The 288,358-nt window shown below is 37.2% G+C and overlaps 1 protein-coding gene across 4 annotated transcripts; it reads left to right on the top strand.

Annotated features, from left to right (window-relative positions):
* Positions 1 to 84,455: 84,455 nt before the first annotated feature.
* On the top strand, positions 84,456 to 206,868 carry GABRG2 (gamma-aminobutyric acid type A receptor subunit gamma2; the record flags this gene model as incomplete). Of its 4 annotated transcripts, none has more annotated exons than XM_082835211.1 (10): positions 84,456 to 84,562; positions 112,756 to 112,898; positions 114,586 to 114,653; positions 116,935 to 117,155; positions 119,420 to 119,502; positions 122,087 to 122,224; positions 197,387 to 197,539; positions 202,898 to 203,103; positions 205,130 to 205,153; positions 206,593 to 206,868. In XM_082835211.1, the coding sequence occupies 10 exons, from the start codon at positions 84,456 to 84,458 to the stop codon at positions 206,866 to 206,868; spliced, it is 1,419 nt and encodes a 472-aa protein (XP_082691337.1). The 4 variants fall into 4 exon arrangements, with proteins under 4 accessions (XP_082691337.1, XP_082691335.1, XP_082691334.1 ...); XM_082835209.1 differs by having other exon boundaries at positions 112,747 to 112,898; XM_082835208.1 differs by having other exon boundaries at positions 112,747 to 112,898; positions 122,087 to 122,251.
* Between the last annotated feature and the right edge of the window lie 81,490 nt (positions 206,869 to 288,358).

The raw sequence follows: 288,358 nt of genomic DNA, 5'->3' as shown, positions 1-288,358 counted from the left end.
TCTTGCTTCATTTCTTTTCCTTATTTCAAAAGTAATACACGTTTATTACAGAAAATATAGAAAGACAGATTATCAAAAAGAAGAAAATAAAATTACCCATACTAGCACCACTCAGATCAAGGTGAATCACTTTGAGCACTTTGGCATGCACTTTTCCAGTAAAGCCAAGTCTTGAATTTGCCGATCTACATTAATTTGGTCATAAGAACCTGTTTACTAAGAAAACATTTTGATCTTATCACTCATTTGCTTTTTGTTTTGAAAATAGCATGGATGTTTCAAGTACAGATTTAAACTGCTGAGGAATATACGGAAAAACTATTACAATGATAATATCTACCCATCTTGAATCATAGTTCACTATTAAAATATATGAGATAATCTGCTGTAAATTTTTATAAATTAGCTGAGTAATAAAATACAAATCATAAATCTTTTATTCAGTTCATAGGCCATATCACTACATAAGAACATCAACCTAAAATAAAATAGAGAGCAGCTAGCACTGCAGGCAGTGAACTTTGACAGAAATTTAAAAATTAATGTAAATACCATTTAAAAGTTACACTGATTGACCCAGTAAAAAATGACTTTGTAGACTCAGTCAACAGGGAATAAAACTTACAGTTTCTAAAACTGCTTGGTAAATTTTTTATTGCCTAAAATTGTCACGAGAATCAATTCTTACTGACAAAACTTATGTCTGAAAAAAATTGTTTTTCTGTGGTTTGTTTCCTTATGAGACTGCTGCCTTATCAATTTCATTTTTGGAAAATATAATACAATGAAATGAAAAGAAACAAAACCACAGAAACTATAATCAACAAGATTCAAAATAAAAATTCAGTAAATTAAGCAAATCTTCATTGTAAAATGTGTCAGAAAATAACTGTTCTTCTTTACAATCATGTTTAAACTGTCCTGTTCATAATATTAAACCAAAGAATTATATTTGCTTCTCTGGGATAGTATCAGAAAAAACTTTTGATAAAAATCCATCAATGTTGGTATAATTGGGTTAAAATATTCCCTAATAAACTGAGAGTTAAAAGGTCTGGCTCAAAAGAGCAGGAACAAAATGGTGGGGTCATAATTCCATGTGCTATTTGTTTCCCACTCACACTGGATTAAAAACATCATGCTATACATTTCCTTTGGTCGCCAATATTCATTAAAAATTATAAATAGTTTAAAATAAATACAATTATACAGCTAATATATTTCACCTCTAATCTTACTTATTCTAGCCTGGGAGATTTTTATTTAAAATACTGTTATAGGTTTTATCTTAAAAAAATAAGAACCCTTTATGGCTTAAGAAAGAAATGTTATTGAACTTCTATGTGTCCTTTATCCTCTCACATTCTCATCACTTGTTACAAACAAAAGCTCCATCATACTCCTGATACATTTCTTCCATTTGTAACCATTCAAATCTCCAGACACACCTGAGCTCAAGCCTAGCTTTGCCATTTATTAGTGGCAGGGTCTTTTTAATTTTTATTTATTTATTTATTTTTAACATCTTTATTGGAGTATAGTTGCTTTACAATGGTGTGTTAGTTTCTGCTTTATAACAAAGTGAATCAGTTATACATATATATATGTCCCCATATCTCTTCCCTCTTGCGTCTCCCTCCCTCCCATCCTCCCTATCCCACCCCTCTAGGTGGTCACAAAGCACTGAGCTGATCTCCCTGTGCTATGTGGCTGCTTCCCACTAGCTAGGCAGGATATTTTTTAAATTCCTAAATCCTTACAGTTCAAACTTTCCTCAATTTAAATTGGGAGAGTAATCTTACCATGTCCTTTCTGCTGCTGTATGAACCAAGGAGATTATTCATAAAACTACTTAGCACTATACTTGGTATATGGTACATAATGTAATAAATGTAGCATTATTACTATTGTTGTTGTCCTTAATAAAATTAAGATTAGTTACTAAATCCATACAATGCCCTCCCTTTGAAATGGCTTTCAACTAGAAACTTAAGAGTAAAGCAGCTGAGGGGTTAGGATAAAATATAAAACTTAAAGTCACATTTCATAAAAGGCACTAAAATGGCCATGCAAATAATGAGTTATTTGTATAAAGGTACAATAATATTTGTAATATAATTTGTAGCTTTTTCAAAATGTATTAATAAAAAGTTAGCTCCATTTGGGGCTTCCTTGGTGGCACAGTGGTTGAGAGCCCGCCTGCCGATTCCGGGGGCACGTCCGGGAAGATCCCACATGCCGCAGAGCAGCTGGGCCCTTGAGCCATGGCCACTGAGCCTGCGCGTCCGGAGCCTGTGCTCCGCAGGAGAGGCCACAACAGTGAGAGGCCCACGTACCACAAAAAAAAAAAAAAAAAAAAGTTAGCTCCATTTAAGACAGTACAGAAAAATGTCTTCTAAAAGATGATAGTGATAATGGAATAAAATACAACCTCCAATATGCTGATATATCATTCTCTATACCACTATAAGACAATTGATGGGAAAAGATTTATGCATGTGAGTACTATGACCCATATGTATGAAGAATAAGCGATATACTATCAAGATGTGTGCTCAGAATACCCATCCTATATTTGGACTGCTAAGGATATTCCTGTTTATTTACTTGTTTGTTGTTATACATTCTCCATGGTAACTAAATCTAATTAAATTTAATCATGCTTATGTTTACTCAGATTCACACTAAAGAATAACTTTAATCAAAAAAGAATGACACATATTTTCAAGTTTAGATTAGGAACATTGAAAAATAACATTTTAAATATTTCCAAATGCAGAATAGGTAAATTATTCAGGAATTATTATTACATAATCTAAAATAAACTATGATTAAAATCAAGTGGAAAAAAGGTGGCAGAATACAAAATTTGAAACGAATATACCAAGAAAATCTTATTTTCTGTGGTATTTGGACTTCCCATGCAAAGACATAATGTTAAAATGTATTTTATCAGCAATTTATGATAAATCACATGTATTTATCATGAAAATTTTATGAACTAGAAATTGGTGTTTAACTTCTAATTGGTTTGTCTTTAGGATTGTTTGAAGGAAAAAGTAACAGAGAATCATCTAAAAAATGATATTCAATTTTCAGGGTTATCTTCAAATGCAACCTCTAAAATTGGGTAGCTATAAGAGATATCAATCATATATACAGATCTAATAAAAAATATCTCTTATATAAAGGTACAGCTCTAATCAGTGCTACTGATCAATGCTTATCTCTTACTGAGTAGAATGTCAATGAAACGGGGAAAAAAAGTGACAGAAAGTAAAATACTTTTTTTCTAGCTAATGTCTTTTCAAATAGCTGGTAGATATAGTACATTGAAGCCTAAATATATTTAATATTGAAATATTGTTATCTTTAAGTTGATTTTCATGGAATGACATTGCATATATTGGCTGACATAAATGTTTATATACCATTTGCAACCTCTTCATTTTGCATGTTTATTGATTCCAAAAGCCTCAATCTAGAAATCACTTAAAGTTTCAAAGTATTAAATATAGTTATAAAAGTAATATAGTTGTTTTGATATTTGCAGTTGAAGCATAATTCCAAAGAAGTTCTCAGGCTCTAAATTATCTCCCTGGCTCCAGACACATTTCAAAGAATATTTCCTAATTATCTCTGGTGCCTGTACATATGCCTTTGCCCAAGGGATCTCTCTCTATGTATGGATACATATTTGGCATAATATTTAATGACATACTCTCATTCCTTCAAGTCAAGTTAGTCATAATATCAGAACATATTCCCTTTTATAAAACCATGTAGACTTTTGAATATCTCAAAGGTCACAATGGGATCAAACTCATCACTTTGGCTATTTTTTTGTACTTTGAAGAAATTTTGAGAAATACATGTAAATCAATTAGTGTTTTCTAAGCATCTGGTCAGGAAAAAGTAACATGTGTTAGCCTTGTAGGGAATACAATGTGTACAAGTACATTTCCCATACTGATTGAGTTCTTAACCAAGATGTGTGTTTGTGTGTGAGTGTACTGTGTGTATGTGTATGTACATTTGTATGTTATGGGGAGCATTGAGGGTAATGGTAAAATATTGGCATGAGAAAAATTAAGCTGCAGCAATCCAAGGTAGACTAGAAGGAAATGCCCAAAATGTGTGTTATCTTGGTCATATGTGCTCTGGGAATTCAAGTAAGAAGGTGGGTAAGGAGGACCTTAAAGATGGCAGAGGAGTAAGATGTGGAGATCACCTTCCTCCCTACAAATACATCAAAAATATATCTACATGTGGAACAAGTCCTACAGAACACCTACTGAACACTGGCAGAAGACCTCAGACTTCCCAAAAGGCAAGAAACTCTCCCACATACCTGGGTAGGGCAAAAGAAAAAAGAAAAAACAGAGACAAAAGAATAGGGATGGGACCTGCACCTCTGGGAGGGAGCTGTGATGGAGGAAAAGTTTCCCCACACTAGGAATTCCCTTCACTGGTGGAGACAGGGTGTGGGTGGGGTAGAAGCTTCAGAGCCACTGAGGAGAGCACAGCAACAGGGGTGCAGAGGGCAAAGCAGAGAGATTCCGCACAGAGGATCAGTGCTGACCAGCACTCACCAGCCTGAAAGGCTTGTCTGCTCACCCACTGGGGCAGGAAGGGGCTGGGAGCTAAGGCTCAGGCTTAGGAGGGCAGAGCCCAGGGAGAGGACTGGGGTTGGCTGCGTGAACACAGCCTGAAGGGGGCTAGTGCACCACAGCTAGCCGGGAGGGAGTCCAGGAAAAAGTCTGGAACTGCCTAAGAGGCAACAGACCATTGTTTTGGGGTGCACGAGGAGAGGTGATTCAGAGCACTGCCTAAACGAGCTCCAGAGATGGGCGCGAGCCACGGCTATCAGTGTGGGCATGAGAGATGGGCATGAGACACTAAGGCTGCTGCTGCATCCACCAAAAAGCCTGTGTGCAAGCACAGGTCACTATCCACACCTCCCCCCCTGGGAGCCTGTGTAGCCCACCGCTGCCAGGGTTCCATGATCCAGGGACAACTTCCCCCTGAGAAGACATGACGCACCTCAGGCTGTTGCAACGTCACGCTGGCCTCTGCCACCACAGGCTCGCCCCGTGTCCGTACCCCTCCCTCCCCCCGACCTGAGTGAGCCACAGCCCCCTAATCAACTGCTACTTTAATCTCGTCCTGTCTGGGCGGGGAACAGATGCCCTCAGGTGACCTACATGAGGAGGCAGGGCCAAATCCAAAGCTGAACCCCAGGAGCTGTGAGGAAAAGGAAGAGAAAGGGAAATCTCTCCCAGCAGCCTCAGGAGCAGCGGATTAAATCTCCACAATCAACTTGATGTACCCTGCACCTGTGGAATACCTGTATAGACAGTGAATCATCCCAAAACTGAGTCAGTGGACTTTGGGAGCAGCTGTAGACTTCGGGTTTCTTTGTGCATCTAATTTGTTTCTGGTTTTATGTTTATCTGAGTTTAGTATTTAGAGCTTATTATCATTTGGTAGATTTGTTTATTGATTTGGTTGCTCTCTTCCCTTTTATTTTTATGTATCTATTATTTTCCTTTTTCTCTTTTTGTGAGTGTGTATGTGTATGCTTCTTTGTGTGATTTTGTCTGTATAGCTTTGCTTTTACCATTTATCCTAGGGTTCAGTCTCTCTTTTTTCTTTTTTTATTAGTATAGTTTTCAGTACTTGTTATCATTGGTGGATTTGTTTATTGGTTTGGTTGCTCTCTTCTTTCTTTTTTTTAATACCTTTTTATTTTTTCTTATTTTTTATATTAATAACTTTATTATATTTTATTTTATTATTTCTTTCTTTCTTTCTTTTCTTTCTACCTTTTCTTCTGAGCCATATGGCTGACAGAGTCTTGGTGCTCTGGCCAGCTGACAGTCCTGAGCCTCTTAGGTGGGAGAGCTGAGTTCAGGACATTGGTCCAGCAGACACCTCCTGGACCTACATAATATCATACAGCGAAAGATCTCCCAGAGATCGCCATCTGAAGGCTAAGACCCAGCTACACTCAACGACCAGCAAGCTACAGTGCTGGACACACCATCTCAAACAACTAGCAAGACAGGAACACAACCCCACCTGTTAGCAGAGAGGCTGCCTAAAATCATAATAAGATCACAGACACCCCAAAACACACCACCGGACGTGGTCCTGCCCAACAGAAAGACAAGATCCAGCCTCATCCACCACAACACAGGCACTAGTCCCCTCCACCAGGAAGCCTACACAACCCATTGAACCAACCTTACCCTCTGGGGGCAGACAGCAAAAACAACGGGAACTATGAACCTGAAGCCTGCGCAAAGGAGACCCCAAATACAGTAAGTTAAGCAAAACAAGAAGACAGAAAAATACACAGCAGATGAAGGAGCAAGGTAAAAACCCACCAGACCAAACAAGTGAAGAGGAAATAGGCAGTCCACCTGAAAAAGAATTCAGAGTATTGATAGTAAAGATGATCCAAAATCTTGGAAATAGAATGGAGAAAATACAAGAAACGTTTAACAAGGACCTAGAAGAACTAAAGAGCAAACAAACAGTGATAACACAATAAATGAAATTAAAAATACTCTAGAAGGGACCAATAGCAGAATAACTGAGGCAGAAGAACAGATAAGTGACCTGGAAGATAAAATAGTGGAAATAACTACTGCAGAGCAGAATAAAGAAAAAAGAATGAAAAGAATTGAGCACAGTCTCAGAGACCTTTGGGACAACATTAAATGCACCAACATTCGAATTATAGGGTTCCCAGAAAAAGAAGAGGCAAAGAAAGGGACTGAGAAAATATTTCAAGAGATTATAGTTTAAAACTTTCCTAATATGGGAAAGGAAATAGTCAATCAAGTCTGGGAAGCATAGAGTTTCCCATACAGGATAATCCAAGGTGAAACATGCCAAGACACATATAAATCAAACTATGAAAAATTAAATACAAGGAAAAATATTAAACGCAGGAAGGGAAAAGCAACAAATAACATACAAGGGAATATCCCCAAGGTTAACAGCCGAACTTTCAGCAGAAACTCTGCAAGCCAGAAGGGAGTGGCAGGACATATTTAAAGTGATGAAAGGGAAAAAACTACAACCAAGATTACTCTACCCAGCAAGGATCTCATTCAGATTCAATGGAGAAATTAAAACCTTTACAGACAAGCAAAAGCTAAGAGAATTCAGCACCACCAAATCAGCTTTACAACAAATGCTAAAGGAACTTCTCTAGGCAGGAAACACAAGAGAAGGAAAAGACGTACAATAACAAACCCAAAACACTTAAGAAAATGGTAACAGGAACATATATATTGGTAATTACCTTAACTGTAAATGGACTAAATGCTCCAACCAAAAGACAGACTGGTTGAATGGATACAAAAATAAGACCTGTATATATGCTGTCTACAAGAGGCCTACTTCAGACCTAGGGACACATACAGACTGAAAGTGAGGGGATGGGGAAAAAGATATTCCATGCAAATGGAAATCACAAGAAAGCTGGAGTAGCCATTCTCATATCAGACAAAATAGAATTTAAAATAAAGACTATTACAGAGACAAAGAAGGACATTACATAATGATCAAGGGATCAATCCAAGAAGGAGATATAACAATTGTAAATATTTATGCACCCAATATAGGAGCACCTCAGTACATAAGGCAAATGCTAACAGCCATAAAAGGGGAAATTGACAGTAACACAATCATAGTAGGGGACTTTAACACCCCACTTTCACCAATGGACGGATCATCCAAAATGAAAATAAATAAGGAAACACAAGTTTTAAGTGATACATTAAAAAAGATGGACTTAATTGATTTTTCTAGGACAATCCATCCAAAAACAACAGAATACACTTTTTTCTCAAATGCTTATGGAGCATTCTCCAGGATAGATCATATCTTGAGTCACAAATCAAGTGTTGGTAAATTTAAGAAAATTGAAATTGTATCAACTATCTTTTCCAACCAGAATGCTATGAGACTAGATATCAATTACAGGAAAAAAATCTGTAAAAAATACAAACACAAGGAGGATAAAGAATACAGTATTAAATAACCAAGATATCACTGAAGAAGTCAAAGAGGAAATCAGAAAATACCTAGAAACAAATGACAATGAAAACATGATGACCCAAAACCTATGGGATGTAGCAAAATCAGTTCTAAGAGGGAAGTTTATAGCAATACAATCCAACCTCAGGAAACAAGAAACATCCCAAATAAACAACTGAAACTTACACCTAAAGCAATTAGAGAAATATGAACAAAAAATCCCAAAGTTAGCAGAAGGAAAGAAATTATAAAGATCAGATCAGAAATAAATGAAAAAGAAATGAAGGAAACAATAGCAAAGATCAATAAAACTAAAAGCTGGTTCTTTGAGAAGGTAAACAAAATTGATAAACCATTATCCAGACTAATCAAGAAAAAAGGGAGAAAACTCAATAGAATTAGAAATGAAAAAGAAGTAACAACTGACACTGCAGAAATACAAAGGATCATGTGAGATTACTACAAGAAACTCTATGCCAATAAAATGGACAAGCTGGAAGAAATGGACAAATTCTTAGAAAGCTATAATCTTCCAAGACTGAACAAGGAAGAAAGAAAATATGAACAGATCAATCACAAGTAATGAAATTGAAACTGTGATTAAAAATCTTCCACAAACAAAAGTCCAGGACCAAATGGCTTCACAGGTGGATTCTGTCAAACATCTCAAAAAGAGCTAACACCTGTCCTTCTCAAACTCTTCCAAAAAACCTGCAGAGGAAGGAACACCCCCAAACTCATTCTACAAGGCCACCATCACCCTGATACCAAAACCAAAGATACTACAAAAAAAAAAGAAAATTAGAGACCAGTATCACTGATGAATACAGATGCAAAACTCCTCAACAAAATACTTGCAAACAGAATCCAACAACACATTAAACACATTAATCCAACAACTCACTTGATCATACACCATGATGAAGTGGGATTTATCCCCAGAATTCAAGGATTCTTCAATATATGCAAATCAATCAATGTGATACACCATACTAACAAATTGAACAATAAAAGCCATATGATCATCTCAATAGATGCAGAAAAAGCTTTTGACAAAATTCAACACTATTTATGATAAAAACCCTCCAGAATGTAGACGTAGAGGGAACTTACCTCAACATAATAAAGGCCATATATGACAAACCCACAGCCAACATCATTCTGCATGGTGAAAAACAGAAACCATTTCCAGTAAGACACAGAATAAGACAAGGTTGCCCACTCTCACCACTATTATTCAACATAGTTTTGTAAGTTTCAGCCACAGCAATCAGAGAAGAAAAATAAATAAAAGGTATCCAAAATGGAAAAGAAGAAGTAAAACTGTCATTGTGTGCAGATGTCATGATACTATACATAGAGAATCCTAAAGATGCTACCAGGAATCTACCAGAACTAATCAGTGAATTTGGTAAAGTAGAAGGATACAAAATTAATGCACAGAAATCTCTTGCATTCCTAATACTAATGATGAAAAATCTGAAAGAGAAATCAAGGAAACACTGCCATTTACCAATGCAACAAAAAGAAGAAAAAACCTAGGAAAAAATCTACCTAAGGGGGCAAAAATACCTGTATGCAGAAAACTATAAGACACTGATGAAAGAAAGATGATACAAACAGATGGAGAGGTATACCATATTCTTGGATTGGAAGAATCAACATTGTGAAAATGATTATACTACCCAAAGCAATCTACAGATTCAATGCAGTCCCTATCAAAGTATCAATGGCATTTTTCACAGAACTAGAACAAAAAATTTCACAATTTGTATGGAAACACAAAAGAGCCCGAATAGCCAAAGCAATCTTGAGAAAGAAAAATGGTGCTGGAGGAATCAGGCTCCCTGACTTCAGACTATACTACAAAGTTACAGTCATCAAGACAGTATGGTACTGGCACAAAAACAGAAATATAGATCAATGGACCAGGATAGATAGTCCAAAGATAAACTCATGCACATATGGTTACCTAATCTTTGATAAACGAGGCAAGAATACACAATGGAGAAAAGACAGCCTCTTCAATAAGTGGTGCTGGGAAAACTGGACAGCTACATGTGAAAGAATGAAATTAGAACATTCCCTAACACCATACACAAAAATAAACTCAAAATGGATTAGAGACCTAAATGTAAGGTCAGACGCTATAAAACTCTTGGAGGAAAATATAGGCAGAACACTCTATGATATAATTCATAGCAAGATCCTTTTTGACCCACCTCCTAGAGAAATTCAAATAAAAACAAAAAGAAGCCAATGGGACCTTATGAAACTTAAAAGCTTTTGCACAGCAAAGGAAACCGTAAACAAGATGAAAAGAAAAACCTTTATAATGGGAGAAAATATTTGCAAACGAAGTATCAGACAAAGGATTAATCTCTAAAATATACAAGTAGGTCGTGCAGCTCAATATCTAAAAAGCAAACATCCCAATCCAAAAACGGGCAGAAGACCTAAATAGACCTTTCTCCAAAGAAGACATAAAGATTGCCAAAAAACACATGAAAGGATGCTCAACATCACTAATCTTAGAGAAATGCAAATCAAAGCTACAATGTGGTGTCACTTCACACTGGTCAGAATGGCCATCATCAAAAAGTCTACAAGCAATGAATCCTGGAGAGGGTGTGGAGAAAAGGGAACCCCCCTTGCACTGTTGGTGGGAATGTAAGTTGATACAGCCACTATGGAGAACAGTATGGAGGTTCCTTGAAGAACTAAAAATAGAACTACCATACAACCCAGCAATCCCAGTACTGGGCATATACCCTGAGAAAACCATAGTTGAAAAAGAGGCATGTACCACAATGTTCATTGCAGCTCTCTTTACAGTAGCCTGGACATGGAAGCAACCTAAGTGTCCATCGACAGATGAATGGATAAAGAAGATATGGCACATATATACAATGGAATATCTGTGCACTAGATCCCCAGAATTTATTCATCTTCTAACTGGAAGTTTTTATTCTTTAACCAACATCTCCCCATTTCTCCCACTCCCCAACCCACAGTAATCACCATTCTACTCTGTATTTCTACAAATTGGGTTTTTTAGGTTGCACATATAAGTGATGTCATACAGTACTGTGCATCACTGCCTTGCAACTAAATCCAACTCTAAGTTTTAGGCTTTCTATAAGTTTCTAACATCTCTCACATTATTGTCTTTTCTTCTTTGGAAATTATCAGTGTTTCCCTTTTACAGTTTATTTAGTTTAGTTAGAGTTTCTGAAGAAGAATGGCACATTGTCTTATCAAAGATTTCCTCTTTCTACTGTTATCATAAATATGCGAGATGATGGATATGTTAATTAACTCAATGGGGGGAGTCCTTTCACAATGTGTACATACATCAAATTATCACAGTATATACTTTAAACATCTTATACTTTTATTTGTCAATTATACCTTAATGAAGAAAAATATTTTTTCAATATTTTAAAGAAAAATATACAATGTACAGATAGAAAAACATTCCATAGTCTCGATAAAGAAACTAGCTATTGAGATGAATTTAGTAAATCAACGATATTAGTTACAAAATACTACAGTATTGTTACTATCTTTTTAATAACTTTGATTATTCATATTGAAAGGTTACCATATGCAATACATTCATTATACATGAGGCAAGTGAAGATGCAGCTGAAAGATCCAATATGCTCATATGGCCCAATTTACTCAAGGTGACTCAACCAATTTGTGTTATAATCAGAAATGAACTACAGCTCATAATGGAATCCCCATTTCACTAGACTATTGTCTCATAGACTTGGGTGGCATTCATCATGATGACACATTACCCGTAGGCTGGACCAATGAAGTGTGACACCCATAGTACAAGAAGAGTAGTGAAGAAGAGAGAAAGTCCGTTTATTCAAGTTAAAGAGTATTCCTCTACTACAGTAACTCCAAATTTACCAGGATGCTTATTTCACCCCACAGGCCTATTAGAGTAAGTGGGAACAAGATGGAAGTGCAATATTTGGGGAAAGAAACCATCTAGAGTGACATATTTGACTCCATTCCTTCTTCTTCAGTACCCAGACAGAATATTTGGTCAACACTAACCAAACATATTTTATAAAGCCATTTTCTCAGCTTTCTATTATTTGTTCTCTTTAGTTATCATGAATAAAATGCATTTTCAGAGGAAGAAATGTATAAAAGATATTTAAATCTGACTTATCGGCCTCTTAACATGGCTTACACCTTCACTTATGACCTTATCTTCAAAAATCAAATGCAAGTTTATTACAGTGCATGTATATTTTACAGCTCACAATATTTAAATAAGTTTGAACAGTAATTGCATTTCTCAACAGTTGCTTGGGAGGATGTAAAATACTATTATTTTTTACCTTTACCTGCAGGAGAATGACTTCATTATTACTTCCTGTATAATAGACAGTCTCTACAATCATTTACTTTGACATGACATAATCTGAAATATTTTTATAAATAAATGAAAAAACATTTTTCTTCAGGGATACCTTTCTATAATCTGTAAGTTTGGACAACATATAAACACACAGACATACACTCACACTTACATTATACACACATACCCCAGAATGAAAAAGTTAACTCAAATAAATATTTGAAGATACAGACAAAATTTTTCTAAATCTTCTCTTCTTTCAGGTCAATCCTTTTCAACATTTGGTAGCTTTATCAAACCATCTTGCAATGTGGTATCTATCCACTACTCAAAAGCAAAGAATTTTCTCCCTTATACAGATTCTATCCTTTAATTTATTAATACAAAAGGAAATCACAACTATTTTTAGGCACTTTCTACTATTAGCTCATATCGAATTAAAATTCCTACATCTCTTCTACCTTTATTTTGATGAGTAAATTCCCGTGAATTTCCTTTTGGCAACAAGCATACATTTGTATTGTCACTTAATATTTTTTCTACTTAAAATGATCAATTACTTTAACCTCTCAAGGACTTTTTTGTATCTGATTCTGTAATCAATCATGTTTGTTTCTTATACCTGTCATGTCAAAATTAAATAGGCGGGCTTCCCTGGTGGCGCAGTGGTTGGGAGTCCGCCTGCCGAGGCGGGGGATGCAGGTTCGTGCCCTGGTCCGGGAGGATCCCACATGCCGCGGAGCGGCTGGGTCCGTGAGCCATGGCCACTGGGCCTGCTCGTCCAGAGCCTGTGCTCCACGGCGGGAGAGGCCACAGCGGTGAGAGGCCCGTGTACCGCAAAAAAAAAAAAAAAAAAGAAAATTAAATAGGCAAGCTATCAGTGTCCTCATCCAAGTCAATAATAAATTTTTGAATGTGTCTGATCCAAAGAAAATGCCATAACATCCCAAGCTGACAGTGACATATATCCATGGCTTATAGGCTATGATTTCACCTCTCTCCATTATTAGCTATGAACTATTTCTACAACTAGTCCAATAGTAATATTTCTTGGAACTCTATCAAATGCCTAACTGAAATGAAGAAGTTCTATCACTTCAGTCTATGAAATCTAGGTATTGGAACAGGTACAATAAATAGAATATTCACTTCGATTATAATAACTAGTTTAAAATTCATGACTATCTCAATAAATTTTTCACTAATTCTGAGCAATATTATGAAAAAAAAGATACCACACATCCTTTTTAGAACCTCTTCACCATCATACTTTTCTGCATCACCCATTTAGGTCCATATTCTATGCCTCAATTTCTTTACACCAGAATTTTAGATCTCATGGATTAGTTAAATTTTAAAAAAATAGAGATCCAGGAGTAATAAGTTGCCAGCTTTTTAATTTTCTAAAAGGCTACAAATAAGTATTATTACTTTCACTTAATGAAGAATATTTTTTATCAAAATCATGGGCATAATATCAGAACTTAAAAAAAAGTAACTAAATTTACCTTTATGAAAAGTGACCACATACATACATTTATTTGTTTGTTTTCACTGGCTGAGAAAATATTTCCACATACCATCTTTTGGGAACCACTGATCTAGACCTTATTGTTCATCAATTGAAAAAGAAAGATTCCAGTTGCTCAGTACACATACAAAAAAATGCTTCATGTCAGGAAGTGTGGTAGGTGCTAGAGGGATAGAGAATTTCATAAGCTATGCTTAGTTGAGGATAAATAATAGACAGGCAAGTAGAAAATTAATTGTCATATAGACTGGTGGTGAGTGTTATGACAGGATCAGCCTAGGGAGCTGTGGGAACATAGCGTGAGGGCTCCCATACTGATCTTGAACAAGCCAGAGAAGGCTTCCTGGGGAAACTGAGGGCTAAGTTAAAAGCTACCTCATGGTGCTAATGATGCTGACTATGATTATGATGATAATAGAGAGCAGTATGGAAGGAGGGAAAAGATGCAGAGAGGAAAGGTTGTCCAGATATTAGGAAGAAGTACTGAGGCCAGGCATTAAGAACAAAAACTGGAATTTTACAATAACTAAAATTAGTTTAGAATAAAGCACAGAATCTAAGGATAAGATTGATGGGACATGAAAATAAAATAGAGATATTCTTTACTGAATATCCTCTATTCTCTATTGAAGACAACGATGCCTGGTTTCTATTTGGTTTCTACTTGGTGCTTTACAGTCACATTATTTATTCAAATTAATTTCATCCTTACATTTTTTAATTATATTTAACAAGCACTGTAAAGTGCTTACATTTACCAGAATCTCTTCTAAGTCAAACAGAAAGAGAAAGAGAATGAGAAAGTGAAAGAGAGAGAGGAATTAATTTAATTCTCAGAACATCTATGAGGTATGCATATTATTATTTCCTTAGTATTTATGGGGAAACCGAGGCACAAATAGGCTACACAACTTGCTCAAGTGATATAGCTGGTGAGTAGCAGAACTTGTCTTCAAACCCAGTCTAGCTCCAGAATCTATGCTCTCAAATACTGCATTATGCCATAGGAAATACATAATGTCTCTATTTTGAAATTGAGGAACTCAGTCAAAAAGCTGGTCCAAGACTACTAGGACCAGAACTTTGTCTACCATACTCTAGCTTCTGTGTTGTACAACTACAGGAGAGTAGCTCTGGGCATTCTGAAGCCAGACTGTCAGTGTTCATATTTCAACTCTACTGCCTATTAACTACTATTTATTAACTGTGTCACTCTGGAACAGTTTCTTAGCCTTCCTATGCATCAGTTTCTTCATCTATAAAAATTCAATAGTAAAATGCTTGCTGTGTAGGGTTGTTGCTAGGAATACTAGCTAGGAATTACTAGCTAGTATTCCTAGCTAGTAATTCCAACTAGCTAGTTGTAGCTAGGAATTACTTCTTCTGAAATACTTTAGGAGTGAGCATGATTGATAATAAAAATCATGTATTATGTTGTTTTACACTGCTTCCTAATAACAACAGACTCTGAAATAATTCATCATGATCCAGTAGAGTTTCACAGAGGTGTGTTCAAAGAAAATGACTTTCTATTTGTTTTATAAAACCACACCTGACCAGATTAAATGAGCAAACTGATCTTGTGGTTTTCTAGAACCCGACTGGAATATTAATCATTTTAATCTTAAATTAATCATTACTTTAAAATATGTTTTGTTGTTCTTGTTATTAGAATGTTAGATTTAGGACATTCAGATATTAGTTTTAGCTAATGGGGAAGTTAAAGAGATTCCTTGTGTCTGTTGCTGAGCCTTTTAGAGAACTGGCTTTCTTTTCAAGAAGAAGCCAGTATCCTCAATTAGAACACTATGATCTGTCAGATGAGTGAACCATTTGTTGATTTCAACAATAAGATGTCTACAACTGATTTTGTTGTTAGTTTTCTTTTCTCTTTATTTTAAGACTCCTTAAAGAATTAAATACAACAGAAAAGCAGGCTGAAATTTAATGGAAAAAAATAAGATGAATTACTTACAGTGAAAATGAAATATTAAACTTGGCTGAATTTTGCATCACCATTGTGACAGATGTAATTTCTTCTCTAAGCCAACCCATAACCTCATCAACTTGTCTTTCACACATTTTGTATTCATTCAAAATAATTTTTTGAGTGTCTACGGCATGTGAGGCATTTAAAAAAAGTCTACTGAACAGAGTATACCACATTGTTACTTAAATATTCAAAGATCTATGGATTTATTGACTCTGCATGTTTCTTCTAAAGTTTAATTCAGAAAGCAGGCAGAACTTGGATTCCCTTTTAAATTTGGGAGGTGCTAGAGGAAATATTTAGCAAGGTCACTAGATGACACTACAAAGAAATGTACTTTATTATATTAAGTATCACTTAAATCTCTTAGACTATCAGGCCAAGTATATTTCAAACCCAATTATATTTTATAAAATATCATCAATATTGACTTACCAAGTGCCTGACAGTGAGTTTGAATGTCATATATAATGGACAAAATATGTACTTTCAGTCTATTTTATGAAGAAACAAGAAAAATAAATCAATAAGTAGAATAAAAAAAGACCATGTTTTTTAATAATGAGAGAAGAATATGATGATAGCCTTTGTCACTAGTCTCCCAAAATTTAAAAGCATAGAATGGATCCCAGTCTAACTTGAATCTATTTTTCCCTCTATCCACTCATTCAATAAATCTTTATAGAACATATGCTATGTGTTAGGTACATGTTAGATATCAACAATACACAGGCTAATAAGAAATAGTCCCTGCCCTGAAGGAACAGTTATATTTCTGTTATTTTATAATTCTAAAATTCAAATTATCACTTAACCTAATATTTAGCATCAATGTTTATTCAATCAGTCAAATTATTTACTGATTGATATCAGTTAGTTTCTAATTATTATTTGTCCCCCCTAAAAGGAAAGAGGAGCATATTAAGATACATCCATTGACCTTTTTTCATGGAGAGTATCTCTCAAGTTAACAAGTAGACATTTAAAAACGTGGTATCAGTAGTTTGGCCTTTCTCCAGAAAGGATTGATCCAGAATCAATAAACATTATCTACTATTGATATAATTCTTAGTTAAAGGTGAAGTGGATTGATTGTCTCCAGTTTTGTATGGATAGGTGTTTTATTCTTGAGAAGAAAACATCATTCTCAGTTAGAACCAATCAGATAAATCTTTTCTAAGGCTACATATAACTAAATGCATACATTAGCATTACACACTTCTCAATAGTTTCTCAAAGTCCTTTCTCCTAAATTATATCCTTTTTGATTTCTTCACTGATGCCAACATTTTTTCCCTTGTAAAGAAGAAAGAAACAAGTAATTAGTATAATATTTTGGATAAAATGCTTATTAATTCATTATATATAATGTAATAAAACACCTTTTATTTGTTTGATGTTCTTTTGTACTCATCTGACAGGAATAGCCATTTAAGAATATTTCATAGGATTATAATAAACTCTTTTTAAAATTTTCTTAAAGCAATTTATTTCCTTAAAGCAATTTATTTTGAAAGTATTTTAAGATGACTCCTTTTCAAAGAAAAAGAAAACCATAAAGGCATCTGAATTAATTAGATTGATAAATAATACTTATCTACAAAGATGGAAATCTAGATATATCATTTCATTAATTGAAAATAATACCCTTAATATTTGTCTGGAAAAGAAATAGTTTATCTGGCTTCCCTCGTGGCGCAGTGGTTAAGAATCCACCTGTCAATGCAGGGGACATGGGTTCAATCCCTGCTCTGGGAAGATCCCACATGCCACGGAGCAACCAAGCCCATGAGCCACAACTACTGATCCTGCGCTCTAGAGCCCGTGAGCCACAACTACTGAACCTGTGCACCACAACTACTGAAGCCCACGCACCTAGAGCCCGTGCTCCGCAACAAGAGAAGCCACCGCAATGAGAAGCCCGCGCACCACAAAGAAGAATAGCCCCCACTCACCGCAACTAGAGAAAGCCCGTGTGCAGCAACGAAGACCCAATGCAGCCAAAAATAAACAAATAAAATAAATTTATATATAAAAAGAAATAGCTTATCAACTTAAATTAAGACTGTGTTTGCCTCTTACTGAAGCAACAAGTGGTGACATGCATTAGCCCTGAAGTAGGACAGGAAGTTCTGAAATTTTATTGTGAGCCCCACATTAAATTTAACAGGGCAGTCTTTAATGGTTTAAGTTGAATGTGTATGCTTTCTGAATACAGAGTTTTTATTTTTTTAGTTTTCAAGGAATATTCTGTGCATGAATTGCTATGGAATGACTTAGTTGAGAAAAATGTCCATGGTTATCTTAAGATGACACTCAATCAGCTCTCTTTCTGTTAAAAGCAATTGTGTTTCCATATCCACAGAAATAACTGGACCATTTTCCTCATTGTTGGAACTAGAAGCGTTTTTCCTGGTATTACAAGAGGAACATTTGTCTTGCTCTAAACCATTCCACCAACTGCAAATTGGAAGAGTGTTGAGTTTTTACTAGTTACTCACACACACAGGCATGAGGAGAACATGCTAACCAGCCTCCCACCTTCATCAGTTACCTCCCTTAGGAGGGGCTCTAGCAATACCTGGCCCAGCTGGCTTTAACTTGGCACACCCAGAAGCCAGTCATTTTCACAGTGCTCCAAACACACTGAACTTTAAAAACCAGAACACGTGCATTGTCTGTCCTTTTCCTCTCTATGTAACAGCAAAGTGTCTCTCTCTCTCTTTTTTTTTCTTAAATATATGCATCTCAGAATCTACACGCTGCTTCAGTTCTGTTGATACATGCAAAGAGGGCCTCTTCAAACATATTGGCACAACAAAGAACCAAGTCTGTTTGGCTGGAGCACTTAGAGATGGTGTGGGAGCACTTAGAGACAGTGCTGGCAGAATCACAGCTAGGCAAAAGAAATTGTAGAAACTTGGAAGCCGGTTAAGCAGGAAACAACTTACTCAAAGGTAATTGAATAATTTATTTCTGATTCTCTTATCATACAGTTATGACTACTATATTTTGAACTCTTACCATGTACAGGGACTGTTCTATGAATTTGCTAGAACTTATCTAATTTATTTCTAAATAATTGAGATGTAACTAAAATGGAAAATTATGTAACCTGCCCAGCTTACATAGTAAAGGGAGAAATCTGGCTTTCATCAAATAGCAATAATTATTATTCAAAAATGTTAACAGATTTGTTTCCCAGACCTCTCCCAATGTCGTTTTTCCCCCACTCTAATAATCAAATGAGAAAACATAAAAAGAACTTAGGGAAAAAAAGAACCTGTTACTCTTGCTCTCATTTTTGGTACTAAGAGGTGTCTGTTTCTATTTTTTCCAGTGACTATTGTCTCATTCTTTGATATCTGAGATTGGCCATGAGCAGATTTTTAGGTTCCTTAAAGCTAAGCTTCAGAATTCCTAAAAGTGGGTTTTCAGATTCATAGGATAATGGCAGCTAATTAAATTAAAATATGTTTTTCAATAACCATACAAGCAGATCCATAAGAAGAGATTCCAAACAAAAACAAAAAACCTATAAACTTATGCATACAGTAAAATGAAGAAACATGGGGTACTACTACTCTCGATTTACACGTAAGTAGGAAGTTAAATGCCCAGACTTGGCACAGCTTGCTCTAGAGCCTACACTGAGTGGGGGCCCAGTGATGGTGGGAAACAGGTGAAGGCACTCCCTAAAAGAGGAAGTCCCACCTGAGGGAGGAAATAATAATAGATCCAAGACCCTGGGGCGTCAGAACACTGGCTACAGGGAAATCAACAGCAAGGGACTTGAAATTGGTCAGAACAAGAAATGACCATCTCGAAAGAGTACTGCTCCTGGAGGAGGACCAGACAGATCTTAGAAGCCTCGGGGTAAAGAGAATGAAAGAAACAGGTGGTGGAAAATAAAATTCCTACAGAACAAAAGTGAAGTGCAACCCTCCGCAAAGAGTTCAGTTCCTGTGAGTGTATGAAGTTAGGTTACTGGCCCCTGGAACATAGAACTCATATACTTCTACTAATCCCATCATGGGCATACCTGCTGTATTTTTAAAATGGAAAGAGAAGCTAATGCTTCCTCTTAGATAGTATAAATGTTTATATATTTATCTTTGGTCTGTGCCGGGCATTTGGCATACACATAGGTGTCCTAATACCACCAGAGAAGTTGGGAGCTGGTTTATTTTTCCATCAACTCTGTCCCTCATTAGTTGAGGGTAACTCCTGGGGCATTAACTTCCTAGCAATTCCAGCTTGCTCTGTGTCCAGACTCTTCAAATTCTTGTAGTCAGTGAACATTTTCAGACAAAAGAACTTAGGCTTATTGAGAAGAAAAGTGCATTTAGAAACAGTAAAGCTGTTCTTCTGTAGACCTTCCCACAGCCCTCATTTGCACCTCATATGTTCCAACTATTTGCTATTGGGTATCTCTATCTTTATCTCTGTCTCTATCTCTGTATTTTGCTTATTCCCCACTGTATATGTGTGTATATACATGCATACAAAATTGCTTGCTTGTTTCCAAAAATGGTTAATGTTACCTCTCCATCCTGCATGAATAATCTTGGTTTGACCTTCAAGCCAATGGGCAGAGCAGATGCTGTAACAAAAACCTGAACATCATCCTTGAAATCTTTTAAGTCTCTTCAGTCATATCTAAACATTCATAATGTCCTGCTGATTCTTCCCTAACCCGTCTCACAAGACCATGCACTTTTTTCCATTCCCACTGCTATTATCCTTTCTAGCCTGGATTAGAAAGGCAAAACTCCATAGAAACTGTTGTTTCTTAACTCCAAAGGAAGAACAGTTAGAACACTCCAGTAAGTCCCCATTGATGGTAAGGCTTTTGGCTCTGGACCATCATGCATGCTCTTCTCTAAGCCTGAAATACAATTTCCAGTTGTCTCCATAGGGAAAGATTTATTGATCATTCAATATCAGTCCAGGTATTACTTCCTGTTTTCCCCTACTGCCAACATTTTTCAAGTGACCTTCCATGTGCCTCTGTGGTGCCCTGTATTTCTCTATCATAGTCCTTATCACACTGCATTGTCATCACCTTTTTATCTCTCTGTCTTTCCCAACTAGATTGTGAGCCCCTTGAGGGCAGGGCCGAGTCTTTTTTATTTACTCTTCTGCTTTTCATGCTCAGTAGGAACATTAAATCTTATCTGAAGTTCTGAATGAGTAAATGCATATAAGTTTAAAGATTGAGTGAGTATCAAATGTCACGTACTGAAAAACCCAAGTTTCAAGTGTCCAGAGGACGTATGGTCAAACGTGTATAATAAATTTAAGTGTAGATGGAAGAGTTGCTGAGCTAGAAAAATGGTGTAGTAAAAACTTTACTCCATGTCATTGGAAATTTACTTGGAGCTAAAAACCCCAGTAGGTAAGTTGGTATTAATTGAACTACTTTCTGGTACACTGGATTTTAATTAGACTTTTTTCTTGTCTGATATAACTTAGTTTGTCCTTTTTTATCATCTTTTTTTTTCACCAAAATTTCCTGCTGCATAGTAACCATAACGCAGTTGTCAGGAACTTTAAGTGTGCCTTGTGATGCTAACTTTGAATTTAACAAGGCTGTGTAACTGAATATCTTTAATTAAATATTAGTCACTTTAGAGGTTGAATGGACATGTATTAGAAAATCAAACATCAGGTAGAAAAATGTAGGCCTTTTGAATTTATTAAAAAGTAATACACATAAAAAGATAACTGTGTTCAAACCTCAATACCTCTACTCCTAGGAGAAAATATACCACCATGACCACAATCTTGGAAAAAGCATTTCTTTATTGCTTTCGCTGGGAAGTTTTTGTTAGAAAACATCATAAGCCTTCTTAGTTATAAGGATTACATGCCCTGTACCCCAAAACATTGTCATTTTGCCTTTTAAGTTTTTCAGCATTTTTCCTCTACTACATGTACTCTAATTCTTTAACTTTTTATTTTGAAATAAGTATAGATTCATAGAAAGTTGAAAAATAGCACAGAGAGGTGCTGTGCCCCTATCACCCAGTTTTCCCTAATGGACACATCATAGTACAATATTAAAACAAGGAATTTATTTTACATGTACAATGTGTGTATACAATTCTATATCATTTTATCATATGTGTATTTTGTGTAACTGCCACCAAAATTAAGATATGGAACTCTTTGAGCACCACAGAGATCTCCCTGGTAGTACCATTTTATGGTCACACCCAACTCCTCCACTTAACTATCCCTAAACTATAGTAACCACTAATCTATTTTCCTCTATATAATTTCAGAATATGGAAAACATTATATAAATGAAATCATAGAGTATTTTATCTTTTTTTCAGTCATCATGAGTGAAATAATTTGTTCCTTTTCTTGCTGAATAATATTCCAAGTAATGGATGTAGTGCAGTTTGTTTAAATACTCACCTGCTGAAGGCATTTTGGTCATTTCCATGTTTTTACTATTCCATAAAGTTGCTATGACAATCTTATATAGGTTTTTGAGTGGACAGAAGTTTTCACTTTTCTGATAAAAATGTCTGGGAGTGCTACTGTGTTGGAGGAGATCATCCAGAGGATGTGACTGCCAGTTGATCCATGAGCTGGACCCGAGCAGTTGAAGGCCCCTCATCCCCTTCCCTGTCCTCAGAATGTACGGTCTGTACACCATTCCCACACTAGGAGCTGTTTCAAGGACATAGCCTTGAGAGAGTAAGGTCTTGTTGAGGCCATCTGAACTGTGTACATGACTGAACTCTGTTAAATTTTCTATTGGGTGGGCCAAAAAGTGCCTTTGTTTTTTTAAGTAAAAGTAAAAGATGCATTTTTCATTTTTGCCAAGAACTTTATTGAACAACATATTCACCCTTTGTTCCACTACCTTCTGCCATTTCTCAGGCAACTTCGTAATTCCATCTTCCCCAAACATTTTATCTTTTTGAGCAAAGAACTGTTCCAGGTGCCTTTTACAGTCTTCCAGGGAATTGAAATTTTTCCCATTAAGAGAATTTTGTAAAGACTGAAATAAATGGAAATCCGAAGTTGCAATGTCTGGCGAATATGGTGGATGAATCAGAACTTCCAGCCAAGCTGTAACAGTTTTTGCCTGGTCATCAAAGAAACATATGGTCTTGTGTTATCCTGATGGAAGATTATGTGTTTTCTGTTGACTAATTCTAGATGCTTTTCATCAAGTGCTGCTTTCAGGTGGTCTAATTGGGAGTAGTACTTGTTGGAATTAATCGTTTGGTTTTCCTGAAGGAGCTCATACTAGGACTCCCTTCCAATCCTACACAACATCACATTCGTTGGATGAAGACCAGCCTTTGGTGTGGTTGGTGGTGGTTCATTTCGCTTGCCCCACGATCTCTTCCATTCCACTTTTAGTACAGTATCCACTTTTCATCATCCGTCACAATTTCTTTTAAAAACAGAACGTTTTCATTACGTTTCAGTAGAGAATTGCATGCGGAAATATGGTCAAGAAGGTTTTTTTCGCTTAACTTATGTGGAACCCAAACATCAAAATGATTCACGTAACCAAGCTGGTGCAAATGATTTCAGCACTTGATTTGGATACTTTGAGTATGTCGGCTATCTCCCGTGTGGTATAACGTTGGTTGTTCTCAATTATTGTTTCCATTTGATCGCTATCAACTTCAACTGGTCTACCCGACCGTGGAACATTGTCCAGTGAGTTATCACCAGCACGAAACTTCGCAAATCACTTTTGACATGTTTGATTGGTCACAGCACCTTCTCCACACACTGCACAAAACTATTTTTGCGTTTCAGTTGTGTTTTTACCTTTCTTGAAATAATAAAGCATAATATGCTGAAAATGTTGCTTTTTTTCTTCCATTTTCAATATTAAAATGACTACACAAAAATTCACCAATTTTGATAAGTCTTTTTTTAAATGCACGGTGATATGACAGCTGTCACATACAATCTAACAAAATTGTTTTGAATGAAGTTAAAGACAACTAAGTGCTACTAGAGCCATCTTATGGAAAAAACAAACGAAGCTTTTGGCCACCCAATATACAGACTTTTACGATTCTGGCAGAAGGGTGTGGAGATACACTCAGCTTGTGGTTGCCTCATATGCCTATTCAAACAGCTACCTACCTATCTGGAGTTGTCTCAGTCTCTCCTTGCCCTCCGTGTATAGTTTTCGATTATACCCAGCAATTACCAACATTGCAAACCAACAAATGGCAAGCCATCCAGGAGACTGGAGAAATGAGTCTTGGGAAAGGGGCTACCTCGAGGGAAATCCTGAGTTGGCCATCCACTCTATGTGGCCCATATGTTAGATGCTCGTGGACCCCCACTTTGTGAAAACACCTGCTGATTTGATGAACTGTGCATAGACTGTGATAGTGAAAAACAATGAAGCCTTCTTTGAGGAGACAGTATCTAAATTTAGATTGGAAAGATGAAAAAGAGCTCGTCATTTGTGGATTTGAATATGATTATGAGTTGGACAAGTGGGTTAGTTTGAATGTAACAATGTTTCAGGCAGAAAGAATAGCAGTAAGTTGGAGGATGAGGAGGCCTTGGAATCTTTGAGGAAAAGAAAGAAGGCCAGTATTCCAGGACAATGTTGAATGAGGAATAACATGGCATGGGGTGGTGTTGGAAAAGGGAACTGACTCAGATCTTGTAAAAGGTGCAGTGAAAAGCCATTGACAACTTTAAACTTGGGATGACATAATATAAATTACATTTTAAAAGACCTCCTTCTTACTGCTGTGTGGATAATAGATTATCTGAGAGCGAAATTGAAAGCAAATGTCAGTTGGAGGTATTTTGCAAGAGGTTCTCCAGGTGAGATATGATGATGTTTTGGACATAAAGTATTAGAGATTTAGAGAATGGAATGGTAAATATCTAGATAATTTGGACTTTCACAGTCATCCTGAGAAGATGAAATTTCTTTGTATTCTACAAGGGTCACTATGACACATTTTTGTTCCTAGCAAATACCAGCTAGGTAGAAGCAACTCTCTTAAATGTTAAAAAAAAAAAAAAATGAGTGTTTCCATTTTTGAGAGAGACAGTGAAGTGTCATGGTTAAGAACATAGGCTCTGGAACAAGTCTGGGTGCTAGACTCACTCCTGCCATTTATGAGGGGGAATATCTGGTTAAGTTTCTCAATCTCACTGTGCCTAGTTTAATAAGTTGGAGAAATAATAGTATCCACTTTACTCGGTGATAACTGTATAATTTAATGCCTGTTATGTGCTGAAACAGAGACTTCCTCATATGCATTGCTCACTACTAGCAGCTATTAATTAGGCAATAGACTTGGTTCTGAAAATTTGTGTATACATTTTTTGTGTGTAAATTTAGTTTACTTATGAGTCTAATATTATGATATTAAAGGATTCAGCTATTAATATAAAGGTAAATAATTCTATAAAATAAGTACTTTAATCAATTTCTTTCGCTATTTTGATTCCAGCTCTATTAGGTTTCATTTTAACTAAAAGAAAATGTGTACCTAGAGACTGAAATAATTTAAACCCTGCAAGATTCAAATAAAATCATTTTCCACTGATTGGATTCAATGTTTTGTCTGGTTTGCTTCTGGACAATTCCCAGGCCTGCTCTCATATATATATTCTTAGCCTGGATATCTGACCCACACCCTTGCCCATTAGTCCTCCAGTTAGGTTTTCTCATATTCACAATGGAGATAATGAATCTGGAGCATAGTCATCTCATGAAGATATCCACAAACTTTTTTGAAAGAGCACAGATCTCTTTTTAATGCATATTCTTTGTAAAGAAATAATATTGTTCTTCATATTCATAAATACCTACCAAATCAGAAATACAGGTGTCAAAGCAACCATACTCCAATTATAAAACAAAAAAGAAATACAGGTGGCACATAAGTCATAATCCTTTTATCCAGGGCTTACAGGAACAGGACTCATCTTCTTTTGGCATTTGTTTCATGCCCTATAAAGTTTTAAAATCAATGTTTTAAAAGCCTCCTTTAATCAGATTTGCTATGGCCTTTATCCTTAATAAAATGTTGACTGTCTTACATTGTACCAGAGTATAGCTTTGTCACTCAGACCTTAGACTGTGAAATAGGTTTAATTACATACTTAAAGAATCCATAATCTGTGTAAGCTTTATTAAGAAATTATTTGCTTTGGTATTACCACCAAAGTCAATTTATGGTAGCAAGTTAAACAGATTATAGATCCTTCTCTTCTAATATTTTTCATTTTTGACCCTTTTATATGGGCTCTGGAAATTATTTTCATTATAAATAATTGTTAGAAAAGAAACTTTATAAATATATATTATACCATAATGAATAATAAAAATCTAATACCAGGTTTGATCTTTATATCATCTAAGGAAAGAGTAAAAGCATAAATCTTCTCTCTTCTTGATCGCTAAAGATATTACAAAGCACAGCTAAAAATAACTCCATATAATCAAGATTGACCTTTTAAAGTTCAAAAAGGTTTTAGGCCATCTTTTTACTTTTCTGTTTCAAGAACCAACTGTTCTTTAAAGAAGTTGAAGGAAAATAAGATTTAATTCTTAAAATATTTCAGAGTAAACTTTCCTGGGTTTAGAAATCTCTTTATTTTCATTCTTTTTAGTTTTAATTTTAAAACATTGTTGATTTTTATATAGTCATTATATCATATATTCATTCTTCAAGGTTAAGTAACTGATATGTATTGTAGTAGAAAACTGAACTAAATTCCCCTAAAAGAGAATGTATACTTAGATGTTAGTAAGTGAAACAAAATGTTTACTTATTTCTAAAAAGCCAATCACAGTGGCATAAATTAAATCTCACATAAAGAATAGCTTCCAATACATTTAGTGAATATAAACCTTCAGTTAGCTGGATAAATATATCAGTTTTCCTGGAAATGTTGTTATTTCTTTTTCCTTAATAAAGAATTAATAGTATTTTACTTTGTCCTTTCTAAATGAGCAATCTATCAGACTCACAGATGTTTCTAATTCGTCAGAAAACTAATGAACTCTCACTCTGTATAAGTTCATGTCCTGTAAAGGACATGAGGCCAATGTGGTGCTCTCAAGACATGAAGAACAGTTGCTGTCTGGATAATTTTACCAAGACACTCTTTTCTGAAAAACTATGTCTTCTCATATAAAGCCAGAGAGATCTTGTTTTATTTAGAGTTTTTCCTAGTTAATCTGTACAGATAAAAAATGGGTTCAAGTATTCCTCTATTACTAGACTATGCAAAAAGTGCTGGTTAGATTTTTATCAGAAAGGAAAGAGCATTTGGAATGATTTGACTTAAAGGTACATCTTCCTTACCTGATAAAATATAAATCTTTGGTGATTTAACTCCTGTTCTCTTGTGAAAATATTTATGGACTTACTTCAAAGCACAGCCTTTGGAATCTACGTGGGTTTGAGTCCTAGCACCACCATTATGAGACACTAGGAAAAACCTTTAATCATGAGCATCTCCAAGTTCCTCTTCTGTAAAATGAGAACAATACTAAGTTAAATACCTCCTAGAGTTGTTATATGATAAAATTAGATGATGATACACTTGAAGTAGCCTGCAGAGTATCTGGCGTATAGAAAGTATTCAGTTAACATTAGCTAGGTATTATCAGTATCACTATTATTCTTAGGCAATTATTATGAATGTTAGTGCTTCTTGACTACAAAAAAATATAAAATAAGCCAAATTGGACTTCTGAATAATACTGGTGAAGATAGAAAGTATTTAACTCCCCCTGCCCCACAACCTGGGGGCAGCTTTCTCCTCTTGTGTCACTAGTTCATGATCAAATGTGTTTAACAAAGAGCAGCCATTCACAATTATTCCTCATCAATCAACAAATAAGTATTAGCAGCCATCATATATTTAGTATCTACTATATAATAATATATAAAGGTCCAATGGGAGATATTTTAGGGGTATAAGGCATGGATCGCCTCTGCTGTTAAAGAACTTGCATTTTGGGATGAATTAGAGAAGCCTAATTGGTGTGAGTCATTCATGAATAATATAATGGACTATAAAACTAAAGGCTATATAAAGTGTTAATGTTGTAGTCTATTGGTAGGAAGTACTCCACCTACAAATGGAAATATACAACTCAAATTAGATGAAATAAAAACATGAATTTATTGGCTTGTATAAATGAAAGATTCAAGGCAGATACTGGGCATGGCTGGATCCAAGGAATCAAATAGTTTTATCAGTCATCAGTTTCTATTTCTTTATTATTTTTTTCTGTGTTGGCTTCATTTTCATAGAGGCCCTCACTATAAACTGGTGAAATTGTTGTTGACATCTCCTGACTCATAGACTCAAAGTTTAGCAAGCCAAAGTCCAGAGAATGTGTCTCACTGATCTCTAGTCTCAGGCCCATCCTGAACCGATCACTGTGGACAAGGGGATGAGGATATACAGTCAGGTCGGAGTCTAGCACTTCTGGATCTGGAAAACTGAACATAAGAATTGACCATGATGGAGAAGTAATTTCCCAAAACAAAACATACTATTATCAGTGCATATCTATATATTTTTTTAAAAATTAAAGAATGTGCACACTTTATGACACTTCATCTTTAAATACTCCAACGTGCACCACCTAAGAATTAAGATTCTTGTCTATTAATGAACATACTGTTACTATATCTCATAGTATTAATAATTCCATACCATCAAATGTAGAGCTCATATTGAAATTTTCCCAGCTGTTCAAAAACTGGGCTGACTGGTAACGCAATTCACTGACATTGAGGTGGCGAAGACTGTGTCCTCAAAGATTCTTGACCTTATATGTTGTTCTCTGAATCAAAGACACTGAAAGTTCCTAGAAGGACCTAGACTATTTAATATCTATTATTTGCTCCCTCCCTCCCCCAATAGTTTAGATAAATGCTAAAATTAAATTTTTTTCAGCTTTTTAAAACTATCTTTATTGGAGTATAATTTCTTTACAATGTTGTGTTGGTTTCTGTTGTACAACAAAGTGAATCAGCTATATGCATACATATATCCCCATATTCCCTCTCTCTTGAGCCTCCCTCCCACCCTCCCTATCCCACCCCTCTAGGTGGTCACAAAGCATTGAGCTGATCTCCCTGTGCTATGCAGCAGCTTCCCACTAGCCATCCATTTTACATTTGGTAGTGTATATATGTCAATGCTACTCTCTCACTTCATCCCAGTCTATGGCCATACCACCCTGAATGCGCCCGATCTTGTCTAAAATGAAATTGAATACTAAAGTGAAAATTCCTATTTCTTAACTTGGGAAAAAGGGGATACAAAACATTGAGAAATAAATGAAATGTGGGTTCTTTCCAAGTGATCCCATTTAATAAACAATGATGTTGGGCTTCCCTGGTGGTGCAGTGGTTGAGAATCTGCCTGCTAATGCAGGGGACACAGGTTCGAGCCCTGGTCTGGGAGGATCCCACATGCCACGGAGCAACTAGGCCCGTGAGCCACAACTACTGAGCCTGCGTGTCTGGAGCCTGTGCTCCGCAACAAGAGAGGCCGCGATAGTGAGAGGCCCGCACACCGCAATGAGGAGTGGCTCCCGCTTGCCACAACTAGAGAAAGCCCTTGCACAGAAACGAAGACCTAACACAGCAAAAATAAATTAATTAATTAATAAACTCCTACCCCCAACATCTTCTTAAAAAAAACAAAAAAACAAAAAAACAATGATGTTGAAATGACTATTTCTGGAGGCGATAGGTAGTTGATTGATAAACAGATATCAATAAAGATTAATAACGGTGTGTTATTTACAATTAGCAGAAACAAATTTTGAATATATTCATCAAACCAAGCAGGCATTGGGGGAGAAGAATTTTACTGGAAAGTGAAGGGCTAGATTCAGAAACAACTTAATCCTTCTTCAAACAATATCGTGAAGTCTTTTTTCTCTTTTTGCTTCTTATCTATCCATTTTTTTTTTCAGCCAGTTTTCCTTGACTGTTAGATATGCTTTCTTTCAAACTCTGTCCACTAGGTGGCTCCTGACAGTCCAAAGTCATGAGAAAAATACTCCTTTAATTATCTCAGTAAAAGCCCATGACTAGCCCAACTATATCACTAGTTCTGGCTTGGCTAATGCCCACACCTGAACTAATCACTATCCATGTATGAGGGAGGACAGAGGGAGACAGTTGCAATGCTTTAAATTAGTCCTGTCTGAGTCACACAACTACTCCTAAAGCCAGAGGTGAATTCAATACCACCAGAACCAAATCAAATGGATTGTTATTATGGAAGGGTTGGTTCTCCAGTGGAAAAAAAATCAACATGCTGTGTACCACAATGTTCATTGCAGCTCTATGTACAATAGCCAGGACATGGAAGCAACCTAAGTGTCCATCGACAGAGGAATGGATAAAGAAGATGTGGCACATATATACAATGGAATATTACTCAGCCATAAAAGAAATGAAATTGAGTTATTTGTAGTGAGGTGGATGGACCTAGAGACTGTCATACAGAGTGAAGTAAGTCAGAAAGAGAAAAACAAATACCGTATTCTAACACATACATATGGAATCTAAAAAAAGAAAAAAGGTTCTAATGAATCTAGGAGCAGGACAGGAATAAAGACACAGATGTAGAGAATGGACTTGAGGACACAAGGAACAAGGAAGGGGGAAGGTTGGGCTGGGACGAAGTGAGAGAGTGGCATGGACATACATACACTGCCAAATATAAAACAGATAGCTAGTGGGAAGCAGCCGCATAGCACAGGGAGATCAGCTCGGTGCTTTGTGACCACCTAGAGGGGTGGGATAGGGAGGATGGGAGGGAGACACAAGAGGGAGGGGATATGGGGACATATGTATACGTATAGCTGATTCACTTTGTTATACAGCAGAAACTAACACACCATTGTAAAGCAATTATACTCCAATAAAGATGTTTAAAAAAATCAACATGCTATTAATAGAAGATTGTATGGATGCCTGGAACATTCCAAAATAGATGCCCATACACTGCTGTTCTTACACTAGTTCTTACTACGGCACTGCTCCTACAATTCCTGTCGAATCTTCTTCAGCAATAACTATTTGATGAGAAAGCCCTAAATTGTTTTTCACTGTGCTTTCAAATAATTTGAAACACTTCATTTGCATATCAGCCTTGTGAGGTAAATATTATCATTTTCATATTGCAAATGAGGAAACTGAAGCTGATCTGGGATTTGTGCATGACCACAGGACAAGTAAAGACCAAGTCCACAGAGCCATGTCTGCCTAATCTAAGTCCCTTGCTGTTTTAGGGACATGAGCCTGCATTCCCTTGGCTTAAGTCATGAGACATAAATTCCACTGCCTATAGAAGCGAGGCAGGCAATATAAATTCATGAAGCAAGCAAGGTAGAGATGAACAAAGTCCCAAGTATTCATATCTTCTCCAGAGGGAACAGCTTCTACTAGTGTCAGATAATTGCTGTGGTACAAAAATGTAGGCCATATATGCCAGACCTTCCAAATATTAAAGAGAGGCTGAATATTTGAATGTTGTGTGAAATTTCCTCTAATTTAAATCTGAGCATGTAATCTATTAAAAAAAAAACAACTGTGTGGGCCACACAAAATATTTCTTATGCCATCCATGTACGGCCTGCTTTTTTAAATAGCTCAATGCCCTGGCTCCTACTCAATGTCAACACTGCAGAATTAAGTGTGTTTACTCCACCTTTCTCAACCTGCTGTTACTAGAATGAATAAATTCAAAGGAGCTTTGTGCTAGTCGTTAGATAAATGAGCTGCGTACTTTAATCTTGCTTTTCATCGTTTCTTTTTGCCCTCTGCTTTCTTTGTTGCATTATTATTCAACTTCTATAAATTGTGAAAGTTGAAGAAGAGGCAAAGGGTATAGAAAAAAATAAGAGGAAGATCAGAATGATTCTGTCTAGTTAACATGGGGATGAAAGAGAGAGATAATTTAAAAAATGTTTCAGAGATAGAAGTGAAAGGATTTAAGTCCTTTGGGTAGCTGAGAGAAAGGAATTGTCGAGATTCTTCTGTTACTAAATGAAGAAACAGATCAAGGGGGCTTGTGTCAATCCACAATTAAGGGCAGAGATAGCCTTAAAACAACCCAGATGTTGTAACTTCCAGCTGTCAGTCACTTATCTCTTGAAAACTTCCAATAGGTTCTTTTTTCTCTCTCAGACTGTGTGTGTGTGTTTCTGTATGTCTGTGTGTGCGTGTTACAGAGTGAGATAACAAAATTGTCACAGACAGCCTCATTTCTGTGCTTGTTCATAGGAAGATCTGAAAATGAAAATGGAGAATGGAGAATGAGGGTTGGGCATGAAAAAAATAAGTAAAACAACAAAAACAAAGAAAATATCCATTTAAATCTTTCAGTAATCAAACTCCTTGTTCTTCTAAACTTTCAAACTTCACTTTAAGATATGAATATCTATTCCCTACACTCACCTAAAAAAAAAAGTAGCATGCCTGTGATATTTTATCCAATAGTGTTTCTTGCATTACTTTGACTTGAACAGATACGTTTCTACCTATCACTTTGTTTTAATATCCCTACATTTTCCCCATCTATCACTTTCTCCAGTTATATTAGCATTTTTTTTCCTGTTCCTTGCACATGCTAAGATCTTCTTCACTTGCTCTTCCTATTGCCTGAAATGTTCTTTTCCCAAATTTTCACACACCTGCCTATTTCTCTCTATTCAGACCCAGTTCATACATTGAAGTAACTACTACCCAATTGAAGTAACCCCCCTCAGGTAATTACTCTGTCTCATAAGATTATTATAAAATGATTATCTTAGAGATGTGTTTATTCCTTTTTATGTTATGTCTCTTCCACTAGACTGCAAGCTCCATTTGAAGAGTCTTTCTCTGTCCATGTCACCACTGCAACCCAGATCTAGCTGAGTAGCTGACACATTGAAGGGGTCACATTCTCTGAGAGGCCACATCTTTTCCATATGTGTTCCAGGAAAACAGAGAGAGAGAAGGAACCAGAGTTTTAGATGAGGGTGAAAGCATTATCTACATTACTGGCTGTAAGCTAGGATGAGAACCAAATGGGTCAACTAACTGGAGAATTAGTTGACTCTCCTTCTGTATCTCAGGCAATACCAGACTGGCCTGATGCAAAAAAATATACCCCTGGAAAATCAGATCAGATTCCTAGCTTACAATGAAAAAAGGAAGGAGCTAATCAGATAAGGCCACTGTCTTCCCAGAAGATCAGTATGTACAGAGGCAGAGAGAAGCCAATAGGTACATGAAGTGATCTCCTTTCATATGGAAGGAAATATGCAGCGTGAGAGATTTGTTACTCCCTAAATACTAATCAACAAATACTCTTGGAATGAATTCATTTTCTTTAGTTATCATTATAGATGGCAAAAAGGAGACACTGTGAGGTTAAAAGGGATTTTCCTCAGCTTATTTAAGGCAGGTGTCCTGTTTTCTAGTCCAATATTTTCATACAACATCATAAAAAAGTATTTCCGGGTTAGGAGCTATTTGGTGACTTGTGAAGGCTACAGGAACTAATGATGAAGGGTGAATGAAAGAAGACAAATATGCCCCAGAATTTCAACAGAGAAAATGAGACCAGTGTTTATATTCTGGGTGCCCATCAGTCTAGGCCCTAAGAGCTGGTTTCCTCTGCTCATCCGCTGTTCTTTTTCAGCGAGTCTCCACTACTAAAAGGAGACAAACCATCGGCGGAAACTAATCTATCCTCATTCAATTAAACTGCGAAGCAATTACTCTTTTTTTCCCCTAAGAAAGTGCAATTAGTCCCCTTTGAAAATTTATTCCAGCTCCAGGAGAAAAGCAGAACCTCTGAAAACGTATGTTGAAAGCAAAAATGCTTTGAAGCAATTCTCCTCACGCTTTCTTATCCATCTGCAGCTTTAGTTTCCCTCTTTTGGCCCAACTGCCATTTGTTTGGTCTTTGGTGCCTCCCTAAGATAATTTCCTGCATGCGGCCTTTTCCAGTAGGAACTTTTTCTCATAGTTCAGAGGCACCCAGGTTAAGATCTAAGAATACATAGAGGCAGCGTGGTGACCTAGAAGGCACTCTGGACTTGGAGGACGGAGCTCTGATTTACGGTTCTTTGCTTTCTGACTCTGGGCAACCTAGGTTGCCTCTCGGGGTTTCAGTTTCCTTATTTTTTTTATTTTTTATTTTTTGCGGTACGCGGGCCTCTCACTGTTGTGGCCTCTCCCGTTGTGGAGCACAGGCTCCGGACGCGCAGGCTCAGCGGCCATGGCTCACGGGCCCAGCCGCTCTGCGGTTTGTGGGATCCTCCCGGACCAGGGCACGAACCCATGTCCCCTGCATCGGCAGACGGACTCTCAACCACTGCGCCACCAGGGAAGCCCAGTTTCCTTATTTTTAATCTGAGGTATTTGGATTCACATGGGTGTTTCCATAAAACACTTAAAAAATTTTTCCCATCAAACTCTCACATGAAAACCCACAACAATTTACAGCTGCTCTGTTAAAGTAGAAAGGGGCAGTAGTGGCGGGGAAGAGGAAAAGCCAAGGGGAGTCCCTCTTACTACCTTCACAGTCCCTCTCAGGCCCTTAGGTATATATGTGACAATCTCTGTGGTTCTCTTCATGTCTAGTAACTCATTCTTCCTGGTCCAGGAGTATTATATAAACAGGTCACCCAAGATGGATGTTCTCTTGCTCTCGGTACATCCCCTGCTCAGCCAGTGACTGCTTCACCTGCACCCCACTCACGTGACTGACCTCCCTACATACTTGCCCCTGCCCCAGCTGGTGATTGTCCTAACCTTCAGATCAGAACATCTCCACCTGATAGCTTTTCAAAGTGGTGGTGAGGGGCGTGCCCCTCTGCTAGTTTCCCGGGTAACGGATGAGCCCACCTGACCTCAATTCCCCCTATAACTGGTAACCCCCCCTCCTCCCAGGAGTGAAGACTGCGGCCACATCCTGCCTTTGTCTGCTGCACACATTGGGGTGTCGCTCCAGGACCTTGCTTCGGACAGGTAAGCTCCCCCTTCCATTAAACCACTGATGTCTCTGTTGCTGACTCCGGGCTCTTTCCTGGGTCTTGAAGCTGGGCAAGTACAGGCCTTGTAGGCCTGCGGGGTGCAGCCCAGCAATTGGCGGCGCAGGCCAGGAGGCCGAGGAGACTCCCGTAAGCCCCGAGATGTAAGGACCGGGATGGGCAGGGATGGAAAGTTGTGGGGCCTGAAAGTTCCAGGTGGTAACCCCAGGGGGGCCGTCCATGAATGTCCTGAAAGTTCCAGGGGTGATCCCCCAAATTGCGGAGGAAACCCTGGGTGGCTGTCCACTAATGTGGGCCCTGTGGTGGCTGTCCTTGATGGACAGGGTCCGCCAAGGGAGTAGGCAGAACTCACAGACGCCCCTATGGCTGTTGGGGAGATATTGGCCGTCTTTCCAGTAGGGGAAGAAAGAAGTGGCCGCAGCTGTGGGCTGCCTGTTGCTTTTTGCATTAAGAAAGGCCACAGAGGCAGAGCTGACAGCGAGGCGAAGCTTTGCTTGAATGCTGCTTCTGGTTCCTCTGAAAGTGAGGCATGTGAATGTGAGTGAATGATTTGTATTATTGTCTGTTACTGTTAGCTGTTGAAACGGAATTGGCTATTTAGAAACTGAAAAAAAAAAAAAATCCCTGAAAATGTCCAAGATGGGGCTCTTTTGACATTGCAAAATTGGGTTGTTTTTGCATATGCCCTTAGAGGAAGTTAACTTTCTAGAAGGAATTGGTATTTCTCTTCTTCTTGTGACTTTGAGATGTAAATGATCGTGTGGGCTCTGTCCCAAATGAATTTCAGGTTCATGTGATCTGGGAAATAGCAGTACTGAATTGATAGCTGGTATTGACGGTACATAAGCTTGTTGGTCTGATTAATTTAGAGTCATCAGTATTAAGTATGATACTTCTGTTGTACCTAGGTTTACTAAAAGTCAAATAAGACCTTATTATGTCTGTTGCAAATTTGTCAGCAAGGAAAGTAACTTGATATGATAAAACTATAAGTAAATGTAAATGAGGTAAGAGCTTGTAGGTAAACTCTATAGGAATAATTATGTCTTGGGAATGTCTATCTAAAGTAGCCTCTCCAGATTTTGGTTACGTGAAAGTAAGTTAAATGAAGAGAATTCATTGACTATCCGGGTCATTTCAAATAGGATAAAGTCTTGTAACGTTAATTGCTGCGTGGATCTGTTTGCCTACCTTTGCCTTCTTAGGAGAGAAAGACTAAAGCATAAGATTTCTGCTCAGGAAATGCTGATATGACAAACATTCACAGTTACTTGCTTCTTGGTTTTTACCAGATATTAAAGTTTTTAAGGGTTCTGATTATAATCAGTCAATTCTAGTTATTGTAACCAAGTTGCTTTATTGATTACGTTGTAATCAGGTGTTTAACTGCCTTTTTAGTTCTTTTGTCATTTATAGACTGTTGTTGCGCTCTGATGCTTTCGTAAAAGTGCTTCATCTTTAAAAAGATTCATAGGAAGGGCCTTTTGATAAGTACAGGTCTGTGATAAATTTCAGATCATACCACTGAACTGGGTAAGAAATTAAAGAATCCTATGGGAAAACTTGATGGCTTCATAAAAAGTTAACAGAAGGATTGGTTACCTAGTGAATGGGTGAATATGGTTGTAATTTTTATGGTTTGTGTCTGGAATATTACTGGTTTTGATCTGTGTTTTCCAGATATAGGGAAACCCTTCCTCTCAAGTTAATTATGACTTACAGCAATTTGGTAAACTATACTTGTGGGTAGAATTGAAAGCTTTTTCTTTTCTCTGTGCCTGGTCCCTCCAGAAATTGGACTCTTGGGTTCCAAGCAGCCTTATCAGGTGAATGGAAAAGACTATCTCCTGGCAAGAGTATGGTCTATAGTATGGTCTGTAGGTACCAGATAGAGTCTAGGTTTGTATTCAAGGATCTTCATGAGCCTTGGAAAGCTTTTTATTCTCTCTATGCAGATAGCTTCCTCTTTAGCAAAATGGGGGAAATACACATACATTTCTCTGTGTGTTTGAATATTAGCACGCTTTTTCTGAGACATTTTTCTCTCCACAGTGTCTTATAATTCTTTCTGGAAAAATAGATATGAATCTCCCTCATCTCTGTAACAACTTTATACAATTCCAGAGCATAGATATACCATAATTACCATTCACCTTCTTATTGAACTTTAGGGTGTTACCTTTTTTTCTGCTGCAAATAATATTGCAGTAAATATCTTTCCATATGTCTCCTTCCACATGTGCAAATGAATATCTGGTTTATGAACCTAAAGTAGAATCAGATATTCAATATTTTCCATTATAGTAGATAACACACAATTACTGTCCAAAGTTAATTTGCTAATTTATAATCCCAGCAACGGGTTACCATTTTTTGCTATAACTACCAATATTTGAATTCATCATACTTTTTAAATTTGGGAGATTTAGGAAATTTGTAAATTTTATCTTAATTTTCACTTATTTTCTAAACTAGTGCAGAACCTAAGACATATTAGGTACTTAATAAATACTTATTAACCTGAACAAATCTGTTATTTTGCCTATAACAGACTTGAAAATAATAAAGTATTATATAACTAGTATTTTTTCTTGCCATATTAAGCAATTACTTAAAGAATTTACAATTATAGCTAGATTAGGAGTTACTGCTAATAATAGAGAAGTTTAGAAGTCGGTCTATATATGAGATGTAGTTTCATACTGAAATGAGCAATTAATTTGAAGTTGGACAGATCTGAGTTTGAATCTCAATTTTCCCTCCTACTAGCTATTTTGCCATGGGAATTTTGCTTTACCATACTATGCTTTAGTTTCTAGTTTATAGAGCAGACTTTGCATACTTTATTTTTTAGGACTTAGAAAAATGTATGATTCACATATAATAAAAATAAGGTGGTTAATTTGCCCTATAATAGCTACCAGGTAATACTGGTCAGGCATATACAACATGCCAGTCTGGTGATCTATGCTACAAACTTTATGTGTGGTTTTAATTTATTTCTTCCCAAAACTCCATGAGACAGATATCAATATGATTTTTTTTATTTGGCAGAATTTAAACTTAACTAAAGGAGGGAGGTAGAAAATATATCACAGTATTGTTAAAAATTTAAAGTAATAAAATGTATGACCTCATAAATATACTCAAATGATTTCAATAAATTATTTTTAAAGAGAAAGATCTACTTATAGTCCTGGGAGTCCTGGGTTCAACTACCAGATCCACCTTTCATAGTGATCTGAAATCACTGAACCTCATTTAATCTTCAGCATCCTAATCAATAAAAGGGGGTGTGCTGTTTCCCCAGTGATCTCTACCTTCTGGTCTTTTTACCCTTGGGTATTTCTCCCATTGAGTGTGAGCTGAAATTCCTCTCTTCTAATGAATAGCACAGTGCAGAAGTGATATAATGTCCCTTCTGACATTAGGTTATAGAAGACTGTGGTTTCTATCTTGTGTTTTCTCTCTCTATCTCTTCCCCCCCCCTTTCCTTTTTTCCCCTCCCTCTCTGCTCCTTGGCTCACTTCTGCTGAGAAAGCCAACTTCCATGTTGTGAGCTAAGTACAGACAGACTCATTTTGTATGACTAGGAACTGAGGCTGTCAGTTCAACATCCGGTAAGAAACTAAAGCCTGGAAATCATGTGAATGACTTTGGAAATGGATCCTTTAGCCCCAGTTAAGTTTGCAGACCTGTCTGACAGCTTCTTTGCAACCTCATGAGAGACCTTAAGTCCGAGGAGCACAGCTAAACTACTCCCAGATTCCTGACTCACAGAAACTGTGAGAAAATACATCTTTATTGTTTTTCAACCATTAAGTTTTGGTATCAATTGTTACACAGAAAAAATAATTTTACTGTAATATATAGGGATACTTCTTCATAGGTATTTTATATGTTGATAGAAAGAAAACAGTATGATGGTGGTTTTTATTATTAAGAATTTAAAGAAAACATCTTGGGAGTTTTCTCTCCCACTTACAGAGAATATTCCTCTCTTCCACTTATCCTTAATATCTAGACAAAGGTAAGATTTCTTAGGCACCCTCCAGTAGGTTATAGTCTAACTCAGGGTAAGCATAACAAACTTTGGTTTTACTACAAGTCATGCTCTAGGGCATGGTTTCTTAACCTCAGCACTATTGACATTTTTGACCAAATAATTGAATAACTGATTCTTGTAGAAAGGCTGTTCTGTGCATTGTAGAATATTTAGCAGCATTGCTGTGGCGTCTCCCCACTAGGTGCCCATAGTACATCCCCCTTGCAAAGGTGTGCCAACCCATAATATCTCTAGACATGGTCTAGTGTCTCCAGAAGGAAAGGACAAAGTCATCCTGGTTGAGAACCACGAATATAGGAAAAGATTTCAGGCAGTCCCTTATAGTCCAACATATGTGTACAATCTGAGCGTTTCTACTCTCAAACTACCACCTGTTCTAAGTATCTAGAGTTCTGCTCCTTGTTTTTCATAACTATTATTTTGCCTGCTTCTTTGTTTGCATTGATGTTTTTAGCATTCTGCACTATTGACAAAAGGAAGGACCTTGTTTACAAGGAATAATTTGGACAGAGAATGGCAGACTGCACATCCTTTCTGCTGAATGTGTTAACCTGGGCTAGCAGCTCTGAATGGACTATAACCTGCATATAGGCATTAGATGGTGCTCACGATGAGTCTGTGGGTGTGCCACAGATACCCATTGGCTCCTGGGGCAATCAGTCATTACATGTCCCTTCACACTGTGTGTTACCTTTTTATAGAGTCCCACAAAACCCTCTAACCTTATTGAGTGTGATTCCTAGGCTTTAAGGGTGAGAGCAGATTTGATTGTCTATATTTTCTTTCAAATATATTTTTTATAGCATAAACTCCTTTCAAAGCTTACCCTTTTGATTTCTAGATTAGCAAGCTCATAAAAACTAAATCTTTTGGGGCTTCCCTGGTGGCGCAGTGGTTGAGAGTCCGCCCGCCAATGCAGGGGACACGGGTTCGTGCCCCAGTCTAGGAAGATCCCACATGCCGCGCGGAGCGGCTGGGCCCGTGAGCCATGGCCGCTGAGCCTGCGCGTCTGGAGCCTGTGCTCCGCAACGGGAGAGGCCACAACAGTGAGAGGCCCACGTACCGCAAAAAAAAAAAAAAAACCCAAAAAACTAAATCTTTTGTTTTCAAGGTTAAATTCTCTCCAGAAAGTTTCAAGAGGTTGATTTTTGTTTTGAGGGTTTTTGTTGTTGTTTTTTTACTTCTTTTTCCTGTGCCTTTGATTCATCACTCTGATCTATTTTAATGTGACTAGCTATGTAAAAAGAGGGGCAGCGTGGGCAGGGAGGATAGTTGATAGGGAAGGACATCTCTAGTAGTTATTGTATATCAAAATATTGCTCCACGATAAATTGAAATAGATTATTTCAATGTATTGCGACAAGTGAAATAGTTGTGTTGCATGTCCATGAAGCCGGGATCTGTGGTTATGGAGTCATAACCCATATGATTTAGTCTTTAATGACTGTTGCCGTTTTGCAGCATGATTTACAACTGACATGTTCTGGAGGCCATTATAGATGGCCTGATTCATAAGTGCCTAGAAAATTTGTGAATATATCCTTTTAATCTCTAAGTGCAGAGATAAGCATTCCCTCCTGAACCTGGTCCAAAGACCTCTCATCCTTCTCCCATCCTCCTTTGCTCTAGATTCTTCAAGACCAAAATCATTTACCTAAAAAAAGGGGACAACACTTTCCTACACACTGTGGAAGAGAAACACAACAAAACATCTTTGGTGAAGTTGTAATCCTCTTCTCGTACAAGGTTTAGGGAAGGGCTCAGAAAGTGAAAGTTTTGGCAATCTGTGCTAAGTGCTGTGAGAACACAGAGAAGGATGATTTCTATCTGTCTATGGGTGCAGGTAGGACCAAGGGTGGGGGGCAGAAAAGTATGTATAGATGAAGTGACGGTAAGTGGAATCTTGAAAAATGAAGTTTCCAGAAGGAGAGAAGATGAGCTGCAAAGATGTGATTCTTTTTCCTTTCTCCTAATTCTTTGAATCCATAGTTTTCTCCTGTGACTATATTACTTGATGCAATCTGTGGTTGTGTGTGCTTGTCTGTACATTGTCTTTTCAATCGTATGATACATTTCTTGAGGTTAAAACCACGTATTACACTTACAGTTCCTAACAGAGCTGTTTAGTGAATTGCAGATACTTAATAAAGGCTATTGTTTTGACTGTTGATGAGAAGGTGATAAAAATTCTATCATCCCTCTGTCTCCCTTCCCCTCCATGAACCTAATCCTCTTATGCTAAATTCAGATAATGCATGGCTACATGGAGGCCTTCAAAATCTTCAGCCCCTGGAAGGAAAGCGTGGTAACTGTAACTCACAAGGCACTTTGCTTATGTGGAGCTTGGAATAGAAGTGTGGAGGAGGGAAATTCCACAAATGATCACAGATGTATTATTTGCAGATTAGCTAACATATGGCAGGTTTAATTGCAGTTCTGAAACAACAGTGAGATGAAAATTGATGGTTCATTTTTAAAGTTTCAAGTTAGAGAGCCTTTTAAACATCATTTGAAAATGTCAGTGTTTTGGTGGGCTACCCAAATTACCTAAAGCATTTTTCATAGTTTAAAGATTGAATTGGAAATTCCAAAATGATTGAAAGCTTAAGGGAAAAGAGGATTGTAAAAAATGTGTTGACTTTTCATTCATATGGTAAAGTCACAGTCACCTTCCTCTCTTTCCCCTCCTTCACTTCGAGCAAAACCACAAGATATGAAATAAAAGCACAGTACTACAGCGTGAAATTGATAATCTTGCTTGCCATTAATCTTGAACAATAAAAAGAAGGACGGAAATTGAAAAAAAAAAGAAAAGATTAACTCTAAAATTTTAGGTTCCTTCAGAATCTACCTTCATATTGAGGTTTTTGGACAGGGAGGAGGCCTCCATGCTCTGTTAGACTTTGCTTGGATTCACTGTAATTATAGTGAGGAAGAAATTTCAGGACTCTATACTACAGAGTGGACAAAAAGTTTCACCCGACCCCTATACCTAATCAGCTACAATTGCCCACTTTACTTCTACATATTACTCTTCCAGTTTTTAAATCTCTACTTGGAAGTAGATATCTTCAATTTTCTGGAAGTTCAAGGACCTCACAGCTACCAGCGCATTTGCTTGTGGGAAGGGAGTAATGATTGTCAAATCCTCACAACCGAGACTCTGGCAGGTGCTATTACCCTGCAATTCCATTGTTTAAGCTATGGGTCTATAACGAGATCCAATTTCAACTTCTTTTTTATAGTACTTTTAATTCCTGTGAACCAAGTTTCTGCCTAATATATTTACGGAGATACATTATCAAAAAGCAAGAGAGGAATATGTGTAATCAATAGTGAACTTTAACCAGAAGAAGTATGAATATCACCCATCTTCCCTCAGGACAGACATGCAACCAATCATCATAAAATGTAAACAGATGCTTTATCTTTATCAATATATTCATTTTTTGTAAAAAGAAAAAATATATATATATGTCTTGCTGTTACAGACTGAATGCTTGTGTACCTTCCAAATTCATATGTTAAAAGCCTAACCTAGGGCTTCCCTGGCGGCTCAGTGGTTGAGAGTCTGCCTGCCGATGCAGGGGACACGGGTTCGTGCCCCGGTCCGGGAGTGGCTGGGCCCGTGAGCCATGGCCGCTGAGTCTGCACGTCCGGAGCCTGTGCTCCGCAACGGGAGAGGCCACAACAGTGAGAGGCCCGCGTACCGCGGAAAAAAAAAAAAAGGCCTAACCTATAGTGTGGCCATATTTGTACATGGGACCTCCAAGAAAGTAGTTAAGGTTAAATGAGGTCATAAGGGTGGAGCCCAGATATGATAGGATTAATGTCCTTAGAAGAGACAGGAAAGCTCACTTTCTTCTAGCTCACTTATAAAGAAAGGCCATGTGAGGACAAAGTGGAAATCTGTAAGCAAGAAAGAGAGTTCTCCCTAGAAACTGACCCTGCTGGACTTTGATCTGGGCCTTCTAGCCTCCAGAACTGTGAAAAAATACACCCAGCTTATGGTGTTTTGTAATGCCAGCTCAAGCAGATGAATAGACTTGCCAATACTAAGTAACCTTAGGCTACTTTTAAAAGTTAAGGTCAGGTTGATAACAATGAGAAGCTGTTCTTCTGAATGATTATTCTATATTTATTTTGCTAGTTTATGATTAAGTGATCTTACAGTATTGTTCTTGATTTGTCTTTTTCATTGAAAGTCATATTTGGGGGAAAAACCCCAGAATACTGCAAAACCACAAACCAAGTGAATATTTCAAATTGTTATCTGTGAAATTGAAAGAATTCCCATGAATTTCTAGCATCATTTTATGTTACCTACAAATTATCTAAGATTGTTATATAGGTGACCTGAGGTTGATTATATTGCTATTTCTGATTTTTATTGTAACCTATGGTATTTGTTTAAACTTTACTTTTGTTTGTTTGTTTGTTTTTCGGGATTTTTTTTTTTTTTTTTTTTTGCGGTACGTGGGCCTCTCACTGTTGTGGCCTCTCCCGTTGCGGAGCACAGGCTCCGGACGCACAGGCTCAGCGGCCATGGCTCACCGGCCCAGCAGCTCCGCGGCACATGGGATCTTCCCGGACCGGGGCACGAACCCATGTCCCCTGCATCGGCAGGCGGGCTGTCAACCACTGCGCCACCAGGGAAGCCCTAAACTTTACTTTTTATTGTGACATTTTGACCACATAAAAATGTGTCAATATGTAATTACATAATTCATATTTAATTAAAGAGTGAAAACTCATTAAACCACTGTCAAAAAATATAATATTGAAAATTTCTTAGAAGATTCCCTGATTCCCTTCTTCACTCAAACCATCCTTCTATCCCTGGAGGTAATCACCATACTGAATTCTGTGATAGTCATTCTTATTCTGAGCAAGTGTCACTCACTCCTATCCCCACTGGCTTTTTATTGGGAGCTTGCCCATCTGTGTCTCTTTGGCACTAAAAGAATCCAGGAGACTCCACTTAGCCCTTCGAGGGTTTTGAACTTAGCTTTTTAGCTTCTTGCCCTAGAAAGCTTCAACATTTGGCCATTGTCTTTAGAGGGAGACATACTGGAGCTGAGGCAGGCCTCCATTAGTTCTTTGTCTCCTAAGCAAAGTGAGAATTCCAGGGGTTTCACCCTGCTTTTGTCCTAGATCCTCAGGCTCCCATGCAGTCTCCAAATGCAGGAAATGTCCCCTGGGGAAAACCAGCCATGAATTTCAGAGTCTACAGTTTTCCAGTTTGTTATCATAGCTGCGTACTCTCACTGAAACTTTTACAGTTACCAATATAAGCCATCTTCCTGGGATAAACCAGAGCCTCAACCTAAGCCCAGAATTAACAAAATCTCCCAAGGGAAAAACAACAACAAGTGACAGCAAGAAAAACGGTTGGCCAGCTGGCAGTTATCCACTCACCTCAGAAAGATTTTCCCCTCTCTGAAATGTTATTTGTACTCATTGTTTCCCCATCTTTATTGCACTGCATTTGTCCTCTGGTGGCTTAAATACACAATATTTGTAGTACATTTGGCTTTATCTTGTTGATACAGTCAGAGCTTTGGCCTGTAGCAACTATGTATTCTATTTAGTAGAAATCTTGATAGAAATTTTGTAAACAAATTTCATCAGGACTTTCCTAGTTTGCTACTTAAAAATAAAAAAAAAACAAATATACCGAATTTTATCAAACTTTTAAAAAAAATCTATCAACATCAGGGGATTTTCTGTTCTTTTTTATTGGAATATAGTTGCTTTACAATGTTGTATTAGTTTCTGCTGTACAGCAAAGTGAATCAGCTATATGTGTACATATATCCCCTCCTTTTTGATTTCCTTCCCAATTACGTCACCATAAAGCATTGAGTAGAGTTCCCTGTGCTATACAGTAGGTTCTCATTAATTATCTATTTTATACATAGTAGTGTATAAATGTCAATCCCAATCTCCCAATTCATCCCACCCCTGCTCCCCCGTTTCCCACCTTGGGGTCCATACATTTGTTCTCTACGTCTTTGTCTCTATTTCTGCTTTGCAAATAGGTTCATCTCTACCATTTTCTAGATTCCACATGCATTAATATATGATATTTTTCTCTTTCTGACTTATTTCACTCTGTATGATAGTCTCTAGCTCCATCCCTGTCTCTGCAAATGGCACAATTTCATTCCTTCTTATGGCTGAGTAATATTCCATTGTATATATGTACCACATCTTCTTTATCCATTCATCTGTCAATGGACATTTATTAAGAGATTAAAATAGAAAATCCCTGGAAGCAACGTTAAGGGATTTTCTATTTTAATCTCTTAATTAATAAATTAATTTTCTAAAGTTAAACTACCTCCTTCCCCTTCTGTGGTGCCTGTAACGTTATTATTCATTTTAAGTTGTTGGTTTTAGTTTGCTATTATTTTGTTAGGATATTTCTAACATTCATAAAGAAGCTTGGAGTAGATAAGAGATGAACATATATAGAGAAAAATATAAATGGTCAAATGCTATCTAAATTATTTCTATGTAAAATAATTATTTTTCTATAAAAAATCATTTAAAAAGTCATATGCCATCCTTCATCATCTTACTGTAACAAAATGTCAATTAAATATATTTGGGAATATGTGTGGTCACCCATATTGAAACTCCATTTCATATTTCAAGATGTGTATAATTTTTGCTCAAATTTATCATCATGATTACAGTGTTATGAAATATATTCTGTAATCCATTGTTCTTCCTGAAAATATTAGGAAGAACATTAGGTATAAAGTAAACAGACCTGTGAAATAACACTGTTCAAAATGTGAACTTTTGATTTTGCAGCCACTTTACTGTTCTCAGAAGGACATGATGAATTTTTACGTACTGACATGAGTACATACACCTACCAGATGGTACCTTGTTCCTAGCTTTAACTCAAGAGGGAGCAAAATTCACTTAGGCTGTCATTGTGTCATCTGCAAAGGAAAGATCCTAATTTTAGTAGTTATCTATCAGTATGGGTCTAAATTAACATAGGATGACTACACCCTGACATCAATGCCTCAAGGTTCAATGGGCTTGAGACTTCTCAAGGGCTGAAAGAATTTGCGTAAAAATCCTTCCAGGGTCTTTTATTTTGCCCAAAACTAAATGGAAGTGTATATGCTAATTTGTAAAGGTAATGCTCTCAATGTCTGAGTGTCATTTCTTGTTTACTGAAGTTTTCTTGTGAAATTGATCGTGAAGTGTTTTCTGAAGAAAGCTTCACCTCACTGTTTCTTTTTGTTTGCTTTTGGTTTGTATGTGTGTTTCAAATTTTAAAGAGTAATACACACTCATTGCAGAAAGCTTAGGAAACAGAAAAGAGAAATTTAATTTTTAAACAATCATTCATAATTCACCACTCACAGAGAATAATTTTTAACATTTTGATGTTTTCACTCCCAGATGTATGTATATACAAGTCATGTATACACAGTATGTATCCACTCTACTGTTGATAGACATATGAGCTATTTTTAATTTAGACTGTTACAGGGAAAAATAAACCTGCTGGAACATGTTGTATATGTCTTTCAGTGGACCTAAGAACTACTTTTGTTGAATTTATAATTTATACTCAGTTGTACTACTCCAGGATCATAGAGTATACATATGTTTCACTTTTTTCTTAGAAACTGCCAAATAGTTTTCCAAGTGGCAATACCAGTTTCCTAGCAACCTAGGAATGTAACATGCAGCACATTGGCAACACTGGTATTGTCCATCTTTTTATTATTAGTCATTTTTCTTGGGTGCATAGTTGTATTACATTGTGTTAATGATTTGTAATTCTCTGATGATTAATGACATTGCTCACTTTTTGTTTGCTGTTCAGTTGATAACCTTGAGAAGCACCTGTTTGAAGCTTTGGCTAATCAAAAAAATTTTTTTTAGTTGCGTAGTAGATTTCATTTTTGTTTTTGTCTGAAACTAACATACTTCAGCGCTCTTTGATTATGATCAGCATGGTATATCTTCCTCCATCTTTTTACTTTTAACCTAGCTAAATCTTTATATTAAAAATGAGTTTCTATTAGACCATGTATAATTGGATCTTTCTTCTTCTCTAACATCTCTTGTTTTTATAGCATTTAAAGTGATTATTGTTCTAGTTAGATTAACATCTACCATGTTTGAAACTGTCCTCTGTTTCTTATAATTGTTCTTTGTTGCTTTTTAAAAATTTTTGTGCCTTCTCTGTTTTTAATTAAAAATTTCATATGGTTCCAATTATCTCCTCTCTTAGCATATCAATTATACTTAAAAAATGATGCCCTATAATTTACAGTATATAATTGAGCTGAAACTGGAACTCCCCTGTCATATACATTTAACATGATAACTGATATAGTTGTACTTAAGTCTACTATTTTTTTTGTTTCCCATAAGTTGTGTTTTCCTCTATTTTTTGTCACATATCTTTGGATTAACTTAGTATTTTAACTATTCCATTTTATGTCTTTATTAGCTTTTTACTAACACTTTTGTTCATTTTATTCTTTTAGTGGTTACTCTATAGATTAAAATATGCATCCTATATTTATTGCACTATTGATTGAATTAGAATTGGTTCATTACCATTTCCCAAAGAATAAAAGAAACATTTTATCGTTATTTACTACCTCCTATTCTTTGTGCTAAATATGATTTTAATACATTATAAATTTCAAATTTCACAAGATAATGTTTTTCTTTTATTAAATACCTAATATTCATTTGTATTTACTATCATGTTTGCCTTTCTAGTGTTTTTTATTTATTTCTTAAAATTCTATGCTTCCATTTGGGATCATTTTCCTTTAATCTAAAGACATCTTTTCGCTAGTTTCTGTGGATTAGCCCTGCTGGCAATAAACTATTCAAACATATCACAGTTTTTTATCTTAAAAAAAACAAAACAAAACTTTGTCTTTCACCGTATTACTGGGAAATATTTTACTTGTGTAGAATTCTGAGTTGTCAGTATTTTTCTTTTCTTTTAGTCCTGTAAAGATCCACTTTGTACTTTCACAAGTTTTGTTAAAAGTTTGCCATCAGTCATATTTTTCCTCCCTTTTGTTTTTGTATTTTTCATCTAGCTATGTTTATTTAAGATGTCCACTTTTTGGTTATCATATGCTTAGGTGTGGTTTCATTGTATTGATTCTGTATAGGATTTGCTGAGTTTCTTGAAGCTATGAATTAATTTTTTCATCATACTAGGAAAATGATTGGATAATATTTCTTTAAGCAATATTATTTATGCTCTAGTGTTACTCTTCTCCTTTCTAAGAAACTCTAATTGTATGTTATAAATTTTGACTGTGCTTTACACGTTTCTTAGACTTTCTTCAATCTCTTTGTACTCCAGTTTGGATCTTCTCTGTTAATTTGTCTTTTAATTCACAAATCCTGCTTTCTTCTGTCTCCAATCTGCTCTTAAAAATCACCCAAACAGTTCTTAAGTTCAAATATTAAGTTTTGTAGTCCTAGAATGTTCATTGTTTTTAAATAAATTTCTTTTATCTGTTGAAATTCTCTATTTTTCTTCATTTTTCCATGTTTTTCTCAGTGGTCTTTAACATATAGTTATGCTGACGACTTTGTCTACAATCAGTATCTGGGTCATATCTGGTTAAGCTATGGCTGAACCTTTTTCCTCTCTTGATTACCTGTTTCTTTTTCTTTCTTTCTCACATACTTTTATTTAATGTGCATTGGGCATCATGGAAGAAATGTGGTGATTTATACAGACTTTTGAAGATCCCCTCTTCTTTCTTTTCTCTCTGGCCAGGTTTTCCAAATCTCAGCTGTGTGGGCAGTCCTCGAGTCCAACTCTATGTTTTCTGCCTGACTGACCACTGCTCTCTACTTGAAACCTATTTCCCTGCACCACATTTTAGAACAGGGATTGACAAAAATTTTCATGGGGGTGGTGGCTATAGTTTACTGACCCATGTTTACAACATGCTCTCAAGGTAAAAGCCAAAGTAAAGGTGGAGTCCAACTCCTATGCATCCCTTCTCTCAATAATTTTACCTGCCCTTGAGAATACACAAAACAGCAAACAACTGATTTTTTTAAAATATCCTATACACCTTTTATAGTCTCTCTCTCTTTTTTTTTAAACAGTGAGATGGTCTAATGACAGCTACTCCATCTTTATCAGAATATGTAGCCATCTCTTCCTATTCTTACTTCCACATGAAGTTTATAGTTCAGTTATAAAAAAGAAAGTATCACTTATATTGTAATGCTAAATTTCCTCTGCTGACCTCAAAGGCAGATGGGAGGTATAAAGTTTAGAGAGTGAGGGGGTAGGGGACTTGGAATGAAGGCAAATAAAAAAGGGGTGGGGGGAATCTTTATATGTTGCTTTGCTTCAACATATATATATATATATATATATATATATAAAATATATGTGTGTGTGTGTGTATATATATATATACACATATATATATGTGTGTATATATATATACACATATATATGTGTGTGTGTGTATATATATATACACATATATATATATATGTATATATAAAACCAAATTACATTGTCTCTGTCTCAAAAAGTGAACATTTAACTGAATCACAAGTGTTTTTGCTTTTAATTTGGTGAGTCATTTCTCATTTCTCTGCCTTCCCTAAATCTTAGATATACTCTGATCAGGGACATATACATAATTTGAAGCTTGCTTGAAGTTTGAAATTTTTGGAACTATTCCCCATTTCCATTAACATGTGTAATTAAGAGGTACTCAATCGGTAGCTGCTGTTATTATCTGTATTTAAGATGCACAAAGTGATGTCTTCTGAAAGTGCAGTGTTTTAGGGCTTAAATAATAATGTTACTTGACAAGAAAAGTTACTTAACAGAATTTTCAATTTAAAGCTTAAATATCTTAAGATAGAAATTATTTTCTTTCAAGAATGTGTTTTCCAAACCCAAAGAAAAACTAAGTGATATTTTTCCTAAGCAGAAAGAAAGGGGAAAAAAAAAACCCGCAAAGCTTAATTAGAGGCAGTGCTTATGTCTCAAGGTCATGCAGACGTTCAAATTCTAACTTAATTCAACTCACATCCTTCTCTCCACTCTGAAGTGATGTTTGTGGATGTTAAAAATAAAGCCAAGTCATTTGTATTTACCAGAATTGCATTTGTAAAATTACAAACCTATTGCAAGTAAATGTCCTTGATTTATCATTTACCTCCAGTGAGCTCAACCCAATTTGAAATAAAGAAAACTAAACTGCCACAGAGACATTCCTTGCTGTAACTGCCTGAGGTATATTCATGCTTTGAAATATTTCCCAAATATAGGTGGTTAAATTGCCTCTAAGAAGAAATTGTTGAAAATCTCCCTTAGTGTCAACTCATTACTTGTCATATAATAGATATTACCATTCTAAATATAAACTCTGACATCTAGAATTAAAGATTAAAGGACACTGAGGAGAATTTTATCTGACCTTTGTTGTACTTGATGACCTGTGAACAAATGAACTTGCTTTATGCAGGAGCCCTACAGACTGCTAATAAAAAATCCTGAGAACTACCACCTACTGAGTACCTAATACACTGTCAAACACTTTACACAGGTTATCTGTAGTAACTCTCCCAATATTTTATAAAGTATTATCCCCACTGTGTAGCAAATGAAACTGTGACCCCAGATAGTTAGGTGATTTGTCACAATTCTGAGAGCTAGTCAGAGTCAAAGCCAAGTTTACCCCATGTCTTCCTGGACCCAGAACTAGGGATCTCAATGACTTTGCCATTTTGTCTTTGAGCTAATATGACAGTTATGCAAATTTAACTCAATAAGTTTTTGACTAGACAACTAAATTACAAGTTCAGAGAGAGTGAGACCACTTCTAACCTACCTCCACCTCTATGGGGTATTCATTTTCATTATTCACTCATTTGTTAACTTATTTAACAAATATTTATTAAATGCCTTCCCCCACCCCCAACCCCCGAGCAGTAGAAATTTAAACAACTCAGACAAAATTCCTGCCTTATGGAAATCACATTCTAGTAAGGAAGAGTGACAGTAAGCATAATAAGAAAAACAAAATAATTTCTCATAGTAATAAGTTCTATGAAAATTATGAAATATGATAGAAATGGAATGAAACTTAACATGGTCAGGGGAGCCCTTCTTTGTGGAAGTAACACTGGATTTAATAAAATAATAATTTAATAAAACTCAGCTTCAACATCTTGAAGCCTGAATTTCATACCTGTCAAGCCTTGAGTTTGGTTAATTCAAATTCGGATTTGTTCTCCATGTCTTTAATATTGCTTCAGAGGAAGAGTCATTGAGCTCCTCAGATGTAGATGAATCCTTCTATTGCTAATGTTCTTTTTAATCACAGATATCACTTTATAGTAAGGACATTTATTTTCTTTAAAGAATAATTGGTTCCTGCAGTAGTATAAGTTCAAAGAAAAAGTGATTTTTTTCTAATACTTGTTCCTTACCATTTCAAAGGGCCTCTTTTGCCATTGTTAGTCTTGTTGTACATGGTTCAAATAGTGAGAGGAGGGTGATCTGCCTTAGTGGAAGGGGAGTGTCAATCCATGAGCTGGTAGTCACTTTCTTTCTTCCCTAATATGTTAGGAATGGCAGTCATCAACCAGGGGAATGGGAGAAATGTAGTCAGAATACGCAGTAGTCTTTTGGGCACTACGGTGTAGTTGGTTTTCCTGAACCAAATAACTGTTTGCAGCTTGTATGAACCAAACACTTCCTTGATGTTTACTTTATAATGAAACAAAAAACAATTCAGGCTTAATTTTTTTTAACATCTTTATTGGAGTATAATTGCTTTACAATGGTGTGTTAGTTTCTGCTTTATAACAAGGTGAATCGGTTATACATATACATATGTTGCCATATCTCATCCCTCTTGCATCTCCCTCCCTCCCACCCTCCCTATCCCACCCCTCTAGGTGGTCACAAATCTCTGAGCTGATCTCCCTGTGCTATGCGGCTGCTTCCCACTAGCTATCTATTTTCCATTTGGTAGTAGATATATGTCCATGCCACTCTCTCGCTTTGTCACAGCTTACACTTCCCCCTCCCCATATCCTCAAATCCATTCTCTAGTAGGTTTGTGTCTTTATTCCCATCTTACCCCTAGGTTTAGCATACGGGATGTGTTTTTCTCTTTCTGACTCACTTCAGTCTGTATGACAGACTCTAGGTCCATCCACCTCACTACAAATAACTCAATTTCGTTTCTTTTTATAGCTGAGTAATATTCTATTTTATATACATGCCACATCTTCTTTATCCATTCATCTGTCGATGGACACTTAGGTTGCTTCCATGTCCTGGCTATTGTAAATAGAGCTGCAATGAACATTGTGGTACATGACTCTTTTTGAACTATGGTTTGCTCAGGGTATATGCCCAGTACTGGGATTGCTGGGTCGTATGGTAGTTCTCTTTTTAGATTTTTAAGGAACCTCCATACTATTCTCCATAGTGGCTCTATCAATTTAGATTCCCACCAACAGTGCAAGAGTGTTCCTTTTCTCCACATCCTCTCCAGCATTTATTGTTTCTAGATTATTTTATGATGGCCATTCTGACCGGTGTGAGATGATATCTCTTTGTAGTTTTGATTTGCATTTCTCTAATGATTAATGATGTTGAGCATTCTTTCATGTGTTTGTTGGCAATCTGTATATCTTCTTTGGAGAGATGTCTATTCAGGTCTTCTGCCCATTTTGGGATTGGGTTGTTTGTTTTTTTGTTATTGAGCTGCATGAGCTGCTTGTAAATTTTGGAGATTAATTCTTTGTCAGTTGCTTCATTTGCAAATATTTTCTGCCATTCTGAGTGTTGTCTTTTGGTCTTGTTTATGGTTTTCTTTGCTGTGCAAAAGCTTTGAAGTTTCATTAGGTCGCATTTGTTTATTTTGTTTTTATTTCCATTTATCTAGGAAGTGGGTCAAAAATGATCTTGCTATGGTTTATGTCATAGAGAGTTCTGCCCATGTTTTCCTCTAAGAGTTTGATAGCTTCTGGACTTATATTTAGGCCCTTAATCCATTTTGAGCTTATTTTTGTGTATGGTGATAGGGAGTGTTCTAATTTCATACTTTTACATGTACCTGTCCAGTTTTCTTTTTCTTGCAATTGTAAATGGGATTGTTTCCTTAATTTCTCTTTCAGATTTTTCATCATTAGTGTATAGGAATGCCAGAGATTTCTGTGCATTAATTTTGTATCCTGCTACTTTACCAAATTCATTGATTAGCTCTAGTAGTTTTCTGGTGGCGTCTTTAGGATTCTCTATGTATAGTATCATGTCATCTGCAAACAGTGACAGCTTTATTCTTTTCCAATTTGGATTCCTTTTCTTTTTCTTCTCTGATTTCTGTGGCTAAAACTTCCAAAACTATGTTGAATAATAGTGGTGAGAGTGGGCAACCTTGTTTTGTTCCAGATCTTAGTGGAAATGGTATCAGTTTTTCACCATTGAGGACGATGGTGGCTGTGGGTTTGTCATATATGGCCTTTATTATGTTGAGGAAAGTTCCCTCTATGCCTACTTTCTGCAGTGTTTTTATCATAAATGGGTGTTGAATTTTGTCGAAAGCTTTCTCTGCATCTATTGAGATGATCATATGGTTTTTCTCCTTCTATTTGTTAATATGGTGTATCATGTTGATTGATTTGTATATATTGAAGAATCCTTGCATTCCTGGAATAAACCCCACTTGATCATGGTGTATAATCCTTTTAATGTGCTATTGGATTCTGTTTGCTAGTATTTTGTTGAGGATTTTTGCATCTATGTTCATCAGTGATACTGGCCTGTAGTTCTCTTTCTTTGTGACATCCTTGTCTGGTTTTGGTATCAGGGTGATGGTGGCCTCGTAGAATGAGTTTGGGAGTGTTCCTCCCTCTGCTATATTTTGGAAGAGTTTGAGAAGGATAGGTGTTAGCTCTTCTCTAAATGTTTGATACAATTCGCCTGTGAAGCCATCTGGTCATGGGCTTTTGTTTAATGGAAGATTTTTTAATCACAGTTACAATTTCAGTGCTTGTGATTGGTCTGTTCACATTTTCTATTTCTTCCTGGTTCAGTCTCGGCAGGTTGTGCACTTGTAAGAATTTGTCCATTTCTTCCAGGTTGTCCATTTTATTGGCATAGAGTTGCTTGTAGTAATCTCTCATAATCCTTTGTATTTCTGCAGTGTCAGTTGTTACGTCTTCTTTTTCATTTCTAATTCTATTGAATTGAGTCTTCCCCCTTTTTTTCTTGATGAGTCTGGCTAATGGTTTATCAATTTTGTTCATCTTCTCAAAGAACCAGCTTTTAGTTTTATTGATTTTTTGCTATCGTTTCCTTCATTTCTTTTTCATTTATTTCTGATCTGATCTTTATGATTTCTTTCCAATGCTATGAGACGAGATATCAATTACAGGAAAAGATCTATAAAAAATACAAACACAGGGAGGCTAAACAATACACTACTTAATAACGAAGTGATCACTGAAGAAATCAAAGAGGAAATCAAAAAATACTTAAAAAGGGCTTCCCTGGTGGCGCAGTGGTCCGCCTGCCAATGCAGGGGACACGGGTTCGTGACCCGGTCCAGGAAGATCCCACATGCTGCGGAGCAGCTGGGCCCGTGAGCCATGGCTGCTAAGCCTGAGCCTCCGGAGCCTGTGCTCTGCAACGGGAGAGGCCACAACAGTGAGAGGCCCACGTACCGCAAAAAAAAAAAAAAAAAATGACAATGGAGACATGATGGCCCAAAACCTATGGGATGCAGCAAAAGCAGTTCTAAGAGGGAAGTTTATAGCAATACAATCCTACGTTAAGAAACAGGAAACATCTTAAATAAACAACCTAACCTTGCACCTAAAGCAATTAGACAAAGAAGAACAAAAAAAACTTTTTTTAAGAAATCAATAGCCACAAAATTCTTACCACCATGATAATACACTGCTATGTTTATTGACCGTTAACTTTACTAGGGTAACCTCTGAGTTAAATTTTCATTTGTAATGTTTCCTGATAGCATCAAATAAAAGCTCTCTAAGTAGAGGCAGTTAGAAACTTGCCTTACACAGAGGAAAACGTACCACTGACTTTAAGAATATTCTTCATTTGGAGGACAAATGAAAGCAAACAGATAGCTTGATGCAACTATTAAACTCTGAAATAGCCTGGTAAAGTGTAATTCCATATTGTTTTACTATGGCCAAACTATGATTAAAAGAATATTTATATTCTTATTGCCAAAAAGGTCCAATGTGTTTTTTTGCCTCCTGTTAATTGAAGTGTTATCATCTCTAAAGGCAAGACTAGAGCCATCTACTCTCTTTGCCTCCTTTAGTTATTTTGTGTTAGCTTTGACAAGGTGCTATTGAAGATTTATTGCAAAGAATTTCACTTCACTGGAGCTTCAGCCTTACTGTGTAAGCATGGGCAAACCTGAATTCTCTGACTTGTGTACATGGTTTTGAAATAGCTGTATTTGCAAAACAAATCTCAAAATGTGTAAAAGACACAAGATGTGACAGGTGCCATATACAATGAACCTTTGCTGAAGGCAAGATTTGAACCAAAATTCCTTTTTTGTTAACTCCTTTATAGCTTGTCTAAACAGTCATTATGTCTTCCTGGATTTTTGTTCCATAGATGTTCCGTCCTCTGTTTCTCTAGCACCTTCTTTATAAGGTCCATCAGGGGTCGTTATTGAAACATAAATGTTTCCTGTTTTCTCCCACTTGCTCTCTCTTTGTGATGGTGTTAAATAACGATGCTTTCTTTTCCACGAATCTTCTGAGAATCAAGTGTGACCTCATTTGCCTACCAGGTAACTCCTGTTAACTTATTCAGTTATGTTAAATCCCAGGAATTATTCAGTATTTTATCATAACTCACATGAAACACCCCCGCTTACCTTCCACAACACGTGAGGACACTGGAGTGTTTGTGGTGGGGCACAGGCAGAGCTGAGAGCTCAGTGCGGGTGCAGCCTCACAGCAGACCCGGAATCACTGTCTACTTCCCTGACCTTACATCCCTCCACCTTGCATGAAAAAAGCAACAAAGTTGTGCACACATTCACAAATGGTATTGAAGCAAAGACACTGTGACTCTCAATCCTGTAAATATAGTGGGAAACTGAGGTATTTATTTAAATATAATTTAAATAATTTTATTATTGTGGGGAAAGCACCTGTATTTTTCTGTGACTTCTAGTTATGAGAAATTATAAATTTTCTTTAAGTTAAGTGATGTCAACACTGTCAACTTGCAACCCCAAGTACCCTCATACTATATCTCAAACACTATTAGTGGTGATGTAAAACATTACAACATTTTCCAGATAATTGTAAGCAAGTAATTTAAAATACTTTAAAAGGTACACCTCCTTTGACCTAACTACCAATACCAAAGGTCCATTTTATGGAAATAAAGTCATATATATATATATATATATATATATATATATATATGCATATATATGAATATATATATATATAATTATAGCTTTCAAGTTAAGTTACAATAAATACTAAATTGGCACAGAGAGACATTCATTGCATATTTTTTTTAGCATTTTTATTGGAGTAAAATTGCTTTACAATGGTGTGTTAGTTTCTGCTTTATAACAAGGTGAATCCATTATACATATACATATGTCCCCATATCTCTTCCCTCTTGCGTCCCCCTCCCTCCCACCCTCCCTATCCCACCCCTCTAGGTGGTAACAAAGCACCGAGCTGATCTCCCTGTGCTATGCGGCTGCTTCCCACTAGCTATCTATTTTCCATTTAGTAGTGTATATATGTCCATGCCACTCTCTCACTTGGTCCCAGCTTACCCTTCCCCCTCCCCATATCCTCAAGTCCATTCTCTAGTAGGTCTGCTTTTTTATTCCCGTCTTGCCCCTAGGTTCTTCATAACCGTTTTATTTTTTAGATTCCATATATATGTGTTAGCATATGGTATTTGTTTTTCTCTTTCTGACTGACTTCACTCTGTATGACAGACTCTAGGTCCATCCACCTCACTACAAATAACTCAATTTCGTTTCTTTCTATGGCTGAGTAATATTCCATTTTATATATGTGCCACATCTTCTTTGTCCATTCATCTGTTGATGGACTCTTAGGTTGCTTCCTTGTCCTGGCTATTGTAAATAGAGCTGCAATGAACATTGTGGTACATGCCTCTTTTTTTTTTTTTTTAACATCTTTATTGGGGTATAATTGCTTTACAATGGTGTGTTAGTTTCTGCTTTATAACAAAGTGAATCAGTTATATATATACATATGTTCCCATATCTCTTCCCTCTTGTGTCTCCCTCCCTCCCACCTTCCCTATCCCACCCCTCCAGGCAGTCACAAACCACCGAACTGATCTCCCTGTGCTATGCGGCTGCTTCCCACTAGCTATCTACCTTACGTTTAGTAGTGTATATATGTCCATGCCTCTCTCTCGTTTTGTCACAGCTCACCCTTCCCCCTCCCCATATCCTCAAGTCCGTTCTCTAGTAGGTCTGTATCTTTATTCCTGTCTTACCCCTAGGTTCTTCATGACATTTTTTTCCCCTTAAATTCCATATATATGTGTTAGCATACGGTATTTGACTTTCTCTTTCTGACTTACTTCACTCTGTATGACAGACTCTAGGTCTATCCACCTCATTACAAATAGCTCAATTTCGTTTCTTTTTATGACTGAGTAATATTCCATTGTATATATGTGCCACATCTTCTTTATCCATTCATCCGATGATGGGCACTTTGGTTGTTTCCATCTCTGGGCTATTGTAAATAGAGCTGCAATGAACATTTTGGTACATGACTCTTTTTGAATTATGGTTTTCTCAGGGTATATGCCCAGTAGTGGGATTGCTGGGTCATATGGTAGTTCTATTTGTAGTTTTTTAAGGAACCTCCATACTGTTCTCCATAGTGGCTGTATCAATTTACATTCCCACCAACAGTGCAAGAGTGTTCCTTTTCTCCACGCCCTCTCCCGCATTATTGTTCGTAGATTTTTTGATGGTGGCCATTCAGTGCTATATTTGCCTGAGGTATATTCATGCAGAAGAAAGCTTTAAAATATTTCCAAAATATAGGTGAAATATATATTCATTGTATATATGCATTCATATATATATATTCATTGTAGCTTAACTTTTAAATGGCAGGGTTTATCTATCTATCTATTTATTTATGCTTTTGAATAAACGAGTCACAAGGGTGGTTGTATAAATACCCATTTGCGCACCTCCCATCACTCAAGGTCTTTCAACTGTCATTGGACAGAAAACATTACATTTCTTTGGTCTCAATTTTATATGTGGGTTGAAAGTTCTACACTTAAAATGTACATTCATTATGAATAAATATTATGTTTTATATTAACAAGATGGGACTTTCCTTCATCAAGGAAAGATTATGTGATTTTTTTCCAATGTGTTAGGTATACATGCTAGTTAACTTTGCACTTATATTTTTCATTTTGGCTTTTTATTCTAGGGCATTGTTAGTGAAAAGTAATTGACAGCATCCCAATCCTTAGACATAATATATTCATTAATTAAATTAACAAAGGTTGAACCATGTCATAGGAAGTTAGCGTCATTGCATTCTCAACTATGTATATGTGAATCTTTTGTGAGGAATGTGTATTGATGAATGTAAATATTTTCTAGATGAGAGGATAAGGACTATGAATTTCATCACTGATTAGGAACTATGAGGTTTATATTCTTAGTCACTGATTAGAGACTATGAAATGGTAATCTTAATACCTCTTTAAAAAATCATGAATAATTAGGAACCAAGATGGCAGAGTAGAAGGACATTCTCTCACTCCCTCTTGTGAGAGCACCAGAATCACAACTAGCTGGTGGACAGTCCTCGACTAGAAGACACTGGAACTCACCAAAAAATATACCCCACATCCAAAGACAAAGGAGACACCTCAATGAGACGGTAGGAGAGGCACAATCACAGTAAAATCAAATCCTATAACTGCTGGGTGGGTGACTCATAGACTGGAGAACACTTATACCACAGAAGTCCACCCACTGGAGTGAAGGTTCTGAGCCCCACGTCAGGTTCCCAACCTGGGTGTCTGGCAATGGGAGGAGGAATTCCTAGAGAATCAGACTTTGAAGCCTAGTGGGATTTGATTGCAGGACTTCAACAGGACTGGGGGAAACAGAGACTCCACTCTTGGAGGGCACACACAAAGTAGTGTGCGCATCAGGACCCAGAGGAAGGAGTAGTGACCACGGGGGAAACTGAACCAGACCTACCTGCTACTGTTAGAGGGTCTCCTGCAGAGGCGGATGGTGGCTGTGGCTCATCATGGGGACAAGGACACTGGCAGCAGAAGTTCTGGGAAGTACTCCTTGGCGTGAGCCCTCCCAGAGTCTGCCATTAGCCCCACCAAAGAGCCCAGGTAGGCTCCAGTGTTGGGTTGCCTCAGGCCAAACAACCAACAGGGAGGGGACCCAGCCCCACCCATCAGCAGTAAATGGGATTAAATTTTACTGAGCTCTGCCCACCAGAACAACAGTCAGCTCTACCCACCACCAGTCCCTCCCATCAGGAAACTTACACAAGCCTTTTAGATAGACACATCCACCAGAGGGCATACAGCAGAAGCAAGAAGAACTATAATCCTGCAGCCTGTGGAACAAAAAACATATTCACAGAAAGATGGACAAGATAAAAAGGCAGAGGGCTAGGTACCAGATGAAGGAACAAGATAAAACCCTAGAAAAATAACTAAATGAAGTGGAGATAGGCAACCTTCCAGAAAAAGAATTCAGAATAGTGATAGTGAAGATGATCCAGGACCTCAGAAAAAGAATGGAGGCAAAGATCGAGAAGATGCAAGAAGTGTTTAACAAAGACCTAGAAGAATTAGAGAGCAAACAAACAGCAATGAACAACATAATAACTGAAATGAAAACTACACTGGAAGGAATCAGTAGCAGAATAACTGAGGCAGAAGCATGGATAAGTGACCTGGAAGACAGAATGGTGGAATTCACTGCTGTGGAACAGAATAAAGAAAAAAGAATGAAAAGAACTGAAGACAGCCTAAGAGACCTCTGGAACAACATTAAATGCAACAACATTCGCATTAAGGGGTCCCAGAAGGAGAAGAGTGAGAGAAAGGACCAGAGAAAATATTTGAAGAGGTTATAGTCAACAACTACCCTAACATGGGAAAGGAAATAGCCACCCAAGTACAGGAAGGGCAGAGAGTCGCATACAGGATAGACCCAAGGAGAAAAACACCGAGACACATAGTAATCAAACTGGCAAAAATTAAGGACAAAGAAAAATTATTGAAAGAAGAAAGAGAAAAATGACAAATGACATACAAGGGAACTCCCATAAGGTTAACAGCTGATTTCTCAGCAGAAACTCTACAAGCCAGAAGGGAGTGGCATGATATACTTAAAGTGATGAAAGGGAAGAACCTACAACCAGGATTACTCTATCCTGTAAGGATCTCATTCAGATTCGATGGAGAAATCAAAAGCTTTACAGACAAGCAAAAGCTAGAGAATTCAGCACCACCAAACCAGCTTTACAACAAATGCTAAAGGAACTTCTCTAAGTGGGAAACACAAGAGAAGAAAAAGACCTACAGAAACAAATCCAAAACAATTAAGAAAATGGTCATACGAACATACATATTGATAATAACCTTAAACGTGAATGGATTCAATGCCCCAACCAAAAGACACAGTCTTGCTAAATGGATACAAAAACAAGGCCCATCTAAATTCTCTCTACAAGAGACCCACTTCGGACATAGGGACATATACAGACTGAAAATGAGGGGATGGAAAAAGATATTCCATGTAAATGGAAATCAAAAGAAAGCTGGAGTAGCAATACTTATATCAGATAAAATAGACTTTAAAATAAAGAATGTTAAAAGAGACAAGAAAGCACACTACATAATGATCAAGAGATCAATCCAAGAAGAAGACATGACAATTATAAATATATATGCACCCAACATAGGAGCACCTCAATACATAAGGCAACTGCTAACAGCTATAAAAGAGGAAATTGACAGTAACACAATAATAGTGGGGAACTTTCACTCCAATGGACAGATCATCCAAAATGAAAATAAATAAGGAAACAGAAGCTTTAAATGACACAATAGACTAGATAGATTTCATTGATATTTATAGGATATTCCATCCAAAAACAGCAGATTACACTTCCTTCTCTATTGTGCATGGAACATTCTCCAGGATAGATCACATCTTGGGTCATATATCAAGCCTCAGTAAATTTAAGAAGATTGAAATCATACCAAGCATCTTTTCTGACCACAACACTATGAGATTAGAAATGCATTACAGGGAAAAACAACGTAAAAAACACAAACACATTGAGGCTAAACAGTACATTACTAAATAACCAAGAGATCACTGATTAAATCAAAGAGGAAATCAAAAAATATCTAGAGAAAAATGACAATGAAAACACGACAATCCAAAACCTATGGTATGCAGCAAAAGCAGTTCTAAGAGCAAAGTTTATAGCTATACAAGCTTACCTCAAGAAACAAGAAAAATCTCAAATAAACAATCTAACCTTACACCTAAAGGAACTAGAGAAAGAAGAACAAACAAAACCCAAAGTTAGCAGAAGGAAAGAAATCATAAAGATTAGAGCAGAAATAAATGAAATAGAAACAAAGAAAACAATAGCAAAGATCAGTAAAACTAAAAGCTGGTTCTTTGAGTAGATAAACAAAATCGATAAACCATTAGCCAGACTCATCAAGAAAAAGAGGGAGAGGGCTTCCCTGGTGGCGCAGTGGTTGAGAGTCTGCCTGCTGATGCAGGGGACACACGTTCGTGCCCTGGTCCGGGAAGATACCACATGCCGCGGAGCAGCTGGGCCCATGAGCTGTGGCTGCTGAGCCTGAGCATCCGGAGCCTGTGCTCCGCAACGGGAGAGGCCACAACAGTGAGAGGCCCGGCCCGTGTACTGCCAAAAAAAAAAAAAAAAAGAAAGAAAAGAAAAGTAAAAGAGAGAGGACTCAAATCAGTAAAATTAGAAATGAAAAAGAAGTTACAACAGACACCACAGAAATACAAAGGATCCTAAGAGACTACTACAAGCAACTCTATGCCAATAAAATGGACAACCTGGAAGAAATGGACAAATTCTTAGAAAGGTATAACCTTCCAAGACTGAACCAGGAAGAAATAGAAAATAGGAACAGACCAATCACAAGTAATGAAATTGAAACTGTGATTAAAAATCTTCCAACAAACAAAAGTCCAGGACCAGATGGCTTCACAGGTGAATTCTACCAAACATTTAGAGAAGAGCTAACACCCATCCTTCTCAAACTCTTCCAAAAAACTTTGGAGGAAGGAACACTCCCAAACTCATTCGATGAGGCCACCATCACCCTGATACCAAAACCAGACAAAGATACTCCAAAAAAAAAAAAATTACAGACCAATATTACTCATGAATATAGATGCAAAAATCCTCAACAAAATACTAGCAAACAGAATGCAACAGCACAATAAAAGGATCATACACCATGATCAAGTGGGATTTATCCCAGGGATGCAAGGATTGTTCAATATACATAAATCAATGTGATAAACCATATTAACAAATTGAAGAATAAAAACCATATGATCATCTCAATAGATGCAGAAAAAGCTTTTGACAAAATTCAACACCCATTTATCATAAAAACTCTCCAGAAAGTGGGCATAGAGGGAACCTACCTCAACATAATAAAGGCCACAAACCCACAGCAAACATCATTCTCAATGGTGAAAAACTGAAAGCATTTCCTCTAAGATCAGGAACAAGACAAGGATGTGAATTCTCACCACTATTATTCAACATAGTTTTGGAACTCCTATACATGGCAATCAAAGAAGAAAAAGAAATAAAAGGAATACAGATTGGAAAAGGAGAAGTAAAAATGTCACTGTTTGCATATGACATGATACTATACATAGAGAATCCTAAAGATGCTGCCAGAAAACTACTAGAGCTAATCAATGCATTTGCTAAAGTTGCAGGGTGCAAAATTAATGCACAGAAATCTCTTGCATTCCTATACACTAATGATGAAAAATCTGAAAGAGAAATTAAGGAAACACCATTGCAACAAAAAGAATAAAATACCTAGGAATAAACCTACCTAGGGAGACAAAAGACCTGTATGCAGAAAACTATAAGACATTGATGAAAGAAATTAAAGATGACACCAACAGGCAGAGAGATATACCATGTCCTTGGATTGGAAGAATCAATATTGTGAAAATGACTATACTACCCAAAGCAATCTACAGATTCAGTGCAATCCCTGTCAAATTACCAATGGCATTTTTTATGGAACTAAAATTAAAAAATCTTAACATTTGTATGGAGACACAAAAGACCCCAAATAGCCAAAGCAGTCTTGAGGGAAACAAACGGAGCTGTAGGAATCAGACTCCCTGACTTCAGACTATACTATAAAGCTACAGTAATCAAGACAATATGGTGCTGGCACAAAAACAGAAACATGGATCACTGGATCAGGATAGAAAGCCCAGAGATAAACCCACGCACCTATGGTCAACTAATCTATGACAAAGGAGGCAAGGATATACAATGGAGAAAAGACAGCCTCTTCAATAAGTGGTGCTGGGAAAACTGGACAGCTACATATAAAAGAATGAAATTAGAACACTCCCTAACACCATACAGAAAAATAAACTCAAAATGGATTAGAGACCTAAATGTAAGACCGGACACTATAAAACTCTTAGAGGAAAACATTGGAAGAACACTCTTTGACATAAATCACAGCAAGATCTTTTTTGATCCACCTCTTAGAGTAGTGGAAATAAAAATAAACAAATAGGACCTAATGAAACTTCAAAGCTTCTGCACAGCGAAGGAAATTGGAAACAATACGAAAAGACAACCCTCAGAATGGGAGAAATTATTTGCAAATGAATCAACGGGCAGAGGATTAATCTCCAAAATATATAGACAGCTCATGAAGCTCAATATTAAAAAAACGATCAACCCAATCCAAAAATGGGCAGAAGACCTAAATAGTCATTTCGCCAAAGAAGATGTACAGATGGCCAAGAGGCACATGAAAAGCTGCTCAACATCATTAATTATTAGAGAAATGCAAATCAAAACTACAATGAGGGATCATCTCACACCAGTTAAAATGGAAATCATCAGAAAATCTACAAACAACAAATTCTGGAGAGGGTGTGGAGAAAAGGGAACCCTCTTGCACTGTTGGTGGGAATGTAAATTGATATAGCCACTATGGAGAACAGTATGGAGGTTCCTTAAAAAACTAAAAATAGAATTACGATATGACCCAGCAATCCCACTACTGGGCATACACCCAGAGAAAACCATAACTCAAAAATACACGTGCACCTCAGTGTTCATTGCAGCACTATTTACAGTAGCCAGGACATGGAAACAACCTGAATGCCCATCAACAGAAGAACAGATAAAGAAGATGTGGTACATATATACAATTGAATATTACTCAGCCATAAAAAGGAATGAAACTGGTTTATTTTTAGAGACGAGGATGGATCTGGAGACCGTCATACAGAGTGAAGTAAGTCAGAAAGAGAGAAACAAATATCGTATATTAACGCATATATGTGGAACCTAGAAAAATCATACAGATGAACCAGTTTGCAGGGCAGAAATTGAGACACAGATATAGAAAACAAACATATGGACACCAAAGGGGGTAAGCAGAAGGAGGGTTGTGGTGGTGGTGTGATGAATTGGGAGATTGGGATTGACATGTATACAGTGATGTGTATAAAATTGATGACTAATAAGGACCTGCTGTATAAAAATAAATAAAATTTAAAAATTTTTTTAAAAAATGAATAGATAAAATTAAATGTTAGTGACAGTGTTAAGCTATTGGAATATATTGCTGGTGGGAGAGTAAATTGTTATTATGACTTTGAAAAATAATTTAGCAGTGCCCTATAAAATTGCACATACCCGAGGCCCACCAGTTCCATTTCTAAGTATATGCTTCGTATATTCTCTATCCTTCTATATGTGCACCAGAAGAAATAATCAAGAAAGTTTATAAAAGAATAGTTTGTAACTGAAAACACAGTGAACAATCCAAATAACTATCAACATTAGAAGAGATAAATAACTTGTGATATATTAATTCAACAAACTGTCCCACAGCAGAGCCAAAATCATTATATTATAGCTATGTTAAACAACATGGATGAATCACAAGATTTGAGCTGAGTAAAAAGAATAATTGAAGAATATATAATATCATTTTATTAACATATATTCCAAATGAGACAGGGTATTTTTAGGGATATAAACATATACAGCTAAAGAAAAGCAAAGAAACTCAATACAGTGGCCATTCTGAGGATGTAAAGAAGATGGGGAAAGGATTGAGAACATAGAGGACCTCAGGATAATGATAATAATCTTTTTATTAAACTGAGTGTTGTGCCCACAGGCGATCACCGTATCTTTATTCTTTACACTTTATATATATTTTATAAGTAATCTGTTACAACTATTAAATATTTAATTTAAAAATCATTTAATGAGAATGAGACAAAATTGTTTAATATGTGTTTAAAATAGGTATTGTTTTGATTAAATAACAAAACTCCAAACAAAATTTAAAAAGAGATGGAACAAAACACACAGTATTACTTTAAATTCCTGACATTAGCCACTGTCATTATCTATTTGTCATCTGTGGTGTAATTAATGTGAGGCCTTAGGCTTTGCATCTTAATTTTGGCATATACTATATTTAAAAAAATACTGATAAGAGCTGTATCATTTTGACTCTCACAGAAGCCAGGTTCTTAGCCAAGTTTTTAGTATGCATTTTCTTGGAGGTATGTTTTCATGTGTGTGTACATGTTTGTGTGCGTGCGTGCACAGCAAGACACTAAATCCAGGTCAATACTTCATGCATTTGACACCCTTTTTCTTTTCAAGAGCTATGACGTATGTCTGATGAATTGAATCTGGTTGTAAGATGATATATCACTATTATTCCATTGTGAATTGTCCATCACAAGGGAAGTCAAGCTATCAGGCTTCAAAAAAGAGTTGCGGGAATTAGAAAGTATTAAAGTCAGCTCACACAGGTTTCATCTTCCTGTGTTACTCGTCAGATGCCCAAGGTCCACGTCAGTCCTTCAACACCCCATGTCTAGCCACAGCTGTAGGTTTCACCAATGCTCAGATGTTTAACCACCATAACGTTGATTCCACCTAACATAAGTTCTGCAAAATATGTTTTCACTGGCAAATATGTTTGGGAAGTATATTGCCAAAGGTGATAGGTTTCTTTACTGAAGAACATTTTAGAGGATGTAAAACCTCTAAACTCTTTTTTTGATTCTCCTCTAAATCGGAGACATTGCACACATTGTTCCTCAAATTCATTTGATTATGATGCTTTTTTTCCTTTGGAGGATCATCTCATGGGATTAGTGATTTGTATAATAGACTTTGAGAAATGTTGCTAAAATTTATTCTATTCTATGCTCTACCCTTTCTAAAAAAGGTATAGTAATTAGAGAATTTAGGTTATATAAATAGATTGTTAGAATACATTATGGGGTGGCAGAATGGGCAAAGAAGCAAACTGAAGTGAAATTGAGTGTATATATATATATATGTATATATACACTCTATAAAAATATTAGAAAAAGTATTTTATAAAAGCATACTTTTTATCTTTTGATCTCTCAAGGTGTTATTAAAAGTTCCCTTTGTCCTTAATATTTCCTTTTCATCCTGCTGTACCTTTCTTTCCCCCTGATCTAGACCCTATAATATTAATCTGGTCTCTAGAGTTAAACAAAAGAAGAAGAAAAAAAAGGAGTCTTTGGGTAGATTCATCTTCTCTTTAATCAGGCCAAAGAATTTTCACTTTAAATATAGAAGTATGTCTCAATCAAGTTTCTCTACAAATATCATGCGACCTACATCCTACTTGGTTGTTTTTAGATTCTCAGTCCTCATAAAAGGATAAGACCAAAAGGTGAGAGAAGTCAGGTGAATGTCCTGAATGAAATGGAATAAAAAAATTATTTAACCCTCCAGAGGGAGCTATGTTTTATATAAGTGTGAAACTGGGGGAAAAATAACCTATCGTGCTGTTAATAATGCCTTATGGTTTTCAGAATTTTCAAAGTAACTTTGCACATACCAATTTCCATCACAACTTTTTCAAGGTTGTGTATATATAGGATTATTATTTTTGTTTTTATGTGATGATTAGTAATGTGCAAGACACAGCAAATTTAGGTAACCTATATAGTCACAGAGTATAGTGTTGCTGTCATAAAATGAGAGGGTTGGATTAAATGGGCATTAAGGGTTGATTCCAGATTTAACTCTGTTGAATTCTATCCTATGATAATGTTCTTTCTAGTCACAATTTTCTTCCAGTAACATCAGGGAAATATGGCAACAGAGAATACAACCAAGGCTGTATGTCAGGAATAGTTTTGATATTTGATACTAACCACATTTACCACCTTGATCAATTTCTAAATCAGCTATTCATCTTTGAGTCTAATGTGGTAGCATGTGCTGACGGACCGGGAGTCCACTGCTTGTTTCCCACTTGGCTAGGCATGGGGAGAGGGATATTACAGCCCCTTGATCTATAATAGAGGATGGAGGAATCCTGTCTGCTAGGACATAAACAAAAATAATATGGCATGCAGAAGCTGGATAGATTAAATAAATTAAACAAATAAAAAAATAAGGCAGATGACGGACTGCTTGATTCCATAGTTCCTGGTCTATTGACTGGATGACGTTTATAGTTTTGTCAAACTGGAAAACTATCACTCAACATGATCCCTCTGTATTCCATTCAGTCCACAGAATAGTCTGTGGACTATTCAGCATCAGTCCAAGCTTATGCTGTGAAGCCTTCAGAAAATGAACTGTGGTGGTAATGTCAGCTGTTGGCTAAACTTCAACTGGCAATTATATTTATTAGTGACTCTTGCAACTTCCACATGAATTGCTTGTACACATGAGCATGGGATAATCAGGTGTTGCGATTGAAGCATCAGCCAATGTGTAGAAAAATATAGGGGAATGATACCTCTCCATTCTTTATCTTGTGCTGAAGCACTGCTCTGCTGGCAGAGAACTGGAAATCTCAGTTCTCAGCAAATCTTTGGTATAAAGTGTACCTCTTAAAAAGATTAGGGGGACTTTGGCAGTACAAAACTGTAGGATGGTAAATTCCAATATTTTTCAGATGTTAATGTGTTTCTTAAGCCTTTGAAACAGTTCTTACACATTGCTCTGTTGATTATTTCCATTATATAAAACAAGAAGCCATTTCTCAGATTAAGACAACTAACTGAGATTGAAAACCTGGAAATGACAAACTCAGAATTCCAATTTAAATGCTTCTGACTCTAGCTAGCCCTCGATGTCTTAAGCACTATGGCATGCTGTCCCTAAAGAAATTAGAAGCGTCACTTAATGTATCAGTAGAAGAGAACTTTTCTGAAACCCTGAAATAATATTATTATGATCTCCCCTCTACATAAGGCCAGTTTGGCATCACTCTCACATTTATCTCATCATCAGGGACAAATTTATCCATATACAGTGTAAAATTCAGGATTCTGGGATTGTTTTCTGTCTGTGAGAACTGAGGCAAGTCACATCCCCTTTCAGAACTGTTTCCCATTTCATATATGGGAAGGCTGGAGTAGATGATCTTTAAGATGTTTGAACGCTGTTCAGAATTCCATCACAATTTTCCCTTTCTGCCTAAGAGTATGATTTTAAAACTTGTCTCATATATGATTCTTTTGTAAAGTGGGACCATACAATAAATAAATGAATGGATAGATAAGTACATAGATAGATTAACTTGTATTGACATTAACACTTTCCAACCTAAGTATTATAGATCCACCTTTTACATTTTAAAGTTTTATAGTGCTCCATAGAACTCTATGATATTCCATAACGTACCAAGTTTATTTAGGCTTTTATTATTTTGCTTTTAAAAGTAAGTTTACAAGGTATATACTATATTTAAATTGGACATATGCCTAAGATTTTCTAGTATTGCTAGCTAGGACAATAGGAGGTGAACATCTTAATTTATTTACAGTTGTTTGCTGATGAGTATCCAAAAATATTACCATGATTTATGTTACCATTGACAGTGTTTGACATATTATCAGTCTACTTTGAGTTGCAACTAACAGAGTGTCAATTTTAGTTTATTTAAATAAGAAAAGTCATTGTCTTGTGTAACCCTAATTTGGGGGATGAGGAGAGTCATCTTCAGGTCTCCCCCCACCCTCCCCTCTGCTATCCCATCCCCACCTAGCTCTCCAAGGTGCTTACAAGGAGCTGCATCTCTTCCAGGTGTCCGTTGTAGACCTGACACCATCCAGAGGCAGAAATGGATCTTTTGATCTATTTTTTAAATAGTGGGCAAGTCTTCTGCAGAATTTTAGCAGCAGATTTCTCCTCTTATTGGCCTGAGTTGTGTCAGAAATTCACGATTAAGCCAATCACTGGAAACCAAATGACTCATCAGGATTCAACCCTGGAATTGGAACGAGGGCCAGCATACTCTGCAGTGAGTGTGTGTGCTGAGAAGGGTAGAGGACAAAATTAGTTGTTTTTTGAAATAAAGTGGTAATTGGTTGTGGTTAAGCAACCATCAATGTCTGCCACAGATATTTTCCATCTTGGGGGGAGAGGCTGCACCAGTCTGATCCTTTTCTCATTACTCTGTTGGGATAAAATTACTTACCAATTATAGGAGCTCTTTGCAGAATAATATATTAACTTTAGAGTCAAATATTGTTTTTAAAAATTCATAGTCTATAGTTTGGCTTTGATTACTTTTACAGTTCACTTTTGTTATGAAGATTTCTCTTTACCTCACCCACCTTTATGGATTCTGGATTTCTGTCTGAAGCTATACGCTATAAAAATATTTTCCTGTGACTATGGAAGTAAAATCTAATGCATTTACTTACTGGCTTTGATATCTTTTGATGTGAAGTATTATGATAAACGGGGAGAGAGTTGCTATTAGGCACATATTAATTAGAACAAATGATGCATTAGAAAGCAGGATTTGTTAAGGACTACATGCGGCCTTCCTGGAGTCCCATCTCAATATAGTCACATCCTCCACCCTGTTACTATGTCTCATTGCAACTTATTTAATTTTTCCGTGGTGCTTATTACAACTTGTTAGTTCATATTTATTAGTATGTGTTTTCTGTTTAATATCTATCTCCCCAACTAGAAAACAAACCCAAAGAAGGGACAAACCCCCTCCTGCTTTTATTCACTGGTGTACCATCAGGACATCTAGAGCATATTGTTTGGCACATGATAAGTTTTCCATACCGTATGTTAAATGAAGTAATTAACACAGGGTGAAGTAGGAAGGTATCTCATGAGGAAAGAGAACATGAGAACATTGAAACTTCAGTAGTTGAGCAAGTGGAAGAAAGGAGCTATTACTCTGGAGAGACCATTTCTAAGAATTGGTTGCTGCCACATTCCAACAAGTTGGCAATATTGATAAAAAAAAAATCAAGAACTATAAAAATACTTGTCCTTTGACTCAGCAACTTGATGTCTAGAAATGATTCCAGGAAACTAAGTAGAGAGACAATCAAAGCTTTACATACAAGAATATCCTTACTATGTTATTTGTAATGGTGGATATTTGGAAACAGAGTAGATGCCCAATAAAAGAGGACTTGTTAAAAAACTGGAATATAAAAATGATAAAATATTATCTAGTCATTACAATTAGGGTTTCAAAGAATGTTATGACCAATGGAATAGCATTAAAGGGGAATTTCAAATATTTTTATTCAGTATTTTTCCAAACATTGTACCGAGTATGGATTCCTTCTACAACTAGCCAAATGTGAATATTATAAAAATATAAAGACTTACATTTCTCAGAAATAACATTGGCACAGTCAGTATTTTCTAAGGCAAAAGCATTCACTAATTCCTTATGTATTTATTAAGTATGTTTTAAAAAAAAAAGAATAGTCCCTTTAAGTAGCTACATATCACATTGGAGTTTGAATTTTCCAAAAGTTTTTCATTTGTTTAAAGACAGAAGCCCAGAGTCTGAAATAAAATGATAAATGACTAAATAGGTTTTCCCCAGGCAGCTGGAGATGACAAGGTTAATATGGTCTAAAGGAAAATGAAAAATGTTTGAAAGTCTAAGTTCTTATGTTAGAAAGGAACATTTTTTTTTTCATTTTTCTTTGCTCATACTAAAAGCCTTATGCTAGTGTAGTTAAAATGAACAAATTTTTCTCAAATAGAAATAAAACGCAAATTTTTCTCAAATAGAAATAAAACATATAATCACTGCTTACATTGCTGTAGACCTAAGGTATAAGTACTTTTTAAAAAGTAACCAAAATAAAATAGTTGGTTGTCAGTTGGGTAAGTACCTGGGTAGAATTGAGATTCCAAGAAAGAAATAAAGGAAAACAATCTGAAGGGAAGAATAGGAGGTTGAGACTGTCACCAACTCAATGGCTCAAACCAAGTTCTATCATTAAACTAAACTCTCAGCCAGCGAAAACTACCTAACTGAATCCCCTCCATGCCCTAGGACACTTTTCTTCTGTATCCCCAGTATCATAAATGACAAATGGTGTTCTGCTATATAGAAGAGTTAAATATCAGGACTCAAAAAGTAAATCATCCTTTGAAGATTGGATTAGATAAATAGAAAACAATCTCACATATTGCAGCGTATTCCATAAGAAGAACGGAAAGAAAAATACTTTATAGTGATAATCTTCACCTTTGTTTTAATCTACAAAATGAAGTTTTCTTCTTGGGGGTGGGGGTCATAGTAGTCAGTAGTTTTCTTGCAGATGAGGCCTAGTAGTCAGGAAATCTACATTGCCCATCCTGGCTCTGTTCTTAATCAGCTCGGTAACTTTGGATCAGTCATTAAATTTCTCTGGGCCTAATTTGCCTTTTTATTACAAAGAGAAGCTTTGGTTGCATATTTTCTAAAGTCAATTTCAGGCCTTACGTTACATTCAATAATTTTTCACTGAGTAATTATACTGATTAATGGAAATGTCTGAAGTAATAAAAGTGTTAAACTATCTAATTTCACAAACATAACATCAATGAACTACAGTAATTTCACAAAGTTTTAGTTGATACTCCATTCAGTATTAAGTCCCCACAACCAGCCATGTGTAAGTTCTCAGAATGTCAACATTTATTTCACCATCTTCAATCATTTTTCCAAAGTGTATGCACAGTGCCTTCCTCATGAATTTGTGTGGGTCTTGAGGACAAAAATCATGGCTTACTCACCTTTATAGCCCCAGCACCTGGCACAGTGTCTGACACCTTAGTTGACAATTAACAATATTAGTTAAGTGAATGAATGAATGATTTGATAAACTGACTTGAAAGCATACTGGTTTGGCTAGGTTTCTGGATAATTAAGTTCAATTTTTTTTTTTTCTCAAAATAGGATTTCAACAAGTAGGAATAAACTTTATAAGTAAATAGCTGCTTTACTCATGTGAATTGAGGAGATAATGTCAAAGGAATTCTCTCTCCTAATTATCATCATAATATTGTATAACCATGACTACCTTCCATCTCCAGAAACTCATTTCATCTTGTAAAACTGAAACTCTATACCCATTTAATCATAACTTCCCATTCCTCTCTCACCACTAATGGTGGCAACCATTCTATTTCCTGTCTCTAGGATTTTGAAAACTCTAAATATCTCATATAAGTGGAATCATGCAATGTTTGTTGTGGCTGGCTTATTTCACTTAACATAATGTCCTCATTATGCACATTATGCACATTCTGTGCATGTGTGAGAATTTCCTTTCTAAGGCTGAATAATATTCCATCATACATACATATGTAGCACAATTTTCTTATCCATTTATCTCTTGATGCACACTGGGCTTGCTTCCACTTTTTAGCTATCGTGAATTTACCCCTCATTTTGAGCCACAGGTTTGGAGTTCAAGAAAACTACTTAAGGGAATGACATGTGTTCCTTGAAGAATCTGGAGGACACAGGGATCTGTACATGACTCAACTGTAACAGTCTAAAGGCAAGAGACTATGGCTAGAGCTTTCTGGTAACAGAGGAAGAGACTGGGTACATTGGAAACATTCTGCCCTTTCAGAGCTTGGCAACAAAATTGTGTGTTTTCCATGAGTCATATGTGGCTCCCAGGAAAGGGGGTTGGCTGTGCGCCATCTTGAAATATTTCACATAAAGGACTTCTGTTCAAAAAGACAGGGATCTCCTAGAGATGCAACGACTGAGGGAGATCATCACCACCTCTCAAATACTTTTTCTACACCAGGAAACTTCTTGGTAGTCCTTAGCTTAGCGGGTATCTCTTAAGAACTCTCAAAAATGCCTCATAAAAGAGAGAGAGTAATTGTGTATCTGCGGTTCTGACACCAGATTTTAATGTACCAGTCAAGTGATATCTACCCTTCACCCCACTCCTTGTTAAAAAGCAGCTATATGGCATGTAGCTGTTTGTGTTTACACGTGTACATATGGGTGTGTGGGAGTGTTTGTGTCAGGGAAAGAGTGAGGGAAGGTATACCAAGAAAAATAAGAAATGTCATTTAGTCTTCCCCTTTTCTTTTCAGATTTCTTATCCTGAAGTAAATCTTTTCAGTGCAGCAGGAATGTTTTAAATTGCAAAGTGTTTAGAGTTTTAAGTTGAATTGTGTCAGTACATGTTAAGCCCTGTTAAATACCTCTTAATTTATTAGCTACAGGGCCAGGGAAAGCTGTGAGCTATGCCTGGGATTTCATGTGGAAGAAATGAGGAGTCCACAGAGAGACTTTAAATGAGGTTTTGTGAGAAAGACCTTCTACAAACTTATGTCTCAGATATACAGAACTTGTTGTTCCAGGAGACTCTGAAGTGAAGGGGTCCACAAGGCAGTTGGATATGTATTTGTGAAACATAGAAGAGCATTGGGAAAGGACTTATTACATTGTGTTCCAGTGAGAGTGAGAATGGCAGAAAATTAAGTCACTAAACTATAAGCTCCTCAAGGGCAGGAAATATGTATTTAATGCAACTTTGTTTAAATGATATCTAGATTGAGGCCTGTAATTATTAGGTACTAATAAATTTTGGTGAATGTTGTCCGATAATAGAAAAACACATAATAATAATATTGAATATTTAATACGGATCAGAAATTGTATAAATTGTTTACATGTATTAATTCATTTAACCCACACAGCTCTATGAGCTTAGTATTATTTGCTCATATGCAGATGAGACAAATGTAAAAAATCTTTATCAGTTGTGACTGATAAAATTTCTAATAAAACTTAAAACATGGATAGGGCTTCCCTGGTGGTGCAGTGGTTGAGAGTCCGCCTGCCGATGCAGGGGACACGGGTTCGTGCCCCAGTCCGGGAAGATCCCACATGCCGCGGAGCGGCTGGGCCCGTGAGCCATGGCCGCTGAGCCTGCGCGTCCAGAGCCTGTGCTCCGCAGCGGGAGAGGCCACAGCAGTGAGAGGCCCGCGTACCGCAAAAAAAAAAAAAAAAAAAAAAAAAAAAAAGGATTAATTTTTCCTGCTGAAACCTCTTATTTTTTGACAAAGGCAATAGAAATTATTACATATTTTCTGTAAGTTTAAAGAAACCATGTTTTCTATGAAGTATTAATTTGAAGTGCTGAAATTTTTTTCCTCAATAAAATAGTCTGATGGTTTTAAACTATAGTTTGGTAGGCCCATATTGTATTTCCTAAGTTTCTATATTTTTTTCTTTTGCTGTAAACTGTGCCAAATAAATTGTGATGGCTACAATAATGATTTTATTTATATTTGTGTTTTATAATTAAAATTTTTAAGAGATGAAATCAGTCAAGAACTGATTCACCTTTTAACTGAACCCCCCAAAAGGGAAATTAATTAAAAGAATTCCAAGAATGCCATAAATTATCACTATAATCATTTGCTGTCATTTTCCTTTGTCCTTTTTATTCCCCTGCAGTTTAAAATCCTCTTTTATTGGGTACTTGAAGGGATTCTGAAGCCAGTAGGGGGAAATTCATACTGTGGTTCCAGGCCTCTCTGTCCCAAGAGTGCCATCCACTAATGGTCACACTGAATGATGCCCCTGTGACTCCAAAGTCTAAAAGAAAGTCCCTGGAAGGCATATCATTAGCAGTGAGAGACATTAGCCTGAGAAAAGTCTTTTACTGTGTCATGATTGCCTAGAACATCTGAAAATCATTACAAGATAATCCACAGCATTGATCAAGTTCTTATATCATGTGCCATTCTGAGTCAATGTTGAGAATGCCTTAGTTTTTCAGGCCTTTTGACAAAAAAAAAAAAAAAAAAAAAAACCTGTGTGTATATATATGTGTGTGTGTGTAGATATATATATCTTCAAAAGAATGGCTTCAAAAAGAATGGCCAAATTGGCATTCATACATTTTTGTTGCAAATATAAACTGACACAATTCCAGAGGATACTTTCTAAGACTCAACTTTTAGATTTGAACAAATAGTCAATAAGCCTATAGCATGTACCAGGCCCTCTTCTAGATGCTGGGGAGAGAGCATTGGATCTGACAAGTATACAAATACAATGTTGTCGTGAAGAACTGATGTACTTACATGATGACAGGAGCATTATAAGAGGATGAAGAATGAAATAAAGAGGCTCTTTGAGGCCCAGACTTAGAACTGACATATTTGTACATTCCGGTGGACAAAGGGAATTTGAGGTCAGCTCAAATTCAAAGCGGGAGAAATAGACTCTGACAGACTCATCTAATATCCTGAGCAATGAGGTACTTTAACTCTCCCATAAGATTTAAGAAGACTAAGATTGAGATGACCGAGTCAAACTTTTTTTTCCCAGTTTATTTTAGTGTGCAATAACAAGGACATTGACCCTATTAATGTCATGCTGTTAAGCTAACTTCCTTGAAGGAGCTGTAGATATCTCCTCCCACCTCACTCCCAAGGAAATCCTATTCAAATTATAGGTCACTGAATGCTTAGAACTGAAAAGATCCTTATATATCACCTGTATCATCCATCACTTTATTGATGAGAAAATAAGCGTTAGAGAAATGAAGTAATTTCCCAAGTCATAGAGTTAATGACAGAACTAAGATTTCTGACTCCAGACTCTATGATCTTTGTATTAAATCATGTTTCCTCTGAAGTTTTATTATAGCTCATGATTAAGGAAGTGACTTAGTAACTGTTATTTATTGCCACAGTTATGTTATTGGAAAACTGTATACAGCCATGCTTAAGAGATCAATTTCTTAGATCAGACTGTCTGGGTTTACAATCTGCTCTGCCATAGACTATAAACTGGGTACTATGGGTTATCTTGGACAAGTAATTTAGCCTCTCTAAACTTTAATCTTCCCATGTGTAAAAACTTGACAATAATATTACCTGCCTTCTGGTTTTTTCATGAGGATCAAATAAGACCTGTCACACAGCACTTTGCCTGTCACAGATTATGCTGTTGATAAGGATAATGTTTATTTTATCAATAGAAACTTTATTAAGGTGAAATTAATAGACAGTGAAATGATTTGATCTTAAGTACATAATTTTATGAGTTTTATCAGTGTATAAGCCTGTGTAATAACTTTCCTAATCAAGAATACTTCCTGTACCCAGAAAGTTCTCCTGTGCCTCACCATTATAAGCAACCTTGTTCTGATTTTAATCACATAGATTTCTTTTGCTTCCCTTGAAGGTCATATAAATGGCATCATATAATATGTACTGGTGTTTGCCTGGCTTCTTTTAACATAGTACTTTTGAGATTCAACCATGTTGTTGAATGTATATATGTGTGTGTGTTTGTGTATATATATATGTATATTATATATTAATATATGTGAATAAATTATTCATTAGATTATTCCTGAATAATATGTTTTTCCATTTTCTAAATATACCCTGGAATCTGATTATCCATTCTTCTATTGATGATATTTGGATTGCTTCAAATTTGTCTATACAATTCTTACACAGGGCTTTTTGGGGTAAACATACTTTTATTTTTCTTTGATATACATCTTGAAGTAGAATGTCTTGGTCATATGGAAAGTGAATGTTTAACACTGAAAGAAAATGCCATAATCTTTTTCAAATAGTTGTACCATTTAATATTCTTTCTAGGAAATGCATGAGGATTTTTCTGTAGCCTCAAAAAATTTGTCATTGTCACTTTTGCTGATTTTAGCCATTACAGTGCATGTGAAAGATATCATTGTGGTTTCAATTTGAATTTTCTTAATGAATTCTGATGGTGAGAAACTTTTCATGTGCTTATTAGATACACTTATAACTTTTTCATAGAGTCTGTTCAAGTACTTTGACCTTTTTCTATTGGGTTGTTTGCATTTTCACTATTAAGATGTAAGATTTCTTTATTCTGGATACAAGTTCTTTATTCTGGATACAAGTCCTTTGTAAGACACTTATATTGTGAATATTTTCTCCCTGTATGTGACTTGCCTTTTCATTTTTTAGTAGTCTTTTGATGAACAGACATTTTTTTGTTTTTATGAAGACCAATTTATCATATTTTATATTTAATACATTATACCTTCTCTAAGAAATTTTTGCCTACCCCAAAGTGATAAAGATATTCTGTTTTCTTAAAATTAATAATTTTAGCTTTTGCATGTGACATAAAATAAAGGGCACATGTTATTCTTTAAAATAATTTAATCCTTTGTTCCAACATCATTACTTTAAAACATTCATCTTTCCCCTTCAAAATGCCTCACCTTTATTGAAAATCAAATGAATATATGTATAGAACTCTTTATTCTTTTTTCTAGCTTCTAAAGTCAGAAGTTTAGATCACTGTTTTCTTTATTCAATGTATTTACAGGTATAAATTTTCCTCTAAGACTTGCTTTAGCTTCACGAAACAAATGTTATGTTGCATTTTCATTTATTTTGAAGCATTTCCAACTTCTCTTGTCGTTTCTTCTTTGATTCACATATTATTTAGAAGTATTATTTTTTCAATTTTCAAGCTTTTTGAAACATTCCTACATATTTTACATTTTTGATTTCTAATTGAAATCTGTTGTAGTTAGAAAATATACAAGCTTTCAAAAACTTGAAATTTATTGAGGCTTATTTTATGAACAGTTGAAAAAGATGTACCTTTTTTACTTTACTCTGCAATTATTGGGTATATTATTCTACAAATGTTAAGTCAGAGGACTTTTAATGTATCCAACTATGATTGTGGAATTTGTCTATTTTTCCTGTTCTGTCCGTTTTTTTTTGTTTGTTTTTTTTGTTTTTTTTTTTTTTTTTGCTGTATGTGGGCCTCTCACTGTTGTGGCCTCTCGCGTTGCACAGGCTCCGGGTGCGCAGGCTCAGTGGCCATGGCTCACGGGCCCAGCCGCTCCGGGGCGCATGGGATCCTCCCAGACCGGGGCACGAACCCGCGTCCCCTGCATCGGCAGGCGGACTCTCAACCACTGTGCCACCCGGGAAGCCCTGTTCTGTCCGTTTCTGCTTCTATTTATTTTGAAGCTCTGTTACTGGGTGTGTAAAATATTATATTTATGTCTTCTTGATGAGTTGATCTTTTCGTCATCATAAAGAATACCTCTTTATCTCTTGTAATACTCCTTGTGTTCATGCTTATTTTCTACCACCATTTTGCTATTCGCATTCGGCTGGTCCCATTATTTTCCCCTCTGGTACTTTCTACCTTCTTTTGCATTTACAAAATAATTTTTGGTATTTTATTTTAAATTTTCTAATGATTTTTAGGTACAACTTTTTATATTACCTTTAGTGGTGCTTTAAAGATTATCATATTCACCTTTAACTTACCAAACTCTGTGTACAGTTGCTATATCATTTCATGAAATAGACAAGAAATTACAAAAGTATAATTTTATTTGACCCCAACTCTAGGATACTTTGTGCAGTTGTTGACATGTATTTTATACATATATGTGTTATAAACTCCAAAATGCAGTGTTATAAGTTTTGCATTAAAAAGTCAGGTGTCGCCTAAAAGAAATATATATAAAACTATATAGTTTCCTCACATGTTACCCATTTTCAGGGCTCTTGCCATTGATCTGGGTTCCCATCTGCCATCACTTTCCTCAGCCTGAAGAATTTACCTTAGCATTATTTTCATCTCATCTCTGCTGGTGACAGATTCTCTCAGCCTTCCTTTATTTGAAAATGTCTTTTTTTTTCCTTTCACGTCTGATGGACCTATTTACTGGATATACAATTCTATGTATAATTTATTTTCAGCACTTTAAAGGTATCATCCACTGTCTCCTGACCTGTTGTTTTGATCAGTCAGCCATCATTGTAATATTAACCTCTAGCAATTGTAATGTTTCATTTTTCTCTGGCTACTTTCAAAATTTTCATTTAATCTTTAGATTTTAGGTGTGTGACTATGAAGTTCCGAGGTATAGTTTTCATTGTGTTTACCCTGCTTGGGGTCTACTAAGCTTCTTGGATCTATATGGAATATTTTCACAAACTTTGGGAAAGTTTTTGGCCAATATTACTTTAAATATGTTTATGTTTATTCTCTCTTTCTTCTCCTTCTACACTACTTTATCAGGAGGCTAGATATTGTCTCACAGTTTCCAGTAGTTCAATTTTTTTCAATATTTTTCTCTTTGGTTTTCATATTGGATAATTTCTGTTGATGTGTTTTCAAGTTTACCAATCATTTCTTCTACTGTTATTCTTCAATTGCCAATCTGATATTAAAACATGCATGATTTTTTTTTCTTTCAGGCATTATAAATTTCAGTTCTAGAATTTTCTATTTTGCTTTATTTCAAAAAATAGTTTCCATTTCTCTTCTGAGAGTCCCTACTGTACACTCATTGATCATATAAGCATCATGGCCATGTTTTGTTTTAAGTCCTTGAACTATTTAAAACAGTTGATTGAATGTCCTTATTTGCTCATTGCATCTCAGGTTTGGTTGGTTTGTACTAAATGCAATTTTTAAAACAATATGTCTTATTGTTTTGTACTTTGTATGTCTTATGACTTTTTTTTTACCATGTTCTCAGATGTTTTATATATTACCAACATTCAGATTATAATACTCCTCTAAAGAATATTGATTTTTGTTCTATTAGGAGTTAAAATTTTTTAAATTTATTTGTTTTTATTTTTCGCTGCATTGGGTGGGTCTTCATTGCGGTGCGCGGGCTTCTCATTGTAGTGGCTTCTCTTGTTTCGGAGCATGGGCTCTAGGTGCCCAGGCTTCAGTAGTTGTGGCACATGGGCTCAGTAGTTGTGGCTTGCGGGCTCTAGAGTGCAGGCTCAGTAGTTGTGGCACACGGGCTTAGTTGCTCCGTGGCATGTGGGATCTTCCCGGACCAGGGCTCGAACCCGTGTCCCCTGCATTGGCAGGCAGATTCTTAACCATGCTCCGCCAGGGAATTCCCGGAGTTAAATTATTGACAAATCACTTTAATGCTGTGTAAGATTAGTTTTTTACTGTTTTCAGGTTAGTTTCAGTTTTGTCCTTAGGCTTAGAGCAAATCCTTCAAACTCCAAACTCAGTATCTCGTACAGGGAATGGCAGCCGAAACACTGGCTCAACTTTTTCAGTCTTTCAGTTTTTGCTTTCTTGCAGTCTTCTTGGTGCCCTTCTGCTCTTTCCATTCAAAAACAAATATCTAAACAAAGTTTGCATGTAGATCTGGAGTCTTACCTTTCTGTTGTTACTTTGTTTCTATGATTCCCCCCCACCCCACCCCCCACCCTTAATTTGAGCTGCTCTGGCAGCTCCAACTCTCCTCTGAAACCTCAAATCAGTAAGATTGTTGCCTTCTAATAATTTTAGCCATCCTTTACCTCTGCAATTCAGGGTTTTCCAGGGATAGGGGACTTTCCAAGCTAAAACCAGGGAAGTTCCAGGCAAATAGGGAGAACTTGATCATTTTTTAAGCGTCCTCAGGGAAAATCCTCATAATCCTAGATCTCATCCAATTCAGTTTCCTCTTTTTATGGTCAAACCTTCACCACTTTCAGCCTGCTTTTGGTGACTTTCTAGTACTTTACATAGTTGTTTATTTAATGTTTTGTCCCCCAGTTATAAATGTTATCTGCATGGTTAGGATGGTTAGTCTACTTCATCATTAACCTAAGTATTTTAATTCTGCAAGTGATAGGAGATTTGGTGTCAACACCAAATTGATCCAAATTTTGACCTTATAATTCACTTCTGTGTGTAGTAATTATAATAATAGTAATAGTAATAATAATAATAATATCAAAGTAAAAGTAAACTTCATTCAGAGAAAATTAACCTGCCAAACAATTCTCCAATATATTGACAAGGGCTTGTTTGAATAAGAGGTTGCAGATGGTAGTTTTTATCTTTTATGTTTTAATAATGTAAAAATATTAGTATAAAATGTAGACATATATACACATATATTGTTTGCAATGAAAATATGAACATCACATTTATCAAATAATGGGAATTTAAATATGTATCACAACATATCTTCTTAAAAATGGGCAAGATTAAATAATAGCTAAAATGTGATTACAAAAGAAATTACTAGATGAAGTATCTTATAAATACCAGTGAATATATGTGTGGCAAAATCTTAGAAAATTTATTAAGATACTTTTTTTTTCAGAGAGCAGCCGCCAGATAGGAAAGCTCCACAGAGGAAAACTGAAGCTTACTAGCCAGGAATAGCACAGTTAAAATTGTACCCAGATACTATAAACAGTCAAATTTCCTCTATGGATTCTCTTAATATGCTGAGAGGTATTCCATTATTGAAATAGATTATAATTTACAGGGATCATTATGATACCAATAAGGAATCAGAATTTGAATTACTACTTTGTGAACGTGATAGCATTCATTCTCACAGCTTCAGTATGCTTATCACTAAACTCAAGGGGGAAAAAAACTTACATTGGAAAATTGGAAATGTTGTATTTGGTAGAAGGCAGAATTGTCACATCAGTTTTTATTTACAACCTAGTGGCCTTGCATATATGTTGGGTTTGGCCTCCTTTGTATTTTAAAGATTAGGACATTTCTCACAGTTACATTCCCATTTCCTCCGGCAACTGCCTGGAACAGAGCAGTGGCAACTCCATTCAGATGGGGTATGGCCACCCCGGTGTGCATGGTTTCCACCACTTTACTGTTTCACAACTAGCCCTTTTCTTTTACTTATCTCACTTGCTTGGTTTTTGTAGGCATGGGAACATGTAAGCGTTGGCCTACCAAAATATGAGAGAATGTCTTTACTGAAAACACAACAGTATACACCTATTAACAACCTAGGCTCTTTCTGTAAAAAAAAAAAAAAAAAAAAAAGAAAATTATAAATATAAGGAAGGCCAAAATTCCTCACAGTGCAGTAAGGAATAAGAAAATTGCAAAAAAACGGATTTGCATTTGTTCTGCCTCTAATTTAATCACCAAAAAAGAAGTCAATTGGCTACTGCACGTGAATGCTGTTGTTGTTTTAACTGGATTTTGTTCGAACGCCGTAAAATAACTGCCTAAGTTCTAAAGGCATGCAGGTTTCTAGGCGTGTCTGTTAGGGCTTTTTTGCTTCAGAATGTGTCTCCTCAGCCTCAAGGAAGCCACCAGTACTTCTCTCTGCTTTCCTTAAGTATATTTTAGGATTGTAGATGAAGTGTGCACCTACTCATCCCATGTTCTATTTCTATGCCTCCTGGACTCCTTACTCAAGTTCGCTACCTGGAAGACTTTCTTGTAGAAAAGGCACTGGTTTTGAAATGACTCCCTGCTATGTTCCAGGAAGGGATCTGATCCGTCCTCTTCACTTGTACTTCTACATGAACATCTTTGCTGTGGTCTCAATTTTGCAGGAACCTTGAAACACTCCTCCACTTTCTTCTCCATGATGAGTGAATGGGATTTCCTCTGCGATGGATGAGCTAGGTTGGCATAAAGGGATATCGCCCATGTATCAGTATCCATGGTAACATTCTAGGCAAGAAGGCAGCATGCTAACACCACTCATCCACCCCAGAAATTTTCAGAATTGTCACCAAGCAGAGCAACAATAACAAAAGTCAAATCCCATAGAGCAAACAGAAATCCCTTTATATTGTTAATGTCCTCTTGACCTTCCCCTTTGTCCAACCTCCTTTCAAAGAGCAGCCCCCTATTTAGTGGTCTGTAGACTTTACTCAGGCAGCTATTTTCATGCATTTATTTTCTTCAACCTTCAAGAAGTTTGTATTTGTACATTTTCACTAAAGATGGAGAGCAGAAAAAGGAGTGAATATTGGGGATCGTAGATTCTTCTTGTTTTGTAATTCTATCAATGTTTTCTCCCTTCATTAAAATTGAAAATTCACCAAATCTGTTTTCTTACGGGATGGTTTACAGAGAAACAGCCAATCCTCCCCCACCGTCTGCTCCCCCTCCCTCTACAATGTAACCATGATTTCTAATATTGCATGATTTTAAATAAGGATTCTTGGCAGATCTGAAGAGAGAAACCTTCTGTCGTTGGTGATATAGTATATGGTCTTCCTAAAGCACCTCTTGTCCCCGTGAAAGCCCGTCCTTGCATACTTTTGTGGGCAATAAAGGGTTAAAAGGCGCTGGAAAGACACCACGCATGTGTTAATTCCTGCTGCAGCAGCGCGCATTGCTTCCACTTTGACCTCATAGTTAATCTGCGTGATAGTTAACTCACGCAGAGACTCGTGCATTTCTTTTAACACACACACACACACACACACACACACACACACACACACACACACACACACACACCTGCTGCCCTCTAAAAGAAAAATCAAAACAAATCAAACAAATAAACAAACCTCAATTGATGGACCTGGAGGAGTATGTGTGAGCGTGGGGGGCATGAGTATGTGTACGAGTGTGCATGCGTTTCCCTTTCCCTTATTTGTCTCCTGTGCATCTCTCCCTGTACCCTCCCCCTGCCTCAATTATATTATTCCCCGGGACTTGGAAGATGCTCCCCGAGCTGACGCTTTGATGGTATCTGCAAGCGTTTGTGCTGATCTTATTTCTGCCCCCTGAATATTAATTCCCGAAGCTGCTAGCAATACAGCTCCCCAGTGACGGGACCTACTAGAGGCAGGTGGGGGGAGCCACCATCAGTTCATAAGCATAATAATAATACAAAGGGGAGGGATTCTTCTGCAACCTAGAGGCTAGAGGCAGGGGAGAAAAAAAAAAAAGCGATGAGTTCGACAAATACATGGAGCACAGGAAGCTCAGTCTACTCGACTCCTGTATTTTCACAGAAAATGACGGTGTGGATTCTGCTCCTGCTATCGCTCTACCCGGGGTAAGATATGCCCTTTCCGGCGTCGTTTTGTTTCAGAGAGGTTGGGGGAAGGGGTGGGGACAGAGGAACTCGGGAGACCACCCAGATTTAAAAGACTCTTATAGGATTTGGGGCTTTGTAATTTAGGGGAATGTGAATATTTGGGGCGGGAAAAAGGAGGGAGGAAAGAGAAAGGTCACTTTCATTTATTTATTAATTTATTGGATTTTCTTTATTTGTTTTAGAATGGAAATGCTAACGTCATAAAGACTTTGTGTTTGGGGAGTAGCATTTTGATAGTACTGCAGTCTGATGTCTAGGTGGGCTGTGCTGATACATGCCGGCATTTGAGGCCATGTTGGAGGCGTTTGGGTGCGGGTCTGGAGGAGAAAACTGCAAATGGGGTCCTGGCGCACACCCGGGAGACGTGTGTGTTTGTGTGTGTGTGTGTGTGTGTGTGTGTGTGTGGATGGGTTCTGTTCCTGTATCCAAAGTATTGCTTGCTCCTGCACCTGGGCATTCTTAAGATCAGCCAGCCAGGTTTTCTATCCAGCCCCATTGACTTGGCAGCAGACTCCCTGGTGGGCTAACAGGGTTCAGCACCAGGGACAGCAGTCCTGTCAGGGCCAAATGGAACGAGGCTTGTCTAACCCCACGGGACAACTTTACATCTACACAGGACATCGTTATAGTATAGACAGAAGGCCGATGGAGCCGAAGAGCACTAGTGACATCTGGGGACCCTGCTGTGATTATCCCTAACCCCTCCTTGAGATAGGAGGGGCATTGCTGGGCATGGGGTAGAGAATGTAGTTAATCAGTGCATGGAGGGATATATGTCTGGAAAAGAGTTGGCTTTGCTGCAGTGTTGAAAAATATGCTGAGCCAGGTGAATGTGATGCCAAAATTGTGAAGTTATGCATTAATGTCTTAGAGCCTTGTTGCACTGAATAGAAAAGATGGGAAAAGGGGGTGGTGGATTTCCCAAAATCCTGAGCAGGTGTGTGTTGCGAAGTGTTTTGCACCTAAATTTTTTTGAACTTCCCTGCACCAAAGGTATCAAAGAACTATCCCTTCACATATAGTTCATCATTTATCCACCCACCAAAACAACCCCCCTGCCCAACACGTACCATCAGGATTTCCAGAGGTCCATTGTACTTATATTACTTGCACTCTTCTATACTGTCACTTTGAAATAAAGCTGTAAAAATATTACCCCAAATCTGCTCAAAAAGAAAGAAAGAAAGAAAAACTAGCTATAGAAGAAATCAAGCCATTGCCCTAAGGTTTTCCTGGGAGTTGACAGTCTTATGTAGTAGTTGTAACAACGGGAGATAAAAGGGATGGGGGTTAAAAGATTATTTTATTTTATTGAAAATTTCTAGTTAACTTCACTGGTCCTCCATTCTCTAGGGTAGGTAATGAGGAGGTACAGATTTCAGTAAAAAAGAGACCCAAGCAAAAAAGGAGTGAAAGTCTCTCTTTGGAGTCTTTGGAGTTTCCAAGCAGAGAGAGGGGCCTGCTTAATTCTACCAGCACTTTTCATACCTCCCTGCTTTACTATAAAAATAGAATATATTTTCTTTAAGAGTGTAAGATTAAGTAGTTTTCTCAGAAGAAGGCTTTTTACTGGAAATGGTTTATGTGTAATACATTTTAGTGGAATACTGGAAAAACAGTTCTTTTAATTAAAATTTGCACACATATTTTACTATTTAATGTTGTATGTAACTCTTAATTTGTTTCAGACATTAGAGAATTTATAGTTACTTGTTGATAGGAAATATCATTCTCATGTTCTTGCCATTTATGAAACCTGTGGATTAAAATCTAGTCAAGACATAGAGAAATATGTCTTTCCTTCTTACACACTTACATCCATCTTAGTAAACAACTTTGTAACTGAATAGATGAGAATATTTTTATATATTTTACTCCAATGGTCTTATTTTAACCTAAAATGTGCAATTTTATTATTTTTCCTAATACTATCATATTTAAGATGTCTTCTTATTGCAACAGTCCCACCTTTTCTTTTCCAATTATCATATAAAAAGTAATACTTAGTGATACATTTTAATTTTCAATTCTTATCATAGTAGCTTAGATGAGCTTTTTAAACAGCTCTAAATAATGGGAGTTATGTGTCATATAAACTCTCCAATAGGAGGATATTCACATTTTCTCAGTAATAACAGAATGGAGTCATTGCAGTTTGGTGCAGAGAATGTGATCAGAGTTTCAGTTTGCTGCAATCCCATTTTAAAAAAAAAAAGCCATTTGAATGGCTGAATAGAGCTGGATGAAAATAGGAGCTTTGATCTCTGAAACTGATCTTGAAGAAAGATAAGTGACTAGAAAAATGTGGGATTCTGGGAGCAGTTTGAAAAAGGCTTTTTGGGTAAACAGTGGTAGTAGAACTACCTAGAAACTTGAAGTGAAATGTTTTTAAAAAAAGAAACATTTAAATGAGTTTTCATTTACATAACTCCAAAGAATATTTTTCACTCTCATTAAAATGACTAAATTCATTAGTTTGTATCTCTACAAAAGTAAAACAAAGAGGAATATGAAGCATTGAAGTGAGGATGTTAATAGCTAATATCTCTTCTTATATGTGGGACAGTTAATTTCTGAAACTCAAAACTATCTAAACTGCCACATATCTTATATACAATGCTATCATAGAAATGGTCTGGGAAACTTGCTAAACTTGTATGATTCTTGAACCATACAAGCTTGTTATTTACTATCCTTCCAAATTCTCCACTTGGTTTTATTAGAAAAAGAAAAATGAAATCACTTCCTCAGCATATTTAATTGCTTATAGACATAACATTTCAAATAGTCTACGCTGAGGCAAACATCTATCTGGAAAAAAAAAGAAAAATATTTATCACCCAGTATTTCCCAGGATCCAGCTGCCCACTACCCTCTAGACAAAATATCTGGATTGTAGGCAGGAATTTAAAAATTAGCTTTTAATTTAAATTCGTTACGTAAGTGTCTCTGATATCCTAGACTCAGTTTAGAATACCTAATCTCAAAATGATTGAATTACAGAATATTTAGTGGTAGGGGTCTCTGTTCTCCATATTTTAAAATTTGCTTCATATCAAGGATTTCTGCTCAAACTGGAAGAATGTTAAGACTGACTTTAGAGAGTTTATCTTTGTTGTAAATATTATTTTACCAGGGCTGTGGCTGCTTCTCACCATCATAACTTCGTAGTCATTCCAAGGCAGACTTTTCACAGCTTAAGTACAAGTAGGCTTTATTGGAATGACATATACTTGTTGAAGGGGAGCAGAATTTGCCAACCCAAAATATGCCTCTTTGGCATAAGGATTATTTAAGGCTGATTATTTTTAAGAAACAGCAGATACAGGTGAAGCTTAAAACTGAGTGGAAGTTACCCTTTTGTAAGAGGCATTCACATTTATAATGGAAATCTCCATGTTTAAGGGTGTCTCCCTCCCTGTACCAGAAAGAAGAGTTTGGCTAAATACCTAGAAACTTACCAATGGTGAAGGCAGGGGCTTAAATCTGCCTAACAACCATCCCCTTGTTGACTGTGCTTTACTTAATAACCTCCCATAACTGGCTTCCCCTCCTCCCAACATCTTTTGTCTTTAGCTGGAGATGGTATTTAAGATGATGGCTTGGGCCATTTGAAGGACTTACTCAGCTTTCTGGGTATCTCCCATGTATACAGGAAATATATATGTTATTACTTTTCTGTTTTTTTTTCTTTTCCTCTTGTGAATCTTTTTATTACAAGGATGTCTCAACCAAGAACCTAGAAGAGTAGAAGGAAAATTATTTTTCCTCCCCTACATGGTCATCCAAAGTACTTCTGCTGAATTCAGTGATCACAGAAGATTGGTAAAAAGTTATAATTAGTGCAGTTCAGGAATTGTTTGACCACCCAGGTATCAGAACAATTTAAAAATTCAGGATTTCATTTGGGATGGGCACATTACCTATTCAGGTAAATGTGAAAGAAAGAATTCATCCTCTGCTACTGGGTTAGAAGAGATCCATGTGACATCTTCAAAGTCAGAAACCAGATAGTCACAATACAATATTTTCAGATTTTCCAATCTACTTGTGTCATGTATATACATACACTGAATCAAATTTTTTAAATATATAAATATTAACATATAATAGATTTTAATTAACATATACAAAAGTTATATAATATATTTTAAATGCATAAAATATAATTATATTATACATAACATATATACACAGACACACACAAATTTTACTAAAATCTGCGACATAGTTGTTGTCAACCACATTCGACAGACTTGGAAACCGAGAGATTAAATGACTTGTTTAAAGGCAACAGATAATTAGAAGTAACATCAAATAATGATAATTATGTATGTGGATAGAAATAGAGTCCTATAATGATAGGTGTATACATTTATATATACTTCCTACCATCCTGGGGTTCCTTCCTGGGTCCCTTGGTGGGTGCTTTCCAGGAACCAGGACATGTTTCTCACTCCAGTCAGCAGCACTAATCGACCCGCCCCCTCCCGCCCCCCCCATAGTTTGCAGCGAGTCACTGTGAGTTCCACGCATGACCTGCCAACAGTGTTGATGCAGCTGGAGCTCTCTGCCTTCTGTAGCGCCCCTCCCCCCCAACTCAGCACTTAACCCAGTACTTTTCACCACTTTGCCCCAGACCCCTTCTCCCATAGCAGGATCTCAGAAGGCCTTTCACCTCCCTCCCTTGTCTCTTGGGCCATAGCCACTCTGATCTCAGTGTATCTTTTGCTAAATACACTTTTTCTGTATAAATAAAAAATGATTTGGAGTTGTTCTCTGAAAAAATATTGTAAAATGTATACATACAAGATAATGATAACTGATTATATTTTAGATCTGTCACTAATGACTTCTGAATTTTGTCTTTTCTGTTTTGTTTTATTCCTTCTGAATTTTTTGATCAGTTTCATTTCATCAGTACTGTTTGCTCATAAGTGTAGTAACTAGACTAGATTATTAAGTTACCAGTCAATTTTAGTTTTTATAATTATCTGATTCCACCTTCATATAATAGAAGTTAGAATAGATACCTTGCATCCAATCAGCCTCCTGAATAAATTAAAATGTTGAATCTATATAGTAGTGTGGTTTGAGGTCCTCAGTCCCATCAGTCACTCCATTTTTAAATTTACCTCACAATTTTGATTGAAAGCTCTAAACAGATATGCTTAGAAATAATCCACTCTTCAGTTGTTTCATGAGTTTAATAACATGTTAAATGATATTATTTAGTCCCTGGGGAAAAATGCATTAAGAAAGTATATTTTCTTAATGGTTATGTGTAAATAAAGCATAGTTTAATCTGCAATTCAGTCATGACCCAGAAATTTAACTACTGCTTGTCATCCCATTTTCAAAGAAGAGAATTTGTCCTCCACTGAGAAAATTTATAGGATAATTTGCTCAATGTTGTCCCATAGTTTTCCTACAGAAATTCTATATTGAGGCAACCATTCTGAATATTAAAGTAGAAATAATGTTACTGTTTCAATATCTGGATATCTCTATCTTCAATATATAGATATTTAAAGTTGACCTTTTTAATCACCTCAGTCAAACGATTAAAATCACCTCAGTCAAACGATTAAAATCACCTCAGTCAAACGATTAACTGGCACGTGAAAACTTAATATCAAAATGCTTAAGTTTTAATTTCTAGAGGAATAAAAAGTTACACTTTCTACAAATTAAGGCTTTATTTTTTTTTCTGAGAATGTTTTCGTGCACACTGTTATTCTCTCTATAGCTTTGTAAGTTAGATAAGGAAGATAACATTTTAGATTGTCCAAGTATTTTTTTTTTTTTTTTTTTTTTTTTTTTTTGGTAGTACGTGGGCCTCTCACTGTTGTGGCCTCTCCTGTTGCGGAGCACAGGCTCCAGACGCGCAGGCTCAGCGGCCATGGCTCACAGGCCCAGCCGCTCCGCGGCATGTGGGATCCTCCTGGACTGGGGCATGAACCCGTGTCCCCTGCATCGGCAGGCGGACTCCCAACCACTGCGCCACCAGGGAAGCCCCTTGTCCAAGTCTTCTTGAATGTTGGTTGTAGAGCAAGGGTTGAGACTTCCCCAGCCATATTCCTAGTGCAATACACCACAGCACTCAACAATAGTCACCCTTTTTCTTCGTAAAAGTAAGAAAATACTTGGATTGTTTTGAGGTGTAAAAGGCTTCTCCAGTTTGCTTTACTGGGAAAGTTATTTGCTATTCATTTCTTCCATATTCTAGAGAATACACATCTTTTAAAAGGAAATAAAAACCTCCTTTTAAGTTATACATTCGTGGCTTAGATAAAATTTAACTCAAAATCATATTACTCCCCACTGTATTATGAAATAAGAGGGCAAAATATGGTAATAATTCTATATTATTATAAAAATCATTATGGAACTCTATAGATAAAGTACCATGTAAATGCTAAGTAAATAGTGCTGATATTACATTCTCCACCAATTCATAAAGAAAACCATCTGAATACCAAATAACATAGTGAGGAAAATAAAGAATGCTTTTTAAGCAAAGGTCCTTTGTAATAATTGAAACCCTGCCATGAACTCAAGTATAGTAGTAGAACCAAAGTCTATGTGGTGAGACAGATAAGTATCAAGTTCTGTAATTTATTTAGGCATATTTAAATAAAATGGCCAAAACAAACTGAATATAACTTTTTGGTGTTATCTTGGTAGGAAGAAATAAATGGCGTACTCTTATTTATGATCTTTTGTGCAGGTTAACAGTCCCTTTATATAAACTGCTTTTGAAAACACATTTGAAATACCATAAGTGAGGGAAAAAACTCTAGATATAAACTATAGAAATGAATTAATTCTTAATTCATTAAAGGAATAGTATTGCAGCCAGGTCTGTTCTAGGAACTGGGTATATACTTATGGGGCAAAAGTCTTGATGTCCGCCATCATGGAGTTTGCAATCTCATGGGGTGGCAGGCAATGATCAAACCAATATACAAATAATTATTAAGTTTTAACTCAGGTAAATGCTACACAGGAAAGTCATACGGTGCTATGAGAGAATATATCAGCTTTCTAACTTGATGAAAGCATAGGCTAGAGAAACTGAGTGAGATCTACAAACTAGCTGAAACTGATCTACAATCATCTAATTGGTCAGTTTTAATATTTCATCGTTCTTTTCTTGGTTATAATAGTCTTTGCTGGATTTTTTGCCCTCGGTTGAAGAGGTTGTCACTTGAAAAGTGAATGGTATTTTCGGGGAAGAAAGGTGGTGAACATTTTTTTAATGTTCTGGAAACTATTTTTCTTTACTATTTAAAAAAAATACATAATAGACAAGAACTATATTAAGGATAATTAAATAAAGTAATACATCATTTATGACATTATTTTAACACAAACTAAATTTACTAACCAATGGCCAGTTGATGGGCTTTTGCTCCACTCACCCCCATCCAGTAGGTCTTCAAGTTATATATGCATAAAAGTAGATCTGTTTTCCTACCACCACCTCCAACTGAGACATCTTCTCTGATTCTTTGTCAATCCAATATAAATAGTCAACTACAATCAAACAGGGGGAAAAAACACATGACCATCTTAAATATAAATACCAGTTGTGAACGTCAGTTAATTTCAGACTTGGATATAATACGATAAGAAAAATACAGTGAATATTTTGGGGATTTTAGAATTACGTGCAAAACGCACTGTGTATGACCTATAAAAATGTGTACAGAAGGAGACCTGACACCTTGTGGGATCTCAGTTCCCTGACCAGGGATTGAACCCGGGCCACTGCAGTGAAAGCTTGGAATCCTAACTGTTAGGCTACCAGGGAACTCCCGCAGTGACTTTTCAATATTGATAAATTATAATCTTTCAGCAAGAGAATAGATGCTAGTAATTATATGTTAATAAATTATCAACTGGTTTTTTTTAAAATCTATTTTACCTATTGTCTTCCAGTATCCCCCTTCATCTTATTCTTAGAATTAGTGTGTAATTAGTGTGTATTTAGTTCCTTTCAACTAATCATCATTCTAAAAGCAAAGTGTCCTATACTCATACACATACACACAAATCTGCAGCTTTGGATAATGCCCTTTTTAATTTCAGAAAAGAATACTTTTCCCATTATATTAAAGAGATTGAGTAAATATATATTCTTCTTAAATTATTCCAAAAGAAAGAACAAACAAGGTATTTTAAATCTGAGGTAGTATTCAGATATTTCCTGTTTTCAATAGAAAAGTAATTTTCCTTAGTATTTCTTAGAGGGAAAATTTAAAGTGATAATTTTTAAAGTCAATAACAACATCTCAGTGATTCCAGGTAAAAATTATCATTTAACTAAATTACCTCCTTTTAACTTAACTTTATTAATAAAAATCTGCATTCTTTATTTTAAAATTAATTTTTAATTTTAAAATTCTTAAATTTTAAAATTCAACAATTTTCAGAAAAATGTTGAATTTTAAAAAAGTGTACATTTGAAATTGATTATTCTTCATTAAATTCCACAACAAATTATTTAATTACTTAAATTATTTAAATAATTACTTCATAACCTTCATAAACCCATACTTTATTAATCAAATTATTAGAAATTATAAAAATTTAGACACTTTTAGTTTATTCTACATCCAGGTAAATTTTTCATTATTTTATTTTATTTTTTACTTTTTATTTTGTTTTATATTGGAGTATCATTGATTAACAATGTTATGTTAGTTTTAGGTGTACAGCAAAGTGATTTAGTTATACATATGTAAGTATCTATTCTTCTTCAAATTCTTTTCCCATTTAGGTTATTATAGAATATTGAGCAGAGTTCCCTGTGCCATGCAGTAGGTCCTTGTTGGTTATCTATTTTAAATCTAGCAGTGTGTACGTGTCAATCCCAAACTGCCTATCTATCCCTCCCCCCACCCTTCCCCCCTAGTAGCCATAACTTTGTTCTCTAAGTCTGTGAGTCTGTTTTTTGTAAATAAGTTCATTTGTATCATTTGTTTTTAGATTCTGCATATAAGTAATAGCATATGATATTTGTCTTTGTCTGATTTACTTTGCTTAGTATGATAATCTCCAAGTCCATATATGTTGCTATAAATACCATTATTTCATTTTTTTAATGGCTGAGTAATATTCCATTGTATATATGTACCACATCTTCTTTATCCATTCATCTGTCAATGGACATTTAAGTCGCTTCCGTGTCTTGGCTGTTGTAAACAGTGCTGCAGTGAACACGGGGGTGCACACATCCTTTCAAACCATGTTTTTTCCAGATACATGCCCAGGAGTGGAATTGCTAGATCATAAGGTAGTTCTGTTTTTAGTTTTTAGGAACCTCCATACTGTTCTCCATAGTGGCCGCACCAATTTACATTCCCACCAACAGTGTGGGAAGGTTCCCTTTTCTCCACACCCTCTAGATCATTTATTGTTTGTTGATTTTTTGATGATGGCCATTCTGACCGGTGTGAGGTGATATCTTATTGTATTGATGGTTTTGATTTGTATTTCTCTAATAATTGGCAATGTTGAGAATTTTTCATGTGCCTCTTGGCCATCTGTATAACTTCTTTGGAAAAATGTCTATTTAGGTCTTCTGTCCGCTTTTTTTATTACATTGTTTGTTTTTTTGATTTTGAGCGGCATGAGCTGTTTGTATAGAGATTAATCCCTTGTCGGTTGCATCATTAGCAAATATTTTCTCCCATTCTGTAGGTTGTCTTTTCATTTTGTTTGTGGTTTCCTTTGCTGTGCAAAAGTTTTTGAGTTTCATTAGGTCCCATTTGTTTATTTTTGTTTTTATTTTCATTACTCTAGGAGATGGATCGAAAAAGATATTGCTGCAACTTATGTCAGAGTGCTCTGCCTATGTTTTCCTCTAAGAGCTTTATAGTATCTGGTCTTACATTTAGGTCTTTAATCCATTTGGAGTTTATTTTTGTGTATGGTATAATTTATAAACTAAATTATCTTTGGGAAGTCCCTTAACCCTATAAGCACCATTTGTTTTATATCTGTAAGACATTTAATTGATATTGGTATATTGCAGTATGTAATGTTCACCCCTAAAAATGTGGAGAGTGAGTAACAGAAATACAGCCATGTTTAAATGTTATTAATTTAAAAATCTTTAATTTTATGCCTCCTATTATGAAATGATACTTAAAATATGCCTGAATTTTCCAGTAACTGATTTATTGAAAATGCTGAATATAGATAGCTATGGTCTAGAAATTATGATTCTCTTTAAACGTCATCTATTGAATCTCTCTTCCCCACACTTGGACAATACCTAACGTAAAAGCAATGAATTTTCCATTCATTTTAGAGTTTATAATGATCTCATTTTCAGGTGTTAAAGTCTCATCTAAATTGATCCTTCAAACTCTCACTCACTTTAAATTTTTTTCTGTTCTCTGATCAGCCCTGACCTAAGATTTCTGCTGCCTGCCTGACACTATTTTCTTCATTTTTTTGTTAGGCTCCTCTTCTCTTTTTATTATGCTGCTTTTGGCTTGTTCAAGATTAGAGTGGAGGGAGGAAGGGCAGTTACCTTTGCGGAAAGATCTTATTGTTCTCTCTGGGTGAAAAATGCCTAAATGTTTAGTCATTCTTTCATGGGGGGTTGGATGGATTCTGTGGAGCTAACCCTCTTCCTCCTTCCTCCTCCTGGGGACCTTTAGAATTGCACTGTTCCCTGACATGGGTCATGCTGTATGAGGGCTTGATGTTTTATGACAGGCCCTCAGCTCCACTCTAAAGACACATCTACCCTGACCTTCTACTAGCATTTTCTTGCCAAATAGACTGTTTTTCTGGCATCCATTTAGCTCAGGAGGAATGAATGAATGAAAAACAAACTCAGGAAAATTGCTTGTCAGCTTCAGAAAGTGAAGGTCCTTTTCTCACTCAGATTCACTATTGCGATTGTTCAAGCCAGCCTATCACCTTTAGACTTTTCCAGGAAAAAATCAGGCTACATTAGTCATTTGGACTGCTTAAATTAGAGACCACAGGCCAAATTTTGCTAAGAATTCTCTATCTACCCTGTGTTCAAACAGCATTAAGAAGCAGATATGTAAGTTTTCTGTTTTGGGTAGAGATAGCAATTACCCCTGTTAGTCTCCCCTAAATGGTAGACATCAATGAGTGGTTTCTTGACTTTGTTTTCTAGTTGCCTTGAGGTGGAGGTGGAACATGTATCACTGTGAGGAGGGGATGTGAAACTGCACTGTTCTTTCTACACTTAGGCCAAAAAACTTTTTCCATAAGAACTGCTCTCTTATTGAATCCTGAGACTCCTATTTTACAGCCCCAAAGTGGGTAAAGGAAAAAGAACCCAGGACTGGTTTTTGGCCTTCTCTAGCAAGTTCTGCCTCTTCTTGGCAGCCTACCACATTTGTGTTAAATGAGAATATAACACTTCTTACTTATTTTTCTCAGTGCTGGGACATCAGTTATGATAACAATGGGGAAAGTATATTTAATATTACGTTACCCGTGCAATTCATTTCTTCCTGATATCCACTAGTTAATTCACCTTCTTCAAATCTTTGCTCAAATATTGCCTTCTCAGTGCCTACACTGATTACTCAGTGTAATACTGCAAATGTCCCTCAACCCTATACTCACAATTCCACTTATTCTCTTCTGTGTTTTACCTTTCCTTAGTCTTCAGTAATTAAGTAGAAATTTTTTTATTAGGTAGCTTACTGATTTATTATTTTCTGTCTTCTTCAGCTAGAATCCAGGATTAATGAGAGCAGAGATGCTGTTTCTTCCACTGTTATACTCCAGGCTTTTAGAGAAGTGTCTTGCTTCTAATAAATGTTCAATAATTACTGTTTAATTAAATAATAAAAACTGCATCTCCTTTTCCCTGAAATTTATCTTCTCTTAAAAAAGGAAAAAAAGGTACTTCCCTGGTGGCACAGTGGTTAAGAATCCGCCTGCCAATGCAGGGGACATGGGTTCGAGCCCTGGTCCGAGAATATCCCACATGCCGCGGAGCAACTAAGCCCATGTGCCACAACTACTGAGCCTGCGCTCTAGAGCCCGCGAGCTACAACTATGAGCCCACGTGCCGCAACTACTGAAGCACATGCGCCTAGAGCCTGTGCTATGCAACAAAGACAAGCCACCACAATGAGAAGCCTGCACACCGCAATGAAGAGTAGCCCCCGCTCGCCGCAACTAGAGAAAGCCCATGCTCAGCAATGAAGATCCAACACAGCCCCAAAAATATAAATAAATAAATAAATTTTTAAAAAAAGGAAAAAAGAATCTTTTCCATAGTACCTCACTCTAAGTTCAGCATATATGGCTGGTGACCAAAACAAAAAAAAACAAACAAATCCTACAGAATCGTGTAGTCCTTAAGAGCATAAGCTATGGAGCCATACTTGACCAGGATTCATATTTCTACCCTTGACATTTACTACTTGATGGCCCTCAGTAAATTTATTAACTGCATTCATCCTTAGTATCTTCATATAAAAAAAGGAAGATAATAATTCTTCAAAAGCTACTTTTGAGTAGCAATTGACATAATACATAGTACATGGCACATAGTAAACTTCTCTTACATGTTGTTTTTGTTTTTGTTACTACCTCAGGGTCATTATTTATTTCCTGGGGATATTCCTAGAGACACAAATAGTCTCTCCACCCCTGTTAAACGCTAAATTTGGGTAAAGTACAGGAGAGGGGTTTCTTAATAAAAATTCAGTAATTCTCTAGTCCCCTGTCTTAATTTGTGTAAGATGAGAAAATTGGATAAAGGTCCGTAAGTTTCTGGAATGACTATACTGTTCATTCATTTTAGATCAATACTAAAAACTTGATAAAATTCCTAACACGTGTGGATTAGGTCCCAATAACAATAAAATATGTGGTGACACATGGGACTTCTTCCTGAAGACAGCTTCTTTAACTATATGCAAAAAAAGAGAGAACTGATATTTTTCTATTCAAGGTCATAACTGAGTCTTCATTTTTTGTGTGTGCCTTATGGATCTGATAATAGAGTGAAATCCAACATCCTCTGTCACCTAGGTTACTGCATCAGCCACCTAAAGTACCTTTCTGATGCCAGTTTTGCTACCTTCTGATTTATTCACCACATAGCAGAGAGACATTTTTCCTAACAAATATTTTCCTAAATAAGGACATAATTTAGATTCAATAACTGTTGAGTGTTTAAGTGTAGAGTTAGATAAAATCTTTTCCAAATGTGTACACCGGTATCACCGCCACCCATATATATATATACATACATATATTAGTTTCCAATATATATTGGTTTCCATCACACTTGGAGGTTTTCTTCTGCCCTTTCCAATTAATCACCCTTCTATGCACCTGCCTTCTCCTTGACTTCAGACTATAAGTAATCTCCCAAGCACATTCTTAATAGATGTTTAAGTATCAATGAAATATTTCAGAAAAATGAAGATGTACATAAAGCAGAAGTTTCAAGATAGCGGTTATACACTCTGACTCAGGTGACCTCAGTAGTGTCCTGAATTGCTATCTTGTGAATCACATTTTGTTTAATCCCCAGTGACTGTGTTCCTGGCACTATGCAACATGCAGAAGCTATAGCATTGAACAAGGCAAACACAGTCCTGGTACTTGTGGAATGTATATTTTAGAATAAAGACATGCTTTTAAAAACATAATACTACATTATATATATCATATATTATAACCATACTTTGATATATATTCTTATAGACAATATCCTACATATATATTGATTTGTTTCACTTATTGCCTCTGATCTAAGTAAATTTGTGTAACCAGATAGACATTTTACACTCAACCATTTTTTAAATCCACATATCCATGTGATTCTGTCCATTTTCCCCTTGAAACTGGCTAACATGGGATATCATTTGACTCTTGTTGAGCTTTCAAGTACTATGTTAAATGCAGAATGAAAATAAATGTAAAGTAGACAAATTTCCTCCTTCCTATGAAGGAAGACAAATTTCCTATGAGGGCTTCCTGCCTTTCTGCCATAAATAAATAGATATTGCATTCCTAATACTTGTTTGGCACTGTACTAGGGACTGGAGATAAAACAGGAAGAAATACAGACATCTTAATCCTCTTAGACATTGCAGTCTAGGGACAGGCAGATAGTAAACAAACAAATTTCAAATTGTGGTAAATGTTGAATAACTAAAAGTTGTGCTATGATGGAGAAAAGAAAAAATTGTTTTAGATAGAATACTCAGGAAAGGCCACTCTGAGTAATGGATAAGAAGTTGAGATTATAAGAGTATTAAAAAAATTCAGCCATGAAAAGATTGAAGGGAAGACCTCTCTCATTATAGGTAACAGCAGATTGCAAGGGCCCTGACCTCCACATGGCTGGAGGTCAGTGATCATGGATGAAAAAGTCAGGATATAGGATTTGGGAGTCAGAAAACTGCTTCCTGTGGTACAACTTTGAGGCCATAGTGAATATTTTGAATTCTGGGAAATACTTCATATAATACCATCAGTTTTATTCTTTTTTTTTTTTTTTTTTTTTTTTGGTACGTGGGCCTCTCACTGTTGTGGCCTCTCCCGTTGCGGAGCACAGGCTCTGGACGCGCAAGCCCAGCGGCCATGGCTCACGGGCCCAGCCGCTCCACGGCATGTGGGATCTTCCCAGACCGGGGCACGAACCCGCGTCCCTTGCATCGGCAGGTGGACTCTCAACCACTGCGCCACCAGGGAAGCCCAATCAGAAGTTTCTTAATGGTTATGAGATCTGCTTTGATATTACTTGTGATCATGTACCTGAGGATACTGGAAAGAGTGGAAAGAATAATGATAGGGAAGATGCAGGGAGAAGCATGGATTCTGTGGGAGCTCCTTTTTTAATTTGTGCAATAGGTTTGCAGTCTCTTGAAAAAGGTAAAAATATACTACTGAGAAAAGACAGTAAGTTGTTATTCCCTTAAGGTATTTTCTTTGTAATGTGAATTCTTTATCATTTAAAGCATTTAAGCTATCGTGTGACAGGGATCTAAATTTGCAAAAATATGAATGACACAAACTGACCTTTTTTCTATTATACAAACTTTTAGTTTTTTTATGAAACCAGCATGCTGATTTAAAACACGCTTAAACTTCGGGTGAAGTTAAGATGATTTCAAATCCATTGGGATTTTTTTTTTACATTGTTCCAGAATTCTAAGAACAAAAGTAATTTTGGACTTTCTAAAATACATCCATAGAATACTTACTTATGCTCACTGCCAGCACAGAACTTTTTAAAAAACATCTACCATATTTTCATAGGAAAAAAAAGTAATAATTCCACGTGCTGAGAATGGTGTTTAGCTCATAGGAGATATCTGTGAATAATCACAAGTGAGTGAATAAATACACAACTTCTATGATCTGGAGTATTCATAATTCTTAGTTACGTAAATTTATGTAGAGATAAAGATGGACTATTGATATAATGAAGGTAGAGGGAATGAGGAGGAAGAAAAATGAGAGCGACAAAACTGAAACATAAGACTTGATTTACTTTTTCAAGTGATTGATAACACACTGATTTTCAGAAAATGTTTTATCCAGGAAGAGTCAAATAATGAAAACTTAAGAATAATCTTCTAAAAGTGGCCACACCACAGGAACAAATGTCAAATTTGTATGACTTGAACTTAAAGACTACAGCATGATCTTCTAGAAAAGAAACAAGGGAAAAGAAAAGAAAAAATGTAGAGAAAGAAAAATTCCCAGAATCATGGTCACTCAGATGGACACATATTGATAAAATTCCTACATGAAAATGAAAATTCAGTCAGCCACCTGACCAAATTTGTTCCATAGTTTCAAACATCTATATTTTAGCAAAATCAGAATATTTCATTTCTTGCTATGATAGAACAGACTATAGTGATGTGAATTTTCAATACATCTAAAGTTCACTTGAGTTTGATACACTTGAATATACATCTGAATATATGTTGATATTGCATGCAATATAATCAGGCTTCATTTTTATAAACTGGCTCTCGATGACCTTTATACTAAATTTGGAACAGTTTGACCTCTTGTTCATGGACTATGAGAAAATACACATTTGTTCTCTTACCCACCTGTTGCTCCCTTGTAAATAAGTGGACAATTTTGCATGTTTATATATTTTACCTTCTATTTTGCTCGAAGAGGAATGAAAAGTTTTATAATTTCCCCAAAACGTTTTATGCTCTAGAGAAAAAATATTATTCTTACCATAGAAGTTGAGTTTTGGAACTGATTACAGAGGCATGCTGATAGAAATAACCTTCATTCATATCAAGTTGGAGGTGCTGGCAAACAGATTAGTCACGTTCTACCGTGTGACAATGTTTTTCTTATTGCCTTGTGCTGTTAATAAGTGTTGCATTTTTTCTAGCTATTCAGATATTTGTTTGTCTCTCCAAATAGATGAGAGGTGTTTTGATATCAGCATTGTACTTTGCACATCTTTCCATCTGCAACTGTACTTGAACAAAAGAGTCTCATATACAGGCTGATTAACTGAAGGAATGAGGAATCTAGATTCACAAGGCATTGTTCCCCAGATTCAACCACCTTCATGATTTTTGCCACATCGAAGTGACACTTGGTTATTTTTTTACTTAATATTTTTCATAAACCAATGTCTTTTTTTTTTAATTAATGAGTTTTTTTGGCCGTGCCATGCAGCATGTGTGGGATCTTAGTTCCCTGGCCAGGGATCGAACCCATGACCCCTGCAGTGGAAGCATGGAGTATTCTTCACCACTGGACTGCCAGGGAAGTCCCAGCCAATGTCTTTTAAATCTAATTATTTTATTTAATAAACTTAAAAGTAATTAAGCCCAGAAAATCAGTTTCATTTTTCATAACAGAAGAAAACTGCAAAGTAAATACAGTGAAGCCAGAACAATGTTATCAGTTTCAGTTATACATTATTGTCTACCAGAGGTGCTAAGTTTGTTGTTGTTCTTCTTTAGAAAGTAGGTTAGCGAATTGGAGAACATGGTTGTAACTAAGACTTTGTCTTTAATATGATTGGATGAGTGGAAAGAAAATTTAAAAGAGAAAAACTTTCTAATTATGAATTTCAATGTGCTTTAATGCTATGCATATGTGACACTTAAAATTGTCTTGGGTACTAGCATCAGGTGTCCCAGACTTTGGGAAGCACTGATATGAAGTTATCTTAATAGGACATAGGCTCTTAATTGCAAATGATGCTAATTTGAATTTCCAGTATACCTTGAAACACTATAGTAAGTGACATTTATTTGACTCGCTTGAGAGCAGTTACCAACGTGCTATTTATTCAGAAAAGAAAGTTCAAGCAACTGAGTCATGTTTTCTTGCAGTAACTCTTCATCCTGGCTACACCTTAGATTTAGCTGAATGTCAATGGCTTGGTCTAATCCTAGTCTAATTAAATTAGTAACTTAAGAGGTAAGCCTTCAGCACTGGAATTTTTTTTTTTTTTTTTTTTTTTTTTTTTGTGGTACACGGGCCTCTCACATGGGATCCTCCCGGACTGGGGCACGAACCCGTGTCCCCTGCATCGGCAGGCGGACTCTCGATCACTGTGCCACCAGGGAAGCCCTGGTATTATTATTATTTTTTTTAAAAGCCCTCTAGGTAATTTTAACATGCAGCCAGGGTAAGAACAACTGGTCTGTATCCAGCATCAGACATTCAGTGTGTGCTGGACATTGTACATTCTTAGTGAATGATAGTAATCATATAAATAAAGAAATTCAAAGTATTTCCTTTTTGGACTATTTCTCGATGGTAAATAATTATATTCTTCTCTGACAGTAGCTTTATGTTTTGCATATCTTCTGTGGTTAAAATTGGTCTTGGATGTCAATAGTCAGAAAGTAGCAAGAGGGCTTCCCTGATGGCTTAGTGGTTAAGAATCCATCTGCCAATGCAGGAGACACAGGTTTGAGTCCTGGTCCGGAAAGATCCCACATGCCACGGAGCAACTAAGCCCGTGCGCCACAGCTACAGAGCCTGCGCTCTAGAGCCCACGAGCCAGAACTACTGAGCCCATGTGCCACAACTACTGAAGCCCGTGCATCTAGAGCCCATGAAGGCAACAAAAAAAGCCACCATAATGAGAGGCCTGCGCATTGCAACAAAGTGTAGCCCTGCTCGCCGCAACTAGAGAAAGCCAGCACTCAGCACCGAAGACCCAACACAGCCATAAATAAATAAGTAGATAGATAGATAGATAGATAGCAAGATATGCAAACTTCATTTGTGTTTCTAGAGTGAGAGAGAGCAGCCCCAAAAGCTGTGCTGGCTAGTTTGTCACCGTGTTGTAATAGTTCAACAACAATGCAAGTACAGTATCTAAGTTCTGTTATCTTGTAGGAAAAAAAATTACTGCATGAGACCAACATACTTGGGGCCCCAATTCAGGTAACTGCCTTCTAAAAATTCTACTTTGGTGTACAGTGTACAAGATAAGTTGTCTCAGTTTCCCCAGGATAATTCAGATTTTGAAGCCATTGTACACTTTACCACTTCCTACCTGTGGCAGAGTGTACACAAGCAAAAAATTGAGAATATTATTTTTCCTTCTAGTGTATTTTTCATTTCAGTTATTGTAGTCTTCATCTCTGTTCTGCATATTTTCTAACTCTTTGTTAAAAGCTAACTTCCCGCTCTATGCATCCATTCTCTTCCTGAGTTCTTTGATCATCTTTTTTTTTTTTTCTTTAGATACCTGCTCCTTTTAATCACAAAATAACACAGTTCTCAGTTTCGTTTCTGCTTTGTTCAATTCCAACTGTAGCCTTTTTAACAAAACATTTTCCTGCTAACTGAACTGTAAAAAATACAACCAAGCTTGTGCTTATTAAATATACATGTATATAAAAAACATACAAAAAGTACAAGATTGATTACGTTAGGAAACTTTTACAGTGTTAACAATCCTGTTTTTCCCTAAATCTTTAGTAAAGGGCCAAAGGTCAAATCTCTCTGTGCACAAAAACTCAATGTGAGTGAACTCCTGAATTCAGTATCTAAGCATGCTATGCACAGAATTAACTTTAATATGCAGTCCTTAAAAGGAGAAAAAAAAAAAGTAACCAAAACACACCACAGGACAAAAAGTTCTTCTTTAATCAAATTCTGTTTGTGAATTCAGCAAAATAATTTCTATAAAATAAAACAAAAATATTTAAATAGAATAGGGTGGACTGTATCTATTTGAAGGGGTATTTGGTTTTTAGACAGGTTGAGAATTGGTAACTTGAATGTGTGTAATTTTTTGGAACCTGTCTTTGATCATCTTTAGATCATTACTCTGAACACTTTCTCAGGTAGACTGCCTATCTCCACTTTGCTTCTTCTTCTGGGGTTTTGTCTTATTCCTTCATCTGGAATATGTTCCTCTGACGTCTCATTTTGTCTAAGTTGCTATTTGTATTTTTATGTCTGTGGTAGATTAGTTATGTTTCTGTAGGAGGCGTCCTATGAGTCCTAGCAGTACACTCCCCTCTCAGCACCCAAACTATATGCTCTGGTGGTTCCCCCTAAGAGGGCTGCTTGGGTCCTTCTACTGTGGCAGGCTGACTATGTGGGCTGTCTTGTAGGCTTGGTTGGTCCTTAGTCTGGTTGGTTGCCAGGCCCTGCCTTGCATGGATGCTGCCGGCTGCTGTTTAGTGGGGCCTGGTCACATGGTGGCTGATTGAGGAACCCTAGGGGGCCACAGGGCTAGTGCTGGCTCACTGGTAGGCAAAGTCAGGGTGTCAGAGATTCTGGGGCCATTGCCTACCCACTGGCAGGTGAAGCCAGGTCCTGGGGTTAGTGCTGGACTTCTGGCAGGCAGAGCTGGTTCCTGGAATCTGGCTGCAGGGCCCAGGGGTCCCAGAGCTCATTTCAGATCTTTGGTAGTGGGTGCGGTTTCTGACACACACCGCTGGGGTGTCCTGAAGGTTGCGTTGGCCTGCTAGTGGGCAGAGCCAGGGCCCAGCTGGTCCCAGGGTAGGGTCTGAACTGTATTGTAGGATCATAATTTTCTTACTTCTGGTGTCTGCCCCCTGGCAGGTAAGGTTGATCTAGAGGCTTGTGCAGGCTTCCTGGCAGGAGGTGCCAGTGCCTGCCCACTGGTGGGTAGAGCTGGGTCTTGGCCCTCTAGTGACCTGTGCCCATGTCTAGGGGCGTGTCTAGAGGTGGATGTGGGCTCTTTAGTCTTTAGGTAGCCTGTCTGCCACTGGTGGGGCTGTGTTCCCAACCAGTTAGTTGTTTGGCCTGAGGCGTTACAGCACTGGCACTTATAGGTTCCTGGGTAGGGCCAGGTCTTGGTGCCAATGAGCTGTGGCAGCTGCTGTGTTCCCCAATACATCTGATGTCAGTGTCTATGTCCCCAGGGTGAGCCACAGCACCCCCTTCCCCCCAGGAGACTTTCCAAGACCAGCAGCTTAGGTCTGGCCCACAGTGCTCTCAAATTACTGCTTTTGTCCTGGATCTCAGTGTGCATCAGGTTTAGTGTGCACCTTTAAGAGTAAAGTCTCTGTTTCCTCCAGTCTTGTGGGGCTCCTGCAAAGCCCTGCTGGCTTTCAAAGCCAAATGCTCCGGGGGCTCATCTTCCAGCTACCAGACCCCTGGGCTGGGGAGCCTGACGTGGGGCTCAGAACTCTCACTTCTGTGGAAGAACCTCTGCAATATAATTTTTCTCTACTTCATGGGTCGCCCAACTAGGGGGTATATGATTTGATTATATTGTGAGTCCTCCCCCCGACCTGTCTCATTGTGGTTCCTTCTTTATGTCTTTAGTTGGAGAAGGTCTTTTCTGGTAGGTTCCAGTCTTTTTCATCGATGGTTGTTCTGCAGATAGTCATGATTTTGGTGTGCTCGTGAGAGGAGGTGAGCCCAGGGTATTTCTACTCTGCCATCTTGGCCGCTCTCTGAGATTATTATTTTTTATCATTTTGTAAATTATCACATAAAAGTGCTTTATAAGTAAAGGATTAAATTAAGAATGTGTCAGTTTAACAATCATCATTGTCATTACCAAAATGTATTATTATTTATGACATAAGAATTCCTGTATGCATTGATATGTCTTTCTTACCACAATTTAGCATCAACAATTTTATTTTTATTCTGACAGCCATAGACAGTTAACATGACTTTAGAATTGCTTTCTTGGGTTAACCTTGGCCTTTTTTCCTTTTTAACCTCCCTAAATATCAATATTTTCAATATATGTTATTTGAGTTTTCATATGCAAGGAATCGATAGCATTTAATGACGAGAGTGATGACGATTGCTGGATGGCATTTTATATAGGCAGTTCATTTTAATATTACCTATAACTGTGACATATGCACATTTGTAAAGAGTGAGTTTTACCAAGTTAATTTTCACAAATATTGAACCTTTAAAAATAATCTATACTCTCACTGATTCATTCAGTATTTTGAAAAAGTATTCATTGGGTGTTTTGTCAAGCACCAGACACTTGCAAAGTTTTGGGAAACAACACTGTTGAAGACAGATATTTCTTGTTGAAGACAGATATTTCTTGCCTATTATTTTGCTATTAACATTCAAGTCTAAACCAAAATTTTAAACACTCTTTTTGTTGTTATTGTGAAATAAAATGTATACAAAGTACATAAGTACATAAATATGGACCAGTGCATCGTCATTAATTGAAATAAAAACCCATGTTACCACCCACCATTTCTGGAAATAAATATTGCCAACACCCCAGAAGACATCCTCAACTCCCTACTGATTTCTATCTACTTTCTTCTCCCTCAAAGTAATCACTGTTCTGACTTTGACCTCCATAGTTGAATCTTATCTGATACTAAATTTTATACAAACAGAAACACAGCGTATGTGTGTGTGTCTTGGGTGTATGTGTTGCATCTTTTGCTCAAATGCTTATTTTTCAGATTTATGTTGCTGCATGTAGTGGTAGTTCACTAGTTTGTTGTATAGTGTTTCATTATGTAAATATGCCATAATTTATTTATTCATTCTACTATTGATTTAGGTTATATAGATTTGTATCACCAATAATTCAACTGTGAACATTCTTGTACATGTCTTGGGGTAGATGTGTGCGTGCATTTCTTTTCGGAATAAATCTAGGGATGCACTTGCTGGTTAATAGGATACACAGGTGTTCATCATTAGAATATAATGCCAAAATGTTTTCCTTCCAGCAGTGTATGAATGCTAGCCACTCCACATTCTCCCACTTTTATTTATGAGTGAGTTAAAACAAATACACAACAACAGCAACAGCAAATGCAGTGAGGGCACCAACTGTAGGAAAATGGACTTCAATGATATGCCTAGAACATGACCTGATATGTTTTTTTCCTATTTACACCCTCTGTTCCTAGTGACTGCTGTGGTTCTCTTCTCCACATTTTCCCTCCTTATCTTAAATATCCCAGTTTTCATTTGCTCTCTGTGAAGTCCACATGCTTTTGGGGATGTCGATTTCATCTTTGACACTAGTGGTAGGATATATAATTATACTAAAATAATGAACAGAGTCCCACCCTCTAGCTATAGACATGGCTTCATATGTATGAATTCATATGTATTCAGGCCAGTGATTCACAAAATGAGACCCTCTGGGGACTTTTAGAAAAGTAAATTGGAAGAGTTTATCTCTGTTTTCATGGATATAAACAAGGAAGCATAGAGGTAAGGAGTTGTTGCTAGCATCTTGTGACTGTACATTTTAAGCCATCTTTGGGTTGAGGGTGATAGCATGAAGGACAGAAGGGTGAGACAGAAAGAGTCTGAGGTTTTTGGTTTTTTTTTTTTTTTTTTTCCCGCTGCGGAGCACGGGCTCCGGACAGGCAGGCCCAACGGCCATGGCTCACGGGCCCAGCCGCTCCGCGGCATGTGGGATCCTCACGGACCAGGGCACGAACCCGCGTCCCCTGCATCGGCAGCCGGACTCTCAACCACTGCGCCACCAGGGAAGCCCAAGAGTCTGAGTTTTTAAATACATAATTGAGAAGCTGAATCAAAGCACCATGAGGCTTATCCTACATTAAGCTTTAAAGTTATATATCCCTCCCAATTTAGTTTGAATGTTTTGATACTTGCAAAAAAAATTCATCTTAGCTAATAAACCCCCAGAGAAATTGATTTGATACGGGTCATTGGCAATTGCTAATAAGCTGTTTGCATTTCATACATAGGAATATATAATCTGATAATTGACTCAGTCAAATAAACACACTTACCAACAGCTGTTGACCTAATTATCAAAAAATTGAACGAGGGGGCTTCCCTGGTGGCGCAGTGGTTGGGAGTCCGCCTGCCGATGTAGGGGACACGGGTTCGTGCCCCGGTCTGGGAGGATCCCTCGTGCCGCGGAGCGGCTGGGCCTGTGGGCCGTGGCCACTGGGCCTGCGCGTCCGGAGCCTGTGCTCCGCAGCGGGAGAGGCCACAGCAGTGAGAGGCCCGCGTAACGCAAAAAAAAAAAAAAAAAAAAAAATTGAACGAGGTGTGAGCTAAGGGGATCATTGTAGGCAGAATAATTCACCCAGAATCGATAGTTAGAATTTACCCCCCCCTGCCCTCTACCCTCTGTGCATGTACACACTGACATACTCACCTGTGCGTAGAGCACCCTTCCCAACAAGTTCTGCACAGGTTCTTACATGTCCTTAATAGGGGATAATAGAATCCCATAGGCCACTAAAGGCTGTGTATGAAAGAGTAACTTGTGCCCCAGTGCTCCTACTCACTAAACCACAGTGTTTCTCAGGAATCCCTGGTCCTCCAGGACAGTACAGAGGAAGTCTCCTCCTCCCATGATCAGATTGTAAGTCCCCTGTGCCCTCTGAGGATATATACTCACCTAGCATAGCTGTTCCTATACTTTATACCAAAGTCCACCTTTTGCTGTGCCTGGAAGACATTCTTTGAAATGAACTAGCTTATGCCTTACCCTTGCAGTGTGCATTGCTTTCCAAGTCATGAAAGAGTTTAAGTGAGGCAGCTGAACACATCCATTAAGTTAAATTACAAGCTCTGCTTCTATTCCTCAGTGTGGGGAGATCAAATCATTGGTATCTGCAGTGGCAAGTTTATGAAATTTGAATGTTATTAACTTTGTGCTGAAGGTGCCTTACTTTTATTGAACTCAGGCATAAACTAATTTATTGTCCTAAGGGAAAATGAGCTTGAGCAGCCATTTGGTTTAGATGATCTTATTTTTTTGATGAATGTACAGTCACAGATTCTTTGGTCTCAATTCTTTTTTCAAAGCCTAGCAGCATAATGGTTAAACATTTTGGTTTTGGCAAACTAAAATGACTATTGGTAAATATCATCGTTTTTCTTCATTTGCGAAGTGGAAATAATTGTAGGAATATCAGTGTTTTAAAGATTAAGTGGGAGAATGTATGTGAAGTCTTTAAAGTTATCTGTAGAACATGGTAAATATTCAACAATAGCCGTTGTTGGTAATATTATTTATCTTAGGAAAAGTAGTTAGCAAAAAAAAAAAAAGATTCTTTTCACAAATTTTAATTGTAAATTCCATGCATTCATGGAATTTATAGTTTAGTAATGGAAACAAACAATAAGCAAGTCAGTAAACATACATTGTAACAAATGCTATGAATCAGTCAAAGGACTGGCTAGAACATATAAAGGGTCAGGTGGGTGACAAAGGTAGATAGAACAGGAATGACCTCTACTCCTATTCAGAAGGTGATTCTTGTGTTGAAAATTGAAAACTTAGAAGGAATAAGCCATGCCCAATATTGGTTTAGGAGTTGGAGAGAAGAAAAGATGGTAGGCAGAGAAAGAAAAATATATATTCTGTGTTTATGATACCAAACACCAATGGATTTGAAGATACCCAAATGAAAAGACAAATGTTTTTGTTTCTCACCCAGATGTTTGTTGTTATACTACCCTAGGAGAGTACAGTGACTAGATTTTTCTTCCTACAAAACTCATAGCTTATTGAATCCGTGAAAATATGAAATACCTGGATTAAAATTGTATAAACTGCATGATTAATCTTCACAGTGACAAATATCCAAAATATGTACCAAAATTCAAGTAAAATCTTCTAATTGTGAGCAACCTCTCACTGCACATCTCTTCAGTATTTGTTTGTTTTTAAAAGCTTCTTTATTCTTAAATAAAATTGATTTTTGTTTCTGATTATAAACATGAACTCATTACATGTTTGTAATCATGCATAAATTCAAATCATGCATAAAAATGTAAAGATTAAAATTAAAAATCTAATTTACAACAGAGAGATTCAGAGTCAGAAGAACTAAAGTAGGAAATTAGTTGCAGCTTGCCAGCACCTTAGTTGTGGCATGTGGGCTCCTTAGTTGTGACATGCAAACTCTTAGTTGCAGCAAGCATGTGGGATCTAGTTCCCTGACCAGGGATCAAACCTGGGTCCCCTGCACTGGGAGCATGGAGTCTTATTCACTGCACCAACAGGGAAGTCCCAGAAGTATCCCTTTTCTTTTCACTTAATGTATTTTCCCTCCTGGTCTGCCAGAAAATAGTAATAATGGTAACATGGCACCATCACACTTGGATTATTTATTTGTTAGTATGAGGAAGTGCAATGAACAAGCATACCAAACTGTTTAATATATATTCCCTTTCCTTGAAGAAACTTTAATAGGATGCTTTTATCGGAGAGGGAAAGAGGGAAGGGGGAAGGGGAAGGACAGAGACAGAGAGAAAGGAAGGAAGAAGTTGAGATTTTTTTGAAAAGGCACTTTTGCCTGAACAAATTAAACAGTGATAAAATTTCATAATGATGACATCCAACATCCAGTGGGCCAACTACGTTCTTTTCTCAATGAGTTATCAGGGGGATTTGAAAATTCCTTTGTCAGATAACTTTTTTTTTCTTCTTAAACTAGTAAGATTTAGGTCATAGGATTAGAACTCTATTACACAGAGTTCATCAGTGCTCTAGAGAAATGATGAATTGATTACTTGCTTACTAAGTTGATTCATGCCAGTCTGGCAGTTTGTGGGAGTGAATCTAATTATCAGTCTCTTACTTTCATTAATAGGTTGGAGCAAGCTAACTTCTCAAAGGAGGAAGAAGCAGTAAGATTTAGGTCATAGGATTAGAACTCTATTACACAGAGTTCATCAGTGCTCTAGAGAAATAATGAATTGAGGCTTAAGAGGAATTTTCGTATCATACAACTGCTCTCTGCCTGCATTGAAGTAATTCTCTTTGAGGGGTGGTTGAAGCTTTGTCCAGCCCATCATACATACCCTCTAGGGGTGCTCTACGAAATTCAAATTCTGTTTAAAGTTCTTATGTTAACTGAAGTGCAAGATATAAGACTGGCTATGTCAGGTTTTATGCAAATGTGTGACTCAGTTTTTATGTTTCCTATTCATAAAGCTTTAAAGGAATAAAAAGATTACTTGCTTACTAACTTGATTCATGCCAGTGATTACTTTTAAAATTTCATCTCCCATCCTCATTCTCAAACCAGATTAATCACATAATCAGCTTTCTCCTACCATATTTAGTCATCTATCTATTTATCTATACATATACATATGTTATATATGTATATATTTATCTATCTTGACAAATGAGTATAATTGAGTGTAATATATGGTTTGAGAATATGATACATGTTCGGGGTACTGTGGCAGTGATTAGATTTCTGACAAGATTCTTTCTTACCATATCGTCAAGAAAATAAACTGAAGATGAGAAATGGGATGAGAAACTTTATTTTGTATTTTTTTATTTCACCATAAGCAACAAAAGTAACCAGTATTTACTGAATATTGATAAAAATTAAAATGGCAGCTTTTGCAAGGTTTTACATTGCCCCCAGATCTGGCAAATAAAATCATTTTGTGTGTGGAGGGGAAGAGGATGGAGTTTGGGGCAGGGGAGAAGCAAACTATAGGAATTCCAGTATCCTTCCAAAATCAGCCTTAGTTTCTGGTCCCATTGTGGCTTTTCTGACAGGTTTTGGCATAGAAAACTGAATCATAGATTATTATGTCACTTTTTGATTATTCAAAATAGGTCATTTCACTTCTATGATTGTAGTACATTAACCATTAGTGTGAGTTTCTAGCTCAGGAGCTTTTGCTGTAATAAAGAGTGGTTTAAAGTCTACAGCTACATCTTTCTTCATAGTACCAGGTTCTTAACAATCAAAGATAAATGAACCGCCCTTGCTTTCAGTGCAAGTGAGGGGAAAAAAAAAAAAAAAAAAAAAACACATACACACACCCTGGAAGAAGGAAAGGCAGCAAGACTGAGCCTCTCCTTAGTAGTTCAGTTGAGGGGGGAGAGACTTGTCTGGCAGTTTGTGGGAATGAATCTAATTACTTACTCTTACTTTCATTAATAGGTTGGAGCAAGTTAAATTCTCAATGGAGGAAGAAGTAGACATTATGCCTGAACTCCTAGACCACATTATGATCATTTAAGCATTGCTTTCAGAAAAATAGTTGTGTTTTTTTTTTTTTTATGATTCAGGCCAGAGTTGTTTATTTTTAATGTTGAGCCTTCTTTTAATTTATTTATTTTTATTTTTGGCTGTGTTGGGTCTTCGTTTCTGTGCGAGTGCTTTCTCTAGTTGTGGCAAGCGGGAGCCACTCTTCATCGCGGTGCACGGGCCTCTCTTGTTGCGGAGCACAGGCTCCAGACGCGCAGGCTCAGTAGATGTGGCTCACGGGCCTAGTTGCTCCGCGGCATATGGGATCCTCCCAGACCAGGGCTCGAACCCGTGTCCCCTGCATTAGTAGGCAGATTCTCAACCACTGCGCCACCAGGGAAGCCCGTGTTTGTTTTTTTATAAGTTCTTTGTAAAGTTGGGCAGGTGGACAGGAAGAACATCAACTATGGAAAAGGCAAAAGTAACTGGTAAAACATGGTATACTTATAGATGGGAGGACAGAGCATTCTGGAAAACTGAATAGTATACTTTAATAGGTTTTAATCTACATCTTTAAAATTTAATTAGCTAGACTAACCCTCAGCTGAGAATCTTCACTGTAATCCAGTGTAACGCATTCCTATCATCCTGTTCATTGCTCCTTTCCTACCAGTGGTCTGTGAGTAAAAGTCAACTTGGATGGAGTCTTTATGTTTCTTGACCAATATTTTGTTTTCTTAGCCTCACTAGCCAAAAATCTGATGATGACTATGAAGATTATGCTTCTAACAAAACATGGGTCTTGACTCCAAAGGTTCCGGAGGGTGATGTCACTGTCATCTTAAACAACCTCCTGGAAGGATATGATAATAAACTTCGACCTGATATAGGAGGTATGTTAAAACCTTTTGTGATGTGTGTTAGATAAAAGCAAGTCTACCACATGAGGAGAAAGCATCAGCCCATTTCAATAACCAGAAGGATATAAATGATACTTTTACTAAATACTGTAAAAATAAAGAATGTATAAACAGCATTCAGGTCTGGGGGTAGACAGGGCACTGATAAGTTCAAAATGAAGAAAGATGATTTTCAAGTTAGCTTGAGAGATAGAAATTTAAATTTTCCTAGACATCTCAGACAAAGACTATAGAAGAAAAGTGACAACTTCTTTTTGAAGAAACATCAAAAACAAGCACATACTACTATATATAAAATAGATAACTAATAAGAACCTACTATATAGCATAGGGATCTCAGTAATCTGTAATGAACTACATGGGAATAGAATCTAAAACCGAGTGGATATATGTATATGTGTAACTGATTCACTTTGCTGTACACCTGAAACTAACACAACATTGTAAATCAACTATACTCCAATAAAAACTAATTTAAAAAAAAGAAAGGACATACTGCTTATATATAGCTGTGTAACAGACAACCGCAAAATTTCAGTGGTATACAGTAATAAGCATTTATTTAGCACTTTGCTGGGGGTGGTCTAATCTAAGCTCAGCCAGGTTGGAGCTGCTCATTTAAGAAAGCTGTACTCTCATTCCACTCCTGGGACCAGCAGACTAGCTAGAAGTATCCTCCTCATGACAATAGCAAAGAACAAGAGAGAAAATAGAAACTCATAAGGCTTAATGCTTTCGTCCATATATTATTGGCCAGTGCAAGTCAGATGGTCAGGCTCAAAGTTCAGAGGCAGAGAAGTAGCCTCACTGATGTGAAGGCAAGGGTACAGATGCAGGGAGGAGTGAAGGATCCAATCCGTCACAGAGACTTACAGCATGGCACTTCAAGGAAAATGGATAAAGATGAGAGAAATGTGCTTGTTGAATTGAAGCCCAGAATGAATGGTATTACGAATCCTCGTTCATTAAATGTTAAATGAAAATGGAGCATATTCATTAGGCCATGGATGTAATACTACATGATTTTTAATATCAGTCCTCTTTGACGAATAGGTGTGTATTGGGTTTCCATATGGTTTCCTCATATTATTTGATGAGTCACAGAATTCATTAAATCATTGAGGAAGATTGATTTTGTATTGGCTAGAGGTGAATGAGGATAAAGTATCATAAAAGGAATCAACAGGGAGGAATGTTTCAAAAACAATTCATAATACTTGTTGCTTTTTATGCCTCCATGTTTCTAATGCATATTAATTTCTAGATCACTAAGTAGCTATTTTTTTCTATATGGGCCCAGTCAAGTTAGAATGCCCAAATCAATTCTAGAACTTAAAGGAAAAATAATAAAATTCAGGATATCTGAGAGATGGATGAAGAAAATCTGAGCAGTGTTTTCTTATTTATTCATTTTTATATAGTCTTAAAAAGATAATCAGTTTCAAAACTCTGCTATGCTTTGTTATTGTATTTATGTGCTTAAGATACTTCTTTGAAAATAAATAGCTAAATGTAGCAAATTAGTCATTAGCAACAAGTTAGCTGTGAATAAATCACTTCTAATGTAGCAAAATAAGTCAATCTTTCTAGAATAACAAGGACTAAGCATTAATATATTATGCTTCTCCATATGCACATATTTCTATGGTTCTCTTTACAGTGAAACCAACATTAATTCACACAGACATGTATGTGAATAGCATTGGTCCAGTGAATGCTATCAATATGGTAAGTTTCTAATTGTTTGTCTATTTTATTAACATATTAGAGAGGAAATGTGGTAACACGGAAATAGCAAGGGCTATACCAACAAAAAAAATTTAGAAGGGAGAGAGAATCTTTCAGATCCTTTTTTATCCCTTGTAATATAAAGATAATTATTTTAAATTATTTGTTACAAAAATTAAATGTGATCATATGTATAAAATTACCTTGGGTAAATGCTATAATCTTAAAATTCAACACTCGCTGCTTATTTGGTAGTGCTCTACTACTTTTTAGAATATTCAAGGTGTGAAGAGGTCATAGTTTGCTTCAAATCAGAATTGTTTCTCAGAAGAAATAGTGCATTAGATTTAACAATAAATGTAACTTTGTTCTTTTATAAAGCTTTCTATCCAAATCTGAAATAAGAAATTAGATTGGAGCCTATATAGAATAGAGTAGAACATAACATAACATAACATAACATAACATAACATAACATAACATAACATAACATAACATAGTGATAACTGTAACTTTAAAATAGTGTTTGCCAAGCAAGCAATAAGGACGCTCTGCTGAGTCAGAGAGATGAAAAGCATTTATTGCTTTCAACTGGGCTGATTAAAAAAAAGTATACCACCACCTGCATACTCCATGCAAGTAAGTTTGCTTGTTTAACTATTAAACAAATGCTAACATGTTACTTCTTTACAACTAAAATTCTGATGCAAGTTGTAAATATCTAAGAAGAATCAGCTATATATGTAGTTTATTTAAACACAGAACTTACAGTTTCAGGAATACTAGTGCCCAGAACTACTGTCCCAGGATCACAGTTTATGAAATGCTGGTTTAAAGAATTTTAAACCTTTTGTTTGTGTGTGTGTGTTTGCCAAAATGTGGATCAAAAATTATTGAGTTACTCTACCTGTTGGCACATCACTGATTAGTTGATAAAGAATTTCATAGAAGAAGTTCCCCTCTCATTACTTGTGGACTGCAAATATGCAATTAACCAGTAAACAAAGTGGTATGACTTACTCCAGTGACAATGTAGTGAATTACAGTGAGATACAGGGGCAGGAGTGCAAGGATATAATCCAGAACAATGCAAATTAGTCAAAGGAAGGAGATTATAGTCTCATCCTGATTTTTTGTATTCTTCATCATACATGGTGGTGGGTTGAGGGGATTAGACTAGGAAATATGAATGACTCCCATCCCCCAACTCTCATATTCTAAGAACACTGGAGGTCATGTTCTAAGAACACCAAGGGTTTGTTCTTTAATTTTCTCATTTACAGACATGGTTAAAATAGAATTATAAAGTCATACTAAATAATATCTAAATATGATAGGCAAATTAGATCTTGGGTGTTATGATTCCAGGACTAATTCACATCACACTTTCTTTTCTTTGATTAAAGTTGCCACTTTAGTGATATATACGTACATGAGGGTATAATTATTACAGAGTCACTTGTCATCATAGCACTTTTTAAATATGTTCTGTGATAGAGATTAGTACAGTAGTAAAGATTGTCTTTTAATTGGTGCATTTCCTCTTGTTTATAAAAAGAAGACAACAACTGTAATAGTAAAAACTAAAAATAGTTACCTTACTTTGGATGTTTGCTGTCTGCCAGACAGGGCACAAAGTGCTTTTTGTGTATAGTGTATTCCCCTTTTCTATCTTCATACTGCCTAACAAGATAGATTCTCTAGGATCCTCACTTAATTGTGAGGTGAGGCAGCTTAGCTTCCAGAGCTCTGGTTTAGAACTGTTTTGAGAACGGTTCTGGACTTTCTTTTACTCTGTAGCAGTGGTTTTTGAACCTGAGTAACTGATCTCCTCAAGAGACAATTGGCAATGTCTGGAGATATTATTAGTTGTCACAACTTGGGGGTGGGGTTTGTTTTTGGCGCTACTGGCACCTTAGTAGGTAGACGCTAGGAATGGTAGTAAACATCCTAAATTACACAAGACAGCCCCCGTGGCAAAGAATAAGCTGGCCCAAAATAACATGAGAAACTGCTCCATAAATACCTAATGCAAACAACTGTGTCAGGGCTATGATCTTTTACCAGAATTCACTTAGGTCTATTTTTTCATAATGTATTGTCTACAAAAGATGGGTGAGTCTCCTTAGCCAAGCTTCTGCTTTCTTTTGGACTATTCAAAGCCAAAGTAGCTTTGCTTTGTTTTGGCATTGAGAACATATGTGATAAATACACACAAATGCTCTACAATACAATCCTACTGTATAAAAGATGTTCCATTTCATCTTTTTCTTTAAAACAGGAATATACAATTGATATATTTTTTGCCCAAACATGGTATGACAGACGTCTGAAATTTAACAGCACCATTAAAGTCCTCCGATTGAATAGCAACATGGTGGGGAAAATCTGGATTCCAGACACTTTCTTCAGAAATTCCAAAAAGGCCGATGCACACTGGATAACCACCCCCAATAGGATGCTGAGAATTTGGAATGATGGTCGAGTGCTCTACACTTTAAGGTATTCTTTTGGAAAAGGAAAGGAGTAATTGCTGGGAATAAAGCAAAGATCAATCATGTTCTCTTAAAACAAAAAGAACGAAAGATGTCAAGCCTAAATCAGGGTTGGCATGCTTGATCAAAATAGTACGTGATGATACAAAATTAGGGTTTTTTCTGTTATCAATGAACTTTTTCAAAGGACATAGGTATAACATTTTCTTTGATGTGAGAACTCTGTTTTCTCACAGGGACATGAGCCTAATAAAAAAGTAAGCACAGCAGATATTTAAATTATTTGTATATATTTTCAATAATAGTTATGAATAGTATGATTCTTCTAGGTCCTACTATCCAGGAACTTGTAGCTTCAAAATGGTTAATGTTAAATGCCTTTCTAACATATATTTTATGCCATAGGTAATATTCAAGATATAAAATATAATACTTTAAACTGAATCCAAAGCCTTTATCATCAGAGTTATATCAGTTACTAGAAAAAAGAGCCACAATTACAAAAGAAATTCATTGCATATATTTTGATTTCATCATGGGATTTATTAAATTAGATGTAAGGTAATGACTGGAATTAGACTCTAGTGGAAATCAAATTTTGTCTGCTAAATAAGAACTCAGTCTAACTTTTGAAGTATTAAGTAAAGTCACACTATCTCAAGTTCCTTTATCGTTCTCATAATACTATAGTCATTTTTCCACTTGTATTAACTTGCAGAGTCACTGTACAATATTAAATTATGGACCCCAGCTCAAAAATATCTCTCATAAGATTCATTCAAGATTTGAATGAGTTTGCCAGTCTATATAGAGAGATGATTTTATTCTTATCTATAATGGTTATCTATAATGATAAGCATTATCTTATCTATAATGAGTTATGAATATGTTGTTTATCTATAATGAGTTGCTTATCTATAATGAGTTATGAATATGTGTGTATACACATAGATATATATCTATGTACCTATCTGCAATCTACATTATCTTCAATTTTAACAATTCCAGTTTAATTTGGAGAAATGATACTAATAAAATATCTAATTTAATTATAATTTCACTTATGAATAAAACTAATCTTTTCTTTGGAAGAGCATATAATTACTGAGTGACAGTGATTAAAACCTCTAGCTTTGGAGACATAATCTTGGGTTCAAATCTCAACTATGCCACTAGATTTGTGACTTTGGACAAGTCCAAGTACCATAAAGCCATAATAACTCTTATTAAATGAGAGAAAAATTCACCTTACTCAGTGCCATGCAGACAATTAAGGGCTCAATGATTATTAATTATATCTTGAGATCAGTAATTGCTCTATCATACCATAGAAAAATAAAATCTCCCCAATTAAAATTTATTCTAAACTTTTAATATAAAATGTTTATAAAACAACTTTTATTACTTTAAGATTGATATCTGTAATTGTAAGAAATATAGGTAACAAATATGAAATTTAAAAAATCATCAACCCATCACCATTACAATTTAACAATATACTCATACTTCCCCAAAGGTGGTCAAAACATCTAGGACTCCTTTAAATTTTCTCCCTCCTAGAGTCCCAGGCTCTACTGGGAAAGAAAATCTGTATGTTTAGTAAGCACCTCAGAGGCAAAATAATTGAGACTCATTGGCAAACATTTTTCTGATATGTCTGTGTATATGTATTTAACATTTCTTGATTGCTATTAGATATTCTTCTACTCTTTAACACCCTATATAATGCCTTTATAGTGTTCCTTTGTAAGAATGCATAATACTCCATTGTGAAACATAGGTATTTTTAAACTCACATATAGTAATTTAAAGCTAACAGCTAACAAGTACTTATAAAGAGAAAGTTCTGCTTTAATTAGCAGATAAGATCTGAGAATTATCTGCATTCATTTACATGCAAACAGTGAATGAGTTTAAGTTCTTAAAACAGTTTGTTCTATTCAGTAAGTTAAGTGCATTCACTGAGCAATCTCATGTGTGCGATTAATTTGCCAAAAAAATTATGGGATGATAAATATTGAGTAAATGGAGTTGCAGGTCAACGAGATCCTATTGTTTAGTCTTTGAAAGTAAGTGGACTACATTAAGTCTTAAACAATTTTCTCCTGGACTTGGTGAATTTCTTCAGTGAGGATCACCTTTTGTTATCAATAAGAATGTGTGACATACTCTCCAGGAATAAAAACAAATGGTCACTAGAAATTGTGCTAATGTACATTTTTTAAAACAGTCTAAAATCTTTCTATTCATGTTTCATATCTTCCTATTTAGGTTGACAATTGATGCTGAGTGCCAATTACAGTTGCACAATTTTCCAATGGATGAACACTCCTGCCCCTTGGAATTCTCCAGTTGTAAGTAATACTCATTCTATATTCTGCATCCGCTCTCACCACTTAGTCTTTCTGATTGCAGTATCAGTTAATTGGGAGACTTAAACAGAATGCAAAATTGCATTAAGCAGTGTTGTTGAGTTTGAAGATTTTGACAATCTCTTTCGTCATAAAAAAGGATCTATTTTATCAGGAATTACGAATAGATTTCATTGAGGCATAAACTTTTAATAAGCTGGCAGTTGTTTCCTGGAGCCCTTTGTTGAGAAGGATTGTAAAGCTTGTCCTGGCCTCAGTAGAAAGAGGTAAATGTGCATTATACATCTCCACTCCCTCCACGGGTCCAGAAGAGAGTAGCAGTACATTTGCTAGTTGTTTTCTCCCTTTACATATCAGGACACACAGAGATCCAACAATGTTGTTTGTTCATTCCAGTTTTGATATATCTATAAAGATAACAAAATTGAAAATTACCTCTTCCACCTGGAGTTCTAGTAATACCTAAAACTAGTTATCTACCAGTGAGCAAAATGCTGATTTTTGGTGTCATGTGGGTCCAATTCAAATCCCAACTCCATCACTAAAGACTTGAGCAAATTACTAAATCTCTCAATGAGTTCATGACACAGGTGCCCAATAGAAATTATAAGACCTGCCTCACCTCAATATTGTTTTGTTGATATATGTAAAATGGTTGGTACACTACCTCACACATAATAAGATTTAATCAAAAGCTCTATTATTTTATTAATTATTATTATCATCAGATAATAGACTATAGCAAGAAGAGCATGATGATTCTAATACAAATTAAGCTTTAGTAACCTTCGCAGATATTTTCTGTCTGAATCGAAAAGAAGCCTCAGTTTCCCCTACGTTTGCCTCACTATTTGTTCTGCATTTGTGTTAGATTGCTCACCTCCTTCTTATTTTTGGACTGTCATTGTGCATATTGGGTAGAATGAAAAACTGGCTATGAGTTTTAAGTTTTTAATATAGGTATAATTTCCCAGCCAGGGAGTGATGGAGACTCCTAAGAACCAACTAAATCATAATAACAATACTTTCAAAAAAAAAAAAAGAAAGAAAGAAAAAAGATGAGAAAACCAATCACCTGTTTTCAATAAACATCATTTCCAGAGAGAACCGAAGGAAAACTTCACTGTATATTATATATATTGAGAAAAATTTCCATTATAAATCTTATTTCATATGTTCTACTTCATCCAAGAATAGAATATTTTTTAGTGAAAGCTTACCTAAGGTTTAGGAGATTGGATTTCTTTTCTTTTAATTTTCCAACTGGGACTACTCCTCTACTGAGTCAGCTAAACCTTAAGAAATAATGATTTCTATGCCATCAGATTCCTGATTGACAATTGTCTTCTGAACCCAAAATCAACTTAATATTACTTATTGCTATTAAAACAATTCAATCACCAACATGTTCTCCATAGGAAGTTCCTTAATATTATCATTCGTATTCTCAGTTTTCACCACATCCAGCCCTACCAGCGTGCTACCACCACTCAATAGCAATCTGGGGATTCGGCTTTCTTTTTTCTTTCTTCTTATTAATAAAATATAGTGGACAAAGAGTTGGACCAAAAGAAAGGAAAAAAAGGAAACAAGGGATTTTATTCCAAGAAGTCAATCAGCCTCCATAATCAAAATTACCTTTCCACAGCATTATTAGAAGACAAACAATTGAGAAGATTTCTAGTTTTATCATTTATCTATCTATCTTACTTGAGTTTATTCTGCAGCTTACTTATAAAATTATGTTTATGCATTTAGCAAATATATATTGACCATCAATTCCATGAAATAAGTATGATCATCATCCCCATAAGTAAATGAATAATTTAGAAGAAAAATTGAGAAAGCTTTCTGGGATATTATGGCTAGGAAAAGGTACTGATAATCATTATATTATCAGTGTAATATTTCTTTCATGAATGCTTTCTGTTGTTTTGGCTGAGCATAACTGAGCTGTAAGGAATCTACATAGTTCTCATTGGTATCTTCCCCTCGGCATTTCTACTTACTGCTTTTAGTTGCAGATTTCTGTGTATATTAAAATGAAGCCTCAACAAATTGAGATAGAGAATAATGTAAATAGTTGAGGTAATTTTTCCCAATCATCTTCTATTCCAAGGACATGCCCTGGGGAGGGATTTGAGTCTGCTTTTCTTCCATTATTTTCTGTTTTCTGTATGACTCTCAAAATCTTGCCCTGTTGACTCGGTTTCACCATAAACAATATCTTGCATATGTACTATATACTGGCTACTTTTTATATCTTACCCCAGACAATGTAAAGTATGTGTATAGTATATACAAAACCATGTATAGTATACCTTCTATGCAATTTAAGTGCTTTTCATGGGTAATTTTGACCTCATGGTTTTTAAATCTAATTTTCCATTAGGATATAGGAAATTGTATTGATTTTTCGTATGGTAATGCTCTTTAGTCCAAGATCCTCATCAAAGTCAAAACTATCTCTCTTGGTATCTCCCTCAGTGTCTTGTTCATAGAAGGTGGTTGCCACATATGTTCATTTTTAATCATTTAAAATGTGTGCTTTCTTATCTCATGGCAGATGGCTATCCACGTGAAGAAATTGTCTATCAATGGAAGCGTAGTTCTGTTGAAGTGGGTGACACAAGATCTTGGAGGCTTTATCAATTTTCATTTGTTGGACTGAGAAATACCACTGAAGTAGTGAAGACAACTTCTGGTAAGATGCACTTGAAAATAATTTTGAGTGACCCTTCCAGAGTTTGAATTCTGGTGTATATGATTTAGAAGCTTTCAACACTTGTCTAGAAATGATATTCAGAAAATTAAATGAAGTGTTTTCATTTTCTAGAGAAAATTATAATTGGTATTCTAGTATAATACATAAATATAAATGGATTTTATCAATTTAAAGCAAATTAGATTCAAATTGGATAAGCAAATTATTTGCTTAATTCCCTTATGAAAAATAAGTAACAGTTATTAAAAAGAAGAAAATACTTAATAGGCATAATGTTTCTTTTAAGAAATATATTTCATATTTAAAGTATCACATGGAGAAGATTAACTTCTCAAAAATGCAGAAAAGTGACCAGAGTGGATATGACTAATTCCATGTTCAGTAATTAAATATTTTGAACTGACTTCATCAGTGAATAAGGGACTGGGTTTTGGTGTCAGGCCTGGGTTCAAATCCCAACTCCATCATTTACCAGCTACATATTTTAAGAAATTACTGAATTTCTCAGGGGACCAGCTCTCACAGATAACCAATGTGGACAAAAGATCTGCCTCACAGTCATACTGTATGTATTTAAAAAAAAAAAAAAGGTAAAATGCTTAGAATGATACCTAACACTTAGCATTCAATAAGTAGTAGTGCCTAATAGTATTAGTTATAAATATCAAGTATGCATGGGACCTAATGTGGTCAGGACTTCAGTTTTTTTCAAGAGAAACTAAAAATCTATAGTATTTTTATATCAAATATCATAATTTTTAATGGTATTAATTGAAGGTGATTTAAAAAACCATGTGGGGTAAGTCAAACATATTTCCAGACCAGATCTGTCTCATGGGTGGCTATAGGTTAATACAAACCCTGTGCAATGCTGAGTGTGTATTTTTTTTAAATTTTTTTAAAAATTAATTTATTTATTTTTGGCTGTGTTGGGTCTTCATTTCTGTGCGAGGGCTTTCTCTAGTTGTGGCAAGCGGGGGCCGCTCCTCATTGCGGTGCGCAGGCCTCTCACTGTCGCGGCCTCTCTTGTTGCGGAGCACAGGCTCCAGATGTGCAGGCTCAGTAATTGTGGCTCACAGGCCTAGTTGCTCCGCGGCATGTGGGATCTTCCCAGACCAGGGCTCGAACCCGTGTCCCCTGCATTGGCAGGCAGATTCTCAACCACTGCGCCACCAGGAGAGCCCCTGAGTGCATATTCATATAGATTATTCCAGCTGCTCCTTTTTAAAGTTATGTGAATTTAAATGTCCTAATTTCAAATATAAACATTGTGTTCATAGCTTACCATATTAAGACATACTTTTTGTATTTGTTACCATGAATTAAGCTGTTTTCTATTGATTTATTTATGCATACCTGATTGTCTTCCTCCTGAAATTAATAGGACATATTTTTGTGTTGACTAATTTAGAAAAAGGCCTTGGTCTGTTGTACAAGGAGAAACAAATTACAGACCTAGATAGAAATGGAAATTTAAGATTCTACCTTCATAAGCATCATCCTCTAAATCAAAAACCTAACATTGTTTTTGGCATTTGCAGATTTCTTCAAAAAAAAAATTCTTATGTTGCAAAAAGAATCTGAAATAAAATCAAAGAAATGCTCTAGTTCATTTTTAAAATGTGGCCTTATGTTCGCTTATTCATTGGAAATACTGACCATCAAGTACTAGAACAGTCTTTATTTTGGTCCCAAAACAGATTCAGGACTGCCTTAGAACAGGTCTTCCATCTGTGAGACAGCACATGTAAAAATAACCTCTAAGTCTGTATGCTTCCAGAATAAGAAATTGGGCATTAAGTTCTGTTGTATATTCATATCTGTATAGTTATTACAGCACCCTAAAACAGAACCCACAAATTTATGACTAGCAGATCTTTTGTTCAGTCATTTAAGCCCAGAGTGGCGTTAAAACCAAACAGTGGTGAGGGAAGTGTTGGCTTTATATCATAGGGTTTGACATCATCCCCTTCCCAAAGTCTCAAACTGAGAATAATCTAGAGTATTTACTGTCTAATAAGAGATACATCCAAAAGAAAATACTCTATTTACTTAAAGCATGGCAAGAAAATTTATCAAGGTATCACAAGGCTATCACTCTTCCTAGAAAAATCAAAGCAAAACCGTATTGATATCAGATTTGATATTGAGTTGCATCATTTAATTGATTGTATCAACTCCTTGTGAATTTTAATATGGGGGTTAGCCTCCACCTTGGTCTTCTTGTACACTCCCTGCTCTTGCTGGTTTGTTTTTTGTGTGTGGTATCATTCCAGTTGCCTCTGGGAAGAGAAAGGGCTGAGTTGAAAGTTAACACCAATGCCGACAGGCAGCCTGATTATTGTGACAGTTGATTTTGTAATGATTGGAAGTTTCTGTGTGATCTTTGTTTTATTTCTGATGCCATTCTTACCTTCAAAGCATGGATCCATAACTAGTTAATATCTACAAGGAAGTTATATTAACAACTTTCTTGGGAAGTTATCAGAAGATCAAAATTATAGCCTTTTTGAATCTTGACCATTACAATAATGTGGTTTTCTCTTAGACTTATAGTAAATGTATCTCCCTTTGAGAAGCCTCTGTCAAAACTAGGACAGAATAGTGCCTAAAATTAGGCCTAGTTTACTGCGGAGATTGCTAACCTTCACTCATTCAAGTCCACCTTTCATGATTTTGTCATATCTAAGTGGTGACTGTACTGTGGGTTCCTTAGTATATTTGTTCTATAAATTGATTCCTTGTTATTAGTAAAATGATTTTTTTAAAGGAAAATTCACATTAGGACCATAATTGGAAAATGAGAAGCATTTGACATAAATAGAAATTGATATAAGAATATAATGAAAAGTGAACAAATGTTCTTAAATTTTAAGTGCACATATTTGTGTTCCCTGGGCTCTGAGTATGTGGAAAAAGAAAGAAAGAGACAGTAGAGAAAAGGAAGAGGGTAACTAGCACCAAAGTTAAACACTTCCTTGATTTAAACAGAAGGGTAGAAGAAGCAGGAAGGAATTTTCTTACACGTAATTCGAGGCTATGTCATAATTCTGTATACACCACCTGAATCATCTTTATCACCATTTATATGTGTGTCACTCCTGAGAAAAATATTGCCTCGGTGGTAGATTGATAAGACTTGAAGAATACCTTTAATTCTTGGTCAATACATCAAGATAGATTCTGGATCCATGATTTCTCTTCAAACCATCACCTCTTCCTGATTGCTCTGTATATGGTAATAGCACCGTCATTGTCCCAGTGAGCCAGGCGTGAACACTCAGAGTCACATGTCCGCCTCCCACATCTAATGAATCATGAAGACACGTATACCTCTGAAATATCTTGCATAACTGTCCTCTTTTCAGTTGCCATTGCCACTGTCCTAGTTCACGATCGTGTCTGTTCTCATCTGGACTCTGCTGGGAGCCTATTAAACTGCATCCCTGCTGTCAGTCTCTCTTTTCTACAGTCTATCCTTTATACATTAATCATAAAAGCTAGCACTTACTGAGCACTAACTACATGTACCATAGCAAACACTTGATATACATGACCTACTTTAATTCTCATTACCATAGTCATATTTAATGTCATTAACACTGAAGGTATCACTGCGGTTAAGGAAACAGACTTCTAGGGGTTCATTTACTTGCAGGGATCAGATTTGGCAGCTGGGACATGAATTCAGGTGGTTTGCTTTCAGACTCATGCTTTTAACCACTGCACTATTTTTATTCGCACTGTGTCCCAGTAAGTCTTCCTGAACCACGGCCTTCCTCATGTCCCAAGAATTCAGGAGATTCAATTAAGCACAAGCTATTGTTCCTAATATGTAAGCCCCTGATCTCAGGAACTTTCCAGCTTGGTTTTCTATGATTTCTCAGCTTGTGACAGAACTACTTTGTTAATATTTTTATGAATATAAATAGCTAATCCTATACACACATTGAATTTCAGTCTCCTTTCTTTTTTGAATGGCTTATCAACTCAGCCCTACCTTCTTTATGACTTTAAAACATAAAAAAAACAGCTTCTCTTCATTGAAACCTTTCAGACCTTAATGCCAGAATGCGCACTCTTGGAGCCAGACAGCTCAGGTTTGAACACTGATTTGTATACATTACTGAATATATCTAAGCTCAATATCACCAATGTTACAGGGTTACTCTCAGGATTAAGTAAGATAATCCACTGAAAATGCTTAAAATTGTGCCTAACACATAGAAAGGACTCAGTAAATGGAAGGCACCATCATCATCAGACTCCCCCAGGGCATTTTCACCTACTTTATGAAAACAGAATTTCCACCTTATATTTTTTTAGCAGTTGTTTTATTCCCTCTTTTCTGCCCTCTCATTCCAGTTAGTCATAGACTTCCCAGTGGAAGCCTTCTTTTAATCATCTTTGTATCCATGATGCTATTAGCCTGGTGATTCGCTTAGAGTTGTTGATTAGTAGGTAATTACAAAATGGATTGCTTGTGACAATTATATTGATAAAACCATAAAATTTCCCTCAATTAAATAAGAAATGCAGAATTCTACTATATATTTTTCCAGTACTCATTGTTTTCTCTCAAGTAGAAGACCTGTTCTTTCTAGTCATATTGCCATGGACATTTCACCAAATTATCTACACGATTTTTGGTATCAAGCAGAGCTTTGTTCCTGATGTTCTCATCCTGAGATGTGGGTTAGAAAAATGGGCAAATGAGTTTCTTAGGGGAACCTACATTCTTGGGACACCATTGCCATTATTATGAATCAAAAAGAAATATATCATGTACTTCCTACACTAGAAAAACGTTAAATCTTTTTTCTTCCAGTTTTATTGAGATATAATTGACATACAGAACTGTATAAGTTTAAGGTATACAGCATAGTGATTTGATGTAAATAGATCATGAAATGATTACCATCATAACTTTAGTGAATATCAATAATCTCATATACATAATAAATTAAAAAAATAGAAAACAAAATTTTTTCCTTGTGATAGTTAGGATTTACTCTCTTAACTTGTAAATATAACATATAGCAGTGTTAATTTGTCATGTTGTATATTACATGCCTAGTACTTATTTATCTTATAACTGGAAGTTTATACCTTTTGGCTACATTCATCCAGTTCTCCCTCCCACCACCCCTGCTTCTAATAACCACAAATCTGATCTTTTTTCTATGAGTTTGTTTGTTTGTTTTTGAAGTCTGATTGACCTACAACACTATGTTAGTTCCTGGTACACAACATATTTCTATACATTTCAAAATGGTCACCATGATAAGTCTAGAAAACCATTAAATCTTCCATATCGTCCTTAGAAATGTAAACATGATTGTTTCATAGTTTTTTGGCATTCCCATGTACATTAACTATTATATACTTCCTTTTTGTCTTTAACCCACCTTTTTGGCTTCGATTCCATGTGCAAGTTTTATTTTCTTGATTTCTATTACAAGAAATGCATAAATCCTAAAATAAAATTTAAAAAAGAACTCTGTACCACTAAGTTCATCTTACTTTTCAACAGTGGCATGCAGACCACAATTTTAGAAACACCAGCTCCGTGGATGAAGTCCATGTTCGTTGCTTGATTTCTAAAATATATGTAATCTACCCTATATCTTCAAATATTGCCCATTATTCTCACACCATATCCTTTATTTTCTTGAGGTTTTTTGGATAAGTTGAACCTATTTCACATCTTCGTGCTCATTTTTCTTAATACTAAGCTCAAGTTCAACCTTCTCTGCCTATATCATTGTATACATATTGGTCAAATAATTCTCCAAATAGAAAAAAAAATAGGGCTTCCCTGGTGGCACAGTGGTTAAGAGTCCACCTGTCAATGCAGGGCACACGGGTTCAAGCCCTGGTCCAGGAAGATCCCACATGCCGCAGAGCAACTAATCCTGTGCACCACAACTACTGAAGCCCGCACACCTAGAGCCCATGCTCTGCAACAAGAGAAGCCACTGCAATGAGAAGCCCGCGCACCACAATGAAGAGTAGCCTCCGCTCACCGCAACTAGAGAAAGCCCATGCGCAGCAATGAAGACCCAACACAGCCAAAAATAAATAAATAAACTAATTTTTTAAAAAGAAAAAAATAGCTCCACCTTCTAGGCTGTGTTTTAACTTATATGTCTTTGGCAAACACAGGTAAAGATACTCATCATTGACATAAACTATTGTGGGGGAAATAAAAAGAGAAATGAAAACATATATAAGTTAATGGTAATTGTTTTATTGAAGAGATTGGAATAAAAATATTAATAAACCTAATGATAGGAGAGAAGTAAACAACTGTAACCCAGTCCTACAGTCTTGGGTTACTTTGGAATCACAGTAAGTTGTGAGCCCATTTTAGTCAATAATAAACTTTTCAAACTACTTGAAGCAACCTAATATATTAAATGAAATCAGTGTGAAAGACTGCACAGTAATAGATTTTTATTTTATTTTTAAGCTTCAATTTAGAAAAATTAACTTTGGTTTCAGGAGAGGAAAATGAATGGATTACATAAAGAGCTGGGCCAGGAATGGCCATGGAGAAGTCACTTGCCCTTTCTGGGATGAAAATTCCTTATTTCTAAAGAGAATGCATTTGACTAGACGCTTCTTTAAAGTCCTTGGACTTATTTATAATCTTTGATGTAACCAAGGTTACACTATAGATGTCTCAATGTAGGAGTAACTTTCTTTATAAATTAATGATTTCCTAGAATGTTTCCCTTCATCAAGTTTTCAACAATTTCAAAGCAAGTCAAATGCAAAGATAAAGTCCTTTAGGCTTTTAACTTAAAAGAGATGACATTCCCACTCCTTTTTAAAAATCTGTTTTGTTATTAGTATATATATATACTGGAATATTCATGTACTACATTTAAAACTTCCACATTGGAATGCAAATTGGTGCAACTATTATGGAAAACAGTATGGAGGTTCCTTAAAAAACTAAAAATAGAGTTACCGTATGATCTAGCAATCCCGTTTCTGGGTATATATCTGGAGAAAACTCTAGTTCGAAAAGATACATGCACCCCAATGTTCACTGCAGCACTATTTACAGTAGCCAAGACCTGGAAGCAACCTAAATGTCTATCAACAGATGAATGGAAAAGAAGATGTGGTACATGTATACAATGGAATATTACTCAGCCATAAAAAAGAATGAAATAATGCCATTCGCAGCAACATGGATGGACCTAGAAATTATACTAAGTGAAGTAAGTTAGAAAGAGAAATACAAATACCCTATGATATCACTTAAATGTGGAATCTAAAATATGATAATATGAACTTATTTACAAAACAGAAACAGACTTGAAGACAAAGAAAACAAATTTATGGTTACCAAGGTGAAAGGTGGGGGAGGGATAAACTAGGAGTTTGGGATTAGCAGATACAAATTACTGTATATAAAATAGATAAACAACAAGGTCCTACTGTATAGCATAGGGAACTATATTCAATATCTTGTAATAACCTATAATGGAAAAGAATATGAAAAAGAATATATATATCTAACAAAATCACTTTGCTGTCCAGCATAAACTAGCACAATATTGTAAATCAACTATACTTGAAATAAAAAAAAAAGGTTTAACTATTAAAAAAATAATCCCACATTGGGGCTTCCCTGGTGGCGCAGTGGTTGAGAGTCTGCCTGCCGATGCCAGGGGATATGGGTTCGTGCCCCGGTCCGGGAAGATCCCACATGCCGCGGAGCGGCTGGGCCTGTGATCCATGGCCCCTGAGCCTGCGCGTCCGGAACCTGTGCTCTGCAGTGGGAGAGGCCGCAGCAGTGAGAGACCCGCGTACAGCAAAAAAAAAAAAAAATAATAATAATCCCACATTGGAATTTTAAATTCCAAGGTTGCTCTGACAGTACCTAGTGAGGAAATGGGGCTTCAGAGGTGGAGAGGGGCTGCACAGAGGAGTCATAGGAAGTCTAAGGAAGATTGTTTGTTTTCAAGGTGACAAATTTCATTTCTGCTTACATTCCATGGGCAAGAACTAGCTGTGTGTTCCTGTGGAGATAAAAATGGGTCTGGGAAGTGTAGCTCAGTTGTATGCTAGGAAGGGACAGTGGGTTTTATGACTTTCTAGCATCTGTGAAACATGCGTGACATCATTTTATTTCTCACAAGCTTCTCAGAGAAGTAATATTTTTCATTTTACAGATGAAGCAACTTAAGTTTAGAGGAGCTACGTAATTTGTTCAAGGCTATTCAATAGAGTTATTTAGCCAGATCCCAAGTTTTTACCCCACTGCCTTTCACAAACACATGAGGTAAAGAGATGAATCAATTAAAATAAAAATGTCATTTCTAAACTTGATAATAGCTACTTTTATGGAGACAGTGCAATGAAGTAATAGCATTTAATATGATAACAATATACATATATCAACAAAATGTTAACTTATAGGAATAGCAATTATATTTACATGGGGCAATAACATCAAGTGAGAAACAATTTAGCAACAATATTTTACTTTTTCAGAAACATATTTATTGCTTATAAGATATTATTATTCACTTCTAAGTGAACCTATGGATCACCAGGCAAATCTGGCCTTAACTAAGAAACTGTTGGATCCAGTATATTTGTATAATAGTGTTACTTGCAGAAAAGTCTCATCAGAAAGAAAACATAATAAAAGGATTGCATGACTACTATTTACAGTAATTTTGAGGACTAATATCTTATTTTGACATCTATCAAGACCAACCAGGTCAAGACAACATTAATTTTTATCCAAGTATATGGTGTTTCCTAATTCAATCGAAATTCTTCTTTTGCTACATTTAAAAGACATGTTCATCAATGTGACTGATCCAACTAAAAGAGCTCTCCTGTTCAGCTGCTGTCCCCAAATAAATGTAAACCATTAAATAATTTTTTAAAACATGAAAATGTGAGATGGTGGACACTGACTCTATAGACATTGTGCTCTGTACACAGACTCATTGAATGTTTCTTTCACTCTATTTGATGCAGTCAAATAATTCCTTCATCTTATTTTTGCATTTTCAGAAAATAATGCTATCCAGCATTGCAGCTATGCAAATTTGAGCATGTCAGAGACTGAAAAGGGCATCAAATAGCAGTGAGGAAAATAATGCTTTGGTTTTTTTAATTTTGTTTTATACTTAACTTTCTTTTCTTCAAAAGGAGGTTATTATGAAGGTCACAGCACACTGCAGGTGTAATAGCCTGGAAAAGCATTTCTGGGGTATACATGCTGGGGCTGAGCAGAATTTGTTCACTATTCTCATTTGCCACTCCTGAAGTCTATCTCGTTTAGGAAATCAAGAACAGTTAGTTTTATTAATCCAGGGCAGAAAGAGATCAGAAAAGCCCAAGGACTAGAGAATTGACATATATGTTAAGCATGACTAAGTAGATTATTTTTTTGCTTACTTAAAAAAAAATTTTTATTGAAGTATAGTTATGCCAATGCTGTGCCAATCTCTGCTGTACAGCAAAGTGACTCAATTATACGCATATATATTTCTTTTAAATTCTTTTCCATTATGGTTTATCACAGGATTTTGAATATAGTTCCCTGTCTGTGTTATACAGTAGGACCTTGTTTATCCATTCTAAATATAATAGTTTGCATCTACCAACCCCAAACTCCCAGTGCATCCCTCTCCCTCCTCCCCTCCCCCTTGGCAGCCACAAGTCTGATCTCTATGTCTGTGAGTCTCTTTCTGTTTCATAGATTGGTTCATTTGTGTCATATTTTAGATTCCATATATAAGTGATATCATAGGGTATTTGTCTTTCTCTTTCTGACTTCACTTAGTATGATAATGTCTAGCTGCATCCATGTTGTTGCAAATGGCATTATTTTGTTCTTTTTCTTTTTCTCCTGGCCATGCCTTGCGGCATGTGGGATTTTAGTTCCCTGACCAGGGATCAAACCTGCACCCCCTGCAGTGAAAGCATGGAGTCTTAACCACTGGACTGCCAGGGAAGTCCCCTTGTTTACTTTTATATATGGTGTCTCTGTTATTCAAGAAACTGACAGTGCTTCATGTTTAACATATAAACCACATCATAAATGTTTAATTTTTCACATTTGTCTCTGAATTGATCCACCCCAAAATTAACTACTCCTTGTTATACATCATCTCTCAGAATAATGTCAAAGAAATACTAAAAAATAGCATTTTCTCTAGTTCTTCTCCCCTACCCTCCACAAACCTAATTGTTTCGCCCATAAGCATTTCTCTATCAGCTCTATGAGATGGTATCTTTATTTGTGAATACTGAAATATAATAAATGACATTGATAATAAGACGAAAGCTTCAATGTAGATAACTGAGTTTACTGGAATAGTTTCCAAACATGATTTCTAATCTGCCTTTACTCGTATGACTTACAGCACCATCCACTTTGATGTTCATCATATCTACTGTTCACTGCTAAGTGGTGAAGAGCTTTGTAATATAAAAGACAATGTGTAATGCATGAGCTGTGAAATACCTCCTTGCTAAACATATAATGCAATCACGAACATTAATTGTAACCACTTAATGATTACATTTTCTAAGTTGGTGATTTCTTGTTACCAGTATTAGTGACTGAGAGTAAAATTAGATTGATAGAAAAATAAAATTTTAGGGCTAAATATCAAAAATTAAGGCCAGTTGTAATTTTACTTTGGGTAATTACTCCAAAGAGGTAAAAATCACTGTTTGTAAATTGGTAGTCAATTGTGTAACTACGGCCTATAGCACAGATAATTAGACATGGACAGAGTTAAATTTTATTTATTTCCGTCAACATTGAACAATTGAGAAATTTCATATGCAAATCTTAAACATCTTTACATCTTAAATATCTGGGTTGTCATTTGCATTTGAAAATGATTGGGTAGAGTTGAATTCTCACCTGTCCTAGTGGGTGAGGCACACAATCTCCTTTACCAAAATTCCTAACACCCCCTGTTGTATTTTCAGGACTATATGATTTTCTTCTTGAACTACTGTTTCCTTATTTTAGAAAGCTATATGCATCTCATTCGAACTATATATATCTCACTCGAAATAGGGGGAAATAAAAGATAATCATTTCCCAAATGAGAACAAATACGTATCTGTGGAAAGGAAGAATATTCATTTACTTTTAATAGGCAGAGAGAATTTCTATCACAAAATGATACTGTAAGAAATGAATGTGAAAACTATTAATCAACCAAGGTTTGCCTGAGAGTAGACAGTGAGTTGCAGAGAAGTGTCAGAACCTAGCCAACCTAGGTCTCACTTGCTTTTCACATTCTACAAATGGGTTTATTTATCATAAATATCTAGCATATGCAATGCAAATTGATTTTAAGTTCATTCAGTTTATCTCTACCACCTGCTTTCATGGAAAATGGATTTTAAACAGAGTTGTGAAGTTCTATATATGGACATCTGTGCATCTAGTCTTCTCTGTATTTTCCTTTTATTTTTTTCTTTCAGCTTACATCTAAGCAACTAAAACGTGTGTTGCAGTTTTCCTGCACATTACTGATTAGCAGCCTTGCATAGCCAATGAACACTTTTTCCTTCATCTTCTTTGATAAAATAAGGCAACTGGATATAGCACAAAAAAACTATGATTCCTTTTAAGCGTTTCCTTTGTGGTTGTGTTACCATATAGTTGAATGGCCCTGAGCAAGTCATTTTCTCCTTCAGCCCTCAATATCTTCATCTCAAAATAAAAAATTTAACTAGATTAAATGTGAAGGTCCTTTTCACCCCTCAAATGCTGTTCTGTATTTCCTGATATTTAGCAGCTCTGTCATAAAGCAAATGTCTGGTGGGTATTTAGGTTTTCCATGTTCCCATGAGTTCCTAAGAGAAATTTCTTCATGTTTTCTTATTCTGTAAAACTCAGCAATTAATAGATCTAGCTTATCTGTCAAGTATAGAGAACTCTGGGAGCTACTGTGGGGGAAGAGGCCCAGGGGTTTGCCATAGAGATGGTTGGTAAATTAGGTAAGGTATGAAAAAAATGAATTTGGCCTGGGAAAAACAGGCCCACCGTGGGTGTGAATAGCGAGGGTGGAATTTCATTGAATTCATGTGAATGAGAAATTGCAGAGGATGAAGATAGGACAATGGCTGTGACAAGGCTTTCATAGAAGAGAAAGAATAGACACCTGGCCTCCTCAAACAGAAATAACACTTGCAATCAAGAGCACATGGTATGAACTTAATTTATTATTTTGTGTTTAATTATATAAATTGGGCTGCTATGAATCAGCAGTCCATTAAAATAGTACTGATACTACCAACTCTGTAATAATAAGAAGAATATAATGTGCTAGCATTCGTAAGACCTTTATATATATATATATATATATATATCATCTCATTCACTTTTCACAGTAATTCTATAAGGTGATATTCATCACCCAGGTGGCATGATGTACAAGCAATCTTGTAGAAAAGTATCCAGAAAGGGTAGAGACTTCTTCCAAGACCATAGAATAAGTTACTAAACAGATACCTGTGTTTGCTGAGAGGCCAGTTTTCCAATCCAGTGATGACTGAGCTGTTCTGAATTTATGTTTGCAGAAAGACTTGTCCTTGGCTATATTTTTGCCTAGTGTGTAATTTCTCTTCTCTTTATTGTTATGGCATCTATCTATCTATCTATCTATCTATCTATCTATCTATCTATGTAAGTTGACTGCACACATGTAAGGTAGAATCAGACTGTATTTGTCAGGTCAAGCTAGACTATGCTATGATAGAAAATAACCCTCAAATCTCAGTGGTTTAAAATTTATATATAATATTATACATATTCTTGTATTGCTCTTTCCGCTGTGCTTTTTCATTCTGTGGCATGCCATTCTCAGAGTCAAAGGTGAACTAACAAAAGAATAAAATGATTCTTAAAGTTTCTGCTTGAAGAAGCAAGAAGAACTACAATTCTGCAGCCTGTGGAACGAAAACCACATTCACAGAAAGAGAAAAAATAAAAAGGCAGAAGACTATGTACCAGATGAAGGAACAACATAAAACCCCAGGAAAACAACTAAATGAAGTGGAGATAGTCAACCTTCCAGAAAAAGAGTTCAGAATAATGATACGATGATCCAGGACCTCGGAAAAAGAATGAAGGCAAAGATGGAGAAGATGCAAGAAATGTTTAACAAAGACCTAGAATAATTAAACAACAAACACCTAGAAGAATTAAAGAACAAACGGAAATGATAAACAAGACCAAAAGACAACCCTCAGAATGGGAGAAAATATTTGCAAATGAAGCAACTGACAAAGGATTAATCTCCAAAATTTACAAGCAGCTCATGCAGCTCAATAACAAAAAAACAACCCAATCCAAATATGGGCAGAAGACCTAAATAGACATTTCTCCAAAGAAGATATACAGACTGCCAACAAACACCTGAAAGAATGCTCAACATCAGTAATCATTAGGGAAATGCAAATCAAAACTACAATGAGATATCATCTCACACCGGTCAAAATGGCCATCATCAAAAAATCTAGAAACAATAAATGCTGGAGAGGGTGTGGAGAAAAGGGAACCCTCTTGCACTGCTGGTGGGAATGTGAATTGGTACAGCCACTGTGGAGAACAGTATGGAGGTTCCTTAAAAAACTACAAATAGAACTACCATATGACCCGGTAATCCCACTACTGGGCATATTCCCTGAGAAAACCATAATTCAAAAAGAGTCATGTACCAAAATGTTCATTGCAGCTCTATTTACAATAGCCAGGAGATGGAAACAACCTAAGTGTCCATCATTGGATGAATGGATAAAGAAGATGTGGCACATATATACAATGGAATATTAGCCATAAAAAGAAACGAAATTGAGCTATTTGTAATGAGGTGGATGGACCTAGAGTCTGTCATACAGAGTGAAGTAAGTCAGAAAGAGAAAGACAGATACCGTATGCTAACACATATATATGGAATCTAAGAAAAAAAAAATGTCATGAAGAACCTAGGGGTAAGACAGGAATAAAGACACAGACCTACTAGAGAACGGACTTGAGGATATGGGGAGGGGGAAGGGTAAGCTGTGACAAAGTGAGAGAGTGGCATGCACATATATACACTACCAAATGTAAAATAGATAGCTAGTGGGAAGCAGCTGCATAGCACAGGGAGATCAGCTCAGTGCTTTGTGACCACCTAGAGGGGTGGGATAGGGAGGGTGGAAGGGAGGGAGACACAAAAGGAAAGAGATATGAGAACGTGTATATATATGTATAACTGATTCGCTTTGTTATAAAGCAGAAACTAACACACCATTGTAAAGCAATTACACTCCAATAAAGATGTTAAAAAAAAAAAGAACAAACAAACAGGTGAACAATACAATAACTGAAATGAAAAATACACTAGAAAGAATCAATAGCAGAATAACTGAGGAAGAAGAATGGATAAGTGACCTGGAACACAGAATGGTGGAATTCACTGCCATGGGACAGAAAAAAGAAAAAAGAATGAAAAGAAATTAAGACAGCCTATGAGACCTCTGGGACAACATTAAACACAACAACATCCGTATAATAGGGGCCCCAGAAGGAGAGGAGAGATAGAAAGGACCTGAGAAAATATTTGAAGATATTATAGTCAAAAACTTCCCTAACGTGGGAAAGGAAATAGTTAATCAAGTCCAGGGAGCACAAATAGTCCCAGGCAGGATAAACCCAAGGAGAAACATGCCAAGACACATAGTAATAAATGGACAAAAATTAAAGACAAAGAAAAATTATTGAAAGCAGCAAGGGAAAAATGACAAATAACATACAAGGGAACTCCCAAAAGGTTAATAGCGGATTTCTCAGCAAACTCCCAGAAGGGTGTGGCATGATATATTTAAAATAATGAAAGGGAAGAACCTACATCCAAGATTACTCTACCTGGCAAGGATTTCATTCAGATTCGATGGAGAAATCAAAAGCTTTACTGACAAGCAAAAGCTAAGAGAATTCAGCACCACCAAACCAGCTCTACAACAAATGCTAAAGAAACTTCTCTAAGTGGGAAACACAAGAGAAGAAAAGGACATACAAAAACAAACCCATAACAATCAAGAAAATGGTAACAGGAACATACATATTGACAGTTACATTAAACGTGAATGGATTAAATGCTCCAACCAAAAGACATAGGCTTGCTGAATGGATACAAAAACAGTACCCATATATATATATATGCTATCTACAAGACACCCACTTCAGACCGAGGGACACATACAGAAAGAAAGTGAGGGGAGAGAAAAAGAATTCCATGCTAATGGAAATCAAAAGCTAGAGTAGCAATACTCATATCAGGTAAAATAGACTTTAAAATAAAGAATGTTACAAGAGACAAGGAAGGACACTACATAAGATCAAGGGATCAATCCAAGAAGAGCATATAACAATTATAAATATTTATGCACCCAACATAGGAGCACCTCAATACCTAAGGCAACTGCTAACAGCTATAAAAGAGGAAATCAACAGTAACACAATAATAGTGGGGGATTTTAACACCTCACTTACAACAATGGACAGAAAGTTAATAAAGACACAAACTATAAATGACACAATAGAACAGACAGATTAAATTGATATTTATAGGACATTCCATCCAAAAAGAGCAGATTACACTTTGTTCTTAAGTACACATGGAACATTCTCCAGGATAGGTCACATCTTGGGTCACAAATCAAGCCTCAGTAAATTTAAGAAAATTGAAATCAGGCTTCCCTGGTGGTGCAGTGGTTGAGAGTCTGCCTGCCGATGCAGGGGACTTGGGTTTGTGCCCCGGTCCGGGTAGATCCCACATGCCACGGAGCAGCTAGGCCCGTGAGCCATGGCTGCTGAGCCTGTGTGTCCAGAGCCTGTGCTCCACAATGGGAGAGGCCACAACAGTGAGAGGCCCACATAATGCAAAAAAAAGAAAAAATTGAAATCATATGAAGCATCTTTTTCCAACCACAGTGCTATGAGATTAGAAATCAGTTACAGAGAAAAAATATAAAAAAACACAAACGCATGGAGGCTAAACAATACGTTACTAAATAACCAAGAGATCACTGAAGAAATCAAAGAGGAAATCAGAAAATACCTAGAGACAAGTTACAATGAAAACACGACGATACAAAATCTATGGGATGCAGCAAAAGCAGTTCTAAGAGGGAAATTTATAGCAATACAATCCTACCTCAAGAAACAAGAAAAATCTCAAATAAACAACCTAACCTTACACCTAAAGCAATTAGACAAAGAACAAAAAGCCCCAAAGTTAGCAGAAGGAAAGAGCTCATAATGATCAGAGCAGAAATAAATGAAACAGAAACAAAGAAAACAATAGCAAAGATCAATAAAACTAAAAGCTTGTTCTTTGAGAAGATAAACAAAATTGATAATCCTTTAGCCAGACTCATCAAGAAAAAGGGGAGAGGACTCAAATCAATAAAATTAGAAATGAAAAAGAAGTTACAGTGGACACCGCAGAAATACAAAGCATCATAAGAGATTACTACAAGCACTCTATGCTAATAAAATGGACAAACTGGAAGAAATGGACAAATTCTTAGAATTTCAGTCCACGACTGAACCAGGAAAGAATAGAAAAAATGAACAGACCAATCACAAGTAATGAAATTGAAACTATGATTAAAAATCTTCCAACAAACAAAAGTCCAGGAACAGATGGCTTCACAGGTGAATTGTACCAAACATTTAGACAAGAGTTAACACGTATCCTTCTGAAACTATTCCAAAAAATTGCAGAAAAAGAAACACTTTCAGACTCATCCTGTGAAGCCACCATCGCCTGATACCAAATCAAAGATACTACAAGAAAAGAAAATTACAGGCCAATATCAGTGATGAAAATAGACACAAAAATCCTCAACAAAATACTAGCAAGCTGAATCCAAGAATACATGAAAAGGATGATACACCATGATCAAGTGGGATTTATCCCAGAGATGCAAGGATTCTTCAGTATACGCAAATCAATCAATGTGATACACCATATTAACAAATTGAAGGAGAAAAACCATATGATCATCTCAATAGATGCAGAAAAATCTTTTGACAAAATTCAACTCCCATTTATGATAAAAACTCTCCAGAAAGTGGGCTCAGAGGGAACCTACCTCAACATAATAATAGCCATATGTGACAAACCCACAGCAAACATCACTCTCAATGGTGAAAAACTGAAAGCATTTCCTCTAAGATCAGGAACAAGACCAGGTTGTCCACTCTCGCCACTACTATTCAACATAGGTTTGGAAGTCCTAGCCACTACAATCAGAGAAGAAAAAGAAATAAAAGGAACACAAATTGGAAAAGAAGAAGTAAAACTGTCACTGTTTGCAGATGACATGATACTACACATAGAGAATCCTAAAGCTGCCACCAGAAAACTACTAGAGCTAATCAATGAATTTGGTAAAATTGCAGGATACAAAATTAATGCACAGAAATCTCTTGCATTCCTATACACTAACAACAAAAGATCAGAGAGAGGAATTAAGGAAACAATCCCATTCACTACTGCAACACAAAAAAAATAAAATACCTGGGAATAAACCTACCTAAGCAGGGAAAAGCCCTGTACTGAGAAAAGTATAAGACACTGATGAAAGAAATCAAAGATGACACAAACAGATGGAGAGATTTACCATGTTCTTGGATTGGACGAATAAATATTGTGAAAATGACTATACTACCCAAAGCAATCTACAGATTCAATGTAATCCCTATGAAATTACCAGTGGCATTTTTTACAGAACTAGAACAAAAAATTTCACAATTTGTATGGAGACACAAAAGACCACGAATAGCCAAAACAATCTTGAGGGAAAACAACAGAGCTGGAGGAATCAGACTCCCTGATTTCAGACTATAGTACAAAGCCATAGTAATCAAGACAGTATGGTACTGGCATAAAAATAGAAATATAAATCAATGGAACAGGATAGAGAGCCCAGAGATACACCCACGCACCAATGGTCAACTAATCTATGACAAATGAGGCAAGGATGAACAATGGAGAAAAGACAGTCTATTCAATAAGTGGTGCTGGGAAAACTAGACAGCTACATGTAAAAGAATCAAATTAGAACACTTCTAACACTGTACACAAAAATAAACTCAAAAAGGATTAAAGACCTAAATGTAAGGCCAGACACTGTAAAACTCTTAGAGGAAAACTTAGTTAGAACACTCTATGACATAAATCACAGCAAGATCCTTTTTGACCCACCTCCTAGAGAAATGGAAATAAAAACAAAAATAAACAAATGGGACCTAATGAAACTTCAAAGCTTTTGCACAGCAAAGGAAACCATAAACAAGACAAAAAGACAACCCTCAGAATGGGAGAAAATATTTGCAAATGAAGCAACTGACAAAGGATTAATCTCCAAAATATACAAGCAACTCATGCAGCTCAGTATCAAAAAAACAAACAACCCAATCCAAAAATGGGCAGAACACCTAAATAGACATTTTTCCAAAGAAGATATACAAATTGCCAACAAACACATGAAAAGATGCTCAGTGTCACCAATCATTAGAGAAATGCAAATCAAAACTACAATGAGGTATCAGCTCACACCAGTCAGAATGGCCATTATCAAAAAATCTACAATCAACAAATGGTGGAGAGGGTGTGGAGAAAAGGGAACCCTCTTGCATTGTTGGTGGGAATGTAAATTGATATCGCCACCCTGGAGAACAGTATGGAGGTTCCTTAAAAAACTACAAATAGAACTACCATATGACCCAGCAATCCCAGTACTGGGCATATACCCTGAGAAAACCATAATTCAAAAAGAGTCATGTATCACAATGTTCATTGCAGCACTATTTACAATAGCCAGGTCATGGAAACAACCTATATGCCCATTGACGGATGGATAAATAAAATGTGGCACATATATACAATGGAATATTACTCAGCCATAAAACGGAATGAAATTGGGTCATTTGTAGAGACGTGGATGGATCTAGAGACTGTCATACAGAGTGAAGTAAGTCAGAAAGAGAAAAACAAATATCGTATATTAACCCATATATGTGGAACCTAGAAAAATGGTACAGATGAACCGGTTAGCAGGGCAGAAATAGAGACACAGATGTAGGGAACAAACATATGGACACCAAGGGGGGAAAGCGGCGTGGGGTGGTGGTGGTGGTGGGATGAATTGGGAGATTAGAATTGACATGTATACACTAATATGTATAAAATAGATAACTAATAACCTGCTGTATAAAAAATAAATAAAATGAAATTCAAAATAAAAGTGAACAATGTATTGGCAGAATTTTGATAACAACCAGTAGTACTTTTTTGTTAATATATTAGATATTCTGCTGTTGGCTAAAGTCAGTAAAGTGGTAGAGTTACTGAAAAAAAAAGTTACTGTTGCTTGATAGGCATAATTCGTTTGTTTTTGCCAAAGCAAGTCACATGAGCAACCCTGAAGTCTATAAGGTGGGATGCATGCTTCTCTTAGACAAAGGGCCACAAGTGAAGGCCTCTGTAGGGATGGATTTGGTAGAAAAAGACAGCAAATATTTAAAACTACAAAACTGTAACCAAAATTTCCCATTAGTATAATCCTTCATGCTATACCTAGCCAGCCTACCTGGCCATGTAAGTACCTATAGCTTGAGATCACACGTCAGGATAAGTCACCCCCAGCAAGGGAAAGGAATGAGTTACTCTCAAAGAAAATAGAGGCATAAAATGTCTCTTACAGGCATAAAAATGTCTCTTACTCTGAGAATACTCCTCTTGAAAAGGAATTCTCGTCTTGTTTTTGACAAGCCTGCTTCACTTTGTCAATGACCTAGAGCCATGATTTATGTAAAATTGGCTTCAGAAGGAGCAGGTAAGAAGACACAATATTAACGTGAAAATTATCATAAGGTGATGGGAACTGTCAAGTTTTATAAATCTGGGGAAGATTTCCCTTGCTGTACTGCTGGGACAGCTTTATTATTTATAATGGAAAACAAGTCTGTAAATATTGGCCCCATACTAGATTCAACTTTACAGATATTAGGCAGTGGTAACTTCTAAGAAACAATAAACCAGAATCATCCTTTTGTCAGGAGGGGAAGATAATTGAACGTGATTTAATAATGAATGGCCACAAAATAATGAAAAGGTCAAGCTTTCTTGATTACTGTAACTTTCTGCATGGAAAAAAATCCTTAATATTTCTAATAGTCCTATGTTAGAAAAGAGTATAAACAAAGTGGTTTCAAGTAAAACTTAAATGCTTTCTTTTATTTAATCTTAATAGTGTGCTACAATTTTAACTACTTCCTCTCTGAAACATTCTTAAAATTAATTCTGTTCCTCTGTTTTATAGATGAAGTACATGAAATATAGTGCTACCAATAATTTAAAATATTTCCACATGGCTAGTTATAATGGAACTAGAACTAATCAATGGGCATCTATGTCCCCAAGCTACTATACCCTGGCCACTACCTAAGACTAAGCTAATATAAAAAGAAATTTTCATTTCATTGGCTATACTGTATTAGTGAATAGTAGGAGATATTTTGGTTCTAAAAAATCTGCCACTACTAACCTACACAGAAATAAATAGTGTTGATAATGATATGATCATGTGTACGTTAAAGACAGCTTTCACTGAGCATTTCACATGCAACGGGCACTGTGCTAAGTACTTTTCAAGATTTATGTAAACCTGCAACAGCTTTAGAAGGTAGATCTTATTGTTATTTCTGTGATCACATAGCTGGTAAGTGGCAGAGCTAGGATTTGAACCTGTGCTCTGAGAGAGGGTCATAGAGTTTTTGTTGGGTCTCATTTGTAGGACGTAGTGATTTCTTTTTCATTAAGGAAGAAGGCTATTCACATGAATAGATGTGTGTGTGTTGTGTGTATATGTGTAACACATAATAAAGGACATATGTTTTCAAGGTACCTTATGTGATTTGTGTATTGTAACAACCTGGTATGTTTTGTTTTTCAAGTTGATGGCAATATTCAGAGTGTTGATAACTGACTCTAACCTGATAGGTCCAGTTTTCTTCTTACAAAGATAAGAATGAGGAAGTAATAGAAGTGTGTTGAACAAAGCTAGGTAAAATACTTTCTAGATACTAGAAATAGTATCTACGACTCAGGGGAAAACTCTGGATAAAATTAAATCAATATTATATTAGTAAAACATCACTCTTAGGAAAATTTGAAGGGAAAAAAAAATATTTGGTTAGGAGTGAGAAGGTCTGGCCTTAAGTCCTAGCAGACCTTATTAATAGGTATATACATCTGGGCAAATCATTTAACCTCTTGCACCTTACTTTGCTTATCTGTAAAATGGAAGAGTTATAATTGTCCTATCAGAGTTGCTATGAGACTTAACTGAGGTAAGTATCTGAAAATGCTTAGGAAATTGTGAATAGTTTCGGAGATAGATGACAATATGATCATAATATAATTATATTTTCCTCTCTCTAACTCTTGAAATTAAAAAAAAAAGTTTCTGCATGAAAATTCCAGGCATATTTAATGACTCTGAGAAAAGTATTTATAATTTATTGAAAGTTTGTAGAGGGTAGTGATTGATGCAATGATCCACTCCTGTTTGCTTTGTAACCTTCCAGTTAGACCAAAGAAAAGGGAGAAAGCTGAATTGTGTGCAAAAAGCAGAAGTGTGAGTGGGAGTGCTCTTTTAATAGCTGTCCCATAAAGTGGCTTTGGAAGAAAAGTGCTTGAGGATTTGGGAAAGTGATATTAAGCTGACTTGTTGACTGACCCTGAGTAATTTGGAGTGTCTAACACACACACACATTTGCTAGATGCATCAGAGGAGTTCATTATTTTTCACTTTGCATTACTAACAATACTCTGTACCAGCAGTCCCCAACATTTTTGGCACCAGGGACCGGTTTTGTGGAAGACAATTTTTCCACGGATGGGGGTTAGTAGTTCAGGCAGTAATGGGAGCGGTGGGGAGCGGCAGATGAAGCTTCGCTTGCTTGTCTGCCGCTCACCTCCTGCCGTGCGACCCAGTTCCTAACAGGCCCCGGACCAGTAGTGGTCCACGGCCTGGGGGTTGGGGACCCCTGCTCTATGCCATAGTTATGTAACAAAGACAAAAATACCCAAGTCAAAGAGACCCTGGGCTTGCCCAGTCAAGTTACCTTATTTCCGAGATTAAAGAAATGAAGTCCAGAGAAGTAAAATGGCTTACCTAAGGTCTCGCAGCTAGTTTCGTAGGAAATGAAGCACCTAATAATTGGTTTCCAGGTCTCATCCAAGCCTCTTTGTTAAGTTCTATAACTTAAAAGTTTACTTTGGCAGCTCCTCTCTCTTGCATCAGATATTGAAGTAAAATAGAAAGAAGAAAAATAAAAATCAAGAGGGAAAGAATGACAGTTAAAAGATGACCTACTGCTACTTTCTGTGTTTGCTAGAAAATGTTGGCAATCGTTGCTTTCTGAGGAGTAAGTTACATTGGCTTAGCTTTTTTGATGGTGTAATACCATGCAGTATTAGTTGAAATATTATGGAGTGGTGAAAGGAAAGCTGGAGTAGAGAGTCTTAAAACCCAGGTTCTACTTCCAGGACTGCCTCTAACATGCTACATTATATCCTTGATCAAATCCCTTTGTGTATCAGTTTCTTATCAGTAAGATGTACATGACATTAGCTGGAGTCCTTTCTCAAAAATGTATGGAGATAATCAAATGAGAGAATGGATGTGAAAATGCTTTACAACAAGTTGGGAGTGCGGCATGTGCAAAGCATCATCATCATTGCCTTAATTATTATCCATAAGGACCCCTCAGAGCTGAAGTTCTAAAGATGTGTGTGTATGTGTATATATAAATATATATCTATATCTACTTTGGAGTTCAAATACACACACACACACACACACACACACACACACACACACACACACACACACACACACCTTTGTGCCAGTAAAGACTGAGACATCAGGAAAATTAATCATTTATCCCAGCTCCAGAAGGAGCAAGGCTGGGCTGGGAATGTGACTCAATTTCCTGTTTCTCACTCCTGGGTTCCTAGGATCAGATTTTGTCATCAGAACTTAATAAGGATGACAAGCTGATAACAATCAAGGATATTATTAAAGCAACATAAAAGGCGAAATTCTTTTTTCTTTCTTGCTACTCTTGGTGGGGAAACTGCTATTAAAAGATCAAGGCTGAATGTGGAAATGAAAGGATGAAGGGAGTTACACTCAGAGGAAGATAGAGAAGGATGGAATTTGGGTGGCCCCTGGGATGAATGCATTTTCACCCAAAGCCAATAAGGGAGCTGTAGCTTTGACAGTTTTGAAGTCCGTGGCGGGTGTGCGAGCCTGCGAGCAAGCTATATTCAGTCCTCTAACTTTCCTGGGAATCAAAAGTTAAACTGTTAGATGAGGAGTGTAGGATGGAAAACATTTTGAAATGAGAATTCATGTAGAGATTTGGAAACAAATCTTAGGAGGATTATCCTTTCATTTCAAAGCATTCAGGGCAGTCTCTTGCCTCTAGGAGGGGATGCAAGGAAAGTTACAAAACTCTGCATTAGTGCTAGTCTCTGTTCTGTTTGGGACTGAGAGAAACAAATGTTGATTTCTTGAGAACTGATGGCCTCCTTGAACATTTCTAGCAAGATAATTGCTGTATTTTGTATTTTAAGACATCACCATTATCCAGTATTGTAATAATTAGATTTATTTATTGAAAACATGCTATGTGCAACAAAGGGCCTATGGAAATTTCTATGAAGTATCTCTTTCAAGTATCCTCATAAGTACCTCAAAGCAAATATGATGAGTACCCTCTTTTCAGAGATTAGAAAACTGTGACTCAAGGAAATTAGTCTGAGTCTTCACAGCCAATGAGATAAGTAGGGGTTGAAATCAGATCAAACATGCCACAAATCCCAGGTTCTTAAACTTTCTGTTCTGTAAGATTCTTTCCAAGGATGCCTTTGGTGAGGGATAGGGGATGAAGAGGAAGAAGAAAAAGAATTCCGTAGTTAAAATGTATTTAAAAACCACTGTAAGTTGAGACCAGCTTGCCTAGGAGGTACTTGCCAAAATAGTACTAGGTTATGCCAAAGGCAGGTTCAAGGGTGCTGTTCTTTTGTAAAGGTCACCTGTTGGGCACCTGAATGTGTCAGCTTCCTTATTTCTTAGAGGCTTATTTACCACTGAATTTCACCAACTCTAGGAATAGAAACTCAACGTAGATTAGGGAATTCATGCAAATTAGTGGGTAAACCCACTTAAAACATATTGGATAGAAATATGGTTGCCACACTTTTTTCTTTTAACTGACTCAAGACTTTCATCGCTTTAAAGAAAATGTACCTTACTTTTAGGAAAACGTTTTAAAAATCCCCGAATACTATTTTTTTTTGCTACTGAGATTATTGATTCCTAGTGGCAATGTTATTTATTCTCTCAATTAGTCCATGCAGAGAATATTAATACAGCCATTTTACAAATTACAAAAATGGAAGCTCAGAAAGGATAAATAACTTGCTCGAGGTCACATGGCCAGTGAGTGGAAGAGCCAGAATTCGGACTCAGTCCAGACTGCAAACCTGCCTGTATACATCTATGCAACACTGCCAAACTCTCCCAGGAGTGGCTCCAAGCTCTGGTTAGCTCCTTTCTTTAGGGTCGGCTAAGCTGAGCTCCTTGGTTATTTATTCAGGGCTCCTATGTTCCAAGCATCATTAATAGGGTTCCAGACAAGCAATTAGACGTGGTCCTTGCCTTTGAGCAGCTCTCAGTCCAATGGAATGACAATGAGCTGGATCTAACTGAATTTTAAATAGTATTTTACGTTACTCTCTATGTGACAAGCCTGGTAAAGCATCACACACAAAAATCCATACTTTTTACTACACCAGAACACCTTAATGCACATATGCTTCAATAGCATGTCATCCTCACTTTTTTTTCTTTTTCTGAATAAAGAAGCCATTACCTTTAAAATATCTCAGATTCTGAAAATACCTTAGTATGTGTTTGGAATATAATTTGAAAGCATTGGTACAGTCATTGTCCAGTTTAAGGGCTATTGTAGTTTATAATTGTGACTGCTCCAGGGGCTTATTTTAGAGAGGTGCCTACCTCCACCCACCCCTCTTTCTGGCAGTTAGGATGCTTACCCCCATTCATGCAATGCCTGGTGCCTCCCAGACAGAGGTGGTGGGAGAGAGGTGTCTGTATAGATCACCTGCCAGCCCAGCGAACTGGACATTGCTTGGGAAACCTTTGCTAAAACGTTAGCCAATGTGGCATTTCTATAGCTGTGCCAATTTCATGTTGAGTGAGATGCTGCATGGTTTCTGCATGTCTTCCCCTGTCTTTTACATTCAATTTTTGGTCCATGGAAGTACCAGCATGAGCTTTGCATCTAGACAAATATAACGTGTCTGTAGCTCTAGATATGATAATCATTTGACATTGCATCCAACCTTTGAATTTACCCTCAGTCCCTCAGGAGTCTTTTCTGTGGCCTAGGAGAATATAATAGATCATGGTCAAGGACAGTGTTGAGATCTCTTTGAGATCCATCGCTCTAGTGGTACAATTTCATGTCTAAATATGAAATTATACCTACTAGATTTCTCTGTACAAAGGAGATATTAGGAGGTTACAGTCAGCACTCCAGCACTGTAGCTTTTTTTTTTCTTTTTTTTTTTTTTTTTGCGGTACGCGGGCCTCTCACTGTTGTGGCCTCTCCCGTTGCGGAGCACAGGCTCCGGACGCGCAGGCTCAGCGGCCATGGCTCACGGGCCCAGCCGCTCCGCAGCATGTAGGATCATCCCGGACCGGGGCACGAACCCGTGTCCCATGCATTGGCAGGCGGACTCTCAACCACTGCGCCACCAGGGAAGCCCCAGCACTGTGGCTTTTACTTGAATAATGCAGCCTTCTAGTCTAAGCGGTAGACTTGGGAGAATTTTGGACGAGGAGTCAGATAACTTGAGCTCTGATGCCATCTCTGCAAGCATCATAGGCTTGGGCATGTTTCTAGCCTGAGTCGTGGTTTCCATGCCTATAAAAATAATAATTGAAATATTCTATTTGGTAAACCATATTATATAATTGCATTATATAATCATTGAACTCTATTGGATCATTTGTACAGCATTGTACAGGAAGGAAACCAGCCAGGTTAGATGAAAAATTTCCATTGAAACATGGTACTGAAATCCAACGTTGCTTTCATTAACCAAGGTGTTCTTCAGTTAGTTAGTTTCTTTATTATTCATTTAGTATTCCATGGCATAGATGATAAATAAAATCTGTACCAAGAGGTATTAGATTTCAAGTTATATGAGGTAAGAATCTCACTTTCAAGAAGCTTAAAGCCTACTTATTTTAGTTATTTATTCAATGATTATAAAACTGTAGATGTTCTCTTTACTCTCCTTATTTAATTCACTTAAACTAGTCTACACAGCTACCCTTTCCATTCCCTCTGTAGAAAGTGCTGACTGACATCCTTGGCAATTTGAATACTCTAGGCTCGTGGTTTACTCTATTACATGTCCATATAATTCTGTCATATTTAATATTTACCCAAAACAAGTTGAGTTTCTGCCCAAATCCGTTCATGAATGTTGAACTACTATTTTAATGATATATTAACTATTACATGAAGTCATACATTTAGGTGTGGGTTAAGAATGATTATAAAAATGACAAATATTAAAACAATTTTTGCACTTGATATATCTTAACTGGATGAATTTAGATGTGTGGTCCATTAATTTAGGGTCTATTTATGTGTGAAAGGTGACACTTTGAAAACCAACTGGCAGACTCTTGTTCAATGAAAAAGAGCCTTGGGCCTATTTTTTTTAATGGTGGATAAAGTGTGCACTTTGTAGGTTTTTAGGTTAAAATGCCTTTTAAAACATTGTATAAATTGTTAAAACCTGATAAAAGATCACTTCTGATTAACTAACCTACCACAAGCTCTTTCTGTTTGATGAGAGGGCTTCTCCTTTATAGGACTGAACATAGATAAACTGCCATAAAGTCCAACTTCATTATTATCTCCTTGGCAGCTAGTACAGGACCTGACACATAGCAGATGCTCAATAAATGTCTGTTGTAGAATGGAAGATAGCTAGCAAAATGAATCATGGAGATAGAAACATTTGAACTGAATCTTGAAAACAGGGAGATATTAGGTTTTATTAGAGACGTGGACAGAGCAGAAAGAACATCAGCGTGTCCTCATGAGAGTAAGGGATTAAGGTCTGATGTAATTAAGATTTGTAGACATATCTCAGAAAAATGATTCACACTTCTGGGCTTCTACTTCTCACAATTGTTGGCCTTCAATAGAGAGTGAGAGTATGACATCAGGAAAATTAATTCCTGTTCTTACTGAAAAAGCTTAGTTTGGCACTTGAATGTCTATGCCTGCATAATGTGGAAGAGCTAGATATCAAAGGGTCATACAGAAACATGCATGCATGCAGGGATAAATTAATGCCATCACTAACACTGCAATGTCTTCATGTTATTGAAGGCGAAAATCAGATTCAGAAATTATTAAAATTACATAAAGAAGCATAATATAATTTGTGGAATTGAATGAGACAAGTTTAATATCTATCTTTCCTTATTCCATTAGCCTAGAGCTTGAAATATTTTGCTGACTGTATAAGGTACATAGAGAGACACACAAAGAAACACACATACAAACACACTGATGCATATGCTTCTTTTAAAATCTAACAAAATATGTACTTGTATACTTTGAAGTAATTTTGAATTGTTCAGAGTCAAAAGGAAGTTGTATTGGTTAAAATTAAGGAGGAAGTTGAATATTTAAGTGCAATTCATAGATCCCATGTCCTAATAACTGTAAGAGTTAGACCTGTTGCAATGTTATACCTGTAAGAACCAAATCAAACCAAACCAAGACTAAACTAACTGGCCAAGTGTTAATATTGTCTGCATTACAGGATTATCATGAGATGCACAGGGACACACTGTAGGACACACTGTAGGAAACGGGCCTTGCCCCATAGCTGACAGAGTAAATGATGGAGCAGTCTCTGTTTCTCCACTGTCATCCCACTACTATTCTATTCCCCCTCCTTGAAACACTCAGTCCTTTACTCTATGGCTAAATCACACACAACCTTCAAACCCAAGATCTAGTGACATTGTATGTGACCTTTTCCCCAACTATTGCTGCATATATTTGCTATCTTTACCATTTTTATTGTACTGAAAACTCACCACCATGCAGCTAAGAACTTTGTGTTTCTTTAATTATAGCACATATGTTTCTTGCTTCTCCAAATGGGTTGTAAATACACTGAAAACACAAATGTATTAAATGACACCTCTTGTGGCATGATTTTGAGTGGATTTTTGGTGGAAGCTCAGGGCATTCTTGGGGAAATGTCAAAAGCCTAGTTGGTCACTTGTTCTTCTTGAGAAAACACAATCAACATTTTACAAGTTATGGAAAGATCCTTATATTCCTTTTGTCTCGATGTAGTCTAAGTAAAATTTAGTTTTAGAATCAAAATATGTGTCAGACTGATTATTTAAGTCACGAATATCAGATTCAGTAAGTCAAAAAGTGTTTATCAAAGATCTGGCTTCTCTCCATGTCTCCCATCTTTTATCCATGGTGTTGGTTTCATACTCAGACTCTACACAAAACCACCATGGAGGTCCAAATTCTCACTTTGTTGTAGTAAAATGGCTGCAGTGAGACCAGACCTTATATCATCCCACTGCATTGTCAAAGATACTCTCTCCTTGGAGTGCTTGGTATTTCTCTTCTATTAGCTTTAAATTGGGTGAGGTTCACATCACTAAACCAATTGCTCTAGGCATGAGAACAGGACCCTCACATTAATCCCCACCCTACTGGGAGATTGGGATTGACATGTATACACTGATGTGTATAAAATGGATGACTAGGGCTTCCCTGGTGGCGCAGTGGTTGAGGGTCCGCCTGCCGATGCAGGGGGTGTGGGTTCGTGCCCCGGTCCGGGAGGAACCCGCGTGCTGCGGAGCGACTGGGCCCGTGAGCCGTGGCCGCTGAGCCTGTACTCCGCAACGGGAGAGGCCACGGCAGTGAGAGGCCTGTGTACCGCAAAAAAAAATAAAAAAAAAAAAAAGGATGACTAATAAGAACCTACTGTATAAAAAAATAAATAAAATAAAATAAATCCACACCCTAGGATGTGGAATCGGGTGTGTACCACCCAAATTCAATGACTGACGAAGGAGAACAGGAAATTCTCCAAAGGAAATTAGGGTGTTTTGGTCAAAGAAGAAGGGAGGGAGGGGCTAGTGAGTAAATGACTTGTAAAGATCCATAACATTGGTGCTGTTTTTCTTAAGCCTACAGAACATTAGAATGAAATCCCAGTAATAGGAAGAAAAATAAATCAAAAGAGATATCACTTAAAAAATATATTAACATCAAATTTACCGTTTCTCATTTAATATTAAGCCTAGAGGTTAAGAGCAATCTCTGGTGTCAGACTATAAGCAGAATATATTTTCTTACATTTCTTTTTTTTTTTTTTAACATGTTTATTGGAGTATAATTGCTATACAACGGTGTGTTAGTTTCTGCTGTATAACAAAGCGAATCAACTATACATATACATACATGCTCATATCTCCTCCCTCGTGTGTCTCCCTCCCACTTTCCCTATTCCAACCTCTAGGTGGACACAAAGCACTGAGCTGATCTTCCTGTGCCATGCGGCTGCTTCCCACTAGCTATTTTACATTTGGTAGTATATATAAGTCCACGCCACTTTCTCACTTTGTCCCAGTTTACCCGTCCCCCACCCCCGTGTCCTCAAGACCATTTTCTACGTCTGAGTCTTTATTCCTGTCTTGCCCCTAGGTTCTTCAAAATCATTTTTTTCTTTAGATTCCATACATAAGTGTTAGCATACTGTATTTTTTTTTCTCTTTCTGACTTACTTCATTCTGTATGACAGTCTCTAGGTCCATCCACCTCACTACAAATAACTCAATTTCATTTCTTTATATGGCTGAGTAATATTCCATTGTATATATGTGCCACATCTTCTATATCCATTCATCTGTTGATAGACACTTAGGTTGATTCCATGTCCTGGGGCTACTGTAAATAGAGCTGCAATGAACACTGTGGTACATGAATCCTGTCGAATTATGGTTTTCTAAGGGTATATGCCCAGTAGTGAGATTGCTGGGTTGTATGGTAATTCTATTTTTAGTTTTTTTAAGAACCTCCATACTGTTCTCCATAGTGGCTGTATCAATTTACATTCCCACCAACAGTGCAAGAGGGTTTCCTTTTCTCCACGCCCTCTCCAACATTTATTGTTTGTAGATTTTTTTATGATGGCCATTCTGCCTGGTGTGAGGTGATACCTCATTGTAGTTTTGATTTGCATTTCTCTAATAATTAGTGATGTTGAGCATCTTTTCATGTGTTTGTTGGTAATCTGTATATCTTCTTTGTAGAAATGTCTGTTTAGGTCTTCTGCCCATTTTTGGATTGGGTTGTTTGTTTTTTTGATATTGAGCTGCATGAGCTGCTTGTATATTGTGGAGATTAATCCTTTGTCAGTTGCTTCATTTGCAAATACTTCCTCCCATTCTGAGGGTTGTCTTTTCATCTTGTTTATGGTTTCATTTGCTGTGCAGAAGCTTTTAAGTTTCATTGGGTCCATTTGTTTATTTTTGTTTTTATTTCCATTTCACTAGGAGGTGGGTCAAAAGGATCTTGCTGTGATTTATGTCATGGAGTGTTCTGCCTGTTTTCCTCTAAGAGGCTTATAGTGTCTGGTCTTACATTTAGGTGTTTAATCCATTTTGAGTTTATTTTTGTGTATGGTGTTAGGGTGTGTTCTAATTTCATTCTTTTACATGTAGCTGTCCAGTTTTCCCAGCACCACTTATTGAAGAGGCTGTATTTTCTCCATTTTATATTCTTACCTCCTTTATCAAAGATAAGGTGACCATAGGTGTGTGAGTTTATCTCTGGGCTTTCTATCCTGTTCCATTGATCTATCTTTCTGTTTTTGTGCCAGTACCATACTCTCTTGATTACCGTAGCTTTGTAGTATTGTCTGAAGTCAGGAAGCCCGATTCCTCCAACTTCATTTTTCTTTCTCAATATTGCTTTGGCTATTTGGGGTCTTTTGTGTTTCCATACAAATGGTGCAATTTTTTGTTCTAGTTCTGTGAAAAATGCCATTGGAAGTTTGATAGGGATTGCATTGAATCTGTAGATTGCTGTGGGTAGTAGAGTCATTTTCACAATGTTGATTCTTCCAATCCAAGAACATGGCATATCTCTCTATTTGTTTGTATCATCTTTAATTTCTTTCATCAGTGTCTTATAGTTTTCTGCATACAGGTCTTTTGTCTCATTAGGTGGGTTTACTGCTAGATATTTTATTCTTTTTGTTGCAGTGGTAGATGGGAGTGTTTCCTTAATTTCTCTTTCAGATTTTTCATCATTAGTGTATAGGAATGCAAGAGATTCCTGTGCATCAATTGTGTATCCTGATACTCTATCAAATTCATTGATTAGCTCTAGTAGTTTTATGGTAGCATTTTTAGGATTCTCTATGTATAGTATCACATCATGTGCAAACAGTGACAGCTTTACTTATTTTCCGATTTGTATCCCTTTTATTTCTTTATCTTCTCTGATTGCTGTGGCTAAAACTTCCAAAACTATGTTGAATAAGAGTGGTGAGAGTGGGCAACCATGTCTTGTTCTTGATCTTAGTGGATATGGTTTCAGTTTTTCACCATTAAGAATGATGCTGGCTCTGGCTTTGTGATATATGGCCTTTATTATGTTGAGGTACGTTCCCTCTATGCCTGCTTTCTGGAGGGTTTTATCATATATGGGTGTTGAATTTTGTTAAAAGCTTTTTCTGCGTCTATTGAGATGATCATATGGTTTTTCTCCTTCAATTTGTTAATATGGTTTATCACATTGATTGATTTGCATATATTGAAGAATCCTTGCATTCCTGGGATAAACCCCACTTGATCATGGTGTATGATCCTTTTAATGTGCTGTTGATTCTGTTTGCTAGTGTTTTGTTGAGGATTTTTGCATCTCTGTTCATCAGTGATATTGGCCTGTAGTTTTCTTTCTTTGTGACATCTTTGTCTGGTTTTGGTATCAGGGTGATGGTGGCCTCATAGAACGAGTTTGGGAGTGTTCCTTCCTCTGCTATACTTAGGAAGAGTTTGAGAAGGATAGGTGTTAGCTCTTCTGTAAATGTTTGATAGAATTCATCTGTGAAGTCATCTGGTCCTGGACTTTTGTTTGTTTTAAGATTTTTAATCACAGTCTCACTTTCAGTGCTTGTTACTGGTCTGTTTATATTTTCTATTTCTTCCTGTTTCAGTCTCAGAAGTTTGTGCATTTCTAAGAATTTGTCCATTTCTTCTAGGTTGTCCATTTTATTGGCATATAGTTGTGTGTAGTTATCTCTCATGATCCTTTGTATTTCTGCAGTGTCAGTTGTTACTTCTCCTTTTTCATTTCTAATTCTATTGATTTGAGTCTTCTCCCTTTTTTCTTGATGCGTCTGGTTAGTGGTTTATCAATTTTGTTCATCTTCTCAAAGAACCAGCCTTTAGTTTTATTGATCTTTGCTATTGTTTTCTTCATTTCATTTTCACTTATTTCTGATCTGATATTTATGATCTCTTTCCTTCGCCAACTTTGGGGTATTCTGTTCTTCTTTCTCTAATTGCTTTAGGTGTAAGTTTAGGTTACTTATTTGAGAAGTTTCTTGTTTCTTGCACTAGGATTGTATTGCTATAAACTTCCCTCTTAGAACTGCTTTTGCTGCATCCCATAGGTATTGGGTCATGGGGTTTTCATTGTCATTTGTTTCTAGGTATTTTAAAATTTCCTCTTTGATTTCTTCAGTGATCTCGTGGTTTTTTAGTAGTTTATTGTTTAGCCTCTATGTGTTTCTATTTTTTACTGATTTTTTTTCCTGTAGTTGATATCTATTCCATTGTGGTCAGAAAAGATACTTGATAGATTTCAATTTTCTTAAATTTGCCAAAGTTTGATTTGTGACCCAAGGTGTAATCTATCCTGGGTAATGTTCCATGAGCACTTGAGAAGAAAGTGTAATCTGCTGTTTTTGGATGGAATGTCCTATAAATATCAATTAAGTCCATCTTGTTTGATGTGTCATTTAAAGTTTGTGTCTCCTTATTTATTTTCATTTTGGATGATCTGTCCATTGTTGAAAGTGGGGTGTTAAAGTCCCCTACTGTGATTGTGTTACTGTCCATTTCCCCTTTTATGGCTGTTAGTATTTGCCTTATGTATTGAGGTGCTCCTATGTTGGGTGCATAAATATTTACAATTGTTACATTTTCTTCTTGGATTGATCCCCTGATCATTATGTATTGTCGTTCTTTGTGTCTTGAAATAGTCTTTATATTAAAGTCTATTTTATCTGATATGAGAATTGTTACTCCAGCTTTCTTTTGATTTCCATTTTCCTGGCATATGTTTTTCCATCCCCTCACTTTCGGTGTTTGTGTGTCCCTAGGTCTGAAGTAGGTGTCTTGTAGATAGCATATGTACGGGTCTTGTTTTTTTGTGTGTGTGTGTGGTATGCGTGCTTCTCACTGTTGTGGTCTCTCCCATTGTGGAACACAGGCTCCGGACGCACAGGCCCAGAAGCCATGGCTCATGGGCCCAGCCGCTCCGCGGCACGTGGGATCTTCCCGGACCGGGGCATGAACCCGTGTCCCCTGCGTTGGCAGGCGGACTCTCAACCACTGCGCCACCAGGGAAGCCCCGGTTCTTGTTTTTTAATCCATTCAGCTGGTCTGTGTCTTTTGGTTGGAGCATTTAATCCATTTACATTTCAGGTATTTATTGATATGTATGTTCCTGTTACCATTTTCTTAATTGTTTTGGGTTTGTTATTGTAGGTGTTTTCCTTCGCTTGTGTTTCCTGCCTAGAGAAGTTCCTATAGCATTTGTTGTAGATCTGGTTTGGTGGTGCTGAATTCTCTTACCTTTTGCTTATCTGTAAAGGTTTAAATTTCTCTGTTGAATCTGAATGAGATCCTTGCTGGGTAGAGTAATCTTGGTTGTAGTTTTTCCCCTTTCATCATTATAAATATGTCCTGCCACTCCCTTCTGGCTTGCAGAGTTTCTGCTGAAAGATCAGTTGTTAACCTTATGGGGATTCCCTAGTATGTTAATTGTTGCTTTTCACTTGCTGTTTTAATACTTTTTTCTTTGTATTTAATTTTTGGTAGTTTAATTAATGTGTGTCTTGGCATGCTTCTTCTTCAATTTATCCTATATGGGACTCTCTGCACTTCCTTGACTTGATTGTCTATTTCCTTACCCATATTAGGGAAGTTCTCAACTATAATCTCTTCAAATATTTTCTCAGTCCCTTTTTTCTTTCTTCTGCTGGGACCCCTATAATTCAAATCATGGTGCATTTAATGTTGTCCCAGAGGTTTCTGAGACTGTCCTCAATTCTTTTCATTCTTTTTTCTTTATTCTGCTGTTAGGTAGTTATTTCCACTATTTTATATTCCAATCCACTTATCTGTTCCTCTGCCTCAGTTATTCTGCCATTGAATCCATCTAGAGAATTTTTATTTTCATTTATTGTGTTGTTCATCATTGTTTGTTTGCTCTTTAGCTCTTCTAGGTCCTTGTTAAAAGTTTCTTGTATTTTCTCCATTCTGTTTCCAAGATTTTGGATCATCTTTACTATCATTACTCTGAATTCTTTTTCAGGTAGACTGCCTATTTCCTCTTCATTTGTTAGGTCTGGTGGGTTTTTGCCTTGCTCCTTCATCTGCTGTGTATTTCTCTGTCTTCTCATTTTGCTTAACTTACTGTGTTTGGGGTCCCCTTTTTGCAGGCTGCAGGCTCGTAGTTCCCATTATTTTTGGTGTCTTCCCACAGTGGGTAAGTGCGGTTCAGTGGGGTTTGCAGGCTTCCTGGTGGAGGAGACTGGTGCCTGTGTTCTGGTGGATGAGCCTGGATCTTGTTTTTCTGGTGGGCAGGACCACGTCTGGTTGTGTGTTTTGTGGTGTCTGTGAACTTATTATGATCTTATGTAGCCTCTGTGCTAATGGGTGGGAGTGTGTTCCTGTCTTGCTAGTTGTTTGGCACAGGGTTCCAGCACTGTGGCTTGCTGGTCATTTTGTGGAGCTGGGTCTTAGCATTGAGATGGAGATATCTGGGATATATTTCGCTATTTGATATTATGTGGTGCCAGGCGGTCTGTGGTGGACCACTGTCCTGCACTCAGCTGTCCCACCTCAGAGGCTCAGGCCTGTCACCTGGCCAGAGTGCCAAGACACTGTTAGCCATATGGCTCAGAAGAAAACGGAGGAAAAAGAAAAGAAAGAAAGAAAAAAATGAATAAAATAAAGTTATTAAAATAGAAAAAAGTTATTAAAAATAAAAAAGTTTAAAAGTAATTTAAAAAAAGGGAGAAAGAAAGAAGAGAGCAACCAAACCAAAACACAAATCCACCAATGATCACAAACACTAAAAAATATACTAAAAAAACAAAACAAAACAAAAAACAGACAGTCAGAACCCTAAAACAAAAGGCAAAATAGGGCTTCCCTGGTGGCGCAGTGGTTGAGAGTCCGCCTGCCGATGCAGGGGACACGGGTTCGTGCCCCGGTCCGGGAGGATCCCACATGCCGCGGAGCGGCTGGGCCCGTGAGCCATGGCCGCTGAGCCTGCGCGTCCGGAGCCTGTGCTCCACAATGGGAGAGGCCACAGCAGTGAGAGGCCTGCGTACTGCTAAAAAAAAAAAAAAAAAAAAAAGGCAAAACAAAGCTATACAGAGAAAATCACCCAAAGAAGCGTACACATGCACACTCACTAAAAGAGAAAAAAGAAAACAAATATATATATATATATATATATATAAATTGAAAAAGGAAGAGAGCAACCAAATCAGTAAACAAATCTACCAATGATAATAAACTCTAAATACTAAATGAAAATAAACATAAAACCAGAAACAAATTAGGTGCAGAAAACAAACCCCAAGTCTACAGTTGCTCCCAAAGTGCACCGCCTCAATTTTGCGATGATTCGTTGTCTATTCAGGTATTCCACAGATGCAGGGTACATCAAGTTGATTGTGGAGCTGTAATCCGCTGCTCCTGAGGCTGCTGCGAGAGATTTCCCTTTCTCTTCTTTGCCCGCACAGCTCCTGGGGCTCAGCTTTGGATTTGGCCCCGCCTCTGCATGTAGGTCGCCTGAGCGTGTCTGTTCCCCACCCAGACAGGAGTGGGTTAAAGGAGCAGCTGATTCGGGGACTCTGGCTCACTCAGGCCTGGGGGAGGGAGGGTTATGGAATGCAGGGTGAGCCTGTGGCGGCAGAGGCCACTGTGACGTTGCAACAGCCTGAGGCGCACGGGTGTTTTCCCGGGGAAGTTGTCCCTGGATCACGGGACCCTGTCAGAGGCAGGCTGCACAGGCTCCCTGGAGGGGAGGTGTGGATAGTGACCTGTGTTTTCACACAGGCTTCTTGGTGGCTGCAGCAGCAGCCTTAACATCTCATGCCCGTCTCTGGGGTCCGTGCTGATAGCCACGGCTCGTGCCCGTTTCTGGAGCTCGTTTAGGCAGTGCTGTGAATCCCCTCTCCTTGCGCACCCGGAAACAATGGTCTCTTGCCTCTTAGGCAGGTCCAGGGTTTTTCCTGGACTCCCTCCCGGCTAGCTGTGGTGCACTAGCCCCTTCAGTCTATGTTCACGCCGCCAACTCCAGTCCTCTCCCTGCACTCCGACTGAAGCCCGAGCCTCAGCTCCCAGCCCCGCCCGCCCCGGCGGGTGAGCAGACAAGCCTCTCGGGCTGGTGAGTGCCGTTCGGCCCTGATCCTCTGTGCGGGAATCTCTCTGCTTTGCCTGCTGCACCCCTGTTGCTGCGCTCTCCTCCGTGGCTCCAAAGCTTTCCCCCTCTGCCACCCGCAGTGTCCGCCCGCGAAGGGGCTTCCCAGTGTGTGGAAACTTTTCCTCCTTCACAGGTCCCTCCCAGAGGTGCAGGTCCCATTCCTATCCTTTTGTCTCTGTTTTTCCTTTTTTCCTTTGCCCTTCCCAGGTACATGGGGAGTTTCTTGCCTTTTGGGAGGTCTGAATTCTTCTGCCAGCGTTCATTAGGTGTTCTGTAGGAGCTATTCCACATGTAGATGTATTTCTGATGTATCTGTGGGGAGGAAGGTGATCTCCACCTCTTACTCCTCCACCATCTTGATGGTGCCCCTTTCTTATATTTCTTTAATGATGTTTTGTTGGTAGAAATGGCCCACAGTTGGAAACAGTGGCATTGTCAATAGCAAAATTATTACACAACATTATTAAATGATGTTTACTTTGGTCACTTTATAGATTAGGAATGGAAACTGAAGCCAATAATATAGATGCAAAGCAAGAAAGCTGGGTAACCAGCAGATTATGAATGCTGTAACAATCCCATGAGATGATGCTACCAAAGCAATCACAAGGCCGTGTCTATCTTCATAGGGGATGATTCAGTGGTTTTCATTCAGTGGTCCAGGCAGAAAGGAAAATGGGAACACTTGTGAACTGCACAAAGAACTATACAAAAGCATAACATATATTTAATGAAATATTTTAGGAATTAATGGAAAGAGATTTCAAAGTTGTATTTATATTATCACTGAAGCAAATTTTAGTTCTTAATTTAGCTGTGAAGAGAGGAATTTGGAGTAAGGCAGTATACCACGGTATAAAAATATTATCATTAAAGTCAGACCAGCTGTGTTCTCATCCTGGCTCTGCCACTCACTAGCCTGGCCTTGAGCAAATCACTTTAACTCTCTGGGCCTCAGTTTCCTCTTCTTTACAGTAAGACTAATAAGACATTTCTTTTCATAGGAATACTGTGAAGACAACAGCAAGAACAAAAAATCATATATAAAACACTACCTACAATGCCAGACAAATATTAAGTATTCAATAAACTACAGCTTTTAAAGTCCATAGTATCTTATCCACAGTATTTGCTCTCAAGCTACAGTACTAATTTGAAAATTAAAGTTTTTCCATTATCATAAAAATAACGACTTGATCTCAACTCATTTGACAGAAAGAACTAACCTGAAAAGACATGAAGCTTGTCATAGACCTAATCTCATTTAAAGTATAAGCGTCCATACCTTTTCCTGCAGAAACATAAATATGTTTGATTATGGCTACTGCCCCAGACCCTTCTGAATTGTTCCATGACTGTGCCATATGCCTTGTGTTACTTTTGTAAAATATTTTTAGAAAATTGCTTCAAAGCATATCTACCCCCAAAGAGGTATGGGATAAAGAATGAAGTCTTTACTTAAATCTCTGCAGTTGATCCAAATGATTGTGTTACCACTCATGGCAGTCATTAAAATGACTTAGAGAGACGATTGACTCTTTTCCCCTTTATGGCAATGAAAGGGCTTTGAAATAAAAAGAGGTAGGATTGGAATCACTCGGCTGTTGCTTTATTCCAAATGTTTGTTAATTAGTCCTTTACCTCTTTGATTTGTTTAGAGTATGAATTCTCACAATACATTATGGATATTCCAGCATCACTCCAGCTACTTCATCAAGGTATAGATTTCCAGACTGCCTCCCCCATATCTGCAGAATTAGAATCTCCAGAGGTGTGGCCTTGGAATCAGCATTTTAAACAGGCTCCCAAGGTGATTCTTAGGTGTAATAAAGTTTGAGAAGTGCTGCCTCAGATCCTAAGCATAAGCTGGCTTTCTTATTTCCTCTTGCATAAGTGATTCCGTCTCACCCCAACAAATTTCTTCCCATGTTACACTGTATAATGCATTCTGCATTCCTACTTCCAGGGGTACCATTTGAAGTCCCTTCTATTATATTTGATATGCCCTGGCATATTTAATTGTACCTTTCTTATTGCCAGTGGTTGGCATCTGGGCTTTCTAAGTGGAGGTGTCCGAACATCTTCTGGAAAAGGAAAGTGCATTAACCTTCTTCAGAAAATTAATCCAGAGAGAGCAAGGAATACTAAGGAAACTCTTGTTCTCCTTTTAGAAATGGCAGGAGTATAACCAAAGGCATGGTTTCTTTCTTACTACAACACCTGACCAAATATATTAAGAGTTGTTTGGTAATGTAGGCGTCTCTGTGGTCAGACAGTACTATGGAGCTTCACATATTTCAAAGGGAAACACCTAAGTAGACATTAATTTGTACCTTAGAATCATTAACTTCCAACTGGCCGCAGCTCTTTAAACAAGCATGGGGAAAACATGGGCTAAGTAATTGGAAAAATTGAGCTTTAAACCACAAACTCCCAATTGACCAGTTTAGTGAGTCACTCATTATTTATTTTAAATGGATGTTTCTTCATCTATAAAATGAAGAAAATAATATGTACCTCAGAGTTTACTTGGAATAAATGAATTATATAGGGGGCAAAATATAGCACGTGGACATTCAGTATTTTATGTAACAAAAGAGTATCTTCAAGTCATTCTAGAATTGAATTATTTTCTTAGCAAAATAGCTGCAGAGAGACAGGAAAATCAAGATACACATGTGAGCATCCTCAGACACAGCACAAGTGGAAGTTACCAGCCCCAAGAAAATGAAACTGTGTGTTGAGTAAGTTTTGAGTAACCTCTGTGGGTGTCGGTGACAACATGAATGGCAAAGCAAAGATAAATATAGGCTAAGAGGTATAAAACTGTTCACCCAGCTGGGTATTTGTAAACTCTACTGAGATCAACAACAAGTATAGCAAAATATAGAGGAGTATGAGCTAAGAAGTATAAAATAGGAATCTTTTAAAAGAAATTCCAAAGATAATTCTAAAAGTTGCTCATTTGTGTCTTTGTCTTAACATTCTTCCATAAGCATGTTGCAGTATATATTTTGAATTCTTCGACTGGAAGCCCAATCTGTTCAGTAGAAATGGGGAAGTTGAGGCTTTATGAAGCCAGGCAGCACTTCTGAAACACTGGGTTTAATAGTGGCAGAGCAAAGATAAGAAACAACAGGGCTTGATTGCTGTGATATGCAGTGTTCTACACACTATAGGGATAATATCATTGATGAAACTTTCATCATACATGTAGAGACTTTTCAAATATTTTATGAGTCTCTTCTTTGCTTCTCTGTCCATAATTCATCATATACTTTGTCTCATTTACATTAGTGGCATTACAGGCTCCACCAATGAAACTGAGGAAGAATACTGACAATTTATTGTGGGGTCTGTGAAGTTCCATGAAATTAATGGAGTATAAATCAGAAAAGCCAAATAACAATTAAAGAGATCTAGATACCACTTACAGGCTAAAACTTCACTTAATATGGCTTTTCTAGCTGCAGCAATATTTTGCTTTGTTTAATGAATATTTTTATTGAAGGATAACCAAGTGCAAAAACAATGTTTTCGGCTCAGTGGGGTTTTTTTCAGCTTTATGAAGTCACTTAAAATTTTTTTTTCTTTTCCATTACAGTTTATTACAAGATATTGAATGTAGTTCCCTGTGCTATACAGTAGGACCTTGTTGTTCATCTCTTTTACGTATATATATATATAGTAGTATCTCTCTTCTAATCCCAAATTCCTAATTTATCCCTTCCCCACTTTCCCCTTTGGTAACCATAAGTTTGTTTTCTATGTCTGTGACTCTATTTCTGTTTTGTAAATAAGTTTATTTATATCATATTTCAGATTCCACATATAAGTGATATCATATGATATTTGTCTTTCTCTGACTTCACTTAGTATGATACTCTCTAGGTCTATCCATGTTGCCGCAAATGCATTATTTCATTCTTTTTGTGGGTAATATTCCAACATATATATTGGATACGTGACTATATATATACATATATCTCGTGTTCTTTAGCCACCCATTTGTTGATGGACATTTAGGTTACTTCCATGTCTTAGCTATTGTAAATGGTGCTGCTGTGAACACTGGTGTGCATGTATCCTTTCGAATTAGAGTTTTCTCCAGATATATACCCAGAAGTGGGACTGCTGGATCATATGGCAACTCTATTGTTAGTTTTCTAAGGAACCTCCATACTGTTCTCTGTAGTGGCTGCACCAATTTACACTCCCACCAACAGTGTAGGAGGGTTCTCTTTTCTCCACACTCTCTCCAGAATTTATTTGTAGACTTTTTAATGATGGCCATTCTGACCGATGTGAGGTGATACTCATTATAGTTTTTTTTTTTTTTTTTTTTTTTTTGCGGTACACGGGCCTCTCACTGCTGTGGCCTCTCCCGTTGTGGAGCACAGGCTCCGGACGCACAGGCTCAGCGGCCATGGCTCATGGGCCTAGCCGCTCTGCGGCATGTGGGATCCTCCCAGACCGGAGCACGAACCCATGTCCTCTGCATCGGCAGGCGGACTCTCAACCACTCCGCCACCAGGGAAGCCCTCATTATAGTTCTGATTTGCATTTCTCTAATAATTAGTGATGTTGAGCATCTTTTCATGTGCTTATTGACCATCTGTATGTATTCTTTGGAGAAATGTCTGTTAGGTCTTTTGCCCATTTTTTGATTGAGTTGTTTGTTTTTTTGTTATTGAGTTGTATGAGCTGTTTGTATATTTTGGAAATTAAGCCCTTGTCGGTTGCCTTGTTTGCAAATATTTTCTCCCAGTCCATAGGTTGTCTTTCTGTTTTGTTTATGGTTTTCTTTGCTGTGCCAAAGCTTATAAGTTGATTAAAACCCATTTGTTTATTTTTGTTTTTATTTTTTTGCCTTGGGAGACTGACCTAAAACAACATTGCTATGATTTATGTCAGAGAAGGTTTTGCCTCTGTTCTAGGAGTTTTATGGTGTCATGTCTTATATTTAAGTCTTCAAGCCATTTTGAGTTTACTTTTGTATATGGTGTGAAGGCGTGTTCTAACTTCATTGATGTACATGTGGCTGTCCAGCTTTCTCAGCACCACTTGCTGAAGAGACTGTCTTTTCTCCATTATATATTTTTGCCTCTTTTGTCAAAGATTAATTGACTGTAGGGTGTGGGTTTATTTCTGGGCTCTCTATTCTGTTCCATTGATTCATATTTCTGTTTTGGTGCCAATAGCATGCCGTTTTGATTACTGTACCAGCTCAATGAATTTTTAACAAAGGGAATACACCCATGTTGTCACTAACCAGATAAAAATATAGAATATTATTACTAACACCACAGAAGCCTTCCTAATAAATCTTTATTACCCACTTATCACTACCCCCATCACTATTTGGATTTTTATTTTCTTAGCAGAGTTTTAAAGTTTACATAAATGTGATTATATAGTGTGTATACCTTTTCATCTGGTATCTTAGATTTAGTGCATCCATCTATGTTTTGAGCAGCATTAGTTCATTTATTTTCACTGATATATAATATGCAATTTCATGAATATACCACAGTTTATTCTATTCATGATGAACTTGTTTTAGTTTTTACTACTATAAATAATGTTGCTGTAAACATTCATGCGTATGTCTTTTGGTGCATATATAAATTTTTTACTTTTTTTATTGGAGTAAATGTTCATTGCAGCACTATTTACAATAGGCAGGACATGGAAACAACCTAAATGTCCAATGATAGATGAATGGATAAAGAAGATGTGGTACATATATACAATGGAATATTACTCAGTCATAAAAAGGAACAAAATTGGGTCATTTGCAGAGATGTGGATGGACCTAGAATTTGTCATACAAAGTAAGCCAGAAAGAGAAAAACAAACACTGTATATTAACGTATATTTGTGGAATTTAGAAAAATGGTACAGATGAACCTATTTGTAAGGCAGGAATAGAGACGTAGACATAGAGAATGGACATGTGGACACGGGGGGAAGGGGAGGGTGGGACGAATTGGGAGATTAGGTTTGACATAAATACACATTTATAGATTTTTTTATGGACATATACCCATGAGTGAAATTTCTGAATCATGAAGTATGCCTACATACTAGGCAATACTGGGATTTCCAATGTCTTTTTAAAAATTTAATTAAAAAATTTTTTTTATCCATTCTGATGGATGAATGGTGGTATTTCTTTTTTTTTTTTTTTTTGCGGTACACGGGCCTCTCACTGTTGTGGCCTCTCCCGTTGCGGAGCACAGGCTCTGGACGCGCAGGCTCAGCGGCCATGGCTCATGGGCCTAGTCGCTTCGCGGCATGTGGGATCCTCCCGGACTGGGGCACAAACCCGTGTCCCCTGCATCGGCAGGCAGACTCCCAACCACTGCGCCACCAGGGAAGCCCCGAACGGTGGTATTTCATTGTAGTTTTAACTTACATTTCATTGATGACTACTGAAGTTGAGCAATTTTTCATATGCTTATTGGTCACTTGCCTATTCTTCCTTGTGAAGTGCCTCCTCAAGACTTTGTCCATCGTTTTTATCTTTTTCTTATTGGTTTGTAGGATTTCTTTATATATTCTGGATACATGTCTTTTAACAAATAGATACATATCTTCTCCTATTCTTTAACTTCCATTCTCACTTATGATATCCTTTAATGAACAGAATTTCTTACTTTAAAGCAATAGTTTTTTTTTTTTTAATTTTAGTAGTAGGACTTTTTTTGGCCCTTGTTTAAGAAATATCTGCCTACCCCAATGTCATGAAGAAATTTTCCTATGTGTATTCTAGAATTCACATTTTACAGTTAGACCTTTAATATTTATGACCATAATCCATCTGGAATCATTTTTGTGTAAGGAGTAATGTAGCAATCAAGAAACAACTTTTGCCAAATGTATATATAACAGATCTATCAGTAATTTTTGAAGACAGTCCTTTCCACATGCATTTCAGTGGCAACTCTGTAATAAATTGAGTTACTGCATGTATGTTTCTGAGATGAAATCTAGTCTGATTTTCTTTGTGCCAGTGTTTCAATTACTCTTGTTTATAAGTATCTTGATATTTAGTCTTACAGTTCCTTAGCTTTATTCTTTCTCTTGGCTATCACTGGTTCTTTTGATTTTTACATAAATTTCAAAACGACCTTATTTTTTTTGGCAGTATGTGGGTCTCTCACTGTTGTGGCCTCTCCCACTGCAGAGCACAGGTTCTGGATGTGCAGGCTCAGCGGCCATGGCTCATGGGCCTAGCCTCTCCGTGGCATGTGGGATCTTCCTGGACCGGGGCACGAACCCGTGTCCCCTGCATTGGCAGGTGGACTCTCAACCACTGCGCCACCAGGGAAACAATTTTAAAAGTACCTGAAATTATGATTGACACTGCACTGAATCTACAAATTAGATTATGGATAACTGACATCTTTATAATATTGAGCCTTCCATGAACAAGGTATATACATACATTCCTTTATTTAGATCTTCTTTAGTTTTATCTCAAACTTTCTAGTTTGTGTCTGCACCCACAGGTGTGTATGCATGCATGCATTTGTGTATAGATCCTGCACATTTTTTATTAGACATAATAATAGACAAAGGCATAATAAGGCAAGAGGAAGAAGGAGAAGGAGGGGGAGGAGAAGGGAATGAGAAGGAAAAAGGGGTGGAGGAGGAGGGAGGTGGAGGAGGAGGAAGAACAAGAAGAACAAAAGCAAGAAAAACAAAAGCAAGAACAACAAATAAAAGAAGAAGAAGAGTGAGAAGAGGAACAAGAAAAAAGAAAATGCAGGCCAGTCTTGCTCATGAACTCAGAAGTAAAACTGTAATCCAAGCGTTGACAAATCTACTCCAATGTTATATAAAAAGGATGGTATTTCATGACCAAGTAGAGTTTTATTCCAGGGATGCAGGGCTGGCTTAATATATAAATTCAAACAATATATGTCAGACTCATCACAGTCAGAGAATAAAAAGGGAAAAGCATGCAATCATCTCTGTGGATGCAGAAAATTCATTTGGAAAACCTACTTCCCATTAATGATAAAAAACAATTAGTAAAATGAGAATAGAAAGAAATTTCTCTAGTATGATAAATGGTATCCAAAATAAAAACATATAGGAACTTCCCTGGTGGTGCAGTGCTTAAGAATCTGCCTTCCAATGCAGGGTACGTGGGTTCGATCCCTGGTCAGGGAACTAAGATCCCACATGCCAGGGGGCAACTAAGCCTGCGTACCACAACTACTGAGCCTGTGTGCCACAACTAGAGAGCCCATGTGCTGCAACTACTGAGCCCGCATGCTCTAGAGCCTGCATGCCACAACTAGAGAGAAGCCCACACACCACAACTAGAGAGAAGCCCGTGTGCCGCAACAAAGAGCCGATGTGCCACAATGAAAGATCCCGCGTGCTGCAACTAAGACCTGACGCAGCCATAAATAAATAAATAGTAAAAAAAAAAAAAAAACCTATAGCAAACATTATACATTGTAAAATATTGGAAGATTTTCTACTGGAATAAAAATTTAACAAGGTCACAAAATCAAATGTCAATAGAAAATTATTTCTATATACTAGAAACAATAATTAGAAAATCAACTGATGGCATAGATTGTTTTCCAAAACCCCTCTCTCTGGTCTGTCCTGGAACTTCGTTTTTTACTACCATAGCATCATGAAACTGCTGAATCAAAAAATATGAGTTACTGCAGTTTTCTTCTCATTAACATTTTGAGAGAGATTCTGGATGCCTCCTTTGTTTCCTGATGCCTTCAAACAATATGCTTTCATTTCCTTTAAAAAAAACTTTATCCAGCTTTTATAGTTTTATCTCATCAGGAGGTTTGGTGAAATATAAGCTCCTCCTTTTATAGTTTGAAGTAGGAGTCAGTATGATTATTTTTCTTACTCTTACCATTAATAGCATCCATTAAAATTTTATTTTTGAATTTTTTCTTTAATTGCAGTTAAGTCAAAATTAGCTATGAATAAAAATTTTGATAAAAATCTTTGATGCTTTTAAGCCCTAACTGTATTTTTCATACATTTCCTACATAATTTTTCCTGGTATTCATTAGGGCAGGAAAACTGCCTTTTTTGGCATCTGTTTTACACCCTGGCATAGAATCTGACATATATTCTCAATAAATATTACTGAGAAAAATCACCTTACTTTGTTGATTTTAAGGTGCATATTTCTTTTACATTTTAATCTGTCTAAAGTCAAGGCATTTTAAAACCAATGTTATCTCACTGTACCTGTGCGGCAAGTAGATTCTGGCACAATCAAGAGAGTACCAATATTAAAACACCTTAGAACATATTGAACATGATAATCATTTATATTTGAAAACAAAGTGCTTAGTCCTTTTAGTTCAAAGATGACTAATTAAATGTTTGGATATTCTGCAAAGACTTAGCAACTGTCTTTGTGAAAAGATGGGGCACAGATACAATGTCTGAAAATCATCTTTCTAATATTACTTCCTTTCTAAATTCTGCTCCGTCTTGCTTTAAACATATATTGAACGTCAAGGGTATGTTTATCTGGGATTACTGATGGATGGAATACAGTCATACTTACTGAAATCTTTCAAAATTTTCTATGTATCGATGAAACTTCTGTTTATCCTTTAACTATTTTGTATGATTATGGGATTTTCATAGAATACTTTATATTTAATAGTATTTTCCTATGGAATTTGATGGGCATTAACCACTAAAAAAATAATTACACATTTTCAAGACAAATACAAAAAATTCTGGTTTAGTTCAATATGTCTTGGGAGTTATATCAAAAATGAAAAGGAACATATATATGCATGTGCGTGCTCTGCACACAGGGATATTTATAAAGACTAACTGTAGCTATCATTTATTGGGTATTGACCATGTGTTAGGAGTTAAGCTAAGTGTCTTATGGCATTGCTCTTTTTATCATTACAGTAACTATGAAGAATTAAATTATTATTCTACAGATGAGAAACTGAGACACAGAGTGGTTAAGAACCTTGGCTGGGGTCACCTAGAATGTGGCAAAGCCAAGACTTGAAAATGGGCCACACTCCAAAGAATGTACTCATAACTGTGTTAAGGCTTTTATTTGTGTGAAATATTTGAAATAATTTCCACTATACAAGCCATGTCTTCAAACTACAGTCATCAAAAAATCTAGGGAAAAAGTGAATCTCTTATGTCCACATGAGCAAAGTATAGTAGTAACCAGCAAATCAAGGTTAGGACTAACTAGAGTTAAAGTAATGCCCAGTATGGGAACAGAGATGCTTGGTAAACCAAAGAAGGCCCCCCTGGAAAATAGAGTGCTAGAAGTGAGATCATCTAGAAGTGAGATTTTGATAGGCTGAAGAAAGAGGAGAAGCATTTAGGCAAGGATAATAGCACAAATAAAGGCTCAGATATAGAAGGACCACGCTTATTCAAGCAACTGTGAATGTTGAGTGTTTAAGGAGTCCAGTTAGGAGCACCTCATTTTTGTCTCGTGTTCAAAAACAATTGGAAAATCTCACAAATGAATAAGTAGAAAGTGACCAGAGTATCCTCTTTATTACCAGCAAAGCTGATAACTGGAAAATCTCATAAACACCTGTGAGATAGTAGACTTTATAACATTAAACCCCAGAACTAGAATTATCCACCCAGAAGAATTAAGGTTAGCCATGCCTGGAAAAGCAGAGTAGAACACATGTGCCCTGTAGGGCTCTCACTCCCAAGAAGGAGGAGGAACAGGAAGGAGTTGGGCAATGAATGTCCAGTTTATCCTTCTGAAGCTCACTACTCATCCCAGTAACTCCATCTCGCCTGGGGTGGACTAAAAGGATGTGGAAAGGCTAACAGTTATTCTAGCAGAGCTCCTTCACAGGGATGGGAACATCAGGAGTAGATATGCAGCATCCCTCCACCTTGACCAAATTGAAAATCTATACCTAAAATCCCCCAAATTGGCTATTTTTCTTAATTTTCTACCTGACACAGTGGTAGAGATCCACTCCTTCATTCCTGCTCCTCTTAAATATTTCCTGTAGCAATTAAATAGAGTTGAAATTACTCCTCTGCAAAAAGGCTCAAGGGATCTCATAAGTGACCTAAAAAGAGCATCTCCTAAACATAAGAACAGTCTTGAAATAAGATACACTGTCCTCTGTTCCTTTTGGAATGGAGGGAGTTGTGTGTATAGTTTTACCTAAGCATATGAAAAAATGCTTGGAAGACAAGGTTTCTCACCTTGGGTCATGTTACCTTTTCAGCTGTACCTCATCTGTGTTCAGTAGTTCAAATAATTGAATATGAAATGATTAAGACTTTGGGATAAATATGCTGTAACCTGAGATGACAGAGATTTTCACTTTCTGGTAAAGGAACAACTAAAGGAATCTATTGTCTATTTTTTTCCTAATTCCTAGAATTTATATTTATTTGTGTTGAATCTTTTGGCTAACTATATTTGATACTGGAGTCCTTTTTAATCCTCTGGATATTCGCTGTTACCTTGCTGTCTCCTCATGTATCCTTTCTGTTGTTAGTGCCTGTTTTTACAAATCATTTAAAATTTTGTTATGAAGTTATAAAATAATCAGTGGTATCTAAATTTTAGTGACTAAGCCATTTCCCACCGACATTGTGGGTGACATGGACACTGACAGGTCCTCAGTACAAATGTATGTAGAAGCTATACTTTAAGTCCTGATATATAAGGTTTGTTGGGGTCCTGGACACATTTCTGGAGAGTTATGATTCCCAGATTTCTAGACACTAACTGGTAATTACTGTAATGTCACTGGGGCAAAAGGATGCCTGCACTGTCTAAGCAACAGCAAGAAAAGTCATTTTGGCTGGGAACAGACATCAAGCACAAGGAAATTTGGGTTGAACCAAGGTGGTGATTTTGCCAGATGAATCTGATGAATGGCAGCAGAGTTGAGACAGTATAAAAGAGGGTCTGTAATGATCAAAGAATTGACACAGAGTAAGGAGAGAGAGAAAATATTGATGGGGTGAGGGAGAGTAAAAATGTTATAGAAACAATGGATTAAAGGTCCCTGTTAGGTCAAAAGATTCTGAAGACCAGACTACCTGAGGGAGTTAACTAGAAGCAAATGAGATGTTAATCATATGGCAAGATTCATAAAACAGAGATTATGGAAAAGTTGCAGTTGTTAATTTTTTAAAACGTGGTGTTGAATATGCCACACAAGTGGGTGAATGAAGTAGTATTGAGATCAACATCACTGCATCAGACCAGAGGAATTCAGGGAACTCATGGGACAGAGTTTTGTAGACTGAAGACTGAGAATTGATATCAGAGATGTCAGAGAGTGTGGCAGTGAGCCAGGAGTTAAAAATCTTCAAGTAACTAGGGGAAGAAAATCTGGGCATATTAAGATTAGACTTGGTAGATTCAAGGTAGCTAGTGTTGATGTGGTTGTAGAGGATATGCCTGGGGAGGAGTTATCTGCAACTTAATCTTCCCCTATAAATGAGGAAAGACATTCTGGAGAAACAGGTTTCCCCAGTGTGTGGTCCAGCCCACCACAGTAGTTGACACCTGATGACTGGAAAGGCCTAGAGAGTCATTGTTTTAGACTAGTGCATTGATTCACTCTTGACCTATGTTGGGGAGGATGGGATTATACCAAGTGTGAGATTCCACTTGACACCTTTAAATGAAGTTGACACTTTTGGGGAAGGCAGATATTATCCTAGCATGGGGTTTCCCTACTCAGCCTGATAATGGTGATAGAAGGCCTGGGACATGCTTCACATTGCCCTAGGACTAATTCCAACTTCCTTAGTATGACATACATGAAACTCAATATCTACTTCTCCAAGCTTTCCTTCTCTACATTCTCCTTCACCCAGTCCAAACACTGTACATCACAGTCACAACAACTGTTTATAGCTTTTTAAACATGTCAGGCTCTTACGGGCCTTAGGGAATTTGCATTTGCTGCTTCCTCTGTAGAATGTTCTTCTTGTATTCTTCACTTGACAACTGCTATTTGTCCTTCATACTGAGTTGACATGAAGCAACCTCTGAGAATGTTTGGAACTCTCTTCCTTTATTCTCCTCTTTCAGGGCACTTATAACGGCATCACAAATTGCCAGTTTTCCTGAAGTACGTGAGTGGCCCTTTTTCAGCCGGGACATTCTTGTTTACCCTTGCATCTGCAGTTCTTACCACTGGGAGTGGCTTTTTTTATTTTAATATATTTTTTAACATCTTTATTGGAGTATAATTGCTTTAAAATGGTGTGTTAGTTTCTGCTGTATAACAAAGTGAATCAGCTATATGTATACATATATCCCCATATCTCCTCCCTCTTGCATCTCCCTCCCATCCTCCCTATCCCACCCCTCTAGGTGGTCACAAAGCACCGAGCTGATCTCCCTGTGCTATGCAGCTGCTTTCCACCAGCTATCTGTTTTACATTTGGTAGTGTATATATGTCAATGCTACCCTCTCACTTCATCCCAGCTTACCCTTCCCCCTCCCTGTGTCCTCAAGTCCGTTCTCTACATCTGTGTCTTTATTCCTGTCCTGCCCCTAGGTTCATCAGAACCTTTTTTTTTTTTTAGATTCTATATATGTGTTAGCATATGGTAATTGTTTTTCTCTTTCTGATTTACTTCACTCTGTATGACAGACTCTAGTGAGAGAGACATCCACCTCACTACAAATAACTCACTTTCGTTTCTTTTTATGGCTAATATTCCACTTTATATATGCGCCACATCTTCTTTATCCATTCATCTGTCGATGGACACTTACGTTGCTTCCATGTCCTGGCTATTGTAAATAGAGTTGCAGCGAACATTGTGCTACATGACTCTTTTTTTTTTTTTTTTTTTTTTTCACAGCAACCCTACCATTTTACATTCTCACCAACAGCATGCAACAGTTCCAGATTCTCCACATCCTCACCAACATCTGTTGTTTTGTTTTTTTGATAGTAGCCATCCTAATGGGTGTGAGGTGGTATCTCATTGTGTTGTTTTTTTTTTCTTTTTAAAATGTTTATTGTGGAAAATACATTTAACATGATATCTACACTTTAACAAAATTGTAAGTGTACAATACTTTTTCCTTCTTTTTATCCTGCATGTATGTTAAATTTTATAGAGTGCTTTCATTAATGATTATATGAATTTTCTATCTTACAATACTGCAATAATTTACATTAATTGACTTTGTGGTTTTGATTTACATTTCCCTAATGATTATTGATGCTTAGCATCTTTTCATTTGCTTATCTGTCATTTGTGTATCTTTGGAGAAATATCTATTCAAGTGTTTGCCCATTTTTTAATCAAATTGCTTTTTGAGTTTTAGGGATTCTCTATATAGTCTAGATATTAATCCCTTATCACATATATGATTGGCAAATATTTTCTCCCATTCTGTGGGTTGCCTTTTTACTCTGGATGGTGTCTTTCAGTGCAGAGAATGTTTAAATTTTCACGAAGTCCAGTTTGCCTATTTTTTTCTTTTGTTGCCTGTGTCTTTCATGTCATATCCAGGAAATTATTGCCAAATTCAGTGTTGTGTAGCTTTTATTCTGTGTTTTTTCCTGAGTTTTATGGTTTTAGGTCCTACATTTAAGTCTTTGATTCATTGTATATGGTATTGGATAGAGTTTAACTTCATTTTCTTTTGCATGTGAATATCCAGTTTTCCCAGCACCACTTGTTGAAGACTGTCCTTTCTCTGTTGCATGGTTGTGGCACCCTTGTCAAAAATAATTTCACCATGTGAAGATTTATTTCTGGGCTCTCTCTATTCTATTGGTCTATATATCTGTTTTTATTCCAGTACCACACTATTTGGAGCTTTGTAGTATGTTTTTTTTTTTGTTTTTTTTTAACATCTTTATTGGAGTATAATTGCTTTACAATGGTATGTTAGTTTCAGCTTCACAACAAAATGAATCAGTTATATATATACATATATTCCCATATCTCTTCCCGCTTGCGTCTCCCTCCCTCCCACCCTCCCTATCCCACCCCTCCAGGCGGTCACAAAGCACCGAGCTGATCTCCCTGTGCTATGCGGCTGCTTCCCACTAGCTATCTACCTTACGTTTGGTAGTGTATATATGTCCATGCCTCTTTATCGCTTTGTCACCGTTTACCCTTCCCCCTCCCCATAGCCTCAAGTCCATTCTCTAGTAAGTCTGTGTCTTTATTCCTGTTTCACCCCTAGGTTTTTCATGACATTTTTTTTTTTTTTAAATTCCATATATATGTGTTAGCATACGGTATTTGTCTCTCTCTTTCTGACTTACTTCACTCTGTATGACAGACTCTAGGTCTATCCACCTCATTACAAATAGCTCAATTTCGTCTCTTTTTATGGCTGAGTAATATTCCATTGTATATATGTGCCACATCTTCTTTATCCATTCATCCGATGATGGACACTTAGGTTGTTTCCATCTCTGGGCTATTGTAAATAGAGCTGCAATGAACATTTTGGTACATGACTCTTTTTGAATTATGGTTTTCTCAGGGTATATGCCCAGTAGTGGGATTTCTGGGTCATATGGTAGTTCTATTTGTAGTTTTTTAAGGAACCTCCATACTGTTCTCCATAGTAGCTGTGTCAATTTACATTCCCACCAACAGTGCAAGAGCGTTCTCTTTTCTGCACACCCTCTCCAGCATTTAACGTTTATAGATTTTTTGATGATGGCCATTCTGACCGGTGTGAGGTGATATCTCATTGTAGCTTTGATTTTCATTACTCTAATGATTAGTGATGTTGAGCAACCTTTCATGTGTTTGTTGGCAATCTGTAAATCTTCTTTGGAGAAATGACTGTTTAGGTCTTCTGCCCATTTTTGGATTGGTTGGTTTGCTATTTTGATATTGAGCTGCATGAGCTGCTTGTATATTTGGGGGATTAATCCTTTGTCAGTTGCTTTGTTTGCAAATATTTTCTCCCATTCTGAGGGTTTTTTTGTATCCTGTTTACGGTTTCCTTTGCTGTGCAAAAGCTTTTAAGTTTCATTGGGTCCCATTTGTTTATTTTTGTTTTTACTTCCATTTCTCTAGGAGGTGGGTCAAAAAGGATCTTGCTGTGATTTATGTCACCGAGTGTTCTGCCTATGTTTTCCTCTAAGAGTTTCATGGTGTCTGGTCTTACATTTAGGTGTTTAATCCATTTTGAGTTTATTTTTGTGTATGGTGTTAGGGGGTGTTCTAATTTCATTCTTTTACATGTAGCTGTTCAGTTTTCCCAGCACCACTTACTGAAGAGACTGTCTTTTCTCCATTGTACATCCTTGCCTCGTTTGTCATAGATTAGTTGACGACAGGTGTGTGGGTTTATCTCTGGGCTTTCTATCCTGTTCCATTGATCTATATTTCTGTTTTTGTGCCAGTACCATATTGTCTTGATTACTGTAGCTTTGTAGTGTAGTCTGAAGTCAGGGAGCCTGATTCCTCCAGCTCAGTTTTTCTTTCTCAAGATTGCTTTGGCTATTTGGGGTCTTTTGTGTTTCCATACAAATGTTGCAATTTTTTGTTCTAGTTCTGGACAAACACCATTGGTAGTTTCATAACGATTGCGCTGACTATGTAGATTGCTTTGGGTGGTATAGTCATTTTCACAATGTTGATTCTTCCAATCCAAGAACTTGCTATATCTCTCCATCTGTTTGTATCATCTTTAGTTTCTTTCATCAGTTTCTTATAGTTTTTGGCATACAGTTTCTTGTCTCCGTAGGTAGGCTTATTCCTAGGTACTTTATTCTTTTTGTCTCAGTGGTAAATAGGAGTGTTTCCTTAATTTCTCTTTCAGATTTTTCATCATTAGTGTATAGAAATGCAAGAGATTTCAGTTCATTAATTGTGTATCCTGCTATTCTACCAAATTCACTGATTAGCTCTAGTAGTTTTCTCATAGCATCTTTAGGATTCTCTATGTATAGTATCATGTCATCTGCAAACAGTGACAGCTTTACTTCTTTTCCAGTTTGGATTCCTTGTATTCCTTTTTCTTCTCTGATTGTTGTCCCTAAAACTTCCAAAACTATGTTGAATAATAGTGGTGAGAGTGGACAACCTTGTCTTGTTCCTGATCTTAGTGGAAATGGTTTCAGTTTTTCACCATTCAGAACAATGTTGGCTGTGGGTTTGTAATATGTGGCCTTACCTCAACTTATGTTGAGGTAAGTTCCCTCTATGCCTACTTTCTGCAGGGTTTTTATCATAAATGTGTGTTGAATTTTGTCAAAAGCTTTTTCTGCATCTATTGAGATGATCATATGGTTTTTCTCATTCAATTTGTTAATATGTTTTATCACACTGATTAATTTGAGTATATTAAAGAATCCTTGCATTCCTGGGATAAACCCTACTTGCTCATGGTGTATGATCCTTTTAATGTGCTGTTGGATTCTGTTTCCTAGTATTTTGTTGAGGATTTTTGCATCTCTTCATCAGTGATATTGGCCTGTAGTTTTCTTTCTTTGTGACCTCTTTGTCTGGTTTTGGTATCAGGGTGATGGTGGCCTCGTTGAATGAGTTTGGGAGTATTCCTCCCTCTGCTCTATTTTGGAAGAGTTTGAGAAGGATAGGTGTTAGCTCTTCTTTAAATGTTTGATAGAATTCTCCTGTGAGGCCATCTGGTCCTGGGCTTTTGTTGGAAGATTTTGAATCACAGTCTCAATTTCAGAGCTTGTGATTGGTCTGTTTATATTTTCTATTTCTTCCGTCACTGTTGGAAGGTTGTGCTTTTCGAAGAATTTGTCCATTTCTTCCAGGTTGTCCATTTTATTGGCATAGAGTTGCTTGTAGTAATCTCTCATGATCTTTTGTATTTCTGCAGTGTAAGTTGTTACTTCTCCTTTTTCATTTCTGATTCTATTGATTTGAGTCTTCTCCCTTTTTTTTTTGACGAGTCTAGCTAATGGTTTATCAATTTTATCTTCTCAAAGAACCAGCTTTTAGCTTTATTGATCTTTGCTACCGTTTCCTTCATTTCTTTTTCATTTTTTTTCTGATCTGATCTTTATGAGCTCTTTCGTTCTGCTAACTTTGGGGCTTTTTGTACTTTTTTGTCTAATGGCTTTAGGTGTAAGGTTAGGTTGTTTATTTGAGATGTTTCTTGTTTCTTCAGGTAGGATTGTATTGCTATAAACTTCCCTCTTAGAACTGCCTTTGATGCATCCCATAGGTTTTGGGTTGTTGTGTTTTCATTGTCATTTGTTTCTAGGTATTTTTTGATTTCCTCTTTGATTTCTTCAGTGATCTCTTGGTCATTTAGTGGTGTGTTGTTTAGACTCCATGTGTCTGTATTTTTCACAGATTTTTTTTTCCTGTAATTGATATCTAGTCTCATAATGTTGTTGTTGGAAAAGTTACTTGATACAATTTCAATTTTCTTAAATTTACCAAGGCTTGATTTGTGACCCAAGATATGATCTATCCTGGAGAATGTTCCATGAGCAGTTGAGAAGAAAGTGTATTCTGTTGTTTTTGGATGGAATGTCCTATAAATATCAATTAAGTCCATTTTATTTAATGTATCATTTAAAGCTTCTGTTTCCTTATTCATTTTCATTTTGGATGATCTGTCCATTGGTGAAAGTGGGGTGTTAAAGTCCCATACTATGACTGTGTTACTGTCGATTTCCCCTTTTATGGCTGTTAGCATTTACCTTATGTATTGAGGTGCTCCTATTTTGAATGCATAAATATTTACAATTATTGTATCTTCTTCTTGGATTGATCCCTTGATCATTATGTAGTGTCCTTCTTTGTCTCTGAAATAGTCTTTATTTTAAAGTCTGTTTTGTCTGATATGAGAATTGCTACTCCAGCTTTCTTGTGATTTCCATTTGCATGGGGTATCTTTTTCCATCCCTTCACTTTCAGTCTGTATGTGTCCTTAGGTCTGAAGTGGGTCTCTTGTAGACAGCATACATATGGGTCTTGGTTTTGTATCCATTCAGCTGGCCTATGTCTTTTGGTTGGAGCATTTAATCCATTTACATTTAAGGTAGTTATCAATATGCATGTTCCTATTACTATTTTCTTAATTGATTTGGGTTTGTTACTGTAGGTCTTTTCCTTCTCTTGTGTTTCCTGCCTAGAGAAGTTCCTTTAGCATTTGTTGTAGAGCTGGTTTGGTGGTGCTGAATTCTCTTAGCTTTTGCTTGTCGGTAAAGGTTTTAATTACTCTGTCAAATCTCAATGATATCCTTGCTGGGTAGAGTAATGTTGGTTGTAGGTTTTTCCCTTTTATCACTTTAAATATGCCCTTCCACTGCCTTCTGGCTTGCAGAGTTTCTGATGAAAGGTCAGCTGTTAACCTTATGGGGATTCTCTTGTACGTTATTTGTTGCGTTTCCCTTGCTGCTTTTAATATTTTTTCCTTGTATTTAATTTTTGATTGTTTGGTTATATGTGTCTTGGCGTGTTTCTCCTTGGATTTATCCTGTATGGAGCTCTCTGCCCTTCCTGGACTTGACTATTTCCTTTCCTATATTAAGGAAGTGTTCAACTATAATCTCTTGAAATATTTTCTCAGTCCCTTTCTTTTTCTGTTCTTCTTCTGGGACCCCTATAATTCAAATGTTGGTGTGTTTAATGTTGTCCCAGAGGTCTCTGAGACTGTCCTCAATTCTTTTCATTCTTTTTTCTTTATTCTGCTCTGCGGTAGTTATTTCCACTACTTTATTTTCCAGGTCACTTATCCGTTCTTCTGCCTCAGTTATTCTGCTATTGATTCTTTCTAGAGAATTTTTAATTTCATTTATTGTGTTGTTCATCATTGTTTGCTCTTTCGTTCTTCTAGGTCCTTTTTAAATGTTTCTTGTATTTTCTCCATTCTATTTCCAAGATTTTGCATCATCTTTACTATCATTACTCTGAATTCTTTTTCAGGTAGACTGCCTATTTCCTTTTCATTTGTTTGGTCTGGTGGGTTTTTACCTTGCTCCTTCATATGCTGTGTGTTTCTCTGTCTTCTCATTTTGCTTAACTTACTGTGTTTGGGGTCTCCTTTTCACAGGCTGCAGGTTCGTAGTTCCCATTGTTTTTGGTGTCTTCCCCCAGTGGCTAAGGTTGATTCAGTGGGTTGTGTAGGCTTCCTGGTGGAGGGGACTGGTGCCTGTGTTCTGGTGGATGAGGCTGGATTTTGTCTTTCTGGTGGGCAGGACCATGTCTGGTGGGCAGGACCATGTCTGGTGGTGTGTTTTGGGGTGTCTCTGAACTTATTATGATTTTAGGCAGCCTCTCTACTAATAGGTTGTGTTGTGTTCCTGTCTTGCTAGTTGTTTGGCATGGGGTGTCCAGCACTGTAGCTTGCTGGTCGTTGAGTGGAGCTGGGTCTTAGCGTTGCGATGGAGATCTCTCAGAGAGCTTTCACTGTTTGATATTACATGCTGTTGGGAGGTCTCTGGTAGAGCAGTGTCCTGAGCTCGGCTCTCCCATCTCAGAATCTCATGCCTGACACCTGGCCGGAGTACTAAGACCCAGGGTCATAGCACTGCTACTTAGCTGCAAAGTTGGGATTCATTCCCTGCCTTGTGACCCCAAGTCCAGTGTGCTTTGATTTCCCCCTTGTATTAAAAAGAGGATCCATATGTTTCTGACTCCAATTCAGAGGACTGGCAGGGAAGCCACCTGGTTTGACAGCAGAACTCTCCCCACACAGGAAGCATCAAGCACTCACGAGGCTTGTCCTGGGTGGCCACGAGACAAGTAGTTCCATTTTCTGCCTGCCAGAATCTTAGAAGTGTCTATAGAAACTTCTCTATAGAGGCTTTAACTAGGTTCAGTCTAATATACTATCCAGATGGTCTCAACAACACCTACTGTCTCAAGGTTGTGTCCATGAGGCAGCTTCCAGCTCAGGGAAGCTGGGAGTTGCTTATAGCAGGTGATCAATAGACATCAGTTGCTATAAAGCTATTTAACTCCCAGTAGTAATTGAGCTTCCTGAACTTTTATTTTCACTATTCCAAAACTCCAGATGTAATTCCCAGACATCATTATCCCTGCAAATCTACCTCATTAGAATTCAACAGTGGCACTCTTAAAGGATAACAGAAAAAATATCTTAAGACACAAAAGTAATGGAGATTAAGAGACCAGAATTGCCTGGAGCTCCTGGATTCATGTTAAGGATTGTTTTTAGCAAAGTCATCAAGTCACACACTGACAAATCTATGTGTTTTGAATATGAATGTCATTTCTTTTGGCATGAGACTCATCTCTTCACTATTGCCTAAACTTTAGATATTTGGGGTAAATGGATTTTTCTCCCAAATTAAAACTATGCTAAAAAAATTGAGAGTATTCTAGGTTCGTATTAGGATGTTTTAGTCTATCTTCTTTATCTAAACACTGATATGATTTGCTTTAGAGTTTATGACTAAACAAGCTTTTTGTAAGGTTATATAGAGTTGGGAATATTCTTATTCATCATGTAATCCAACTCCTGGAAGCACAAATCTCCAGACATGAGGAATATCGAGGTTTGGACTTAATGGTGGATTAGACAGTCTTCTCAGCGTGTGGCTTTGATGGAGCTGGATATGATTCTAGACTCATATGTGCTATGACACCAGGAATCCCAACATTAAAACTCTTGTCCATTGAGTTAAAGCATTGTGTCTACAGGAATTCCCCTGTAAAACGCAATGCTGCCAGGAAAGACAATCATTAGACAATTAGTCTATCATGTCTTCTTTCGCCTAGATCAACCGGAAGGAAGGGAATGTGACACAGTTAAGTGTAGACATGAAGAAACATGTCCAAAGAGTTAAGTAACTTATCTAAAGTTATCTACCTAGTAAGAACTCGTGTCAGGGTACAGATCCAGATTTGATCTCAAAGCCCACACTATTTTCATTGCATAAACATGATTCAGAAACAGTGTTGTTCAGGGAAAGCAGGTCAGGAAGCCCTGTGTGAAGTTGGGCAGTGGGTGGAAAGGAGATCTTCAGTCACAGAGGACAGAGAGCATCAAGAGGAAAAGGCCAGAGAAACGGAAAACGTGAGATATAATTTCAGCCTCTATCATGCTTTTGTTTAGATCCTCAGAATTAAGCAGAAAAATGGAAAACTGTTTTCTTATAACTGCTGGTCTGACCTCCTGAATGCTTTTCCTTCCCCGGGGATTAGCAAATATGGCTACCTGCCAAGCCAAGTATCTCTGCTGCTTAGCTATCCCTAATTTTCTTCCCTGGCTAAGATACAGTGGGGAGGTATATTGATTACAGCTCAGATTTTCATCTGGGTCATTCAACCTACGTTCAGCAAGTGGTGTGCTTTTACTCGTGCAGGCAGAGACACACTGTCAGTGTCTCCATGGAGGACAGTTGACTAAGTGTGGTGAGACTGTTTGTTGGCATCCCTTCCCTTTTTGGGGTTTGTTTTACATAACAGCATGTCACAGCTCTTCAAGGAACAATGCTAGAAACTGCCCTGGCTTCCCTTCTCATAACATACAGGAAGGAAACATCAGCACTTGAAAAATACTCTTGCTCCAAGCCCAGCTCTCAGCTGGCAGATAATCAATTTTCCCCAAAGCCAACCTCCTTCCACTCCTCTCCTCTCCATCTTCTGCAGTATTACGTGTGGTAACCTATGACAGAGGATGAACTGAGAGCTTCCAGTTCTCTAGGAGGAAGGTTGGGGAGTGAGGGGCCTCTCTTACGTTCCTCATTTCTAAGATAAGAGAACTGAACAAGTTGATGTCTAAAATTGCATATTTCTATGGGTTTATTGTGTTATCATTTCAGTATCATGCACCCCAAAATTGGTGTCATGCTTTTAATGGAAAGTCACCATGAGAAAATTTCAAATTGAGAATCAAGCTACTGAAATTTTGTATTTTAGATCTGATCCTTTGTGTCCCTGGATGTATAATTTTAAGTCTCCAAGTTTCAGTTACAGCTGGACTAGATGATGCTTGAGATTCCTTCTAATTCTAAATAGTCTAAGCTATATGCTATCTCTTTTCCTTTTAATACATTTTTTTACTTACTTTAAAGTGATAGTGGTTTAGAGGAATGATTTTACAACTAGGAACAAAGGGGGTCTATTTATATTCTATTCTTTATCAGTGTCTTTTCTTTGTTTTTATAAATTTATTTATTTTTTGGCTGCATTGGGTCTTCGTTGCTGGGTGCGGGCTTTCTCTAGTTGTGACGAGTGGGGGCTACTCTTTGTTGTGGTGCGTGGGCTTCTCATTGCGGTGGCTTCTCTTTGCTTCAGAGCACAGGCTCTAGGCGCATGGGCTTCAGTAGTGTGACACACGGCCTCAGCAGTTGTGGCTCATGGGCTCTAGAGCACAGGCGCAGTAATGGGTGGCACACGGGCTTAGCTGCTCTACAGCATGTGGGATCTTCTTGGACCAGGGCTCGAATCTGTGTCCCCTGCACTGGCAGGTGGATTCATAACCACTGCACCACCAGGGAAGCCCAGTGTCTTTTCTTAATAAGAACAACGGCTAGACAATATAAGAGAACTATGAGGAAATATGGGGAATGTTTAGGTTACCACAATTTTTTTGGTATCTACAAAAGATGAACTACACATAAGCTTGGTGACTTTGACATTCACATAGATTATGAATTGTCCATTAAAGCTGACACATGTATAAAACGCTTAGAGGAAAACATAGGCAGAACACTCTATGACATAAATCACAGCAAGATCCTTTTTGACCCACCTCCTAGAGAAATGGAAATAAAAACAAAAATAAACAAACGGGACCTAATGAAACTTAAATGCTTTTTGAATAGCAAAGGAAACCATAAACAAGATGCAAAGAAAACTCTCAGAATGGGAGAAAATATTTGCAAATGAAGCAACCGACAAAGGATTAATCCCCCAAATATACAAGCAGCTCATGCAGCTCAATATCAAAAAAAAAACCCAATCCAAAAATGGGCAGAAGACCTAAATAGACATTTCTCCAAAGAAGATATACAGATTGCCAACAAACACATGAAAGGATGCTCAACATCACTAATCATTAGAGAAATGCAAATCAAAACTACAATGAGGTATCACCTCACACCGGTCAGAATGGCCATCATCAAAAAATCTACAAACAGGGCTTCCCTGGTGGCGCAGTGGTTGAGAGTCCGTCTGCCGATGCAGGGGACACGGGTTCGTGCCCCGGTCTTGGAAGATCCCACATGCCGCGGAGTGGCTGGGCCCGTGAGTCATGGCCGCTGAGCCTGAGCGTCCGGAGCCTGTGCTCCGCAACGGGAGAGGCCACAACAGTGAGAGGCCCACGTACCGAAAAAAACCCCAAAAAACAAAAAAAACACTACAAACAGTAAATGCTTGAGAGGGTGTGGAGAAAAGAGAACCCTCTTGCACTGTTGGTGGGAATGTAAATTGACACAGCCACTATGGAGAACAGTATGGAGGTTCCTTAAACCTGAAAATAGAACTACCATACGACCCAGCAATCCCACTACTGGGCATATGCCCTGAGAAAACCATAATTCAAAAAGAATCATGTACCATAATGTTCACTGCAGCTCTATTTACAATAGCCAGGAGATGGAAGCAACATAAGTATCCATCGACAGATGAATGGATAAAGAAGATGTGGCGCATAAAGTGTAATATTAGCCATAAAAAAAATGAAAGTGAGTTATTTGTAGTGATGTGGATGGACCTAGAGTCTGTCATACAGAGTGAAGTAAGTCAGAAAGAGAAAAACAATTACCGTAGGCTAACACATATATAGAATCTAAAAAAAAAAAAAAAAAAGGTTCTGATGAACCTAGGGGCAGGACAGGAATAAAGACACAGACGTAGAGAATGGACTTGAGGACACAGGGAGGGGGAAGGGTAAGCTGGGATGAAGTGAGAGGGTAGCACTGACATATATACACTACCAAATGTAAAACAGATAGCTGGTGGGAAGCTGCTGCATAGCACAGGGAGGTCAGCTCGGTACTTTGTGACCACCTAGAGGGGTGGGATAGGGAGGGTGGGAGGGAGATGCAAGAGGGAGGGGATATGGGGATATATGTATACATATAGCTGATTCACTATGTTATACAGCAGAAACTAACACAATATTGTAAAGCAATTATACTCCAATAAAGATGTTAAAAAAAAAAAAAGCTGACGCAGGGCAAAGAAGAAAAGAGAGAGACCTTCTCTTTTTGCAGAGAAGGGATCTTCTCTTTTTAATGTTTGGTCTTAAAACATCACCAAGAGTATCTTCCATACCTTTGCAAAGGTTAAAGATACTAACGTTTAACTTAAAGCAGCTATTTTCAATTCTGTAACGTCCTATACTTGCAAACCAGTTTAAAAATGTTTCTCATTACTACTTCCATGCCACAAAAATCAATATGTTGTTACAGAATTTTGGGGGGGTGAAGGAGCTATACATTAATAAATTCTACAAAGTGCACATCCTATAGAAACTGCTTGAAAAGAGTCAGTGAGATTTTTCCTCCCTACAGAGAAGGCTGTAGAGGGACTTCCATTTTCTCACTATTTAAACACCAGATTCCAAGTGGGCTACAATTTCATTAATGCCGACACCAAATCCTCCTTGGGAAATCTCTCCTGATCAGCTGCTTGAGAAGTTGTTTCCTTAATGCTGAGAGAACAATAGTGCTTAGCAAATAACATAACTGTCTAAAATTAAGGATTATTATTATTTTATTCTGTTTCTTTGCAAATCATAAAAGCAGTTACTCCACAGTAAGCACTGGTTAACTCTAAAGTTTATTCAGAAACTCAAGCAAGGGAAAGAAGAGAGAAAATCAAATTAAATCTTTAATGCATAAAACTACAGTTCAGTTTTACAACTCATAGTTATTTAAATGACAGTATTAATGAAAACGAAAAGGTTCTCAGGGTAAATTGAGGGACGTGGCTCCTGGTGCAAGTTCCATGGTGAGAACCCTGACCTTTGGGAAGCCCCTGTACTCCCCAGAGCCCCACTTTCTCTTTTGGAAAATGAAGAAACTGGCCTGATCTCTAAACTCTCTTTTAGCTCTGACACTGTAGGATCAAATCCAAATTCTAATTCAGCAATGAAAGCATTAAAAACTCCCTATGTAATGAGGCCAAAGACACTTCCAGTTTTGGTGAGCAGAGCATTACACCATTGTTCTTGACGCTGATTAGACACAGAATACCATCTGCAAAAATAAAGCAAGTGCCAACTCAAAAAAACAACAACACATGGATTTGGAAGGCTCTTGATAATCTCCTACATCACTCCTGCCATAGCAGAAGTCAGATAGCAAATGCTGCATACTACAACTCACACGATCGTCCTCTCAGAACAGCTGCTCATAGAGGCCCATTTTGCTCAAAAACAAAATCCTCATCTTCCCTGTGGACAGAGAATGCTGGGCATCAACCCCCTGGTCTAGACTGTCCTGTACAAAATGAAAGGGACACAACACTCTATGTGGCAAACACACTGATGCTAGAATTCATTCTTGGACATATAAATTGAAAACCAAGACAGCCCTGAGATCTGAATCCCTAATATAATCTGAAAGTGGATGTGGTTGCCTACATTTTTCAAGTTTTCGTATTGTTTTCATTGATTACACAAGCAAGTCCACTACAGGGGTGTTTTGGTGGATAGAAGGAAGCGATTGTGCTACCAGTGAAGTAGAGGCAGGACAGATGTCGTCTCACCAGCTCTGAGGTGGACTCTTGAGTCTGCAAAGACTCACACCTCAAGCACAAGGCCTGCTGCCCACAGATAGGGAGGCTTCTGCTCTCACGGCTGCACTGTGGCCTTCTCATGCTTTTGTCTGTAATGGAGTCTTCTCAGGGGAAGGAAGAGAATGGATTATTCTGCTCTCTTTTCTTTTACCCCAAGTGGCCGTTACAGAGCAAAAGGTGAGGTCCTGTCAGGTGTAGAGCTATAGAATCTTTAGGTTTAAAACCAGAGGAGGAAAGAATGAGATTAAGCTTTTGATTTTCTGACAGGTGGAGAAAAATAGAAATATTTATTGTAAATATAAATCAATATGAAAAGCTCTATATACAACTAAATTCTCAAGGTCATACATATGTCTGACTTTTGTAAAGACATTTAAAAAGGAAAAAAATGGTCATAACATTCAGGAACACATATTAAGCACCTACTGTGTCTCAGTCTATGTTATAAACACTCTACAGGAATCATTCTACTTAATACTCATCACAACTCTGTGATGTAAGGGTGACTATCATCTGCATTTTTCCATGTGAGAAAACTGAGACAACAGACATTAAATAATCTGCTCAAGGTTATGGAGCAAATGAGTGTCCAACTAAGAAACAGCTAGTATTTTTTTCTTTTTTTTGGTTAAATGTCTCATTCCTTCTTTTTTTTTTTTTAATAGATTTTAAAACTCCCATTGGTGAAATCTGGACATATATTTCAAATATGCAGATTTAAATAACATCACTAATAATAATTTTTCAATATTAAAATAATATTTAACATTTGGTATAGGATTTCCACAAGGTCTGTTATCTAATTAAATTAGTCATATTTTGTAAAGAAGACAAAAGAGGAGAAAGAGGTTTACCCAAGATCACACAACAAGATCATAGCCAGACAGGAATTAGAACCCACACACTGACTGTGAGTCGCAGTGCTTTTCTAGAACCAACTCTATGTAGTACATATAATTTATGATGTAGTTGATATATTTTACGATAGTAACGACTTTTGACAGACATCTTAAAAACTACCTTGAATATCACAAAATGCACAACTTCCTGGGTGAAAGAATTCCAGCAGGAAGGAAAACAAAATGAAACAAGACAAACAAACAAAAAACAAACCTTTAAAATGGAGTGCTTGGGCATAGAGCAAAGAGCAAGTGAGATCAAGTTTTTAAGCCTACAATTGTGCAGAGTATCCCTAGGAGTGATTTGACATCTTTGGGAACATTTTGTGATCTGACCTTTTGCAATGATTGCCTGCAGTTGCCTGAATTCAGATGTTCTTTTTCCAGCTGCTTTCAAAGTCACTTTAGAAAGCTTGGTGTTCTGGTAACATTAGGTTTCTCAACCTCTGTGGTGTCTTTTCTTTAAGCAAATGTCAGTGCCTGGGTTAGACTAAGCACGTCTGCCTTCAAAGGCAAAGTTATGCCAGGCCCATTGAAAGAGTGAAAAAAAAATGAGAAAATAAAGTATTTTTGCTAATATGCTTATTTCTCCAGAAGAGTTTTCTGGGTTTTGAGGTACAATTACTAATAATATTTCTCTTTGTCTCCTGACTTTGAAACCATTTGTGAGATGCATTCATAAATTCAACAGAGTTCAAATATCATCTTCATTGCTGGTAGCATTGGTTTAGAGGATAAATTTGTAGTCAGAGTTGGGATTCTTACTGTAGCTCATCCAAATCTAATCTTTGGTATTAACCAACTCAAAGGAGAGTTGGGTGTGCAGGACCAACATACTTGCTTAACTGGCTGGCTCCCACTGAGGCCCTGTAGCAGGGACTAAGTGAGATAAAGCTCTAGATTAACCTCTAAAAATTAGTCCATGGTTTGACTCAGGAGAGCTAACCAAATGGAGAACAGACACAAGTGACTGTCAGATCCATCTAATAAGGAAACACAAGTAAGGAAATTGGCTAACTGTGCCAATTTCATCAATCAGATAACACAGAATGAATACATTGGGAAGAAGTCAGCGGGCAATGTTTTCTATCCGGTACTTCTGAAAGGGTGGGAATTCCTATTTAATAGGTCAGGAAAAAATGAGAGATGATGAAAACCTGTGGCCGCTTATGCCTGAAGACTTCATTTTCCGGGGGCTGAACTATGAACCATGCCTTTTCCTACTGGGAAGTCTTGCTTCTTTCCAAAGATGATGCCTGGGATTTCTACTCGTCTCCTAAGGAGTACAGTCTCATCATTTCTATGCCAGAATGGCAAAATATAACATATTGGTCACTTTTCTGTAGCCCTGGGATGATCACTGTGACAAATCAATTGAAATTTCTAATTACAAGGAGCATAAAGTCCTTCCCCAGCTAGCATGTACCTCAGGTTGACTGGAAGTAAATGACTGCTATCTTTCTCAGGATTTCTCAGATTTTCACTGATACCTCCATTAAGCCAGTCTAATTTTCTTATCAAAGTTGACAGACAGATATTACTCTAGTATGGTGTGTGTTTCTTATTGGTATCTCTTTTCTGAGCTATTAAAAATATTTCCAGTCAGCAACTTGAAGCCAGGAGAACTAAGTGGAATATGAATTCACATTTTAAAATTTTACCTGAAATGAGACTTCTCAAAGAGCAACATTGTGAGATCTGGTGGTATCACTGTAATATGCTACATAAGGAGTAACCACACATAAAAGGATATTTTGTTACCTTTCAATACCAAGCCATGTTGCTATGTAATTAGTCTGTACTTCAGAGTCCAAGTTGAACAGAAAAGAGTATGCAATTTTTGTGACATAAATTTGTGAACTATATTAAAATGATATGTTCATATAAACAAGAACAAGGCTGACTTCTTAACTATTGTTCCTGACAGTTGCAGGTAGCCTTTTAACAGACGCTAACAATAACAACAACAAAAATCACTGAACAGGAAGCTGCATGTACCACTCATCTATACACTGTCTCTGAAAGGTGACAAAACACGTTCCCTACCATTAGAAAATATGGTTTTTCACCACAGCCCTAGTGATAGGTGTGATTATCCCTATTTTACTGGGAGAATTTGAACAATTTACCCAAATCCCTGCACCTTGTTAATGACATCACTAATACTTGAATTCTCAGACTGGATCCTGTATATTTTCCACTACAGTGAACTACTCTGCCCTTATGTAAAACATGTTTTAGTATCTAGTCAGATGTTTGTAAGAGTTAAGTTTAAATACACTGGGACGTTGCATTTCTTTTGAATGGATCAAAGTAGCAAATGCATTCATTTGTATCTTCACCTTTAGATTTCTGAGCCAGAGTTGTTTTATTTATATAAATCCCAAGGTGGATTCATTTGCTACAGTGTGGGAATTTGATGATGGGCTCAAAATTACAAAAGCCTCATTGAGCTAAGAATCAGTGGTGGCTTTTTCAGAGGGTAAGGAAGATCTTGAAGCCATTACACTAATACAAAGAGCGTTCTAGGGTTTCCCTGGTGGCGCAGTGGTTGAGAGTCCTCCTGCCGATGCAGGGGACACGGGTTCGTGCCCCGGTCCAGGAGGATCCCACATGCCGCGGAGCGGCTGGGTCCATGAGCCGTGGCCGCTGGGCCTGCGTGTCTGGAGCCTGTGCTCCGCAGTGGGAGAGGCCACAGCAGTGAGAGGCCCACGTACCGCAAAAAAAAAAAAAAAAAAGTGTTCTAGAAAAGAGTGCAGAGAACTGAGATCTTAGCAAATACCTAGGTCCTGTTTGAACCTAGAGAAAACCACTATCTGGAGGCTTTGCCAATATTGAATTTCCTTTCATCTAGAGCTGTTCTCCAAGAGGAAAATTCTAGAATGGTGGTTAGGCTGGCATTCTAGACAAATGAATTTCAATCCTCCTAAAAGTAACAGGTCTATTATATAAGGTTTAAGAACAAATGAGAGGAATTTTTCTTGTTATGATTGGGGCCCCCAGTCATCCATACCAGCTTTCTATATTAACCCCATTCAGTAACTGCTCAACTCTCTGCTTTTTTGCTTTTTCTCCATGATCCTTACCACTGGCTCAAAATGGGCAGGCTGTTTACTACAAAAAGAGTACTGGTTTGGGAGGCAGGAGTCTTGGGTCTGCCACTCTGTGTCCTTGGATAAAACACCTGTCTTTTTCAATGGGTCTCAATTGTTGAACCTTGAAGAGGATAGACTTGATTGTATAAATGCTAGGACCCTTTCTAACTTTCTCTTTTGAATGTTTAGTAGCACTTCTATGCTTGTATGTGCCAGAATGGTGTTAATTATATTCCACAGATTACACTACTTTGTAATCGTAACGGACATTAATAGGCCTTTTACTGTGTGCCAGGAATTTACCAGGCACGTTATATATCTTAACTCTTTTTATGGTCATGATAACCCTATGAGGTATATTCTCTTATCATCCCTACCTTACAGATAAGGAAGAGAGTTAAGGCACTTGCCTAAAATCATACAACCAGTGAGTGACAGGACTAGACCTTTAGAACCCAGCCTGACACCACAGTCCTTGCAGTGGACACTTTTGATATCCCCTCCTTCCCATTACCTTTTCTGAGCTGGTGCGCCCATTGCTCGGGTGCTGCAAGGGTTGGCTGCTAGCAGCTCATGACTGTCCGCTTCTCTGGAGAACTGCCTTTGACCAGCCTAAAGCCATATGAACTAGGAGATTAAGACCACCCCACCTTAGCCTGTGGAGTACAAATGACTGCTGCTCTGGCCTCAGGGTGGCACTAACTCTGTGGCGCAGTTTGTTCCAGAACCTCCTGGAAGCTCTCCTCCTCAGGCTGAAGCAAATCCATGCTTAGGTTTTTTCTGCTGCCCTTGCCTGCTTCCCTCACTCCCCATTTTCTAACAGCTAAACCCCAACAAGTCACCCTTGCAGGAATTCTGGACTCCACCTTGGCTTCTAACTTGAAGCAGCTCCTGTTCTTCAAGACAAATCTGTGCTCCCTTTCCTCAGTGCAGACAGTCACAGGGAGTTTTGAAAAGATAGATTTAGCCTGGAAAATAATTATAAATTACACTTTTTATTTTTCATTGTATTCTCCCCAATTGCTATTTTGTTCTTTTTTCATTACATTTGTTCTTTTCATTTTCTTTTTTCATTACATTTGTTCTTTTTTCATTTCATTTGTTGAACAAACAACAGATGAAATAATAATGGTGAAGTTTTGAAATGAAAGCACACGTATTAGACTTAACGTGGAAGACTGTGATGGCTTTTTCAGCCCTTTGTCCTCTTCCTTCCCTAATTGCATCTAGCTGAGACGCTCAAATCATCAATCGATTCTTTAATAAGCCGGAATGGTGCAGCCACTCTGATGCAGCTGATTTTTCTTCTTTTTTTTCTTCTTGGCAAGCAGCTAAGACTACTAACAGCTCACTGTGTCCTTATATCCACATCTTTGGGGATTAAGTTCAGCAAGGTATCCAGTAAAAAATATTTCCAGAAGCAATAATTTCTAAAGTAACGTTTAATATTTTAAAAGCCCATGTTGATCTCTGCCTTGGTCTTAAATGCTTTGGGTGTACAGTTCATCTGGAATTTTTTTTCATGGCCATCTGAGCTACAGCATTTATTCATTTAACAAATAATTGTTGAATTCCTTCTGTGTACCAGGCACTGTACTAGATGCTGAGAATGAACTAGTGAGCTAAATAGCTATAGCTACTTCTGTCATGGAGCCCATGGGTTAATTATAGTCTAAAATGTAATTCAATATTCATACCAATCATATACTTCCAATTAAGATCAGCTCTATGAGAGTCCTGTGGTGCTATGAGATCTTACTGAGAACATCTGATCGAATAATGGCTTCTCTGATGATGGGATACATTAATGGGCATCTGAAGAAAGAATGGAGTTAAGTAGAGATGGGGATATTAGACTTTGAGCTGAGGGAATCAGCATGTGAAAAGACCCTAACGTGAGAGGTAGCAGAGAGCATTTAAGGAACTGCAAGAACCCCAGCTGGAGTGTAAAGAAATACTATTTAAGATGAAGCTGGAGAATAGTCAGGGAAAAGACGACACGAAGTCTTACAGGACAAGTTAAAGACTTTTAATGTGTCCTGATATCAGTGGACAATAGTGGAAGGGTTTGGAGGTATATGTATATGACATGATTGGAGGTGTGGAAAGTATTTCAGAAATTGGAGACAACATAGGCAAATGAGGACAAAAGAATGAACAGGACCTCTCGGGAGAGCAGAAGGTAAATCAGGTTGGGTGGGCATAAAGTGGAGAGATTACAAATGGTGTGAGACACAGCTGGGATGGATCATTGTGGACCAGGGCAAAATGGACTAGAATCACGTGTTGAGTAGAATGGATTTTATTCTGAAAAACTTGAAGGGAATGGCATGAGCATAAATGCATTCTAGAAGGATTAGCTTAGACCAGCATTGTCCAATTGAGCTTTCTATAATTTAGTAACTTTTATAATTTTATATATAAATATATAAATAGCTGTTAAGCACTTGAAGTGTGGCTTGATCAACTGAGGAAATAGAATTTAAAATTTTTTTTAGTTTTCAATTTTACTTAAGATGGATACCACTTAGCACAGGTCTAGTCACAGTATGGGGTATATGTGTGCAGGGTGTGCTGGTGTAGGGGGCAGCTGGAAGGTTGGAATGAGGAAAAGGATTGAAGAGATAAGTTGGGAATCTGGGAGAGATATGATGCCAGGAAGAATAAAGACAGGAAAATCATAGAAGCATGAAATGAAAATATTTACTTTGTCTAGGGCTTAGAGAACATGAAGGGAATAATGAGAGGGAGAGAAACCTAGATTAAACTCAAATTACAGACAGCCTTGCATGCCACACTAAGGAGTTTGGACTTTCTGTGAAGAGAAGCATGGATCTCTAAACGTTTGGGAAGATTGACATTTAAGCAGAACTTTCAAAAATGTGCTTGGCCAGAAACTTCATCTAATCAGGGTATGTAAGATAAATTAGCATCTGTGTGTTTTATTAGAGTCCTTGTGCCTTGGAGTAGTGACACTATATTCATATGTCTTTCTTAGCCTGAGGACTCCCTCATGGCAAGGATTACAGTTTAGCTATTTTGCCCTCTCTTGACCTCCAAGGACCCAGTTGCCAGAAAAACGTTGAATGTAATTCCAGAAGAGCTGAGAGCCTGAGCCATGACTGGGAATGGTTGGCGAGTGACAGATGCAGAAACACTTGGGAGTGACATGCATAGACGTTAGCAGCTGATTGAATTTGAAAGCCTTTCCTCTCCCACAATGCTCTAGGTGCATAAGGTCAGGGATTGGGATTCTGCCCAAGGACTGGGTATTCTGCTCATACTTTTGGGCACGGAGCAAATCTTGAAAACAACTTGGTGCCAATTGAAAGGCAATATTTAATAAACTTTTTTTTTTGCAGTGTTTATTCCAAATATCTAGAAGTAAAATATATTATGTGCTTCCAGATTACCTTCCAGCTTACGTCAGTGTACACCCCTACCAAGAGTGTGTAGCTCTGTTCTCTGTCCATGTTTTGTCAGTACTAGAAATTACCCGTTTATTTTTTTCCCTGATATGATAGGCTAAGAATGAAATACTATGATTTTACTTGGCATTTCACTGATCACTACTGAAGTTGAGAATCTTTTCTTGTATTTAGTATCTATGAATTGTCCATTCATTTTTTCCAGCCTAGTTAAAAATGTGGGTCTCTTTCTCAATAATTAAGAGCATTACTTATGTATAAGTGATATTAGCCTTTGATTTCTTATTTATTTGGGAAATATTTTATTCAAATGTGGTATTTTGACTTCTAAAATGATTTAAAGGAAAAATACCTATAATACAGAAGTTCTAAGTTTTACATGGTAAACCTGTAATTTTTTTCTCCTTTATGTTTGTTTTATGGTGTACTTGACAAAGCCTTTTCCACACTAAGGTTATGAAGATGTTCTATTATATTTTTTCCTTAAGTAGTATTTATATTCATGCTTAAATCTGAATCTTCAGTAGATCTTAAATTTATTGTTGTGTGTTAGGTGAGGTACAGATCTAATTTCAGAAAACACTTTTCCTAAATGAAGTTGTAGCCAACAAACTCTCCTGCCTGCCTGTGGGCAAAACCAGCCCTGTGGAATTATGCCTCAGATTCAATGAGGAGTGATAAAGGAAGATCTATTGCATTGTCTCAATACATCTCTCTCTCTCTGTCTCTCTGAGTTGTAGTAAGAGACAAAATAATCTTGTTCTCATTTAATCCATTTAATTTAGAATCAGTCTGTGAGACTCCATCGGTCTGTATCTCCACATTACCTTACATAGTGCTCTTTGCATAAAAATGATTAAAATATTTGTTGACAAATAAAAAAGAAACTGGAGAAAGGAATGTAAGGAAGAGAATATTAACACTAATTATGCCTTCAACTTAACCTGGTGGGGAATATATACTCTATTCAACTATATTTAAGTAGAGTAAGAAACTTGGAAGAGGAACAAAGTAGTTTTAGTTTTTTCAGCATCCTGACAAAACGTTTAGGAGGTTTAAAGATAGTATTTGCAAACCATACAGCCCAGTGTCTGCACATAGTAGGTCCTCCTTCCTGGTAAACAGAAAATAGTTATTATTTCAGGCATTCACTGGAGGGGACGATGTCTCTATCATGGACTCTTTAAGTTTTTAAGAGGAGATAGCTTCATGTATGAAATAAGAGCCTAACCACTCCAACAAATCTGAATTTTAAAGCTTTCAAATGGTTAACATCACAACTAAAAAAATAATAACTGAAGTTCATTATTCACTAATGTTGCTGTCTTCCCAAAACTAGACATAAGAATCTTACAAAAAATGAAAACTGAACAGTAATGGGTGTTATTCAACTTATATCTCTTCTCTACTCAGTCACAGCCTCTGTGTGTTCTAAATTAGGACAAAAACAGGGAACCAAACTAATTTATAAAATGCTATGACTTTAAATATCATATGTTAGAATAAATCAATAGAATAAATTTGAAGTGGCTGAAATAACCACCTTTGACTTTAATCCTTTTGGGCTTGGGGAAATCACTGATGTGGCACTTTCAAGAGATTTGATTTTATAGGGTTCTCAGCCAGAGAGTTTTTAAAAATACAGAAAGTGATAGAGCCTTGGATATGACAGGCATCAGGCTGTCACTGTGAAGCTGCCTTGCTTTTAAATGGCCTGTTCCCAAGTTTGAATCCATAATCTAGTGACAGAAAAGCTTTGGATTTGCTGGCAAAGATGAAAGATGCTCAGAAGCTATTACCTTAAAATAGAAATTGATAGATAAATAGGCTGTAGAAGTTTAGATTCTGACCTGAAGGGAAGTGGAGAATTAAATTGAGATAATTATCTGTTCACTTGAGGCAAAATTAAAGTTCACCTTTAAAAAGAGTCAGATCATTAATGCCAAAGTGTAGATTCTCATTCACTTACATGATAAGGAGTAAAAAAGGAGTTACTAAAATTGTCTAGATTTATCTAAAATACTATAATTCATAAAGTTTCATTTAAAAACATGTTTAAAATACGCAGAGTATTCTCAAGGGCTTGGAAAATAGGGAGAAAAAGTGCCCCTGAATATTAGTATTTAAAAAGAAAACGTCTCTTTCTTTGTGTTTCCTATGTAGAATAAGAAACTTGAATTCGCCTCTGGTATTGTGATCAAAGAAACAGGAAAGAAAAAGATAGATATTAATAGGGATCATCTCAAGTTAAATGTCTTTATTTCTCAATCATCGCCTGCGTCTGTTATATTCTAAATTAGAACAAAACAAAGACCAAACAAGTTTATGAAATGCTATGACTTTAAATAGCTTAAGTCCAAATAAATCAACACAGAGAAGCATCATCTCAGGGAACTAACCAAAATCTAGTTATGCTCAGTAAGAAAATTCCTACCTTTAACTTTTCAGGGATAATTGCTAAATAATGGCTAATCACTGCTCTTGGACAGGGAACCAATATTCCCATGGGAGCCTAATTCCCTAATTAGTGTCTGGGTCACTAATGTTGCCTTAACCAGGATACTGAATTAGACAAGTGACAGTCCATCAGTCCACCGAAGGGCAGTATTAGGATGTATTCATAACCCCACTTAGGAAACACTGCAGGGTTAGAGGAGTCTTTACTCCCTTGACGAGTACCCAGTGAAGGGTTTTCTATCTCAGCAGCTTAGAAGGGTGTGGAGTGAAGCTTGAGAGGGGGAAGGAAGAAGTGGACTAGGTAGTAAAAATCCACCCAGCTAAGTCAGTCTTCTCCCCATGAAGCTTCTAAAGCGCCTTATTTTCGAATCAGATCTAAATCATCTAAGTAAGTAGAGAAACACAGACATGAAGCCAAGTAATTCAACTAAAACACATGATTTGGATTTCATTGTCCGTGCATTTTAGGACAAATCACAATTTAGTAAAGACAAAAGAAGCAACATTTGAAAAGTGGTCTCATGTTTTGCCTCACATTGGGAGAGCGTATATAGTCTTTGAAACTGATGTTGTCAAACAGTACTATAAAGAAGCATAAATATATAGTAACTGGGATATGTCTCTATAGTATATTTTCTAACTTCAAAAATTAAAATTTTGTAAAATTTCACTTGGAATCATACAAAATGAAAGACATGGAATTTTAAAAACAATGCATGCATCATGATTTTAACGAATCAGAGACTTGGGATTATGTCACATTACATTGTTCTCATGCATAGCTGTACGGTCGTTCTTGGATTCCTTGATTACTCTCTGTATTATTTACATAAACTCCTTCGTAACCCAAATGTTCCAGAATACAACTTCTTGATTTTTGTTTCTTTCTCTATATTTAAATATATTCATTCATTTAATCATTTACTCAACAAATGTTACTGAATGCCTATTTGGAATCAAGCAGGATGCTAAGTACTGATAGGGCAATGATGGGCTAGAGGAGGCACAGTCTGTGGACTCATGAAGATGAAGTCTAATAGGTGGGACAGATATTACAAAAATAACCACACGAATGAATAAAAATTACAAACTGAAGTTAACTGCTATGAAGGAAAATCACAGGATTCAACGGATATATGAGAAAATGACTCAGCACAGAAATGTGGTTATAAACTGAGTAAAACAGTCATTTATTAGTACCAGGTACCAGGATATTTCTCTCTGGTTTGTATGGAGAAAGGTCCTGAGAGCAAGAGGAAATTGTTACAAACCTTAGGATTCACCGCAGGCAGGCGAGAAAGGCACAGAGCAGAAACACTGTTTCTTTCCCTCTCCACCAAACAAAAAATTTCACATTGTGTGTATTAAGTAGGCAGAGAAGGCAATGTCAAAAATCACACGAAAGAAGAAAATACGAGCAACGTGCTCAAAAATGTTTCCTTCCATCAGTAATCACATTGCTTCTGAAAGGATCAGAATTCAGCACAGGTTGTTGTTTCTGTTCTTAAGGCAGGTGGGTTAAAATTTTCAAGCGCACATACGAGTTATATACATGCTTACTTTCAAACACTTTACAATTTTGTTAAGGGTTTTTTCATGGTCTATCTTTGTTCTGTTCCAGGGGATTACGTGGTCATGACTGTCTATTTTGACCTGAGCAGAAGAATGGGATACTTCACCATCCAGACCTACATCCCCTGCACACTCATCGTTGTCCTATCCTGGGTGTCTTTCTGGATCAATAAGGATGCCGTTCCAGCCAGAACTTCTTTAGGTGAGACACAGTTCTTTGTGTTGTACTATCCCAAGGTAAGTACCAAATATGACTAATCTTTATTCCCCTTTAAAAACTGACTTGCTTTTAATTCAGTCATCAATTACATAGAAATGCCATTTGTTTCATTTTAAAGAAAACTAGCATATTACAAAAAAGAAGCAGTGTATAAAGTTTCCTAGTTTTGTTTTGCTAAATTACCTCCATAGGCTTTCTTCAGTAAGTTTTTAAGTAATTTAAATTAACTTGGGGGGGAAAAAAGAAACCTTTTCTTTTCAGTAGATTTTTTTGTTTTGATCTCGGGGCAGTAGTACACTAGAGCTGCTCACACCAGCTCATGAGAGCTGATTGTGTTTATCTTTTCCCCACGTTGTGTTCAGTGATGCCACATTGGTAGTGAAATCAACCATGGTGAAAATATTAACAACATGGAAATAGGCAAACACTAAAACTCAGGGGCACCTTTTCTCTAGGGAATCAATTGTTACACATTTACTAGCACACCACTGGCTATTGATTAATTTCAACATGCATAATTATTGTGACATTTGAAGACATACACACACAGTAATTGGCTCCTTATAGAAGAACCATTGAAAAGATTATTTGGGGGAAAACATAATTACCTGTGAAATTCTGGGACCCCTCTCTCCACTTTTAATATTATTTGCAGTTTGCTCGATCTCTTGTGGTGATATCTGTCTTGGAGTTTCACATCTTTTTCCTCACACAAGGAAAGAGGACTCACGTAGATTACGACAAAGCCACAGACTCACAGGGACATTGGAGTCTAGGCCCATGAATAAAATTCTCATACTACATAAAATTTCCTAAAGACTTAACTAAAATTACTGAAAAATGAATTATAAAACCACTGTCCTCTTTTGTCATCTGTATGAAAACTAGAACCATATTTCTTGCTCACTCTTTGACTAGAGAGGCAGTGTCATGTAATAGTTAAGAGCTTGGATTTTGAAGTCCAGAGAATCTGGATTTCAACCCACACATATGGTATGGCCTTGGATATACCCTTTAGTCTCTACAAATCACATTTTACTCACATGTGAAACATACATCATTTCCTGTACCTAACTGTGGGGTTTTATTAGGTGAAATTAGGTATTCCATGCAAAGTTCACAAGGCATAGTAGGGCCTCAGAAATGTTAGCATTTATAGTCATTTTCTGACAAAGTGATCTGTACGACGTTATTAAAACTGAGGGCAGAAATGATTACTGGGAAAAAAAGACATCATTTGCATTTTTGTTCTCCTCCAAACCTAATTTAGTCTCCCATCTGTTTCAAAATAAAGTTATTTTGAGTTTTTCTGTTATATGAGGTACTTTATGTTACAGGCTCTACTTAACAATTATAATGTCCTGTCTAATGCTACATGCTAAGACAAACCCAAAATGTGCTGAGTCTATTCCTTAAGGACTATTACCTGTGATTGTGAGTAGTGTACTGCATTACATGCTTATATGTCTGTTGCATCAGAATGTAAATGTCTTTTTCACTCCCAGTATAGTGCCTGGCACATGGCTGGTACCTCAGTGATTATTCAAGGAATGTATGCACTTATGAATGGATGGAAAAAATGCACTGATGCATTCCAATCTACCCATTCCAAAAATATTTTAAGGGAAGGATTTTAGATCAATCTATTCTCTTGAAGTCTAGTTCCTGCTGGTCAAAATCCCTCTTAAGACCACTCTAGTAGCTCCTTTCCACCACCTATTCAATGAGTGCTCACTGGCACAAGTCCATGGTGGGAGAAGGGATCAAGGTGAGTGGGCTGAGGAACAAGGGACGGGTCCCCAAGCAAATAGCAGGTAGGTGCTCCTCTTATTTGTTGATCATTTACTATAAGTCAGGCGTCTTCAACATGGTCCCCATGCTTTTTCTACTCTTCACAACAGCCTCACATAGCAGTTGTAATGATAATAAAGGTTATTATTACACTTTTAGAGCTAAGGAAGCAGAGGAACCTTACTAAGGAACCTTACTAACCTTAGTAAGGTTAAATGACATTTACAAGGTCACACAGCCAGCAGACAGCAGATCTGTACCTTGGCTGATGGACACCTAGATTTGCTCTGGGTGAGACCTTGTTGAAGGCCAGTCGTGGGAAAAGGTAGGGTGCTGAGCTGAGCTGGTTTCTCTGTTTTAGCTTTGCTGTCTCACTTCTTTAGATCAGTGCTTCTTAGATTTAACTGTACATTTAACTCAGTAGGGGGCCTTCAAGAGTACAGCTGCCATAGTCCAACCTGAAGAGATGCTTATTTAATTTGTTGACAGCATGGGCTGGGTGTCAGGATTAAAAGAAAAACAAAATTTCCCAGGTGATTCTAATGTGTGATCAGGTTTAAGAACACTGACCTAGATTTCACTGAGTCCAATTGCCTTTTCCAGTGTTTACAATCAAGAGTTGAACCAGATGACATTAAACACCTGTGAACTTCAAGTTTATTGCCATTGAAAAGTTAGAGAGCCAAGTTATTTGATGAGTGAGATAAATATACCCATGTGGCTCAGAGACTGACTGCTTTCTAAACTCAGATCACCACAGAATGGGGAGTATTCGTTTTGGAACTTATAACACTTGAGTATAGTTTGGTACACAAGCGGTAGCTGGTGAGGTTTAACCATGATGTAAGGATGATGGATGAAACAAGGACAATACGAATTGGTATTTTTCCCCCAAGTTATGAGGTAAGGTAACAGGCCTGAAGAGCTTACTTCATGCCAAAGCTGGAGGAATGGAAAGAAAGAAGCTATGGATCTTTTTCATGTACCTCAGGTAAGAGAACTCTAATTTCTTTGCTTAGCAAAAGTAGGCTTAAACACATTAAAAACAAACACAAAAACCACATCAGGCTATCTTGTTGTTGGTTGGCAAATCACTTAAAACTACCATTTGTCTATTCTTCATTGTTCTCTTCTCTGCGGCTCCAGGCAGACCTGAAAATATCTTGAAGCATTTTTTTAAGATTCTTCTTTTACATGGCTGTGATGAACTTCCATGTAGCCTAATAATATGAGACAGGCCACATTGTCTTAAGTGAACTTAATGAGACAGGCCATATTGTCTTAAGTGAACTTATCCATGGTATCTACTGTGAATACTGACATTTTCACTTCTCATAGGTCATATGTGGTTTGAGGCCTGAATGTGAAGACCAAAGTGCCAATTTAGTTTTGAAATTCCCCCACAAAAACATCAGCTGTGATTAGGTATAATCAAAAACTTCTACATGAATTAACGTATAGACAACCTAAGTGAAGCTTTTTTTTAGTTTGAGAAGCAGATCTTTCTTCTCTAAAATAAATGATAATAACACCTTCTATTTATTGAGACTTTACTAGGAATTGTCACTCTATGTGCCTTATTTAATTGAGTCTTCCCAAGAGCCTTAGGGAGTTCCCACAGTCACTACCATCCCCAGTTTGTAATTGAGAAACTTGCCCATTCTTATGTTTCCTTCATGACAACATGGAAGACCCACACATCTACATCATATCCCAAATTAGGAATTTACAATAGCTCCCAGAACAAAGATAGACCATGAAAACCCTTAACAAAATTGGAAAGTGTTTGAAAGTAAGCATGTATATAACTCGTATGTGCACTTGAAAGTTTTAACCCACCTGCCTTAAGAACAAAAACATCCTGCATATTATGGACCTATTTATAGAGAGGAAATACAACAATGTGGTTCAGAGCATTGCGTTTAAAGTCAGACTTGCTAGGCTTGTATGTCATCTCTATCACTTAACTAGTTTATTCCTTCTGTACTCAGGTTTTTTCACCTGCAACAAAACAAAACAAAACAAGGATAACAGTGCTTACGTCATTGTGAGGATTTTGTGGGATAATTAATTATACAAGTACTTAACATAGTACTTGGCCAAAGGAAGAGATTCTTAAGTGTTAGTTTTAATTGCACAGAACAGTATCTATCTCCCCCAAGCCATCAATGTGTATTCCTATTTTCAAATGTAGGTTGAGTCTCTAGTCTTTCATACATACACTATTCTTCAATTGTTTTATTTATTCATTTGATATTTATTGAGTCCTAGCACTATACTCACTATGAGATTACAATGGACATCAAGATATATTTCTTATCTGTTGTCACAAAGTATATAGACTAGACAGGGAGATGGATGACTCCACGATCACTAACAGATGCAGAAATTTAGACTGTTGAAGTGACTTAAGTTCCTATAACTGGAGCTATAACCTATGCAGATACTGAATCTGTGTTGCCTTTATTATAATGAACATAGCTGTTACAGAAGGTAAGCCCCTGACCCTTCCCCTGTAGATACATACAGGTTGTCTTAATTTTGTTCTTTGTTATTAAACAGTTATTGGGGAGGACTTGTTTGCTTGGGCACTGTTGCACAAGGGGGAAAAGGAGTGTTTTGAAATCAGACATTTAATTTTTGTGTTTAAATCCTTCTGCTACTTTACCATCTGACATGGCACTGGTCCTTTAGCCTCCTTTTCCTCAACTATAAAATCAAAATGAAAATATCTGCTGTAAAGATTCAAAGGGAGAATGCACGTAAAATGCTTATCAGAGTGCCTGGCATGAGGAAGTTTTCAGTAAATATTAGTTATGATATTACTTCTGAGATACCTATTTTCATCACAAATAGCCTCTAAAGAATTTACCCATCAGAACATGTCAGTCGTACACAACGCACCTCCTCTATTTAATACTTTTAAATGACTTCTCCTTGCACTTTGAATAAAATGCAAACTCCTGTGCATGCTCTGCATGATTGAACTTCGACTTCCCCAGCATCACCATGATTTCCCCGCCCATCCCCAGAAGCCAGGTATTTTAAAAATTCAAAAACAGGTAAGGTTTCCCTTCCTCAGAACCTCCCTTTAATTTATTTAGTGCTAATAGCCAAAAGGTTGGTTTCTTCTAATTTTTTAAGCTTCGCCTCAAATATCACCTCCTCAAAGAGGCCTTCCATCTAAGTAAGTTCTCATCATCCCTGCTCTTCTGCATGGCACGTACCATAATTTGTAATTATACTTTTCTTTGCTTACTTGATCCATGGTGGTGTCTTTCGCTGAAATACGAGGGACATGTGGGCAGGGACCATGTCTATTTTATTTCTCAGCACATTTTCAGCACGTTTCTCAGCACATACGGTAGATGATACGTAGTAGGCGGGCAATACACATCTGTGAACTGAGTGAATGAATCTGGGTTACACCTCCTTTCCCAATACTGAGGTTGCTCCTCAGAAGTCACAAAACACGTCTGGTTTTATTAGTGACAGTTATCCACCTTGCTGGTGTGGTCACATGATCTGTTTTGTTGTGTCTTCCTGCAGGCATTACCACTGTCTTGACGATGACTACCCTCAGCACCATTGCCCGGAAGTCGCTCCCCAAGGTCTCCTATGTCACGGCAATGGATCTCTTCGTATCTGTTTGCTTCATCTTTGTCTTCTCTGCTTTGGTGGAGTACGGCACCCTGCATTATTTTGTCAGCAACCGGAAACCAAGCAAGGACAAAGACAAAAAGAAGAAAAACCCTGTATGTATCATTTCTTATTGGGACCTTTGACATTTGTATGCACAGAGATCACCTGGTTTTGTTTTGGTTTGGTCTTGCTTAGCCTGTCTGCAGTCTATCCACACTTTGGGCTGCAAGATGAAAAGGGACTGTGTGGGTTTGGCCAGGCCATAAGGATTCATTAAGGTCATCAGTTACTTGGGAGAGACCTGATTCACTAAGGCAGACTCTTGCTCTATTTCATTGGGAGTATAACCATGGCTGAACAATGCATTCATCTTCTAGTAGCTTGTTATTTTAGGTTTCATTGATTTTTATCTTTCTGCCTCTTAACTAATATTTTTAAATTATTGATGTTTTAACTTAAATTTTTCATCCAATGATTTCCAATAGGAAGCCACAAGGTTCTTAAAGTTTCAGGGATCACCACACTGCTGCAAATAATGTGTGTGTGTGTCTGTGTGTGTGTGTGTGTGCACTGCCAGAGGACTTCTATTGGTTTTATAGTTAAAATGTATTTTTTTAGCCTCCCTTTTTTATTTTCTCATATATAAAATGAGTATTACAAAAAATATATCTTATGAGGCTGCTGTGAGGAATAAATGGGGTAATGGATGTAAAAAACATTACATAGTACTTTACAATTATATGATGGTGGTTGATGTTGATGATTTACGCAGTTACCAACCTGGATTGAGTTCAGTGACTTGGAAACAGGTAGGATGGCTTCACCTTGCCACCTAACTTTAAATAGAGTTGATGAAGCATAAATATAAATGCCTAAAGCAACTTTTATTATGGATGTTGAAAAGAGCATGTAGCTACCCGTTTGCCCACTTAAACACAGTGTTTGGTTCATAGGAGGCCCCATGAAAATTAGTCCATTTCCTTACAATACTGGGGCAAAGGAACTCCTGAATTTATAGCCTTTGCTGGTCTTCTGCTCTAAGGGCTATGAGGGTCATGATAGTGGCCAGCTTTCTGACCCACGGGCTTTGGGGAGCTGAATTATAACCACAGAATCTAGCTAATGCTAGACTGCATCCTGATGCATCTCCAGAAACCCAGGTGAAATTCTACAAATTGCACGTGTTTATTTGAATGTTAAGACATTATATAACAGGTGAAGAAGCATCATTATTCTTGATGATTAATGCAAAAGAAACTGTTATCTTTAATTGCCCAAATATTCACTATACTTTATGCAGCCCTTTCTTTCTCTGTCTGTATTGCCTCTCTTTACCTTTGCATTTTCTCTATCCTTAGTTTATTTTCCTTGTTGTGTTGTTTTTTGTTTTCTTCCCCTTCTTGACTTGCTATTTCATTTCCCCCCCAAAGATGGTTCTACAGACACTCAGCATTATTACCTGGCAGTAGAAACAGGGATGTGAGGACTGGCTTAGGACAAAGCCCTCTGGTCCTCTCTATTGTGGAGTGGATTTTGTTGCAGCGATACAAAACACTTGGATTCCTTAAGCCAGGGTCATGAGATGGCAGAAGAAAAGAAGGCAGAGGAGAAAGGGAATTGAAGAACCTGCAAAAATGAAATTACCTGAGAACTTCATGCATTTCCCCCTTTTAAGCCAATTAGATGATTTATCAGAACTATCAAGAGCCCAAGCTGTGAACGAGAAGCTGAAATTTCATTTTCCCATTTAATATGCCCTTGGGTTCATTGTGTCAGGGCTCTCCTAGTAAGGCCTCCTTGATGATAATTAGAAAATGAAATCAGTATTTCTGATCAGGGAAAACGGGCAATAGAAAGCTTCCTCACACGTGAACAAATACTGGCCTTTGCAGTTAGATCACTGTGGATTAATTTACTGGAGATTTCACTAGCAATCAATCACCAAATTTCATTGTCCAACTTTAGGCATATGCTTTATTCCAAGCTCAGAACTGTCCTTCTTTGTTTACAATTTCAGTTCATTTCACTTGCTATGCTTTCAAAATGTATTTTTAATTTATCTTATTTTGTCTCTCTTTTTTTTTTCTTCCTTTTTTCATTAAAAAAATGTGATTCTCTTTTCTGTCTACAAACCCAAAGCTTCTTCGGATGTTTTCCTTCAAGGTATAATGTTTTTTGGAATGGAAATTCACTGCATGCAACTGCTGAATTTGACTATTAATGCTTACATGGTGTTTTATTTATTTTTTATGAGCAGACATTTTAGCATTCCACTAGAGGTAACACATTTAAGATGGAGAAAGTTCTATAGATTTCTAGAATTGATTCAGCAACCCTACATTAATTCAGAGGTTTTGACCTAATGTGAGGCTAAAAATATCTGTAAGCTCTATGAGATGTCATTAGTAAAGTGGGCCTCTTTAAACGTCAAAGCCAAGAAGACTTACCCTCTCCTCTCAGATAAAAATGGAATCCAGTTTCACTGGTTGTACCTACCATGTCCCATATATACCATGTATGCCCTAAAATTTGACTCTGTAAATCCTAATTCAACAAAGGATTGTTTTTCAATAAGTACCTGCAATAATCTCCACTGACCTGAACTCTACCTGTCAGTTCTATAAAAATAATACAGTCTTTTTGAAATGCTTTAAGTTAAAACAAACACCCATCCCTCCCTTCCAGGGTGATCCAGGGGCCTTCGGCTCTACCATGCAATATTTAATGAGATTTCTATTCTCAGCTGGATTCTGATAGTTGATTCACAGACAATACGATTTGGATTTATATTACCCTAAAACTAACTCATCCAAATTAACATTAAATAAATGTTTGAGTTTTCTAGCAATTTTGTAATTGGTGCAGCAGAAAAGATTAGATTAACATTTAGTTAATTGGTACTAGTTTCTTCTCATGCCAGACAGAGTTTGATAGCTAGTAACATTTAAAAGAATTTTTCACTCACATGTAGGTTAATATTGCTGACATTCTGAAGCTTCTAAATGGCGAATGTTAGACAAAGTACTTATATATTCCATTAAAACATAAGTAAGTCATACCATTGTGGTATAAACTCAGGAAACTTCTACATTTATATATATCTTGACATTTTCTATTAAAAGCATTCAATACATTTGCTCAGTGTAATGGGGTTATAGTATTTGCCTATATAGATGAGCATGACACAAAATTTGATTTCAAAATTGACGCGTTTTTATTTCTCTGTTCTACTCATGTGCAACACCATTAAATGCCTTCATGTAACCAACCTCACATCTAATATTTACTAGAATAAGATTCCATGTAGTTGTGTGATTTAAATCTTTAAACTTTGAGTTCTTTTGGTGTTCAATCTTCTTGCTATAGCTATTAGCTTGGTGGTATTATTTTCAGCTGCACTGCTTAAGCTCAAAATTTGAACTCTGCAAATGTGCTATCCTTCTAAGTTCAATTTTACCATTGTAGATCATGATGTCATAGCAATTCCCTGAGTACTCATTTTCAGATTCATCATTCACATTGGTTGACACTGTGGAGAAATGGTCTAGGATTTAGCAAGTATAACTAACTCTGATCCCTCTCCTTCCCTACCCTTATCTCAGGCCCCTACCATTGATATCCGCCCACGATCAGCAACCATTCAAATGAATAATGCCACACACCTTCAAGAGAGAGATGAAGAATATGGGTATGAGTGTCTGGACGGCAAGGACTGTGCCAGTTTTTTCTGCTGTTTCGAAGACTGCCGAACAGGAGCTTGGAGACATGGGAGGATACACATCCGTATCGCCAAGATGGACTCCTATGCGCGGATCTTCTTCCCCACTGCCTTCTGCTTGTTCAATCTGGTTTACTGGGTTTCCTACCTTTACCTGTGAAGAGGTATGGGTGTTACTGATGTGGGTCTTACTCACTAAATCTCATGGAGAGAGAATGTCCTTTCTAAGTCCACTTATATAATCCCCTGAGTGGTTTATAATACTCTGAATTTGTTTCTATGTTCTAACCTGGTAAATTGTATTCATGTCATATGGTTTGCACCCAACTCTCCTGTGGTAAATAAGTGTAATTTGAGCTATACTGTTTGCTGTGTCTCAAACCTGCAAGGCCAAGTGAAATTAGAGCAGGAACATTGAAACCAAACAAGATTTTGTTTTCCACGACAGGAATTGCAATAGTGAAAGCCATGACTATTTACAGTGGTGGTATCCTTACTCAATTCAAAATACAATTAGATGCAAAAGATCCCAAACTGTATCCTCTGTTCATCTGGGGTCAAGTTGTGGTAAATTTGATCCCAATAGGAGATCTCCCTTATGTGAGAAAAATCACAACCTGCTTTAAATATAGGAGCCTACACTAGAAATCGATTTCATCTCCAGCCCAAGATATGAGGAAAATTTCCTCCACATCACATGTACAATGATGTAAATATTTCAGTAACGTAGAATGCTTCAAGTTTAATGCATGCATCTCTCTAGAGCCAAAACAAATGGATTGAAGTTAACATCATAAAGTATTTTATTCTGTGTCTTTGGGCGGTAAAAGAATCATGAATGTAATTATAAGGGTTTAGGGTTTGGAATTGGAGGGAGGAATTTTCTCTACCTTCTCCCTCATGCATGAAGATTCAAACATCTTATGTTTTCCTCGTATGACATATTGAAACACCTTAAGTAAAATACAGACTGGATGATTGACATCTGCCACCTCGAAATATGCCCAGTTTCATAGAGAATAAAGTAAATGTGTGTGCTCGCTGCTACTTTGTTTCTTCCTTTTAGGATGATAGGTCATAACAGAACTTACTCTCCATTTCAAGATCTGCTTCTAGTGACTGTGAATGCCTTGTGGGCAGAATCCTTGTCATTTCCTCTTTGGGTCCTCAGCACCTTGTATAGTGCTTGGCACATAGCTGGCGCTCAATAAATGTGGTTGGAAGTGAACTGGCTTTATATGCTTCTGGTGAATCTCTCTGAGCTGGTCTGGAACCAGTGATTCATCTTCTCACATAGGCATTAGGCAGTGCTCTTTGATCTTGTAGAAGTAAACAGAAGGATCCAAAGAATTTTGGCTATTTTTGTTCCTTATCAAACATTTACTTTAGGCAAAGTCCATACTCCTTTTAGAACAATATTGACATCCTCCATTTATGTACAGAAATGAGTCTAGTAGGGCATAATTAGAACCTGTGTATTATTGTTCCAGGTTTGGAGGGGAGTCAGCTCTGACCCATCCACCCCTTCACTGAGGACACATGACAGACATAAGCAGGAGTCATACCTGACTGGTGTTCAGAATGGAGTAATCTACGCTCTGTGAAAACCAAAATGTACTGAAGTTTACATTTAAAAAAATGAAAGACTTACATGGAGGTTGAGCCTATGACTGTGTCCTCATTCAAGGATATTGTATTCACATGAAGTGGTGGTCCCAGACTTCAAACATAATGAGTTGAGCTCCATGTTCATGTATTCATCCTGAATCCTTATTTTTCTAAAATAGCACCCTTTGCAAGTTCTTCCTTTTGGCAATCATTGCTCTAAGTCAGAATTCAATCATAGCTATAGATAATCTAAAAAGAGTAGAAAATAAGAGAAGGTGGCATTGTTAATAGAAGACCATGTAAAGTCATGATCAAGTCATCTGGATGAATCTTGAAATACATTTAGCTGCCAATTTTACAAACCTTTACTGTATCAGTGCTCTAGTATATAACCTCAAACACATGTAAATAGAATTATTTTCTTGTTTTGAATTGTTAACATATTAAATGTTGACTCTTTGGGAGAGTTGTTGGCAAATTTTCAATGACGAGAAACATGTTATTATTGTCGACTTGAAATGTATTCCGTTAATGGGGACACTCAAAAAAGCTAGCTTTCCAATGTGTGCATAGTATTGGCAACATGAATATATATTATACATAATCTAATTCTTAATTATCAGCTGCTCCTGGTCTATGTATTTGAAAACCTTTTCACAAAGGGAATTGCTTAATATGTGGACTTTTACAATAAAAATGCTGCATTCTAATCTATGGTGTCAGGTCAGTGGTCTGGTTGGACTTGTTTGTCTTAAAGAGTGTGACCCCTCTTCCCTGTCCCACTTTCCAACACTTCCTTCCCTTTATGTGAATTGTATCTGTGAGCAGTGTGATCATGTTTTGCATGATGATGCTCCTCACTTCAAAGAAATTAAGAGATGTGTTTGGGGTGTGGAGTAGAGATACAAGACAGAAAAGGTATGAAGTGGGTGAAGCTCAAGACTTCTGTGCCTAAAACTTTGGCGTGGATAAGAATATGGACACTGGTGTCAGACATCATTGGGATCCCAACTCTACCACTGACCAGTTGTTTGACAACTGTCAATTCAGCCTTTATAAGCCTCCATTTTACCAGCTGTAAGTTAGGTATAATAAGGCCACCCCATGTGGCAACACCAGCACTCTGCTGCCTCCCACTCCCATCAGATCAGCTCTCTAAAAGCATCCAGCACTATTCATATGTCTTACATGTGGCTCTGTAGCATGATGTTTCATTTTTAGAGTACTTGAATTGCAAACCTTCCTGTAAACTATAGGCTGAAAATACAAATCTCTTATTGAAAGAAATCTCACAGATTATTTTCACAGCCAAAGAACACTTCTCTGTAGCCCCCAAAATTAAAAATATAGGGAGCCAGTATCTTATTTTCTTGAAGTCCTTTGAAATTCTCAGAAGAACAGAGTTAGCATAACCCTTTACAAACACAGCTGCCGTAACCTTCCTCTAGCTGTCATTCGCTTGGCCCCTCGTGGCTTCCTGCGTCCAATTTAAACATCTATTTCTCACCTTCCAGACACGTAAAAAAATTAGTTTTCACTTTGGTCTTGTCTTCTGTCTAACTCCTTGACCTTATGTTTAGCTAAGTACATATTCATTGGATGGCCTTCATCCTTTTTTAAAGTCTCAATATTATTCTGACTAGTAGCAGCAAGTTTTGTCTCTAATGAAGGTCAAATTAAATTTAACCAAATGATGCAGTCATTGGGGATTATGTCAAAAATCGTTCTCTCTATGACTGTCACTATGGATTTTTGTTAAACATGTAGAAGAAGGAGAGAATGACCTAGACCAATAGCTCTGCTAAATATTTTTAATGCTCATTGAGTTGCCAAAGGTCACACAGCCAGTTAATGACAAACCCAGGAAGCCACCCAAGTATTACTCTTTCTACTGCCCCTCACAGTGTTTTAGGATTTGGAAGTAAAATTGTGGAATACATTATTATCTTCCTGTTAATGCTTTTTTCTTTTGGATCTGCCAAATTTGAAGACGCCTTCTTTCTCTGATCTTGACTTCACTTTAATTGCAATGAGATAAATTTAAAATTTTAAAAATTTAAAAAATTTAAAAATGAGATAAATTTAAAAATATGTAGCAACAGAGATAAGTTGATAGATTTTACATTTATTTTATTCTCTAATGTAATGAGCAATCACTTTTCAGTGCTACCCACTGCTTTCAGAATTCTGTTGCAAAGAAGGGATCTCCAATCATCTGAAAAACTGTAGACCCAGAGTTGGCCTTTGTCCTCTGAGCTTGGAGCAACAGAAAACCAGAGTTTCCTATAGCTAGTCTCTACAGGCTCGTTCTTTCAACTATATCAGAAAAGTGGTAGGAACGCTCTATTATTACTTGGTCTGAGGTTAGGAACCATAGGCCAATTACAAAATCCAGTTGTGACTTTCTCTCTATTCAGGATTTTTTTTTAAAAAAGGCTTTTCCTTATTATTGTTTGTATAACAAAATGGAAAAGCAGAGGCTCTTACTCCAGATTACACAGGTTCAAATCCTGGCCCTGCCAAGACTTACTATCCAACTTTTCTCTGCCTCGGTTTCTTCATCTGGAAAATGGGGATAATAATAGTTTATAACCCATAGTTTTATTATATGGAATGACTGAAGCAATACCAAGGAATTATTGGATTGTCAGTCATTTTCTTCAGCACAGATACGGAATGTCAGAAAACAAAGGGCACAAGGATCATAGTCTACTTTGCTTAAGAATAACGATTATCATTTATGAAGTTAATTACTACATTTTTCCACTGTAGGAATGCAGTACAATAAACATCTTTACTGGCATCACACCATACTTAGGAAATTCATGTACATAAAGAAAATTATAGAGCTAAGTATCAATAAATAACTATTCCCAAGTGGAACAGTGTATCATTTAAATCACTATACGTGGTATGCATGAAGATAAACATGTAGATATCTTTTGAAAATTAAACATGATGATTTCCCTTAAAAATCCCCAATAAGATGATTGCTAAATAAACATGCGAAACATTATCAATAAATATGTAGCTCTATCTTAATATAGTATTTTTTTGCAACATAACTAAGTCAAATACATTATTTTGTAGCTAAGTGTTAAAAATCCTTAATGAAATGAACATGAGGACTCAATCATTACTGAGGACTCTTCCCATATAAAAAGAAAAAAAATGTCACTGGACCAGGGATAGAGACTTTAGGTCATATCTGAAGATTTTCCAAATATTCCTATCTTGGGAGACTCAGTCTCTCACATGTGAATGAAAGGGTTTAGTCTCTTCTCCTTCTGACATATCTTAATTCTATCACTCCTCTGCTGTTTATTATGGTATGATATTATTGATTATCATCTAACATTCAGGCTCTCCTAAACTCTGCCATATCTCCACATAGCTGTCTTGACTCATCTGTCCTATTTCCTCGAGTCTTCTCCAAAATAGTGCCATATTCCTAGAATACCTTTGTCGCTCAACATACTGAAGAGTCACTAATTAAGGATTCAACCTGGTCCATGAAGTCTTTCCAGTGTGACTAAAGTACGATAGGCTATTTTCTTTCACCTCCTTCAGTACTTGATCTGATTTTTGAATAGTCTAATCCTAATGTTTACCTCAGCTAAGTACTTACATTCATCTAATCCTCTTAGTAAACCAATTTTAAATGAACCATTCTGTGACAAGAATATGATATAAATAATTCACTATCCATTTGCATCTTAAATCAGGTTTTTTTATCCTCTGTATATACAAATTTGCTATACAAATTTGCCTCATAGGTTTTTTTCCTGTTACTTGTATTTTTTACGGGTCTGTAAATAAGACCCCCGTCAAAGAAGTTTTGATTAAGCATCTATAAATTCAATTCAATATAAAGCTTTCAGTAAACACATATTGCAAGTTTCACATAGGGCACTGTGAGTGTGCAGGAAGACATGCATTTTAGGATATTATCTGCTTCAAAATACCCACAATATGATAGAGGAGTCAGACAAGAATACAAGTAACTATAATGAAGCTGCACAAAATAGTTGTATGTAGAAGAAATTGTTCTAACTGCGGGTGACCCAGAAAAGATTTCCTCTGTAATACAAAGCATTCTACCATATGTGAGGAGGACCCATTACTGCTTTAAAACTGTCTTTCTGACTACTAATGAAAGCCTCGTAGAAAATTTGAAAAATATGAAAATGCACAAAGAAGAAATATTATCCTTTATCCACTAGCAACAGTTAACCACTAAAAGCATCATTTATCTTTTTCTCCTTTTTCAGTTTTCTTTCTCTATATATTTAAACAGGCAGATGATATATAGATAAATGATACATAGATAAAGGTGTAGATACAGATATAGGCATAGGTAAAATACATAGGTATGTTTTGTAGCCTGATTTTTCACACAATTATGCATGTGTGTGTACATATGTAACAAAAATGTTTTCTGGCATTCTATTATATCACACAGCTATAGTATAGTTTATTTAGCCAGTCCCTATTCTGCTTATTTTTGTGGTTATAAATAATCAATATCTGTATATATCTCAGTTACTGTATATATCTCCCAGCATTTCTATAGAATAAATACCTAAAAGTGGCTTTAATGAATAAAACGGTATAAGCATTTAACAGAGTCCTGGCAGAAACCAGATGGTACACTCAGACGGATAAGTGAAGAAAAATTAATGAAGGGGTTAGTTGCAAAGATGTGGGCAAGGTTAAGACCCACCAATAAAAGGATGATGTAGTACCATGGGTCTAACAACAGTGGAAAGTCATTATTGCCTGAATTAGTGTCCTATTGCCACTGTACCAAATTACCACGAACTTAGTGACTTAAAACAGCACAAATTCATCATCACGTCTGAAAGTTGGAAGTCTAACTGTCTAAAACAGAAGTGTCTTCTGAGCTGACTTTCTGCTGGATGCTCTAAGGGAGAATCTGCTCTTTGCTTTTACAAGTTTCTAGAGGCTTTCTGCATTCCTTGGCTAGTGACCCTCCTCCATCTTCAAAGCCAGCAATCACATCAGTCCAACCTCTGTTTCCTTCATCATATCTCCAATTCTATCTCTGGCCTCCCACTTACACGAACCATTGGGATTACACTGGGCCCACCCACATAATCCTGGATATTCATCACCAGATCCTTAACGTAATCACACCTGCAAAATCCCTTTTACTAAGTGAGGTATATTCACAAGTTCCGACGATTGGAACATGAGCATCTTTGGGGGACAATTATTCTGCCTATTACACCCCTCTAGTCCTGAAAAGTGCAAGAAGGAGGAGCAGTAATGGAACCTAGAAAATACTGTGCAACAGAAGCCACCCAACAGGAGCTGTGGATTTAGATAGATGATATAGCCACTGCCAAATAGTGGTCAGGTAGAGAGGGAGGGTGAGGATATTACCCAGCATTCTCTCTTCTCCTGATAAAGCATCCCATTGGTCAAACCAAATGGATAGTATTAGAAGGCAAGGAAACCCACCCAGATAGCTTGGGCCAGAGAGGTCAATGTAGTAGGCGTACCACATAGTGAGGATGGTGGAGAATGAATCTAGAGAAATGGATGGAAACTATCCGGCAAATCTCTCCCAACATTAGCACATGTAGCACAGCCTCTTTGCACCCTAGCTGTCGTAACACTCTCATGATAAAGGTGAAATTTAGGTCATTTCAATGGATTCCTATTCTATGAAAAAAGTAATCTTTAAAAGGAATCACAGTGGAATTCTAGAGACCCATATATTTTATACCATGTGTTCTACTCAGCACAAACAATTTTCCAATTGGCTTTATAAGAGTCAAGCAAACACCTTCAGAAAACTGCTTTCTGGGAGTTAATGTGGGCTAATAGCCATGGCCCTCTGGTGAGCCCCATGGCAAGGATGCCAAGTCAGGCAGTGATTTGCAGTCCAAAGCAGCCTGGAGATGTTTTAACAGAGGGTGGACCTTCTGATCCAGTATTTCTCATCTACTATTGCTCAGTTTAGAAGGAGACAAGGTTTCTGAGTCAGTGGGAACCCAAGGGTACAATTCTATACTGGGTTCAAGGCTAAAAATAGCAAAGCCAGAGTCCTATTTCTGTAAACAAAATGACTATAGGACAATTAAAACTTAACTGGCATAACTTAACTGAAAGTGATTACACCTGAACCATTTGGCGAATGGATAAATTCAGTAGATGCTTTGAACCCAGTGTCCAACAGAGTACAAGACTATGATTTCCTCCCAGGGAAGTGCCCCCACTCTTTTGAAAGTCACGGGAAGAAGTCAGTCCTCATTAGGACCGGATTTGAACCCTGCTGAACAGAAGAATAGGGCAATTCTACTCGGTGCTTCAATTTAGTCCCTTTCCTGGTCTAAGCCTCTACTGACTCTGTCTCTCCCCTCTTACTCTTTCACTTTGTTTTTTTTTTTTTCCCCAAAACGACTTGATCCCTTTGTAAGGTAATGAACATGTGATTCAATTCAGTAAGTACGCTGAGCACCTACCATATGCCAAACACTGCACTATGCTTTGGAGCTATCATGGCACGGGCCTTGTCCTTATAGAGTTTACAATATAATGCCGAAAAAGTATTAAATTTGAAATTCAGTAGGTGGTGAGAATTATTAATGTATAACTAAAGATCTGATTACAAAATTTTTACCCCATCCCAGATCCTATATATATATATATATATATATATATATATATATATATATATATATATATATATGGGGGAAGTTGCCATGGGGCACAATATAAAGGACCTTGATAGAAAATCAAATCAATTTTATTCCAGCTCTATTTTTACAACTAACAAGCATTATGACCTGGGGTGGGAGGGCGGAATAGCAGGCTCAGAATTTTCTAATGAGGGATTTGGACCATATGAACTCCAGGTTTACCTTTTATATCTTATATTATTGAATATATAAGCTATGTATGAAATTTCACATAAACATCGTGAGTACTAATACTTCCTTCGAAAAAGAATGAAGCGAATGGATGTAGTTTCTTGAGTATCAGTAGACCTGTTATTATGTTTATTTAGATTTATACTAGTTCACTTTACAAAATGCATTTCTTAGATTGGTCACAAGTTTTAACTATACAACTACATGTAGAAAAAATTAAAATAATATTTTAGTTGAAAAATATGCTATAAAATGTATGAACAAAATAATCCAATTGTGAAAATATACCTATATGTACATCCATATCCATACAGTAGCCTTCATCTCTTAGTTTGAGATTATGAACCCTTACCAAATGAGGAAATCCTTAATGCTATTTACCCTGATTTGTGCTATATACATTTGCCAACCAAGAATTAGGCACATAAAAATTGATTGTCTTTGTGACACGTGACCTGAAGTAGTTTTCTCTATTCACAGTCTCAGTACCTGCAGGCTTATCTCCCCTGACCAGAGTCACATGGCCCTCTAGCTGTGTCTAAATCTCAGTCACTTTGAGAGTCAGCTTTCAGAGAGAGCTGTCCCATGAGAATCATCGAGTCTTTTGCCACCCGTCTGAGCATGAGCCATGAAAGTCACGCATGTTCAAAGCAAATCATGACCTGCAACTTCTCTGGGATCCTAACACTGGGTCCTTCAAAGAAAATTTTGAGTTGGCCACCTAGTGTATTTTAAATGAGAAAATCATAAAGATAACTTATGAATTTGTTAGAAAGATAGATAGATGACAGACAGAAAGTTTTAAGAAAAAATGATGTTTAGAGCATTGGAGATTTTTTTTTCATCCCATTCTCAGTTTTCTAAAATCCTCAGTTGTTCACATGAATTAATCCTACAATCAGAAAAGGGATGTTTTTAAATTTAAAAATTGCTATGATAAAAATCTGGATTTTAAAAGTACATTATATGTAGTCAGCTTAGAAAAGAGCTTTCTTAGAGAACAAGGAATTCTACTTGGCAAAGCAGACTGCCGTGGTACGTACACTATTCACACACACATAAACAAATTACACATACACAAGAGAAAAGGTTTTTTTTAACTGTTATATGTTCTGAAAACCAGAAGTAGAGTGCATTTACTTTCTGCTATTGCTCAAACACATTCCCTGTCCTCTCCTCCAAGCCCTTCTTGTTTCAGATGGCATTTCAGGAAACTATTTGAAGATAGCCCGTCCCACACCCGCACCTCCACTTTCATTCTTTTCTCTTTGAAAAATACAGAAAGTGCTCAAGGGAAGCACCAAGGTAACAGCTCTGGAGATTATAGAGTTCTCTTTATATTTCCATCATTAGAGGGGCCCATGTGGCAATAGTTAACCTGTGTTCCACCACCCCACAGTGTGATTTTAAATGTTTCTACAGTGATGGGGCCCCCAAACTGGGTCATGGTGGCCCTCCTCCAATTCATCACAGCCACCCTGCTGTGAGGCTGATGGAAGAATACTGCAACATTCCTCTTCCCTAATGTGGACTGGTTAGGAATGATTAAATAGTGTGCTTTGCTTTCCACAATACCCACACAGAGATAATTAAGTGACATGTTTACAGGACATGGTAGAATATGCATATTGTTTTTTAGTATTATAGAATCTCACACCTTACAAGGACCTTCAAGATCATCTCCTTCATACAGTGAGACTTTTATTCAATTATTCATTCATTCATTCAAAATATTTGTTAAGCATTTACCAAGTGCTAGAAATGATGTTCCATGCTGAGGGTAGAACAATAAAGTCGCAGAAACTCGCTTCTTCCTTTTTCAGAAAAAAAATTGTTCCCTTATTTAATAAATATTTCTGAGTACCTACTGTGTATGAGACACTGTGAAGCATTAGGTCTAGAACAGTAAACCTGCAGCAAGTGGTGCAGAGACCCATATCCAATGTATACTTGCCCAACCTTCAACTGCCAGCTCCTAAATTTCTTTGCCTTGGGTTATTGGAGTTAATTTTGCTGTCTGCACAGTAGGTTACAAGTGTCAGGAAGTTAATATATTCTCTTCCAGTCCCCTGCCCTCCCCTTAGCTGCCTTCAACCATTACCTGGTGAGAGCTGGTGATAGGGTGACTAACTAGTCTGGGATGAAGGGGCTACCCAGGGCTAAAAGTGTAACTTTCAGCACAACCAGGATAGTACGTGAATATGCCAACTCTGTCCTGACAACTCTGAGGCACAGATTTTACACTGGCTCCCAGAATGCCTTGACATATTAAACTCCACCTACCCAGAGTGGTAATGCACTTGGGCTCTTCACTGACTACTTCCCTTCCCTGTTTCACTTCCTTATTCTGCCTCCAGTTTACTGATATCACCTCCAAAATTATCTGCCCTTGAATAATCCTTCTCTCAGGCTCTTCTTCTGGGGAAAGCTTGGCCAAAATAAAGTCATGATGCCTACTCTTTTTTTCGGTACGCGGGCCTCTCACTGTTGTGGCCTCTCCCGCTGCGGAGCACAGGCTCCGGACGCGCAGGCTCAGCGGCCATGGCTCACTGGCCCAGCCGCTCTGCGGCATGTGGGATCTTCCCGGACCGGGGCACGAACCCATGTCCCCTGCATTGGCAGGCGGACTCTCAACCACTGTGCCACCAGGGAAGCCCATGATACCTACTCTTGAAGGGACATAAAGTGTAGTAACAAAGTCAGGTAAGAAAATGGGTAATGACAATGCAGTGTAATGAACTGTGTGATCAGTAAAATGACCATGCACTCTGGAAGAACATAGGGAGATCTTGGTGGGAGAGAGCTGGTTTATAAGAGAAAACTCTCTCTAGACTGAAGCATGAAGGATGGGTTACAATTAACCCACTGAACGGAGGAAGAAGGATAAAATTTTTAGGCAGGAGAAAAAAATCTTTTTAAAATCTTAGAACTGAAAGAAAGGGCAGCCTGCTTAGGGATCTACAAATAGTGTCCAATGGTTGGAGCTTAGAAAGAAGTGAGTAGTTGGATAGAGAAGAAGAAATAGATTTAAACAGACACTAGGTCACAAATGACCTTGCAACCTCTAGTAAGGAGAGTGAACTTTATCCTGAGGGCAGTGGAATGGCATTGACAGGCTTTAAGTACGCAAGGAAGTGACATGATTGGATTTGACTTCAGAAAATCACTCAGACTGCATTGTGAAAAATGGACTGGAGGGGTCATGACCTGAAGCAGGGACACCAGCTAGGAAGCGCTACGCTGATTCAGGGGAAGGTTAATAGTGTTTTGAACCATGGGGATAGGTAGAATGTGCTGTATTTTTAAGGTATTAAGGAAGTAAAAGTTAGAAAATTTGTGATTTATTAGATATGGTCTATAAGGTAAAAAGTCCTGTTTCTTGCTTGTGTAAATGGACGGAGATTGGAAAATCATTGCGATAGTAAACCAAATGGAAGATTTCAGTTTAGGATCTGTTGGGTTTGAGTTTTTGTGGAGAAACCCTTGCATAGTTATCATTAGAAGCAATATTAAAAATGGCTAACAGTATGGAATTAGGAATCAAGCACATTTGGATTCTAGTTGTATGCATTGAGTAATTTATTAAATATCTCCAAGCCTCAGTTTATTCATCTTAAAATGGGAACATCTTACAATGAGATAATTTGTGAAATGGGTTTAGCAGAGAGCCTGTTCAGTAGTTATTTCTCGATTATTATGACCTTTACATTTAATAGTAGTATTAGCATCTGAGTGGTGATAATGTAGTAGATACGTGGATCTGAGGTACTTAGTTTGGAGCCAAGAAGAAAGAAATGAGCCAAAAATAGAGTGTAAATTATTAGAATATAAAACAGTACGTGAAGATCAGGAAATGGAGAAGATAACTGAGGGAAAAGGTTTAGAATGAAAAGGGGGAAAAAAAAGAAGATGTAACCGTGAGGAAAATAAAAGGAAATTCTTGTGAGGAGGCCCAGAAGGACACAGCAAGAAAGGTGTGGTGTCACAGCAACCTCAACCCCTCTAAAGTTCAGTGTGATGTGATCTGTTCACAAACAGATCGGATTCTGCACAAAAGTTAGCTAAACCTAGGATTGAGAAGTTTCCATTGAATTTAGTAGCAAAAACGTCAACAGTGATTTTATCTACAACAATTTCAGCTGAGTGGAGGTGGCAAAAGTCAGACTGTAGTTGTCTGAAGCACAAATGGAAGCTATAAAAATAGAGATAGCAATTGGAGACAACTTCTTTAAGACACTGGGTTTTGGAGGGAAGAAGAGAGAGAAGAAAATAGCTCCAGGGAGTCTAAAAGAGGTGAAGGGAAAGCTTTATCTTTTAAAGATGGGAGAGAATTTTACAGGTTTAAATACTGTTGGGAAGGAGTCATAGAAAAGAAAAGGTTGAAGATTAAGAAAATAAATTGTATCACTAATGACCCAGACTCTTAAAGAGACTGAATACAATGGGATCTGGTGCATAGGTGAAGGAAAACACCGTTAATTTCATGACCAAAGAAAGAACAACAAAAAAATTGGTGCAGATGTGATGTGGTGTGAACGTGGCTTGTCAAAAAGATACTATACAACCGATGTATCATAAGATCCAGGAAGGAGAGCGAATGCAGTAAATATTGATGGAGATGGTGAAAAGTCACAGAATAAATGTACATTACACAGATTCACAGACACCAATCCAGATCTATAGAATCAGAATCTCTGAATTATTTGACCTAACATTATACTTTTAACAACATCCTAAGTAATTTTTATGAAATAGAAGTACTTCCAATTCATGAAGAAGCATTTGGGAAGCAGTGACCTACTTGGCATTAAAGAATAGGTCAAAGAAAGAGATGAAACAATAGACCAGGGAGATTAGAGGAAAGAGATGCTGATCATAGCAAAGTCCAGGTTATTGACACTGACTGAAGGTCAAAGGTCTTGAGAATTTATATGTTTGAAGGACTCAGGTTATGTTATTGGATGAGTGATCCATACAGATGTTGAAGAAACTGAGGATTTTTTTAAGATTTAGGATGAGGAGCAAGGCTGTCAGTCAGATGCTTAATTCTCCAGTAAATGATGGGGAGAAACAGGAAGATCTGTGAACATCACCAGTGAGTAGAAGTAAACAGTGATATAACTGAAAGTCATACCTCTCAAATGATTTTATTTTTTAATTTAATTTTTAAATAGTTTAGGAAGGTATAATTGCTTAGAATGGTTTCTCATAACTAAGGATAATTCTGGTCTCACCAAGCAAATTTGTTGGTACAGAAGAATAAACAGAACCAGAGAAAAAAAGTGAATTTTTCTCCATAAAAGTTCTAATCTCCTTGATTTCTGCTATAATTTATTCTCCCTTATATCACCTCTATACTTTACAGATGAAGAAATGGAGACCCACAGATTTAAGTAACTTGACAAAAGTTACAAAGTTAGTCATTGGTAAATTATGGTCTAAAACATAACTACCAAATGTGCTTGCCAAAATAACTCACTGATTTATATGGAAATTCTAGAATCTTCTCTAGTTGTAAATGCTTTGCATTGTACTCAAATTTGTCAAGGCTAGTTGACTGGATGGGGTTAGTTACTAAGGCCTGAAGCAGAGTTAACCAGCATCTAGGAGACAGACTTCCTGTCCAATCACTTAACCTAAGTACCTGGGAGCACCTAGCCCTGAGAAGTTGAATCGTTTTCACCTTGTATTAGATTCCTGGCTTAAAATGACAGAAATTAGTTCTCTCACAGTTCATGAGGCCAGAAGTCTAAAATCAAGGTGTCGGCAAGTCCATGCTCCCTCCAAAGGCTCTAGGGTAGAATTCTTTCTTGTCTCTTCCAGCTTCTGGTGGCTCCAGGATTTTCTTGATTTTGTGGCTGCATAACTCCAATCTCTGCTTCTGTCTTCACATGGCTTTCTCTTCTCTATGTGTCTCTTATAAGAACAATTTGCATTGGATTTTGGTTCCTCCTGGAAAACCCAAGATAATCTTATCTTGAGATCCCTAATTTACTTACATCTGTAAAGACCATTTTTCCAAAAATGATCATATTCACAGGTTCCAGAACATGGGCATTTATTGGAGGTTTATTGAACGGGGGGGTCCATTCAAACCACTATATACCTCATGTGCCAATTTTAGCAAGTTAAAAATGATTCATTGAAATGTCATTGGATAAGGATTCATGTCCGTGAAAAATCACCTAAGAGCATGGCATTGTATGCTCTAAGAAAGGAAAAGGGGATTGGAGATGGGGGTTGATATCACATATGCCTGATGTTGCACATGCCTTTCCTGTGCCATCATGCTTAGCTTCACATACATCTTCATTGGAAGATTATATATATATATATATACACACACACACACACACACACACATATACATATATATACACGATGTTTAAATTGTTCTCAGTCTCCTATAAGGGCTTTGTTAGTTATTGGATAATTATTATAGGATGTTGTTAGTTTTCAAACAAGGAAATTACATACCAGGGGTCATTGGCACAGAAGTTAATGAACACCCTAGAATATTAATGGATAGATTTCAGGGATTCTGCAAATACTCTAAATTTATGTGCATTTTTTTTAACGTTGAGCCTTCTTTTAATTAATTAATTTATTTTTTATTTTTGGCTGTGTTGGGTCTTCGTTTCTGTGCGAGGGCTTTCTCTAGTTGTGGCAAGCGGGGGCCATTCTTCATCGCGGTGCATGGGCCTCTCACTGTCGTGGCCTCTCTTGTTGCGGAGCACAGGCTCCAGACGCGCAGGCTCAGTAGTTGTGGCTCATGGGCCTAGTTGCTCCGTGGCATGTGGGATCTTCCCAGACCAAGGCTCGAACCCGTGTCCCCTGCATTGGCAGGCAGATTCTCAACCACTGTGCCACCAGGGAAGCCCTATGTGCATTTTTTTTCAACTCAAACAAATCAAAGGAGAACCTTCAGTGTATATAATTTGAAAGAAATGCTGGGTAGTTGTGTTCATCCTGTTCCTAGCTGTCCTATCTACTACCATTTCTCTCCAAAGTAGCTGCATCATTAGACTTTCACCAGAAAGAACATGAGAGAATAACGGTTTTCATACTCCTGCTGATACATATTACTTTAAAATTTTTAATAGTTTTTCTAATCTATTGGGTGTGAAATTGTGCTTTGTTTTAAATTGCATTTCTCTTATATTCATGAGGTTCAAAATCTTTCCTTGTGCTTGGCATCATCCAAATCTCTTTTGTAAATCACCTATTCACATCCATCATACATTTTTCTTCCTATCTCTCCTTTCATTCTTTTTTTCTTTGTTTGATCTTATTCATTTGTAGGCTTTTTTTGTGTGTGTGTGGTCTGCATATTTAGCCTTTGCTGTAGATGAGTAGATGTTCTAAGTATCTTCTTTCAGTCTGCCCACTGTTTTTTAAACTTTATGCTGTCTATCGCATACAGAAGTTTTTAATTCATTGTAATTAGGTTTGTGTACTTTTTCTTCAGAAAGCCTTCCCTAAACAGTGGATAAAAACTATATTTATATATTTTATTGTAATAGCTCTGTACTTTTAATTATTTTTAAATTATTTATTCCTATTAGAATTTATTTTATATGATTTAAAGGATTTAATTTAATTCATATGCTTAACTACTTAATCCAACAAAAATTATTCACTAACCAATTACTTCCCACATTAAAATATGTGCTATTACTGCTACACAATACATATATATTTTCAGAATCTCTAATTGATCCATCTATTTATTGGTCTACCACAGCATAACATAATGTCCACACAAATTTATAAAGGATATATAAATATATAATGTATGCATTGCTGCATTTATGTTAATAAATAAACTTGAAAGCAGCCATTAAGAAGAGATTATTATAAGCATCATACTTCCATGTAATGTGTTACTATGCAGCAGTTAAAACAAAGATGTGAATCTAAGCTCATTGATATAAAAAAATCCATAATATATTGCTAAGTGGAAAAAGCACACTGTAAAATTATATCTATCTATTTATAGATACATATAAAAGTCACGAAGTTGCACTTTGCACTTATATTCCATATGTAAAAAAGGTGTACACATACATGCCCATATATACACAGATACATTGCATCATAAATACATATTTTAAAAACATGGAAGGGTTTACACTAAATTCTTGAGACTGTTGATCTCGGCACATGTCATGTTTAGGGTATTAGGAAGAAAGAGAGGAAAGGCATGTGTGAGAGAGGAAGAGGGGAAGAAGGGAGGGCAGGTGGTGAGTGGAAGGGAGGAGGAACAGTTAGAAGGTGAATTTTCACTTTATTCTTTCTACCTGTATGTACGGTTTTAATATTAGACAATGAGCATTTGTCTTTTATTATCAGAAAAACTGGAAATATCTATATGGTTAGATGTGCATATATCAGTTTCCATAATCATACCCAGAGCCAGAACTACATAGTTAATAAGGTCTTATCAAGCGAAAACAAAAAAAGGGAAGTTTTCTCCTCTCATAGATTAATAGAACACTTGCAAATGCACTGGCTGTATTAATTTGGAAAACTGTACTGAAAGGTAAGGGAGATATTATATGAGCTGGTGTGGGCAGAATGTCCTGTTTGATGAGTGACATTTGAGTAGAAACCTGAATTGAGCAGGAGTGGGAGTCTTGCAATATATTCATGGAAAGAGTATTTTAAGCAGAGGGAACAAAGAACACAATTCCTGACTGAGGCTAGTTTAGGAACAGTGTGGCTGGAGGGAGTAAGCAAGGAAGGAAGGCAACCACTGGTTAGATGAGGAAGGGTCTTGAGGCCATAAAGACTTTGGACCTTCATCTTTCGTTGACAGGTTTTAGCAGGCATGATAAGATGGGGAAAATAAATAATGATAAATAAACGAACAAGATACTTTTAGAAACCGATAGGAAATTCAAGAGGCACGAAATAGGAGACTAAAATATCTGAGAACAAAAAACTCACAGAGGCAGGTGCTATGATTGGATGCTTATAAAATGTCAGCCACTCAAAAGAACCAGCTTTTTGTTTGCACTGTTTTACCTCACTCTTGTTGTTATAAGGGTTCAAATATTATTTAGCCTTCTCTTATTTTGTTTCTCTTCCTAAGCTTTCTTGAGTGTACTGATTTATTATTCCATGACTACCTATCAAACCTAGTGTGTTTCAGTCCTCCAATATAGTAGATTCCTCTTTTGATAAAAACTGCCCAACAACTAATAACTACAATACACATTTTATAAATAAGAAAACTGAGACTCAGGGGGGAAAATTATCTAAGATCATTCAGGAATGCACACATTTTCTGTACAGGGTCCCAAGCAGGTAGGAAGAATAACCCATCATGTGACATGGCTTTAAACAGGGGTCTTAGTTCCCATTCAGACCAAAGACTTGTCTCTTGTTCCTGAGTCATTGTTAAATCCTAAATCCCTAGATGAAAACGATGGATAACCATAGTCTTTACTCCCCTCTTGCTACTTGGGTGTTGTGTACAATTCATGTCTGATACTATGGATTTTCCTCTCCTTGTGTAAGTGCAACCTTGCCTGAAAAATAATGTGATTTATGCTATCCAGAATTTTAAGATGTTTGTAGCTAGAACTGTGCCAGAACCAGAATTTAATGGGTTTATACAACTGAGGAATAGTATGTTCTCATATACAAGGGACATAAAAATCTAGTATTTGCAGTGTTACAACATTAAAATCAAACTGTATATAAGCATTTACATACGACCTAGGTTTTTTTTTTTTTTTTTTTTTAACTAACGCTAGAAAGACCAATTATCTTCCTGTGTTAATGTAACAGTGTAAATATGTATATATTTTGATGTATTTGTTTTTTCATATATTATCCATCTGTCTGCCACTTTCTTAACCCATTCTCTTTTTTAAGAGTAAAATGTCTATACAGTGAAATACACAAATCCAAGTGTACCATTACATGACTGTTGACAAATGACTATGCCTATGTAGTGCAAAGGGATATGACATTATCATTACCCACAGAGAGTTCCCTCATATCCCTTCCCAGGAAATTCCATCTGTCATCTCCGAAGAGGCAATCACTATTGTAATCTTTCCACCTTAGCTGACTTTCACTTGTTCTAGAATGTCATATAAATGGAAGCATACCATCTGCATTCTTTAGAGTAAGACTTCTTTCTTGTGGATAATGTTTTTAAGATTCATCCATGTTATTGCATACATTAGAGTTGTTTATATTTCTGAGTACTATCCTCTTCTACAAATATAGTAAAATGTCTTTATTCATTCTTCTCTGATGGAAAATTAATATTCTTTTCTAGTTTAAGGCTTTACAAATAAAGCTAACATGAACGTCGTTTTTCAAGTAACTTTTGGGTATATGCTTTCATTTATCTTGGGTAAATATCTAATAATGAACTTGCTAGTTCATAGGGTAGATATTTGTTTAATTTTATAAGAAATCACCAGAACATTTTCCAAATATACTGCAATATTTACCAGTCCATCAACAATGGTTCAGTTGTTCCACATCACTGAAACATCCATTGGTGTCATTTCTTTTAATTTTAGTCATTCTGGTGAGTTTATCTCCTTGTGGCTCTTTTCTTTATTAATATTTCCAAAACTATTTGAGTGGAGTTGACACTTCCAGAAGATACAGATTGATTACTCTGGGATTTTGCATACCAGCTCCAAGAAACCACGTATTTCAGAGGCCTATCCCTCAATTTTGCAAGTATGGCACCAAGGGTTAGCTTTTCTTGAAGACAATTGCATTCATACAGTCCAACTACTGCCACACCAAAGATTCAAGTCCTCAAATTGATTGATTAAAGGTAATTCCATTGAGAAAAGCAATTTCAGAGAAGGAGAGTTTGGGAAAGCAAGGTACTTTTTGATGTGTGCGATCAATGTTCTTGGTTTTTAATTAACCATATATTCAATGATTTTGTATATATCTGTCACAAATAAACCAGAGCATATTAACTGAATCAGAGAAATAAAAATAAGGTTATTAAAATTCTTAAGACAGTTTACCTGCTTTCTTGGCTATCTGCTAGCTTTTTAAAGCTATATAGCATAAAGTATATTACCTGGCATTATAAACTATACAACAACGTGATGATCCATTGGGTGAAATCTGTAAACATTACCAAACTACTCCTTGTAAAATCACAATTTACAGTGCCTACTTTTTAAATGCATTGATGTGAATTTCCTCACTCAACTATCATGCACCATTAATACGTCTTACACCATTACTACGTTACTTCCAAAGAGATAACTATTAAAAGACATTGTTTAATTTAGATGCTTGTGACAATTTTCCCAAGGATGTGAAGAAAGAGATATAAGAGAGATATGGGAATTGAGTTTTCCAGCTGTGGGAATTCTGGTTCTGTTATTCTTCCTTCAGTTCACTCTAGTGGTTTTCTTATCAAGAAAGCTTCATGTAGATTCTTAATCATTGGAATCATTTCATTTCCACTTAATGAAAGGTCTATATCAACTACTAGAGTTTGAAAATAAGTTTAATGTTAAAGCTTTATCAATGATTTATATGTAGACATAATTTGGAAGCTTGCCTATTATTCTTACTATTTTTCTATTCTATGGCATTAACATAGAAATAGTAATAGTCTGTAATTGTTGAGTCCTACTATGTGCTGCTAATTTTCTCATGTTAATGTTTTTTAAGTATTCAATTTCCTTTGCCAATTTCTTTATAATTTATTTTTATGAAAGTATCAGCTGGCACCCCAGGGATCTTGCATGTGCCCATGTCACTTTGCAGTAAGAAGTAGAACTTTCAGACAATGCATTAGACTCCTATTTCCTTTCTTGATAACTTTTCAAAAGAGATGTTATTATCCCCATTTTATAATAAAAAACATACAAGATAATCTGGTTATTCCCTCAGAGGCAGGATGGACCCCCACCCAAAATTTGGTTTGGATGTCGAGAGTGGTAACACACATGCACCACCATGTGCAAAGTAGGGGCTGCAATATATGGGGAATCACTCATTTTAGTTTCCTTATCTATTGAAGTGTGTTGCTGACAGACACTTTGTGAAAGGCTGCTAGTGGAAGTCCATTTGGATTATTTTCCCCAATCACTCCTCTAGCCCATAACGAGGCACACATTTGTGTCCCAGCTCTCAAAATATACTTATGGAATTACCTAATTGTCTATATAGAAAATTCATAGATGACCATCTCCCTGAAATGACCTTTTTTTAGAATGACCTTGAATGAAACACTTGTCTGCTCTGAGGCTCATTCTCCTTTTCTGCGAGATAATAATGCCTTATAGAGTGCATGCAAAGATTAAATGAAATAATGTATATAAAGCAAATAGAATGCTTGAGCCATACTACATATTCAAGAAATGAGAAATACTAATAATTACTGTGACAGTGTTTTTAATGCAGCACCAATTGAAGCAGATTATTCAGTAATGTCCACCTCTGACCTTGAGTCTTTTTAAGGCTAGATATGACTAGGAGATTCAGTTTATGTATTAATATAACATTTAAACTTGCATTTTAATATGCTTTATAAACTCCAACGAAACCAACTAGTTTCGTTGGAACGTAATTTATTCCTTTGGGAAAATAGGATTCAAAGAGCAAATCAGAAAGTTCAGGATTCAATTCTTTGTGAGCACTAAGTCTTTTCTACTAGTTTCCATTGGCATCCCGCTGCCCCCGCTGCTCCCGCAGCTGCAACAAATAAATTGTGTTTGTTTCTATAATATGTCATCTCACACTATCTACAGAGAACATGAAAACTATGATATTTTTAATACAGGCTTTTTTACTCCCCAGATACTGGGCTAAAAGAAGGTGTGAATCTATCAGAGTTGCCAAAAGAGAAATGTTTAGTGATAAATGATCTCTCTGAGCACGTACGGTGGACACACAAGATATTGTGCAACTGTCAAAGCGAATGTGAGCATGATTAGAATAAAGCTGCTCTATGTCAGGGACTTCCTTAAATAAAAGTGACAAGTTCTGACAGAATTTCTGTCTGGTGTGAATGAATGAGCAAGCAGCATTGAAACGATTTCCGAAATAGCTTTTGTGTGAAGCAAACATTAAAAATTCAAAATTGTTCTGCTCCATACTGTCTGCGGACAGCACTTTGGAAATGAAAAGCAGTATAGTTTTACAGAAGCCACACTTTTAGCAGACTCTGATGGTGTGGTCTTTCTCCCATCATCTTTCACTTCTGGCAGGACCTGGTCTTTGATCAACTGTGGGTAAAACAGTGTGGTTTTCAAAACTAGAGGGAAAGCCAGGCTCAAAGGGCAACTGCACTCTGGTCTCCAAGGTCTGGTTATTCTCTCCACTAATCCATTTCCCAAGAGGGCAGTTTACCTTCCCAGAGGCAGTCATGTGTCTTCAAAGAAGAGGAAGCTTTACTGCAGTTATAGTAGCTCTTGCTCCAGAATCTACTGAGAGTTAACAGTATGACTTGAATATGCCCTTTGCTTTCTCCTTGAATCATTTTACTTTATATAAAATGGTAATAATACTTGCAACAATTATTAGATCCATATACACATTAGGTGCCCTGATAGATATAGAAAATGTGTAAGATGCATTCTTTGCCTCCAAAGGCTTCACAGTCCAACAACTATTTACTGAGCAATTAGAGATGATTTAAAACAATGTTTAAAACATAAAGCACTACCTCAATACAAGGATTCACCAGAATATTTAATCTACACCTATGCATACACATACATGACACAGACACACACATTGAGAAGGAAAGATACACAGAGGGACAGTGGTTAGAAAAAACCTTGTAATTATTACCATCTTTGGTGTGATTATACGTAATATGTGATTTTGTACTTATTGTGTTTTTCAAGAGGAATATGTATTGCTTTTGTAATAAAATAAGCACATAAGTGTTATTTCATCTGTACCCAGAAAAAAATAAACATTTTTACAAGAAAGCAATTTTGTAATTTCCCTCATTATCTGATACCCATACTCCCTAACTAACACAAATATGACCTCTCTCCTCTCTTGCAGACTATTTTCTTATAATGGGAGGATAAAGGAAACTGGGAAGGGATGTGATACAAATTTTATGCCAGGATAGTTTTGAAAATTCTAGGAATTCAGTGATCAGGTAAAGGAAAATCAGACCTGATGACCAATGCTGAATGGAGGAGGGTAGCTGTATTGTTCTGTCTAATCCTGAGTGCTTACAACCATGCCCACTACATAACAAGTGCTCAGAAAAATCTTTGCTGTAGCAAGGTAAGGATGAGCTCCCAGGGTCAAGTTTTGGCTATGACACATGAGTCAAGAGATTCTTTCTTTTTTTTTTAAAGTCTTAGTTTTCAAGAAAATGGAAAGACAAGCCACAGACTGAGAAAAAATATTGACAAAAGACACATCATAAAGGTCTGTTAGCCAAAGTATACAAAGAACACTTAAAACTCAACAATAAGAAAATAACAACCAATTATAAAATGGGACAAAAACCTTAACAGACACCTCACCAGGGAAGATTCACAGATGCCAAATAAGCACATGAAAAGATACTCTATATCATATGTCATCAGGGAAATGAAAATTAAAACAACAATGTGATACCACTACATACTTATTAGTGTGGCCAAAATCCAGAATCCTGACAACACCAAAAGCTGGCCAGGAGGTAGAGCAACAGGAGCTCTCATTCATCACAGGTGGAAATGCAAGATGGTACAGCTACCTTGGAAGACAGTATGGTAGTTTCTTACAAAACTAAACACACTCTTACTATATGATCTAGTAATCATATTCTTTGGTATTGAAAAATTACAGTACTGAAAAGTCAAAGGCATTGAAAAGTTATATCCACATGAAAACCTGCATATGGATGTTTATAGCAGCTTTATTTATATTGATAATTGCCAAAATGTGGAAGCAAGCAAAATGTCTTTCAGTACGTGAATGGATAAATAAAATGCAGTATATACAGATAATGGAGTATTATTCAGTGCTAAAAAGAAATGAGTTATTAAACCAAGAAAAGACATGGAGGAACCTTAAATGCATATTATTAGCAAGTAAAAGAAGCTAATTTGAAAGTGCTATACTGCATGATTCCAACTATAAGATATTCTGGAAAATACAAAACTACAGAGTTAGTGAAAATATCAGTGGAGCTAGTAAAAAAGGGTGGTGGTCTATGGGAAGGATAAAAAGGCAGCGCACAGAGGATTTTTAAAGCAGTGAAACTACTTAGGATAATACTGTTATAACAGACACATGTCTTTATACATTTGTCCAAACTCATAGACTGTACAACACCAAGAGTGAACCCTAAACTATGGACTTTGGGTGATTATGATGTGCCAATGCAGGTTCATCAATTGTAATAAATGTACCAGTCTGGTGGGGGTACTGATAATGGGGGAGGCTATGCATGTGTGGGGGGCAGGGGGATATGGGAAATCTCTGTACCTTCCTCTCAATTTGGCTGTGAATCTAAAACTGCTCTAAAAGAATAACGTCTTAAAGTCTTGGTTAATAAAAAGCTAGTTTTGAAGATTCAAATGTTTTAGTAGAAACACTTTGTAGAAAAAGCCCTTGAATTGAATATGATCAAGTGTCCATCCGTACTCCCTACATGAAATACCTCTGCAGTCATCTGGGGATCAATTAAAAGCAAAAGACCTAAACAATCATTTAGTTGTATCAAGATATATTGTATCAGCTATCTATTGCTGTGTAACAAATATTCCCAAAATTAGTAGTTTAAAATAACAAAGTTTTAAAATCTCGTGGCTCAACTGGTTGTTGGCAAGCATGCAGTTCTCACCAGCTATTTTCCAGAGGTTTTAGTTCCCTGTCATGTGGGCTTTTCTACTGGGCTGCTTAGAACATGGCTGCTTGCTTCCCCCAGAGAAAGTGATCCAAAGAGAGAAAGCTGAAGTCCCGGTGCTTTTATGGCTTATCTCAGAGGCTTATACCATTAATTCCACTTTATTCTATTTTTTAGAAGTAAACACTAAGTCAAGACCAATTCAAGGGAGGGGTATCAAAGAATTTGATGACATATTTTTGAAATCACCACAGATGGGCTCAATTCTGGGGGCCGAGGGGGAGTCAGAATCACAGTTTTGGCTCTGGCAGTAACTAACTGTCCCTCACCCTTCCACTTGCCAGGGCCAGGAACAGTTATATTCTGACTCAGTTAATAGTGTTGAAATATCTGACCCAACAGCCAAGTATGCCTGTACGAAGGCCCTACCCTGGTGAGCACTAAGATGAATTTAAGAGTCCACAGAGACCAGTTTCCATTTTCTTGCATGGTTTCACTAACGATCATGCAACCCCCAAAGTATGAGATTGTTTTTCAGTCCTTTATTTGTTCATCCTTGCCTTTCCCAACTGGTGTTTGTTAGACTAACCCAGAGGAAATTAATGTTGTACGTAGGAAGAGATGGAAACCAGAGACACCTTTCCAGGTTAAATACTTGTGAAGGCTTTAGCTCCTATTCTCACAGTCAGAGGGGAAACTAAATAGGTTATTTGAATAAGAAAATAAATGCCTTCTTTTTTTTTTTTTGCAATACGTTATTCCCCCCCTCTCTTCCTCTTTCCTTCCTTTCTTCCCTCTTTCTCTCTCTCTCAATATGAAAACATTCACAGTAGAAACTATTATTTTAATCAAGTCTCCTTACAAAATTTACACAATTGACCAAGCAAGAATTGTGCTTTCTGGTAGTTAAAAAAAGTCTAGCTAAGAATCATACTATTACTATTCCTATCTTATGATTGCAAAGCACTTCACAGTTTATAAATAACCTTACATATGTGATTTTATTTCACCTTCCTGAAAAACCTGTGCGAGAGGTAAAATAAATATTGACCCTTCCATTGTATATGTAAGTGGGGACACACAGACGCTTGGTATGAACTCAAGTCATGTAACTGCTACCTTAAAGATATTTTAGAATAGGTTAGTGTTGAAAGGGGATGTGAGAGAGAGGGAGAATGAGAGATGGAGATTAGAAGCAACTACTATCCCACGGCAGGTACCTGGAGTCCATGCCAGAAACCAGGCTTCTGAGGCCACACAGCTGACTCTCAAAGTGAACACAACACTCCTATTTGAAACAAGAAGAAAAAACTATGAAGATTTTTTAGGCGTGGTGAGTCACAGCACTGTGGAAAATTCCGAGCCTTAAAACTTGCATTTCTTCCTGGAATTTCTCCTCTATTTGCTGGAAAAATAGTCCTTGACTACAGTCAAAAGCAACACAAAATAAAAATAAATTATCAATAGTTAGAAACACCTTGTCCAAATCAGTCTATGAATTTATTCCAGTGATTCTCAACCTTGAAAAAGCATCAGAATCCCCTGAAGTGTTCTTTAAAACAGAGTGGCGGGGGGAGATGCCTCTGTACCAGGTGCTCTGGCTCAGGAGCGGTGGGGTGGAGCCCAGCACCATGCATTTGCATTTCCCGGGCTCTGCTGGTGTTGCCTTTCTCTGCAGTTTCGTCTCTATCACTACATACCCAGCTGCATCATGGCAAACATGTATGGGACAGAGAAAGATACCATCCCTCTGTGGGACGGGAAAAATTTCCCTTTACTATTTTGTCACTAGGTCTAACATTTACCACGTTAGTAACTACTTTCGTCCTAAAAGCTCTAATGAGGCACAAAGTTGAAAGATGGGGTAATACGTTAGACTTCTTAACATCCATTACCATGAAAATTGACATGAATTAAGCAAACACACCAGTTAACAAAGAATAGGACCCTGAGATCATAGGACAGAGGAGAGATTTACTTCAATGGGGGTTGTGGGCACTGGCGGCCAGCAAAGGCAGGCCCGGAAGGATACCTCCAAATTCCTAGGCAGGGAGGGATACATGAGAGGCACAGAAGTGGAGGAGGATGCACAGAGAATAAAAGGACTAGTACAGACCCCACATTTGAGATGGTCCCATCTGGGGGTGACTAGGCACTTTCTAATGTAGCTTTGTTTAATCCTTGGTTTACCTCTTTCCTGGATATACTATTTCCATTTAAAAAACATGCTTACTGGTCAATACCCTTTTTGCTGGTGCTTTCATGTGGACCCATCCCAGGACAGGATATCAAGGTACCAATCTGCTGTTGCTTAGTTAGTCTCTCAGCGTCCAACAACACCCAATAACAAATCAGTAACTGCCACCCAATGACGTATACCAGGCACAGAGGAACTACTGTGTCCAAAAACCCAGGGGGCATCGTTGCCTTAGTGGGAACAACTTTTTGCCATAAGCTGCAATCCACATAATTATCAGTCACAGGCATTTATATCTCAAAGGCTCAATAGAGTCTGTACAGCTTGGTGGATAGATCCTAGGGCCTGGTGTTGGCCACAGCCTCTCTCGGAAGCGGCTGTCATTCCGGTGTTCTCACGTAACTGGCTGAGCAGCATCTTCACGTGACGTATAAAATAACTCCCATACCCGAATAGGCCTATTAGATGCTGTGCCTTCTTTTTGTTTGTGAATTTTTAAGGTCAACAGGTCTTTTTTAACTGGTTCAGGGATTGTCCTCTGAATATTAGTCCATATGTTTCCTAGGAACTTTGTTAGGGTGACCAGACTCTAATTTGCCAGGGTTAGTCTTCCAGCCCTAGTTACTCAGATACTGACACATCTTATCTAAGGCAGTCTGTCTTTCCAATCAGAATAGTGTCATCGATATGATGGTACCAGTAGTAGTAGTAGTATCCTAGTTCTTCTAAGTCTCTGCCTAACTACCAGAGACAAATCATGGGGGAGTTTAGATAGCCTTAAAGCAGCACAGTAAAATTATGTTGTGACACAAGCCATGAAAAACAAAATTGGTTTTGATCATCTGTAAGTACTGGGGTGCTTAAGAGGGCGTTAGCAATGTGTACCACTGTATACTAACACCTTCAGTCAGTGCAATGGACTCAGACTGTTATGTCTGGAATTGCAAAGACTAGAGGGACTACTGCCACATAGACCTTGCAGTAGTCCATAGAGAGACAGTGTGTACTACGGAATTTTTTCACTGGCCACACAAGGTTCTTACAAGCTGATAATATTTCTTTAAGCAACTCTGTCTCCACTACCACCTTGATCAGTGCCATGAAGTCCTCCTACCCTTGCCCCTCTAGTATCCTACACTGCTTCACAGTAAGACATGACTAGGCAGAGGAAGACTGATGGACTCCCAGTTAGGCAATCTTCCTACTACCACTGTTCTAATCATGGTATTTCCCCAATGAGAACAGTTTTCATGAGAACATCTTTAACACATCTAAATCCCACAATATACTCAGTATTAGCAGTTACTAATTGTACACTGGCCCAAAAGGATTCACCCAGATATTTAATCAGTATATTGCTAAATTTGAGAATTTTTCCAAACCCAGTTATTTTTTAAAAAAATCACACCCATGGGTGCTTCCCAGAACTAGAGGGTGAAAAGTTTTGGCAACCTTGGTTGCTGTAAAATTCTCAATACATCTTGGCCAGTGAATCAGACCTCCAGTCCTCTTTAGGTAACCTTAGTCCCTACCCTAGTCCTGTTTGTTCCTGAAGAGGGTAAAATCTAGGTAGAGAGGTAGCATCAAAGTTATTGTGTCAATACCAGTCCAAACAGCAGAGACCTCAGCAAGGGGGTTGAGATCCTCCTAGCTCACCTCTTATTTGTCCATAGCAAATGACACAACTAAATAGGGATTCTCCTCTGCTAGTGCCCAGATCTTCAAGTTGTGTGTCCCTCTCATGGCCTGAAAGTGAAGGGTGATATCATCTGGGGGCAAATCATTCATCTTCTTAGGGACTGATGTAATAGCCAGATTCACATGGCCCTATCGGTTGGACTTTTAATTAATTTCCTTTTCTCTCCCATAGCCTGCAGGTCACTTTTCTTGACATTTGTCCAAGCTTTCCCAGTAGCTTATTTCCTAGTAGCTGAACAGTTTTCTAGAGCTTATTCCCAGGACACAATAGGACAGTTCATTTTCCCCAACAGCATGGTGGTGCTGATTGCAGAAACTGATCTGTCTGGCCCAGGTGACTATTTCACACCTGGGTGCTCATTATCTCCATTACTAATCCAGGTTGGGGTTACAGGAACTCTAAGAGAAGGTAGAGCTTCTCCTAAGTCTTCCATGGGTGCTTTTCAGAAGATTAAAAACTCATCCTGGCCAGGCCACTGTTTCATATGGATGTAAAGACCCATTGCAGTACGTCCTGATCAGTCTTTACATGTTCTTTCCCCTGGGCCCATGTCATCAAGCAAGGCAACAGTGGCCAGGGTGGCTTGGAGCACCGGGTTGATTGTTAACCACCTAAATGAATTCCATTCCTTCTTATCCAGCAACCCTTGTATAGCTCCCTAACATGCTAACCAGATAAGTCACATTTCTGTTATCTCATTAGGCTTTTACCCAGATAGAACTCTAATTTCTCTCCTTCTGTGAGTAACCAATTGCCCGTGATCACCAGCAAGCATTTCATCTTTTTTTAAAAAAAATTTTTGGCCGAGCCACATGGCTTGCGGGATCTTACTTCCCAGACCAGGGATCAAACCTGTGCCCCCTGCAATGGAAGCGCAGAGTCTTAACCACTGGACTGCCAGGGGATTCCCAAATATTTCATCTTTTGACACAACTACGAGTTGGAGGAATGTGACCTCCATTTGCCAGTGGTGCAGATGGTGACTGACAACCACCGTACACTCTCTTTAGCTTCCCATGATCCTGCTGCTTTATACCTGATTCTAACCATGAAGGCAATTCATCAGTCATCTCAAGGATGATGATCCAAAACTAGTTGTCTCTGTTGTTACTGAACACTTCAGCAACCATGTCCACTCCGACCTACCAGGTTACCACACTTAACCAGCCAGTCTACAGGACTCCAGTTGTCATTCTTCTAAAAGAGCATCATGCCCTCACCAGCCCAAGACTGGAAGCCAAATTTGTCAAGAAGGCCGACAGATGTGACTAGTAAAGAAAATATAAGCCCAGATAGATTCACATAGTTTATGACTTACATAGACAGTGAGAACAAGATCAGCAATGATGTCAGCTCCCCATGTCACAAGATGACATTAAAGCAAAAGGGACCAGGTGACACGCAAACGAGTTAGGAACCAGGCTGTTTCTGAGGAACCAGTTCCACACAGGAACAAAGTCATTTTATCAACAGCAGCTATACCCTACGAGGGGACAAGGCAGAAAGCCCCTCGTTCTATAAGAATTAGGGAGACAGATAGAAACTGCTCTGGGAAAGCTTCTCTCAAGATACGGAAGTCAGTGAGAAATTGCCTTGAATCAGCCCCTCACAACACTGCTTATCTCTCCCTGTTTCGTAAGACTCACAGGGCATTCTGATAAGCCTAATGTCAGTTGTGATTGAATCTTACCCAGGTGGCCTGTGTCGTACAAGGTCACCAGGGCACTGGCATATAACAAGGACAAGGGAAGCCCAGGAGTTAGGAGTTTTGCTCAGAAGAAAATATTTTGCTCCTCTGTTCCTTTCTTCCTGTTATTCTGAATAACTTATTCCTGTTAATCTTCACTCTTTTGATACCTTGACTAGACAAGATAGGTTCTTTCCATTACCTTAGATTTTTTTCTATCAATTCCAAGATCTTTTCTGACATCATTGCTTTTCCATCACATTCTTGCCTAAACATTTCTCATAAAGGACCACATTTTTTTCTTACTTAGTGAAGCTGCTGTCCTCGTTTGGCAGCTGACGATTGCAGGGGGGCTTGCTCGCGGCCTGTGGGCAGGCTTACACCATAATACACTTGAGCACATCCTCCCCTCAATATCAAATTGATGTTTTTCATATACAGCTGATCATATACGTTTTCTACCTAAAATCTTCCAATAGCTTCCCCCATAACATAAAATTCAAACATTTAACACGCATGTAAGGTTCTATTAGGATCTCACCTGCAAACTTCAACCCCAACTCCCACCATTCCCCAATCATTCACTGTACTTCACCTACTATGTCTTCTTTCAGTTGCTCAAAAAGGCAAAGTCCATTCCTGCCTCTAAGCCTTTGCCCTGGCCTTTTTCTCTGCATGGAATGATCTTCTCAGTTCTCTGTGGAACTGATACTTTTTAATCATTCAGGTCTCAGACTAAGTATCACTCCCAATCACCACATTTAGTGTTACCAGATTAACTAGAAATAAGTTGATTCAGAATATGAAAGAGCCCAATTCCACACTGGCAATCAGATTATAGGTTTTCCAAGAAGGGAGTAGAATTCTAAGCTGTAGAAACAATGAAGGCTGCTGCAAAGGTTAATCAAGAAATTCATGCCAAATTGGGAAAGATTTCAGCAGGTGTTAAAGAGTGAGCATGTAACGGAGTAGAGGAAGAAGAGTATATTCACAAAATATGTAAGTCAAAGTATATAAGCTCTGTGGGAATAAAGGATATCATAAGAGGTGAGAAGAGACAGGTTGAGAAATAGAGTAAGTGAAGAAGGACCTTGAATGTTGGGCTTAATACACGAGATGATTTGATTTGTTAGTTTTTTTTTTCTTTTCTTTTTTAAGACAGTGTGTCACTGAATACTTCTGAGAAGAGGAATGGTTCAGTGAAAACTGTTCCAAAGAACATTTTCCCTGCTATCTGCAGAATGACGTAACAGTTATACTAATTAGAGAAAATATATGACAGAAATAGTAAATATATACTTATCAAAGCAAACCTACAGCTCAGTAATGTTTAATTTAGCTCTTCTAAAATGTTGCATGCAGTGGGTTGGTCCTTTAGTGAGCATATTTTTATATTAATAAAGAGTTTCAAATCAAGAATTTCTACTTCCAACAAGGACCTACTGTATAGCACAGGGAACTATATTCAATATCTTGTAATAACCTATAATGGAAAAGAATCTGAAAAAGAATATATGTATCTGTGTGTGTGTGTGTACACATAACTGAATCACTTTGCTGTATACATGAAACTAACACAACATTGTAAATCAACTGTTCTTCAATAAAAAAATGCACAAAAATAAAGAATTTCTATTCCCATGTGTTTTCTTAGAATTAATGTCACTTTACGGGGTCTCTTGGGAAGTTAGTTAAAATTTCAGGGCTTCCTTGGTGGCGCCGTGGTTGAGAATCTACCTGCCAATGCAGGGAACACGGGTTCGAGCCCTGATCTGGGAAGATCCCATATGCCGCGGGGCAACTGGGCCCATGAGCCACAACTACTGAGCCTGAGCGTCTGGAGCCTGTGCTCTGCAACAAGAGAGGCCGCGACAGTGAGAAACCCGCGCACCATGATGAAGAGTGGCCCCCATTCGCCACAACTAGAGAAAGCCCTCGCACAGAAACGAAGATCCAACACAGTCAAATAAATAAATATATTAAAAAAAAAAATTTCAGTGCAGACTTTTTTTTTGGTGAAAATAGGAACCATTTTAATTAATTTTCATGCATCTTTATAACTCTGAAAAGAACATTCAGTATATAGTCAAAAGATCTATTTGTAATCTCATTTTTCCCATTTACTATTCCATTAACATTGAATAAAATACATTAAATAATTTTTATCCACACAAACTAATAGGGGCAAGTGTGAGATAACTCATCATTAGTTTCTCAAAATCACACTTTCTATATCATGAGGTATTCTTCAAATGTCCAATATATGGAATAGGTGGAGCAGGACAAAGGAGAATGCAATGTCTTCAATTTATATAACAACAAATAGTTAATGTGTACCTACACTCTACCAGCATTTTACTAAATGCTGAGATAAAGTAAGGATCAAAATATGCCACCCTCAAGAAAATTATTGTCTAAGAGACAAAATACTTTCTGCAGTCCAGCTATATACCATCTTCTCCATTGCTATGAATGCACTATTAACATAGAATGAGTTTCATATAAATCAAAGAGAAGCTGGTGTTAAAGTGATTAAAGGAGGAAGCTATTAGACTGGGGTGGCTCTAATACCTTGGTAGCCTACTAAGCAAACCAAAACCTAAGCCAGAGTCAATGCACCAGAATCCAAGAAAATGAAAGAACAGCCAATCACAAAATCATGGCTACCTAGGCTTTCCCGAATAAGGTAACTGCTTAAGCTATAGCCAATCAATAATTTCCTTGCTTTGCTTCTGCATCTTCTCTTTCAAACCTCTCCCCTAGTTCCTGTCAGATGGAACGCTCCTAACCATCTTCTGTTTGCCACTGGCAGATTCTGACTGATGTGTGTTCAAATAAACTCTTGAAAATTTGTAATGTGCCTCAGTTGTCTTTTAACAATGGTAACACAGATCAGAACTATATTTCTAGAGAGTCGTATACTTTCTTTTTATTCTAGATTAATTGTTGTATTATATATGCAACATATTTGACATTAGTAAGACATATCTAAATTAAATGATATGGCTCTATTTTGAAATATTCCACCCTTCAAATGATGCTATAAAAAATAGAGGTCAAGTTGACATAAGGACATAGTGATTATCAAATTCAATTTTCTTTGCGTTGTATAGTTATCCTTCTATTTTAGTGAAAGAGGAAAAAAAGAATAAGTAAATATTGTGAACTTAAAAAAGTTCACACCATGCTATATGCCCTCTTACATTTTAAAATAATTACTATGATAATAAAAAGAGCTATTGTTTTCTTACTATGTGTTAGGTACTCTGCTTTGCATCTTAGGTACATTTTCCTATTGAGTACATGTAGCAACCTTATAAGGTCAAAATTTGCAATAAATACATTTAAGTTTTCTTGTTTAGCTCATGATCCCTTCTTTGAAATTACCATCTACCATATGAGATAATCCTATCCCTTTGACCACAACTGAGCAGAGCACAACAGATTCTCTCTCCTGTTTCAGACTGGACACTAGAGGACCAAGGAAATTAAATGATGTGGGCTTAAACTAGAAGACAATGAACAGTATAGGCCAGAATCTGTGCTTGTCAGAACAAACCCATGCATAAACAGCAATTTTAGAAGCTCAGATAAGCCATGAAAGCTAGAAAAAGCTGATTTACAAGTAAACTATGGAGAATTAGGAAGACTCATAGCAAGACTCAGAAGCAGAAATTCCTGTCATTGTGTGTGATGACTGGATTTTTTTGTTCTGTCAATAAAGTTGCTTAGCGTGCTCATCAAATAAACCACTTGTTCACTCGAATGGTATTATCATACTACTATGCTATTATTACTGTTATTTTGTGCTCAATGATTCCTGATTAAGAATGGGGATTTCACTTGTTCCACATTCTAGTCAAAATTTGGTATTTTAGTATTTATATTAGCCATTCCAGGCTTTGTGAAATATCTTTTTGTAGTCTTAATTTTGTTTTCCTAATGATTAATGATTTTGAGCACCTTGAACAAGTTTATTGGCTATCTGTTTATCTTTCTTTAGAAGTATCCAAGACTTCTGTCCATTTATAATTGGATTGTTTGCATTTTTATTATTTATATGCTGAAGTTTTTTAAAAAATATGACTGTGAGTCCTTTGCCAGGTGTATGTATTCCAAACATTTTTCCCAGTGTGTGGCTTGTTTACTCATTTTCCTACTGGTGTCCTTTGATGGGCAGACTTTTTTATTTTGATGAATACAATTTATCACTTTTACTTGTATGGTTAATACTTTTCTGCCCTGTCTGAGGAATATATGCTTGTTCCAACACTGTGAAGATATTCTCTCAAATTTTCATTCAGAGATTTTATTCTGGTTTTATATTTATGTCTATTATCTAACTCAAATTATTTTTTGTATATATAGAGAAAAGGGGTTAAGGTTCATTTTTAAAATCAAATATCCAGTTTTTTAGCTCTTTCATTACACAAATTTATTTTTGGTACTCCTCTTGTATTTCAGTTGGATTATTTCTATAGATTTGCCTCTCAGTTCACTGATTGTTTCCCCCATTGCTTCTAGGGTTGCTGTTAAATCTATCAATTTCTTCATTTGGTTTATTTTTATAGTTTGCATCTCTTTGATGATATATTCCATTTGTTCATAAACACTGCACATAATTTCAATTAAATCCATTAATATATTTATTATAGTTTTTAAAACTCCCTGTGTGAAAATTCAAAAATCTAGACCATCTCTGCATCTGTTTAAATTTACTATTTCCTCTCTTCACCATGGGTTACATCTTGTTTCTTCATGTCTAGTAACTTTTATTGTGTATCAGACATTGGATATAAAAGTACCTAGTATATTTAAAAAAGTAATATTCAGCCTAGAAAAGGGTACACCCCTGTTTCTGTAAGGTTTCTAATAATGCAGCTGAGTTTAAATTTATTTCATCTCGATCCAGACTTTGCTGCAGTTTGATTTATTTGTTTCACCAGTGACTTCAGCTATCTGAGTAAGGAATGATGTTTTCCTTATCAAAGCTTGGGAGCTGAATGCCAGCAAACTGTGGAAAATCACTTCCTGACTTCAGTCTGGCTATCAGCTCTTTGGGCCACAGGGGAATTCTCTTTGATGTCCAGGTTAATTCCTGGGAGTTTTTCTGCCTTTGGGAATCTATCGTCCTTGGCTGCCCTACATGTAACCCTTTAAAGCTCCACTGCAACGGTCTCAGTAAACACCAAGATCGCAGGGGGTTCAGTGGGGTTTCAGCAATACACTCAGGTAAGATTTGGAGTGCCTTGGATTTATCTCAGCTTTCCTGCCCTCTTCCCAGCCTTTGGCAGCTACTACCTGGCATTTGATGATAGCCTACTGCATCCCAGGGGGTTGTTCTCAGCTCTCCAGCCCTGCTCAGCTTCAGTAAGCCACTGCCTTACACTTGGAAAAGCACCTCTGGGTTTAGCGGGGCGGGGTGGGAGTGGGCGGACCTCCCTTAACTCTCTTGTCCTGCCTCAGCCTTTGACTAAGGAGGTGGCTTGTAGAAAGAAAGTTAGCTGAAGGATGCAAGTAGCTCACTGGCTGAAGCTCCTCAGTATTCTCATCTATCCAACCAGCCCACAAATGGCCATTAAATGTTTATTAAATGCAGATTTCTCCACATGCCTCTCTCTGAAAGATTTCTTATCCTCCTCTCTCTCTACCAGAAATCAAAGCAACTGCAGGCTCTTCCCTCATCACTTCCCTCATCACTTTCTGAACTTGTGTTCATACACCTTTTTACTATTGCTGTTTTGAATTCTCAGTTCTTTGATTTCTTTTTTTAATGATGACTTTGTAGCTTCTCTAGTTTTGTTGCTGTGGTTGTTAGCATGAGGAAGATAGTCTCTTAAAATGTTTTAACATCCTAATGGAAAGTAAATATTTACTATTAGGCTTATATTTTAATTATTATTTTTATCAAATAATAATTAAAATTATTAGTTATTATTTTCCTGAGCCATATTTACAAGAAAAACTAGTTGATTTTAAAGAGGATTGTGGTATTTCTTGATATAAGTTCTCATTTTAAAAGAGTTCATATTAAAATTTTAATACATTTCTCAGCTATCCATACTTTCTTCTAACTTTCTCTTCTGTAAATTTCTACAAGTAATTCACATAGACAAAACTGTATCTATCTGTATTAGGGGCAGACAGTTTTATTTTATATAAGTAGTGGGGCACCATTTTCCATTGCTGTTCTCATGATTTCCAAGCTACAACATTTCCAAGAGGCTTTTGGAAAGATTCAATAAAATATACTATTAATTATAGACCATACCCAATTTTTCTGAGCAAAGAGAAAAAAAAATCAGAAAAGCACTTCTCAAAAACCACAGGTATATTTTCCTCAAAGTTCTCTTTTTCAGTGAAAATAATCTCAAGGAATTCAAGAAAGAAAAAATCTAAGGTGTTATCAAATATCTTCACTGACCAAAGTAGTGCTCTATAAGTTGTTCACTTCTAACATTTATGATTTATTTCTGAAACTCCACCCAAAATGTCATTTCTTTATGCTTTATTATTATAGGATGTTCCATTAATTATGTCAGCTAAAAAGGAGATATAAAATCATCCAACATAAAAGATGGAATAAAGCATAGAAATCTTGAAATAAAAAAACATTCATCAAAAAGAGTCATGTACCAAAATGTTCATTGCAGCTCTATTTACAATAGCCAGGACATGGAAGCAACTTAAGTGTCCATCAACAGATGAATGGATAAAGAAGATGTGGCAGGGCTTCCCTGGTGGCACAGTGGTTGAAAGTCTGCCTGCCGATACACGGGACACGGGTTCGTGCCCCGGTCCAGGAAGATCCCACATGCCACGGAGCAGCTAGGCCCGTGAGCCATGGCCTCTGGGCCTGTGCGTCCGGAGCCTGTGCTCTGCAACGGGAGAGGCCACAACAGTGAGAGGCCCGCATACCACAAAAAAAAAAAAAAGGAGAAGTGGCACATATATACAATGGAATATTACTCAGCCATAAAAACAAACGAAACTGAGTTATTTGTAGTGAGGTGGATGGACCTAGACACTGTCATACAGAGTGAAGTAAGTCAGAAAGAGAAAAACAAATATCATATGCTAACACATATATATGGAATCTAATTTAAAAAAAGAGAAAAATATGATCAGAAGAACCTAGGGGCAAGATGGGAATAAAGATGCAGACCTACTAGAGAATGGACTTGAGGATATGGGGAGGGGGAAGGGTAAGTTGGGAAAAAATGAGACAGTGACATGGACATATATACACTACCAAACGTAAAATAGATAGCTAGTGGGAAGCAGCCGCATAGCACAGGGAGATGAGCTTGGTGCTTTGTGACCACCTAGAGATAGGGATAGGGAGGGTGGGAGGTAGGGAGATGCAAGAGGGAAGAGATATGGGGACATATGTATATTTATAACTGATTCACTTTGTTATAAAGCAGAAACTAACACACCATTGTAAAGCAATTATACTCCAGTAAAGATGTTAAAAAACAAAACACAAAAAACATTCATTTCAAAAATAATTAAAAATAATGAGATTAGTTCTACATCTAAACTTGTATTTTTAAAGTAATGTCCCTTACTAGTACCTGTCTTATGTCACAATAAAACCATAGAGAAAGCAAGAGATCATTTGATTTCTTATATGTATCATACTTCAAAATGGATTTTAGAAAAATATGCAGTTTTGTGCATAGGAATATAACAATACACTGTGACATGCTGTGAGGGAAGAGTGCCTGTTGCTTTTCAAATCAGAGCAATGTTTTGAAGACCCTGAGTTTCTAAAAGCTTCTATTAAGTTTTCTTTACAGTGCTTTTCTTATAGAATTAATCTGTTGGAGTTGTATATGCCTTTATGAGAAAAAATAATGTTGCAACGACAATAACAATTATAATTTAGTGAGGGTTTATAAGTGTCAAGTACCATGCTATAGGCATTAATAAACAACCTGATTTAGTCTTCGCAACAACATTGTGAGATAAGTTTTGGTGCTCCCATTTTATGGGTGAAGACAGAAATTTTAAGTGACTTGCCCAGTGTTACACACTTACCACTTGCCAAACTCGGATTAAAATCTAGCACCATTGATTTTTTTTTTTTTTTCCTGTACTATCCGAGAATATAAGCAAAGCCCTAGACTGTATCACAGGCATTAGCATAAGAAACACTGCCTGAATCTGCATCCTTACTGTAAAAGAAATAGAGCAGGTACAAATGAACATAATTGATCAATAAATATGTGTGATTTGTTTAAAAATTAATTGTTATTCTGCACTAGAAAGTTAAACTGAATTCTAAAGGAAAGTTGTTAATTGGTCTTGCCCTGGTTCTGATGCTAGGCAAGGTTAACCAAGACAGGCATTAAGTATATGAAAATCTGTGCATTGTAAATACAAGAGAATGTTTCACCAACAAGTATTTCATGGATAAAAACCCATGAAATTATCATTGTTCTCAGTCATCTAACAAGCAATTCTAATCAGCAGCTTATTTTAATTGTGAGACCGCAAATTATAAGTGCAAAAGGCTCTTCCCCTTCCTCTCCTACAGATATGTTGAAGAATACATTTTAATTCACAAATACTTAAATTTTGAAGATATCAGAATGTAGCCATGAAAGTGTAAATAATGATGAACCTTTTGCTTCCTGGACTTTGAACTTAAAGTATTTTCTCCTTGGCCTATGCAAATTACATTCCCAGAAATCATCAGATTCTTCTTTTCTCTTTAATATTTTCTCTAGGGACTCAAATGGCAGAATGTGGTCTTTGTTTTCCCAGTATCATGATGATAAATGATAAACCACAGAGCTAGATGCACCAAATTCTGAAAACGATTTCGCAGTTCATAGAAGAGTGATAAATGAAACTTTCTAAAAGGTAAGTCAATACCTCCTCAGCTGTGCTATAGATAGCTCATTATGGATAAATGCCAGTTACAATCATGCTTATGACTCTGTTCTGTTTGTTTAATTTAAAGCTCCCTAAGCACAGGAAAAGAGTCTTGAGCTGTGACTGACACGTATCTATAGATATCAGATTGTTTTTCTCTTTAGAGGGACAGATGGTTCAGCTTAAAACCCCAGAGAATTTCTATAATATCTAAATGTGTCAGCTAGAGAGAAAATAATTTTTCTCTTCATCCCTCAACACATATACAAGAAGTTATTTTGCAAATGTTATTGCTTTTTTAGAAATCTTTTAAATGGATGGTAGTCCAGGGCTCTTTCTGGAATGCTGAGAAAGGAAGCACCAGCAATTGGAAATAACCCAAGTTGGGTCATAAAATTAGGAGACTTAATATGCCTTAAAACCTGTTGGTTCATGTATCATTATTGGGGGATGGTGAGGGGAGGAGATTGCACCCCTTCTTACGGACATATTCTGGATCCGTGGTTCTCAAAGTGTAGTAAGGGAAAAAGGAGCATCAGCATCTGCTCCTAACTTCTTAGAAATGCAAATTATCAGGCTCCACTGAAGATTTAGTGAGTCAGAATCTCTGTGGGTGGGACAATCTGGGTTTTAACAAGGACTACTGTTCAGTCTAGCTCCATGATACTCAAGTGTTGCCTGAAAACCAGCAACATTGGGAGCCCATGGTAACTTGTTAAATCAACAGATTTGGGGCTCCATGACTACTGGTTCAGAATCTACATTTTAATAGGATCCCCAAGGAATGTGCTTCTACATATGTGTTGAAGAAGCATTGCTCTACAAGCTTGACAGATGTGTGAGGTAAATTTCACTATTTCTGCCGGTATAAAAAGGTAATATCACTCTTTAACACTGAGGTTAGAGAATGGGCAAAAAAAATCTTTGTCAAGACAATTCTCTATCTAGCACCATTCATCCATTCAATAAGCATTTCCTGAGCGTTTCTTGAGCACCATGTTCTGGGCACAGTTGGAAACACTGGTTTTAGGAGCAATGCACAAGAGGAAATGAGCTTACCCTCTACAAAGTAATCAGCCTTGAAATAAGAGTTGAAACCCATTTGCTATCCTTGCTGTAAATGAGACTAAGAAAGAAATCCTGAGGAGAAAATTGTCATCTAAATAGTCATTATTGCAGTTATATTGATTAATGTCTACTGGTATACGATATTTGTACCTTCATATCTATGGCACAAAATATTCCATAAGATTGATGTTGCTTGTTATAGATCAGAATTATAATTCTAGCATCTAGTTTGTGTCATGAGTAATATGTGAGGTAGAGAGAAAACGAAAGCTAATACTGCATACATGTTGAGATGATCCAGCAGAGGTAAAACCAATAACTGTTTTGTTGACTAACACCCTACTTAGGGGTAGGTGGATGAGTTTTATGGATTCATGCTTCTATGGCTATTTAACAAAAATCTATTTATGAAATTTCAATTTAAAGGTGATATAAATTAAATATTTGTCATTATATATGTGTTGAAGCAAGAGTCTCATGATAAAAATTACTCACAGTAAGAGACTACTATAAGCAACTTGCTAATAAATTGGACAACCTAGAAGAAATGGACAAATTCTTAGAAAGGTACAGTTTCACAAGACTAAACCAGGAAGAAACAGAAAATACAAACAGACCAATTACAAATACTGCAATTGATTCCATGATTAAAAAACTCCCAATGAACAAAAGCCCAGGACCACACAGCTTCACAGGTGAATTCTACCAAACATTTAGACAAGAGTTAACACGTATCCTTCTGAAACTATCCCAAAAAATTGCAGAGAAAGGAACACTTTCAAACTCATTCTATGAAGCCACCATCACCTGATATCAACACCAGACAAATCTACTAGAAGAAAAGAAAATTACAGGCCAATATCAGTGATGAAAATAGACACAAAAATCCTCAACAAAATACTAGCAAACTGAATCCAACATTACATTAAAATGATCATACACCATGACCTAGTGGGATTTATCCCAGATGCAAGGATTTTTCAGTATTTCCAAATCAATCAGTGTGATACACCATATTAACAAATTGAGGAACAAAACCCATATCATCTCAATAGATACAGAAAAAGCTTTGATAAAATTCAACATATCATTTATGATAAAAACTCTCCAGAAAGTAGGCATAGAGGGAACCTAACAACATAATAAAGGCCATATATGACAAACCCACAGCTAATATCATACTCAATGGTGGAAAGCTGAAAGCATTCCTCTAAGATCAGGAACAAGACAAGGATGTCCACTCTCACCAGTTTTTTTTTTTTTTCCTCGGTACGCGGGCCTCTCACTGTTGTGCCCTCTCCCGTTGCGGAGCACAGGCTCCGGACGCGCAGGTTCCGCGGCCATGGCTCACGGGCCGAGCCGCTCCGTGGCATGTGGGATCTTCCCGGACCGGGGCACGAACCCATGTCCCCTGCAACGGCAGGCGGACTCTCAACCACTGCGCCACCAGTGAAGCCCTCACCAGTTTTATTCAACATAATTTAGGAAGTCCTAGTCACAGAAACCAGAGAAGGAAAAGAAATAAAAGGGATCAAAACTGGAAAAGAAGGGGCTTCCCTGGTGGCGCAGTGGTTGAGAGTACGCCTGCCGATGCGGGGGGCATGGGTTCATGCCCCAGTCCGGGAGTGGTCCCACGTGCTGCAGAGCGGCGGGGCCCATGGGCCATGGCCGCTGAGCCTGCGTGTCCGGAGCCTGTGCTCCGCAGCAGGAGAGGCTGCGGTGGTGAGAGGCCCGCGTACCGCGCAAAAAAAAAAAAAAAAAAAAAAAAAAAAAACTGGAAAAGATACAAAATTAATACACAGAAATCTGTTTCATTTTTTCTGCTTTTTTTTTTTTTTTGGCCATACTGCATGGCTTGCAGGAACTTAGTTCCCTGATCAGGGATTGAACTCATGCCCTTAGCAGTGAAAGCATGGGGTCCCAACCACTGGACTGCCGGGGAATTCCCAGAAATCTGCTGCATTTCTATACACTAACAAGGAAAGACCAGAAAGATAAATTAAGGAAACAATTCCATTTACCATAGCATCAAAAAAGAATAAAATACCTAGGAATAAACTTACCTAAGGAAGCCAAGGACCTGTACTCTGAAAACTATATAAGATGCTGATGAAATAATTCAAAGATGACACAAACAGATGGCAATATATATAATGTTCTTGGATTAGAAGAAACAATATTGTCAAAATGACTATATTACCCAAGGTGATCTACTGATTCAATGCAATCCCTATCAAATTACCAATTGCAGTTTTTACAGAACTAGAAAAAAAATTTTTTTAAATCTGTATGGAAACACAAAAGACCCTGAACAGCCAAAGCAATCTTGAGAAAGAAAAATAGAGCTGGAGGTATCAGGCTCCCTGACTTTAGACTACACTACAAAACCACAGTAATCAAAACTGTACGGGAATGGCGCCAAAAAAAGACACATGGATCAATGTAACAGGATAGAAAGCCCAGAGATAAACCCAAGTATCTATGGTCAATTAATCCATGACAAAGGAGGCAAGAATATACAATGGAGAAAAGACAGTTTCTTCAATAAGTGGTGCTAGGAAAACGAGACAGCTACATGTAAAACAATGAAATCAGAACATTCTCTAACACCATATACAAAAATAAACTCAAAATGGATTAAAGACCTAAATGTAAGACCAAATACTATAAAACTCCTAGAGGAAAACATAGGCAAGACACTCTTTGACATAAATTGCAGCAATATCTTTCTGGATCCATCTCCTAGAATAAAGGAAATAAAAACAAAAATAAACAAATGGGACCTAATTAAACTTATAAGCTTTTGCACAGCAAAGGAAAACATAAAACGAAAAGACAACCTACAAAATGAGAGAAAATATTTGCAAACGATGTGACTGACAAGGATGTAATTCCCAAAATATACAAACAGCTCATACAGCTCAATAACAAAAAGACAACCCAATCAAAATATGGGCAGAAGACCTAAATAGATATTTCTCCAAAGAAGATATACAGCATGGCCAGGAGGCACATGAAAAGATGTTCAACGTCACTAATGATTAGAGAAACGCAAATCAAAACTACAATGAGGTATCACCTCACACAGGTTGGAATGGTCATCATCAAAAAGCCTACAAATAATAAATGCTGGAAAGGATGTGGAGAAAAAGGAACCTTCTACACTGTTGGTGGGAATTTAAATTGGTATAGCCACTATGGAGAACAGTATGGAGGTTCCTTTAAGAACTAAAAAGAGACCTACCATATGATCCTGAAATCCCACTCCGGGCCATATATCCAGAGAAAGTATAATTTGAAAAGATACATGCACCCCAGTGTTCACTGCAGCACTATTTACAATAGCCAAGACATGGAAGCAACCTAAATGTCTATCAACAGATGAGTGTAAAAGAAGATGTGGGGGCTTCCCTGGTGGCGCAGTGGTTGAGAGTCTGCCTGCCGATGCAGGGGACACGGGTTCGTGCTCCGGTCCGGGAAGATCCCACATGCCGCAGAGCGGCTGGGCCCGTGAGACATGGCCGCTGAGCCTGTGCGTCCAGAGCCTGTGCTCTGCAACGGGAGAGGCCACAACAGTGAGGGGCCCGCGTACCGCAAAAAAAAAAAAAAAAAAAAAGATGTGGTAATATATATACAATGGAATATTACTTATCCATAAAAAAATGAAATAATGCCATTTGCAGCAACATGGATGGACCTGGAGATTATCATACTAATTGAAGTAAGCCAGTCAGAGGAAGATAAATATCATACAATATCACTTACATGTGGAACGAAAAATAAATGATATAAATGAACTTATTTCTAAAAGAGAAAGAGACTAACAGACAAAGAAAACAAATTTATGGTTACCAAAGGAGAAAGGGGAGTGTGGGGGAGGGATAAATTAGGAGTTTGGGATTAACACATACACACTACTATATATAAAACAGATAACCAGCAAGGACCTACTGTATAGCACAGGGAACTCTACTCAATATTTTGCAAGAACCTATAAGGGAAGAGAATCTGAAGAAGAATAAATATAAATATAAATAAATATATATATATGACTGAATTGCTATGCTGAATACCTGAAACTAGCATGATATTGTAAATCAACTGTACTTCAATTTAAAAAAAAAGTATTAGGAAAACATTTAACTAGTATTTATAGTGACAATGAATAAAGATTTTTTTAAAATAAATGTATGCATAGTGAATCTATTTAAGAAAACTATTTAGTAATTTGATAATATTGTGAAGTAATATTGTATAACATTTAAGAACTTAAACTCAGGTCAGACTACAATATAAATTCTGTCACTTAACTTCTTTAGAAATGAACTTGTTTAAGTATAAAACAGATGATAATATTTACCTATAGGATTACTGGAGGATTAAAATTGTTAATACAAATAAATATGCAGAAGAGTGACCAGAATATTGTAGGCACTATGTAAGTGTTAGTGTTGACTAGTTCCAGTATTGATGATACATCCAAAAATTATGAAAGTTGTACACAAACAAATGACGTTTGAAAGAAACCAAAGCCAAGCCTATCATGGTGTGAAGGAGAGAGTTGTTCAGAGAAACCTAGAGAGTAAAAATTATAGCATAAAAATATGATGATGGACTTTTTTTTTGGCTTTTTATTTTATTTTTTAAGAGATCTTTATCAGAGTATAATTGCTTCACAATAACTGTGTTAGTTTCTGTTGTACAACAAAGTGAATCAGCCATATGCATACATATATCCCCATATCCCCTCCCTCTTGCATCTCCCTCCCACCCACCCATCCCACCCCTCTAGGTCTTCGCAAAGCACGGAGCTGATCTCCCTGTGCTATGCGGCTGCTTCCCACTAGCTAACTATTTTACATTTGGTAGTGTATGTATGTCGGTGGACTTCGATGGACCTGGTTTTCAGTCTAATCTGCCATTTATGAGTGCTATTACCATGTACCAGTACTTAATTTTCCTAAATATGGATTGTTTTATCACATGTTTAGATACAGTAGAAGCTAACTTATGTGGTTGTCTAAAAATAAAATGAGGTAATGCAAATAAAGAGATAAACAGAATATGCAATATGGCTAACAGTAGGGGTTAAATAACCATTATTTCTATTTTTAATACCTGTGATCAAGCTGAATTGGCATCAGAAAGCCTAACATCCAGGAGATAGTAAGACAGTGAGAGGCAATTTGCTGTTTTTCATTATTCTTGTTTTTAAACCTCAGAGTCCTGAGCTCTTATTCCATCAAACTGTTGAATAGCACGTAACATGCCCTTTGGATAACAATTACTTGCATCTATTATTTGGTAGGTATTAGGACCTCTCTCATTGTATATGGTTTCTTTCTAGCACTCGACAGGTGGTTTGTTTCATGGAAAAAGCACAGACTTTGAGCTCAGATTAACATGAGTTCAGACCACGGTACTATGGCTTCCAATTTTTATGCCTTGAATAGAATTAATAGCCTCTTCAATTTTAGCTTCCTAATTGGTGAAACTGAAATAATAATACCTACTTTAGAAATTTCTAAGAAGAAAATTAAAACAAATATATGTATAATGCTAGGCCCATAGATGTGACATATATTTTAGTTATTAATGATATTTCTTTGCATTTTTATTCATTTATTCAAAAAAGTATTTATTAAAACACTGTTATTTGTTAGGTATGATTATTCTACTTTAACAGTAGGACTGTGTCATTTTATCTTTGTACCACACAGTATCTGCTACAGTATTTTTTCTTTACTAAATGTTTGTAAATGTGAATATACCATTACTATAGTATCTACTGTCTTGGAGAACACTATAAAAATGCTAAGCTTTTTCTAGTGTATTTTTATAGCTGGAAATATTTACACGGTATGGAATTATCACAGCTTATACTGTAGCAGACTCAAGAGGTGTCTAAACATTCATGGAAGAATATTTCAGTGTCTCACTCTGTTCCTGTATAACCTGGCAAATTATATGACGTAAACTTGCTATGATTCGGCTGTTTCAAATTTTCACCTATAAATCTCATTCATTCATTCATTTATTTATTCCACTTATGTTTTATTCATTGCAAAAAATACATATATTTATGTATTTTTTAACCATTCCTTGGGTACATAAGGACTTATGTCATGAAAAATTTCAAGGTCCAAATTACTATAAACTATTTCTTAAAATAAATTATATAAATGCAAAATATTATTTTTTAGAACACATGCTCTTTAGCTTTCTCGTAAAGTGAATTGAATAATAGAGAGGGATTTTACAAGTGCATGCCAGAATGAACTGTCGAGCTACTGAAGGAAGAAATCCTATTAAGGATTAAATGCATCTAATACATTGTGTGAAGATTTGAAAATAAAATATGTCCCTAATGAAATACTGGTGTAGAAAAGATCGAGGTGTATTGATATACTTTCTGGAACAGTAACAATAAAATTATCATCGTATTAAAAAAAAATAATCTTTGTATTTTCCTTGTTGCTTCAACAACACCTTAATGAACTGTATTCATAATGTTAACGCTGAGCGCTCAACACATAGGCATCACACTGTCTAATATGTGATCATTATATAAGTCATGGGGAGTTAAAGATTACAGAGAATTGGGCTGTTCTATAATCCCCATTGTGTCTTTTCAAATCTAGGGGAGTTGTTTGGGTTGTAGGCATAATGCTAGGTGAGCCGAATCCAACTTTACTATGGTCATAGCTCTATCCCACAGTACTGTAGTTCCCACTTATCTGTGGTTTCAGTTACCTGCAGTCAACCATGGTCCAAAAATATTAATGGAAAATTCCAGAAATAAATGATTTATCAGTTTTAAATTGCACACCATTTTGAGTAACATGATGATATTTCAAGCCCTCCCACTCCATCCTGCCTGGGATGAGAATCATCCTTTTCTTTCTCTAGAGTATTCTACTTATTAGTCACTTAGTAGCCTTCTTGGTTATCAGATCTACTATCACAGTATCATAATGCTTGTGTTCAAGTAACCCTTATTTTACTTAATAATGGCCACAAAGCACAAGAGTATTGATTCTGGCAATTTGGATGTTCTCTTACTGTGCCTAATTTATAAATCAAACTTTATAATATGTATAGGAAAAAAATAGTGTATATATAGAGTTTGATACTATCCCTGGTATCAGGAGTCCACAGGGAATCTTGGAACATATCCCCCATAGACAAGAAAGGACTGCTGTATTGAGTGCCTACTATGTGCCAGTACTGGGGTAGATGTAACGGATGCACAAATGAACAAGACAGGGTTCCTGTCTTCAAGGATCTCATATTATATATATGGATATAGATACCAATTATATAAGCAATTTCAACATTTTTAATACATGTTATATCCTAGTAACTATAAAGTATTAAAGGAACACAGAAAAGTGGCACAGATCTCAACACTGTACAATCTGGCATGGCTTCTCAAAGGTGAAGACATTGAAACCAATTCTAAAGAAGGAAGGGAAAGAAATTCACTTGTGAAGGTTGGTATTTGAGGCCTGTGGATGGTATAAAAAGGCTTGAAGTGGGCTATTCAATTCTTTTTTATTTTAAAGGGAGATACTTTGGGAAAATCCTGTAAAAACAAAATAAGAGGAACATGATGATAGTATCTGATGGGAAGAGCAATCCACGAAGTTTAGCAGATCTTGCTCTATTGGCTGTGACTTATGAAATAGAAAGAACCTCTTGGAATTAGTTTCTGAATTATTAAAATAAAGCTATTCAATCATCAGAAGCTACCTCGTGTTACTAAGTTTTGAGATCTGGTCATGTGTATATCAGTCAGGGTGCCAGCAGGAAGCAGATGGCATATTCAAATTGGATTACTCAAGGGAGTTTAATAAAGGGCTATTTCCAAAGATGCGGCCGTGTCAATACCAGGGCTGTTTGCACCCCTGAAGGGGTGAGTGGACAGAGTAATTATAGAAATTCTTAAAGAGTGTCATGTGGAGATGGCCACCTGGAGAGGAGATTTGACCTTTAGTTAAAGGATGCAGCTAGGCCAAGGAGAAACCACAGAGTTGGGTGAATAAATACCCTGAATGCCCTCTATCTATATTTCCATTTGCAATCCAATGGAAGAGAACAAGGAATAAATAAAGGTTAGCCTTTGGGAGGCAGAGAGCAGGCTATATAATAGGGAAGATGATCTGGAGGACATAGAAGGCTATCCAGCATCATGTAATTCATGAACCAAAAAGGGAAAAAAATAACATGCATCCACTTAATTATTTTCCAACCTTTCAAACTGCATTGCTTATAAAATTCTTTACCAAAAATTTTATGAAGGAATTTCAATAATTAAAGAATTCTGTGTGTGTGTGTGTGTGTGTGTGTGTGTGTGTGTGTGTGTGTTGAAGGGGGTTCTATTATGCCTTTATAATTCTCCTGAGTCTACACTGCAGGCATCTTAGCTGACCTATTCATCACCACCAGAGGTATCATTGGATGAGGCGAGTCTATTTTAATCCCTCTTCTGTAGAATTATGTTAGAGCAACAATACCATAGACTTCACCAAACAATAAAATTAACCATCAGGAAATGTTTTATAGCCCTTTAAACCTGATCTAGCACAGCTAATATTATTGCTAGATATTATATATTCACAACCTATGTGTGAGGACTAAAGCCAGGTAGTTTTAAATGGAGATATTCAATGGTTGAAGAATAATAGAAGCCAAGGAAAATACTAGGACTAGAGCCAGGAGTAATTTTCTGTTGGATAACTCTGAGATCCTAAGTTTGATTTTCATCCATTGGTTCCTAGTCCAGTTTCAAGGTACATATTGCCAGTCCCACATTAAACAGTCAATGATAGATTTCAACAAACAGGTCAGATGCTCCCCCTTTGGTTCTAGGAAATATTAACCAGATGAATTGACTTTGAAGGGATATTATAGCTACTGTAAGAGAAGGTGGCCAATATTTTCCATTTTCCACACTAAGGATTTAGTTCCTGTCCAGACCATAAGCTGATTTCAATGTATTGTCCCTAGTGTATTAACATTTACTTTGTATTTGTTCTATGTCATCTACTGTTATTATATAACAGGTTCATATTCTTTTCATCTTGTAGTCTTACATCTTTACCATGTCTTATCTCCTTTCTATCATGATAAAGTAAGTAAAGCTTACCCTAGGGCAGAGATGTTCTCTTTATTGAAAAGCCACTATATCATTCAGGAGATTTAAATAAGATCACGCCTCATTTAACTATGAACTCCCATTAGAAGACATTCAATTATTTTGTTTTATTTTATTTATTTGTGTTTATTGCAAAGATTTAGAAAATATTCAATGAATGAATAACTGAAAGCACTCAAGGAAGGAAAATTATGGACAAAATTTTGAAACAGGGAGATGTTTGCTATCACTTTTTAATCATTTTACATTTTAGCTCTTCACAGGAATATAGTTATATTGCAGCTGTTAAGATATAAAACAAAGATTCATTTTTATGGCTTATTTCCTCTTGTGTAATATTTCTATCTGCAATATTAACTTCCAGGTTGTGAATTTCCTGGGTAGTACTAATGAAAGTCTGCTGCCTGTCTCAATAGCTACGTCTGTCTGCAGGACCTAAGGTGCCAAAGCTCACTTAAATATCTATGTGAATCCTGCCATGGTATTATTTTGGAATGAATAACCTGACTCTGTCTTTGGGAAATGTATTTCTGGATGGTGGCTGTTGCTGCTGATGTGTATGTGTGTGTTCCATAGATTTTCTGGTGGACAGGGGAGGAGTGAGGAATAGGTCCTGCTGTAAGACCAAACCCCATGGGTGGATACTCCAGATGATATAAATAATAGTAGGGATCTATTTGAATACATGGAAAATGTTTATAAAACTACCCAGTACATAGTAATAGTACCATAATACTAATTATAATAATCATCGACAGCACCCCACGTTGTGGTATAATAACATAAAGAAAATATCTGTCTTCCACAAGGGAAACGAAGGCAGGAGAGTAGGTAAAAGTCCTGGGGCGGGGGGTACTCATGAGAAGATACCCTATAAAAATTTTCATCTGTGTTGTAGTTTTTGCCTTGAACCTTGACAAACTATTGTTAGCATTGGGTGTGCTCCCACTGTCAGCTTCTGCTTTTGCCTGCACTGACCTCGAAGTGGTAGCATTTTTTTACATCCTTGAAAACCAGACATCCTCCCCCTCCCCCTCTCCCTCTCCCTCTTTCTCTGCTATGTGAGGACACAACAAGAAAGCAACCAGCTGCAAGCCAAGAAGAGAGCTCTCACCAGAGCCCAACCACGCTGGCACCCTGACGCCAGACTTCCAGCCCCTAGAACTTACGCGGGCCTCTCACTGCCGTGGGCTCTCCCGCTGCGGAGCACAGGCTCCGGACACACAGGCCCAGCGGCCATGGCTCACGGGCCCAGCCGCTCCGCGGCACGTGGGACCCTCCTGGACCGGGGCACGAACCCGCGTTCCCTGCATCGGCAGACGGACTATCAACCACTGCACCACCAGGGAAGTCCTGAATGTGGATCTTGATGTTTGAATATGTTTTAACCTTGCACGATGTCTATACTAACAATGTATGGATTGTTTGATAAATATTTAAAAATTAAAAAAAAGAAAAACAGACATAAAGAAGACTGCAGGAGTCATGGTTTTCCTGTATCAGAGACTTCTTTGGATGTAAGTTTCAAATCCCTCCAAGACTGATTATAGGCAGAGCCGGGAAAAGGTTTGTTAAGGAGGTTATCTAAAAGATGCATATGTTATATTTTTGACCACTTACTAAAAATACAGAGTAGATATGTTTGTTCACTTTGTAATTCTGTCTTTTGCTTTCAGCCACAACAGTCTCCCTTCCTCCTTGCCAGCTCTTTTCTCTGCAACCAATGACCCCCTCTTCAAGCAACTCTGCTCCAGCCCCTGATGACTTACCCACTAAGTCAAAGCCCTGTAACCATTTACCCTTTAAAAAAGGCACTTTTGTGACCACCATCATTATTACTTGAACAAACTCAGGGCCTCTGTTCTCACTACAAGCAGCTTAACAAATTATTTGTTCCATAAAAGCAGGTTGCTCAATGGGGAGACAAGGGAATCCTGTTACTAAGGAGAGTCTCTATTCCAGATTTTATCTAAACATAACAATTTATTAAAGGGAAAAGTAATACTAAAAACCTCCAGAAGTGTTTTAATTCTTTAACATTCCAAAGTGTATTCTTAGCTATATTGATTTCCCTTGACCACAGATGTAAATTAGCCTATAGAAATGCATTTATTACATGGTTTAGCTTGACAGAGTGAGAAAGAAAGCCATAGCCTTCTAGACTCTACCTTTTTGACACAAGCTATAATACTAATTCGGGCTGACCATTTGTTCTTCTGTCTTTCTCTTTAAATAAAGTCTATCGTGAAAATAGAACAATTATTCTTTCCCAGGGACTTTTTTTTAAAAAAAGATCCACTGTTCTAGAGAGAATACCATTACTCTTTTTCATTCAGCTTTTAATCTGTAAATATACTTTAAGTGCCTGTCAAGAACCCAATTTACCCAGAACTGAAATATATGAATTAGCATCTTTGTTCATTAAGGGCAAAAGAAAGGAAAAGGAGAATGGAAAAAGGAGATGGGAACTATAAACTTCTGTGCCAGTAGTGGGCTAAATTCAATATATAAATATAAATGTATACATATTTTTTATTTATATTATATATATATTTCAAAGAAAAACACAGGTAAGAAAGAATACAAAAGGAAATAATGGATCACTAAGATAAAGTAGTTCTTGAGTAGCATTGGTTAAGTTCAAGGTCAGGATACAAGGATAACCCTCCTTCGTTAATAGGAGTCAGTTAATGGTTTAATCACGTCAATTTAATTATATCTACAACTAAGAAATAAGAGAATGTGAAAGTCCATGTGGGATGGAGATGTAGGAGACAGTTTCATGGAGGAAAAGTACTTGATATGAACCTTAAACAATGGCTATAGTTTGATCTCATTAAGGGAAGAATGGGGTTACTCCAAAGAGCGTGATGATGACAAGGTGCTGGATGAACAACGAGGACACGCATCTGATTAAAGGAGTTGAGCAATTCTGCCAGTGATTTCAGCATCTGAAAGGTGTTATCATCATTTGCCAGTGAGTTCAGCACTGCTCAACCGTAATTAAATCTAGCAGACGCTAAATTAAATTACTGGAAGCTGTAATCTTCAAGTTTATGAGAAAACTTACGTACAAGAGTCTCAGGATCCCCTTTAAAACTAACAGGATAAATTACATAAAATGAAGTATAATTATTCTCCATTCACATTTTTTTTTTCCAGTGTATTCTGTTTGGTAAATTTTGGTTGTCATAGTGTTAAATAAAACCCTGCTTTAAAACATTTATTTTGGATTTTGGCCAAGGACAGACTGGTAGTAAATTAAAGGTATGTCATATAGCTTTAGTAATAGGACTTGCAATTATTTTCCCACCACCTTTCTCCTCCCTCTCCCCTCCCCTTTTCTCTCTTCCTCACCGAAAAGCAATTCTCTTCAAAGCCCAGAAGTAACTGCTTTCTCAGGAGTCTGAAATTTGTATATCTCTCCCTATTTATTTAGCTCTTTGAATATAACTAGAAATTTCTTTACACAACCATGGAAGATTGAAACCTCGCACTCTGTAGCCATTCATAGTATTGCTATGAATGCAAAACGTGGAAAAGTTGCCTGGCTGTTTTGTAACCTCTTAAAAATATCCCAGTTAAAGAGTATATACAGTAGTGGAAAAACTCTTTCTCATAGTAATCTTTTCCTTTTCTTTTTTATTCTTTTAAGGCCACACCACTCGGTTTGTGGGATCTTAGTTCCCTGACCAGGGATGGAACTCAGGCCCCCAGCAGTGGAAGCACGGAGTCGTAACCACTGGACCTTCAGGGAATTCCCAGCAATCTTTTACTTTAAATAAATGCTTAGAGCCCTTTTACTCTTGTCACTCTTGTCACTAATGATCTTTCCATAAAGCTCCCAGAGCTGGGTCAATATAGAATTTTCAATGTCTCTTACCTTTCAAAGGAGCCTCTCCTGTGACAAGACCCCTAGAGTCTCAGCAAGGCTGAGAAGGCTGTCTTTTCAAAATGCATAATTAAATACTTTTTTAAAAAATGGTGGTGATTTATTCTTAACACTGGAAGTGAAATGAAGCGGGGTTTAACTCAGTAATGACACTGTACTTAACGATTTCAAGAGAACAGTCCCATATCAATTGCATATTAGCGGTTAAAGGGGCCACAACTCAATCTTTCTGCTCCCTGCGGTTGTAAAATTAGGGGAGCATATAATCAAGGATGAATATCCAAATCGGAAACAGAATTTTACTTTATTAATCTGGAGCAATACTCTCTAACTCACTAAACGAAGGGCGTCTGAATATTGGAGAAGGTGGCTTAAGCTTGAAGTCAAAATGAGGCTTCCTCCTCCATTCCCCTCTTGAATGGAAAACAACTGTATCCAGAGAAGATTCAGTTTTATAACATTACACTTTGAATAACTTGCTTTATTGAACATTATTAGTTATCTTATACCGTCGCTTACCTAATCTTAAATTTTTAAATGTAATTTTCAGGCTGTGTATGCATGTGTGTGTATTTCCATTATAAAGGATTTATGACAGACATAGATTTTTAATTTATCCCCAAGATTTCTGAAAATACATACACATATATGTGTTCTCTATCATCTATCAATCATCTATCTCTCTGTTTGCATATAGATGACAACTTAAATCAATATAGACTTTTTAAGCCAAAATTCTTTTTCGTCAAAACCCTCAACATCATTGCATTGCCTTTGAGTCTTTCATGCTACCGAGGAAAATTCTAAGACAGCCGTTTTCTTTCCCATGTAGGCAACATTTTCCCCCTTGATATCTAAAGGTTACATTTTCTTTATTCTTAAACTTTAAATAAAATTAAAATAACATATCTAGGTACGAATTTTTTACACTTTGTGAACTTTATTGATCTGTATGTTCAAATCTTCCTCTCAAGAAAATTTTGAGTATGCTGTACATTTCATTGAATATTTCTTCTCTGTGCATTCTTTCCAACACCACCCACTCTACCCCCAAAATTGAGTCATCCTCATACATAGAAACTGCAAGTGCTGTATATATTAATGTCTTTCAACTATTATATCACTTTATTTTTATACTGTGGATCTCAGTGAATATCTCATTTTTGTCCTCTATACTTGTTTGAGTTTTCTCTATCTTTATTTAGTAATTGTGTTGTTCATCAAATGTATTTTTCTAATTTTAGATTTTCCCCACTTCACATCCGCTTGCTTTAATTTCATAGATTAGACAGCTTTTATAATCCCCTCTTGTTTTTACACAAAATCTTTCTCAGATACAAAATTTTTTCTCTGATTCTTCAGGGTATTTCTTTGTGTGGGCTGTAATATATACTTTGCATAGGTTCCATATTTTTCTTTTGTAGTAGAATCTGACAGGAAGTTCCACTCAGTAACACTGAACTTATCATGAACAGTAGCTATTGGAGCCCATCTGGAACAAGTTTTCTGCTTCTTGCAGCATGTGTTTTGAGATAAATCATTTCCATTTCATTCATTCATTCATTCCATAGAAATTGCATTTTTACTAGGGCCAGGTCATGGGCAATGAACATATAATGGAGAACCAAGCAGGCTGTTTTATTTGGCTACCTGCCCCATGAAAGAAAGAGAAGAATTCCAAAGGACCAAAACATCTCAAGGGAACAATAATGCCATTACTGTTAGTAGTGAAAGTTCTCTCCCTGCCAGACTGTAATATTCTTTAAAAAGGCAAAGTGGAGGGAACAAGAGGTCAGCCATCCTCTCTACCAACAGAATGGAGTACAGTTTTACTTCCTGCCATTATTTTCATTGCTATGGTCACCTTTTATCATTGCTTTCTAAAGCCTGATGCTTGCCAGGGTCTTCCCTGAAAACAATGCATATTAAGAGACACAAGTGGGAAGGGGACAGAGGAAACCTATTTACTTTACTAATTATGGCACTGTGTCTACAAGGGGCCAGGTAGAAGAGACAGTTTCTCTGTCTTCTGAAAACTGCTAACACAACAAGCTACCTTGTGCATTAATTGTGCTTCTAGGAAGTCTTCTTACCATTTACCTGCTAAACAAAAGCCAGCAGCTGAAAACTTAGGACCTTAGTGATCACTAGGAAGAATAAAGTAATATTGCTTTATCTCGCCTCTAAGGATGTGAAAAAACTGCCTTTTTAAAGGAGTTAAGCCAAGTACTGCTACAAATGGACATGTACTGCTGCTAAAACCTCAGATTCAAGTTTAACAATTATTGTCTGAATGCTTATAATATGCCAGGCACTGTGCTAACTGCTTTCACATTACTGACTTTCTTAACTGTTAAGAATGTGTTATAAAGCAACAACAAATCTCTCCTTATTACAGGTAAGAAGACTATGACTCAGGGATTTCCCTGGTGGCGCAGTGGTTAAGAATCCACCTGCCAGTGCAGGGGTCACGGGTTTGATCCCTGGTCCAGGAAGATCCCACATGCCGCAGAGCAACTAAGCCTGTGCACCACAACTACTGAGCCCGTGTGCTGCAACTACTGAAGCCCACGCGCCTAGAGCCCGTGCTCCACAGCAAGAGAAGCCACCCCAAGGAGAAGCCACTGCAATGAGAAGCCTGCGCACCGCAACGAAGAGTAGCCCTGGCTCTCCTCAACTAAAGAAAGGCTGTGTGCAGCAACAATTCAACACAGCCAAAAAGAAATAAACAAATAAATAAATAAATTTATTTTAAAAAGACTATGGCTCAGAAAGTTTAAGGGATCTTCCTAACAGCATAGAAAAGCAGGCCTAGATTTGAGTGAAGTTCTGACGCAAACCTCTTAACAAGCCCAACTCAAAAAAAACACAAGGATATTAAACATATATGACTTTAAGGTACAGTATATGTGTGCTCAACAGAATGCATTCATTCATTGATTTGATTTTCCAAACATCATTATATTCGATAATTTTCATATTTTAGCAATAATTTATAGGAAGTTTTCAAATAGACTGGCTTGTTTAAGCATCAAAACTATTCATTAAGAAAAGCAAGGCAGGAACTTCCTTGGCGGTCCAGCCGTTAGGACTCCGCACTTCTAGTGCGGCGGGTGCAGGTTCAATCCTTGGTCGGGGAGCTGAGATCCCACATACTGAAGGGCCAAAAAAAAAAAAAAAAAAACCTCTATGCCTGTGGTGATAATTACATAACTCTGTAAATATACCAAAAATCATTGAATTGTACGAGTAAAGCAAGTGAATTGTATGGTATGTAAATTATAACTCAATAAAAATTAAAAAAGGAAAGAAAGAAAAGCAAGGCAAAGGCAATTAAATTAATCCCATGGTACAGAAAAAGAAGCTAAAGTTTAGAAAATTGAAGTGTCTGATGCTGTTTCCTTCAATGTCTAGAGTCAGGGCTCTCTCTCTCTCGCGTCTATCACTCTGCATTTTACCATGTGCCCCAATTTGTCTCATTACTCACCAGTAGTTAATGCCTTGTAACCTCCTATTGTTACCGGAACTCAGAAACTCCTATCATGTAGCCTGGAATGTGTCTAAATGTAAAAATTGACTGACGTCATACATGGGGAAAAGGGAAAGCCAGCATGGGAACATGCTGAGTGAATCTCTGGGTGATTCTGAGGAAGGAAAAGTCAGTTTCCTATTCAGAAAGTATCCCAGTGAGATGAGAGTTTCTCAGTGAGGAATCCAGACAGTGTAATAGATACTTTCTCCCCATTTAAGTCATGAAGAATGAAGTGAGAGGAATGTAAGTTTGGACCACATATTCTGTTGTTTCATGGAAACAGAAGAAATTCTGGGCTCTGAATGTTTCAGAGTTTTCTGATGCACGCACAACCAGCCTGGGGTCTGAAATTTTGACATCGGCTGGAACTAAGCAATCACAGAACACAAAATCTTGGAGTTGGAAGGGCCTTCAAAGTTTATCCACTCCAACCCCGTAATGTCCCTAAGATATGATGGTCCAGCTTCTGCTTGAATCTCTGATGAGAAGAAATCTACTAAGCCCCGAGGAGGTTTATTACAATACTAGGTGGCGTTCATTCTTAGAAATTCGTCTGTTCATAAATTGCATCCATGGTTCTCAATTACCTCCCAGGAGTCTCATTGAATAAGTACAATCAAGTTTTACTCCTTAAGAATCTCAAGTATTTAGAGAAAGTTATATCATCCTGGGTCTTTTCTTCTTCAAGCTAAATAAATATCTGTTACTTTGTCAACTTTTACTCATGACACAAGGTTCTGATTCCTGTACATTTAAGTCATTTGCTTTTTTTGCCTTTTAATTTGATAACACTCTTTTTTTTTTTTTTTTTGTGGTATGTGGGCTTCTCACTGTTGTGGCCTCTCCCGTTGTGGAGCACACGCTCCGGACGCGCAGGCTCAGCGGCCATGGCTCACGGGCCCAGCCGCTCCGCGGCATGTGGGATCCTCCCGGACCAGGGCACGAACCCATGTCCCCTGCATCGGCAGGCAGACTCTCAACCACTGCGCCACCAGGGAAGCCCTGATAACACTCTTTTTAAAGTCCTACCTGTATTCTGATTAGGATTGGAACATGAGACTATCACTGAACAAACCCAATAGACAGAAGAAGAATTTTCAGGTAGTTAACTCTGTCAGCTCTAATGTGTAGAACTTTTACCCGATGAACTTGTAAGTCACAAAGCTTGCTCCAATTACAGCCTGTAATAATTTAGTCATTTTGTTTGTTTTAGTATTTCACCCAGAAAATAAAACTGCTTTGTATTTCACTCCTTCCTTTCTCTTTCACCCACTTCTTACTTCCATTTATATCTTCTCTCTAAAAGGACTCCTTCTGACACATGCAATTACCCTGAAAGGATAACTGGGGAAAATCGGCCCCCAGACCCAATAGGAACCTATTGGTTTGCTTTTCACACTTGTGCTTTGCCTCATTTTCCTCCTTTCTTCTTTCAATGTCATTCACCATCATTGCTTAACCCTTTAATACTCAGGAATAGAATTCATTCTTATATTCAGGAATGGAATAAGTCATTCATTCAGCAAAGTACTATTGATATTAAGTGTCTACTACATTCAAGGCATCACACTGGGCATTGGAAATCAATGGAGACACCTAATCAGAGACTTCAATTCAAGCTCTAAAGTTTTAATTAATAAAATAGCTAGTGTTTATTGTATATTTAGTATATGTCAACACTATGTTAAGCAAGCATTTTCATGCCTTATATAAATTCACCCTCATATAATTTCAGGAATATTGTTATTTTAATTTTACAGATGAATAATCTGATGCTTAAAGTAGTTAGAAACATGTCCATCTATCACAGATAGTCAGTGGAGTGCTTATAAACTAAATCTAAGATTATCCAATGCCAAACAAAGTCCACTATTTCCCCTCCAGAATATAATAAATATGTTGCATTATTTGGGACATAATTTCAGCAGTCATTGTTACAACTCCCTCTTAACCTATTCAGTTTTAAATTTCCTTCAATTATTTAAATCTATTTAAGGTAAAAGTACATCTTCTTTTACAGAAATGTAGTTTATTCTGCCCAGGGATAGCTGTCTAGTTCACTGCCCATTTAACCAGCCAGAGACAGAGATATTTGTCAGGGATCCAGGCAGTCAGTCACCTCTCATTTGAAGTTGTTCAGAACACATTTTGAATTTCATTGAACAAATAGTGCACCACTTCATAAGGCATTAATGATCGTCATAGGCACTCACAGCACAACTGTGTGGAATACAACAGCAGTTTAAAAGATTACATAAAAAAGAAAAACGAAAGCCATGATGTTCCATCTCTAAAGCTAATATGCTGGAGGAACTGATTTCATAATTTTTGCTTTACCTGCTGAAGTATCAGGGTGTTGTGCACAAGACAATGCAAGGCAGGGTATTCTTTTTCTAGACTGGATCCTCTAAATGCAAGGTAATTTTGGAAATTGTTCAGAGGGTTGGAAGGAAGTAACTCAAGGGGCATCAAAGAAACTGCTGCCACCTTGGAAGGAAGCTGTAGGGGCTCAGCTCCAGAAAGTCATTTAGAAAAAGAAACTACTGAGGGAACAGACTTCCCTTGGAAGAATGAAAAAGCTTCATTATCTAGTACTAGAAAATACTCCTGAGTTGAGCCTAAGGAGAGGTCACACCTCTATCAAATTAGCCATTACCTAGGCATGAGTACTATGGGATACGCCTTTGTATTTATCTAAACTCCTCCCCAGGAATTTTTATTTCATTTTTGTTTTTTTTTATAGTACTAGTGCTCAAAGATCTGTTTTCAAAAGAGGGTCTAGACACATAGATATAAAATGAACATGTCAAAGCTTACACTTAACTCGTTAATTAAGGAGAGAATGAGTAGGATGTTACTTTAGATTTTCAAAAGAAAAGAAAATCTGATAGGAAGGTGACTGTATTGGCCTATCACGAATGCTGAAATGAATGTGCTTAACAGATGCAGAACAGGCACAATTGGTCAATCTGCACATGGCAATAATCAATAATCAACTGAATCTCCACTGGACACAATTTACATTGTTATAGATAAGAATCTATGCATAATTATCAGTTTTCTACAACTTATAGACCTGTAAAACAGCTCAAAAAAAAAAAAAAAAAGAAAAGCAGAGATAACCTGGAGAGGAATGATACACATGACACTCAATAATCTTTTGGCCCATTTGTTCTATAGAGGCTATTTCCAGACTGTTTGCTACCCCAAAAAGGCAAATTCCACTGCCTTCCTAAATCCCTGGTATTCCTTGAGCCACGGATTCATCTGAAATACTTGCCTCTTGCCAGAGGCTTCCTAATCACATGCAAATTATTGTAGCAAAAAAAAAAAAAATCACACCACCTTAGTAGAAAGAAGCCTCCAGAAGGGAAGCTTGCCAACAGCATTGTGTCTGATAGAATATGATGCATCTTCTGTCCTTCATTAAAAAGTTAAGGACACCTAACCTTAAACCCTTTCTTCAATATATTAAGGCACTGTTCCAAAGTCCCAGGACTGTCCTTTAAATCTGGGTCCTGTTTTCCCCATTGGTATATCTAATAAGCATGTTTATATGCATTTAAATGGCAAACAAAGTCCTGTTGGGAACAAGCTAGGGGACATACAATGAGTATATATTAATTCAGGTTTCAAAAATGCAGACATTTTCTCCAAAGATATATATCAGTGAATTTTAGATATGTTTAGATATATGTAACAAATATGTCCTGAGCATCAATTGGTTGGTGTAGACATGGTCTCTATTCTCAAGGCCCCTGTAGTCAAATGAAAGAGACAGCCTTATTTGTTACTAAATCTGGAATTAATCATTGTTTTTAAATATAGGGTTTAGCATTTTTTAGGTAATGTGAGGCCAAGAGATCAAGAGATGCTCACCATTGAAAAGAGAGTTTGAGGGAGAGGACTCAAATCAATAAAATTAGAAATGAAAAAGGAGAAATTACAAATGACACAGCAGAAATACAAAGGATCATATGAGACTACTACAAGCAACTATATCCCAATAAAATGGATAATATGGAAGAAATGGACAAATTCTTAGAAAGGTACAACCTTCCAAGACTGAACCAGGAAGAAATAGAAAATATGAACAGACCAATCACAAGTAATGAAACTATGATTAACAACCTTCCACCAAACAAAAGCCCAGGACCAGATGGCTTCACAGGTGAATTCTATCAAACATTCAGAGAAGAGCTAACACCCATCCTTCCTAAACTCTTCCAAAAAATTGCAGAGTAAGGAATACTCCCAAGTTCATTCTACGAGGCCACCATCACCCTGATACAGAAACCGCACAAAGATATCACAAAAAAAGAAAATTACAGACCAATATGACTGATGAACATAGATGTAAAAGTCCTCAACAAACTACTAGCAAACAGAATCCAACAACACATTAAAAGGATCATACACCATGATCAAGTGGGGTTTATCCCAGGGATGCAAGGATTCTTCAATATATACAAAACAATCATTGTGATACACTATATTAACAAATTAAAGAATAAAAACCATATGATCAGCTCAATAGATGAAGAAAAAGCTTTTGACAAAATTCAACACTGATATATGATACAAACTCTCCAGAAAGTGGGCACAGAGGGAACCCACCTCAACATAATAAAGGCCACATATGACAAACTCACAGCAAACATCATTCTCAATGGTGAAAACCTGAAAGTATTTCCTCTAAGATCAGGAACAAGACAAGGATGTCCACTCTCACCACTATTATTCAACATAGTTTTGGAAGTCCTAGCCACAGCAATCAGAGAAGAAAAAGAAACAAAAGGAATATAAATTGGAAAAGAAGAAATAAAACTGTCACTGCAAATGACAGATACTATACATAGATAACCCTAAAGATGCCACCAGAAGACTGCTAGAACTAATCAATGAATTTGGTCAAGTTGAAGGATACAAAATTAATGCACAGAAATCTCTTGCATTCCTATACAGTAACAATGAAAGAACAGAAAGAGAATTTAAGGAAACAATCCCAGTTACCATTACAACAAAAAGAATAAAATACCTAGGAATAAACCTACTGAAGGAGGCAAAAGACCTGTACCCAGAAAACTGTAAGACACTGAAGAAAGAAATCAAAGAAGACACAAACAGATGGAGAGATATACCATGTTCCTGGAATGGAAGAATCAATATTGTGAAAATGACTATACTATCCAAAGCAATCTACAGATTCAATACAATCTCTATCAAATTACCAATAGCATTTTCACAGAATTAGAATAAAAAATCTCACAATTTGTATGGAAACATAAAAGACCCCGAATAGCCAAAGCAATCTTGAGAAAGAAAAACGGAGCTGGAGGAATCAAGCTCCCTGACTTCAGGCTATACTACAAAGCTACAGTAATCAAGACAGTATGGTACTGGCACAAAAACAGAAATATAGATAAATGGAACAGGATAGAAATCCCAGAGATAAACCCACACACCTATGGTCACCTAATCTATGACAAAGGAGGCAAGAATATACAATGGAGAACAGACAGTCTTTTCAATAAGTGGTGCTGGGAAAACTGGGCAGCTACATGTAAAAGAATGAAATTAGAACATTTCCTAACACCATACACAAAAGTAAACTCAAAATGGATTAAAGACTTAAATATAAGGCCAAACACTAAAATTCTTAGAGGAAAACTTAGGAAGAACACTCTTTGACATAAACCACAGCAAGATATTTTTGACCCACCTCCTAGAGTAATGAAAATAAAAACAAAAATAAACAAATGGGACCTACTGAAACTTAAAAGCTTTTTCACAGCAAAGGAAACCATATACAAGATGAAAGGACAACCATAGAATGGGAGAAAATATTTGCAAATGAAGCAACTGACAGGGATTAATCTCCAAAATATACAAACAGCTCATGCAGCTCAACATCAAAGAAACAAACAACCCAATCAAAAAATGGGTGGAAGACCTAAATAGACTTTCCTCCAAAGAAGACATACAGATGGCCAAGAGGCACATGAAAAGATGCTCAACATCACTGATTATTAGAGAAATGTAAATCAAAACTACAATGAGGTACTACCTCACACAGGTCAGAATGGCCATCATTAAAAAAAATTTACAAACAATAAATGCTGGAGAGGGTGTGGAGAAAAGGGGACCCTCTTACACTGTTGGTGGGAATGTAAATTGGTACAGCCACTATGGAGAACAGTGTGAAGGTTCCTTAAAAAACTAAAAATAGAACTACCATATGACCCAGCAATCCCACTCCTGGGCATATACCCAGAGAAAACCATAATTCCAAAAGATAAATGCACCCCAGTGTTCATTGCAACACTACTTACAATAGCCAGGACATGGAAGCAACCTAAATGTCCACTGACAGACGAATGGATAAAGATGTGGTACATATATACAATGGAATATTATTCAGCCATAAAAAGGAATGAAATTGTACCATTTACAGAGATGCGGATGGACCTAGAGACTATCATAAAGAGTGAAGTAAGTCAGAAAGAGAAAAACAAACATCATATATTAACACACATATGTGGAATTTAGAAAAATGGTACTGATGAACCTATCTGCAAAGCAGAAATGGAGACACAGACACAGAGAACAAATGTATGGACCAAGGGGGTAAGTGGGGGGGGTGGCATGGATTGGGAGATTGAGATTTATGTATGTACACTACTATGTATGAAATGGATCACTGGTGAGGACCTACTATAGAGCACAGGGGGAAAAAAAAGAAGGTACAATCTGTTTACAGGACATATATTAAATTAACCTTAAAAATGCAGTCCAATATACATTACGTGCAGACAAAGACTGTTTGATTCCACTTATATAAAGTACCTAGAATAGTCAAATTCATAGAGTCAGGAAGTACACTGGTAAATGCCAGGGCCTGGGGTTTGGGGTGGCGGGGAGGGGGAATGGGGAGTTAGTGTTTAATGGGGACAGAGTTTCAGTTTAAGTAGGTGAAAAATTTGTGAGATGGATGATGGTGAGAGTTGCACAATGATGTGAATGTAGTTAGTGCCCCTGAACTGTACAGTTAAATATGGTTAAAGTAGTATGTGATGTGACTTTTACCACAATGAAAAATCATTTAAAAAAAAAGAAAAGAGTTTGTTACACTCACAGATCCCATGAGAATGTCACACTCTGTGGGTGCCACTAGGGAAGCAGTGGGGTTGGTCAGGAGGAAAGGGAGAGGGGGAAATGTGAGCACAAGCCTTCACAGTGGTTTCTATGGGAAAGAATGGGCGAGGCAGGGTAAGCGTGCTTAGGATTGGCAAGCTTGAATAATTTCAGCGGGATCTGGGGCATAGGGGCTGTCCCCAGTTTTGTGGTACCTGACCCTGGGGTGACAGGGGCAAGTGGATAGGGCCGCAGAATGCGAGAGCCCCGTGAGAGAGGTGGTTGAGGACGTCGGCTCTGGACTAGCTGGTGTGCGTCTGAAGTGTGCTCTTGGGGGAGTGGTTTACTATGTCTAGGGATTGGCTGACCCTGGACAGACAGTCCCTCCAGCGTCACCAGGACCCTGATGTCAAAGCGTCAGAATATAGAAAATGAAAGACATAGTTAATACACCCATACCTAATTTTTTTTCTTTATACTCAATACGAAAAGTTGTTGGCACTACAAGCAGAGAGCTGGTGAAGAAAGGAAGAAATGAGAAATGATATCAGCACCAATGAATTTTTTTTAAAAAGGTCAGAAACCTTTGTAATTCTTTCCAGCTTCTTGTAACAAGAACAAGATGGACAAGTGGAACAAGCTGTGATTCCAGAAGAAAATTAAAATAATAACAGCAACTACTCAGGGTTTGCTTATTGTGAGCCATGTGCTAGGCTTAGTGCTTTGCATACAGTTATTTTATTTGATGCTTCTAGCAACTCTAACAGCTTTTGGAAAGTGAGGCTTAGAGAGCTTCAGTAATTTTCTCAAGTTTACATAGCAAGTAAGTATTAGAGCTGAGATTTATGCTGAGATCTGATGCTCTCTAGAGTTAGAGCTGTTCATTATTACACACACATTTATATATGCATGTATGTGTGTATTCACACACGTTTTATTGAGGGGAAGAGGAAGAACTTTTAAATACATCATTCAAATTATATACAGTAAGACTTTTATTTCCTAGAACAATTTATAAATGGAGTATGGTAATTAGATTATAAGAGTATTGACGAGATAGCTATAAATGTCTTTCAATAATAATAATTGAAAATCTTTATAAACCACAGACTTATCATAATGAATTTCTTCTAGGTAATCTAATATTATCTTTGATGATTAAATACCTGGGAAGGCCTTAGTGTCAACATTAAGAACATGAGTTAGAACTGTATTATCCTAAAGAAATAGGTGAGAACTTAAATGAGCTGACTTTCCCTATTTTGAAAATTCTATTTGTTGTTGTAGCTGTGATCTTCTCACCTCTTACTCCTAAAAATGTAGTGACAGGAAAAATTTACATATATATAATATATATAGTTTATACATACCTATATATAAACTATATATGTGTGTGTGTGTGTGTGTGTGTGTGTGTGGTGTGTGTGTGTGTGTGTCTGTGTGTATAACTATATACAGAGGGATAGTTGAGGCTCATGGTGGGCAGCCCCAGAATATGCCACAATGGCATATTGATTATTTGGGGTTATTTTTAGTGCATATGATTATTTTGACTTAAAGTTGCTTGAGAAGCAGTGATGCAAGAAGGAAGCTCTGAGCCTCCTCTGTTTTCCTTAAAAACAGGCAATAAACCTCTCACATGAAAAGTGCACTCCCTGCATCTGGGGGAAAAAGGACACCCTTATCATCAGAGATAGGAGCCAAACAGGCTTGTATAAACAAGTCTCTGTCACTTCTTTAATTTACTACCCCAAGTCCAAACTCTATTTATATTCTTCACTAATTAAGCAGACAAAGCCTAAGTTTCTCTGTCCTGTCAATTCCTCACAAATTTACTGTTTCTTGGTCTAAAAAGTATGAAAGCTGCCTGCTTTGGCCACTTCTTAAGTCCCATTTCTAAGAGACCTCCATGCACATGAATTAAAATTTGTCTCTTTTTCTCCTGTTAATCTCTCTTGTGTCAATTTTATTGTTAGTCCAGCCATAACAACTAAAGAAGGGTAGAGAGGGAAACTTCCCTCTCCCCAACAAGATATATCAAATACATAATATATAAAATATAATATGTAATAATAACCTGATCTATATCAAATGTATTATATATAATTTGATGTACATATAAAAGGGCTTGATAGAGTGGATTTACTAGTTCCTAAATTTAATCTATTTATCATTAGCTGGAAACTGATTAGGAAAAAAAGAGCCAATGTCTCTGAGATTAAAGAGAATTGAGAGAAAGGGCTTTTAATATATAACTGTTCCAAGATCCTGTACTGTAATGGATGGAGCATTGGCTCTGGGCTCACCTGATTTGGGTTTGAATTCAGGCTACAATTTTCTAGCTCTGTGAACGCATTCTGATCTGTGAAACGGTGGAAATTCCTATCTCATGAGATGGTTGTAAAGGTTAAATAAAATAATGAATGTAAAACGCTAGTGCGGTGTTTAGTTCATATTAATTAAGCATTCAATAAACCTTAGTTATTACTGCCATCAGAGGATGATGTGGTCTCCTGAAATTAAACATCAAATTTGCCTTTAGTATCCTTTCTTGTTCCATTCTCAGTTGAATTTCTGCACCTCTGATGGAACCAGTACCCTTAGGAAAGGATTCTCTCACCCACAAGTTCCTAGCACTACTGAACCTGTCTCACTCCATTAATTCCAAGGGGGAAAGTGACTCCAGCTGAAGAGAAGCAGAGGGTAAAGCACAATCTTCAAGCCTCAGGCTCAAGAGGCACCGTGGTTCTGAGACAGAGGGTGGTGAGGCAGAGTGCAGCAGGCAATGGCTTAATTAGCCCTGGTAGAAAATGAGATGCTAATTGGTCTGCTCCTGCCCACCCTAGGGACTTACATTCTACACTTCTTATCAGATGGCCCCTGGAGTCTAATTTCTCTGGAGGAAGACTCTTGCTGCTTATAACTTTCTCATACCAACAGGAAGGTTACTGCTCAGAATTCCCGAGTTTGGTGCAGGGTTGGCTCAGTTCCCAATTGTGAAGTGAGCAGAGTCCTTTAATGTCTGAATGTCAGCTGTTCAGCTTCTACCCCTCCAATGGATTCTTTTCCCTCCAAACTGATCCTGTCCTGGACACCTCTTGATTAATTACCAACTCCCAGTTAGATACCACTTTATATTAATAAACATAGGGATGAGCCCAGGTTTCTCATAGTCAATAAAATTTTCTTGGGAGAATTCAAATTTTAATAGCAAAATCTAGCACAAGATGTGATGATTTCTAGAATTATGAATTTTCTAATCACTCAGCTACATTAGGCCATATAAAAAAAAACACACTAAGCTTTATATGCCCATGCTCTCCCCACAAGTATCCCCGTTTCAAAGCTCTGCCTTTATACTGCCTGGAAAGAGTAATCTAAAACAGTAAGTTCCCCCACTCAGGCCATTCCTGATAGAAACAGGAAGAGTTTACTATATAAAGAGGGTGATATTCTAAAATATATTATTGTGTGTTCCTCTTTCACATTTCCATGTGCTTGACACTCTTCCTGGTGAGTCCAAAGCATCCAAGGTGATGGTAGGAAAGTCAATTGTTATAGCAATATTCACAATAATGAAAGAAATAGTTAGTATTTTGCTCTGACATTTAGAAAGAAGAACAGATGGAATTCTGAGCCTTTTGTTTCTTAGAGACAGTGATTCTGATCACATACCATAGTCATGTTAAAAAACACGATCTCCACAAGCAACTGAAGATACAAAAGGCGTCACTGGTGGTGATAGAGGGATGGATTTTGAGTAACACATGTAAGACCTTTTGGAATTGGGGGTCAAACAAAATAACTAAGAATTCGTAACCTGAGGACATTTCAACATTCTCAAGAGCTGAAAGCATCACCCTAGAACTCATGTCATTTGCTCGTATTTGTATTATTTGTTATATTATTTGTTCAAGAAGTTGGGGTAGGGAAATATTACAAATTGTTGATGATTGTACTGCACAATTATTCTGGTCAGTGTTTAATCTGAATTCAGGCCTAGTTCCAAAACTGATCCTTGTCTTGTTTAAAATACTGTATATAAATCATTGTACCAAAGAGAATATATTGGCAGTACAAACGCAGTTGTCTTTTAGTCTGCCCACTGCCCCTCACTAACTAGGGTGTGGATGCTTGAGATAAAGTACAAATGTGTTACAGATAAACAGTAAGAAGCCACATGTTCTTCACATGTTTATTTGGAAATGCAAAGACCCAGCTATACTGTAGCCAATCTAGCATAATCAGATCTTCTTTTAATTTTTTCTTTTTTTTTTTTAGTTTGGAAGTGAGATACAGATTAGCTAATCAGGTGGCCTAGTATACTGGGACAGAAACTAAGAGCCCCTGTAGGGGTTGTTGCTTTGTGGAAATGAGAAACTCTATTATCATCTCAGGGATTTCATTCCCAGGTGATTTCTATTTCTCCCTCATCTTCAACATCTTCCTAGCTAATATTTAGCTCTTACCTTAAATATTAAATGCACAAAGAGGTTGCCCCTGACCCTTGAATATAAGAAGTAATCTAATAACTCATTATAACACCATCCTGTTTTAATTCTCTATTTGACACTCCCTTTTATCTGATATTTTCTTGTGTGTTTAATTGTTTATCATTTGTCTCTCCCCATTTCCTAGAATAGCAGCTCCACAGAAAGGGGAAACTTAACTGCTCATTGTTTTGTGCCCCCCTCAGCCTATCTGTAACCAACGTTGTGGCTGGACTGGCTCTTGTGATTCTTATTATGATTTCAAGACACCCTTCAGCAATCCATTAGAAAACTTTGGAAAAAAGGGTTATTACTTACAAGTCCTGGAAATGATCAATACATGGCACACCTGGGGCCACATAGCGAGGTCATGTGTACAGAGAGAGAGAAAGAGAGTCTGGGGTTCTACTTTTATTGGAATTGAGAGTGGGGTCCTAGGGTTTCGTGGGCTCACTATTGATGAATTTAAAACATGAGAGTGGAATTTAAAGAGCAGGAAGAGAAAAAAAAAAAAGATGGTCCAAATGGTTAGTTACCAAAACCTACCAAGATCTCTAAAACGAAAGAGCCAGAGGTGGAGTGGGAGGGGATAAGGAGGGAGTGTGTGGCCTGGCTCTTTATCTAGTCCTGTGGCTGGCAATGAGTTTGAGACAGCCATCTTTGAAGTGGATGTCTCAGTAATCAAAGCGTAAGTCAGGCACTTATAAAGAACAGAAAATCCAACTACACTTACGCATACCATGGGATCCTAAGTACATATAACTGTGCCTGGCAAATAGTAGGCACTCTAATAAATATTTGCTGAATATATATGTTTATATATTAAATTATACATATGAGTCAAAAGATGAACCTTACAACCTAAGGGAGGAAGACACAGGAAGAATAGTTTGCTCACTTTCCCATTTCCCTGAGGCTTTCTGTAATTCCATTACTTACAATTCCCTATGTCCATAGTTTTGTTTGGCCTCTGCTTTTTCTAATCAAAAATGATGGCCAAGCAAGAACTTGCTTTTCCTAACCTCAGTTTCTTCCATTTTAGAAGTTTCCATTTTAGAAACTTCCATGTTAGTCTGTATTTGGTTCACCTTCCCAAGACTTCCTAAGAAGCATTTCAACCTTAGGGTTGGTAAGGTGATGTGCCCAAACCCATATCCCCAGCCTGCTGCAAAGCCCCTTGACTCCTAGTTTAGCACATTTTTATATTGCATCTTGCCACCTCCCATTCTTACTGAATTATAATAAGTGCTATTCTGTTTTAATGAGTATGCTAACCTGTTGGTGTTTGTCTCAGCCTGACCTTGTATATGTTTGCCTTTGCTGCTCTGTTTCTATTTAAATTGCAAGCTCTTGGGAGGAGGAGAAGATGCCAATTTAACCACCCCACTGCCTCGTGCTTCTGGAAGCTCAGCAAACACTATTTGGGTGATGATGATGATGATAGACTAGGCATAATAATATTCTTCTTTCTCTCTAGGGAACAGTGTGGTTGCTTTATTTTGCATTTTTTGTTCCTCAAGAGATAGGTACTTCGGGAGTCTTCTAAAGGTCAGAAAATGGAAGCAGCATTTTCCATCAACAACTTTTCTTACCGGAATTCTGAACTGTCCCCAGATTTGCAAAAGGAGACAGAAGTGTGAAACTCAGAGATAGTGTGGAGTGGAGCTGTCGTTTTATATTTGTTTTCCAGGACACGGCTGAGCATAGCAAATATAAGTGGTCAATGCCACATTTCATTTTCAGAAGAGCAGGTGGCGCTTGAGGCAGGGGAACTGAAAGGATTTAGGATATGAAGGAGAGAAAAGACAATAAAAAGGAATGGAACCTGAGGCGGTAGTTGATACTGTGCCTAATTGTTGGGGAGGAAGACATTTTCCTCTACCCTTCTAGGTTCCTCTGGCTGGTCTAAGAATTAAATTGACGTGAGGCAGATTAACAGGAGAAAATCAAACAAAAAACTTAATAACATATACACATGGAAGAGACTCAGGAAAACTGAGTAACTCACCAAAATGGCCAAAGCCCTCAACATACACACCATCTACAGCTAAAGACAAAAGAGGGGTAGTGGTTTGGGACCTCCAAGAGGAGGAAGGCAATGCACATGGAGACGGAAAAGCAAATGTTTGGTAAATAAAGATTTGCTGGGCTGTGCAGAGACAATAGGACACAGAGTGGAATCTGATTTCTAGGCCCTGCTGAGTTTCCTGCACCATACCTAGCCAATATTCTTTGCAGATATCTCCGATGATAGCTCTATTCCAGAAACAGAACCTTTATCTAAGTTCTTTAGGCAGCTAAGGGGAGGTTTAAAAAAAAAAACGACTTCCTGATTTGTGTCTTAAAAATAATCAACCTAAATTGATTCTCATGGCAAAAAGACATATTTTGGGGTGGCAAAATTTGATCCTCTATGGTATGCATTCACAACAAAAATACAGAATTTCTCTAATTTGCAGAAAAGTTGGAGTAGCTGAGTTCCCATAGGCCACTTAATGACAATGAAATGATAAACTGTATAGTTATAGTGGCTAGGTTTTTGGGTCAAACTACACTGACAGGTGTTCCAGCCCTAACAATTCCTAGATAATACCTATTATTTAGGGTTGTTGTGAAGATTAAATGAAATAATGCAGGCACAGCTCTTCAAACAATGCCTTTCCCATTGTGGGCACTCAATGAAAGTGAGTTATTACCATACTGTTAACACAAAAGCAAATAAGCAAGGAGGCTCACGCATCAACCAGTTATACAACAGTTAAGTGGCAATCCACTGCAAAAGCCTACTGACAATGTGTCCTGAAAGGACTTTAGGATGAAAAACCACAGGAGGAGGTACTCTGTGCTTTGGATAAATGGGCCCCTAAGGAATTAGATGCATATCTCAGGAAGAATTTCAATGACCCCTGATTCTTGCATCTAGCCATACACAGAAAAGCACTAAAATCATTAACTTGAGATATCTGTTCTTTGTGATTAACAGTAATTTTTTTTTACCAAGATGTATGCTTGACTGCATGTATCTCCCAGCCAAAAAAGAGGCCATATAGATTCTGCTTCCTCCCCTATCTCTTCAGAGCAGTTTATTCAGAGCTGCTGAATGGTTGACTCCCAGGCTATAGTCCTCAGTAAGACCCTGAGAAAATCTTAAACTCACAACTCCCATGTTGTACATTTTTCATCATGTTGACAATACTCTTTATATTTAAAGTTTCATTCTTATGAGCAGAATGACAGGACTGTCCTCAGCATAGAGACAGAGGGATCACAAAACTTGGGTGGCCCAAATTTCTAAAAATGTTCACTTCTATGGGTTGAGACATTATAGTGTTACCAATGTGTAATATAGGATTAAGGCATAATCACCAATTAACACATAATCATTAATCCATTTATCCTATTAACGACTGATAGCCTGAGGGACCTGAGGGGATTGCAGAAGAGAAAATATGAATGTGTGAGGCAGATAGTTGCTAGCTGTTCACCCATCCACTTCCTCTTTTTCGTGGGCACACAGATGCTCTTCATGCCCCAGACTACCTTCCAGTTAGGTGTGAGCACCGGCTTAAGTTCTGCTCAGTGTTACGTGATCAGAAGTGACAAGTGCTCCTTCCAGGCCTGGACCACAAAAAATTTCCCACATAATATCCCCACTCCTCTTCCTCTTACTTGATAAATGAGCATAGAGATACTACAGGAAGCTGCATGCTGAAGAAGGACAAAATTCAGGTCACTGATAACATTTTGAAATTTTTTAAAAATGGGAAGTAAACTCCTCATGTGTTAAAACCATTACATATTTGGGGGTTTACTTATTACAAAAGCTAACATTAAGCTAATTCATAGAAAATATATATGTATGCTTCTATGTGTGTAAAGTTTAGAGAATGGGGCATCATAGGAGATAGAGAAGGACTGAAGCAAATAAGCCATAAAAATGCCTGTGGTGGGCTTCCCTGGTGGCACAGTGGGTGGGAGTCCGTCTGCTGATGCAGGGGACACAGGTTCGTGCCCCAGTCCGGGAGGATCCCACATGCCGCGGAGCGGCTGGGCCCGTGGGTCACGGCCGCTGAGCCTGTGTGTCCGGTGCCTGTGCTCTGCAACGGGAGAGGCCGCGATGGTGAGAGGCCCACGTACCGCAAAAAAAAAAAAAAAAAAAAAAACCCTGTGGGGCCATTTTCTAAGTAAAATGCTGTTAAGTTAGAGAGAGTGCAGTTCACAGGACTCAATATTTTCGACACCATTTGCAAGTTTGGGAGCCCCAGAGATGACCCTTTGAGGTTCAAAGTTGTTATGCTCACAGTTACAATTTATCACAGCTAAAAGATACAGATTAAAATTAGTAAGAGAAGAGAACCACAGTACACACTCCAAGGAAGTTCCAAATGTAGAGCTTCTCCAGTTTTTCTTTCCCCATGGAGTCATGGATAGTATTACTTTCCAAGTATGGACGTGTGACAATATGCACATTATGTTGCCAACCAGGGATGCTCACCGGAGCTCGGAGTCTAGAATTTTTACTGGGGCTCCATCATGCAAGTAAGATTGACCTCTGACATGGTTGATCTCATTCTCCAGGCCCTCCAGAGGTTGAGCTGATATCATGTGACCCAAAGCCCCCCACCCTAAATCACACCTTTAGACTATCTGGAATGACACTGCCTCCAGGCAAACAAAAGTCTCCAAGGGTTTAAGAGATTACCTCCCAGAAACTTAGGGCAAAATTCAGATATCTCTTAAATTCTTTAGAGAATTAAGATTAAAGAATTAAGATTAAATTCTTTACTACACAAAACTGTTTTGTTATTCTTATGACATCAAATAGGGCAAACAGGCATAGATCCTTCACACAAACACAGTAATGTGTTACTGAAACTAAGCAGGACCCTGTGGGGCTCCTGGGCACAGAAGCCTTTCTTTGTTCCCCATTTCTTGTTTGTAGGAAATAGGCTTCAGCCTCCATGACCTTCCCTGAGTTCCAAAGGGCCGGTTCAAACAGTTACTAATCAGGGAAGGGAGGGGATGCAGAGACAAGCCAGGAGCAGTCAAGAAACAATAGTGTAGAGTTAGGGCAGCGTCCTGGTTCCAAATCAAGGGAGACACATAATAATTTTGAGTTCTTGTACAAAACTAAAACCCCCAACAAATGGAAGACATTAATTACTGGAGGAAGCATTCTTCATTCCAGAGAAGGTCACAGTCTGATAGCCTCGGGAACCTGAGAGGCTTATCAGGAGACCACCTGAGGCCAGATTAGTGGCCTCACACACCCTGATCTTTATCAGCAACCCCCCATCCTTGAACTGTTGCTATAAAACTCCTCACCAAATGCTCCCTGGCTTGGGACACACAGTTGTTTTCTTTTTTTTTAATTTATTTGTTTTTAATTTATTTATTTTTGGCTGCATTGGGTCTTTGTTGCTGCATGTGGGCTTCCTCTCGTTGCAGTGAGCAGGGGCTACTCTTTTTTGTGGTGCGTGGGCTTCCCATTGTGATGGCTTCTCTTGTTGCAGAGCATGGGCTCTAGGAACCTGGGCTTCAGTAGTTGTGGCAGCTGGGCTCAATAGTTGTGGCGCACGGGCTTAGTTGCTCCGTGGCATGTGGGATCCTCCCGGAACAGGGATTGAACCCGTGTCCCCTGCATTGGCAGGCAGATTCCCAACCACTGTGCCACCAGGGAAGTACCAAGGGACACACAGTTTTTGACGGTAGGAGCCCACTGTGTCCCTCTTTGCCTGGAAAAGCAATAAAGCTATTCTTTTCTACTTCACCCAAAACTGTCTCCAAGATTCGATTCAGCACTGGTACAAAGAGGACAAGTTTTTGGTATCATTATTATTAGCCAATCAGACTCACTCACACAAACTTTTGTAGATTCTCTGATTGTATGGAAAAGGAACTGAATGAGGGATGAAATTCAGTCCTCAAACTCCTGGCCAACCTATTTTTCATGGGCCTGTATAAACCAAGACGAAGTGTCTTTTTCTAATTCATATGCACTAAAGAGGCAGATAAATGGCTATTTTTTTCTAATCTCTCAAAGACATTGTATGTGTGAGAGGCAGCCTTGGATATGTAGTTGAGACAGTGTAAAAACAGTGTCTACATCATTTCAGTCCACAAAGAGCTTCAAGATGGTGGAGGAGTAAGATGTGGAGATCACCTTCCTCCCCACAAATACATCAGAAATACATCTACAGGTGGAACAACTCCTACAGAACACCTACTGAACGCTGGCAGAAGACCTCAGGCTTCCCCAAAGGCAAAAAACTCCCCACATACCTGGGTAGGGCAAAAGAAAAAAGAAAAAACAGAGACAAAAAAATAGGGATGGGACCTGCACCTCTGGGAGGGAACTATGAAGGAGGAAAAGCTTCCACACACTAGGAAGGCCCTTCACTGGCAGAGATGGGAGGTGGGTGGCGGGGGAAGCTTCGGAGCCACGGAGGAGAGCGCAGCAACAGGGGTGCAGAGGGCAAAGTGGAGAGATTCCCCCATGGAGGATCGGTGCCGACCGGCACTCACCACCCTGAGAGGCTTGTCAGCTCACCCGCCGGGGCGGGCTGGAGCTGGGAGCTGAGGCTCAGGCTTCAGAGGTCAGATCCCAGGGAGAGGACTGGGGTTGGCTTGTGAACACAGCCTGAAGGGGGCTACTGTGCCACAGCTAGCCAGGAGGGAATCTGGGAAAAAGTCTGGACCTGCCTAAGAGGCAAGAGGCCATTGTTTCGGGGTGCGTGAGGAGAGGGGATTCAGAGCACTGCCTAGAAGAGCTCCAGAGATGGGCGCAAGCCGGGGCTATCAGTGCAGACACCAGAGACGGGCATGAAACGCTAACGCTGCTGTGGCAGCCACCAAGAAGCCTGAGTGCAAGCACAGGTCACTATCCACACCTTCCCTCCTGGGAGCCTGTGAAGCCCGCCACTGCCAGGATCCCGTCATCCAGGACAACTTCCCCAGAGAACACATGACATGCACCAGGTTGTTGCAACGTCACGCCGACTTCTGCCCCTGCAGGCTAGCTCCCCATTCCGTACCCAACCCTTCCCCCAGCCTGAGTGAGCCAGAGCTCCTGAATCAGCCATTCCTTTGACTGCCTCCTGTCTGGGCTAAGAACAGATGCCAGAGGGTGACCTACATGCAAAGGCAGGGCCAAATCCAAAGCTGAGCCCCGGGAGCTCTGCGAACAAAGAAGAGAAAGGGAAATCTCTCCCAGCAGCCTCAGGAGCAGTGGATTAAATCTCCACAATCAACTTGATGTACCCTGCATCTGTGGAATACCTGAATATACAACGAATCATCCCAAATTGAGGAGGAGGACTTTGGGAGCAACTGTACACTTGGAGTTTACTGTATGCAACTGACCAGTTTCTGAGTTTTATATTTATCTTAGTTTAGTTTGTAGCACTTCTTATCATTGGTGGATTTCTTTATTGGTTTGGTTGCTCTCTTCTTTTATATTTTAATTACTTTTTTATTTTTCTTATTTTACTAATATTTCTTAATTTTTTTATTTTAATAACTTTATTTTATTGTATTTTATTTATTTATTTTTTCTTTCTTTTTTTCCCTTTTCTTCTAAGCCGCGTAGCTCTGGTGTCTTCTGAGCCATGTGGCTGTATCTTGGTGCGCTGGCCAGATGTCAAGCCTGACACTCTGAGGTGGAACAGCCAAGTTCAGGACACTGGACCACCGGAGACCTCCGAGACCCATGTAATAACAATCGGCGAGAGCGCTCCCGTGTCAACACTAAGACCCAGATCCACTCAATGACCAGCAAGTTCCAGTGCTGGACACCCCATGACAAACAACTAGCAAGACAGGAACACAAACCCACTTATTAGCAGAGAGGCTGACTAAAATCATAATAAGTTCACAGACACCCCAAAACACTCCACTGGATGTGGTCCTGCCCACCAGAAAGATAAGATCCACCGTCATCCACCAGAACACAGGCACGAGTCCCATCTACCAGGAAGCCTACACAACCCACTGAACCAACCTTAGCCAGTGGGGGCAGACAGCAAAAACAACGGGAACTACGAACATGCAGCCTGCAAAAAAGGAGACACCGAACACAGTAAGTTAAGCAAAATGAGAAGACAGAGAAATAGCACATGAAGGAGCAAGGTAAAAACCCACCAGACCTAACAAATGAAGAGGAAATAGGCAGTCTACCTGAAAAAGAGTTCAGAGTAGTGATAGTAAAGATGATCCAAAATCTTGGAAATAGAATGGAGAAAATACAAGAAGCATTTAATAAGGACCTAGAAGAAATAAAGAGCAAACAAACAATGATGAACAACACAATAAATGAAATTAAAAATTCTCTAGAAGGAATCAATAGCAGAATAACTGAGGCAGAAGAAAGGATAAGTGACCTGGAAGATAAAATAGTGGAAATAACTACCACAGAGCAGAATAAAGAAAAAAGAATGAAAAGAATTGAGGACAGTCCCAGAGACCTCCAGGACAAGATTAAATGCATCCACATTCGAATTATACGGGTCCCAGAAGAAGGAGAGAAAAAGAAAGGGACTGAAAAATATTTGAAGAGACCATAGTTGAAAACTTCCCTAATATGGGAAAGGAAATAGTCAATAAAGTCCAGGAAGCACACAGAGCCCCATACAGGATAAATCCAAAGAGGAACATGTCAAGACACATACTAATCAAACTATCAAATATTAAATACAAAGAAAAAATGTTAAAACAAGCAAGGGAAAAGGAACAAATAACATACAAGGGAACTCCCATAAGGTTAACAGCTGACTTCTCAGCAGAAACTCTACAAGCCAGAAGGGAGTGGCATGATATACTTAAAGTGATGAAAGGGAAGAACCTACAACCAAGATTACTCTACCCCGCAAGGATCTAATTCAGATTCTATGGAGAAATCACAAGCTTTACAGACAAGCAAAAGCTAAGAGAATTCAGCACCACCAAACCAGCTCTACAACAAATGCTAAAGGAACTTCTCTAAGTGGGAAACACAAGAGAAGAAAAGGACCTACAAAACCAAACCCAAACCAACTAAGAAAATGGTCATAGGAACATACATATTGATAATTACCTTAAAAGTGAATGGATTAAACACTCCAACCCAAAGGCACAGGCTTGCTGAATGGATACAAAAACAAGATCTATACATATGGCGTTTACAAGAGACTCACTTCAGACCTAGGGACACATATAGCCTGAAAGTGAGGGGATGGAAAAAGATATTCCATGCAAATGGAAATCAAAAGAAAGCTGGGGTAGCAATACTCATATAAGATAAAATAGACTTTCAAATAAAGAATGTTACAAGAGACAAGGAAGGACACTACATAATGATCAAGGGATCAATCCAAGAAGAAGATATAACAATTATAAATATATATGCACCCAACGTAGGGGCATCTCAATAAATAAGGCAACTGCTAACAGCTATAAAAGAGGAAATCGACAGTAACACAATAATAGCGGGGGACTTTAACACCTTACTTACACCAATGGTCAGATCATCCAAAATGAAAATAAATAAGGAAACAGAAGCTTTAAATGACACAATAGACCAGATTTAATTGATATTTATAGGACATTCCATCCCAAAACAGCAGATTACACTTTCTCCTCAAGTGTGCATGGAACATTCTCCAGGATACATCACATCTTGGGTCACAACACAAGCCTCAGTTAATTTCAGAAAATTGAAATCATATCAAGCATCTTTTCTGACTACAACACTATGAGACTGAAATGAATTACAGGGAAAAAAACGGAAAAAGCACAACACATGGAGGCTAAACGATATGTTATTAAATAACCAAGAGATCACTAAAGAAATCAAAAAATACCTAGAGACAAATGACAAAGAAAACACGACAATCCAAAACCTATGGGATGCAGCGAAAGCAGTTCTAAGAGGGAAGTTTATAGCTATACAAGCCTACCTCAAGAAACAAGAAATATCTCAAACAATCTAAACTTACACCTAAAGGAACTAGAGAAAGAAGAACAAACAAAATCCAAAGTTAGCAGAAGCAACTGACAAAGGATTAATCTCCAAAATATATAAACAGCTCATGCAGCTCAATATTAAAGAAACAAACAACCCAATCTAAGAATGGGCAGAAGACCTAAATAGACATTTCTCCAAAGAAGACATACAGATGGCCATGAAGCACATGAAAAGCTGCTCACCGTCACTAATTATTAGAGAAATGCAAATCAAAACTACAATGAGGTATCACCTCACACCAGTTAGAATGGGCATCATCAGAAAATCTACAAACAACAAATGCTGGAGAGGGTGTGGAGAAAAGGGAACCCTCTTGCACTGTTGGTGGGAATGTAAATTGATACAGCCACTATGGAGAACAGTATGGAGGTTCCTTAAAAAACTAAAAACAGAATTACCATATGATCCAGCAATCCCACTACTGGGCATATACCCAGAGAAAACCATAATTCAAAAAGACACATACACCCCAATGTTCACTGCAGCACTATTTACAATAGCCAGGACATGGAAGCAACCTATATGCCCATCGACAGATAAACAGATAAAGAAGAGGTGGTACATATATACAATGGAATATTACTCAGCCACAAAAATGAACGAAATTGGGTTATTTGTTGAGACGTGGATGGATGTAGAGACTGTCATACAGAGTGAAGTAAGTTGGAAAGAGAAAAATAAATATCATATATTAACGCATATATGTGGAACCTACAAAAATGGTAGAGATGAACCGGTTTGCAGGGCAGAAACAGAGACACAGATGTAGAGAACAAATGTATGGACACGGAGAGGGTCAAGCAGCGGGGGGTGGGTGTGGTGGTGTGCTGAATTGGGCGATTGGGATTGACATGTATACACTGATGTGTATAAAATTGATTAGTAATAAAAACCTGCTGTGTAAAAAAATAAAATAAAAATCAAAAATTCAAAAAAAAAAAAAAAGTCATGTACCACTATGTTCATTGCAGCACTATTTACAATACCCAGGATATGGAAGCAACCCAAGTGTCCAATGACAGATGAATGGATCAAGAAGGTGTGGCACATATATACAATGGAATATTACTCAGCCATAAAAACAAATGAAATTGAGTTATTTGTAGTGAGCTGGATGGACCTAGAATCTGTCAGACCTAGATCTGTGAAGTAAGTCAGAAAGAGAAAAACAAATACTGTATGGTAACACATATATATGGAATGTAAAAAAAAAGGTTCTGAAAAACCTAGGGGCAGGACAGGAATAAAGACCCAGACGTAGAGAATGAACTTAAGGACACAGGGAGGGGGAAGGGTAAGCTGGGATGAAGTGAGAGAGTGGCACTGACATATATACAATACCAAATGTAAAAGAGATAGCTGGTGGGAAGCAGCTGCATAGCACAGGGAAGATCAGCTTGGTGTTTTGTGACCACCTCGAGGGGCGGGAGGGAGACGCAAGAGAGAAGAGAAATGAGGATATAAGTATACAGCTGATTCACTTCGTTATACAGCAGAAACTAACAGAACAATGTAAAGCAATCATACTGCAATAAACATGTTAAAAATTACTACTGAAATCTTTTTTGGTGTTATCTATCACAGTCTGCACAGACTGTTTTCTAGAATTTTATTCTCCATAAGTATGATTTGGGTAAAGTATATAGTACTGGCTTATCAGAGAGCCTCAGTCCTCTGGCCACATTTATAGCTTCTAGGATGGCTGCATTTCTCACACTGGACCAATCAGAGTTATTCCTGAAACCTTCTCCCCAGCTACCAGTAAAGATGGTACCTTTTTCAGATAAAGAGCTGTAAGGATAATGGAAGTTGCTGGCTACCTGTAGGCACATTAGTGACATATGAAAAGAATGTATCTGCGAAGAAAAGCAAGCAGAAAAAGCAGAGCTAAGAGACAAAGAAAGAGAGAACTTTGTTGACACTGCACTCATGAACCCCGGTGTGTCAGAGCAGTTTGCCTTTGGACTGTTCAATGAGCACAACAAATTTTCTTTTTTTTTGCTTTAAACTGCTTTGAGGTAGATATATAACTTAAAATTGAATGACTCCTGAGTAATGAAGTAAAGAAAACATTAGTGAACAGAAGAAAGGAAGAGAAGTAAAACTTGCCACTCTTCTAATAACCATGGAACTCGCTGGAAGTAAGTAGGAATATTTGTCTCTCAACTGCCCACTTGACATAATTTTTCTGTCCTTGACAATGCTACCATGGCTTGCTGGTGTTTCTTTAGTTGGTTCCCCTGCCTCAGGATACAGTAGCTATAATCAGGGACCCTATGTTTATGACAATGGTTGAGTTAGCTGAGCCAAGAATGTGCCTGTCAACAGATCCTCTCCATAGGAAGTGCTGGGAGAGGTTGTGATTAACATATACACATTACCATATATAAAACAGATAACCAACAAGGACCTACTGTATAGCACAGGGAACTATAGTCAGTATTCTGTAATAACCTACAAGGGAAAAGAATCGGAAAAAGAATGTATATATGTATATGCATAACTGAATCACTTTGCTCTATCCCTGAAACTAACACAACATTGTAAATCAACTAGACTCCAATATAAAATAAAAATTAAATAAAAAAAGTCTAATGATGATTAATGAGCTCATTTCTCTCATAATTCACAAGTGACTTAACAGATTGGCCTATATGGTTATAGGGAGACAAAGAAAGAGGTGATTTGTATGTGCCCAACACCTTCGACTCAGCCGGTCCCACAGGACTGGGACTTATATGCCCTTCAAATTAGGGAGTCAGCAAGTCATTTGTTTCTGATCTGTTACATGGAAGATTTTAACAGGGGAAGAAACTGTTCTTTCTCTCAACTAAAATTAAGGTTCTTCTGAGAGATCATAGAAGAAGAACGCTATAGCTACTTTTACCACTATTTCATAATTTAAAAAACCCTAATATTTATAAAATATTTACAATGCACAGGTGCCAGGTAGTGATAGATGTGCGTATGAATATGCACATACGGCTGTCTGGACCTAAGTGATCTAGAAGCCAGAGAATTTTTATCTAAATTACCTAAATATGACCAAAGATCTGAATAAACAGATCCGTCAATATATTAAATTCATAACAATAATTCTAAACAATACTTTAAAAAAATCATGCTAACCCCTCTATCACAGCTTCTCCAAGTGAATGTGAGAATATAAATACGGAGACTTTGTCTTTTATATGTACTGGTTATTTTCTTTGAAAAACTTTGTGTACTCAACCAGAATGTCTCAAGATATTAGAGAGGAAAGGACAATTTTCAAATTGTTAAACACATAATTTTCATACAGACAGCGAGTGAGCATATGCCAAAATTTAATTTGTGTCATTAATGAGAGAACCAGCAGAATGTTAAGAGATCATGTGGAAAGGATTTGAGAAACTGGCATACGTGTTTAGTGGGGAAAGGACTGCCCAAATAAGACTGCTGTACTGGAAAATATCCTACAAAACAATAAACCATCATCTTTGGGATTATTATCTCTATTAGATAGGAGAAAAAAATCATCATTTGATACCAGTTCCTACAAGTTAATGGCTAACTTAAGAGGACTGTAAAACATCCAAGCTCTGATCATTAGCCAA

Source organism: Leucopleurus acutus, assembly GCF_964270905.1.
Source record: "Leucopleurus acutus genome assembly, chromosome: 3".
Taxonomy (NCBI): domain Eukaryota; kingdom Metazoa; phylum Chordata; class Mammalia; order Artiodactyla; family Delphinidae; genus Leucopleurus; species Leucopleurus acutus.
The sequence above is the reverse complement of the archived record's forward strand: the minus strand, read 5'-3'. Positions and strand labels throughout refer to the sequence as shown.